At 41.3% G+C, this 250,464-nt stretch overlaps 8 protein-coding genes across 11 annotated transcripts; 2 read left to right on the forward strand and 6 right to left on the reverse strand.

Moving 5' to 3' along the window:
• Positions 1 to 42,869: 42,869 nt before the first annotated feature.
• igsf11 (immunoglobulin superfamily member 11) lies at positions 42,870 to 128,476 on the reverse strand. The gene is made up of 8 exons (XM_028419422.1): positions 127,890 to 128,476; positions 104,276 to 104,305; positions 58,229 to 58,392; positions 49,617 to 49,824; positions 48,437 to 48,592; positions 46,921 to 47,043; positions 45,662 to 45,809; positions 42,870 to 44,926 (listed from the first exon to the last, which is right to left on the reverse strand). Exons 1-8 carry the CDS (start codon positions 127,948 to 127,950, stop codon positions 44,377 to 44,379), a joined length of 1,440 nt encoding a protein of 479 aa, XP_028275223.1. The 5' UTR covers positions 127,951 to 128,476; the 3' UTR covers positions 42,870 to 44,376.
• Positions 128,477 to 131,598: 3,122 nt separating this feature from the next.
• LOC114445050 (protein PXR1-like) lies at positions 131,599 to 133,158 on the reverse strand. Its single transcript, XM_028419992.1, has 4 exons — positions 133,071 to 133,158; positions 132,869 to 132,951; positions 132,536 to 132,736; positions 131,599 to 131,875 (listed from the first exon to the last, which is right to left on the reverse strand). The coding sequence occupies exons 1-4, from the start codon at positions 133,084 to 133,086 to the stop codon at positions 131,870 to 131,872; spliced, it is 306 nt and encodes a 101-aa protein (XP_028275793.1). The 5' UTR covers positions 133,087 to 133,158; the 3' UTR covers positions 131,599 to 131,869.
• Positions 133,159 to 134,646: 1,488 nt separating this feature from the next.
• On the reverse strand, positions 134,647 to 143,689 carry LOC114445479 (cylicin-2-like). Its single transcript, XM_028420564.1, has 22 exons — positions 143,672 to 143,689; positions 142,503 to 142,578; positions 141,871 to 142,022; positions 141,600 to 141,701; positions 141,146 to 141,217; positions 139,601 to 139,694; positions 139,411 to 139,457; positions 139,263 to 139,325; positions 139,002 to 139,121; positions 138,787 to 138,912; positions 137,428 to 137,520; positions 136,988 to 137,024; positions 136,836 to 136,897; positions 136,699 to 136,741; positions 136,479 to 136,600; positions 136,224 to 136,295; positions 135,938 to 136,051; positions 135,782 to 135,862; positions 135,135 to 135,345; positions 134,935 to 135,036; positions 134,773 to 134,859; positions 134,647 to 134,691 (listed from the first exon to the last, which is right to left on the reverse strand). The coding sequence occupies exons 2-19, from the start codon at positions 142,522 to 142,524 to the stop codon at positions 135,253 to 135,255; spliced, it is 1,515 nt and encodes a 504-aa protein (XP_028276365.1). The 5' UTR covers positions 142,525 to 142,578; positions 143,672 to 143,689; the 3' UTR covers positions 134,647 to 134,691; positions 134,773 to 134,859; positions 134,935 to 135,036; positions 135,135 to 135,252.
• tp53i13 (tumor protein p53 inducible protein 13) lies at positions 143,541 to 148,088 on the forward strand. Its single transcript, XM_028420563.1, has 9 exons — positions 143,541 to 143,979; positions 144,086 to 144,163; positions 144,458 to 144,493; positions 144,989 to 145,047; positions 145,179 to 145,257; positions 145,753 to 145,881; positions 145,953 to 146,147; positions 146,225 to 147,245; positions 147,356 to 148,088. Exons 1-9 carry the CDS (start codon positions 143,878 to 143,880, stop codon positions 147,460 to 147,462), a joined length of 1,806 nt encoding a protein of 601 aa, XP_028276364.1. The 5' UTR covers positions 143,541 to 143,877; the 3' UTR covers positions 147,463 to 148,088.
• On the reverse strand, positions 148,050 to 167,733 carry git1 (G protein-coupled receptor kinase interacting ArfGAP 1). 3 transcript variants are annotated; one of them, XM_028420560.1, is made up of 21 exons: positions 167,334 to 167,733; positions 164,198 to 164,331; positions 163,613 to 163,725; positions 162,935 to 163,040; positions 162,296 to 162,382; positions 162,053 to 162,183; positions 161,812 to 161,906; positions 160,768 to 160,810; positions 160,026 to 160,052; positions 159,417 to 159,465; positions 159,110 to 159,182; positions 158,126 to 158,223; positions 157,138 to 157,249; positions 156,798 to 156,922; positions 155,761 to 155,913; positions 154,414 to 154,764; positions 153,187 to 153,255; positions 152,821 to 152,897; positions 152,424 to 152,606; positions 152,024 to 152,087; positions 148,050 to 151,917 (listed from the first exon to the last, which is right to left on the reverse strand). In XM_028420560.1, the coding sequence occupies exons 1-21, from the start codon at positions 167,383 to 167,385 to the stop codon at positions 151,702 to 151,704; spliced, it is 2,358 nt and encodes a 785-aa protein (XP_028276361.1). In that variant the 5' UTR covers positions 167,386 to 167,733; the 3' UTR covers positions 148,050 to 151,701. The 3 variants fall into 3 exon arrangements, with proteins under 3 accessions (XP_028276361.1, XP_028276362.1, XP_028276363.1); XM_028420561.1 differs by lacking the exon at positions 160,026 to 160,052; XM_028420562.1 differs by lacking the exon at positions 154,414 to 154,764.
• Positions 167,734 to 168,377: 644 nt separating this feature from the next.
• ankrd13b (ankyrin repeat domain 13B) lies at positions 168,378 to 199,806 on the forward strand. The gene is made up of 15 exons (XM_028419436.1): positions 168,378 to 168,837; positions 182,090 to 182,225; positions 183,235 to 183,359; positions 184,226 to 184,271; positions 184,675 to 184,818; positions 186,832 to 187,072; positions 189,599 to 189,665; positions 190,246 to 190,327; positions 192,262 to 192,326; positions 193,117 to 193,253; positions 194,255 to 194,412; positions 194,640 to 194,828; positions 195,351 to 195,514; positions 197,678 to 197,754; positions 198,362 to 199,806. The coding sequence occupies exons 1-15, from the start codon at positions 168,730 to 168,732 to the stop codon at positions 198,561 to 198,563; spliced, it is 1,941 nt and encodes a 646-aa protein (XP_028275237.1). The 5' UTR covers positions 168,378 to 168,729; the 3' UTR covers positions 198,564 to 199,806.
• A 2,120-nt stretch (positions 199,807 to 201,926) lies between these two features.
• ssh2a (slingshot protein phosphatase 2a) lies at positions 201,927 to 226,839 on the reverse strand. 2 transcript variants are annotated; one of them, XM_028419160.1, is made up of 15 exons: positions 226,668 to 226,839; positions 224,295 to 224,338; positions 211,568 to 211,680; positions 210,978 to 211,042; positions 210,418 to 210,539; positions 210,250 to 210,315; positions 210,062 to 210,127; positions 209,303 to 209,497; positions 206,965 to 207,058; positions 206,570 to 206,698; positions 206,323 to 206,369; positions 205,946 to 206,092; positions 205,641 to 205,841; positions 204,629 to 205,556; positions 201,927 to 204,106 (listed from the first exon to the last, which is right to left on the reverse strand). In XM_028419160.1, exons 1-15 carry the CDS (start codon positions 226,728 to 226,730, stop codon positions 202,460 to 202,462), a joined length of 3,927 nt encoding a protein of 1,308 aa, XP_028274961.1. In that variant the 5' UTR covers positions 226,731 to 226,839; the 3' UTR covers positions 201,927 to 202,459. The 2 variants fall into 2 exon arrangements, with proteins under 2 accessions (XP_028274961.1, XP_028274960.1); XM_028419159.1 differs by lacking the exons at positions 224,295 to 224,338; positions 226,668 to 226,839 and adding an exon at positions 216,904 to 217,471.
• A 5,748-nt stretch (positions 226,840 to 232,587) lies between these two features.
• Positions 232,588 to 243,550, reverse strand: slc6a4a (solute carrier family 6 member 4a). The gene is made up of 14 exons (XM_028420189.1): positions 243,373 to 243,550; positions 241,085 to 241,933; positions 239,769 to 239,903; positions 238,873 to 239,095; positions 237,736 to 237,874; positions 237,272 to 237,406; positions 237,085 to 237,188; positions 236,846 to 236,973; positions 236,640 to 236,752; positions 236,019 to 236,150; positions 235,579 to 235,678; positions 235,367 to 235,467; positions 235,034 to 235,201; positions 232,588 to 234,161 (listed from the first exon to the last, which is right to left on the reverse strand). Exons 2-14 carry the CDS (start codon positions 241,551 to 241,553, stop codon positions 234,087 to 234,089), a joined length of 2,022 nt encoding a protein of 673 aa, XP_028275990.1. The 5' UTR covers positions 241,554 to 241,933; positions 243,373 to 243,550; the 3' UTR covers positions 232,588 to 234,086.
• Between the last annotated feature and the right edge of the window lie 6,914 nt (positions 243,551 to 250,464).

Here is a 250,464-nt window from a genome sequence, read left to right on the forward strand (position 1 = left end):
AAGAAAAATACATTCTCAAGTATATATTTTTGCATAATTTTGTCATTGCATGGTCCACTGAGTTATGCTCCTGTCAATTCTAACTCGCTCAATACATTTTATTTCCAATGTCAATAAGGAGTAGCACTATCAATGATTAGTATTGATCACCTAAAATGACTTCCTGCTGCTCCTGGTATCACTGTAAGTAACAGAAAGAGTTACAGGATGACAGAGGTACTAGGGGAAGAGAAATGACTAGACCTATTAGAAAAGCATGAAACCATTATCACAGCTAAAAGATTGTGTTTCTTTTTCCCGGAACCTGAACTGCATCTCCCTGTGGGAGACACCGAGACCTGTCACCCACACAGCTAGAAAGCAGACATGTATTGTCTGGCTAAGACAGCAGACTTACACACCTCTTGCACATTTCCACTCATCCAGCTGCCTTCACCTCAGCCAGAGTCTCATTTCATCTCCATCTTCTTCATGTTCTCTCTCCCTCTCTCTCTCTCTGAGAGGAGGGACACTCATCCTAGCAGACCTCCTAATCTCGTTTTCTCTCCTCTGCTCTCACGCTCTTAAAAGGTTTCTGCTTCTTTCCAGGACAGACACACATTAGTGTGACTGCTCTCAGTTTATGTATTACCGATCCAAATGTCACGAAGTTAATAGATTTCAGTGGTGAAATCCTTCAGATATCCACAGAGATTAAACTTTTTGTCCACCTCATAGGTGAAGATGGTGCTGGAAGAAAGAAAGAAAAAAAAACTTCAAACATCAAACTTCACTTACAACTTTCAGCGTTTTTCTTCATGTATTGTTTGATCAGTGTGTGGAAGCACCAGATTGCTAGCTTTCCCCATGTTGTTTTTTGAAATGAGTAGGCTTTTACTGCCTCATTTTTCACAAAACATTTCCTCTGCAATTCTCATTTTAGGCAGGAGGATTATGCTTCTGGTTGTTTATACAATGGTGTCGAGGGACTAACGCTCTGTGTAGCTTAACTGTGCGCACACATACATAACACATAGGATATTTTTATTATTCACAAACCTGGCTGCTTTTTTTTGTTTCCAAATGAATTGCCTTGAAGTAATTATGTACATGTGGTTACACAGGAGATCATGGCGGTTTCAATTACATTCAGATATAATGAGCTTTGGATTGCCAGCGGTTTTTATAGATCTGAACATCGAGCCTTCATCAGGGATGAGAGGTTTTGATTATGTAGTTAAGAATCCATTGGCTGTGTCCGAAATATCGCTGCCAGCTAAATCAATAATTATGATGTACATACTCCTAATGTGAAGACCATTGGGTGTACACTACTTTTCATTATGTATTGTGGGTTACATTAAGTGCATTATATCAGGTTTAATGATTCTTACTACACACTTGGACAGCACTACAAAATGGTGAAAACACGATTATCAAGACCTAGGACCCAAACTCAAGCAAGCTTCACCAAGCAAAGATTTTATATTGACTGTTGTTTAATCATTTAACTTAGAATGGACTGAATAATTATATTAAATATGTTGGGCTAAATCATACAAATATTCATCTGACACCATTAAAAAGTGTGGAGTGGTTGAGTGTGAGGCTGAATCATCACTGCTTTTCTCCCACACTCACCCAAACATTCACTGAAGGCTGATTATCGCTCATTCCCTCAGTTTCCCTTGATGTTTGTTCCAAAATAGATGTGCAGCATGACATTATTTAGAGTGGAACCACTGAGTCAGACTAAAGGAGCTTGATGATCAAAATAACAAAAAAAAGAGAGCAGCACATTTCTGAGCAGAAGGATATCAGTCCAATAGGACATCATGGATAGCAATGACCACAGCTAGACCACATCATCAGTGCATCTGTCCTCTGTCTCCCTCTGTCGTCTAGGCAGCCACTCTCACCTGAGTCTGATCCACACACCTTTCCAAACCTCTACTACTGTCTACTCCAGTCCTGTATGTCACCTATGGGACAGTTTTTGGCACTTCCCTCTCCCTTCTTGATGGCTGCTCCATGTGCTTTGCCATGGCTGGAGGCTGTGAATGTTTCAAATGGTAAAAGCCAGTTTACTAACCTTTGGCAACCAGCAGTGTGTGTAGGTGTGTGACCTTGGCAGAGGAGTGTGATTCGTCTCCTGGCCTCCTGCCTGCTGAGGCTCCCTTAACCTTTTTTGTGGGTCACATCCACTCGGGGGGAGCCACCCTGACATTGCCAGCATGACATGTAGCATTAAAACAACTGAGCCTGATGACATACAACCTGTGAAGGATGAAAACCCTACAACAAATTGCTTTCTAAATCTAACTTCAGAAACATCTGCAGAATGTAACTGCAGCAAGAGGCAACTGCAGTTTGTGAATCAAATATTCATTATCCTTCCTCTCTCTGCTCAAACAGTAACTTGTGTTTTGTTCTATCATTAATACAAACCCTGATCTGCCACAGTCCTGCTTTTAAGCACTCTATGATTGAGCTAGAATGTAGTTGATGGTGTTTTTAGGTTTACATGCAGGACCAGAGTGCCTGCAGCTTCCTGGGAATAAAAAATGGATGAGCTCAGACATCAATCTTTACATTAAGGGGCATCTTAATGTACAGGTACAAACAGAGATATTCATAAAAAAAATAGTGTCTGTCCTCCACCCAACAACTGAACAACAACTAAATGACCTTCATCCCAACAAATCTATGTTTATGTTTTTTTGTGTTGTATGTCTGCTGTTTATTATCATATTCTGTCTTTATGTAATGGTGCAAATAGTTCTGATGTTATGCAGGAAAAATAGGTTTAATCATATCGTATCTGGAGGAAAGATGAATGCTAAAAGCAGCTGGAATAGTGTTTTCAGACAGTCCTTTTCAGACAGAAAATTCAGCAAACAAGCTGCTGAACTATTCAATTGTTGGGAGTTATTGTTTGTAAAACAAAAGGTTGTGATTACAGTTTCTAAAATGATTGTTTTTGTAAGCTAGAAGAAAAAAAAGTGAATGTCAGACGATGGCTACCACACAGCTGTGCTCGTTGTTGTGTGTGCTCCAGCCTCCATATTTTCTCTCAACAACATACCAGCACAAACATTAAGTTCCTTTCCATGATTCTATTTTATTTACATGCAATACAAATCAAATGTTTTTAACATATTCATTAAAAATAAATAACCTCTTTTTTTCCCAAAGTATAGTGATCAGTCCACAGTGATGCTGGACTTTTTTTCATATTTTAATCCTGGATTTTATTTTATTGTTTGTTCTTCATGCCATATAAAAACACTCGGTTAAGGTCAAGGAGGGAGTGTTACAGTTTGTAAAAAAAGCAAACACCATTGCCCTTTTTCAAAAAACCCACGACACGAGTCACCACTCAAACCTCTACACTCTCATTAAACCGGCCTTGACTTAGTTCAAATATGCAATAGGTCAGACTTAAACACACAAACAAACTCTGACTGGTGTGTGTGTGTGAGCTCGACTCTTCATAATACCAACATTTATTATTTTCTTGTCTTTTTAATTGAATAACTTTTAAAATTGTTTTTTTTTTTTAATCTCATGCAAACATACTCACTGTCGATAGTGGGAGGGAGTATTAATGAGCCCACCACTGCTTTATTATTAACACTTTGGCATCAGTCAAATACACAAAACAAGAAAGACGGGCAACTGTCCCCACAAAAGAGCTGACGGACTTTACTCCTGAGCACATTATGTGGCCAATGGGGGATTTGCACTTGACATCTCAGTGGGAAAAGGCAGCATATTAATCATATTAATGTGAATATTACCTTTTATTTTTGAAAGCTTTCATTCAAACAGACTGCAAACTTTTTGCCATTACAGCATGGCTCAGAGATAATGCCATAAATAGGTTTGTTTTTGTTTTGTTTTGGGAATAAAACAATCTGATATGGGTGGAATAATAATTTCTGTGGTGTTTACTGGGCAGGTAACAGTTATGAATGTGGAGCTTGACAGCAAAACACTGTTTGTTTTTAACAAAGCTACTTTATGCGACAAAATTCATATAATGTCCTCATACATTGTCTCACTTTGATCCTATGGTTCAAAACATTAGTCTTGAATTAGATTATATTGGTTGTGGTTACAGTATGTTATCCCATAAGGCATGAAAACAGCCTAAAGTAGCATCCTGTGGCCACATTCTAACTTGTCTGACCACTGGCTGAGTGGACAACCCAAGTTATGCCTAATGGTTGATGTCATTGACTTGGAAAGGTCAAAGGTCAGGTTATAGATGGGAACAACTATGAATTAAACAGCGTGATCAGAGGAAAGATGCCATTTGGCCTGATAGGATAACATTAGTGAAAGTATAGATCAGGATTTCCAGACATGAGCCCAATAACATAAAAGAAAATTAGTGTAAATGTTCTGAATGAACTTCAATGAACTTCATGTGTGATATGTGTTTATAATAATATTATGTATCACATAAAGAAATTAAAAAGGCTTCCTGTTCAGCTCCCAAGTTACTGATTTTCTATGGCTCTTGCATTTATGATGCAGTAAAAAATACAACATATTTGTTTACTTCCTCCACATCACTCTTTGTTTGTCCATCTTCACTAGATTTTACCTGAATACCTAAAACCCACTTGCCCAATTCTAGAGCACTTTCAGTGACATTATTCTCTAATCCACAATACAAACACAGACAGCATGAATGCGTTCTGTTAGTGTTTTTCTGTCTGTCTCTCCCTCTCTCGAGGCCTTTTGTCTGCCGGCTCTCTTAACCTGCCTGCGCATCACATCCTCTCCTGAAGCCTGACGATCTGGCCTGACCAACAACACAGCTGACGTGACCCTTATCATCACAACAGCAGACCAGCGCATGATGTGTTGCGCTTTGCACAATGCCAGTTTAGTGTCTCTTTCGGGGTAAAGTACCACAGCACAATCAAACATGTCGGTGCATAAACAGTGAGCAGCACTCAACTAACCTTGCTGACAGGAGAGAGAGAGGACAAAGCAGTAAACGAGCAGACAGCTTCTTATGTGCTGAAGCACCAGTAAAGATGCTGAAAGCTCCCTTTGGTGCTTTTTATTTCACTTCTTCTCTGTTGTTAGATATGTGATGCTGTCAACACTGCCTGGGCTCTGAATGGAAGGGTTTTACAGCTCTGATCAGAGGGTCTATATCTATGTACAAAACAGAAGTGTTACACTTTAGACACAGAGGTTTTTTGTGAAAACCTCTGTGAAATTCAGCTGGCTCCTCTATTTAAATAGCACAAATACAATAAATTAACAAGATAACATTTTATTGAAGCAAGTAAATGCATAAGTATCCAGAAAAAATTAATTATCAACAGTTTATTGTTTTGCCGAATAATCACACTATACCCTTGAGCATCGCTAACTCTTCCTGCCTGCAAGACACTGGATGTCTATTATGTCCTCTTCCAATGAGAAATGAATCATCAGGAAAACAAGGCTTAATTCTAAATAACACAAACTCTATTCTGTTTTACCTCATTTTAACTAGGCTTAATGAAGTGACATTGTCTTCATTTACAGCAGACAATAGGTGTAGTTTCTGGCATTGAGTTTTAAATGCATTCAAAACATTTTTATGCAGAAAATATTCTAGTTTTTGCCCCAATAATACTGAAAGAAACAAGGCCCAAAGTAGAAATTAGTATTGACCTAGTCAAATAAGAACATTTGCAATATTCATATGAGAAGCATGCATAACCTCCAGTTTTATCATGATATCACAGAGACTGTATATAAAGATCAACAACATGGCAGCTGCCCAAAAGTAAGGTTAAAACAGTCACATTGTCCCCTGGTGGCTGGCTCTGCAGGATAGGTTATAAACCTCAGATCCTCCATGTTATGCTTTTTTATATGTTATTATATTTAAGTAGTCATTGGTTAACAAAGAAGGAGGTAACATTGTGGTCAGCTGCCAATGTAGCAGCCAAGCTATGCAAACACTTGGTGGGGCAGGTGTCATGTAAGTGGGTGGGTGTGTGGGAAGAATAGTACCAAGGCTTCATCTCTCCATCTCTGCTGCACAAACTCTGGCACCTTTTTTTTCCGAAATGTCAGCATCCCTAAGAGAGATCATTCAGCAACACCTTTGTTCAATGGGCAGAGGCGGAGCCACATCATCCATCTTTATTTACAGTCAACAGGATATCCCTAAAGTGAGATCTCTATACTACTTATTATTTCACAGCACCACTAAATATCCTGATGGAACGCAGCCATTAGGTTAAACCTTAAATAATGCATGACATCGTTTGCATACCGTAACATTTTAATTTTATATACAGCAGGATAACTACAGTCATTTTATTCATGTGATTCATAGGGAGGAGGATTAGAGGATATTAAATTTAAATACCCTGATGATGACTTGTGCCGATAAACATCGCTGATGACTGCAATCAGCTTTGTGCACTGTACCATGCAAACACACCCCTGGTGAAGAAAATCCTACTTTACTTTCCCCACAGCCTCGTCTGTACATTCCCACATCACACACATGTTTTCATAAGTGAAGTTCTTTGCAATAATATCCAGTAAAGGTTGATGGATCTGAGAAGTGTGTCAAAAGTAAACACAACAGGTACAAATACTGTAATTAAGATTTGAGACAAACTGTTTATTTCTTGTGTTTTCAGATTAATGTTTCCTTTTTGATGTCATATTGATTTTTATGCCCAGGGCATTGCCATTGTGGCGTAGTCATTAATCATTTATATTTTTATTGTGTTGAACACTTTCTTAGGCATGACACTGGTAACGACAAAAAACATATGTGCAATGGATTTCCTTCAATTTGCTGCAAGCACATTGTTAAAGTAAAAGCTACAGTTAGAGAAACCTGAACTGAAAGGGGTTTGCTCACCTTATACAAAAAAGCAAACCTCATATCTAGTGTGGACGGTCACTCTGCTTTCAGCTTCATTATTCAGCTCCTATTTTACAGAACAGGCCCCACGAGAGGCAGCCATGAAGTAGTGATTGTGGGAGTAGAGCCAGCAAAGGCCGAGCCAGATGATCGATTCACACCTCCCTGCAGAGAGCATCGGCGATGCCAAATGCAAAAGTGTTGTTTAACATAATTAAAACATCTCCATCACTCAATCACAGTATACACCCAATTTGCAGGAGCTAGGGAAGGAGTAAAGACTGCACTAAAAAATGTGACAAGTCTCCACTTACACCTATAGGGGCAGGTTTCTTCAGCAAAAGAAAAAAAAACAGCTGAAATTAAAGATTTATCTTGTTGCCAACTTTATTTTTCAGCCTCACTGCTCTGATTAACCTTCTTTCCAGCGGTAGCTGTCCCTCATTGACTCGAAGATAAAATACCAGCTTTTCTCATGATCAATGCACTTATTCACACACAATCTTGGTCAAATACAGAACCTTGATCAAACTGATTGGAGCAAACAGTATTTGTAAACATTATAATAGAAGCAACATGGCAAATATGAGGCTTTATCCAACCAAGGATGATTTGTCTACGGCAGGTTTTCTCAAACTTCTTTGCTCTGGGGCCCAGTTGGTACCGGTCCGCAGCCCACAGTTTGAGAAACACTAATCTATAGAGTCAACAGCCATATTTAAGGACTTCTGGCCTTATTTAAGGTATTTTCCGATAAGATACCTCATTTGTAATTAGATGCAAAGGATATACTGTACATTTAGTCACAGAAGCCAAAAATGCAAACTGACTTGATTGTAAGGTAATGCTCCCTGAGGTTTGGGGGGAGCATTACCTGATTCTGATTCTGATTCTGATTGTAAGGTAATGCTCCCTGAGGTTTGTATATTTATGCTCTCAAGCCTTGCAGGCTGCTGGCTTCTGGAGGATACTGTGTATTTATGGACAACAAGTTATACAAGCAGGCTAACTATGAGGTATAATTACTTCATTATGATAGTCACTGATAAAAGTATCAAATGTTTATATCAAGAAAGGTAAAACCATCAAACCAGAACATCCAATTCAATTCACAACTATGTTACGCTGCTTAAAAAGTGAGTCTCTACATTACCCACCACAAAGACAGAAGACAGAACTGAAGCCCACTACATCGAGAATGTAAAGTACGGTTTGTATTTTCTGGCTTACAGTGGTGAAAATGTGTTACTGTGTTCAGAATATAAAAAAGAACGTTTTTTTTTTCCTGTACGTTATGTCACAGTCTTTGATTTATTAGTGGTTCACAATAGTGTTATTTCTGTGGGACCAATTACTTCTCTCACTTGGATAGATGTAACATGTCAGCACTCTGGAGTCACATACAGACACACACACAGGTTCCTTGTAAACACTGTAACACACAACTGCATCAAGAGAAGAGAAGAGAAGAGAAGAGAAGAGAAGAGAAGAGAAGAGAAGAGAAGAGAAGAGAAGAGAAGAGAAGAGAAGAGAAGAGAAGAGAAGAGAAGAGAAGAGAAGAGAAGAGAAGAGAAGAGAAGAGAAGAGAAGATCTAACGTGCACATTACAAAGAAACACACTTCACCCTTTGTATTTTGATTAAAAATGGAGTTGCTTTCTTTCTGACCCTTTTTGCTCAGTGCCTGCAGCACATCTGCTGCAAAGTATGAGTGATTTGTTGTCTTGCATGTCAAAACAAAACCAACCAAAAGCCCGTCAACACATGCATACATGTGGCTAGTACATGTGAAAGAAAAAAAAATCAATAATTAAGCTTTATTACGCTCTCAAATGTCAGGGGGGTCAGTTTTAGTCTCGAAGCTCTAGTTTCCCTCCTTGTTGGTCTCTGTCCTGGATAAAGAACTATTTCTAGTGTCTCAATCCCAGTGGTTTCATCACAGCTAAGCCCCGGCTGATTATCTGTGACTTTGAGGAGTGTTTGACTGTTTTGCTCTTTTTTAATACTCTCTGTGTGGAGTTTGGTTCCTTTATGAGCTACCATCACAGGGTAGCTGCAAATTTGTCAGCTGTGCATCGATCATTCACCACATCCCAAAGGTGCTTTAATGGTTTAAGATCTGGTGACTGTGGAGGCCAGTGAAGCACAGGGAACTCATTGTCATGTTGAAGAAACCAATTTCAGACATGGTGCATTTTCCTGCCGGAAGTAGCTAACAGGAAATGGGTACACTGTCATAATAAAGGGGTGGACATGGTCAGCAACAATATACAGGTAGGCCGATAATGCTGAATTGGTACTAAGAGGTCCCAAGTGTTTTAAGAAAATATCCCCCAAACTAGTACACTGCAGCTTGAACTGTGGATACAAGGCAGGATGGATCCATGCCAAATTGACAACAACTGACCATACCAACTGAATATGGCAGCTAAAATGAAGACCAGGCTATCTCTTCTATTGTCCAATGTTGGTAAGCCTGTGCCAATGGTAGCCTCCTGCTCTTAGCTGACAGAAGTGGCACCCTTGATTGTAACGAGTGGTTACCAATCTGCCCATTCTCCTCTGACCACTGGTTTCGACAAGGCAATTTCATCCACACAACTGACGCTCACTGGATATTTTCCTCTTTTTTTGGACCACTCACTGTAAACCCAACAAATGGATGTAGATCAACAAGACTATACCGGGGATGTACTGAACCATGATGTATTTAAAGTACCTTAAAGTCTCTTTCTTCCATATCCTGAGGCTTGGTTTAAACATCAGTAAGTCGATGTCTAAATGCATTGGCTTGCTGCCATGTCATTGGCTCATTAGCTATTTTTGTTAGCAAGCAATTAAACAGGTGTCTGATGAGTGTATACTGACCCAGCAACGCATCACTTTGGGTCTACATAAGTCAATATTTTTCCTCACTGTAAAAGTTACAAATGCCATTGTCACAGCTGAACTTAAGTCCAAAGGTATTTGTTTACCTCGGCAGGATAACAACAGCCGAGGATGAAAAAGGTGATGGTGTCAGGATTCTAACAATATTTTTCAATAAACAAGCAACACCTTTACATATAAAGTGAAAAGTCCAGCACACAACAGAGACAAACTCGCTGAAGATAACAAGAATCAAGACAGCTATGGCCAATTATTTTTTTTTCCCCCCCCCTGGTCGGACAGTGAGGCTGCACTGCTCATCGCATGTTCTGAATAACAATAAAACAGCAACGAGCGAGGACAAGGAAGCAGGCAGCCTTACACACCAGGAGACAGCTGCTCCACAGACAACACTCTGATGATGCATGACCTTTTAATTTGCTTACCCCTGGAGGATCGTTAAAGTTTTATTTTATCCGTTTGACCACACTAATAAGGCCAACGATGGAGCCAGAATATGAAGGAAGAGCATCTTTAAGAATTTAAATATGTGCACACTGTTTCATTGATTATAGGTAAAATTGCATTGACTTTCAAGGATTCTATCAATAAAAGGCATCAATTAACATTTCACACATTTATTCACATTAAGGACATGTCCTCACTGTCAAACGTTTAGGGCGGCCTTCACTTATGAGACAACAGTGATGACAGTACAAGAAAAACACAGACACATTTCAAATAAGCTTCGTTTTCAAAAGGAATATGTGTATGAGCTGCATAAACCATGGCGATGTATTGACAGTTTAATGAAGCTAAATGCTTCTACTGTGGAGATTCAGACTGAAATTCTAGTGGTCAGACATATACATTGAAGCTCTACAAGACAGGAGGTACAGGGAGCAAAGTACTAAATTAAAAACTGTCACCCACAATTAATTAAGTGGATCACTAATAATAATAATTATTAACTTCATATATAGAACAGGTCTATATCTAAATAGCCTTACTTATCTAATCTACATGACAGCATGTCATTTCTGTTTTTACGCCCTCTATGGTCGTGGGTTAAGACTTCTTCTCTCAATCCCATACATACAGAATGTCAGTTTTCTTAGAGCCTGCAAATGTATTAACCTTGAGGAAGAATAAAAGCTAATAATGAAATGCACACAGAGGCAGTATTCTGCCAGCACCTATAGGAACTACAACAAAGCTCCTCCAGTCCAAAAATGTCTGATGTTTTGTTTTCTATACAATAGATCTATTAGGAGAAAAACTTTGTAGCATATATGGGGTGCGTGTATGTGTTTTCTAATACCACACTGTGACAGAGCCTTAGTGGAGTATGTGTGTCTGTGTGTATTCCATCAATGCAGTCCTTTGATAAAGCTGTTTCAATGCCACCAAGTACAACATCCCTGGGCTACCCAACATGAAAGGCTCCCGATTCTCTGGAGCAAAAAAAACACTGACACAAACACACAAACGCACACACACACACACACAGAAAGATCTGGGCCTCAAATAACTTGTAACACTGGATTAAATTCAAACTGCCACTTCTTCTGAAATATAACATTTGACATATTACTTCTGTGAGTTAATATATGCATCTGCCAATGAGATCCGTGGGCAGACGCGCATTTTGTATTCTGTGAATGTAAAATGAAGTTGGACCCCTGAAGCTTCAAGATATGAGGTTATTAAACCTGACCAGCAGTTATGTAACCTCCTGTTTTTTTGTTGTTTAAGGTCCCACCTTTATAAATGCCACAGTTCAATTTTTATATTTTCATTCTTATTAGGTTTCTTTATTTCCTCTCTTTTTGTTAGCAGCAATCACCATCTGAAAAGAGGAACTTTCATATGTCGTCTGGAGGATTCAACCGCAAAGTCTCTGCAGACTCTACTCAACCGCACAATGGTTTCAACGGTGACTCCAGGTCTTTAGAAATGCTGCTATAGAACAACAGTGTAATTATTATGCACAGCCAAAAACAAATAAGCTAAACTACTCAAATTGACCTGGACCTAAATGCAAAAATATTACATCATTGTCAAAGAAAACTGCGGACACCGACTATTTGTGATATATGTGTTGTATGTAAAGTCAAATTAAAGCAGGAGACAGTATTTCCATCCATAACTGGAGCATGTCTGTCTAAGAGATGAACAAGTTAAGAAGGCAGCAGAAAGATGATAGAAACTGTGTCAGAGCTGATCTGTGACTGTCTGACACACAAAGAATCTGTGCTCTGCATCTGTTAGACTGTGTACAGGAGGTGAAGCATGAAGTGGAAACAGCTCCAAAAAGCAAACAGTCCATCAGCACACTGTCACGGTGTCTGAAACTACTGAGCAACAAAGTTTTTACTAATGAGATGCTGAAGTTATTGTAAACTGTAATCATCTTTGACATGACTGGAAACACAGATCAGACTAGTGATACGTAACCATGACCAAAGATTCTCCCTAACCAGCTAATCTAATCTAATCTGTAGCTGTAGTGAAGTTTTGACCAGTGACAATGACATGACTGCAGTTTTGTCCTGGTTTGAAGGACAGAAAATGGAGGTTAGACTGTGTGTGGTAGCTTTGCGTGGGGAGTTTAGCAGAGAGCAGACAGGCAGAGGACACAAGAGAGCCGCGTACACCCTCTGGCTCTGAGAGAAGACGAGCTGGGAGGGAGGACAGCTGTCCAGCTTTAGATCCACTGTAAGAAAACATGGAACGATATGAGAGGACAGGAACAAGGACCGGTCACCGTGGAGACACATATCATCCCTCTGGCTGACCAAGAGAACAAACTCCAACTTCACAGTGGCACAAAGTTCACATCATTTGAGGATGTGGTCTTAATTTAAACTGAGGGCTGCGGGGCAGTGGCCTGCATTCGATATATTTGCATAGAACAGATTTTTTTTTCTTTTTGTTCTTCTTTTTCCAGCTCGTACATCTCTTGAATAGAGTCCAAAAGCTTTACAAGTCCAACAACTAAAGTTAGACTCATCAAACAAATCAATACTGGCGTGGCATGCTGTCGTTTCCATGACACTGAAACCACATTACACACAGCACAAGGCCACAGCTACCAATACAGCAAAAATTGGAAAATTAAACTTTGCCAAAGAACATGATAAACTCATGAATATTGGCTGCACATTCTTCAGTCAGACCAAACAAAAATAACAGTGTTTGGATCAGATGAGTCCAGCATGTGGACCTGGCTAGGACTACCACAGGGACTTCATAATAATGCAGCTGGTGAAACATGGAAGTGGGATGTTGGTTGTAAATAAGTGCAGGGGGTGAGATGACAATAATACTGCAGAGGGCACAGTAAATGCAACTCTGTACGGTCTGTGGTTTGAGAGGAGTGTTCCATCATTTCAGTGACCATAAACACACCACAAGAAAGAGAAATACAGCTGTGCAAATAAATGGAGGATACAGCATTCAGATTCAGTTTAGCTGGAGCTAATTGTCTTAATTCTGTCTTCAGCTCTTCATATAAATGTCTGCATCCCAGTTTCATACATTTGAAAACAATATCCTGCAATTTATGATGCATTTATCTGCCAGATATTACAGCACAGAGGGTGCAGATAGTGAAAAGCTGCTTTGTTACATAAGAGAGACAAGAAGGGAAAACAGATAACAGACTCTTCCTCTGGTTGTCAGATGGTCGCAGGACTCCTGCGGAGGCCCCTTAGATCTCTCTACAGAGAAACAGACATCGTGATGACACACACATACACAAGAAGAGCTTGTTCTACACAAGATCCGTGTCGCTGTGACTGTTTCAAAACAGTCATGCTGAAGTTTGAAGTAAACTGCAGGATGCTGCTCAGTATGAGTGTGTGTGTGTGTGTGTCTGTGTGTGTACATTCATTCTTTGTGCTCAAACTGTTAGCTTCTGTTTCATTTGACTGGCAGTTGTCCATGTGTGTGCTGATGTTTGAATATAAGATGATCAAACATTCATTGTAGAACTAGCTCATGTTTGCACTCACCATGATATTTCATGTTTATCCATTTGTGCACTACACACAAGACAGGGATGAATGCTGAATATTTAACACACTATGGAAACATCATAAAACGCTGTGTTGGAAAGATTGATGTAAATATTTCAGTCTTATCGGAGGCAATTAATGGTTTTTATAGCAGGAAAAAAGAGGAGTTCTTTTTTTTCACAATATCAACAATGATGAAGGATTATCTTTGGATGAGAATAACAATAGCTGAGGGGGATATTTGTTGCTGTGTCATCCTTCACATTTATGGTAACATAAAGTTGTACCGATGGAAACGTTTCTGATTCTGATCCTGCCTGTCTAGCCTCAATGAAAGTCAAACATTTGTGAAGTCAATGTGCAACAACATCCCACACCGAAGCTGTTTCCGTTTTTCCACTTCCTCTAAACAGAGGCAATACACACCAGTCATTTTCAACCTCTCACATTTTGGCAAACACACAACATGACGTGATCATTTGTGTGCCACGGTGCAGAACAGAGAAACGCCAAGATTTCACTGGGAATAATCTCCACTGAAAACAAATGACTTCCTTCATTAAAGGAGAATAATGCAGGATGTGTCGCTTCTCTGCGCCTCTCTCAGGGACTGTCTCTTTGAGATTTTCTCTGTGGTTTTATTGTCATAAATCTAATTCCTATACTTGTCAGTGCATATTGCCGTCTTATCTGAAACGTCTTCATTTATCTTGCATGATGTGGTGCTGTTCATCTCAGATGGATCCTCCCAGAAGAAAGTAATCATGCAGATGCTGCCCTGCTGACAGCAGCCAGAGGTAAAAGCTAAAAATGATTGTACAGAAACATTTAAGACTCTCAGCAACACATAACCAGAGTCCACCATCTTCGGAGAGGCCTGGTCTATTCTGATTGTTCAGCTCCAAAGGACCGGGAGAAAAACTTGTTCACAGTTGATCTAAACCTCCTACCTTCATTGTCACCTTATGAATTTAATAGACAAATTGGACATAGATCAAATATTGTATTATCAATTTTGAGTTGAGGCCCAAAGCCAGCAGCATCAACAGCTTAGTGTTTTCCTGCCTCTAGTGTTTTTACCTGGCCTCTCTCCATTGCCTTGTATCCATACCTCCATTCATATATAAGCCCTTCTGTCTGAGTTAGTCTGTCTACAAAAGGACAATCATGAACCCTGTAAATAGCGCAAAAATGACCCACTTGTAAATGACCTATATCGAACAAAACAAACCTGTTTACAGCAGCTGCCATTATCCCTGAGTGCTTTTGAATGAAAGCTGGATTATATAAGGTAACTGCTTAAATACATGTGTACATTGACCTGGTTAAATGGTTTTAGTGTCTGCAGAAATGCTAAAAGCGCCGCAATATGACACATAATGTTTCACTGTCTCAGGTAACCTTGATAAGATACATATTTTAGGCTTTTTTTTTTTTTAGATAATGTATGTATCACTGGTTTGCAGAAGCTTTAAATGGCAATGTTTTGTCTGGGGACTAACTTTAATGTCTAAATAAAAAATAAGCTGCAAGATAGTACCTGTAACACACACACACATACAAAAGCACTACAACATCATTTTAACTATATTATAATGCATATACATGATAGTCCTTTGTGTCCGTCTCTTTTTTTTTTTTGCACTCACAGCTGGCCTCCCGTTATCATCAGTGGCTCAGAGCCCAGCTCATATCTGAGGGAGCTGCTGATTATGAAGCACCATCCAACCTGAAGAGATGGAGCCGAGCGTAGCAGCATTTCACACTGCAGTGACCACACAAGAGGCGGACGGCCAGGCCCTCTCTGCTCACTGCTGTTCCTCCTCCACAGTAACAAGCATACCGACTTCACTCAATGACGTACTTAGAATTGAAACGTAACATACATGACACCATTCCTGAAACTTTAACATTATAAAACACAGCACACACTTTGTCTTAGCATCATACATATTTAAGCACTTCCCTCTTAAAAGCAGAGTATATTGGTCGAACCATACTTTGTCTCTGGGGGGAAAATTCAGTGAACGGATGTCATGGCTGACTGCGTCTGAGTATTATCCAGTCACATTACTAATTTAAATTATTCAAATTATTCAGTATCTTTCCATGATAACACTATCTGCCAAAGTGCTCTCTTTATTATGGGAATTATGCATACTGAATTTGTCCATAAAAAAAGTGCAGGGTTTGCAGAAAAGGAACAACTGGCAGACGGAGACCTTCAGGAAATCTGCTTGAGCATAAAACTAAGAGAGAGAGAAAAAAAATGAATTCAAGTCCAATAAACCAAAACCCTGAGCAAACACTTTCTCCCAACCGTTTCTCCTCAGCAGTTTGCATCAGGTTCTGCCACTGTGTCAACTTGAACCTCTCAACCCCCAGTGAAAAACTTACACTACAGGAGTGCAAAACTAGCAGTTGGTTAGCTGATATCAATCTTCCAGCAGTCTGGTCCAAAGCTTCTAAATTACAATTAAATAAAATTCAGTTAACTCAAAACAGAGCTGCAAGACTTGCTCTGCATTGCTCACTCTGGTACAGTGTTGAAAAAATGCATAATAATTTGTCATGGATGAGAGTTGGCGATAGACTAGCTTGTAGCCTGATTCTGTTTTTAAAAAACATTTATACATCAGCTAAGCCTTCCTGTCTCTATTCTCAGCTGGCGCTTGCCAGTGAAGGTCACAACTACAGCACCAGACATGCTTTGAGAGGTGCTTCCACCCTACGCAAACCCAAACTATATTTCAGTTGCTTTTGCTGGGATTATTGTCTTTTGAACCCTTGACTATGTATGTGTATGCTCATGATGTGAATATTCAGATTACCATAGGAACTTTTAAATGTATACATTGTAGTTTTTAATGTTCTAATCGTGGACCCCAGGAAGAATAGAATAGTGTTATGCTACTCCCACCTGAGACTGAATTTGTCATGTAATTGCTACAAATGCGTCAATTTAGACTTGCTATTTTCTTTATATTATAGAAATACAAATATATTAGGTAGAGGGAAACTGACAATTATCTGATTAATACCTATACTTGTTAAAGTCCGGTATGGATTACTAAATCCAACAGCATAGCAGACAATTGAAACAAGATTAGCAAAGTGCTTAATCTTCCTCCTCCAAGCTCCCTGTTGTACACATTGACAATTCTTTCTATCTATTAGAATGCCTGTAGCTCTAATCAGACTTTGCTGTGCTTGACTCATTTCCAATGGTAATCAATGGCTACACTTAATCAAATGGTTGCAAGTAATAGATGTACATTGGTTTCTTGGTGGGCCAAGGTGCCTAATACACCTCCGATGTAATCTTTGCCAGGATAAGAGAAAGGAAGAAAGAAAGCAAGACTGCACTTAAATGCAATAAAATAAGAGAGAGAGAAAAAATGACCAACTTAAATGGTTTTTGCAGGCATTTTTAGGGACATGTGTAAAGCACCTTAAATAGAACGCCTGGTCTATATTCAGATTCCAAGTGTTCAAAACGTCTGAGACAGCAGCAACATCAAGGGCTCATCAGCTTTCTGTCATTGAAATAAAAATTTGAGCCTTTTGAGTGGTCAGGTTGTAACATAGCATTCAAAGCACAGTTCTGGTCTATATTTATAGGTTCCCTTCTATGTGCAACTGTAAGGGGGTGATTATGATATTGTGACTTAAATTAATAAGCTTTAATTATCAGTATTATCAGTGCTGAAACTATTTTTGCTTTAAGACTGGTTGCTTTTCATCCTTTTTCTTGCCTGACTGAAATGACCATTGTGTCTATTGTCAATGTATTTTCATCTCTCTGAATGGTTCTTAAATAAACACAAGTCTCTGTATGGTTATACATCAAATGAATTGAGACTGACCTAATAGAGCTGAAGCACGCTGCAGTGTTACAACTATTCAGCACCATAGACAGCTCCTTTCTAAGCCAAAGAAAGTATCCCAACAGAGGCGATAAAAATAAAGTACAGTATGTGTTATAATATTTCACACACTTTATTTTTGGCTGCTACAACAGATCACAGGATGCATCTGCTCAGTCCTCCATTCATCTGTAACAGTGGAACAACATCAATCACATCTATAGGTTATCACCACAGAGACACTGAGACAGACTAAACACGGATTTGGATCTTTGCCTCTATCAACAGTGGTGCTTCATGTGGTCAAAATCTTTTCATTTGACGCTGCCTGTATAGCCACAATGTTAGTTTTGGAACAACCACACACACACACAAACACAGAATATCTCATTTCCACTTGACTAAACTGTGGGAGCTCTAATGTGTGATGTGCTTCTTTGGTAAATTACCATATAAATAACTTGCTTATCAAGGTTCATTTTAGAAAAAGCCTGAGCTAAGAATAGGAGAGAAACACAACTGCGTCACAGGCAGAGTGAGAGAGTATACCTGGGTCACATTACAGGGTGGCACTCAAATCTATTTCACTTCTCATCTCATTAGGTAGTCTCAGTTTCTTTATCTGCCTTTTGTGGTTCTATCCTAGTCACAGCATGACCAGGTGTGTGCCGCGTCCAACAACTGTTAATACAGTAGAGCAGACAATGTTGAAACTGCAAACAGAGAAAGAGGACAGGACAGAGCGAGTGACAAACAGGAATAACAGATGACATAAGTGCCCTTGCTCTTTCAACATAAATCTCCTGTAACCCACAGATCAGCTGTAAACTAATTCAACATCTACTTTATTCTATTAGCTGTCATCTTAGGTTGAGGTTACCATATCCAGTCATCCATCCACTTCTGTGTCTCTGTGTGTGTGGTAACTGTTGCTGATACAAATGAAGAAGCAAAATTGATTGTTTCAGAAAAAAAGAGCAATGATTTTCTACACCCCAACCATGTTGCCATGTTTATTTAGTCGCATCAATATTAGGTTCACCTAATTGTCAGAAAACATGAACCAAACACATATGTGAATGTTAGAAGGACCACTGCTTCTTTGGTAAGATCACCCTCCACTCTAGCTACCATTTATAACAGCTGATAATTCTGCAGAGCAGGTTCTCTGCACAATGAGCTAAATATCAAACTTTTGTTTTTAACAGTGCAGCATGTGCATGTGTGTCACCGAGGTACTCTGTGATGTTGTGTTGCTTTCTCCTAGCCCTCTGCCTGCTGTTTTGCTGTTAACCTCTCTGTGAATCACATACGGCCCTGTATCCTCTCCTGACACGCACGGCAAACTCAAAACACGACCAGTACGACCCTTATCATCACACCGGCAGACCCTGCACAGGATGTGGGGTCAGAGCAGTCATTATTGGTTAGCATTTGTATGAGTATGCATGTAGGTTCATGCCACACACTGACCATAGCAAGTCAAATGTACTGTGGCATTTAAAGCCTCATTTCTATATTTCTATTTTTTAGCATGTACTTTTTAGATTTTTCTTTTACAATCTGAGGACACACACACACCAAAACCTTTTCACTGAAGATGCAAACCTACTGTTATCTCTGGCTTCTAATTTAACAGGCAGTGTAGCCTCATCCCATAAGAACAGACCAAAAGCTTCAGGCCGTTCTCATAAGTAGAAGGTTGTCCTGCTGCCGTCTCCCTCGACTGCTCGGTGTGATGTGAGCAGACTCTCCAATCAGACTCATTCTTCTCTCTTTACTGGTTTACAGCCACAGAACAGTTAAGAGTAGTTCATTGGCTCTTATGAGACTCAGCCCCTGCAGCAGAAGTCACAGCACATCTCTCAGATCTGATGTCCACAGAAACTGGAGAAATGTAAATAATGTGCCTCCGTGCAGAGATCAACCTTCTGTTTGGGTGACAATTTACTACAGTGCTTTAAAAATAGCACTGATGCTGACAGGAAGGCATAGATTCTTCATACGGTTGATGATAATAAGTGACAAAAGTGTAAGGAAGAATGTAACACTTAATAGAGATGCACCGATAAATTATGTTTTAAACGTAAGTCAACAAAAGAAAGCATTACTAATATGATTTCCAATGAATAAAGTGTGTCATATTTTCCGTACATTTCTTTCCTTCTTCTGTCATTTAGCTGGCTAATTTTACAAAATGGTCTATGTATTAATGTGCAGTTTTGTGCGCACATCGGGACCTGGGTGCAGCTTTCTAGAACTCCATGGAGTGGATCATGGTGACGAGCAGCTCGGAGCTCCCAGCCAGCTCTGACACATCATTCCAGCACTTGAAGAGGTTTATGGGAAACAAGATTTCATATTCCCCTTAATCTTCTTTGCTCTCTGAATATTTCTGGAGTGTCTTGCATGGAGTTTTGATCTATGGAATATGTTATGTAAATAGACATTGATTTGGTTGGCTCACATTTTTTGGCTGGCTCTGCAGATAAATGGGGTTAGAGCAGTAGAAGGGGTGGATAGAAAGAAAAGAAAGAGGACCTGATCACTAGCAATACGATCAGTGTGAATATTGATATGCCTGTGAATTACTGGTCAATTGAATGGCTCTCTATGGAGTCTGTCTATAATCATATTAGTGCTCAGTCTACAGGACGGGTCTCATGTGGAAATCATGGCACACTCCAAAGGGCTAAATTATTCAATGCCTCTCTTTAATAATGCAAAGACAATGGATTTGTCCTGAGCTATTTCCAACTGCACCTTTACTTACATTACAAACAGCAAAATCAAAATGTTTTACTTACTGTCAAATTCACTAAAAACATCTGGAAACTCTAGGATACAGTTGAGACTATTAGCTGACAGTTGATCAAAGTTAAATAACACATATAAAAATCTTCATGAATAAAGCACCTACAAATTGAAAGAAAACACAGTTCACACACGAGAAAAACTAAAAGAAATCAGTCTTTCCATCGCAGACAATTACTGGCAGTCATCACATTAGAGTAGTCCAACAATAACTCACTAAAAGCCACATGTTCACTGAGCCATAGAGGCTGAACTAAGACCACATTGATTTACAGTCACATAATCACCATCATGTTAGTGAGAATAGCAAGACTGCACTATTAGCAAATTGGTAGCAAAGCTGCTGTTTTGATTAAGATTAGATGAGGCCAAATTTAATCATCAAAAATTAAAAGCAGAGAAAAAGAGGTAAGAGCAAATCGATCACATTAATATCTTTAAATTGCTTAAAAAATATGCTACAGCTACTGAAACTATTGAGCAGGTTAAAGCTTCCCGTGTTAGAAACGCACTTGTTGCCACTTTTTCTGGTTAAGAATGGGTAAGACAGAAACGAGCATCATCTCGTACTTTCTGAAGAGCCCATTAGATATACACCTCCTCCACACTACACAGGATGAATTCATAAACTGTTGCACCTGCAATGGCACACAGAGCAAAGAGAATTTTTATCAGCTGCACATCATCTTCATAATCTTAAAGGGTACACTGACAATAAGTGTTGATTCTATGGAGGAGCTAATAGCCTTTATTGGTTTTATGTCAACAGACATCACACACAGGCCTGATTTTTCTTAAATATAATCCAACTCTTAAACACTTGGTGGAAAGCTATTTCAAAATATGTTAACTTATTTCAATTCCAAAAAACATGAAAAGATGTTTTCTGTTATGCAATACTTCTCCAAAAGTTACTCAGGAGAAACCAGTCAGTAAAAATCTCAGAATAACATTTTTATAATGGAGCTCTGATCTTACAGGACTCAAACCCCGTTTTAGCTCTTGACACATTTAATTCCTTCCTTTCTGCACAATCCCTCCTCATCCTTAGTCACTCCATATTCTCCGTCATACTTCTGCTCTCAGTCCCTATATAATTGGGTATGCCCACTCTGTCGCCCAAAGAGGACAGTTTAACTGTCAGCAAACCTTGTGTGATGTTCAGCATATCAGTGCCTTTGTACAATGTGGTCTGATTTCACAAGTTTAATTTAGGAATATGGAAAAATAAAGGAAAAAAAGGAGCAATGGCATATGTTTGTCTTATTCTCTGAAGCTCTGATCAGCCATGTAAGCTCATGTTGGATTTTATTTTTACAGGATTGTTTAATGCATGAGTAGGCCTACACACCTTTTTAACTTACATGAAAAACAGTTTTTATGGTGTCTATTTACCTTAATAGACAGTATTTCACGTGTCTATTGCATGTGAAATACTGCAATCTAAAAATCTGGATGAAATTACTGGATCAAAGGATGAGATATCTCAAAACAGATAATACATTCAAAGAAATACTCTGATGTTATGATACAACAGATATCTAGACAACCTGCTACAGAACATCCCCTTATGGTCAATTGAAACAAGTAGTCTCATTATAGCAAGGCTCTGGTGAATACATGGGCCTGTGCTACAAAAATATTGAGTACAACAATCATCATGAAGATGATAGTGGAGCCAGAGAAAACCGAACAACAACTACAGCTAAGTGTTCAGTCATCAAGCCTCCCATCTGTTTGACCTGTTGATCTGTTTGAGGAGAAATCAGTGACATCAGTGAAGGCTAAATCCTTACCCAATGTCACTACAGTGCATGTAGAAAGCAATAAGGCCTGATGATAAAAACATTAAATTATCTTATCTATCTACCAACAAAATTCCTTAATGATTGAAGTGACAACAATTATAGATAATAGGAGCAGGTGCAGCTGAGTATGAGAAAATGAGTATGACAGTGAGGGAGAGGCTTTCTATACCTCAGGTCTCAACAGCATGCGATCGCCCCAGGAAAAGCGACCACTGTGTCGGTAATAGAAATGTGAAGCATCTGGCTGAAGAATGAAGAGCAGGAGGTAGAATGTGGCAGATCCTATTTACTCACCTCGGCGTGCATGTGCACGTGTGTGTGTAGCTTTGAAAAACTGCAGAATACTAATCTGTAATCTACATGTTCAGAAGAATCCTGGTGGTAACCAGAGCTTTTAAATACCCTGAACTCACTTTGTATGCATCCAAAGCAGCAACAAAACTGTGTCAGAAAGTAAACAAACATCCAATTAAATCAACCCTGATCATTAGCACCAAACATCAGACAACTATCATCACTGCCGGTAACCCAATTGTCTTCAATCGTTGCTGAAATCCAGTTTTTCTTCTACTCTTCACAGTATCACTGTTGCAGCTGCCTGCATCCTCAAGGAGGGAATAAAAGCTCATTCTTTGAAAACCCCATTCTAAAATGTGTGTGTTATTGCTCTCATTTCAAACGTTCTCCCAAGGCATTTGGAAGAATTTATAATGTTTTCCTAGCTTGTGTTTTCGAGGTAACAATATAACTAGAAGTATAAGCTGTAATAAATTGATATTTCTACTATTTACCCATCAGGTTTAAATCCTCAGTGTCCCAATCTGCCCAAAGGTGCCATCACTGTCACAGCTGTCAACACACAAAAGAAAACATGCAATCCCAACCATAAAGTCGCAGTTTAAATAGCGTTCTCTCTCCTTTCCATTTGGTCTTACAATCAGTGTTTCCATGTGATTTCCAGGACAGAGCTCCCACTGGAATGATGGCTTGTGCATGACTGCAAGAACAAATAGAAGACTGCGGCTTGATTGTTTCTTTTCATGTCTGGCGGTGTAAAGGCTTTCACTCTTCAGATGATGACTGACATACAAAACAAAAAGTGTAGCATAGTGAGTGCTGGGTGCCAATGTGCTTCATCAACATTGTGTTTTTCTCCCTGTCCTATTTTCTCTCCTACTGTGCTGCTTTTTGTTGTTGCAGTGCTGCCCTCTGGCTCCTTTCTACAGACTAGTATTTCTTGGGCTCTATATACACTGCTTTGTTATCATGATACAGAGTGTAAAGAAAAGAAATGTTATTTTAAAAAAGTACTTTAGAGTTCTGAATCCACCAACATAAGTTGTTGTTGAGCTATTACCACCACATAAAAAATGCTGAACAACTGATGGCTGCTCAGCTCCAATCACACAGCTTCTGGTATAGCAGCTGTGTAGCCACATGAATGGTCAATAGTATTTGGACAGAAAAACAGAGGATGATATACAGTGATTGTTTCTTCACTTGGGACAGCATCAAATTATGAGACAAACACAAACTGCCTCTGAGGGCTGGTTCCAAAGATGATTCCGTCACCATAGACCTCCAAGTTATAACTAGAGATGGCGAGATGCCAGTTTTTCATGTCTGATAACGATAACGATACCGATATCGATTCCAATCCCATACCTTTTTCTAGTCTTTTAAACAAGTGTTAAATAATATATTTGTATGGATTCCTAAACACTACCGTGGCCCTCCAACATGATATTGGACTCAAGGATTATTTTTTTGAATGTTTCAGGGGACCAGTTGCCTAGATTTAAACTCCTGAGTATGAACTGGATGAAAGAGACATCCACTTCCATTGTCCGATATCGCACCCTGAAATTGTGCACAGTATCGGTCCAATACCGATCCTGAATATCAGATCAGTACATCTCTAGGTATAATAGCTAACTTTGAGCAGGTTTGGCATCTACATGAGCAAATTTCTATAGAACTCACTAATTTGTATTATATTAAGACACATAAGGGGGTGCTGGCTCAGGATTCCAGCCTAAGTGACTCCCCGTATTCACAGTTCAGGCGAACTGTAATGCTGTCACCATGGCAATGGCTGGACCTTCCCACAGGAACTCAAAGCAGCTTTTCAGAAACCTATGGGTGACACCACAGACGCTTCCTCCATAGTTATATACAATGTATTGCCACAACACAAAAGGCCTGACATATCGAATTTTTAATTCAATAAAGTTCTATCTATACTATTTTTAAGTAACAGGTTTTTTTTTAACTGTTTTAGGTACGAGCAACTTAACACTGTAGGACAAATGTGGTGTAAGGTAGTGTTTTATAAAAAATAACAGTTAACTGTAAATGTAAAACTTTTGACTATGTATTTATCTTCCAGCTCACAACAAAGCACAGATTCATCTGGCTGCCCGTAGGATCTTCAGAAATGAATTTGTTTGATAAGATAAACAGAAGCAGATGGAGCAGATTTGAGAATCTGATCACTTCATTAAAAATCCAGTCCTCTACAACCATCAAATCTATATGCTGTATCCCAAGTTAGTATCAGTAGTATCTCTTGTATGGTCCTACCACTGTACCCACTCACTTCTTTCTGACCAGCACAACCAATTTCCAGACCCCCGTTTGGCTTGATTGCTGCATCATACAGAGCTGTGGTCCTATTTGCTGATTTTTCCAACTGCAAAAACGCATTTGTCAAAAAGGAAGCTGGAAGAAACCTGCAGTAAGGAAGTGCATTTGCCCTTCATTAGGTCCAGCTGAAAGTTCTACTCTAACAAAAGCTGTGTATTTTCAGAGGTCAAACCACCTTGTTAGGATTTGGAATCAAGCATAAGATGATACTTTACATGACACGGAAACCTGAATGCCATTTGTCCTGTAGTCTTTATCCTTGTCTTTACAGTTATGTGTCGTGCTGTGGAAATCAGCCTCTAATTAAAATTACATACTGTCATTTGTCCTAATTAATGAAATGAAACCATCAGGAGAGGGACTCTGGTACCCTGATGAGGAGGCAAATTTGGAGATCAAAGCATTAAGACAACTCTTTGAAGAAAAGAGGTACAGTAACAAAAAAATCCTAAAAAAAAAAGAACAAGAAAGCAGTTTACTGAAAAAGAAAGCGCATAGACCAAGGGCAGGGTATCAGAAATAGCAAACAATAAAGACATTTTAAATCCCCGTCTGAAATGTCACAAAAAATGACAGGCGGCCCTATATGATCCAGATATAACTTACATCTCTAAAACGTCCAAGAAAAGAAACTAAGCTAACTTTACATTAACAAAAGGATATCCAGCTCTCTGAAGTTGACTCCCTGACAGCTAAAAGACAGACTCACTGAAGTGCAACCTGTACAGCACTTCACCGGTTTAAAGCTGCAGCCAAGAGGAGTAGGAGGAGCTGTGTGAAAACTATAACCCATCATTATATGTCACTTAGCTCCTCTGTGAAACACAGCAGAAGACATTTGCACTTATATGGTGTATAAAAGTAAAAGGTCAAAAGGCTTCCATACAAGTAAATTGTTCCTATAGAGCTGAGCAGATACCTGAATTGTAGCCTGAAGGGCTAAAAGTCTTAAGCTGGATCCATACTCCGCGAGAACAGAGAACTCCCTCCCCCCTGCAGACGTTACGCCCACAAAATGACGTCATTTTTTGTCTCAGACCGCCCGTTGTTCCGCACTCTTGTGCACAGGGTCCGGGCAGAACTTTTTCTTTCAAGGCTGTGCGGCAACCATGCTGTGATTGGTCGGAATTGATTGTGGGCGTGATGAATGTGGAGAAGCGCAAGGGCTTCAGATGCAGAACACACAGACAGAAGGAGGAAGTACAACGACGATGGACAGTTTAGATGAGCAGCTGGCAAACAGCTCCTGGAAGGAGAAACACGGCGCACAGAGGAGAGCGTCTGTCCAAAAGGTGGCGATATAAAAACTAACACCGGGAGACGGGATGTATTATTGCAGACAGTCATCCACACGTTCACAGAATTAAAGTCACACAGACCAGAGGTCTGCTACAGTCAGCTACACTGATCTTCTATCTATTGTCATGCTGTACACCCTCTTCCCTGAACATTATCAGCTCGTTAGGCCAGGTAACCACGACTGTGCTCACAATTTACAATACAACTGCACTGTCACCCTAGTGTGACGTGCGCTGCGTAGGAGGACACACGTCTTGCGGAGTATGGTACCTCCGTGCCAAAAAGAACTTTTTTTTTATCTCTTACCACCCGTGGAGCGAGTTCTCTGTTCTCTGTCTCACGGAGTATGGAACAGCCTTTAAACAAAGGGTGGAACGTGGTACAATAATGGGATAACAGCACAAATAATCTGACATCTATCTATAGACAACAGTAGCCACAGACTGCTGAAACACAGCTAGAAAGAGGATGCAGAAGCAGCTGCTGAATCCCACATTTAGTGAAGCTCTGAGTGACAGAACACATCCATCATTAGCTGGGAAGGCTCCACCAGCAATGAGGCACATCACCAGCCACCACAGCCCAGTGACTCTGCTTATGAGGTGACAGCAGCCACCTGTTGTCAACTTAAATGAAGGCGGTTGGTACATTCATTGATAGTTAGCAGTAATTTCTACCACGCGATCCATTATCAAGTTACCAGGTTCCCATAAGTCTCTGAGAGGAAATGTCAGGGAGGAAGCTCTACAACATGAAGAGAAGACGGGAAAGGAGGGAAGAGTTAATAAGTGATTTTGAGGGGCAGTGAGACCAGTGGTAGCATTTGATTAGCTTCTCATCTAATGGCTAAATAGGCAACACACACTTTACATTCTGTGCATGGTGGTGAAACACAGGGTGATATAACAACATGTTGGAGACATGCACGCACCTAATTTCAGCTACCTTCTACTTGTCACAGATCCTCCTGCACTGCTGCTCGTCTCTCTCTCTCTCTCTCTCTCTCTCTCTCTCTCTCTTTCCCCAATCTGGCACATCACACCATCCAGGCAGCTTGCCAGCATCAGAACAGTGTTAAAGTGGATCCAATACGCTTGGTCAGGGTGTGTGCTTTTCTAGGTAGTGTGTTCCTCTGGGAGACAAAAGAAGCTAATTGATTCAACTCTAGGTTCCCTGAGAAGAGCCAAATCAGCTCTATTAGTACAGTCAGGGTTGGAATGAGAGGCAATGTAAATGATCAAGGAAAACGTCCAGTCTAGACTTAACTTGTAGTTTTACAAAGGTGGGTGGCCTTCTCATGTCTGTTAACCATAGTATTGAATCCATTCTTAAGCATCAGGGCAAGGAATTAGAGCTGTGGTGCTAATACTGCAAGATCTGACACAGCGAGCACCATGTAGTCCTAGTTACTACTTTTTTAATGCAATCAATAAAGAGAGTAAAACCATTAGAGCATTAGTCTGCAGACAACACATCAAACTACAAAGAAAAGCCCTTTAACCAGCCTAACTGACGATGCAAGCATGTGACACCTTTAGAGAAAATAGCCTCCAAGCAGCTTATTGGCCAAAGAGTCGTCACACCAAATGCAAATGTGGAGCAGTCACCTTAAGCTTAGCCTTAAAACCCACAGTTTCTTCTCTAGTTTGGACTTCTTCACTAGTCTCTCCGTGCAGATATGCAGCACTCCTGCAACCCTGGCACAAGTTTGCAACATGTAAAAGTGAACCTTCGCACTGAAGCTTTGAATGACACGCAGATACCCCAAATGCGCAACAGCCAGGAAATCCAAAACGCCAGCAGGCATTCGGCAAAAAAAAAACCGCTCCAAACAATCTGCAAACACTCTAAACTGCGACATTCCCTGATACTACGCAGCGACTCTAACCTCCTGGAATAATCTATTTAAAAAACATGAATGAAAGTGTCGCCTTGCCTTGAAATCCGAAGAGAAAAGCGGCGCAGGGGATCCAAACGCTGTATATCCAGAAGTAATGCATGGTGTCCTTTAATCAGGTCCAACGCTCCTCTTGAAGAAACTTGGAGAGTCCCGGCGAGGCTCGGTGTCCACAGATAATACGCTGACCTCGGAGGTAATGAGCTATCCTCGGGGTTATGATGTCTCAGAGTGGAAGAGCTCAGAGGCAGGAGAGCAGCAGCAGCAGCAGGAGAAGCCGAACCGCACGGGTGCAGAGAAACAAACAGTGGACTCCGGTTCGCTCTGTGACGCGCACATTGCTTGGCCTGCCCTGCCATCTAGTGATGGTGGAGGACCGGAGAACACTCACCAGCTGACGATCATTATCAGCTGAGCACGCTATAGAAGTGCTGGAAATATCTTTATTCTGGTCAGTTTCACCCTATTCAACATGTCTGATCATTATTATTTCATTTAAACCAGTTTCATAATTAGTGACATAACATGACATATCGATGGCATGCTTTACACCATGAATCATTGACAGTGGTTATGTATTATTCAAACGTGTTTCTCAGTCAGTCGTTGCCATTATTTATTCTGAATATCTTGATAATAATAATGCTGCAATATCAAATATTAATAAATGACTTCCAAATGATTTGTAATGTGTGCATAATTAGAGTAGGATCCTACTCAGAGAGACAGCTCTGCTCCCTATTTCTGAACTCTTGGCATCGTGCTTATGGTCAGCAGCAGCCTAGTTCATCTGCCATTGTCAGCAGCATCCGGGGTGAAAAGATTTCATCACCCTCAGGTGGAGAGATTGCATGGTTCATTTGACCCCCTCCAGGACAATGGTTGGAGGATCAGACAGGATGGGAATGGATGAGCAGGACTCATGTTCGGATCTGTTCCACTCTATTTTTCTTTTATAGATGTGTGAATTACTAAATGAAAAATCTTCACAGCGTGAACACTCCTAAAGATCTAATAAAATATTCTAATTAGTATTTGCTGAAAGCAAGTCAAGTTTTGCCAAGTAGAAAGTTTGAAAGTACAGTAATTATGGGAATTAAAGATGGGCAAAATTAAAACATCAACATACTTTGTACATCTGCTTCTATAAACACGCGCTGCTACTACAAAACCTTTGCATATGTAATCATCATCCGGCATCAATTAAGTCCTTGAAGCAGCCTCTCAGCGTAACCTAACAATTTAACAAGGGGGACACACTGTTTGTTCAAATAATCTTTATTTATTTATTTTTCATTTCCTAAGCAGGAATACAGACAAGCAACGTGGAGCATAACTGCTTAAATGAATATGTATCTACGTGGCGTGGTTTCAACATTTACAGGCTTTTGGGGAGCCAATACACCTGCTTTATCTAAAGCCTTCAGAATATCTGCAAATCTTTACTTAAACAGTGTAATTTCAGGAGATTTTCTGTGATCTTCACTTGCCAAGTTATTATCTATGCCGCTGCAAGGCCCTCTAGCTAAACACTGACTTTCTACCAGCTACAAGGGAGCTTTTGTGTCATTAACTATAAGCTCTGACATTTCCAACACCGCACTATTCTTCCAAGCCTCCTAATATTTCAGCAAAATCTTTAATATGAATTTTTCTGGGGGTCTTTGGATCAGAATCTTCCTTGTGGGTAAAATGATGAACAAATATACAGTGGGTAGAAGTGATTGTGCAGTGAAATGAAAAAGTAAACATTGATGTCTGTGTGGGATCTGATGCCAGAGACATCTGCCACTGTGTCTCGGAGCTGATCATGAATCACTGTCGAGATGTACCCCCTTCTTCAACACAGACTCATCTGACCTCATAGACTCTGGCTGTCTTCACTTTGCCTGGTACAGTGAGGATTAGCTGTTAGGAAGTAATCTGATTAGATTTCATGAAAAATAAGGGTTCAAAAATAATTTAAACAGTAATCTGGTTGAAAATCTTGGTCCACCTTTTGCAGCAGTAACTTGAAGTAATAGTTGCCTGTGTGACTTGATGATCAGGCTCCCATGCACGTCTTTTTCCTGACAAACCTTCCAAACAAACTGTACTTGTTCAGTGATGTGCTGTTAAGGACATTAACATTTAACATTCTCAGTTTGGCCTGTAGGCTCTGAGATGTAGTATTTTTATGTGTTTTTTTCCCACTGAGCATTGCACGGTCTGACTTTGGAGTCAATTTATGGGACATCCACTCCTGGGAAGACTGACAATTATTTTGAATGCTTTCCAGAGTGATGTGTAACAACAATTGCCTCTCTACACCAATATGACACCATTGACTATGCCTTTCCCTCTTGGCATTGTGTTGACACACACCTGATAGCTCCAGAGCAGCACACTGCCAAAACATCTGCTTTTATAAGAGGTGGAATCACCTGCTGATGATCAATTCATTAAGGACTGATGATCAGCAGCACCTCCTGCAGCTCAACAAATTAACAGCGCAACTGTAATTACTATACTTGTCCACATGTAGTTTGTTTTTTTCTTTTTGGAATCATTTTTGCTGAATAAATAATGGCATGGTGACAGAAATCTTATTGTCTGAAATTGCATTTGCCTTATACTGAAGGCCAACACAGACAACTCAGATGACTTTTTTTTTTACACAAAAACACAGAAGTAGAAAAACAACCGCAATAACTCTTAAATTTTTCACTGCATTCAGAAAAACAATACAATACTGGAGATTTGTGTGTGTGCCTGTGTGCGTGTATGGCTCACTCTTTTCCTCAGGACAGTTAGAGACCCTTAAGGACAACACATTCTAGTTTAGCAATGGCAAAACACAGTGACAAACACTTAATAATTCATATAGCGAGAGAGAAAGCCACAACGCTTCTCTAAGAACACAGTGTACAGTAGCACTGAACCCTTTACCATCCATCAGATTTTAGATGTGGGAGAAAGAGTAGAGCGAGTCATGAATTATTCAGAACAGATAAAGGCTTTGTCACTCTGCCTAGAGAGAGTAACCAGCAGTACAGTCAGTCTGAGAGTCCAAGTGGCTGTTTTGTATTGAAGCCGCCATTTAGGACAGTTCATTGAAGTACTTCATGCGTACATGTCTGGAAGGGACATGTGTTTAACAAAAAAAAAAAAATGGAGACACTGAGGACACTAAAAAGTGAAAATGAGACAAAGCAAAAACATCTAGATGGAATTAAATCAATAAGTCAAACTGCATGTTTTCATGCATTATTCATGTTGGTATATTTTTCTTTCTGTCTGTGTAATCTTTACAAATGCAAAGCCACAGCAGTGCTGGTAAATGTGTTCCTTTTTCACTGTTGTCAGTAAATAAGAATGTACTGCGGCAATTGTAACTGAGAGATCTCCCAAATAAGTAAAAACCCAATTTTCTGGTGTAAAATGATTTCATCAACTGATTAATAATTAAACCAAACTTGTTACCACGCAATCTACATGTTTAATTTACCAGTCCATTCAATTTCACACTTGCATAAAAATCGGAGCACGCCGAGACATTCAGTTAGCGTAGGTGAAATTACCTTATTTCATTCTGTCAATAGGGTAACAAGCCTAATGCTTCATTGGATTTTTGTGGTGACCCAAATCACAGAAATCATTTTTTTTAATGGTCCACTATGCTCAGCTCTGTCGAGATTTGTTTTGCCGTTTCACTCGGGGTCATGAAACAGAGACAAAAAGTCATTTCCTTAGAGAACATTAAAATTCAGAGAGTCTATACTCTGCTGAACTGCAGTAATGGAGGAATGTGGCTGCTCATTCAGCACCAGAGTCACCTCAGACAGTGAATAGAGAGCAGCTATTGCATGCATGGAGGTGGGTGTACTTTCTCTAGGGGCAGCAGGGGCACTAGGGGCAAAGGCAGTGAAGCAGCCACAGCCAGCTTCCAAATGTAGGAATCAGAAAACTTTCTACTGACACCTGTGGCCATCAGGTCAATTGGAGTCTGCCTTCCCGTTGGTCACACTCATACTTACTGTATGTGCTGAAGTCACTGTCTACATTGATATATGGGCCTCACATGGGTTTGCTCATATGAGCTCAAGATAAAACTTTATTAATCCCGTAGGAAATTCTGCAATGATTTCCAGTCCTTTGGACATCCTATATTTTAAGTTGTCTAACAATCCATTTACACATTGACATTTGATGTATATGGATAAATCTTTTGCGACACACTATATAGATACAGATTACCTTAGAAGATTACATAAGCGATTCTGTATGAGTATGAGTATGTTAAAGAAGCTTTTTGTTATAAGCAATGATATGACGGCATTCTGCCTGGTAACAGTCCAACAGTATACAGGTGGAGCAACTGACCTGCATCCTATCACATTCATGCCAATTTCTGCTGGTTAATAACCATAACCATTCTTGCATATTATTGCTGTCTGGCTTTCAAGCACCTCTTCCTTTTTTTTTTCTTTTCCCAAGGACATCAGACATTGTATTGTCCAGTCCAGTGAGCAGGTGATCCGCTTGTCAACGATACATTTTGGAAAATAACAGAGACCCACAAGAAAAGAAAAGAAAAGAAAAGAAAAGAAAAGAAAAGAAAAGAAAAGAAAAGAAAAGAAAAGGTAGAGCTGCGACAGACCTTATTCTCACACAGGTTACCACTTCATCCACAAACCTTCCCTCAGGGATGTGTAGCCACCGCATTAATGTCACGGTGCTGCCTGCACCGTCTGCCAACTACTTCTGCCACCGACTCTCGGCTTTCATTGTCTCTGTGTTTAATAACCAAGACCGCTGTAGTTCCAGAGAGCTCCTCGCCTCCTCTCATTACCTGATTGACTGTGTCACCTGCCACCTGCCTGCACAGCTGTCCTGCATTTGTTTAATAATGCTCTCTCCACATGCAGAGGCTTTTTGTGACACATTGATTGTCTGTTATGCCAGAGTTGTGTCCATGTTGTTTAGCCTGTTCTCTGCCTACTCGAGTTAATGCAAATGCAGCCCTCAGAACTGTTTCCAACACATGTATATGAAAAGAGCTTCACTGTGCCAGACATGAATGTGTTGTTGCCTATATATGTATGTAGTTTTGCTGCATAGGTGGATTTTCTATTCTTTTCTTTTTCTAACAAATTGGCATTGTGCATAAAATCAACAGATTATACATCAACTCTCAAATCCGTGTGTATCACTGCTTTACAATCATGTCATGACACAATGTCATTACATGTCATTACACAAACATTGGCCCAACCAGCTATCAGTCATGTTTTCCTTACATGTAGCCTACATTAGACTTCCTCATCCTTCCTTCATTGTCTAGGCCATTGTTTCCAGGTAAACCTCATGTCTGAGAAAGATCTACAGGGGATGTCTACATTTTGAACAAATGCTCACTTTTGAGGAATTTAGTAATGACAGGTTATAGGTCACAGAGTTGTAACCTTTATTACACATTTGGCTGTGTCAATGTTGCCTTTAAATCAATTTCATAGTGATATCAAAACCCTCTGCAAAAATACTTCTATACTTCCTATGGCTATAGAGAGACATTTATTTTAAAGGCAACTTTGTTTGGTAAATTTGACCTTTCAGACTATAGTGGGAGTCACATGCTTGTTACATACACAGTATGTAACAAGCACTCTCATCATGAGAGGGGATTTGAGAGGATTTACCAGAGTATGTACATTTATTTGTAATATCACTAAGATGAAAACTCATTCATACATGTTCTCATACATGTAAATCTCCCACACAAGAGCCATTCTGTTGTGTTACATTGTTTCAAGAAATATACTTAGTTTTAGTAGTATCACAAATGTAAAGGATGAAGTGAGAAATGCACTGAAGTGGCATGAGGAAAAAGAAACAAACTCTCTCTCCTGGAGTGTTTCTGCATTAAGATGGAGAAGAAAGAGAAGGTTCGAACTTTATGAAAGTGAAAAAAAAATGTCAAAGATTGGAGCTGGAGCTGCCAGGAGATGAATGAAAGAATCAGAGCTGCCAGATGAGAACAACTGGAGGGGAAATCAGAGCAGATTGGGACAGCCGGTGGAGCTTTAGCAACTGAGCTGAAAGAAAAAATGTCAGAGCAGGTGAGTAGGCTGAAAGTCCTGTCTGATGACTGATGACTCACCACATAAAAGTGCATTTGAAGAGTTTGGTCTTGGAATGACAATGACAATGAATGGAAAAGGCTGCAAGAAAGCGAAAACGAAATGCTTTAAGGTAGAGCTCTATACTGAGACAGAGTGAGGAAAATAATATGAAGAAGGAGGCCTGGAAAAAAAAACTAATAAAGAAAACAATGTCTGCTATGTATTTTGCTTTTGAATAACTGTTCACTTCTGGATCTCTTTTGTCAACAATCAAAAGGTCAAATGGTTCAAAAATGACAAAATAGATTAGTAATATATGATATTTCAGTTAACTTTTCTAAGCATTACTTCCAATTACATCCATTTCAACAATTATGTCAGCTGTCTTGTCCCTTTTATTGTGCAGAGGAAGATTTTTAAAGATGTGATGTCTTCATTTCTTTGGACAAATATAATACAGCTGCCAACGAGGTGTCAAAGAAAAAGGAACTGGAAAAAAAGCAGAAACAGATTAAAGGTGGAAACTGAGGGAAAAGCTGAACAGTCCTTCCCAGCAGCTACAAAACTGATTATGTGACAGGTGGCAAGGCCTTGACACAAGGCTTAAATCTGATTCCATCATGTCACTGCAATATCCTCTCTTTCCCGCACTGCAATCATACTTTTCCCTTTCTTCTCAGTGTAACTGGGGGCGGGGGGGGGGTTTACATGCAGTAGGAGAGAAGACTGAGGCGCCCACTCTTTGATAAAAGGGGACAAGATGGTGGCAGCGATTGTCCCCCATTTCACTTTAGCTGTCTCCATAAATGCAGCTGATCAAAAGAGTGAAAGGATTTTTCTCTTGTGCACCTCATGGAGAGGATAAAAGTGTCTGGAAAAAACGGTGACAATATTTGAGGTTTGTGTTAGGACATAGGCTGTTTTCACACTTTCAGCCCTCTAAACGAACTCAGATCGTTGACTCAGCATGTATTGTGCATATGTGAACACTCCAACCGTACCCTTTCTTTAAAAGGGGTCTGGTGACAATATTCGTTTTTACAGTAAAAACGAATATTTCCTTCCCTCTGTTTTCCAAAATACCATAGGACATCATAGTTTTTAAAAAAGTTTCTGTTTACATTAACCCGCATAAATACACTACACCAGGCCTGTGGGTGGCAGTGTAGCAAGAAGGAGAAAGCCATGTAAGCCAATCAGAAGCCTCATTGACATCTGGCTCTTTGTGTCAGAAATTGTTCCATACTTACATAGTAAGAGGAGCTGTATATGCAAATGCAAACAAATAAAAAGTGCTACCAACTCCATTTATGTGTAAATGAAAGGCACAAACAAAGGGAAAGTCTTCATTTTTATAGATACCTGTGTATGTGTAAACGGGGTTCTGCTGGTGCATGTGTTTTATAGGGCCCGAGCACAGAGTGGTGCGAAGGCCCTATTGTAATTGTAATTTTTTGTTTTTTTTGGACCTGCTGGGGACTGCTGCAGCTGCAGGGCAGGGACTTAGAGCTGAGTGAAATCACCTGTGCCAGTAACTTTACCTGTCACTGTTCCTCTGATTACCTGTCTGCATTTAAGGACTCTTCCTGCCATCACTCATCACCAGTTCTTCAGTTACCTTCTGTGGTAGTATAGAACCAGCCAATCTAAAACTTTGGTCATCTTTTCATCTAGACTCACCATTCTTCCCTCCAAAGCCGCCTTGCCGCTTGAGAGTGCCTTGTGTTTGTAACTTTTTCAACCAAACCTATAATAAACCCTTGTGTATTGTGAGCCTGCATGTGGATCTTCCCTTTGAAACGGCACTCTGCCTGAGCAGAGTCATAACAGTTTGAAGTATTTTTCTTGATCTTGGAGATGCTCCATCAACCCTTGATGTTGGCAGGCCATAGAGGCAGAACAATAAAGATCAGACTACCAGGGATGTTTTAAAGTCAGCCCACATTTAAACTAATAATGCAAAAAAAAGTGAATTTCTTTATACTGTTTAAAATGAGACAGTCACCTGACCAGTGTCCGAATGGCACACACACATAACCTTGTATAGATATCTTTGTGAAGACATTTTGAGAAATTGTGCATTCTTTAGCCCCATGCCCTAAACCTTAACCATTACAACCAAGCCCCTCCCCTAGCCTTAACCCTATATGTAATTCTAAGCTTTACCCTAAAATGTCTTAATCCTCAAACAGCTACTTTGTCAGGGGTTGTGAGATGGCGGACACAAATGCAGACTTAGCCGGAGGTGAAAACAAACTCAGTTCCTTTAATATAAGCCAGGGTTCGGTACACGGGTGATCAGTCAACGTGGCAAAGGTATCCAAAAGGCAAAGGCAAAAAAACAGTAGTCAAATCCAAAAAACAAGTCACGCACAAGAGAATCCAAAACTTACTCGAAAACACGTAGGGAAAAAACACAAGAATCCAAAACTTACTCGAGAACACGTAGGGAAAAATCACAAGAGCAGAAAGGCTACTTGGACGGCTGTGTCGCATGGAAGACTCACAAGACGAACTGGCCACAAGGGGCAGGAAACACACAGGCTTTATACACAGGAGGGCGGGAAGACAATTGGACACAGGTGAAGCACATTAGGGCGGAGCAGGTAATCACAGGAGGGGGAAGGGAGCACACATGAGGAAGGGGAAGTAAACAGAACTGAAACACAGGGGAAGATCGAGTTTCAAAATAAAACAGGAAGTGACTAGTAAAACTAGAACTAATACAAACAGAAAATGAACTAGAAAATAAAAGACCTGGCTGAAACCATGACATACTTGAATGTGTCTGGTCCAACATGTCCCCACTTTACAAAATGTCCTCACTGCAATGATTCAAATTGATTCTCACAAAGATAGCTATACAAGTACGTACAAACAAACACACACAAACACACACACACACTTCCTACTTACCCACTGTGAATTTTTGATATTGCGCCTTAAGCTATATTAGATACAAGCAAAACATAGCACACCTTGAGAATTAGTGTGCTGCTGTGTGTGAGACAGCATACAGATTTAATGCCACACATTGGATGTACATTTTTTACAGATAGTATAGTATTCTGAAGAAGGGAAGGAAAGTGAGGTGTGGGCTTGTGGTTATATCTGCTATATAAAGTAAACAATGGTAGAGGCAGCATGCTATAGTTAAAGATGCAATTAAACCATCATTCACAGAAGCTGGAGCTAACTATATGTATATAAAATTCAATCAATCCATCAATCAACTAATTCATAATACCAGCTCTACGTAATATTGTACTACAGCTAGGTTTAGACTGACAATTTGTAGTGTATGATGCGGACCAGTGTGGTGTTCAGAATAATCAGAGATGTGACAATAACTTCTGAGAACATAGCTGCATGAAGAACGGTGAAAATATCAAAAGTGTTTTGTTTTTGTGGCAAACACATAAGTCAAAAGTCAAATGTATCATTAAACATTCGCTTGGAAGAGTTAGTCATTTCAAAACAACAAACAATAATACCTGTCAAGAGTCAATATGAATGATGAAACAATAGTACTAAAACTTCTATTCAAGAACATGGAGCAGTGTACTAATGCTGGTATCTGCAATGAGATCCATTTAAATATTAATGATTTCACCGTCAGCCAAGGTTAATTGCAAGAGATGTTACCCTTTGTACTTAATAACCAAATGAACACTAAGAGAAGCCACCACAGTGTGTTACTATAATGTTTATCTTCCTGTGCATGCACATTAAATCGCTGTTTCAAAGGTGCAATATAATCAAACATAACCGAGCATTTGCAGTGCATTGCAGTGCATTTAAACTATCACAGTATGACATGACAGAGCCATGGCTTAGTATAAAGCAGCTTAAAGGTAAAAAAAGGTTAATTTACAATGAGAAAGTAAATACAAGGATACAAAAAGTACAAGAGATCAAATTACCACAACAACCTGCTGCTCGGACACAGGTGAGTTGATTATGGAGCCTGGAAGCATTTAATTATTAAAAGGCACTAACCTTGACTTTAAAATAGACATTTACACACATAATATTGTGTCCATACAGATTTCATTTACAGCACACTTTTCTCTGTGAGTAAAACTTCCAAGTTCTCACAACATCAGGGTTACCTTTTTCCATCTATATTCACTAAACAATCTGAGTTCATATCACTCTTGATCAAAGTATAAATTGTTTTTTTGAAGGCATTCTGCCCCTGTAACCTTTGAACCTGTCCATCACTGTGCTGAATCTCTTTTCATCACTTCATTGTCTCTTCCTTCTCTCTCTTTGCTGTTCTTCATTGATTCTCTCCCAGATGGACTGCTTTGACCTCAGACTCAGAAGGTTAATAGCATCGATAGAACTTCGGTAACACATTGAGAACAGAGAACAACACTGTGGACATACCACACGCCGCTTTTTATTTTCCTATGTGCATTGTTTACTTTTTGTCATCTATATCATTGTATATCATGTGCTTATAATTGTATTCATTGTGTGATATATTGTGAAGATTGCCTTCAAGTCCAGCTTTGATTATGTATTTTTTTCTTTTTTTTACCATATCTGTTGACAGAAACTGTAAAAGCGGCCCAGAGGTAACAACAGGATCAGCATCTTGTAGAGAGCTTTGCATCACATCCTGTGCTTTCATATATAGAGTCAACACATTTAGAATAAATGAGGCTGGGATTTGCTATGATGCAGCTTCAGCAGAGGCACTTTCAGTCCTTTAGATCAAAGGCACATTTTCTGTGGTGAAATGATGACCAATAAGAATGGAGGGACAGAGGATGGAGGCTGGTGGATGAAGGACTATCCTCCACAAACACCCATGAATTAAAAGAATGACCTGACACAAACAGAAAGAAAGGAAAATAGAGCCAGATTGCAAGTTTCAACAGGGGCTATTATGGGATGGCTGCTCTATAGACAACACTAAAGAGAAGACAACATTTTGGATGGAGCAATGTAATGGATGTCCAAAGTGATTTCACAGAAACAGCACTGAGCATTCAGCTTGGAAGAGGTTTGATTGGCTGTGTTGAGCTACATGGTCGTCCACCTGTCAGCCCTTCTGGGAAATGAGTTTCTGCTATTTTCTACATTTTCAATTTTTTTCCCTCTCTGTTGGTGTTTTTACTTTAGCTGTGAACCATAGATTAATGAACAAATGGATGAAGATAAACATAAACACTGATTTGGCATAATATCTGTATTATGCCTAATAAAAAATGCATAACCCTTCATCAATGGTAATGAGTGATGGTGAGTTTGTTTGTGTTTGAATGAACAGGTTCAGTATCATTAATGTCCTGCATTGGGCATATGAATGATGCTTATATTTGGGCAACATGGAGGCTCTACCTACTCGGGACCAATGTGCCGCATTATATAGAGACAACGAATGACCTCCTCATATTGGATCACACTTATATGTTTTCATGGTCTGTATGCTCAAATTTAAATCGTCACATTACCCACAGGACCTCGAAGGTGCCTTCTGTATCTATTAAGGCAGCTATTCATTATATAAACAGTGACAGAAGCCCAGATAAAAAAGTTATAAAATATATAATCTTACACTCTTTTATACTACTACTGTCAAAACTACTTGCTGCTGCCTCACTGTTAATCATTGGTAGTCTTACAGCGGTCTTGCACGTAATAAAGTTAAAAGCTTTCTGCTGAGGTCAGCTTTGGCAGGAGAAGTCTTGCGTATCGACAGAAATTAAACAGGCAATAAAACAAACTATAGTCAGAAGTAATTTGTATGGTTATAAATGCTGACTGGTAGGACAGCGCTTTCAAACGCTCGAACACCACTCCATTTTTTTAACGCACAGTCAGAGTGCAGTCAGCTAGGTTGACTTCAACAGAGCAATAATGAAATGACTTTTTAAATTCCACATAACAGCAGGCACACAGTTCCTTCTGGCTGGCCTCTGCAGGTAAGTGGAACATTTCATGGATTCAAAGTGGTTTAGTTATATAATGTTTATATAGTTGAGCTTGATTTGGTTAATAAATGCTCCATGTAATTAAATCTGATATTATTTACTTGTGTAAATGTGTTGTCTCTTAGTTCACGCCAATATATGCATTAGTAAGTGTGTGCCAGGAGTGATATCAAATAGAGATGAAACACGTGCAAAGAAGACGAAGAAGAAAGGGAATATTGGAAAGGGGATCCCTTTGATTTATCATAATTCAAATCTCAGAAAGAAGATAATTAACCCAATGTTCTAGTTAGCAGTGTGAACACATCCACTTAGTGTGCATTCTTGAACACACGTACGCTCACATGTGCAAAGACTCGGCCACAGCTGCCAGTGTGTTTTCGCAGAAGATGAATCCATCGCCCCCCTTTTCTTGCAGCCGCCTTCCCAGAGGTCACTGCTGCCGATACTTTAAACTAAAATGGGTTTGGTGGAAGAATAAAGGAATGCAGATGAAAATCCAGATTGGAAATGAAACCTTGAAGATTAATGGAATTCAAATGCACTGATTAAGACTGCATTAAAGACAAGTGTTCTGGCAGCTGCAAGTTATTTCCCTTTTATTCAACTGAATTTAAATAAGTCCATTAACTCTCGATCCATCACTGATGGATACCTTTGCCTTTTATAATGAATGGTTCACAATTTACTGTCTTGAACTCCGGTGATGGGGATGTGAGATCGAACTGAGGTCTAGGAGGGCTGCATGGGTGTATGAACACTGCCCCCCGGTGGGCATATTGGGTACTCCAGTCCAGATATTTTAACAGTAGGCGCATACAGCATCGGACACACAATGAGAGGTTGCATTTGCACACAAACACAATGGGCTGTGATGAGCTAAAAAAACACTTCACATAGCAGGCGTATAAAACATGAGCACTAATCTCATAGTGTTTTTGCATCTGGTTTCAATATGTGTCTCAACTTGGAAGACATTTCACCTCCACAGTATTACGCAATTTGTCTTGGGAATAGAAAGCCCATGAGCATGAAGAAAGTAGCACATTGTTCATATCGTTATTCTGTTCGCATCTCTTTGTCATAAGAGCCTGCAGCAGCACCAAAGGCTACATGAATATGTTTCATAGAAAGCTCGCCCAGCACAGCCTAAAACGTGTCAATACTGCAGACAAAAAGCTAATGCAGAATCTGTCTGTAGATTTTCCCATCTTTCTTCTCTTTTCTTAAACAGCACTAAAAACACGCTATTGGGCATACCAAGTATGCACATCGTAGACACAAAGACACAAACAAATGAGCAGGATACCAGCTAGAATGTATTAACAATATTTATTCACTACAAGTTCCAGTGTTATTTTTTTCCTATTTCATTTCAACCCCGATAGTAAGAACAAGATGTATGTCTTTTGTTTTATTTTCTTTCTTTACATATTTACACATTTGCATTGTACTATTGGCAATATATCACATTTGTATATATACACAACCCATACACCACCTTGTGTACCACACATGCCAGCCTATGGCCAGGGTAGAAGATGAGATGTTTATTTAATCTGGGTTTAAAAAATAGCTCAGTAGATTTCTACTGATTGTGCTCTCTTTCCTCTGTTTCTCCTGCAGAGTAAGAGTAAAATAATCTCAGTTTAGCTTTCCAACTTCTCTCTGAGGAAAGATTAAAGCCAGAGGCCTGAGAAGAAGAGTTCCTTCTTTTTCTTTTTTTTTCCTTTCTTTTTTTTGATGGCATCAGCCAGTGTTCAGGGCAAAGAGACACTGGGAGAGACGGTGAGTGAAATTTAGACAGACAGAAGACTTTTTACTCTGAAAACACTGCCAGACAAAAAAAGGAGTGGAGGTGACAGCTGATCTTCAATTGAAGTATTAGAGTTCTTAGAAATGAACAGATGTGTCTGTGGTCAGACCTGGTCCAAACATCTTGTGATTCATCTGGGGGGAAAAAACAATATATTGACCAAATCATAGAGATCTAAAACTGTGATTTTTACCATGACTTCAAGGCAAAGTTTTTTTTTTTTTAAAAAGTGTAGGACTGCTGTTTGATCCAGGTCTATGCAAACTGCAGGTCAACAATCTGTGATAGGAAACCACTGGCCTTACTCAGGTCACATGCAACCATAATTGTGAGGGCATTTAGAAAACCAAAATACATCCCCATTGCTTACATGACAAAAATATGAGGACTGATTGATAAGTCTGAAGCTTAAGTAGATGTTGACAATATAATAGGAGCCTTCTTTGGAGAGGTCTTAAGATTCCCATGACAGAAATGACAGAGTCAGATCAGGTGAGAATGCCACTAATTTGCATTTGCAATTTGCACTTTTACATTAAGCCACAAACTTATCAATCATAGTTTGGTACATTTATTTGGTAGAAATGTGAGTTCTGTTCATTATTGTCACTATCTTAATATTACGTTAATAGCACTCTAGACTAAATGCTAATCATTAGCATTTATACTACATATTGTGTGTTTATTATTAACTTTAATGACATCCTTAAATTGCAAATGGTATAAAGAAATTGTATGAACCTCAAACACCATTGAATCATTGAGTTTGTTAATGTCAGAACAGTTTCTGTAAAGTTTTGTCTCAGTAAGACTTTCAATGTTAAACAGCACATTTATTTATAACCTATTTTCTTAAAAAAAAAAAAGAAAACAAAACACACTCTCTTAACTGTATGTCACACATATTGCTCCTGTGTCAAATATTGCATCAAAGCTTTAAAACAAAAAACCATTAGAAATTATTATTGTGCTTTCAGGCACAAAAAGAATGGCTAGATTTGGGAAAACTTGTATTATTTGGTTAAAATATAAATAAATGTCAGAAACACAGTGATAATTTTGACCATATACAGCATAGGTGTCAATTATTTATAGCAAAACATGCCAAAAAAAAAATGTTAAACCACATGGGATTTACCCAAAATTTTGTGATGTAATGACTACAGCCTGTCTAGCAGTTTTAAAATTAAGACATGTACCGTAAGTTGTAAAATATGTATCAGACAGCTTTTTTTTTCCTTCTTAAAATCACAATCCAGCCAGCTCTTACAATATGTAAAGTAGAAAATAGTACGGTAGGTGTTAGCCTACTGTTGGGGGGTGGGGGGACTTTCAGCATATTTGTATATTTCTCTCTTTTCTGTCTTTATAAAGCATTTATGAAATCTTATCTACGTCTTCTCAGAGCACCGCTGATGTGACATGAACCAGAACAGGATGAAAATAGCATGGATGATGTCTGTTTGCAGGTTCAAGTTTAAATCAGGGCATTTGACTCTTAAAATACAGCATGTGTACCATTTTCAAACATCACCAGTATGTGTAGAAAATGTTTGATTTATATTCTATGGGTAAAGCATATTATTAATAAGACTGTTACTGTTTATAAGACAGCAGAATCTTTTATATATATATAAAATTGCTCTGAAAAGTGCAAAAACATAATTAAAATATTTGCATTCAGTGAAGTATATTATGCAGGGTCCTAAACCCAAAAACGTCTCTCCTCCCATTCTAAGCATCTAAGGCCATTTCAACCACCAACATCACCATTTACTTTCATCCCAACATGGAACATTCACTTTTTTTTTAAAAATGCGTAATTTTCCTCGTCTCTACCGATACTGTCAAAAATTACAAATGTGACAAGAAATTATTGGAAACTGACTTAATTTGTTATCCTTAAAGGAACAGACACATGCACTTATGTGGGAATCCACGCTCCCTCTGCTTCTGTCTGACCACCATGCAGTATGGATGCACTGAGATGATGATGATGCCTTGGAAAAAAGAAAAAAAAGGGACAATCATCACAATGATCCAGCCCTGAAGTAGATCTGGGAATCCAGGTTCTGCAGGATGTTGTATTCCAGATTTGTGACATCACCCCAGTGGTTGAAAAATAGTTCTCAACAGCACCCCAACAAGGGGGATGATCAGATTCCTTCTAGTGCTTGCCTACAAAAAAGGAGGATCTGTCCTCTGTCAAGGAATTGGCATTAAATGAACTCTGCACTGTAATATCCCAGTTTGTTTTTAGATAAAAAGGTCGAGACATACAGAAAGACACAACTGTAAAGGGCAGCGGGCTGCTTCAGCCCATAATCGGTTTGTTTTTCATCAGTGGATTTCAAACATCACAACCAAAAACTAATTTAGTCTTGTTTTCAAAGCTAACAGTTCATCAGATGAGATGAGATTTCAGACCAACGAGCCAGCTCTGCTCTGGGCAGGCACCATGACTGGCACTGCCCCCATCCGCTCCAGTGTAGCCTGGCTCACGGCATACGAGTGCGTGTGCTGCCCATGCGTGGACGTCACCACCGGTTTGAGGCTCACAGAGCCGTTGCTGCGCACCATGGCGGGAGGGGACGGGGCAGAGTTTGTGGTGACCACTAGAGTCTTGGGTGGTGGGAGCGTGTGGCTGCCATTGGCAAACGATGTGGTTGTTGCCGTCGTGGGCTGCGGGTGGCGGGATAACGGGGTGGAGCCCGGGGCCGTGACTGCTGTACTGTGACCGTGCGTTGCATTCTGGGCTTGTCCGTGTCCACCATGAGTAGCAGCAGAGAAGGTCTGACGTGTGTCTCCATTGTAGCGTGTGTAGGAGTTGGTGTCATAGTTGGGTTTGGGGTTGTGCCAGTAGCGACTGTTGTATGTGTTGGTAGACGTCAGCGTGTCGTTCTCTGAGGACGAGGCATCTGCATGGAAAGCCTTCACTGATGATGACCTCTTAGGAGGAAGGTCGTCTTCTCTGTTGAGGAGACATTTCAAAGAGAGGTCAGCTGGACGGAAGTCTACACACTATTACTATGACTATTGTTATTTATTATTGCCCTGACAGTTCTCCGTAAAGCTTAATAGAAATAATGAAGTGAAGGTGTCAGTAACATAAGAAGTGACCATTTTAAGACAGCCAATACTACTGATCTTCTAATGATCACTGGAACCTTTTTTTAACTAATAAAGTACTCACATCATTCTGGACTTCTGATTTATTTGAAATTGATTGCAATGGAAACCATTGCAGTCCAAAATAAGGCAGATGTTGTTGCAGCGAGCCAAAGCTTCAGCTATGTGAAAATGATTTATCCTCCACATGATTCCTGGGCTCATTCATGGGAGAAATTGCAGCCCATGTAAACAACTGTTTGCAAAGACAAATTAGCCCGTGATGATGAAAAACAAAAGAATCCTGGCAGGAGATTAAATTAAACCAATTGATCCAAACTTTAAATCCAATTTACTGGCTCGCTATCTGAGCTGCATCTTCATGATGGCACTGCTGACACACTTAATAATCAACAAACACCGACGCTACTGCTGCATTGTTTTTTGAGTTTCAAAACACAGCAGATAGGCCACAGTGTGAATGAATAAGTTATTATTTAGGTACATATATGGACATAAGGAGGTTTACTTTCCCACTAATCCTATTATGTTGTTCGTTACTTAATGCAACAATCTCTGGCTGTAATTAAAGCCAAACCTGATCTCATTGGGGATCTCTTCCTCATCATATTTGTTCTTGTTCTTCCAGTAGAAGAGTGTGACCACCACTAACAGAGAACAGATGATGACAGCCAGGATTCCTGTGGCGATGGTCCCTGCTATCAGACCCACACTCTGAGGCTGGGCTGCAGGATGGAGACAGGAGGAGAGAGGGAGAAGATAAATTAAACAAATAATTCAAGTATATTGTTTTCAAGAATAATTTACATTCTTCACAAATATAGTACAGAAGTATGCTTGAATGGTAAAGAGTGGCTCCTAGTGGTGAGACAGCCAGTTGAATAATCCCTTCTTTCCTAAACATGCAGGAGCAGCTGTGGTGGCTGTCAGTTCAGCTTAAAAACATGAAGGAACATCTCTAAAGAGAGTGTTTGGTTTGTCTGTTCTAAACCTGTTACGGAACCTGTCATAGCAGCTCTACGTCAGAGCGCACTTGTAGAATAGTCTTCAAAGAAAAGCAGTGAATGAAACTCAACAGATAAAATAATTACAGCACCTGCTGCTAGATAAGAGGCCCCACTTTGATTTTTCAAATTCACTACAGAATATATAAAAAAAAGAAAAAAAATGGCATTCTGTGCCAGTGCTAATTTCCCTGTTGATGTTGGATGTTATTACATTTGAAGAAATATATTTCAGATCAGATTTGCTTCAGTATACAGATATGAAGGATCTGACCTTAGTTAGTAACTTTGTTAAAGTTACTAAACACCCTGCAGTGTTTCTAATCCAAGACTGGAGCAAGTGTTTTTTATTTCTTCTTCTGGTGAAACAGAACAGTAAAGTTAAAGTTAAAAAAGCAACAGAATATTTAAGTTGTTGTCCGCAGTTCTTCTTTTAAATATTGAGAGCCAGCACTGAGTCTGACAGACAGGCAGAGTATATTTGATGTTCAGTGTTGGTCTGTGACATGTCAGGAAAAAAAAAATCCCTGTCAAGCTATCCAAACTGTCTGACCCTGTGTGACCTCAAAGAACTGTCTGCCTGTCAGTATGCTGGCATCTGCTGTAGAGACTGCTGCTATGTGCAAGATGTCGTTTGCTCGTATTGTTTGTTTGCTTCTTTTTCTGCTTATGTCAGTTTTTTTTACAAACGTCACTCACAGAGGACTTTAACTTTTGTCCTGTCTGTCAGACAAGGAGACAGATTTTTCCATTTATATCTGTACACCTGTAAACAAATATAGCCATGTTGCATGATACCTGATCTGGCTGCAGTGTGTTTGTGTTTACTTACGTGCCACCACCTGCAGGTTGAGTAGACATGTGCTCTTGCCAATAGCGTTGCTGGAGGTACACTGGTAGAGTCCTGAGGTGCTGGTGCTGATGTTTCTCAGTGTGACTGTCCCCTGCATCTGGTCTGGAAAACACACAAACACACAAACACAGACACACACAGACAGACAAAGCCACACCAAAATTGAAATGAGTAACACATATGTATGTACCCACTGTTGACGCACACAAAGGTATGACCCTATTAAACATAATAATGTTTTATATCAGAGTTCATTTAAAAAAAAATCAGACATCACATTTTTAACACAAATAAATACATTCTTAGGATATACTAATATTTACTGTATGACACTGTTTTCACACCAACAGGGGGTGCTATATACCAGCTTATAAGAGGAGTGCAAGTGTTCTGTGCAGTGAAACAGGAACGCTGCAGACTCTTTTTCACTCATGATGGATGGGTTGAGTTGAGAGATTAGTGTTTTATGGCTGTACACTACTGGGTTCATTTAAATAGCCTCATATTTTGTAGGAAGTCAGATGTAACGCTGTTGTATAACTGTTGTCTTGGCGATGACATGACAGATGTCACAGCTGTCAGTGTCAAACTAAACACTCAGAGAGTTGGCTGTGACACTGACAGTCCCATTTTAATACAAAACGGCTTCCACCTCTTTGCTTTATGAATACACGCACACAAAGTCTTATTCCCAATCCTGACTTTTCCTCTGTTTACTAATGTCACCGCAGTTTCAGTGAGATGCAGTTTGACCTCTTTGAAGCTCTTGATGTTATCATTTCAAAGAGCTGATTGCCAAACATGCAAATTAGAATTTCTCAATTGACATATTCAACAAAACGTGATCCACCTTTGTAGATGAATTTGCAATTATGATTAAAAGAAAATTAACATACATTTCTCACCGAGTGTTCAGCTATTGCTTTTCTTTAATGTGATCATTGTATGGTTGGGCTTCTACTAACCAGTAATGTACAGATAAAGAAAGTGGTGACTGGTGATGAGAATTAATTCAATGTGCAGAGGGCACAGCCGGAGAAAAAAAAGAAAGGAGAGTTCACAACACCAGTGTTCTCTGATGCGGAAAACCAACTACACCTGTCCATCCTGGATGGATACAGAGTCACAGTCTGGCCTCTGCTGAAGTAAAACACACTGTGAGCATACTGATTACACCATTCCATTTCTCTCTCACAATGGCAATGGCTGGCAGAGTTGGTGTTCAGCAAGAGGGAAGGAAGGAACCACTACAAAAGAGCTGTCACACACAAACTCATTCACAAATTCACAGGTCTGTGAACTTCATCCATCCATCGTCACCCCTCAGCAGGGTTAGCGGAGGGAAACCTTCGGGCGGGTGGGCTAGAGTTCGGGCCTGGCACATGACAGGTGGCAGTGATGGATACATTTTTGGTCTGAGCTACACCACGTGTGTAAGATTTACCAGCAAAGGTGGGGCAAAAGGGAACTCCGATGGCCAGCTTGTTTGTAATACCTTGCATGGCGTTGTGCGGCAGCTTGGGCAGCGCGTCTAGCTTCTCCCAGGAGTAGGACGGCGTTGGAATACCTTCCTCTGAGCTGCAGATCAGCATGATGTCACTGCCTACATCCAGCGTGCCCTGGATTCGACATGCTGGCACTGAGGGGGGTACTGGCAGATGGAGAGAGTGGGTGGTGTCGTGTTAACCACTTTACAAAGCAAATCAAATGTTTTTTTTTTTATAATTGCAGTGAAAACTAAATATTCAACAGAGCCGAAGAATGTCACTAATCAAACACTGCTTACTGGAAAGTGTTAGCAAATTTCCAGCTCATCATGATGATGACAGTGTTTAAAATGTGGATGATTATCTTTGTTTGAGCTCTCTGGCAGATGTCAGTCATTCTTGATTTAAAGCAACTAGGTTGGCCCTTAATGAGAACCACACCTGGCAGGTGTCTCCAGCTGATGCTTAAGTGAACACCTGTGATTGGATTGCATCATTTGTAAAGCATTCCTGAGCACAATTATGTCACTACTGCACATGCTGTAGACTGAAACAGAAAAATCTGAAGCTATCAATCAATATTATCAATCAATATTTTTGATTTTAGTACTTTAGATGATTTTAGTACTTTAGATGGGATTTAGTACTTTAGTACTTTAGATGAGACGTTTAGAGCAAGGGGATGGAGCTCGTAAATAAACCAGAGGGATCCTTGTGTAAAACGTGATTTAACCCTAGGTGATGAACTGTGACTATGTCTGACAGCTCACCTATTTTAACTGAAGAATGTCATTAGCAGGTGGACCCCTTCTCAACACTGTCATCGTGACAGGGGTAATTTATAGTAATAAATAGTTAATGACGTGTGGTGCTTTAATGCACACATCGCTCGTTTTAAGAGACGCGCAGTGATCCTGCTGCTGCTGTGTGATGGCCGCAGGTCTGTCATTGATCTCACCTGTTACAATTTCCCCATTGTGGGACTAATAAAGGTTTCTTAATCTTAATCTACAGAGCTCTTATACATTTATAACAATAGCAATGTGCAGGCGAATATATGTGAAACTGTAGAATGAAGTAAGTGAATCAGTTGTCACTGTCACGAAGTAACACACTAATGCCAGGTGTGATCAGAGCCTATTAATAAAAAAGAAAAGAAACACCCTATAGTGATGTGCATTTAGTTACCCAACACTGTGAGCCCAATGACGCCGATGTTGCGCCCCCCTCTGTCTGGAAGGTTGTTGACCAGGCACTGGTAGGTCCCAGTGTCGGACAGCTGGGTGTTGTTAATGAAGATGGAGGCACTTGTGCTTGGCATGGTGGCCACGAAGCCCACACGACCGTTGAGGTGGTTGGCGAGGCTAAACACCTGGCCGCCCTGGTAAATGATCACCTGAGATTAAAAGGTCACAGGAAAGAGAGACACAAAAGGTAGAACATGTAAAAAAGTTGAAGGTAAAAAATAAACGGAAAGATGCAAATCAAGGAGAGAAATCGGTGACACAGAGGTCAAGGAAAAATGTGGAGGGGGAAAAGCTTTGAGCTTCTTGAAAATTTCCTCTAAGAACCTGTTATATGTGTCTCTCACTAGAGGGAGACCTATTTCTATGAAGAGGATGAAAATAGCTATAATTTTCTTTCCCTATTTCCTGGAAGAAACAGACAGACCAACTAAAAAAACCTTTTATTTGTAAGTGGTTCCTTCTAGCATAGTGGTTGGCTTCAACACACTAAAAGTATACTTTCATGGTACTGTATGGCTTTTCAGATAAAAGCATCTTCTAAATGGTATGCATAATTGAACACATTTTAACTTGGAAACATATAAACTGCAAATCTGATAAATCCAAAAGTAGAAATGCAGTCAGCATTCACATCCAGCAGAGCTGTGAGCACAAAAACTGCAAAAACTCCAGCTCTTTATCGCCACATCAATGACCGCTGTGAATAATCACAGTGCCAACACACTTGAGCAGATAAATTCACGCCTTCAGGTTGAGGTAATCTTGTTCCAGGTCCAAATTAAAAAGCAATGAGGGATCAGGTTGTTTAAAAGCTTCCCTCAGGCTTCAAACTTAGGGCTGAACAGCTCGTCTGAGGCCGAGCCACATGCAAAGCAGCTCTCACCCCTCAGCTGGGCCCACACAAAAGATGAAGGACACACGCAAACACATGGTACATGCACACAAGTCTGGCACTCACACACACGCACGCACACACACACACACACACACACACACACACACACACACACACACACACACACACACACACACACACACACACACACACACACACACACACACACACACACACACACACACACACACACACACACACACACACACACACACACACACACAAAAGCATGGAGAGGAATCAGAGGGGCTATTCACTTTACTGAAAAGAGTCCTCATTGAGCTGTTCAAAGACCCAGCCAGGGAAACAGCTAGCACCAGTGTGTTTTTGTGTGCATGTATGTGCATGTGTATGCATGAGGATGATGAAATGGCAGTGTGTGTGTATGTGACCGTGTCCTCCACCACTGCTTAACGATTGTAAATTGCGTGGCTGCAATTTCCTGAGTGCAGTACGCTCGCTTTGTCCTCTTATGTGCAGATGAATAGGCAGCTCCTCAGCTGTGATGGGAGCCTGCAACTGCATCTCTTCAATGTGTGCGTTTCATTTACTCACCAGGACTGTATCAGTTTTGAGCTTGTGTGTATGTGTGTGTGCGCGTGCGCATGCAGGCGTGTGTGATTGCTCTGTTTCCCAGTCTAATAACTGTGTATTCTCACATGTCTGTCCACTTTCTTGTCCTTTCATATCTTTATACAGGTTTTTTAGTCACTGCCTAACTCTAACAGGCAGCACTTGAATGACCTGTGCACCTGATGACCTAACAATATAATCTGCATGCTCAGTGAAAGTCCAATCAATCAGCCTCACACACATCATTCTGTGTGTGTGTATGTGCATGAATGGGCTGAGGATTAAAGCTAGCACTAACCTGTGCTCAGTGTTGGGGAACTAGTTGGATGTACCAATACTACGTGATTAAAGTACAAGATAAATGTACATTCCTATACTAAAAATGGGAGGGCAGGGCAGAAAAGTCTAGTCAGGGACACATTTTGAGTGCCACACCTTGTCTCCAAAGTTCCACACATGTACTGAAATTTTGGGTGATGTTTTTGATTCAAATTTGATTTCAAAAGCCTCTTTTAAACTGGACAAAAACTTCACAACATCTGGCTTTTGTCTTCAGCATGAAACCTCATTGCCATTCATTTCCAAGCCAAATGACGTAAGTAATCACATTTTATTTTATTCATGGCTGAGTGGCGGTGTTGGACACGTGACACATGAATGGATTTGGTACAATGCATTGTTATGACTGGCCCTGATTTCAGATGCATCTGTGATGTTGAATCTGAAACACAAGGGGGGGGGCATACACACAAAAAACCCCAAAAGAAACAAAAGGAGTCCCATTCTTGCGACCAGGTACTTCGAGGCATGTAGTAATGACATTAGACAAAAAGACAGCAACAGAGGTTTCTTTCTGGGTTCATTAAAGGGGCTCTAAACAGTGCATAGTCTAAAACAAACTGTACACAAATCTGGAAAAATAAATCTACAGGTAGGACAAAAGAACTTTATAAGTTTGACAGACAAACACTGCTTGACAGGTTAACACTGCCATGTTTGTTTACATTTTTATTGCCTAGTTTAAAACAATTCTTGGAAATGCAATAAACTGTAAGACAGAACAACATTGATGAAGTAATTAAAATCATTCAAATCAAATTAAATTATTTTATTAATATGTGTCTCTGCTAGTATTTTTCCTAATAGCCAGTAGATATTTGCTGACAACACGAGCAGAAAAATATGCATATACAAATTGTTGTTCCAGCTTCAAATGTGCCACATTACCCTGATTTCTAGACTGTGCCTCTATCTGCTGTGTTGATCCATCAATGTCTGCGTCTATGCATAAATCACCTCATCCCCTCGCGTGCCCTGGTTGGCTTTGTGGCTCTGCACAGACAGAAAAGAGGTCATGGCTGGAACTCAGATGGCGTACAGCCCTAAGAACTCTAGCTGGACTAGCTGGACGTCCCACTGCTAGCCCAGCGGTAAACCTCTGCTACATCCTTTCGGTAAAATCCTACACATAGATACAGCACAAGCATCTGCACACTTTGGACCATAACCCCGGTCATCCACCCCCCCACTCCCCGCACAGTAAACGAGAGTCACAACAGGATGGTTACAGTAAACCTTTAGAAATTCTCTGTCACTGTACCAGTTCCATGATCATATCCTACTTCTGAGTGACCCTGTGAGGACCCCGCTGGCCTCAGACATGAGGGATACTGCCACCGCCTCAATAAACCCTGAATAAATCCCTAAACCCACACAGCCTCCCTTCAATTTACTGACTGTAAGCTGCCACTGTTATCTCTTTCGATCCTCTGAGACATATTCTGAACAATATGTGGCCAGATTCATTTTGCTAATATATCTTTTCATGCAGCTGGATTTACCTGATTTATCCCATGAACTACAAAGCTACTACACAATATATACACATATTTTTCACGTATGTGTCGTGTCGTGCATTCAAACACACTACAATTAGTACTTGTTTTTTTTTCTTACAGTTTTTCATGTGAACAGTACAGACAACACACAAAAAATGATTTTTGTATGAACAAATAAGGGGAAAAAAATGGGAATTTAAGAAGGGGAAGTTTCTTGGGATAGTTAAGGGTGCATTAAAAGCCCTGAGTGGGATCATTCATAGGTCTATACAGAGTCTTAAATGACCCTTGGACAGCATTTAATGGTTGATCATGACACAAAACATGCACATATTTGAAGTGAAGTAACAATGCATGCTCTCACTAACACAAAAACAAAACCCTGAAGATGAGCATATGCTTCTATGCGCTGCAGTATATAAACTATATTCACTAGAATATAAACACAACTGTTGTATCTTGCTTAACAACCTGTCATGTTTGTTCTCTGTAATGTATGATGTTTGTGCATGTTTGTTCCTCTCTCTCTCTCTTTCATCCTCTCTGTCCTGTCTACCTCTTCTTCTCCTCCGCTACTCGGCTGACTGTCAGCAGGAAGGTTCTCCCTTATGAGCTGGGTCCTGCTCAAGTTTTCTTCCAGTTAAAAGGGAGTTTTTCCTGCCACTGTTGCTCTTAAGGGGGTTTAGGCCCTGGGTCTATGTAAAGCACCTAGAGACAATTGGATTGAATTGAACTGAATTGCAGTGTAAGTGATCCACATGGCCCAAGACGTTAATACAGTCATGGATACCAGATCAGATCTTTAAAAGTGTGCAATGTCACCAGGTGTGTAGGTAACCTTGGATTAAAGTGATCAGAGTTATTTGAGCAGTCCAAGTTATCCTGTCCTTTTCCTGCTTAGCTGTCTTTAAGAAGAAACCCTGCTCATGACAACGTTCTTTTGCTGACTGTGCATACTGATGTCCCCGGAGAAAGGCAAGCAAATAATAAAACGATCCCTCCATGCTGATCGATAAAAAAGTATCAGATTATTGTGTGTGCGCTGAAGCTGAGAGATTGGATGCATAACATCGTCTCATTCTTTCCACAGGGAGGAGTTCCAGCCACAGAGAGCCTACATGCCAGTTTTGACTGATGAAACGGCTCCTTGTTCATTTCTTTGACGTGTCCAGCAAAAAATTAGTTGAAGGGCGGTTGGAGAGAGAAGAGGGTCATATTTCGAGGGCATGTGAATGCAGCATGTATTTGAGCCGCGCTCTGGCAGACTGTTGGGTTCAGCTAAGGATCAATCTGATCATCTAAAATACTATGACAGATGTTCTCAATTACAGATTAACATCATTTCTGCATCACAGATTCTCTATGACCTCAATTTTACCAGGGGTGCACTGAAACTGAACAATTTTTAACCATTTGAAAAAATAAACAAAATGTTCCCTTTCCAGGAACTGATGAAAAATAAAAATAATATCCACTTTAAGAATATTTACCAAACCACATTTTAAAGACTGATAATAGGACTCACATTAAAAGTCTGTAGGTGTTTACGAACTTTAGATATATAATCAATTTTTTATTGATCACAGGAGTTGGTTTATCAGGTGGTAGGATTGCAGAGCGAACCTGGAGCTTTTATTAGAGCATAAGTAACATCAATATCCCACAAACAGTTTAAAGAGGATAAACAACAGCTCGGAAACATAAAACCATTGTCTGTGCGTGCATGTGTGTGTATGCGTGGGTGTGTTTATCTGGATTATCTCACACCTAGCGGCCGACAGGGAAAGAGGTCAGGACATTTGATCACTACAACAGCATGATGGACAGATTATATACACCGAAAACAACACATGAACACACACGCACGCACACACACACGCAAACCCACCCAAACACACAGGTACAGCTACATGCCAACATGCTGTAATCTGGAGCTCAGCATGTCAGGTAATCAGAGTAAACAAACACACAAGCTTAAACTCAGACAGAGTCAAGGCAGTTTAACAGTGGCATGTCTATTAATAAGCTTAATAAATGGTTGTTTGAGAAAACATTTTTTCTTTCTTTTCCATTTCTCATTCTTGTATATCTTTTATTTTAATCTGTACATTTGAGACATGGTTGATAAGTTTGTGGCCTAAAGTAAAGGAGATGCATGCATATGCAAAGTGCAGGTTTTACATCACTAATTTTTGTGGTATTTTTGTTTTATGTCATTTAGAGAATCCAGATATCTAAATGACATCTAAGATAAATCAAGAAGTATAGAAGTAGGACTATGTTAAAATGTATTTATATAATGATTGCTTAGTAAAACTGTATTTTTCACTATAAACTGTCACTAACTAACTGTCAGCAGTTCCAAGACCTACCACTAGAGGCTGAATGTAAATGCAGGTAATTATAAACAGTAGAAATAATGTGTTGTTTACCTACAGCCTCTTTCAAAATATTGTTTTGCATATATGACAACTGTTATTTCTCCATGTAACTTACCTACATAAACTATATTAAAGCTTAAAGTTATGCACAATTAAGGCAAAACCACTTTGAGTGACATGTGGGTGCCGTCTCGGTTGGCGGGACACTGGGCATCAAAACCACTCTTCAGATGCCCTATGGGTGATGTCACAGATGGTTTGTCCATCTTTATATGATTCTTTATCTTTATATAATAGATTTGATGTTCTTAACTGAAACACAAATCGCGTCTGTGTCTTCCTTTTGCTCTAATTAGTTAAGAAATTAAGCATCTAAGCAGACACCAGATGCACCAGGCTGTCACACTCTCCCTCTCTTAGGCATAATATACGAGGTTCATACTTGACTCATTAAGTTCTATAGTCTATAATGTGGAGTCAGCCGTGTAATCTTAAGGCAGTTAGGCAGTGAGTGAAGCCTCAAACAACATGGCAATAAAAGCATCAAGGAAACATAGGACAGGATTAAAGTCAGGCAGAAAACAAACCGCAACGTTTGTGCTGTCACAGAAGTCGACAATCTCGAGCACTCGCCTCCTAAGAGGGCATCATCTCCTGCAGACCTGATCTGAACACAGCATTCAAATTTGAGCAGACAAGAAGATCCGAGTGGCCAGAGAGAGCTCACTAAAGTGCTAATGCAGGCATCGCAAGTGTTCAGTAATTCTTAATGGCTTTCAGCATCAACTGTAATCATTTATGACACTCTCTCTCTCCCTTTAAAATGACCTTGTACTTTTTCTGTCGCCCAACACACAGCACTTCATTTCATCTCACACTTTTTAGACAGAACGCCAATTTCACGCACGCGAAGTGATGGCTGAACTGTGAGGTGTTTGTTCCTTTTTTTTCCTTGTGAGAGCACAGATTGTGTGCACCATTGCATATGTAAAATTAAAAGGCTTGTGTATGTGTGTATCATGGATGTTCCCAGGTTTAGGAAATAGAGTGTGAAAGTACAGTATTAGAGTACAGAAAATGTGACACAACCTTTTTACATTTTCCATCACATGCCTTACATCTAACAGTAGCCTGTGATAATGTGTTTATATGAGTTTGTGTATGTGAGTGAAGAAAGACAGCAGTATAAACACTTATCCACAGGTGAGTGCAGAATGACTCTGTCATATGCATGTCAGGGTTTACACATTTAATGCAGTTATATGTGTGAAGTCAGTAAATAGCATTTATAGAAGCCCTGCATGCATGCATGTGGATCTGCACTGCATTTGGACCAGTAGTCTATCCAATGCCAGTTTTGTGTTTGTGTGTGTGTATGCCGGTGTGTGTGTGTGTGTGTGTGGTGAGAACAGCTGCGTTATAGAGCCTGTCGTGGGCGTGAGTTAATTAGTGCAGAAGATGATTGTATTATTTGGACGGCCGACCAGCGCTGGGGTTCAAAGTGAAGGGAGGCAGGTGAGCTTGTACGGCCTGCAGCTGCATGTTAAACAACTCAAATGGAATCACAGAAGTCCCGCAAGGGGGGGAGGAAGAGTGAGAGTTAGAGTGAGAGAGAGAGAGAGAGAGAGAGAGAAACAGTGAGAGGGGAGAGCGAGAGAAAGGGAGTGAAGGTGAGAAAAAAAAAGAAAACAGAAGTAGGAGGACATCAAGAGAGAGGCTGGTGAAATAAAATTAACAACAATAGAAGGGAACTTGAGCCTTAATCGTGTTTTGTTTGCAAATTAACTTGCTGCCAGTGTTTCCAAACAAACTCACAGTGGTAAAAAGAGCTTCAATATGCTCAGAGCTGTGCAGTTAATGTATTGTGTTAAAGGTAGAAAACTGCTGTCCTGCAAAACACAATGTTTGGAAAGTGACAACATTATAAAGACTACAGAACACCCCTAATCTCCTACTACATCTACATTACTCTATGGTCATCTATATGATTTACATATCTAATAATATAAAGGTGCGTTCAGATGCACCGAAAAGAGAAATTGCTACTGTTGCAGCATGTGTGGTTAGCAGAAATGGTCACAACTGTAACAGGCTACATGTATGTATATCAGAATAACACTGTGTCATCACTGTGAGCCAGAGGTTCATATGATGCTCTGCTATATGCAAATATTTACAACTTGAGCAAATATGTAAGCATCTATATCTGACTGATGGTTGTGCCTATTCACATTAGACTGCGTCAGTCAAGATATTGTCACAGATGGACACATGGTCAGGGTCACATAATAAGGACGAAGGTAGCACTTTGAATGTAAATGGTAGTCCAACAGAGTTTAATAGGAAAAGCAAGAAAAGATGCATGTTGTAGATAGGGCAGGAGTTGTTACTATGGTAACTGATGCCAAATCCTGATCATTTTTTTTAATTTGAATATAAAAAATAGCATTCTACTCTAGTTCCCCTCCTGCGTTCTGGAGAGCCCCTCTCAGCTGGGAAAGGGCACCTGTGGGGTCATATTAGAAGCAAAGAGTGCCTAACCAAGTGTCCATATGTGACCAGAGTATGAGTGAGAATCTGTTACATAAACTTTATTTACATTTGTGCGACCACTGAACTTCTCTTTGCGGTGTATGCGCGCACACCTTCAAACAAAGTAAGACTTGTGTACCTGCTTTGACTGTAAGGTTGGTGTAGGACGCCATCCACAGGGTGCACATACAGAGAATAAGTTAGGTGCACTTCAGAAGCATTTGTGTGCCAATACATCATCAAGTCATCTGAACATCCATCACAACAACATTCTCAGCATGAGAAGCTGATCACATTTCAGACCCTAATCTTGACTGAATGTATTTATCCATACCTGCTCTGGTTGGTTAGCATTGGACAGCGGTATCACCATCCAAATGATGTTGAGGTTGTTGAGGGCAGCGCTGGTGGTAAAGGAACAGGGCAGGATGGCTGCCTGGCCGCGGGCCACCTGGATGCTGCTCTGGGACACAGTTACATCCAGCGCCCGCACACACACTGCAGGAAGAAAGAGGCAGGAGGTCAGACTCATACAGATTTAAAAAAAAAAAATCCTACATGTAATTCCTCAGACACTACCAACAAGATGTACTTTGAGCGATCTCCCCTATAAATCTCTACACACCGTAAGAAAAGCATAATCTTCAAAGTCTTCCTGCAGGCTGTTTGATCAGCTGGGTATCCAGTATTGGAAAACATACCTTTAGAGAGTGAGGGCACATGACACTACAAAATATAAGCAATATAGGGCAAAACCTCTGCCATGCGCATGGACATGTACAATGTTTTAAAAAGTCACGTCAAATCTTGCAGTGCATCTTTGCTTCGATGCCTTTTTCATCTTCACAGCAAAACAAACAGGATTTCTGAAGAAGCAAACTCCTCCTTTGAAATGCTCTCTGCAACTAAACAAACATCTAGACCACACTGTGAAGGATCACATGAAATATGTAACAGATAAATGGGGGTGAACATGATAGGATGTCTCTTGAGTTTTTCATTTTATTCATTTCTTAAAACAACTTGAAAACAGTCGGTATCAATTTGTTCTGAAAGAACACGACAAGTGGGGATACTAATAGTTATTTTAGATACTAGTTCCTGTGGGAACTAGTAACTAGTAACTAAACATGACGATAACCACGGCGGCTCACTTTTTTTGTGTGACAAAGGCCTAACCTCTCAAAGAAGCTGCTTTCCTCATCTGGGCTCAGCTGTCAGCCATAACAGACCCACAGAGACAAATGTGTACACACTGCATCCTATTTCTAGACTGGCTAAAGACATTAGAGCTCAAATCGAGTTAGAACTCCCCCGCAAGCATGTATCCATGTCCAAAAAACCCCAATGGGAAGTAATCTTATCTGAACATGGTGAGGAGGATGATGCACTGATATGATTACAGATAATTGATCATGTCCTGTGAATCGTCCTTGTTAGTGATAATGTAAGATGATGAAGTTGTCATGAGTCAAAAGTACAAACTGACAGTCAGACGTCAAGCGTGAGCAATGACCACCATCACACAACCAAGCATAACCTACTCGGTTATTTATTCCTTTTTTCTTTATTGTGTAATATAATGCGTTTTCCATCGACTAAGCTTTGCAGCCAAATATGGGTTTTGAATATCTTTGTTATATTCTAGCTGACAGACTGCCTGTTGCTCTCTGTCTGTGTGTCCCAAACCTGCCGGACTTCCTACGCTTTCCTTCTGCTGGCAGACATCACAGGCCCCGCAGGCTCGCTGCCGGGCCAAGGGATATACAGACAGCATTCAAACAGCTCGGCACTGTTATGCTTTATACGAGATACACTTCATATAAATTATGCAAGCAATTTTTCTTAGAGGCATTATATTCCAGTGGAATGTCTATATCTTTAACAACAGAGTGATTCTTCAGTGTAACTCAATTGCTTAAATAATAAAGCTGTGTGTTACGCAGCACAATCTCCTCAGCGTGGATGTCACAATGCAGCTAATGAGCTCCCATTACCTCCCATGACATCCACAATCTGAGGCGAATACAAATACAAATACAATAACTCTTAGGTCACTAATCTGATCTCCTTTTGTCCTGTGTGTACACAGTGTTCACTTCCTGCACAGAATCAATCTGTGTTCTTATAGGAGGATTAACAGCAACGGCGAAGACGTTCATACATGGTGTTTTGATCTTAACAGTATGTGCGACATAGCGATAGTGAGATACATGTGCATGATTTAGGAAAGGAAGGAAGCAAGGAAAGAGAAAGGAAAGGAAGGAAGGAAGAAGAAGAAAGAAAGAAAGAACGGTCCTAGAGGAATGAAGATGGAAGGAGCATCTTATCATCTCTAAGCCTCCTCCAAGGCTGCAGTCTCTCAAGCCCACAACAGCTGGAGGGCTCATTTCAAAACACTGGATTAGGGAACCTCTGCGCACAGAGCCTGTAAGCTCCCACGACCAAAGAACAACACACACTCAAAAATACAAACAAGCACACACACACACACCAACAATCATTCACACACATATACAGGAGATAAATTCCCACACCCTCTCTCAACTCACAGACACACATGACACACCACGCACTATACCATGCACACGCAGTGTATGCTGTATGTCATCACGGTCATGTATGGTGGCCCTTTGGGGACACATTTAGGAGACAGAACTGCTGCATTGCTTGGCATTGCCTCATTATTGCACACACTTCTGCCAAAGCTTAATGCCAGCTCTTCAGCTCCACTCATGAAGCATGTCTGATAGACGGACGCTCTCTTAGAACACATCCTGTGAAGGGTTTGATATGGACGGGGATGAATGGGCAAGCTGCTCACTGTCAAATATGGCCACCCACATAAAAGAGTGCACACAGAGCAGTAAGTGACGTGGCAACATTACTGTGGCTTTGCAGGATGAATTACATTCCCTAAGCAGCAGCAGACAACAATGAAGTACAAACTGATTTGAGGAAACACTCTTAAAAAGACAGGACTTAGACACAGAAGTGCTGACTGTATTTTTCTCTCTTGTTTCTTTGCCCAGGGCAGCAGAGTCCTGCAGCTTCCTTCATGTCTCCAGGCTAGCATGCAAAGGTGTGATGTAAATGAGTAGTCCATCTCACTGGGTTTACCTACAGGCTTTTCCATTTTTCTGTTGACAAACATCTTGTTCCCTCCTCCACTCACTTTTTTTGCCATGAGCTGCCCTGAGGCCTAACACCCAGACCAGCCTGACTGACAGGAAACTGCAAAAACTCATCACACCATCCACTGCCTGCAGTTACAGAGGTACTCACAGTATGGATGTGACACAGGAGCTTTGTACCGTTGCCATTATTGGATCCTGTGGGATTATGCTATCTCTTGTCTTTAAATAAAATATATACATTTTCATTGTCCTCCACCTAGATTAATAAAATCAAAAAATAGGTAAAAATCCTATTAGCATGATCCCAAGTGACCAAGTCATTAGCCTGTGATTGGCAACACCTTACTCACTAGATACTGACAAAAAAATCAGAGGATGATTTATGATTCTGTGGCCAGTGGGATGTTTTGCTCGGGCTTTTGGATTATTGCAAAATAAATAATAACACACTGTGAGAAAGACAAGACATATTATTATTTTCAATAAATACAATTGGCAGATGTAATGTAACACTGTATAAACTAGTGACACCATGGTCTCAGTGTCACCACAACTTAGTATAGTGTGCTTGACCCATTTGGAAAAAGGAGGTTTAATGGCTGTTACAAATTCTTCAAAGGTGCTCATCTTGTTTTGAGTAGAAAGGACAGAGCAGTAGCAAGAGAATAAGGGAGTGGAGATTGGAGGAAAATAGTGTGACAAGTGGGCAGGAAGTTTAAGAGATAGTGGACAAGAAGGGAGATAAGAATCACACAAGAGAAGGATGCATCATGAAAAAAGGGAGGTACAGAGAGAAAGAATAAAGAAGGGAAAGGTGGGAGGAGTGAAATGGGGGAGGACAGGGGAAAGAGAAAGAGAGGCCTAATTGATAAAGTCACCCGAGGCAGCGCTAGCAGTGAGGAGAGAACCGACTGCAGGGCTCTGTTAAAACAGCTTTTCTTCTCATCCGGGATCCAAGTGTCAAAACTGCTGTTGATTAATGCATGAAAAACCATACACCTCAGAGAGCGGGCTGTGTGTGTGTGTGTGTGTCAAGCTAAGGTGGAGCCATGATGGGATGGAGAGCAAATGCAGGGTGAATATAACACTTCCTCTCGCTTGCTCACACACACACACACACACAGAGAGAGAGAGACAATCCTTGCCTGGCAAGTCATTTGCATCCTGTGTTTTTATTCATGTGGCTCTTTTATTCATAGGCTTTACTTTTATTTCAGTTTCAAACGGATGCCCCTGATGCTGTGATGTGATGAGCCTCTGGCACAGCTTCACTAGGCGGGTGGGCGGGGACACACACAGAGCGACAGACGCACACACACACACATACACCTGTTTAAGTGAGATGATTGATGATGCTGCAGAGGCGCCACTAAAGAAAGACAACAGGACACACTTTAATACATATGGAAGTGACATTTTTCTGACACCAAACCCAGCTACTCCCTCAAAGACCGCTGCAATTCTTCAGCATCAGCACATCTCTGCGGTTTTTCAGAGTGAAACCTCATTTTATGCTTTCACATTAAACAGAGGACAAAGCTTAAATAAGCATGAGGAATAGACAGTTTGATGCCTTATAGCCACCTTTTGTCCGCTGCACTTTCTCCGAGCGTGAGACCACTTAAGAAGTCAGGGAAGAAGAGTAAAAAGCGAACAGTGAGAGATCGAGCATAAAATCGTATATATCTCCTGCTTCAGGCGTGACAGTTGGCAGCTCTGATCACATTTCATGTTAAATCTGCATCCTTTTAGAATTTTTCCTTGACTCAAATGCAAGTTACGACTGCTTTAACCTCCAAACTAGAAGTAAATTCACTGCAAGGATGGGAAATACAAGCAAAACAAAAGCATAGAATTAAACACAGCCATGAACACATCTACACATGGATTCATGTGCACCAGCACCTGTGCCCATGCACAACCGGAGTGCTGTGTCCTCGTCCTTTTGCAGCAGGCCCAGGGGCTTTACTATGAGCTGTGTTTTCATGTAGTAGTGGAGCCCTTGCTTTGTTGCCACTGCCTGTGAGGCGAACCAACAAGCGAGCAAAGATGTTTGTGTGAAACTCAGGTGGTGTATTTGTGTACCCAGCTGTTCGATGGACGGCAACTCATCAAACACTGTGCTCAAAGCAATGCAGAGGTAAAAAAAAAAAAACACACCAACTCACAATGGTTCTGAAAGTAATTAGTTACTGTACACTGCTTCAACAACACTTTATCAACTGAGTCACTTAAGAATCAGCGTCACTCTGTTGGGTGTAGTGTGAAGTTTCAACATCCTGGCCTCACGTATCTAAATGTTATATTAGTTGCTGCTTAGTTGGTCCCCAACAACAACAGTCCCCCAAAAACATGGGTTTATTTCTTAGCCTCAGCTGCTTTGTGTGAAAGGGAGAATGGCTGTGTTTTGTTAAACCTCTGAACCAGCAAGGTAGTTACAGCCTAAACGTTTGAAGGCATGACCCAGTACAACGAACACGCTGCAATGGCGGCATGGTGTGGAGTGCTCCATGGCAGACTTACGTACACAGGCCTTGTTTTAGGTTTCTAAACAAGCAAATGTGATTTAAGGAAGGGGCCATTTACATGTAGATTTTGTATTTGCCAGAGGTGGACCCAGAGGTTTCCCTCTACACCCACTCTTTATGCTAAGATAATTTGTGCCAAACAGCAAAGCTATTACTCATTTTCTTTAGCTAAGGCAGGAAAATGACATTGCACCTCACCAGAGTAAACAAACTGAACCATAGGACGGGCTTGTTTATACCCACAGTCCATAGGGATCGCATTACAAAAGGTCCTCATTCATATTTTACAAAGAAGCAAATATTGGCCCTGTCTGCTGTGTACACAACACACAGACCTTGGCTTACACCAGCCTGGCATTAACTAAAAGCTGAAATGACATGCCATGGATGCACTGTGAATATTTTTATTGTAATTGTACAAGCAGATCTGCAAATGACAACAAATATACTAAACATGCAACATAGGAAAAGATGATTCATTCTCTGCATGCAGGAAGCTTTTTGGTGGGTTAAAAAGGGAACTCAGATGATGATGTCAGCTTAACCTCTTGTAGAGTTTTTGCTCACATGACTCTGCTCTTTTAATCCCTCATTTCCTTTCCTTTCCTTTTCTATTCCTCTTCTCTTTCCTTTCCTCAATTTTCCCCCTCAGCTTGTCCAACAAATGCTCACCCAATGAAAGAGCCTTAAAAATCTCTTGCTCATCCTCCCCCCTCATCCCCCCTGCCCCGCCCATCCCAGCTGACCTATTAGCCACAACAGCCAACTCTCAAACAGGGCCCGCTGACTAGCCTACATGGCTTAATACTCTTTTCTAAACTGCAGTGTGCAGTCCGACAAGCGCGACTTACTGTGTTCCTAATGCTCAGCTACAACTATAAACACATGCTCTGGGCTACAGCATGCAGAAGTGGTCCCAGTATTTAATGTCACACACAGTTCTTGAATGGATAGTCTATTGGAACAGGCTGGATCATAACAGCCATTGCATTGCATTGCAGTGGAGGGATTGTAAGAGAGAAGCCAAGTAGCAGAGAGTATAGGTTACTTCTAGTAAATGGATGCTAACTATATACAGCATGCTTGTCCTCTCATGCTACTCACGAGCCCTGGAAATTGGCTTGACAGTTTTCAGCTGACAACTGTTGCTAATGTCATTAACCTAACCAATAACATAACATAAAAGAAAATATTAATGTATTAATAAAATACATAAACTCATTTGCAAAGTCACAAAACAGGAGAATTTTTTTTTTATTTAAGTGATTATTCAGTTACTGCGAACAAGCTGACAGGTGATCAACCAAACCAATGTGCTCGGCTGTGTACGCACAGAGCGAGCAGAAGGTTAAAGTAGGCCACTGCCCTCGTGCACAGATAAGCCCGGGCAGTGGAAGACTACTGCTAAAGCAGCAAACAGATGGCTCTGCACATGCAGCCCCTGACACAGCTACACACACAAGTACAATGTCAAAAAAAAAAAACATCAACTTCTGTGGAGTACACTAATCACAAATAAAATCTATAAAATACTTTGCACACTTAAAAATAAATAAAACGCTCTGTCTCACATAGTGCATGTTGCTCTCTGTGTTCAAATGACAACTAAAGACCTGGATTCTCCCAAAGAAAGTGACTTTCCCTCCCTCTCTCCCTGTCACCACCTCGCTGACTTCATACCATCTTTGTGTGTAGTAACTCCACTCCCTGGCAGACTTGCGTGTTTGGCAAACCTGTCACTGTGTCTGCACGTAAAGCAAACATCCTGGCAAGCATACTGATCTGCCAGTAAGATGACATGATTGGCAAGAGGCTCTGTTTTGCTATCTGGCAGCTGCCATCCTCAAGTTCCTTTCAACTGGTTGACAACGGCCTGGTTCTGCCAAAGACATCCAAATGGGACAGAAATAGTGATTTGTGCAATGTAGGTGTAGGTAGAAGTAGGACAATTGAAATTTAAAAATTGCAGCTCTAAAAAAAACATACTTTTTGTTGTCTTGAATAAGAGAAACTGTTTTATGTGGTCATTTTAGTTATTACAAAACTAATATTAGAACTGAAAACAGTTGTGGGTAAGTGGTTTCTGAAGGCAGACTCCTTCCATTGTCTGCGCGGCACAGGTTGACCCAACAGCCTAAGCTTCTCAGTCAGCCAGCCAGAGCCAACACATAATATGAGAGAACTATTCCTGGAACTAGCACTTAGCCTACGGTAACCTTGTCTGATGCCCCTTAGTTAGTAATTGGCTTGTGCACAGGGATTGCTCCTTCTCTAAATTGTCTTCTACTCTCCTTTGTTCTTTTCTTGCTTTCCTTTCCCACTATTTCTGCCAGGTTTGATCCCCCCCCCCCCCTGCCAACACTAGCCGAGCCACCTGGGAGCAGCAGTATACTGCTGCAGGTGATGCGGCTACTACAGCTCTCCAGCAATAAGGGCTTGTAATAATTTATCATCTCTTTGAGTCCCCATGTGGCTCACCTTCAACATGAACCCTGGTTCAACTCAGCGCCACTCATGTGTGTTAGAGGGGGAAAGCAATTGAAAGTGTGGTTGGCCAAAATCCCTGGTTTGACTTTGTTTTCTGGTTTAATATAAGGAACAATTGTTATTGTTTTAAAAGTCACCATTGTTTTTCAGACTTTTCTTTAACAAAGAGAGATTTACAAGAGCTCCCTCCAACACCCCTGCTGCACTCATTCTGCTGCTTCAGGTGTGACTGAACTGATTGCATGGTGGGACTGTTGTCCGCAGTCATTACCTGCGTTTCAAACTGAGTGCGTGCTGTAACAGAGTCGTCTGTCAAGGCATGACACACACGGTGTAAAATGGTTAGGTCTTGTCTGGGCAAATACAGGAGTGAGGTGATTGACAAGTCAACAGAGATGATAGGGTGACACAAACAACACAAGTCGAGGACAGTGGAGAAATCACACACAAGGATGTCCGGAAAAGGGCAGCATTTTAAAATACATCCATGTACTCATAATTCAAAAGGGAAGAGAACAAGTACAATTTGGGAAAATGTTACAATTACAAAATGTTTTCAATTTTGCTCATGTGAGTCCAAAAGTTGTGAAAAAACTAGCAAAATTCAGACAAGTTGTGCATTTATGTGATGGCTTATAACCTGACAAAAACACAACATTGGCAATTTGAATATTTTACAGTGCTTCATCATTATTTACACAGGGACATGGCAAAATGATATAATTAAGTAAAGTAAGTATTAACCTTTAATGTATAAACACTACTCAGGGAATCCCCGAGCTGAGAGATAAACAAATGAACAAGCTAACACCACAACGCTCCAGTATTCACATGTTTCATTCGTAAAACAAGCCGTGTCAAATATGCTATATATGAACACACAACATCAACTCAGGTCACCTGCAGCTGTCACACAGACACTTGCCCTGGACTTTTATGGCCCCCGGAGACACAAAGGTTTGTGATCTCCCTGAGGACAGCTGCTCTCAGCTGACTGCTGTGACGTAAGAGCAGCCAAGTGATGCATGTTGTAATTTAGAGAAGAAATAATATATTGATTTATTGATTTCCTTCAAAAAGGCATTTTAATCTCATTTTAACAAACATCCTACACCTTACAATCCTTTTAACTGTTGATTAATGAGTCATGGTGATACAGAGGAGGTCATCCTTAGGTATCAGATCTAACCATATATATCTCTCAAGTTAGACATCACTTTGATACAGATACACCCCAAACCTGCTTGATATAACACATGCTTTGTTCATCAGGAGAGCCGGAAGAACACAAAGATTAACAACGTGAGAACAGACTAATGGAAGAACAGATGAGAAGAAGACTTCTCCATCTATGACTCAGAGAGTGGTTTAGTCCAGCTCAGCCCAGAATGAGACAGAAGTAGTCCAGGTTGACCCCTTCCTCCTAGGGTCTAATATTGAGCATGTGCCTGGCTCCTCCACAGAGCCACGTTATATATATTTATATCTTTTATGCATATTTAGGGGACTTTCTTTTTGACTCTTTTTGCAATCCTAACATCATCTTGAGCCTTGCCTCTGAATCAAAGTATTTTTTTTGGACCTTTAGTTAGAGAGTTTTTCACATCAACCCACAACTGAGGATCCAGCAGGTTGACCAGCTGACTACAACCTGAGTGCACCAACCGGTGTTACGACGGAAAGACGTCTGCTCCACTGCACGTCACTGCACGGCACCAAGCCCAGTGACATCTGCTGCTTAGCGACACACAAGCCTTTGGGACAGATTCTACACGGAGCCATTGTGAGAGGACGGCCGCACCAGCACCGAGGTTCTGATTCTAGTGAGCTCCAGACCCTCTTAAAAGTAGGCTACAACCTCGTCACACCTGCACCTTGATAAGGGCTGATGTCGAGATTCTAATTATTACATTCATACATAAAAGAAACTCCAACACCATTTATTTAATTCATTGTATTATTGATTCAATTGATTCTTTAAATAATATTTTATTACCTTGAAATATTAATTAAGCCTGGGTGGTCCCCCTTCTATACAAAGCATAATCATACTACATAACTGTTGCCCACTTGTGAGGCTACCCAAACCTTTGTACGCTACACATAATGGCAATACATAAGCATTTCAGACTTGTTATGTCAGACTTGATGTTTTAATTCTGATGTTTCTTGTCTAAACCAGCTTGAATGTACTTTAAAACGAAGGTACATTTGAAATTGTAATTTTGGAAACAAAGAAAAAGGCTAATTTTTTTCCCCTTTGAAGTGTGCCCGTGCCCGAGTATTGACCAGCACGGTGATGCTTTCTTACTTATTCTGCTGTCGGATATTTGATGTAGGTCAAATGCTGGCTCAGCAAACACTGGGAACTCAGCCGGCATTTTTGGTTCTGCACACCGGTCAAATTTACATCCCATTTCATTCAGAGGAAACTTTTACTGTACTGTAGTACACACACACACACTGCACACGCATTATGCACAAAGTCGCACAAACCCTCATCTTTCTTCTACGATTCAGCAAAAAAAAAAGGCTCTAAAAAAAATCAACACAAACACGCTGAGTGTGCACTTTTCAGGCAAAGAGGGCTGTTTCTCAGACAGCAAAGGAAGCTAGGAAGTCAAAAGCACCCAACTCTGATCACTGAAAGAATTTTTCTTACACTGGTCAAAAGGAAAAATCGCTGAGCCACTGTCCAACTAAACAGCCTGAGTATAACAGCATGTGTCTGACATTCAGAAACACGTCTGACCAGCACTGACAGTGCTGGAAAAAAATACTAACATTTCAACAATTGGTACATGCACAGCCTTCACTACAAACAAATATTATAGGATGTGCCTGAATATGTGGGAGGCACTCAGTGACTTCACTTTAAAGTCCCATTCAGAACTCAGAGGTGGCTCCGCTTAGCTTTTGTTGCTCCTGCAGCCGGCATAGCTGCACTTTGGGAGTTAGATAATTCTGTTTTCAGTCTGTGACCTCTTCCTCGGTAACAGGCACTACATAAGCCTAAGTGTGTGTATGTGTGTAAGTATGCATGTGCTTGACAGAGCAGAGCCCCAATGCCGAGCACATCTGCTCCGGACGCCCCTGGCACTGCCATATGGCTGGCAAACACGCCTCCACTCCTCCTCAACAAAGAGAGAGTTTGCAATGAAAAGAGAAAATGAGTGAAAAAAGAGTGTGCGAGAGACAGTGCAAAGGAAAGGAAGGCAGAAGAGAGTAACAGCTGATGAGGAGCTGCACGTGCTGCCCATTAGGCTGAGCGGACAGATCCACCCCACCTCCAAATGTTTTAAACACTCTGACACAACCACATTCTTCCATTCACAGCAGGTCTGAGAAATTCCTTAACAGTCCTTAACAAGTTACTCACCTAAAAATCTAAAATATTAGTGATGGGTTGGGTGAATAAAAAATAAAATGGCAAAAAAATAAACAGTCACCAAAAGCTGTGCTTGAACCACAAAGTCCCGATCTTCTGAGAAGACATGAAATGTTACATCCTGTATCACAGCATCGCGTTTAGGTACAGCAAGCTCCTCATTTGCCTTTTAACATTTCAAAGGACTGAGCGTGTACTGAAGTTTAGGTCTAGCTCACATCTGACAGTCTGAATGTTTCTGAGCAGGATGTAAACTATCAGAGGCACCAGGCGCTACTTTACACCCGTTTCTCCTGCCATCCTCTTTATCCTCATCTTTTCTCTCTCTCTCTCTCTCTCTCTCTATTCTTTTCTTCTTCAACAAACCCCCTCCTTCCTCCTCCTCCTCCTCCTCCTGCGCTGCCTAAGGGCCTTTCATGAAGGCTGCATTAATATGAGGAAATCGATACCTTCACTGCTTGGCTGTCGAGGGGCAGGTCAGAGACTTGGTGGTGAGAATGGAGATGATGTGGTGCGGTGGAGGAGTGTGTTTGTGCGTGGGAGGGATGGGGGGGGGGTATGTTGCTCGATAAACGCAAGCCCATTGATCTCTTCTGCACATCTGCCCGTTGAGGCTCCTTCTGACTGACAGGCCGTGAGCCTCAAAGGCAGAGTTTGAGTCTCTTATAGAAACTCTATAAGAGTTATTGTCACATTAGTAGTAATGAGAGAGTAAATTATAAGAACAATTAACAGAATGTTGTTATAAGTTTCAAGATCATAGGTTTGTGTCTTTACTACAGGTTTGATGAGTCAAAGATTAAAAAGCCATACCTCTATCTAAACTCTGCCTCTAAGAAGCATAAGTGGGACAATGCAGTGTGAATATTCAATTTTTATGTGGCTTCTTACTGAAGACATCTTAAATTATTTCCTTAAAATTAAATTGACTGGACTTTTAATCAGCAGATTATCCAATCCCTTCCTTCTTCTGTGGTCAGACCATGTCCTGAGTGACAGCCCCCTGTTATGTTACAATCTCTTCTTCACAAGTGCCACAATTGACCATTCAGAATTCAATTATTCAACACAGTAGTGTAATAAATGTGTAAAACAACTGTAGCCCAATTGCCAAGGCCGGTGCAAGACATGGGAAACAAGACAGCTGCAACGTTCAATGGAAACATGTAAAAACCCTTATACACTGCTCGACTGTGCAAGTGTAAACAAATCAATGCCCAGGATGCTCACATTCCACATGTGCTAGACGTGCGGAGAGTGAGCAAGTGGGTGGGGTGCTGACTGCAGTTCAGCAGCCAGAAGCGTCATTATTATTAACAAGGATTTTCTGCTTCTTGAAGTATATAAGAATGAATTTCTTTTGGCTGCACAGCTGAATCCAAGAATAGAACTGCAGAGTATTTTTTTTTTAATAACATCATATACCTGCCCATATTGTTGAAATATAATACAGATACAGAGGGACATTTGGGAAGTCATTGGAGGCTTGGAGTAATATAGGTCTATACAAGATATGAGAGCTATTGTACATTATCCTCCCATGATCCATCTCTCCAGCTCTGCTCTTTCTCCAGCTGTGTCACTTTCAGCCTCTCCTGCTATATCCCCGCCTGAGAAGGAAAATCCATACAAGCCGGACAGCAAAACCGTGGTATTATTAATGGAGCTTAACATCCATCTAAAGAGCTTTAAAATGTTGAAGGCTTGATGTGTTAGCCTTAACTTTTCATTCAAAGCAGGGAGACAAGGTGTTGACACAGATGCAGGAAACTGACAGTCTGTTCAATACTTCTAAATATATCGTTGGAAAGTGACATAGCTGGTGGGCGTGGCAATTCAATTCAATTCACCTGGTTGCTGGTTGTTAATAAGACACGTGCTGTCTTCTTTCTTTAAAGAATCTATTCTTAAATAAAGTATCTATTATTACATACACACACACACATACACACACATGAAGAACACACCCCTCAATAATCAGTTGAGCTATTCAGCGCTTGGGGCTACACACAGAATGAACGCATTCATCACATAATTACTGTGGAGGCAGTCACACACTTCATCAGTCTATTCCTGTCTCAAAGAGGCCTGCGGAGAACAGTGAACGCAGAAGATTTCCAAAAGATATTAGGAGATTCTTATACCTCCATATGAGGGGAGTCAAAAGAGAGCAGCAAGGATTTACAAAGTAAAGAGTGACAGCTTGACTGATTCACACTTCTACTCCCCAGCCATACAGTAGAAAGAAGGGGATGCATAGAAAGCGGGTGTCCGAATGATGGAAAAGGCTGATAAATCTTAAAAAAAAAACCTGGGAATATTCTCCAAAATACAACTGGCTTTTACACACAGGGGTGGGGAGATAAGTGGCGATCCAGAGAGGAATCAGTTTGAAATCACAGGAGCTGAGAAAGACATAAAGGCAGAGGTGTCTGTAAAGGATATGATGATATAAAGGGTGCGATAGAAAAGGTGAAGCCTTAATACAGGGTGATGTATGATGCCTTGGGCGAGCGGGCTGGAAGGCTCACGTTGGGAGGATACTGGAAATCAATGGCGGTGTAAAAACTGTGGAATGGTGTCGTGTTAGACCTCTGAACGTGAAGGAAGGCAGAGCTGCCTAATAAAATGGTGATTAGTGGGAAGGGGGTTAAGGGCAGATGTTGGCGAACATAAATTGTGGCTCCATATGACTTTAAATGCTTCTAACATAGACTGTGAAGCATATACATGTATAAATTTAACATGCCTCGCAGTCTCTTCTTCTCTCTTAACCCCCCACCAATGGAGATTTGTGGTTATTATTAAATAGAATCAATTTCTATTTAAACTATGAATACAGTACGTTTTGTGAATAACATATGCCTTTTAGATGGTTTCAGCTTTCAACTGTACTCCTCACTGGAGTTTTAATTAGTCAAGATGGTGGAGAATTATTTCATCTCCTAAAAGAATATTAACCCTTGTTTTATCTCTAACAGAGGGAGGGAAATGGGAGAATGTAGAAATTCCTGTGAATCGGGGAGTTTTCTCCACAAAGACAGAATGAAATAGAGGAGCTAAATGGAAGACTGATGACGCACTGAATGGGTGAGAAGCCACAGAAAGAGCTGAATTAGGCAGGAAGTGTGGACTGAGATGGCACATGATGACACGAGGAGAGGAGAAGAGAGGAGAGGAGGTGAGACTGGAGACATTTAAAGGTTATTTCATTTCACCCACATGATTCCACACTTTAACTGCAACAATAATAAGAGCAAAGGAAAACCAGTACAATAAAAAGCTATAATTGGGGCCATTCATAACCTTTTTTTTTCTGTATGACAAAAATGTGTTGTTTGCAAGGTAGCAACCATGCTCCATTAACCAGATCTTATCCTGTTTTTGGGCTCCTCCAAATAACTCCAGTGTATTAGATAAATGTAGATTGTTCATTCAGTGAAAATGTGTTGCATATGAACATAATCCAGCCAGCAGTTACTTTGCTATCAATAAACATGCATAGAGTATGCATAATTGGTGAGGGCGCCATTGTGTACATATTTACTCTGCATTGGTTTTAGACAGCACACTTCCTCATCTTTTGTTTATACACAGATGTCTGATAGGAAGCTTTATATTGCAGTAGACCTGGCAAATTTTATTTTGCCTCTTTGATTCTTTAATGTCATTCTAGGCCTTGTTATCATCTCTTCTAATTCATGTTAATTTCAGATAATCTTTTGAATCTAAATTGTCAGTACAGAGGTATAAAACACTGTGCGATCTCATCACCGTGTCTTTAAAGCTATAACACAAGTGGCATTAATGGAGTCCAAATTACAATCTAAGAATTAAGACATTTGCAATATTGATCAGATTATTGACCACATCCACAGACAATGTAATTTCATTATGTTCTACAGTTGTTGATGTCTACAGAGAAAGTAATTGCTCTATATTGTGACAGCATTTCACTGTGTTTCTCTCCCTCTCTGTGGACTGTCACAGATACCAATAGGGTATTTTTTGTTTTTTTTGTTTTTTTTTTTTTGTAATGGGAACCAATAAAAGCTTTCCCATCACAGCATCATTTACATTCAAATTAATTCCATCAAAAGCAAAGCTGAATGTTCAATGAGAGCGGGGCTAGCTGTCATCACCGTCTCCTCTGGAGAGAAAGTGAGAGAAAGGGAGGGCGGTAAACAGTGAAAGTAAGGTGATGCTAGATTGAGAACAGCATCTCATTTTAGTGTTCCAGTGAGATAATTGAAACAAAGAAGCTCACAAATTAATGATAACTGATTCTTTTGGAGGGGTTTGCTTCTCAAAATGAAATGAATGCTAGTAATCTGCACACGGCTGAAAGAATCGTAACATTTATCCATCATTCATTGATAACTGTTGTTATCCCTGAACCAGAACAATCATCACTATTGAGCCATTAAAATCAATATTACAGCTTTAACACACTCCAACACCAACACATAGATGAACACAGCCCTCAGGACAGGGCAGAGACCGGCCCAACAGCTTGCCTGCAGTGGCATAATTGCATAGCATGTCAAAAACACTAATAAATAAATCAGTGATTACTTCCCTTTGTGAAGTGCTGCAGCCCCATTATTGAATATTCATGTAGGTAAATGCATCTATGCAGCCTGTTCTCCTGGGTTTTACAGTTTGCTTACTTTTTTCTTCTCACTGCTGAGAGCAACATGAAAGAAATGCTTTGGAAAGACATGAGTGCTCTTTATGCGTTTATGCATCAGGCATGTTCATAACATAGAAGCTCTTAGTGTGTTATCAGACCTCTTCTGTGGTTATTATTTTGACCTGCAGTGATCAATTTTATACAGAAATTCAAAGCTGATTGGTATTGACAAGGGGTTATTGATTCCTGATCCCCTGTGGCCGATATCCGTGTAGCATGACACACACACAGTGTCATTTCCCACTCCATTGTTTCAGTAACATCTCATTGGCACAGGAGCGAAATAATACCACCTTTCTGACCCGCTCGTCTCCATTATCTCCTCCTGCCTGCTCTCCTCCACTTCTCTCTCCTTGTCTCCTCTAATATCACGATTGCATGAGAATGTTAGCTCCGTCACTTATTCACTCTCTTTCTGTTTTTTCACATTCTCTGATGTCAGCGATTGCGCAGGAGAATCCGTCTGTGTTTTTTTTAATGTATGAAGTTCTATGCACATCTTGCACGCATGCAACACACACAAACACAAACATGCACATACACCATTGATGGCAACTTAGCCTGCGTGATTACTGTGACTCTAAGCTGCTTAGGGGTTCTGTCCCATCTGGCTCTGGTGTTTGCAGCATCATTCAACCCCCCCCCCCATCCCACCCACATCCCGCCCCGCCACACCCCGCACACACATAGCCCCTTACCCCCCCCCAATCCTGCTGCTTCATCCCTCCGTCATCCACTCTCCCTGTGCACCGCACACACAAACACACACACACAAGTAGGGAGGAGAACAGAGGCGGAGCAAAAGGGATGATAATCCTGCGTAATCTGGGTTTACCAACTATTAGGGCTCTGCAGTGTTTTCTTACGTAATCTAATCATCCGTAGAAACGTGCAGTCATCCACCGGAGTGAGGTTGTGTGTATTTGTGTGTTCACAGTGGAAGCCGGAAGGGATGCCTCCTTATGCCACCTGGACCATGTGGGAGGAAACGCACACACACACACACACACACACACGCAAAGGCTAAAGTCCCACAGGCTAATACGCACAAATATAGATTAAGATAAGATAAGATAAGATAAGATAAAACTTTATTAATCCCGAAGGAAATTCTTGTGCCAGAGGTATTAAGTTACATTAAATGCAGTTAAGTACAGAGTATAAGTGTCACTATAATCCAAAAAGAGTACAGTACACGGTATGAGCACAATATATGATACATGGATACAATATGGAGATGTAAGGTGCTAAGTAAACATAATATAGGAATGACAGTGATGCCTGACATGATTATCTAGCGCTTCTCCCTACAGAAAGGGGAGGAGTTATACAGTCTGATGGCCACTGGCAGGAAGGACCTCCTGTGGCGTTCTGTGCTGCTCCTCGGTAGTCTCAGTCTACCGCTGAATGTGCTCCTGTAGGACAGCAGTGTGTCGTGCAGGGGGTGAGACGTGTTGTTACGAATACTGAGGAGTTTCCTCAGTATCCTCCTCTCCGTCACCTCCACCACAGACTCCAGCTCCACTCCCAGCACCGAGCCAGCCTTCCTAATGAGCTTGTTGAGTCTGTTGGTGTCGGCCGCCTTCATCCTGCTGCCCCAGCACACTACAGCGTAGAAGATGACGCTGGAGACCACCGAGTGGTAAAACATCTGCAGCATGGTCTGGCAGACGTTAAAGGACCTGAGTCTCCTCAGTAGATACAGGCGACTCTGTCCCTTCCTGTATATTGCCTCTGCGTTTGTGGACCAGTCCAGTTTGTGGTCAATGTGGACACCCAGGTATTTGTAGCTGTCCACAATGTCCACGTTGGTACCCTTGATGCTGACCGGGTTAGGGAGTGTCTGGTGCTTCCTGAAGTCCACCACCAGCTCTCTTGTCTTTGTGACATTCAGCTGCAGGTGGTTCTGTCCGCACCACTCCACAAAGCTGTCCACCACACTCATATACTCCGCCTCCCGACCTCTGCTGGTACAGCCCACAATGGCAGAGTCATCCGAGAACTTCTGCAGGTGGCAGGACTGTGAGCAGTGTCTGAAGTCCGATGTATAGAGTGTGAACAGGAATGGAGACAGTACCGTGCCCTGGGGTGCCCCCGTGCTGCTCACTATCGTGTCCGAGACGGTGTTCCTCAGCCTCACAAATTGTGGTCGACCTGTAAGATAGTTAGTGATCCAGGTGACCAGTGGGGTCTCTACCTGCATGTCCAGGAGCTTCCTATTCAAAAGGGCAGGCTGCACGGTGTTAAACGCACTGGAAAAATCAAAGAACATGATTCTAACAGTGTTACCTGCCTCCTCCAAGTAGGTGTGTGCTCTGTGCAGCAGGTAGATGATGGCGTCCTCCACTCCAATACGGGGCTGGTAAGCAAACTGCAGGGGGTCCAGCGATGGTTCCACAACAGCACGCAGGTGTTTCAGGACCAGCCTCTCCAGAGACTTCATCACATGTGAAGTCAGAGCAACTGGTCTGTAGTCACTGTGTGTGCTTGGATGTTTGGTCTTGGGCACAGGAACAAGGCATGTTGTCTTCCACAGGGCAGGGACAGTCATCAGGCTCAGACTCAGGGAGAAGATGTGCTGGAAGACCCCACACAGCTGTGTGGCGCAGTCCCTGAGTACTCTGGGGCTGAGTCCGTCCGGTCCTGCAGCTTTTCCCGGTCGTAGGCGACTGAACTCCCTCCTCACATCTTCTGTGGTGATGGTAACTGTGGACACAGAAGAGCAGAGAGAGAGATCTGAAGGGGGAGGGTGGGGGGTTGTTAATGGGAGGTGGGGTAAGGGGGGCAGGGTGATGTTATTGATGGGAAGGTGAAACTGGTTAGTGTGGTTAGGGGGAGGGGGAGGAGGAGGAGGTACATTGTTGTTATCGACAGGTGTTAATGGTGCATCACAGGGAGGGGGAGGGTGGTCAGGGAGTGGACTATCAAACCTGTTGAAAAACAGGTTCAGCTGGTTGGCCTCCTGCAGATCTCCATCCATCAGCTGGTCGGAGATCCTATTGTGGCCGGTGATGGTTCGCATGCCACTCCATACCTCCCTCAAGTTGTTCCGGGCAAGTTGGCTCTCCAGCTTCCTCCTGTAGCTCTCCTTGCCCTCTCCAATCTTCTCCCTCACCTCTGCCTGGGCCCTCCTCATCTCCTCTCTGTCTCCACTCAAGAAGGCTGTCTTCTTTCTGTTGAGTGATGCCTTGATGTCCTTTGTCACCCATGGTTTATTGTTTGGAAAGCAGCGTATTGACCTGGTGGGGATTAGAGAATCTGTGCAAAAATTAACATATTCTGTGATACAGTCTGTGAGTGTGTCTACATCCTCACCGTGGGTGTCACAGAACACATCCCAGTCAGTCACCTCAAAACATCCCTGCAGGGTCTCCAGGGCTTCCGGTGTCCACCTCCGTACAGTTTTGGTGGTCACCGGCTGCCGCTGTACTGCTGGTATATACTGGGGTTTGAGGTGGACTAGGCTATGGTCTGATCTGCCCAAGGGAGGGAGAGCTATGGAGCTGTATGCCTCTTTAACATTAGCATACAGTAAATCTAGAGTTTTATTTTCTCTTGTTTTACAGTCCACAAACTGCTTGAAAGTGGGCAGAGTTGATTTCAGATTAACATGGTTAAAATCGCCAGAAATCGCTATGAAGGCATTAGGGTGCTGGGTCTGAAGCCTCGCGGTCACAGAGCTGATGACGTCAGTAGCCCGCGACGCCTCAGCCGAGGGAGCAATGTAAACAACGAGTACAATGGCGTGAGAGAACTCTCTGGGCAAATAATACGGACGTAGACTCACCGCTAGCAGTTCAATGTCCGGGCTGCACACACGCTCCTTTACCGTAACGTGTCCCGGGCTGCACCACCGGTTGTTCACGTAGAGCGCCAGTCCCCCTCCTTTCTTCCTGCCGCTCTCGGTGCAGTTCCTGTCCGCCCGTACCAACTGAAAGCCGGCTAAACTCACGGTAGAGTCCGGTATGTTTGCGTGCAGCCACGTCTCTGTAAAGCACATTACAGACGCCTCACGAAACACACACTCGCTCTTTGTGAGAGATGTTAACTCTTCCATCTTATTACCCAGTGATCTAACATTACCCATGACGATAGAAGGAAGATACGGCTTGTATCTTCTTTTCCTCAGCTGTCTTCTTTTGCCCCCTCTGCTTCCACGTTGTTTCCTTCTTAGTTCTTTGGGGATTTCGTGTCGCTGGCCATACATCCCGCTGTGCTGGAGACTCATCAGCTGATCCCTGGTGTAAACAATGGAGCCCTGGCGTGTTTCCGTCACGGCCGAGACGCGGCATGATAAAAGTGCTCCAAAAGCGATGAAGACCACGAAGAAAGTCCGAAAAAGACGCATTATTGCAGTGCCTGACCGCTTATACTTCGATTTAGTACGAAGTAGAGTGTGTAGAGTAGGAATAAATTACGAAAAACAACTTAATACAACCGCGGTGTGCGGAGCTTCTCTGGCTGGCTGCTACCGCGAGGCCGCGCCGGAAGCTAAATGAGCGCCGGAAGCTAAATGGTGTAATGACACACATATGCAGGTTAATCCACACACATATTGTGTAGACCCCCCCACTCACAACTTCTACCACAACACACACACAGAGCACATGCGGTCACACAGGAAAGTCTGCAATTTGAAGTTTAGTGCCACATCAGACTCCAGCTGCTCTAATAAACCTCCTACCTCGTGGTGATGAAGGAAGCATACCCACAAATAAACTCAGCAAACAAGCAAATGTATTAGAGGCATGATCAAAACAATACCCGCTGATACTGTCATGGTAACACAATCACGGGTGTTGTAAATGTTATGCAGAGGTAGCCTGTTTTTTAGTGCTCTGTTGAACTTTGTGTGACCTTTTTAATAATACATATTTGAGATTAATACATAACCTTACACAAGAGCTGGGTATTAATGAGATGTAAATTAATATAGCAAAGAGCGCTCCACTTGCACAGAAGTTATTAGAGTTAAGGTATCACGCAACTGTGTCCTTAAGTCGAATACTTTCAGAATAAAAATAATAATTCTTGAGACATACATTAGCTAGGCGAAGCTCTGTGAGATACAATAAATATTGTGTGTGTAACCTCATTCATTGCAGTGTAAGTCAATGTTATTTTTACACTGTGCTCTGCGTTTCACGATGACGTGACACAGATTGTGAGGACAATATATAGTTTCATGGTGTAGTTTTATAACATATGGATAAAACGGGATTAAGTCTATCCATATACACTCAATCTGGCACATGCACATGGCCTCTCGAAAGACCTAGGGATGATACAGAGGCTGATGGACAAATCCTCAGAATATTTTTTTTTATATGTTGAAGAAAGAAAGAAAGTCACTGAGTCTCTCTTACTCTTACAGAAAGGAGTGAGAGTGAGAAAGGGGAGATATGGACACACGTTGAACATTTCTGTGCATTTGCAGCAACATTCTGTTTCTCTTCGGATGCAGCCGCTGGAAAACTAGTACATGGCTGTCCATCTTGAGTTCAAGCTTTTTTACTCCATAGGATTTCCCAAACCTATTACAGATTCTATTTCAGCCAGAGTTGTTGCTCATTGCACTTTTTTTCCCCATTTTCGTCACTTTCTGTCTGCCTCAGTGGTTGTCTGTTCCACCTATTTCCACTACATCTCTCTCTCGCACACGCTCACACACACCATGGAATTCTTTCACAGACAAGCAGGAATCAACCGACTGTGGCTCCACTCAGTAATACCTTTATTTGTACATATTTTCAGTAGCGGGCAAATCTATTTGTTTGTTTTGTAATGACTTTCTAAGTCAGACATGCATCATCTAGTGAAATAAATATTTTTGAATTATTTATTTGGTTATATTTTTTTAATTTATTTAGTCAGTACTCCGAAATAATAATAATAAAACTTTTTATTTTTATTTTTGCTGTCTTCCGTCTCTGCTCCCAGCACTGATAACAGTCATTTTGCTGAATGAGTTACACACTTTCTAATACTAAATTTAAGTAAGTAAAATTTGAGGGTTCTCCAATAGTATGCCTGCATGTATGTGAAGACTTGAGAAAAGGGGGCAGGGAAATTGTGGGGGCAAAAAAAATGAGTGAATTAGTGACAGAGAGAGAGAGAGAGAGTGAGTGATGAGGCACCCATCAGGCTCAGAGAGGATCACATTATGAATGACTCATGCGTTCATCTTTAACGATATTTGAAGAACTTTCGATTTCTCAAATGGATCACTTCACATGTGCACACCACACACACACACACACACCTCCCCCAGAATAGAGTGTCTTGGGTTGATATTTTTTATGAGGGAAGAGAGACAGCATGTATCTTTCTCATCACATCCATATTTTAATATATGTTTAATTCACATCTCCTTCCTTTTTTTTTCTTGACATGGGGCATTGGCACCCCTAAAAGCTAATTTAATAGCTAGCCTTGGAATGAACACTGAGAAGAAAATGTCATGTGGGGCCCTTGATGGAAATATTTGCATAAAGTCATCTGAATTTGATCATATTAGATTATTCGAGACTTAGGATGAATGACGGAGGGAGGTTTGCTGGGTGAGTTTTAATGGCATTGATAATATAGCATCATTAAACAAAGAATGGGATTCATTGTTGAGGAAGACAGAGGCTGGCAAAGACACAGTCAGTGTTGGCTATTGTATTCATTTAAAGTGCAACAACGGGAATAAAACCAGGACGGTATGTGTTTTTATGGGCCAACATTATCACTATTCAAAACTCTTAACAGAGAAAAAATAAAGAAATCTTAGCTCTGCGTGAGTCTATCCTATGGAGACCCTCAGTACAATATGAAGGATAGTGGAGTTATAGAAAGAGCTATAAATGGTACCAAAGTGCGCATCTGCCTCGCTGTTCTCCCATTTCTTTGCACATTAGTCCCATGTGGGGACTTCATGTAATGAAGTCATGATTACTTAGCTGTCTCTGTGCAAAGCGATTAACAAATAATGAGAAAACCAATCAGTCTTGGTAGAATGTGGCATCCTTCACCTGTAAAATACAGACACGTGAGGAGCGACAGTGACATAGAGGAAATCTACTAGCGCAGAGCGTGCCGTTGCCCCTGTTGCTGCCACAGCGATCAATTTAATGGGGCTCCATATGGCAGTGCAGAATCAATGAAAGATCATTGCAGATTCCTCTCAGCACTTAATGTTGGTGGGGAGCAGGAGAGTCTAAATTTATACTGTAATTCCACTGAGACGTCTCAGAAGAAATGGTGACTATATATGTACAATAACTTTACCGCCCCCCCCTCTCTCCTCCCCTTGAAGCCCTTTAGCAAAGGGTCAGGGAGAAAAAAAAAGAGAGGGACTACTCTCTGAGAGCTTTGACCCATATCTGTACCACAGAACTGTCATGAGCTGGAAAATTAATGGGTGACCTTGGTTGAAACTCGTACCCACATCTTGGGGATAGTCCTAGAAAGACGGTGTTAGCTTTAGGCCCGGCCAAGAAGATGAAGGGAGCATCCGATAGTGAATGTGTTGAGATTAAATGACAATCTATCCTGCCAGGCTTTAAGCCGCATGCTGGTGCTTGGACAGCAGTGGTTCAGACCAAATGCAAAGAAGTGAAGGCATTGTTTTTGGTTAGGGGACAGGGAGAATCCATCACTTATTGTGGTAGACAGGGTGGACAAATTCTTTTTCAATATGGAATTTATTTTTCCATGAATGACTTCTCAGATGTGTAACAATTCATCTGGCACACCATATCAGGTCTCTGCTGACAAATACAATGAAGAATTTTTAAAAAGGAAGAAATGCCACTTTAATAGTGTCCATTGTAAAATATAATCATTAAACTGAGCTGTATTAGAAATAGTTAAGTTGTACCCTCTTGTGATTATGTACATTTGGTCGATTTGAACACATGGTTACGCTTCCTGATAGAGGGTACATTGGTGAATATTGTCTAAATGTATTTCCTCTTTTGTAATTAATGAGTAAAAAAATCAATATAGATTCAACATACAGTAATGATAACGTGACAGAGATGAGAAGCAGAGAAGCTAAATGTTGTCTCCTCTGGAGCTCGTCCTCTAGGAACTCCTCAGTCGTTACGGTGTGCGCTCCAACATTTTGCTTAGATCGACAAGAAGAGAAGTTTTGTTGGTTATCCTGTATCGTTTAATAGAGACGGGGTTCCCTCAGGGGTAGACGGGCAAGTTTAGAATATCAATTAGCATCAACCAATTCTCAGAAAATTCTGCTCTGGGTGATACAGGTTTTTTTCTCTTTTTTTTCTTCATACAAAGAACAAGCTGAAGTGAAGATAAAAGGCAGCAGTGGGGGTTGGGAAGCACGAGGAGATACAGTACTAGGTCTGTGTTGCCTAACTTAGATCCAAGTCTTTTATTGTTATAAATTTGGATCTTTACATTTTGCACAAGGGTAGATGTCTTGATTTATGCATTGCCTTAAAAAAGAACGAGCTCATTCCAGAGCCTATCTGTGTGTCTGAGGGAAGCAGTTGGCTGTTGTGTAACAAAAAAAGTACAAGAAAAGCATGAATTTTGGAGCCAAATCAGACCACTATCAAGTGAGAAACAGTCTTACTCATAGTGATTGATGTCTCTCGCTTCTAACCTGTTCAACACAACCAGTGTTTCATGTCTTCTCTGATGTTTGCGTTGCAGCAGCATCTGTGGGAACTGATCTGAAGGAGATCGCAAAGTTAGAGCGAATCAAAGGCAGCTAAGGTAACACAATTAACAGTGAAAACAGAGAGGCCTTACAAAGTGTTCCTGTGAGACAGAGAGAGAGAGACATTTGTCCCGGGGATGGACGAGGGGGGATGATCGGCACATGATTCAGCCTCACTTTACAAGGTTAGGCCTTGTAAGTTCACAGACAGGCACACAAACAAACACACAAGATACACAGATGGAGAGGGGAGCTTGTGCGCACAAACACACAAAGACACACACACACACACTTCTGGGTCGGCAGACACAGCTGGGTGATATTTCATGTCTAGACAACAACTCTGCAGCCAAAGAAAATGTACAGCTTCCAGATGAGTGGAAATGCTGTTTTTCTGACACACATGCCACAGTTAAAAAAAAACAGATATGTCAGAGAACATTTTCACTTTGATATAAAAAAAGACATTTCTAATTTAGGCTGCTTGTAAATGTCTCAGTCTTTGTTTTGAGGTATTATGACAATAGATGTTCTAGGAAATAAAAGAGCAGGAAATATCATTTGGGACAAAAATACACGTCCATTCATCTATTTGCTATCCGACGTCTCTGTTGGGACATTAAGATGGCAAACCAGAGACACCAGATCCGGGAGAGTGAGAGACATATAGGGGAGGGAGATTGTTAACAAATTTGCCATCTAAAAATACAAACTGACAGTCAGTTCCACTTTGCAGTTATCTTCCCATCACACACTCAGTTTCACACGTGAATCCCAAGGAGGCTGCAGTTCAGCCATAAGCCTATCCAAAGATTGTTTTCAACCCAGTGGAGGTTTAAATCATACGCAGCTTCAAACACGTCCTCACCATAGCTCCCAGGAAGGATCATAAACACCTAGCTATGATAACACCGGGTCAGATTCAAGGCCAAGTATGGAGACACCAGAGGTCTGCCCAGAGACAGAAACTTAGATACTGTAGTGGTGATAGTCTCAAAGCTATTATACACTAAAGATAGACATGGGAAAACACCTTCTAAGTGCTGGGTGTATTTATGCTTTCATCCATTTATTCCTCTTCTTGTTCTAAACTCTCAATATTTGTGCGACTGGCCAATTGACAAGCAGGTGTTAAGTAAGTGTTCAAACACAAATTGTCAAAATTTCAGCACATTCATTAGGGTAAGCATCAGGTAACCTAGAGAAGCAGGAGAGGATTTAGAAGATTGTTTCATTCTCTGAATATAGAGTTGGCGTAATTTCCATCCAATCCTTGAGATTTCACACTCACTCCTGTGAAAAATCACACTTAAAGGGGCTCCAGTAAGCAGGGGCTTAATTGGCTGTGACGTGACGTGCATAATATCAGCTGTACTCTCTATTTAAAACACGCAACGCACGGCGCACTCACACAAACAGGTAACCGCACTGTACACACACACACACACATGTGGGAAGACCTCATCTGAGCTACGCATCCATATGCAGCGAGAAAGCAGTTGAGCAAATCATGCAAATAAGTTAACTCACACCTGTCACAGCCCGGGAGGGAGAGAGGAATGGAGAGAGTAAGAGAGAGAGAGAGAGAGAGAGAGAGAGAGATGGATCTGTGTGTGTGTGAACTCGGTTGGAACCAAGCAGTAATGAGCAGGTCAACTTCCATCATAAATCACACTGAACATGTAGCAAAACATGTTTGGCCTCGCAATAAGAATAAATTATTAAGACTATTATCTCCTCAACTTTGTGAGCAAAGCTGAACCTTTATGTAGAAATGCTTAACCTGTGAGACTGCGCATTAAAGGGGCCTGTAACCCTGACTGCTCAGTAAAACGTCTGAAGCTTGATTACCTCTGATTCATTGCATTTCCCTTTGACTGAATCCATTCAGGCGTACTCACGCTTCGCCATAAGCTGGTAATGATTGCAAAGGAAATAGATTCTAAATTACAGCATGGTTGGGAATGACTAAAAGACTTACATATTCCCTCTAATCCGGCTGGTAATTACATACTTGCGATGTTCTGTGGATTTAGGACTAGTATGAAAGCTATTTATGTATTCACGGTTCACTCTAAGCTGATTAACGAGTGTGGTGATCGCTGGTGAAGACTAATTATTTTGGCCCGTTAGTTTCCTTCAGCTCGTTAGGCAGGTTCACGAGGAATGTGTCCTCTGGTGTTGGGTGTTTTGCATAATAAAGGACATTTATAAAATGCATTTACTTCATTAATGGAATAAATAGGAGGTCCTAAAATTTGTATTTGATTATATATAGAGTGTGTATGCTTTCACTTGGGAAGCTTGCAAAAACAAGCCTTAATGATGCAATTAAAACATGCAGAATGTCTTATAGTAATAGTATGCCACAGGAAATGTTATTCAAGGGAGAGATAAGCTGAGAATGATGATAAGAGATGCGTTGTTTGGCCCTGTGGTGCATTCAATCTGGAGATGTATCAGGTAATGGACAAGGCTTAGGTTATTAGAAGTTAATTACTGCTGGACCACCAGAGCAGCTAGATATAACATATAACCACAGTGATCATAATACAAAAATAAGGAGCAGATTTCACCTTGACACATAAACGGCTGACGCAAGTGCAATTTCCTGGTAGGGGATATCTGTGTATCACTCCATCTCAACAACAAACACACAACATTCACCGTCCCTCCACACCTCTGTTATGCCGCGGAATGAGACTCCTCGACACATGAATCCAATGGTATGCGAAGACGTCTGGGAGACGGTTCGGAATTAGCACAGCGTCTTTGAAAGACAGACAGACGAGGCCTGAGATTTCAACATGACAAAGATGAAACTGTACACCGCTTCTTGGAATAGCCGCTTCACTTAGTGGCACCGGCAATTTGATCTCCTCCTCACTTTCACTGGGGAGGGTCAAAGAAACCTCTCTCACCTTCTTTTTTTTTCTTTCTCTTAAATGCCTCTCTTACACACACACACATATAGTGTACACAGATTAGTTGGTTTATAGGGTTGTGCCTGGTGCGTAAAACTCTCAAAATAACCGCTGACACAATTTACCTCAACCATTCAAATGCCGCAGCTGCTGTGGTGTAAAAATAGTACCATCATTTTAAGATGTCTTGCAAGAAATCATTAAGTCGGATGTGAGGTGCTGATAGGTGATAAGACTGCGTGCCATAAGGGTAAAATGTATTGTGAATTACATCGTGCTGACTGGAAAAGACATGCAAAGCAGGGATAAAATCCTGATTAAGCTGTGGAACCTTTTAGATAAATGTCAAGTAGAACTTATTTATGACCTGCCTGTGTCCATCTTTCATTTTCCTCACTTAGTATGTGAAATTTCACACAGCAACACATCTTATTTCTGTCTGACATGCTCTCCACTCAAACCTTTTACATTCCTGACATGTAACTGTAGCCTCCTGACAGCAAAGATTCAATTAATCTAAACAAAGCAAGTACTGTTGAGGTTCCAGACGCATTCGCATGTGACCATCAAAAGTGGTACTGAACTGTGTAAAACTATGTCTAAGCAATAACTCAAGCGTAACAATAACTATAGTACTATGTTTTACCAAATATAGCTAATATAATTAGAATACACACAAAAAAATGAAGATTCTGATTTCATATTTTTTGAGAAATTGTGTTTGTGGTTAAAGTGAAACTCAAAAATCTTGGACTATATACAATAATATATACAATAAATCTTAATTTACTGGGTGACAGTAGCCTTCAGGGACATTTATTACTCATTTATTATGCGTGTGTTTTTATTGAAGCAGTAGGAAAAAAGATATCCTGAAATGTATTTTTAAAAAATCCTGGTGCTTATACCTTTCCCATGATGCAACTCCAATGCAACTCAATCTAATCTTTTCCAGTCCGTCTCTGTCAGGTGAATCCTACACTTTTAAGACTCCCAAGTTTATGACACAGCTTTCAGTTAATAATAATAATAATAATAATAATAATGACAATAATAATAACGATAACAATAATAATATCCTGTTCCACTAGCTCACAACCTTACCAGGCTGGGTTTCGTTTTAAACACTCCAGCTGCAAAAAAAGAGGAACACGAAGTAAAGGAGGATGACCAAAAAATAGATGAGTGTTCTGCCACTGTGATGTGCAGGCAGCAGGTGGTAAAGGTGAGCCATGAGGTGGCTGCAAAGAGGTGGTCAGGAGTGATGTGAGCAGATCAATGGGGCGAATGACCCACTATGGGTTCCACATCACACTGCGCATGGCAGAAGGCAGAGCAGGAGGCTGCCTGCAGACACACACTCACACTCACACACATATTCATAGAGTACATACAGAGAGCACAGCAGAGCCACTGGACAGCTGGGTTGGGTCACAACCTGTAAAGCCACACTGGACACAGAACATCAAGCAGGCCAGCAAAAAGCACTGTAGATCAGGGGACAAGAGTTACACAGCAGAACATTTGTACCTGTCATTATAACATTAAACCATTTCTCAGTAGTGGAAAATAGATAAATCCTTTATTTGTTTCCTTTTAAAAATAAGACACTGTAAAAAAAAGATCTATCACTGCATAACATTCAGTCTGTTATTCAACAGGCAGATGTCAGTATCCACAGACAGATTCAGGCCCATTTGCTCCCAGATTTATTGTCAGTATAATTATGCAAAAACATTCTGACGACAACCTCTTCCAAATTTAAAATTCTATTACGGACATGCCTGATTAGTTAACCAATTACTCAAGACAAGCAGCTCAGAGTGAACTCCACCAAAAACATGAGCTACTGTAACTACTGCAAGCAGTTAATTTAAAACCATGGTCTCCAGGCTACAGTATATTAAAAAAAATAAATCTAAACAACAACAGCAACATCCGTGAACAGTCAGAAATAATTCTCTCAACCTATTTTGCTTCATTGTTAATCTAACATGTGAGGTTTACTCTTTGAAGTCGGTCCTTTAGAATCATTTGCACCACACACTTCAATGCAGTCTGTTTCACCCCAGAACACACCAGAATAGTTTAAAGCAGAGTTCACACATCAACTTTGCTGTGTTGGGGGACTGGCTACGAATAGACTCTGCTGGCTGTGGGACTAAAATCTAAGCATGTACAAAGTGATGACAACTTGCAGCTTAGGTGCAAACTTTTAATTCTTCCACTGAGTATTACACAGCCTGCACTCAGGATATATGGATTCAATATAAACCCCGGAATATTCAGCATATGCCCCGAGATGCAGAACTGAGGAGGAAATCATTAAGCTTTATCATCAGACCACTTACTGTATTTTTATATTAAAAATCAGGGTTATAGGTTTAAGCTAAAATTCACAGTTTCTGTGGGATAAAGTGTGTAAAGTTGCCACACCAGCATCCGTGAAGCTGTCTTCCTTATAATCAAAGCTATATTTTAGTCAGTCTCACAGCTGAACAATAGATGAGGGCAGTCTAACTGGAGGGACAGTTAAGTGTTGCTATTATAGTGTAAACTACGGTGGCTACCCAGAGCCATTTAGCCAACAAGAGGACAAGCACTGCAAACCAAGCAGAAGAACTGCCTGGAGCGAGAGAGGCGACTGTGTTTATGTGTGTCTGTGTGTTGGGTAGCCCACTGACACCGCAGCATAGCTCTCTTTCTGCATGGAGTTCTGTGAATGAGCAAACATGCTAAGAAAAAGCCTGTAATGTGGTAATGTGGCAGACAATAGTCACACACAGCACTAATATACCAGTAACGTATATTATTAACAAGTGGGCCAGTTACAGTAGGGGGCAAATGAGGACTTGTTCTTAATTTCACTACCCTTGTCAAGGGATGAGAAGCTTGTACATGCATACAAATACAACAGAGTGCTATTCATCTATCTGTGTGTGGCCAACCTCAGCTTTTTTCTGCAGTTTTCTACAGACCTGAGATCCAAAAGAAAACAAGACCTAAAACTTGCCTAAAACTAACAACTACCACTACAACTAGTGAAAAGGTAATGGTTTTGAACTCACAACACCTGTGCAATGTTCCAGGGACATTAAAAGGCAATGGACCTGGCTGGGACATGGTAATAATGAACAAAAGACTGATGAATAATGCAATCAGGATGCTAAAATAAATCTAATTTTCAATAACCTCAGAAATGACTTCAATAACCTCAAGTCACAATGCATTAACAACAAGCATTCTCCACCAAGGTGCACCATCTTTTAAGGTCCCTGTCAAGTATCTAGTCTCTAAACTGACACATTGATGATGATGGTGTATTCTGATATTTTGTGTGTTTTCATAAGCCGCAGCGCTTTAGGCTCTCTCAGCAACCATTTGTTTCAGTGGCACCAAACATTCTGTTTGAGCTTAAAATCTGTAATTTGTGTAAACTTGTTTTTCCGACAGACTCCACATGGACTTTTTCCTCCCTATATCACCATTAATCTGGCATGGCACAGGCCATCTGTAGCTGACATCAGGAAATCACTGCTCACATGCCGTCTGTGTGTCTGTGTTAGTCTGTGTCACAGAAGTGCTGCAAGGGGGGAGGCAGGAGCAGCGGCTCTCTTTTTCTTCTTCCTCTATTGGTGGAAAGAAAAAAAAACCCATAGCAATCAGCACAGAGTAATTTGCATTGGAACCAGAGAAGCATTGTGGTCCTCAGAGGAGGTTCAGTACTTTAATTCCCCCCTCAGGGATCCAATCATGGCGCCAGCTTCAGCCATGAATATGTCCAAAATTAAAAATAAAACTGGCCAGCTTATGTTACAGGAGTTTCAGAGTTAAATTAAAAAAAAGATACTATTTCACTGAGTCAACAACACAAAGTGTTTTGTTTATAGCAATACACATCTATTTAATATAATGAGAAGCAGAGGTTACTGCCAGTGTCTGTGATGCAAAGCTTTTATAGTGTGTTTGCCAATATGAAACTGCTGCTGTTGAATATACTAACATTTCTTTAGGGGCCCATGTAATCAACACCTGCAACAACCTATGAATTCTTGCTCAGTTTTATGATGTGTACGGCCAGTAAAAGGAAATTACACTGACAATGTTCTCCTCTGGCATAACTACAAAGTGTATAAAAACATCTTATGACATTTGAGACCCCTCGACCCTGCAGCATCCACATGCCATTACCACTAGTATATGAAACAAGAAATGGCAGAGGAGGAACAACCTGTATTACCCCCCCTCCCCCCCTGCTGTGCCTCTCATAACAACTGCGCAAGGGCAGCGTCGTTACCATTGAGGGGCTGATAAATGGCTAACTTCACCTTCCTCTGCTTCTCTTTCATAAACTAGGAAATAAAACTACGGAGGTATTGAACCTTTCCTACTGAGCCTGCTGGGTCAATCTCATACCATTACATTCAGGCTGCCTGCTTCATTTTAGTTGAGAAGTGATAAATGTGAGATTGTAAATGGCTTCATCTGTGTTGGAGCGAGACAATGCGATCCAGGCAGTAACGCTGAGTCTGACTGTGCCAAGCACGGTGGCAGCAGAGTTTTCAGCACTGCAAATACACAAGGATCATTAAACCTCAGCTGGTGATTATTTAAATGAAGTTCGATTTTCTGTCTATAGCATGTTGCATGAAATAAGATCCAGTGCAGTCCAGGTTAAGTGAGCCAACTCCTTGTTAAACTGCTATCATAACCTTCTGCTCCCAACCTGATGAGCTCATTACATTTCAGAGGTGATTAAAGGAGGTTGTATAAATCATTGGTATTCTTACAGGCAAATAAAAAGGTGATCCTTGCAATGTCTCCCAGATCTAAATAAGATCTCTTTTATCAAACTATTTATGAACCAACAGTCTAATAGCTAGAAGACTACAGTAAAGGAGAGACCTGCTTTATAGTTGTGCGCGGACACACACATATAGTACACACTTCACGCTCCAGTGGCTCACAGTTAAACCCATAGACCTCCTGTGTAACTGATGTGCTCATCACAGTGGACAAGTGCTGATACAGTTATACACAGACACACCACCTATGCCTGTCCTTCTCTCTCTCTCTCTCTCTCCCACTCTCCTATTAAATCTACATTCTTAAATATTACAGTATGTTAAATTGCTAACTTAAAGCAAACAAAAGGTACTTTTTGTGCATTTCTAAACCAGATTTGTGGGATGATACCAAAACAGAAATGTGTTTCTGACATTTTCCAAAGAGTAAAAAACAGTGTGTAGAATCAAATGTGGAGTTTAATTTAAACAGACCTCTGTGGTAAAACGGTTAATGATAGACCATGAATTAAGTTGGACTATTTGGCTTTTGTTGTGTTTTGTTTTTTTGCCTTTCATTCATTCTCTGACAGGACCATATTGAATAGTAGTCAGAGCAAACTGAGCAAATGCTATCCCTTAATGAATGTATCAATATTACCACATATATTACAGTATTAGCAGTACTTCATAGCAGTATTATTTTTGGACTGTTACTCAGCATACATAATATTTTAATCAGTATTTGCTGAGATCACCCTTTGCAACAGTTCTGCTAGGTGGCTTTATGCACGGTTTTATTTAGGTACTTGGCAGGTTGGTTAAGATCAGGGCTCTGTGGGGGATGTACCATCTGTTGCAGGACTCCTTGTTCATCTTGTCACTGAAGATAGCGCCGAATACTCCGAATATATGTCAGCCTGACTTGTCATGCTGCAAACCGAATTTTGGATCAGACGTTTGCTAAATAATAGGCAAGAATTTATACCTCACATCTAAAACTTTTGCTTGGCAACTGCACATTTCTGAGGAGTATGGCCTGTCCCTGAATTTCCGGGCAGGATCGGCTCTCTCCGAGGTGCTGTGAGGCACCGTGGGTTTCACTCAAGTCAGGACTGTGTCTCTACACGCCAATTGCTAAAAGAGTTTACATCAAAGATTTCCCTCCTACAGTGACAGCAGAGCAGATACACTCACTCTCTCTCTCTCTCCATGTTCTCAAACTATTGCCCTTTCCTCCCTCCTCTCTTTCCCTCTCTCTATTTCCCACCTCCAGTGGTGGTGTTGTAGCAGGGCTGGAGTGTCACCTTGCTCTGCGCCCAGCGGCCTGTGGCTAGATGATGATTTATAGCAGAGGAAAGCAGGGACTTGGGAGATGAAGTTGGTGGATGGCTAGGTTTAAAATCACTTGTGGCAGTGTATGAAAATGTAGCATGATAAATGCACATAGTCTTTGCATGCCAATCAAACTGATCCTGCTCCAACATAAAGTCGGTTTTAGATCCATCCGGAGGCTCTGTGCAGCTTTGCCTTTTAATGATCTATTTTATTTTCTTATTCTCTTATACACTCCTGTGTGTATTAGACAATACGAGACAGAGAAACATTGAAGATACCCTCAAGAACTTTGCACAGTAACACTGCAACAGGCAGTATCTGTGTACGATTTATAATGAGAACAAAGATGAAAAATAAATAAATAAATAAAAATCCAGCCCTGACTCAGATTTGTAATAAACCAGTGTGAGGTAATACACTGACCACAGCTGACAACCTACTGTGTGGAAATAAAAATCAATTCAGTCATGTTGATGGCAAATGATGATGTGCTCCCAAAACACATTCTTTAATCTTCTCCTTTGCAGAAATCATGACTATTATAAAATAGAGGCAGCCCACCAGAACAGTGACTTCTTCTACCTGTCACAGCCAGCAAACGATAACATAATTACTAATTTAAATGCATGTCCTTACAGATATCATAAAGAACCACGGGGCAGGTTCTTGTTTAGTATGCTAATATGATTCACACCATGTTTACTTTATATGAATAAAATCATACATGTCGGAGGCAATGGGAGGCCCTGTGATGTGTGGCTCTCAGTAAGGAGCCACTCCCTGCGGCTACTGGAATAAGCAGAGAGATGCAATGCATACAAAACAGTGTGTGTCTCGACAGTGAGAATATATATATATAATGTGTATATTTACAACACAGATGAAGCCAAAGAATAAGATATTAGTGTATTTTTAACTGTATATTGTATGAGTGAGCAACTTGTATCGGCCAAAAACCACCCAGCAACCAGTTGTCCATACTGTATGCATACTGCATGAGTCACACAGACAGACTGTGCTTTGCTCTCCATCTGAGTGCATTCATATGTCAGTGATATCACAGCCACACATTGTTACTCTGCTCTGACATTTCCCACTGAACACATTGTGCATCATGCAAAACTGTCAATCAAGGTTCCAATGGAAATTTTAGTTTTGCATTTGTTGCAGAACATTTACCGGTACCCAAGACAAACATAACAACAAAAAGAACACTTGATCACATAACAAGTGCTCTCTCTGTAGCTGAAGCTTGATATATCTTATAATCATATACTGTAAATGAATATGACCCCTTCAATATTCTGCTGACACAAATGCTCAACCAGAGTATCGAATGTGTATAAATCCTATGCTGAAAATAGAGCACTCCAAATTTCTCTCTGAATCACATTTCTTTAGTTTCAGGTGATTATTATTTTTTTTCAGTTAAAAAAAATGAACCGCTGTGCATTAAAGGAACAGGTCACAAAAAATTAAATATTCATATTTCCTGCAGCACTACATTTTTTCCCCTTTTTTGTGTGTGACTGGATGTAAACATTAACAAAGTCCTCCACAGTCAAGCTGCAACATTTGCCATGGGTAGATGTCCACTGCCTCCCATATGTTTGCAGTTTGTACTTCCCACATGACATTGCTCAATAAAGCTTCAGTGGATTTCTTGGGTAATCGGGTCATAATTTCTGGGAGACATTGCTATGAAGTTTTTCAATTCTTTCAGCACCACAAGCCAAGTTGTGGGACTCTTATATTGCAAAGGATGGTGTGCCACAGGAAAACATAAATATTTGATTTAAAGGGGGAAATGTGCATTAAAGAAAGTGCTATAGAATGCACTGAGCTGGCTCCTGAGCTAACCTCTGCTAACTTCACAACATGAGCACATGCCACAGGCTGAGTTCAACTTTTATGAACTCTATGGACTTAGTTCTGGTTGGACTGAATGGTTTATAACATTTTTTTTAATTTCTATTTTACAATTGGTTCACAAATATGGTGGGAAATTGGGGTAAAGGCAATTTGTAGTTCAGACAGGGGCCTGTGGGGTGAGGGGTGGGGGTGGGCGGGACAGCTTGGGTTTGATTCATATTTTATCATAGTGTGTTGGTTGAACCATCCTCCATCTGGATATTTCAAAGCTCTACAACTGGCCCAGTTCTCCGCATGTGGCGACAATACCGTCACCACGCAGTAATGAATCAAATTAAGTGGAATGTCAGCAAGGCTAACAGAGCTCTCCTTCTCCTCTCAGCATGAAAAGGAATAGTTTCATAGGTCCAATTTGTCTCTCTCTGCCCTCACTGGCACATATTTTTGCGTTTCATGTTAAAAAAAAAAAGAAAAGAAAGAAAAAAATATGCTACCGGCAAATTGTGAGGACAGAAGAGGGAAAAAAATCAAATTGGAAATGAAGACACTTTATTCATTTTCAGAGTCAGAGGTACACAGGCTGGAGACTAGTGTAGAACGAGGCCTTACATATGCAATAACATAAATTATACCCCAAGGGATGGCCTGCACCCATCTCTTTCTTTCTGTTCTGTGAAGATTAAAGTAAGGGTGAGGTAAAGGGAGAGTGATACTTTACAGTGACAGAGGGAAGAAGAACAACGCAGCAATATGCTGATGATATGGTGATGAGCAAGACACAAGATGAAAGTGTAAAAAGACAGAATGTATGAAAGAAAGAGCAATATTTTAAATGAATAGATGGCAACTGTGTAAGTAGTAGCTCTTATAGCTCTTTAATATTCACATAAAACAAAGGACTTACATTTACAGCAGCCCGCTAAGGCCTCTGAGTGCAGGATGTAAACAAACCCATGTGTTTGTTTGTCTGTGTTCAACCTCCAGCCAACTTCAAGTGTAGTACTTACCCTAACACTATTATGCTATTAAACTATCAGGGTGTATTGTGTCAGATTGTGTCGATAATTACTGTGTTGATAAAGCCAGTAAAGACTTTTTATACTTATTTGAGTACAAATTTTTAAGTTCTGTATCTCTGACAAACACATATAAAACTCCATGTGGACTAGTCAGAGTGCTTGACATATATCCAATGAGTAAATGAATGTGAAAACCACCTTCTCATGACTGATTTACTGTTTCCCTGTCACAACCGATTAGGACTGTTATAAATCACTGCATGCAGAGCATCCGTCAGTAGATATGAGCATATTACTGCAATAGATCTATGAACAAAGAGACCTTGGTCTTCTAATACAAATGTTTAGTGGATCAGCAGGGTCTAAATCTGGGACAACAAAAAAAAATCACAGAGATTTAGCTGAGTGAGGTGGCAGAGAAAGCCTGAAATAGTGAGAATGACAAAACAAAAGCAAGACAGTGAGATTATCCATGGCCTCACTGTAGTTCTAATCCATACTTTACAATATTGCCCAGAGCAGGGAGATTGTGAATCTGCTGTATGGCAGTCTATAGGAACACTTAGATAAATAGAAGAAGTGAAACAGAGGATATTACATTTGGGGGCCATTGTAATCTGTCTCCTCCTGGAAAGATGTAGCTATTATAAGTCTATAGTGTAACAAACTCTCATAGGTAAAATGTGACTTCAATTGTCTGTCAAAACATTGCATGCTAAAAATAATTTCTAATCTGTGATTTTTTTCCCCGCTGGCTGAGATAAAGTGGAGACAAAGAACTGGTGTTTGCCACTTAAACAACAAACAACCCTCTCACACTGAGAGGCCACCTGCATATGAACTTCACTGGGAATCAGTCAGCACCTTCATCCTCATGCTTATAGCACATTCTCACCCCGAGGACTGGTGCCATTTTACGAAAAAAACATGCGGCTCGAGCCATTGAATTTTCTAGAGCTGTGTGATGAGGGAGAAAGTCTATTTGCATTGCCAGTCGCAAACCAAAAGGTGTATCCAATGTCTTGAGGGCGCGAGGAGAAGATGAATAAGGGAAGCGGCGTAAGACTGGCTCTATATATAGCAGGTAATCTGTCATCTCATTTTTTGTCATCTCCCTTCCCCTCGTTTTTTGCTTTGAGGAGTGAGGGATTGATGTTCAGAAGATCAGAGGAAGTGAGGAGGGAATCTTGGAGGCTTGGAGAGCGGAGAATAAGGAGGGCCAGTGTGTGTGTGTGTGTGTGTGTGTGCGTGCTTTGGGAGGATAGAAGAAAGAAGCCTGCGCCAGGCGACTGATGACTGCTGTTTTTGGAGACCCAGTTGCGGCTGGCCCAAGTCCAAGCTTGAATAGTTCAACTCTTGCAACTACATGAAAAAAGTGGAAGGAGAAACTATACATCTAACAGTTTAGTTTCAAAACATTTCCGCTGAATCCCCACCTACACTGCAAAAATTTCATTTCCCCTCATTCTGCAACACCACCGCTGCCTGGAGTCAGATATTCCTAAAGTGGGTATTGTTTGAACGTCCTGTCAGCTCTGACAGGTTGGATTCTCTGGCAGAGACATCAGTTAGAGACAAATATGCTTTTATCACACTCACACACTGGTGAAAATACTCCTGGGAAAAAAAAAAACCTGAGGGGCCCTCATGAAGCTCCTTTTGATAAGGTTCTCCTTGTGGTCACTTGAAAGCAGAGATGAAGGAGTGGATAAAGGTGCAAAAAAAGAGAGAGAGGGCAATGACATGAGAAGGGATAAATAAGATGGCAAGGAATGAAACAGGTTGAAGCACAGTTACGATGAAAGACACAGAGGGAGGGATTACACTGCAGAAAGAAAGAGGGTTGCAGAAAAAAGAGAGCAGGACACATAAGGATAAAGGTGCAAATACATGTTGTACACACACACACCCCACTCACACACCTGGGGAACTGAATCTGAAACATCAGCGAGGGGCTCGGGAGGCCGAATCTCATCCCTCTTGTGCGCCTCCGAACTAAAGCGGCACATTTTTGCTGAGGGAGAGTCCTCACACTTTTGGGGAAACTCTCTGATGACTAGCTAGCTATGGTAAAGCCTGCAGGCCCACACACACACACGGGGGGAGAGTGGGATCATTAGACTAACTCAGCCATTCATAGTCAGGAGACAGTTAGCTAGCTAGCTCCATCTAGAAACACTTCCTCTGAATAATTCACAGAGGTGTAAATAAAATATATCCAGTGGCCCTCACAAAAAAAATTAGATACAAGATAGCTGCCATGCTGAGTAATGAGTTCTTCTGTAGGAGATGAGTTCTGATATGACAGGCAAGCAGATGCACACATAAAAAAAGACCTTACCTCAAAATTCAGTTATTCACATTGATATTCACGGAGAGGGCTGTGCTGTTTCATTTAAAACAGAATATTTCATCCATATATCTGCCTTTGATAATGACACTAAAGCATGCCATCTCCCCAGATCTGCACCAAAGTCATAACACATGTGATTGCAATGATGTCCAAAAGTGTTATTATAAAAAACAACAACAACAAAAAACTAGGAAACAATGTTATCCATGGGTGGGAGCTCAGCAAAGGCATTACTATCCTTTAATTTTCCCAAGATAACAGATGATAGCTCGACGTTTATTGCTTTTCTCCTGCAGGGGATAGTGCAATATTTTCTGCATAATGCATGAGAGAGGCCCAAATCGTCCCCAAAACAAATAGCCTCATAATCAATGGGGCGGCGAGCCATTAGTGCGTGTTAGATATAACTCCTCCTCACATATATGACAGGGTTCTGTTGCATTGGACAGATGGAGGGCGACAGGGACAAGAAATCAAAGCACTAACAGCGAGTCAGAGGGAGATGAATAGGCCACAGGTCCCTTTCCACGTGTCCCATCGGTGCTACAGTGTTAGCACACTGTGGTAATGCAGTCATCACCCTGTGTGCCAAAACTACAATGGAGACAGAGCAGAAATCGATACTGCGCTCCAACCGCTTCCTCGCAGAGGCTCCTGTGATTATGACAACCACTCCAGGTGGTTGGAGTGTGGATCATGTTTTCTCTGCTTGGCTCAAGAGTTGCTGCTTTTGGCACACAAAAAGCTTTTCATTTCACAAAAGGTCAATCAATAAAAAACAGCTCATTTCCCTCTGGTCACCTTTGTGTTTCTCCATTTATGCAATAATTGGTTGTAAATGGGGCCCCTTTGGATGTGAACCTCCAATTTAAAATGCTGCGTGCAAAAAAATCCTCTGCTAGGAAAAAAATAAAAAGAGATGTCAGGAAACACTCTAAATCCCAGTGTCCATACAATTCATACATTCACATCTTTGCACTGCTTTGCTGTCCAAATGCCAAAGTTGAGAAACTTAAAAGACATCTCCTGGTTGAGCCCTCAGAGACTGACATCTAAGGACAGCTGCACTTCCTTCTTGCCTCTTTTACACTCCTTGCCATCCTCTCTCTGTCAATCATATACTTTTAACTCAGCCCCACCTCTCCAAACTCACCAGATTTCTTCTCCATCTGTTATCTGTCCTTATAAAACACTCTTACTCTTTCCATTTTTTCTTCATTTACTTACAATGAATATTTGCTTCAATGAAGCAAACTGTCCAGTGTATAGTGGCAGTAGTCAGGCAGTCAGAGGCAGGGCGAACTCTCTTTGTGTGTGATATGTATCAGGAGTTACTCTCAGCTCCTATTACTCTGACACAACACTTTCTAAATTAGCTGCCTGACACTAACCAGTCCCTGAGCCTCGGGGCTCGACCTCATGCCTGTCCACAATGTCTCCCTCACTTTACACACACACCTCAGGAAAAGATATCTAATGTGGAAATGCAACTAAAATAATCCAAATCTGATCATAGTGCTTTTTTTTTTTTTTTTTTACCGCTGACTATACAGTGCAGAGATTCTTAGAGGAAACTTGTCAAAACTGCAACTGGAACAACATGGGCTACAAGATCTGAGGTTCAGACAGCATAACATTCACTGACCTTGTAAAGGACACACACACACCACTGTTGTTACTTTATCATGGCCTATATAACAATTGAACCTAACTCAAAGTTTATGTCCTGCAGGTGTCTGATACTTAAAGGTGTAATGATTAATGTCGGTGTTGTTGCCGTTAATGAGGAGTGCCCTTTTTCTTCCGTTCCTGTGGCTGACATCTGCCCAGCTTACACATGTAGAGAGAAAGTAGTGCTATCTCTGGCTGGAGGGCAGAGCTGAGACAGCTAACATAGATTATCTGGAGTAACACTGTACTGAGCGCTGCATCCAACTACTGTTACTCAGTATTAAGATACAGAGCAGGTTTAAACATATACTCATGTTTAGTTTAATAAGTGTGAATTGTTGTCTGTCTCTATGTTAGCTGGGCTGGTGACCTGTCCAGGTTGTACACTGTTAAAATGAATAGATGGATGAAATGAGTGAGGCGTCTGGAATCATGATTGATAGTTGATTTCTTTGCTTTTTTTGCAGATGATGTTGTTCTTTCTGCACAATAAAGAGGAGGGTCTCAAAGGTCTAAAAGGAGGATCCGCATCTCTTCTTTTAATCCCCAGGTGAAGAATCCATACCAGGTGGAAGCATTAATGAATGATACAAAAAGCACTGTGTGAGCTTGGCAGTAGGTGGCTGCAGCTTCCGCAGATATGTGGAAAGCTGAGCCTTGCAGGCAATCAGTCACCCTCATCTACGGGCATGAAATCTGGGTAATAAACAAGTGTAAATACAGAACGTGAAAATGAGTTTTCTCTGCAGGGTGGCTAAGCTTTTTCTCTGAAATCAGATATAAAGCTCAGAAATCAGGGAGAGGCACAAAGTAGAGCTGCTGCTTCTCCTCATTAAGAGTAACCAGTTGATGTGGTTCAAGCACCTGATAAAGATGTCTCCTGGGCACCTTTCTTTAGAGATTTACCATGGACAGCCAGCTAAGTGGAGGCCTGAGGCTGAAACAGGCCTCTCTAGAGGTATTACATCTCCAAGATGAGGATTCCCCAGGAGGAGGTGGCAGACTTGGGAAGGTCAGGGTGCCTCTAAGCAGACTGGAGAATGGATGGATGGATGTATGGATGGACTGGACAGAGACAACGCTGTTTCAGCCTCTGTACAGAGTGGAGCTTAGTTAACTACTGCAGCCTCACACTGATGGATGAATATAAGAGCGGTATTGATCTTATCTAGCTCACAGTTTCCCAAAATGTCAAACTCTTTTTTTAAGCACTCGAACACTCTGACATATATTTTCATATTTCAGGATACAGAGGACACAGATGATATCCAGAATGTCAGGTGTGGAAAAAATATTACTGGGAGCTTCTGTTTGGTGCCAACTATGGGACGGAGCAAGGGCAGGTTAATTTAAAGTGGACATCTGATCACACAGAGGCCCCACAATAAATACACAGTTAATACAAAGTGGTGTTTGTTTCAACTTTAATAGGATTACAAAACACATTCTTCAGACTTGCCAAATGAGAGAAGGGTTATTTGTGACTCCTAGGTATGATTTCAAGTCACACTGCGATAGCAGATTTAGCACAGTCGACAGCTGCTTGGGAAGGTGCTAGCGTGTCCTGTGTCATTCCACTCATTCTGCTCAGCCCTGACCTGCACCTGGCACATAAACACAGGCTTTACAAATTTTGCGTGGGGTGCCTGTGGAAAGATGAGGTTAGAGGGTCAGACGAGGGTCCACAAGAGACAGTGAAAGTGAGAAAAAGATGATTGACAGAAAGTTAAACAGGGAGTGGTGGCATTTTATCCCTCCACTGGAGCCGTCAGTGCACCTTGAGACACTGCGAGGTTACTCGCTGCAGCACTAAATCCTCAGAAGACATCATGTCAGATAAATGCATTCTTTCATATCGCATACTGGGTCAGCTTGTACTTGTGAGAGTCTTTGTCCTGTCAACAGGACAGGATGAAGCGGGATGATATGTCATGATGACCTACAGTCGTTGTTTTACGCACAAATAATTAAAGCTATATATGTACTTCACCTGTCCCGGCTGTCTGATAACATTGACATTGGACATCATAATGGGAGGTCAATAAGAGATGTATTTATTTAATATCAAAATACTATTATTTGGAACAGTCACAAATTGCAGTACTGCCAGTCACAACTGGAGCTGACTAAAGGCATTATTTAGCCTGCTTATCCATGTCAATGCTATCATTTTACACCAAAAAGTCACTAAAGGCACATTTTTTCCTCCCATCTGCCAAGATAAATCTAATATTTACCCTTTAGTTCTCTGTTTAGATATAAGTTTTAGTATATTTAGCTATTAATGGTTTTACAAAGTCATTAACTGCAGTGTCTGCTGTTTGGCAGGGGTTAATTGTTAGAGAGCTGTGAGAGCAACCCAAAAGGTGAAGTAATGGGCCAGATAGTTATGCAATGAGTAGGAACTTTTTTTATAAAGCAGTATGAAAGCAAGGGAATGATAGATGCAGCTGATAATCCTTGGTGGGTTACATGTGAGGCCTTTCAAACTGGCAAATTCCATTAATACTGTTGTCTTACTTTTCCAACAGTACAAAGACACAGGTGTCCATCACCTTTGGTATGATGTCAACAACTCTGTTAACATACCCTTATTGTAAACCAGATGATATAATATGAACCCTTATTACAGGGGTGGTAATAGACTCTTCAGCACTAAGATCCTCTTTATTATCTGTCAACTGTGGACTACATCTCTAAGCTGATTAGCCAGAGCTGTCTTTTCAGCATTTCAATTAGGAGCGTTTTGAATAGTCAAGCAGATTGCATGCCTTATATTCATTACTGACATTCTTAGGGCGCTACGCAATGTTCAAATACAGTAATCCAAGAAACACGGTGCCACAGCAAAGGATGAAAGAGCAGCAGAAAGAATGACATCATGGCAGATTTTAATATTGGTCTCACAGGAAAATGGCAAAAGTAGCTATTAACAGCAATCTGAAGCAATTTAGAGGAGCAGAGAGACAGTTTGAGCATAAATGGCCCAGCTGGCAATCATACCACTGTCGTGCACTCTCATATGCAAACACACAAACGCACACACATTCTTTGGTGTTCTTTCCAGAAGCATCCATCTTTAGCATACGGTATGTACGAACTCAGCTGTAAAAATGTCATAACAAGAGGCCGGCTGGTTAGCAGATACTTAGAACAGGCCTGTGAACACCTTTCAAACTTTTCTGACCGCTTTATTTCAGAAAAGCTCGCACAAAAATGGGACCTGATGAAAGAATGAGAGAGGACGAAGCGGAAGAGGAGGAAATTGAGGGAGAGGAGAGGGAGGAGGAGGTTTTGACTCCTGGTGCTAATGGATTTAGGTCAGATGACGAGGATGATTTTGTACTGTGGGCGTGTGGCGTGTGGGCGTGTGTGTGTGTGTGTAAGAGCTTGCATGTACATGTGGAGTGCATGGTTTTGTGAAGTCATTAGCAGTCAAGCCAAAATATGATGATCTCGGGGTTTTATCGGTATCTGTTTAAGGTATCCGGCTTTATCAAATACCCACTTGACACAGGAGTCACCATCATGTTTTATCATTCAGTCCCTGTCTGACTCATTTTCACACACACACATTCACTCACTAATCCATTCAGTCATTGTTAATCCAGCTGTGTGCTGGTACAGAGAAGTGCTGTACATGACCGACAACCAAGTCACCAGTGCTGATGTCATAACCTTTTGGTGCAGTTTTGTTGTCCCTGCAGGGGAAACACACATATGAATCTACCATGTGTGCCGCAATTCACATTATACAACACTTAAAATCTGTTCTGTAGAGATCAGAAATTACACAAATGCACTGGTCTTTGCAAGTGAAATGTTGCTGTCATGTTCTCGGTTGTATTAGTTTGACGAACAGCTAGGACTCACTTAAAGCATCAGTGCGGGAAGAAGAGCGCAGGGAAGAGAAAGGACACACATTGAGGGTCTGAAGCAGCCGCATGCCCACAGAACAACAGCAGCAGAGCAGCGGAGAGTCAAGTGACTTTTCCCTGGACACCTTAGTGGTGCTTGTACTTGTGCTTTTTTATACTACACATTTCATTTACAGACCTTATATCTAAACCTCAAACTACTACTAGAATATATCAGACAATGCATTAAGTATTCTTAAACTGTAAGTCACTTGCAGCCGGTTCCCAAATGACGGCATTGCTGGCATGACTTACAATGCATGTGTTGCATAGAAACAGCTAACACAACTACAGCTTGCTAATATAAGATGATAAATGACCTTTTACAGATGTTAAATGAAATGTAAAATTACATTTCACAAAAATAACACAACTGAACTGAAATGGTAACAAAAAAAAGTTGTAATTTGCTTTAGGTGAGAAGTGTGCAGTGTATGTGTGAAAAATGCTTCAACTAGCTCTCCACATCCCTAGTAATAAGGGCTTTAAATGGCTTTCCAGCTGGGAAACCAGGCTGCAGTCCGTGTTCATGGAATTCCAGATTAGGATTTGACTGACTGTGAAGAGCGGTTGTCCTGTTCGTTTGAGTGTGTGGACATACATAGAAGGAAGAACCTCAACTAAAGAGTGTGTAGAGATATTGCAAGACAGAGAGAAATAATATATATATATATATATTTATATATAACAGTAAGCACCAGAAAGAGATTACAGAAAAGAAGATAGAAAGAAGTGGGGGTGAGTGAGAAAATTAAAACCCACGAGAAAGAAGAAGCAGTCAGATTGGGATTGAGGGGAGTAGAAGCATGGTGCAATTGGAAGAAAAGAGAGGCATCACAATTTAAAGAAGAAAAAAAATCAGCTCAGGGAGATCACAAAAATATATAGAAAAAAAACACAATGGGAAATAGACTAGAAAGACAGATAGAGGAAGGGATGCTGAGCGTTAAAATGTAGTGGAGGAGACAGCAGATGGTGGGGATTATTCTGGACTAAAATACTCTGGGATCTACAGAGTGAAGGCTGCAGACATAAATCGTTACAGACTCCATCTGCCAGAAATAGACCAAAAAAAAAAGAGCTGTAGGACCACCAACACTGTGATGATCAAAAACTGCCCGGATGGCAAAACACCCAAAACGGCTGAAAACTCCCATCATAATCAACATCTCGGGACAGATAAAAAGGCGGGTTCTACCACGCCCGTGTGTGTTTATTAAAATGACTTGGGAGGGAGGAATATCCTCTGAGTCATATGCACACACAGATTGGAACCTCTTAAAACGAAATCCAAAAAGCACTATTTGTGTGGAGATCTCTTATAACAGTACTAGATTCCTTTTTTGCAGCAGGTGTCTGCACATGCAGCTCATGTGTTTGTGTGCAACTGATACCATGCTTACTGTGATTAGGACAACAGCCTGCGGACTATGTGTAGTGCAAGTCGATGACAAACTTGTCCACAAAGCTCTCCAATAATGCCTTTACATCCATCCACACACATCCTTAACACACAGCTGGAGATAGAGAGTAATGGCAGCTAATAACACTGCAACCCCCCCACAAGCAGGGAGAGAAGTTTTTTTTTTTATTTACCTTTTCCTGTGTGTAGATCAAACCTCGAACCTGTAAAAAAAAAAAAACAAGAACAAAACACAATTACTCTTATGTTCTGAGTACATCATACAGTGCAATACCACCCCGATTAAGCAATTTGAACAAAAATCAACATTAGAGTCTCCCTGCAGGCGGACAGAAGCCACACCATGCTTAGTTCCTGTCTGCAGCTTTTTCTCTATACTCCTCTGTAATTGCCTATTGAGCCGTGTCACTCAAGACTTGTACTTTATGTTCCTGCAACAGCAACTAAGTCAGTACATTCTAGTCTCAGCATTAGTGTTAGGATGGCAAACATATTGACTTGTGTGCATAAAAGACAGAGACAGAGAGAGTGTGTGTGTGCATGTATGTTATTGACTAATTATGTACCCTGACAGGGGACAGTTAATTAAATCCTTCCCTGGCAGCAGGCATAGAGTAATTATTGTGCATGGAAGCATACAGTATGTACCACACACACACACACACACAAAGGTGTCATCCACATGTGCAATATGCACGGCACGTGCACACTTCTGTACGCTGACCTCCACCAGCACTTCAACCAAAATTTTTCGCATCCACTAGTCCACTAATATTTCCATCACAAACAGCAAGTGCAACCAATTTCCAGGCAGAAGATAGCAGTGTTGCTCTCAAATTTGCGTCCACCAGCGTGACAGCAGCATACACTGCTACTTGAATTTGACAGGAGGAGATGAACAAAGTCAAGTTACACAGACAGCCCAAAATATCATATCCAAGCTTCAGTTTTTATTTTAAAGTGACAAACAGTGTCTGTAAAAGCAGCATCCCAAACAACTTTCCCTCCATTCCCTCATTCCGACTGGTTTCCAGTCAGAAGCCGATGAGCTGGAAAATTAATTGGATAAAAATGAGATCATAATTAAAAAAAGGGGGGAAAAAAAGAAGCTGGATCAGTCCTGTCATCTGGTTGGTTTGTACACATGCAAACAGCAGCTGCTACATCTGCTGTATGATAAGATGATCTGCAGCAGTGAGGACGGGCCAGCGCTGGATTGATCAGTGACATTTTGCTAAGCCGCAGTAAGTGTTTGACATTCTTTACCTTCACTGAAAGTGCTTTGAATGCTATAATCAGTGATTATAGCTTTTCAGTCATGGAACTTACTTTACTAAGGAAAGGAAAAATATGTATTTTCTCAAGTCTTCTGGTCTGTATATGGTCTGTTTCCCTCACTTACTTTCTTGCAGCACACTGCTTGATTGTCCAACTCTGTGGCTCCATTCAGAGTGAAAAAAGGAGACACAGGGTTAAAAATCTGTCCCCTTTGACCATGACAGACAGACCACCCAGGCTACAGAAGCTGTGGAAACAACAGGAGCTTCCCATTAGCACACTAAGATGTTCCCTGTTTTGACACTGCATTGCTGTTTTACTGTAAAAAGGATCTAATCTACACATGTAGTTGAACCTGATTACACTCGCTTCACATGTGACAAAGTCAAATGAGAGAAAACAAGCACACAGTTAATAATCTACTGTATTTTCCGCATGAGCTATCAGGGCAGCCAGAGGTGCGACACTGACGATCTGCCTGGCAGATCTTGTTCAGCTGCTGACGTCCACAGGACCATCAGTCTTCAGTCTTCACACTACCTGCCACACACAGCTTAAGTGTTCTGCAAAAGGCACAATCATTTCATCGGCCGTTAAGCAGCGGCACCTCACCACTCTCATTCGCAAGGTGCAAAGGCTCGCAGGAAAGACGAGAGGGGGTGTAGAAATTAACAGAGGAAAAAAAAAGTGTTGCTCATGCTGTTATATTCTATATTTCCATGTAAAGAAAATGTCCTTGGCTCTGAATAGAAATGACGCAAATTTTTGTATAACAGCCTATAAGAGCTGTGTGGGACTGAAGCTGAACACTGTAACGAAGGTTCGATACACTCTAAGAATATCAAAGCGATCGATGGCCACTGATGCAAGAAGTGGCTGTTTAATGAGTGATATTTTACAGACTGACTGGCGTGTGAGAACAAAAGAACTAAATAAAAAAATAAATAATATTGTAAGCAACAGGCCATGCATTCCCCCTGTCTGGATGCCATTAAGCTCTTTCCTTCCATCTCTGTAAATGCTGTGATTAGTCACTGCGTGAGTCTATCCCGAGCAGGTTGAATTTAATCTCAACCTCTGAGGCACTTTACAGAGGATTTCAAACCATTACCCAAGCTCAACAATTGGCAGTGGCTGCCAAGCACCTTCAAGGCAATGTCAGTTTCCATGGTGACCAATTCAACCACCCAAACCCCCAACCCCCAAACGACAGCTGTAGCCCCCCCATATATCACAACAATTTTTGCAGTTTTCTATTGTGTGTTTTGTTGTCTGGTTTCAGGTTCAAACATCTGCCCGTTTAACCATGGTAATAAACACTCGCCTATGTTCTTCATCAGTTTAGCAGTTTCTCTCACACACTTACACACAAGAGGCATTCAAGAAAATAAAGGACATCTATCGAAAAAAAGCTGAAACTAAAAAAAAAAAACAAATAAGGAGGAAATAAAACAATGAGTGTAGATAGAATAATATCCTTCTAGAAAATAACAACAGGTTTAACAACAATAATCCCAAATTTATTTACATATTTCCCATGATGTGTAGCATCATCTCGGTGATCACTTGGTTGACTGGAGTGGAAGTGGAAGGAGCTTGACAGCTTTGACACTCATTACTAAGCTAAAAGCAATAAGGAAGAAAATCACATATGGCCACTGGATGATTTCAACAACAACATGTGAAGATGTCCTGCTTCCATGCTTTGTCTCTTAATTGGCAAGTGGATTGTTAGCGAGCAGCTCTAATACAAAAGAACCCCCTGAGTAAAAGGGGGAGTCACACTGTTGACTTGCTGCAGCCTGCCAACATGTCCGACGCAGCTCCATTACTAAACTGTTACCATCTAGCGGTGGTGATAAAGGAGGTCAACGGGTCAACGGTGGACTCTGCTGTTGGGATTTACCTTTTCTAATATGGATGGCTGTGGTTACTGTTACTAAATGAATACTTTCAAAGACAGAGATGTCAGACTGCCTCTACCAAGAAGTCAGTCACCTCCGTTTGACTTGGCTGGGTGTACAGAACATCAGGATATCTGGTCTGAATGCTAGCATTGTGGCTAACAGGAAGGTTCTTTTATTTCATTGAAGCTAGCAAATGAACCTCTCAGCACTTAAAGGACAACAAAGTGGATGACCATTCTCTGGTTGTTGACTCTAAAAAATGTATAACTACATCCAGCAGCAGTACAAACATGACCTCATTGTGTCGCTCTTGGTAGTCATTGTCAAAGCTGTCCCTGTTAGTTCACTAATGTCAGCAACTTTTAGATTTTTATACCAACCAAGTCAGTCACATCAACATCTCCATTAGGACAAGATGGCGCTATACATGTTGGAAAATGTGTAAATAAAATGGAGATTATTTCGCTTCACTGATAGTGTTACGTACGTGTCCTGACTTTTTAATGGATAATCCATCTTTTATGTATGCCATTACCTCTTTACGTCAAAATCTCGTCAAAAGGTCTAAAGGAGAGGAAACCCTTTAACCGAGGCTGACCTGACTCTTTAAAGCTGCTACAATCAATCTTTCAACAATAGACCAATGCAGTTTCTGGATGGCCAAACTCACATTCAATTATCACAGTTCCTTTCAGATTTGGCTCTCACCACCAAAAAGCTCTAACAGCTAACTGTACGCTCATCAAGCACTATTTTACAAATTGCTCTTTTGGAGCCAGTTGATAGGGGCCAAACACAGCAACAGTAAAATGAGCACTTACCTTGGTCGGGTGATCAAACCCTATATGAATTATTCTCCTCTGTGAAAGCTACAATCTTACCAAATCACTCCTGAAAATGTAATTCAGTCTTGTTAAGCATTCAGAACGTAGGAATGGCACTGATTGTTTAACCATACTGTTCATGTTGATGAGTGCAGCCAGTAGAAACAAAGGGAAAATAGATAAAAAGCTGATATCGTGTGTCTACATTAGAAGAGTCTGTGTCTAATGTCATGTGTACTTTGAACAATAAGGTAGTTTTGGTTTGTTTTGTGTTACTCAGCCGATAACTCTATATTAAGGATTAAAGATTTCAATCTAAATGCTTAATCCTTACACCTAAATGATATTGTTTTCAACTGGAAACAAAAGCAAATCCCAAATTAAAACGATGACTCCCAGTCCTTTCTTCTTCCCTCTGTACTATAATAAGGGGAGCACGGTCTGCTCTTTTTTTCTACTCGGAGCAAACAGCAATAAAACAAATCACACCGGGACAGCTTTAATTTGCCTACATTCCTGAGGACACCGTCGTTGAACAGTGAAAATAAGGCAGAGAGAAGATGTTGCCGCTCGGCATATGTGCACAGCTAAGTTCTTGTAAAGTGCCAACGTGGATCACAGTGTTATGCCCAGCACTGGTGTAAAGAGACAAATGAGCTTTTTGTAATCTAAAGTATCAAATCATTATATACAGCTAGATTTATCTGCCTCACAAATGTCTAGCTGACATGAACTGTGCTTAAAGTAATGTAGCTTCAGACACGTGTGCCTTCTAAAGGTGAAGCTGTGCTGCTCATCTTCTTCTCCTGCTGCAGTGTGTTTAGCCAGGAGGTGATCACCAGACAGACAGGCGCAAATGTTGGAGACAGCATGTCCCAGAGGCACATTGTAAAACCATACAAACTGCACCTTTAAAAAATAAAAATACACACACACACACACCTCTGGCATACGTTCACACATGATTTCATGACCCACGGTTCACACCTGATTCTCTCCCCTCCTGGGTGTTAATCAAGTTGTTTGTTTCAGAAAGACTTCATTAGTTTGTTTCTTTGATTGTAGGTGCGAATGCCTCTGAGTGAGTGTGTGAGCCTGCTCATGTGTATGCTTATTTAGCATAAAAAACACACACACACGTGCACACCTACCGTCCTTGAGAATGCCTCAAACAAATTTGAACACAAGTAACAAAAAAAAAAGAAACCCACAAGACTTCATCGCAATGATCATTTTTCATTCTCAGCTCTCTGTGTTATTGGGAATACAGGTCATTACGATGCAGGCTGCAGAGGAGAGTGTGTTAAAAGATGTTTTCCTTTATGGAGAATGATTTGTTTGTTTTACATTCCAGCTCTCCAGCCTCCCGGGCCCTAGCCTACATTACAACACAAAGACAATTAATCATTGATGATCAGACCTTTTAATATTGCTCATATAAAATGTATCTGCACGTGAGTAAAACAAATGAAGACTGTTCTGAAACACTTTCTTTTCTTTTTTTTTTGGCGAGACGTATTATTAAATGAAGATTACTGAAACATTTAGTTAACACTCACATGAAAAGTAAACCTACTAAAGTTAGTCGGTCTAAATTTCCACAGCTGCTTGAATATTCTTCTGACGCGGGGCATCAAAGAGGCATTTTAAAATTATGAGAGAGGTTGTGTTCAAATATCTCATTTAAAAAAATAATGAGCCACCTCACAATTCAAAGCCCTTACAAATCTCACATCTAAGGCCAACGCAAAATAATCGTTTAATCCACACTTTCATTACTGTAGAAAGAAACGTCTCCAGAGGTCAATTAACCCCGCGTGTGAACTGAGAACCCCTCGGCGGAGAAAGTCCAATAAGCCAAGATAACAAAAAAGACGCACGGAAAAGCTCACATCCACATGCAAAAACGCAAAGCTAATCGCACACCAACAGACCGACATAATCAAGGCACGGCACGGCTATTGTCTGTTTGTGCGCTCGCACACATACTGTACATATTACCAAGCAGGCTGCTGTCCTTTAATCACAAGTCGTGTTTTAATTGGAGTAAGTGTGAAGGAAATAAAAGCCGTCTGAGTGGCTGAGTCTGGCACACACAGAGCAATGAGACTGTTGGAGCCAACTTGGTGGATTCACATATGCTTTTATCATGAGGTCATTTTACAGTCTGGAAGTAGAGGTAGAAAGGCTATTTTTATTCTTTCTCGATCAGGCGTCCACGTCAGAAACGGTTTACATTATTTACCGTTGTCAAAATGTGAAACAGGCGCAATCTATTTCAATTTGACTAAAATAAATGATGACATAAGAGACTTGATTAAACACTGAAAGAATCTGGAAGCATTTTGTCTGCCTCTGATTGCTTCAACAGCCTCTTAAAGTCCTTAAATTGGGATAAAAATAACTATTAGGGAGCAGTGACAATATCCATTATTCATTTTCACTATTCATCTACAGTTCTGTGCTTCTCCCCTCATATCATCCTCAGGTCTCCCTTTTCAAAGCGACTCTAGATCTCAGCTGAGTTTCTCTCCTCATGATAAAATATGTTTTTTCTAAGTAGATCAAACCATGTGACTTCAGGCTAAGTCTGTATTTCATTTGTGCTGAAATTCCTGCAGGGATGTTTTACCTATAACAGCTAATTTCACCTCCACCTGAGTTCAAACCACAGACGCAAACCCGCGGCCTTCATAATACATGAGGCCTTAACCACAGCGGAGCCATTTTCTGGATAACTGCATCTGACTAGAATATGCTCATTCACACGGTCTTCGTAGGTGTTATTCAACCACCTTGTTCATATGTGCGTGCGAGCTCCGTGTAAGTCAGAGCATCTGGCTTACACGGATGCTTTAGAGCAGAACACATGAAGAAACATGCATTTAAAAACCTGATTCCACGTACACACACCTGCACCGGCACCCTCCTGAATCTTACAGTTTCAAAACGACTCCATTTGCATGAAGATGCGGAGTCGTGCTGTTAGGACCTTGGGCTATTCGAACCTTTTAAATTGGTCCCAGTGAGATGTGAGAGCTCAGACCACAGGGCTGACCTCTAACTCTTCGCCTGTGTATCAAAGAATTAGTCTCTGTCAGCCCGATCAATAGCCCTACAGCAGCTAGAGACCCGGCCCTGATGTTGGGAGACCGTTACGTTATTAGGGCCTGATGATGATGATAGCAAAGGTCATGTGCATTGGTGGTTCTCCTGTTTGATTTTAGGAAAAGTACCCTTGCATTAAAAAATCATCTGGGGAACTGATTAAGGAAAGCAGAAACAGCTTTACTGGTTAAATAATGAGCCTGGCCAACACTTCGTGGCCTCTTTTTGGAGACAATTAAGCTATTTTTAAGCCATCTCAATTTAAAATGTCTTTGTTTTCTATTTTAAGCCTCAAAAAGACAACAGAATTTGTAAAAGTGCATATAGTTTTTCATATATTTACAGATTTATAGTGAAGATATGACAGAGGAGGGATGCTTGGCTCTTTACTGTTTCTGCAGTCACCTTCATATTAGACTCCACACGACTGACATGATGGACGTCATGTTTGGCCGGTCTGTCTACCAGAAACCATGAGCTCCATCACCTGCCAATCAGCAGATAGATAAGATAGAACAAAAACTCAGGTGTTGTTTTTTTGTGTTTGTTTTAGTCAAGGCTGGCTCCAAAAGTGGGTCAAACTCCACAGACATCCTTTGTTTTTTAGGGGAAATAACCATAGATACAACCTGGTATTGATAATAGTTAAAGTTCCTCTTTCAAATAAATCATTATCATTAATTAGATCTAATGCTGTGCAAAAGTCAGGATTATATAATATCTATCTGAATCCAGGTCATAAGAAACGCTCTGTTAGCTGTTAAATGTTTCTGAATGGAGACTTCCCATCTCATTCCCACAGACTGATCCTCTCTGGCTTGCAGAGATGCCAGTACAGATGGACTGAATAGAGATGAGGCCAGCAGCAGTGTCTGTGGATCTAAACTCCTGGTGAATTGTGCCAGCGAAGAACTGCACCGTGTTGGGGCCTGGCCGACGTGGCTCGCTCCTCTTCGCCCTTGGCAGCCGAGAACAGGGGCCCCCTTTGTTTGGCACAGGCATGTTGACAGGAAACATAATGCATTCACATGATAATGAGAAAGTGAATACACGTTCCTCGTACTGTCCTCCTTTCTGTCCCTAACGTAGCCAACACTGCATGTCTTCACACAGACGGGGAGGGAGGGGCACACAAATCTACTGTACACTGACACACAAAGTCTCACAAACATGCACACTCCATCACAAACCCCTCAGTGTCTGGTGCAGAACGGCCTGATTGCCGGCCTCATCACCAAGGAGACCAGCATTAAGCGGGCGCCTGGCAGAGACAGACTGGCATTTAGCATTTAGGACCCCACAAAGCTTTCAGACAGAGTATACAGGCCTTTTTCAATAAAGAGAGAGAGAGAGAGAGAGAGTTTAGTCACATGGATCCATCCAGAGAAATAGAGAAAAGAGAGAGAGTGACATACTGCGACTGTGACAGTCACAGGAGTAATTTAGAGAAGTGTAAAAGTGATGGAGTGAAAAGAGAAGTTAGCAACAGATAGAAGAGGGATGAACACAAGTGGGAGAACAAGAGAGCAGCACAAAAGGCACGAAAATGAATACATCATTGCAACTGAGAGGCAGGAGGAGAGAATAATACATTTTTTTTTCTTTTACTGACAAGTGCTTTACAGCTCTGACTAAATAACCATAGAGAGTGAGCATAAAACACCATCTGAGCGTTAAGAGGCGCATGTGTGATTTCAGCTGACGTCACGAATGAGGGAAGCTATTAATACTCATGCCCACCTGAGTCTCCACCAGGCAAGGGAGAGAAATGCAGTGCAAATTAACTGTAAAAATAAAGACCTTTTTATTTTCATTCACATCACCCCAGGCTCAGAATGAAGAAATGAAAAGACAGGAAATCAAATGTTGGGGGTATGAGAAGCCCTCTGCCCCCCGAGAGGAGAGAAGAGGAGAGGAGAGGAGAGGAGAGGAGAGGAGAGGAGAGGAGAGGAGAGGAGAGGAGAGGAGAGGAGAGGAGAGGAGAGGAGAGGAGAGGAGAGGAGAGGAGAGGAGAGGGGCTACAAATTAAGCACATAAGTGAAGGTGTATGAGGTCACATCATCACCCCTTTCCACTGAATTAAACCTTCAGACCCACTTCATTAACATTTTTTCCATTTATGTAGAGTTATACTTTCACTTCAACCTGCAATTATCTCTATTTCATGTTGTACCAACAGTATATTAAACACAACAACAGCAGCTGTCTCAGTTCAGAGGCCTTTGAAGGTTGAGGTCTTCAAAGCTGTGGCCCTTTTATGATTGATTTCTTTGTTTCGGTAGCTGCGATTTAGAGTGACACTTATTTATTTTTACATATCAAGCCCATGTGAAACTCCGGATAACAAAAAAAACTCCACCATTTTGTATGCTACAGACCACCATGATTAGAAACAGGGAGGCAGATTAAGAGCAGACCACTCATTATGCACCATCCATCATTCCCTCACTCTCAGGTTCAGCCTCTTCCTCTCAGAGACTGACTGCTAAACCAGGTGTGAAATCTGCCTGTGCTGCTGATTTGCTCCCTCAGTGTCACTCCCATCTCTCCAGCTACAGTTATTCTCTTACAGTTTTTAAGAGTTCAGCCCACAGCCCACCACCAAACCCTCCCTCATCCTCCTCCTCCTCCTCCTCCTTTCACCCAGTCCCTGCGATGCTTTGATAGCCAACTATGAACCACTGTATCATATACGCCTCATCTCATCAGCACGGCCAACTCACAGTATTAATTTTTCATCTTAATTTAAACAAGGATTAATTAAAAATGGAGTCATTTTTTTTCTCTCTCTCTCTCTCCCCACTGTGCACGGCAGTGGTGTAATCTGTTACTGCTCTGGCTCTGCAGTGCAACCTGCATTCATGAGCTTTTATCTGAGAGTGTTTTATTATAACAATGGTGAATAGCGTCTTGTGTGGCTGTGCAGGCACACTGATGACTGTCTCAATGGGCCCTGCTATTCTATGCTATCCTCATTTTAACAAAGAGTAATTTTTTCCCATTGTGCTCTAATATGCAGCACACTTCTCCATGTCTCTTGTTACCGGTGCTACTGTAATAAAGACAAGCTACATCTCTCCACCTTCCTTTCATGATCCCAAAGCATTACACAGCTCTGTTCCACTTATTTACAATGCACAAAAGAGGAAGAGCCACACATTGAACTCTGGCTATTGGAGACTCATATTCCAACAGGGGAAATCACTGTCTAAATCGTTCTGAAACAGGACAATGCCTCATGTTATTAAAGCCCCCCTCCAGCTGAGGACAATGGAGTCATTGATCATCTTGTGTCATCGTTAAAATCCTGCGTTTCATCTCACAGCTTTAATAAAGGGAAAATGTCAACCATTTACAGGCCAGAGAAGATGGATCACTTGATATTCTGCTATTGATTATGAGATATGTTTATGAAGAGTTGGACTGAGACTCACAGGTCCCTCTGAGGACACTCCGTCCTGCTCTCTCTGACTTAGCTCGCCTCCATGCGGTTTCTCTCCCTGTTAATATGTTTTGAAGCGATTCTTCATTGTCTCCGCACTCCCTCTGCCATCTTCACTGACTAATGTCAGTGAACTGTAATTGCACATCATTGTTGCTTTGCCATAATTACAGTTGTGATAGTTCGCAGGGAGAAAACGACTTAATAGTCTCTGGGTAATTACCCCAATTGACTAGATGGTAGCTAATTGGATTGTTTGACATTGCATGGAAGTGTGCATCTTCGCATGTGTGTGAGTAAGGGCACTTTAAATTTGTGTGTATGTATATGGTAGCACTTGACAATAAACAAATAACCACAGGACACTCCATTTGTAGGAACAGCAGGATACAAGCACACAACCCTCCTTTGCACTTTAATTAGACATATTTACTCCTGATTTTCTAATTATTTTTACTTTGGTCATGCCTTGATCAACGCCAAACTACTGCATAAGTAAATAAAATAAAGAGAAAAAGGGGATGATCCTGACACAGAACAGGAGTAGATTACTTCTGGGGGAAAGTCTGAAGTTTAGGTGATAATGTTGTTTTTGTTCTGTCCAAATGATTAAATATGCTCCTTCGGGACTCAACATAGACCTATTCTGTCATTTATGTATGAGGATGATGCAGACGTAGACATTGTTAACATGGTAAGAAAAGTTAGAAAAGGCTGATTTTTAATGGAATATATACAAAGGTATACGGAGGCACTTTTCCAGCAACCATCACTCCTATGTTCTAATGGTACATTGTGTTAGCTAATCGTGTTAAAAAGGCTAATTGATGATTTAAAAAACCCTGGGAAATTATGTTAGCACAGCTGAACTGTTATGCTGATCAGAGAAGCTATAGAACTGGCCTGGTGACCCCAAACTTTTGAACGGTAGTGTAGGTGTGCCACAGAGCTCATTCCTAGGTCCTTAGTTATTTTCCATTAAAGCTCCATATTGGTACAATTTATAGACTGTTTTTTTTAAGACAAGCATATGTAAGTTAGGCTATATACCAGCCCAGACAGGCTTACAAGACAACAATATAAACAAACAGAAAATAAAATTAGCGTTGCAACTTAAACTAAAAAAAAAATAAAAACAAATGAGCCATCCAATTGTTTTTGCAAGGTTTAAAGACAGAACTCGACAACTGAGCAAAATGTCAATTAATGATGATCATTAAAATGATTATGAGTTATCACAATCAAACCACCAAGCCACATTTGTAAACAGGCATTTTAATTACTATGGATAACCATTAACACTACAAACAAAAAAGTAAATAATAAAAACTAAATCAAATGTACCAGTTAGAGTAATTGCGCTATTAATTAAACTATTCTATAGACTTATCATTGTGCATTATTGATCCAGGAATCCAGCCCATACTGTACTTAATGAAAATTATAAAATGCCTACAAACAGAGCACAGCTGAGTTCTTAGCTGTGGAGCCCTCGAATCTCCAAATCCCTGAAGCATCCTTTAATATTGGAGCGATACATCATACTGCTGTGAGTGATTAAAAATATCCAGCTTGGGAGCATATTTCAATATTTCATTACATTAGGTGATAAATGAAAAGAAATTGTTGAAAATGTTTTTATACTCTCAGATATTCACCAGCATTTGCTGCTTTATCAACCTACATACACTTTGACTCTGAGGACACTCATCATCAGTTTGTAATACAAATTGCTGCTTCAGATGGTTTGATCACACTGCACATTCTGACCTCTCTTCACTGGCTCTCTCTCTCTCTCTCCGCACCAGATCTGATTTCAAATAGCTTCCGCTAGCATATAAATAGTAAACAAGCTCACACAATCATATTTATCTGATCTCACCATCCCTTATGTACCCTGTCAGGATTTCCAATCACAGGCTGCTGGCTGGCAGACTGACACTGACAATCAAGAGGAAATTAGCAGGCAGCAGAGCATTTCCTACCAGGCACCATATCTTTAGAGCCACCAGCTCCCCCCTTGGAATATAAACCTGTGGAAATCTTCAGATCTAATCCACTTCTCATCATCCTCATCATGGGGAAAAACACACTATCTACGGTACTTTTAATTTAAAGAGTACTAACACACTGTTTGTTGCTTTATCATGCTCCCTTCCTTTGAGTAATGAAATGTCTGCTTCAAATGTGTAACTTGTTTTTAATAAAACAAAACGTTAGTAAACACCTTTAAAATGATTTAAAAAAAATCATATTTCAACACAGCATTTTCAGCATGTGCTCAAATGTGTGACACTGAACTGATCAAATAAAGCCAAAGCTATCTATAATCTATAAGCCAGGGTCACAGACCAAATGACAGACATAATCTGCAGCAAAGCCCATCTTAGCAGATGATTTGGGCCTCTGCTCAATAGTTTACACATTGTTCCATAGACACAAATCACCTCTTAGCAGGCAAGCTGGGCAGAGCTCAGGAGAGGCGGCCGAGCCTCCTCGGTCATGTAAAAGCAGCGAGGATCAGCTTTGCTCTTTGTTTATTCATTGTCTGCAACTCCAAGTGCAGTATTTAGAAAAACACTAATTCTTAGAGAAACATTACCATCACATGCACATGTTCTAATGAGACACTGTGTTCGCCTTGAGGTGACAAAAGCCTCTTTGAGGTACAAAAAAACCCACAACTCTGTGTTGCAGTGACCCACAGCGATTCTACAACTGCTGTATTAGCAGCATCAGACACCAACTGATGTAGCCAGTTATTGTCGCTGAGTACTCATTAGCACCTCTGTCACCATTTAAAAAGCATGTAATCATACAACCATTTTCCTTACATCCGAGTGTGTCATAACAAAATTAGCGTTTTTGTATTTCTTCAAGGCTGTTGAGCTTCTGTGTTTCTCCCCTCGAGCCTCCTCACAGTGGATGTCATGTGGGACTGCGTGCATGTGGACTAACATTCCATTATTCTGTTACGCTTATTTAAAGCTCTTCCAGCAGCTGAGATCTACTTAAAAGGCTTTTTTGTAGAACTGGACAAATAGGGCACAACACCCACATACACACTGTGTCAGTGGCGTATGACAATACTACTATCAGGCATTATCAGTTAAGTCTGTGCAATACCCTCGTGATATTAATGCCTGAGGGAGGGTGAGGTGAAGGATCTCTGTGTGTATGTGTGTGTGTCTGCGTGGCTAGGTATGATTTTGCGTTTTTGTATTAGTAAGTGTAATTTTGGACTCACATATTCTGGCACTACAACTATCTGGGGCCGACTGGATTTGCATATTGAGTACATTTCAAATGCAAAAGCAGTGAGCAGCACCCTGGACAGTGCCCCCCCACCCCCCATCGCTGGTCTCCAGGCTGTCAGGGAGGGCAACCAGATAAGACAGTGGAGTCATGGATTAAAGCTGGATCCATACTCCGCGAGACAAAGACATTTTTCCCCCCTGCAGACGTTACGCCCACAAAATGACGTCATTTTTTGTCTCTGACCGCCCGCTGATCCGCACTCCTGTGCACAGGGTCCGGGCCGAACTTTGTCTTTCAAGGCTGTGCGGCAACCATGCTGTGATTGGTCGGAATTTATTGTGGGCGTGATGAAAGTGGAGAAGCGCAAGAGCCTCTCCAGGTATATAGGTAGGTGTATAAACAGCGCTGATTCAACAGATTTAGATAAGACCATACTGGTTTTGCATGATGAGCAATAAAAGAAAGAAAGAAAGGCAAGTCAGGGTGATTTGTCACCAATAACTCCAGACAGCCATTCACACATACCAGATGGTGACTGTTACCATTCTATATACTCCTACATACCCGGGCATAATAGGCTCGTTAACAATGTCTGCATATCTTTGCTATTGTTACTTTTAATGTCGCATCTTCACAGCTCATCACCGGACAGTTTGAAGTATCGCAGGCACATTGGAACACAGTAGATGTGCAAATGTGGTCATAAAGGCACAAACACTGAATCTTTGCTATTGTTACTTTTAATGTCGCATTTTCACAACTCATCGCCGGACATCTCACGCTGTTGCAGGCCCCCTCTCTGTATGATGCCCTCTTGCCATGGCACACGTCCTTGTGGTGTGTTAAAAAACTCAGTAAAGTCTTTCCTTATAGTTTAGTGGGCGGGCCGTATGAGGAGTTCTGCACACACGCGTCTCGCGGAGTATGGTACCTCAGTGCGGAAAAGACCTTTTTTTTGTATCTCTTACCACCTGTGGAGCGCGTTCTCCGCTCTTTGTCTCGCGGAGTATGGATCCAGCTTAAGGGTTGAAGGGGCACAGCAGCATATGGCGCCCCCTGATATCCATGCCCCTTATATTGTTGTTGGACTAACACTGCCTACGTGGTCGCCACAAGAAACAAGTCTCACAACAGTGGGCACCTCTTTTTTTTCTTTTTTTAATTCAACCTTTAAAGTTTAGCATAAAAGCTACAAGTTTCTGTGGCCATCAGGTCATCAGGCTGAAAGCAGAGTGAAAGTTAGAGAAAATCAGAGGTCACAAGATGCTAAATGTCCTATGTGTCAGCTCAAGTTTAATATACACCAATTTTTGCTTCCAATTAATCAGGCGTCTCTACTATCAGCCTTAACAGTACATTGTAGAGGTTGTCATGGTTACTGGATATTATATATGTAGCTTTAAGGGAAAATGTTATTTTTTTATCCATGGACCTGACCCAGTCACATACTGTACTTTTACTTCACTAAGGAACGGTTGGACCTTTAAAATAAACTCTTCTATCATCCAGAAGCTAACAGCAAAACCTGATATAAATGCACGTTGTTTTCTATCAGTTCTTCTCATGACCTCTGTGTGTTTTCTTGAGTGAAACTGTAAGAATAGTCATTGTCAGGTCATGAAGACTTGATCTTTTGTTGAAGTACCACAGGAATGATTGTTGATTGTTGACAGATTGTTGTTACAACTGCTGAATTCAACACTAGCAGTAGGTTCTCTTAGCCTTAAATGTATACTTTTTACTGACATGTTCCTCCTCTATACGTATGTCATGTGAAAAAAGCTCTGTTCTGTTGAGTTTCAGAACAGATATGTGTGCTGTCACACAAAATAAAGCACACAATTTCATTTCAAATGGACGCTGCAAATTATATTTTGAGAATATGATTAGATTTTGAGCTATTGATTTTTAAATCTGATTTTCCACCATTGTAGGGAAGCAAAATGAGCACACAGTATTAATAGATCAAAAAATTAAAACGAGTCCCACGACAAAATAAGTACAGGTTTCTTTTCCTTTGAAAATCACAAAATCTGTTCAAGAGTCCAAGACCCCCTACTTGGATGCTCACACTAGGACACTGTATGAGAAATTCAAACAACAGAATATTTTACAAAGACTTATTTAAACACTACTGTTCTACAGTGGGGAAATAAGCCAACAATTAAATACAAAGGTTACATAACCCAAAAAGACTTTGAAGAATTGTGGGTATTTCTATATGTTTCAGGCCTGAGTTGTGTGTGTGTGTGTGTATGACAGGATGCACATATATGAACACTTCTTTTAGTGTGGCCATACACAGGTACACAAAGACATGTCCGTGTGACGCTGTATCTGAATGTGTGCAAGTGTTAAACTATCTAAGTCTGTGTTAAAGTCCCACCTGGTGCCCCCTCCTGTTATTTTAGATACAAAAGAGACAATGTTAGGGTGAAGTCTGCTGTAACAATGCACAGATGGGATCCCTCTCTCTCTCGCTTTCTCTGTGTGTGTGTGTGTGTATGTGTGTGTGTGTGTGTCTAATGCGCCATTCTTCCTGGCTGTTCAAATGTATCAGATCTGACATGCTCGTTCGTTGTCTGGAAGGACAGAACAACCGGGGACCACTTTCCAGTCTCATCCTCATCCCTGGAAAGTCTTTTGTGCAACGACAGAGTGTGTGGGAGGACAGAGCAGTAGAAACCGTGAGAGAGAGGCACAGACACAAAATCAAGGGTGAAAAAGAAAGACAGCGAAACTGGGAAACATGGTAACGTGAAGTTTAAAAAAAAAAAGCAGACAAGGGAGAGAAACGCAGAGGGATCTAGGTCAGGATAAAGCGAGGGAGAGAAGTTGGACATGTATTTTGGAAGAATGACACCTGAGAGACAGCGCATAGGAATAACACTGGTGTGAGAGTGAGGCTCCAGGGTACCATACAAAGGAGGGACTAATAATGAAGCTACGTGAAGCCGCTGAACAACCTTTCCTACAGGGAGCCGTTCAGGCAGTTAACACACATTTACTGAGAGCCAAAGTGTGTCACACCCGGAGCACACCTTCCACTCCTGCAGGGATGTCTCATTGTGGTGTCCTCACTAAACAGACAAAGTGGGAGCTTGTACATGTGTTTTTTTGCCGACCTAGCACAAAGACTTTGCAGGGCTGGATGTAGTGCAGTCTAGATATTTGGATCTTGTGACACTACATCCTGTTGTTTGTCTGTGTTGTGTAGCTTTTACATTCCAAACAGAGTTGACTGACTTTGGACACACTTCAAACACTAATAAAAGCCTGATTTAATCAACTCATTCTTCCCACTAAACCTGCATTTATGGCCTCTTCTGAGATCCTTAACACAATAATGGCACCAAGAGACCACATGAGCTCAGACTATGTCTCCATTACAGCTCATCCTCACAAACAAAAATAGCAGTAGTGGTCGATTGTTAAAACCAATGACATGAACCCGTGTTTATGTAACTATGTGACCTCTTGTGGTCCTCTGTTTGTGTACGCCCAAACAACCATATAAACTCATCTGGGAAGTCAGTGGCAATTGACCTATTCTGTTATATCTGGATCAATTACACCCTGTGTAGAATGGTAGCAGGTAATCAGTGTGTAAAATGACATCTGCTTTTGTTTTATCTCGATAAAGACTATGAATATGTTTTAGCTCTGCTGTGATCCGCAGTGTCAGCCTGCTTGCAGATCTCAGCTTTTTGATTGAAACTTTTAAACTGTCTTACCACACTGCCGCTTTCGAAAAAGTGCTAAAAGGTAGTCAGGATGCATGTTGAGGGTATTAAACTAGAAAGAAAGCACAAATAAAACAGCACTTTTTTCTTTACCCCAACAGCAAGTTTATGAATTACCTATGGCAGTGAAAAGCCCTGGGCATATTTAATGCAGGAGAATCTGTCCCTTTTTTCCCCTCTTTGCAGTATTCTGCATTTTTACTCCATTAGCAGCATCTGAGTGCGGACAACCTTTAGCGTATTTATCTCATCTTCTCACAATGACCATGCCATGGTTTAAATCATCTTTAAAGAAATGATTTCACTAAAATAGCATGCATAAAACATGAGGAAGGAAATCTCTTCAAACGCAGTTCGTTTTGAAACCACATCACATCTGAGACCTGCTTTTAAAAACTCAGAGGAGAGAAGTGATTTCTGCCTGTGCTCTCAGCCCAGCACCTAACTTTAAAGGTAGCCATTACAGAAGTGCACAGACAATCTATCAAGAGCGACAATTTACAAAATTACAATTATTCATACATAAGAAATTACCCACAATGTATTTCTAGGAACTGCACAATTATCAAGAGGACTGAATAAATCACTGTGCATTCCCAGGATCAGCATCATCTCTCAGCCTGACAGCAGCTGGTACAGCCCATAGCTTCATCAAGTGCTGTAAGGTCATTTAGTCACTGTGGAGATCAATTAACAATCAATTTCAAATTAGTGATGCAAGGCCACTGTACTCCGGGGAATATAGTTGAAAATACCTATATACAGTCCTCGCTTCAGGACACACTCGTGTCAGGAAGCTTTGACCTAAAAGCACCCACAGCTGAATCTCCATCCTTCCTCTCAGCTCACACTGTACATGCAGCTCTAGCTACCACAACACAATAGACCGGGAATAGACTGCCTGCTTTCCCCAAAGGAGCAGTGTGGTTTTGCTTTGTTTTGTTTTTTTTGTACCGTGCTGTGAAGTTGAGAAATGTAACACCTTAGCTGTATCATCGTCATCATGTTTCCCGAGCCTGTCCACATCCTACTTAACCAACGTGTTCAGTGGGAGGAAACACACAAAATAATCATCTGTGCTCACAGATCAGATTATTAGAATACCATTATTATTCTTATTAATACTCAAACAGCACAAAATTCACCCACACTTAAGATATACAGTTGTCTTTTTGCACTGTGTTCCTGTACAAAAGAATAAACTACGGGGAGCCTTGTGAAAAAAGTCATTGTTAAGAAGACGAAGATGCTTGGTGTTACTCAAAGTTAAGGATGGATCCTTTCTAGTCTGCATTTCTACAATGCAATGACATCAAATCCAGCTGGAAGAAAGCTCACATATCAAAGAAAACATTGGGGGGGGGGGGGGGTCAAGGTGCAACAGTTGATGATCTATCCTACTAATAAACCTAGAAGACAATCTGACTGTGAAACCTGGAGATTTGCAATTGGTGGATCTAATGAGGTCATTACAGTCTGGGGGAAAACCTTGATCCTTTGGGATCGACTGTAATTTATTTGCCAAGGGAATAAGAGGGTCTGAACACAAACATGGTGCCTGTTAGCACACACTTGTGGGACTAATGTGTGCACATGAGCATTTCCTTCGCCATTGATCTGAGCTCATAAAGGCTTACAATGATAAACACAGCAACTATTCTTGGTAATACCAGAGATCAGGTTAACGACCCTCCGGCAGTCAGTGCCTGAAAGATCTAATATATCACACACACAAGGAAGGGAATGGTGTGGGAGGATTTTTTTGTATTTGAATTATCCGTTAATCAACATGGATTGTTGGAGACATGAAAGTTTGCCTGGAAGACAGAGGAAAGAGCTCTGTTTCTGTCAGGTGTTTGAGGATGAATAAAGTGAGGAAAAACTTTTAAAGAGCAAAGTGTAGGCTTTGGTTGGACTGCCGTTTCAAAAGAGGTTTATATTGTTACATTCTGGGATGCTGGTGTGATACTCGGCAAAATCCTGTGATAGGGCCTGCAGAGAAACACAATACATTTTCTGTTATGTCTGTGGAAAGCCCCAATTTGCAACTGCTGTTTGGGCCGCTGGTTCACACACACATGACTTCACTCAGATTCACTGAATTGAAGAGAGCCTCTTTGTTCATTTAGAGCTTCTCACAACAATCACCACATCAACTGTTAACAACAATGGGGTTTTTTTCAGAATTTTAATTTCTCATATGACTTAACACCATGTAAACACCTTTTTTTTACCAAAGAGCGGTCACCTCAGTGATGTATCTGCGTGTACCAGACATACCCTGAGTTACTGATGTGATGAGCAAAGGCCCTGTCAAACCTCAAGAGCCAGCAAAGCAAAACTGCTCATTTCAAGAGGAGGATCTTCGGGGCACCACGACACGAGGAAGACATCTGCTTTAAATATGTATAAGCCCTGGGCTCATCCCGCACACGTACACAGCAGAAAGGGAAATCATGCTAAAAGATACACTCATCTGAATGCTACAACCTGTCACAGTATGTTACAGACTGAGATACGGCTACTCTCCAAGCAGCTGAGCCTGATCATGTTTTGTAGGAGTCGGATTTTGTGGCTCAAGCACAAAAACAACACAAACAGTCTCTCTTTGATTCACTGATGAAAAGGCTTTAATGTCACATCATCTGAGTAGAATGAACTTGCACCAGAAAGTGAACGTGTTTTTAAATGACATTTCAAATCTAAAGCAACTTTGACAAGTGCACTGCCTCCTGATGTGCATCTGTTTTGATAAGTGACACCCAATTTCCCAAACATCCCATTTCCAAATGCAACATAACTGATCACACTGCTGCATCAACAGCATCCTTCTCCCTACACGGTCATGATTCACTCATGTTTCGCTCTGATTAAAGGTACAACCAACCCCAAATCCTCAAAGCCCCAAACCTCCAAACCCCCAAACCTCTGTGAACCGGCCACATCAGATGTTTGCCCCAGATGCTTGGCCAACTGCCGTGCAGCAGAGCAGCCTGTGTGGACACTTTGGGGCCTAGTTTTAATGTGTGCTTAAGAGACCAAGGGACCGGGCAAATGCTGCGCTCTCTCTCCTCCAAATATCTGCCCATCATTTATTCATTTACACTCCCAGGATGGCCGCTGCTGCCATCATCCGAGGACCACGTCGTCTGAAGTTCTCTGCGCCACTGTCGCTCAAACACACACGCGCACGCGCATGCACTTTGCGAGCGGTCCCAGAGGTCTTTTAATTTTTTGAGAAGCTATTTTTAGTGAGAAAAATAATCGAGGTGGAAAGTTCCATCTGTCCAACACTCTTGTTCCAGCTGCTCCTTTTTAGCAGCAGGCGGAAAGAGGAGGGGGAGAAAAAAACACTATACTTATCAGATAAATCTGACACAGACAGGATTTTTTTTAATCATATGTATTCTGGATTAGCAGGAAGCCAGTTGCAGTCTGTGACCAAAAAAAAAAAAGATAAACTCTGATATATGTAAATAGGACCAGGTCTTAAGCATATTTTCTTATTATTTGATATCATCTCACATAAATTCATTTTTTGAATGTTATTATCATTTATGTTAAATTAGACATGCGGATAATTGTCACTTTTTGAGAACTTTTTTTAATCATTGTTTTATTTGAGACATTTTCAAATTCAACTGGAAAACAGAACAATGTAAACAACACAAGCCGGGGTTGGTATGTAATTCCATGGCAGGACTTTCAGCAGAGCCTCAAAGGTTAACAAGCTCACAGAGGAACCAGAGAAAAGAATGGGTCTAAGTTCAGCTTTGATGCAGACACGAACGCCCTGAATGTCAATGAGCTTGAAAAATCACTCCATGTTGTCTTTTATTTGTGTGTGTGTGTGTGTGTGTGTGTGTGTGTGTGTGTGTAAAATGTTCGAATTCTTGAATCCATATATTCTCACTGGACTCCTCATTCCAAACATGTAGACAGTGGGATTGAAACCCGGAGGCTAATCTGAACATTTCTGTGTATGCAAATGTTCTATAAGAATTGGCTATGGAAACAACCAAAACAAACAAAAGCAGTTGAAAAGTTCAGAGCCACCACCTCCGCTTGAATTTAATTTGCTGAATTGATTGATCCTCAGGAATCGGTCCATGCCACACACACACACATACACACACACACACCCTTGAGGGTTGTTCTAGGGGTGGATCATTAAAATCGGGCCATCGTGAACAGAGCGGCTCTGTGTTGGTATCTCCAGGGGTGTTTGCTGTGACAACAGCTGAACCAATCAGTTTATTAGCATAGGGCCTCCACTGTTTATTCACCAACTTTGAAAAAAAAAAGAAAAAAACTTCCTTTAAAAGCAGATTTGAACAACCCAGCTTCTCTAATGGGAAGATGCCCGTTTTCTAACTAAGAAGAGAGGATTCAATATTTATGTGTAACTGGGGAGCGGTGATGGCTGAAGAGGACACGACATGTCCTCTGATGAGTGCTGAAAGTACGAAGGGCCCAGCCATGAACTCTGCCGTGACTGACGCGTGTCCAAACTACTTATGAATACTACTTCCTTTTGCCAGGCACAGATTTTTCCAAAACTTTCCACTTTTCACTTTCAAAAAAAAAACATGGTACCTACGCTACATCCACAGCTACAGACACACACTGACCACAAGTACACTGCCTGTAATTAACATGTGAGATGAAAAATGACTCCTCGTGCAAAAACCCAGAACAGCTCAGTGTCCGCTGAACTGATCAGATCAATCCAGTTACAATGTCTGATGAGCAAAAAGTGGAGGTCAGTACACACAGCCAAAACAAGCAACCACAATCAATACTGACTTCACTGCATCACAATTTATTTATAGTAACACTGGCAGCTCCCCACCAAGACGCATGAGGGGAGAAAGAAAAACTGCAGCTCCTTTCTGAACAAGTTGGCTTGTTAAGAAAGCTCCTGAAGTCACAGATACATGGTCTGAAAGTCATGTGAGCGCGCTCAGTTCTTTGAGGTAGAAAAAAATGAACAACCAAAATCTTTCCTTTTTTTTGTTTAATCTCCAACCATTTTTAAGGCCCAAGATCCAGAGTGGTAGAAAATCAAATTGTGTAGTATACGTGTGTGTGTGTAACATTGAGTGAAGCTGACAAGACACCACACATATCCACTCAGTGCAGGGGTATACGGCTAAATAAGCAAGCAGCGCAGTGAAACACCTGAGCAATCACGAGTAAATTCAATCTCACACAATTGTTCTGTCCAAATTGACATGTCAGGCCCATGTGTGCATTTGTGTGCATGGTTGCATGGTTCAGTGGAAAAGCTCTTTGTGTCCTGACATGAGGCTCTACAGGGACTTGGTCGACATTCAAGCATTTCTCAGCTCAGCTCTGACATTTTGCTGGTCAGGATTTGTATATGAGTGCAAGAAAAAGTTGAAGATTGTGTGACATTTTTTACTCCAAACTTTAATGTATTTAGCAGCCTAGAAATTAGAATAGAGGAAGCTTGTCAATTTAATTTCTTTTTTTTTACTTCAGGAGTAACTGAACTAAGGAGTAAAATAAGGTCAACTCTTTCCACGGTGTAATTCCCATAAGGAGAATTATGAGAACGTACACTGATGGTTTTCCTGTAGGGCAGCCTGCTCTCCTGGGCTGCCTGGTCATCATACTTCTCGTTAATCGGACGGATTACCAGCGCAGCCCTCCACCGTCTGCTCCGTTTCTATTTCAAACACAGCAGACACTCCCACTACTGTACCACGTTTTATGAGTATTAAAAAAACAGTAATTGTAGACGTCATGTTGTGTAAGACACGCACACATATCAACATATCACACACGGCAGAGCGCACGATGGACAAGATGCAAGATGTGCACAAAGACGACATGGCGACTAGTAACGGGGGGAAAAGTAAATCGGAGCCTTAGTTTTGATGGAAAATGCCGGGGATTTGTCAGCCTGATCCAAACATACAGTATTAAGAAAGGGTGGGATCAAATGGCTGTGGCACGCGCTCTTGGAGAGGTTGAGCCCGTGGCACAATTTAATTCCAGATACATCTGTTTCTGCATTACTGATGCTGCTGATGTATTGTAATACTGATTTTATCCACGTGATGGGAAATCTGTAAGCCGTCAGTAATATTTTTCCAATGTCCCATTATTATTATTATTATCATCATCATCATCATCATCATAGGGCACGGCGCGCATTGCGCGTGTAGAGTACACAAGTTTCCAAACGTCACCCAACTTACCCTCCATGCAGAAAATGACCATCCAGGCTATCCATAGGTCTGAGTTCTGAAACTTCACCATGGTTCGTAACTGTTCAGTGACCGGCTGTCAGTTTATGCCCACTGCCTCCTTCTCTGAAGAAATCTCAGCTCCGCTCACTATTACCTTAAAGAAAAGTAACTGCTCCTTGTGATGGCATGGGATATGTAGGAAATCGGGGGTTTTACGCAGCGTACACGCTCCACGTTTTCCAGAAATTATGCGAAATGTCCAAATGTGTGTCCAACGTGAGGAAAATGTACAAAGAGAGCATTTCTATCCTCCTGTCTCTCCAACGAGCGTTCTACTTCTTCTCCTTTCCTCCCGTTCTTTGGTAGGTATTGGTCACTCCGAGACAATTTTTATTTTCCAAGAAATCTCCATTCAATTTACGCACGCTTGTGAAAAACAAAAATCAATGTCCACCTGCTCGTTTTCCCCCAAATCTGCCCACTGTCGCTGAAAGTGACTTAAAAGCAGATCAGGCACTTTCCCCGTCCGCTTGGTGAGTCTCTCCAACGCGTCTTGTTGCGCGCCATGGTTTCTCGGCTGTTCTGCTGCAGCTGAGCGGAGCTCAGAGCAAGTCAGACAGCACGGAAAACAATGGCACTTCCGATTAGTGGTTTCCAAAATAAAAGATTCAATGTAAGATGCGCTGAGTCGCTAGAACTTCATGCCAAAAAGTTCGGAAAAAGAGGTTATGGAGAATATTATAAGTTGTTTTACGCAACACATTTTAACGATATGGAAAAGGTCACGGTGTTAAACCATCAGTCAGGGCGGAGACCCCTTCTGTCCTCTAAGATACGCAGACATGTGCCGCATACAGTACTTTTTAACACAGTTTGATATAATAAGAAACAAAAGGCCAACTAACAGCTTACTTTGAATTTAAATCATGATTTGTTTGTGTAGTCTAGTATGCCTTTCCAGCTACCAAACGTGTCTGTTACGCTGAAGCGAAGGCACAGGGATATCCAGTATAGTCAACCACATGAATTCAGCTGGATTTTATTTTGTAAGGAACAATCCTCTTGCCCTGCTTCAACTGTGTGTGTGTGTGTGTGTGTGTGTGTGTGAGAGAGAGAGAGTGTGTGTGTGTGCTCAGCAGCTGATGATTGAGTTGAGCTGGAGCCCGGCTGTTGCTGGGAGACCGCTGACGCCAGACGAAGGAGAGAGAGAGCGAGAGAGAGATAATCGTGCCCCCCTGCGGTGCCTCGACAGAACGACCGATAGAATAACAGAACAGACGAGCACAGACTAGAATAGAAGATATTTATAGTAACCATATTTCTATGTTTTAATTAATAGTAGCCCACAAATAATGATAATAAATAGGCTCTTTGATGTTGTAGCTGTATTAGGCCCTACAGTCTGAGTCACTGTCATAATTTGTAATGTAAATATCAGTGCTGTGTCACTGCAGCACAGAAATAGCCTGCAGTCTCACCTGAGTGAGGCTCAGGTGAGACTGCAGAGATGCAAATCACATCAGTGGTGCACACACACACACACACAAGCTGCAGAGTTTTGCATGAAAAGAAAGACATCTTAAAGCATTCAGTGTTTCTGCATAATGGACCGTGGCTGGAACCGTTTTTTTTTCTCTATATATTTATACAGATGATATAAACTCAGAGAGGCTGAAGGCTAAAAGAACTGCTCTGTGATTAAAAATAAGCTACCAAGGAGACTGCATCAAACCTCTAATCACTCTGATCCACTGATCACACTCACCTCACCACTAAATGACTGCTTCTATCACTTCTACCTCACAGGACTTCCACATGGATTCACAGCATCCAAACATCAAAAGACATCGTGGTATGACTTAAGCAGTTCTGAATTTTCTTCCCTAATTTGTTTTTTTCTGACTTTATAAAAAAAAAGAAAATCAAAGGGAAAGTCATGATGGGGGCAATGCAGCCAAGCCTTCACACATTTAGCTGCCACAGCAGACAAATAAAGTGTAAGTTAGAGCTTCCTAAGAATGCCCCGCGGGTTTCACGTCACTCATTTTGCTCATTTTGCACTTCCTTTCTCTTTTCTGCCCTAACTTTAAACTTCCCCTCAGCTTTTTTTTTTTTTAAAGGTACATGTCAACCTCAGTGATATTCATGTAAGTTGCATCAGAGGCACAACGACATGCAGTACACTGGGTCACATCTTAAATGTTTGAAGAGGTACACAAGGTTTGGCATTATATACCTGAAGCAGTTTTTTCCAGTATCACTGGAAGGCAGAGTGGCTTAATGCAAAACCTTCTGAATTAAAAACTGAACGAAAGTTTTGTTTTAGTTTCAGATTTCCTCATCTGATATACTCTCCTGAATCATACAATTGATGTAAAACACATGATAAATACCTGCTATCATGAGGATGTAGGCTACCAATTCATCAAAAAAATGTTGTAAAGTGTCCACTGATTTTTCTCCTCAATATCTCCTTACAGTTTAAAATAAAATAAAGGTTTCAACATGATGGATGGGTTAAATTGGGCTTCTTCTTCTGCAGCCCCGAAAAGATGCATGCTTGATTTATTATTGATTCCTTTCTGAAACTGCTCCATTTTTTTTCCTGAGCCTCCATAAAAGATTCAAAAGACCTGAAGGAGATCCTCGATGCTAAGCGTTGTAATTCCCCTCTCCTGACAGTCAGTTCACCACAAGTTGAATATTGATGTCAGGTAAACGGGTGATCCTCTGTTGTAGTGCTGGGTCATGTAATATTTCAGTTCTTCTTGGCTGAGAGCATTCACCTCTGCCCTTGGATAGCCTATTATTTTACTGTTGGATTAAACCAAGTGCAATCCCTTTTTTAAAATCCTTTTTTTAAATTCTGTAATTGTATTTAAAAAAAACACAACTATCCAATAATTGTAGCTCCATCTTGCAAAACTACATTAAAACTATATTGGCTCCATCAGAGGGGCCCACTTGCAAACAGCTGTTCAAACCAGCACTGACTTGGTGTTAAAAACAATGATTTTTGATCATCACTAATCCTTAGTCATAACAATCTAAAAGCACACATATAATAATAAACATATTGGCAAAGTTGATCACTTACGTGTTTTAGACGTTATCCTCCAATCATCTCCGATCATCGTGATAAATAAAGAAAATCCGGAACTTGCTCGAATTGTCACATTTTGTAGTTTTCATCTATATCAAAGTAATCCAGGGGCACCGGTGTAAACTTCAGCGTGTGCAATACAAAGATGGACGGGCATTCTGCCAAAAAGTGCACCGATAAAAGGCAGTTCGTACTTTGCACCTAGCATTTAGTTCAGAAGCATTAGAGCCCCCTTCTGTGCAGTTATAGTCGACCTAAGTAGTTTCTTAGATGCTTCAACAGCTGCAGTGCTGGATCACACCTGTAGTTCAAAAAACAGCGTGCTAGGAAGCTACTTCCGGTTTATGACCGCTCAGCATCCGAATCATGGGAACTGTAGTTTAGCGTCGAATCCGTTTTTTTAATACACTGATAGATACAACATAAGGTCTCAGCAAAAAAGTTATTGATGGCTCTCAATGATTTATTACATTTATTACATTTTTTTTCTGTCCCTTTCACCAATATTGCCTGACAATTATTTTGCAATTAATGACAAACAATATTAACAACCTGTGTTTTTTTTTTTATGTAGGCCTATTATTGTAATGAATCTTAAAAAATAAAACTTCCATCTTCAGTTTCAAACTTTATTTGACCTAAACAGTAGAAAACACTGCCATCTTGTGGTGAAAACATCCCCAACTAAACAGAAACACTGATTGGATGCATTTGTTTGTTGTCAGGACATCTACCTGTAGGAATTATCAGATTTGTTTACCCAGGACCAGTATGTTTCACTGTAAGGACAATTCAGTACACACACACACACATATATAAACACACTGTCCCTTATGTTATTAGACACAATTATAAAGAGACTAACAGTCCGGTCCTACAGGAAGCATCAGTCCTGAAATGACAAGAAGGACAAAGCTGTTACTGCAGAAAGGTCACATGATTTATTAAAAGATCATCTTAAGTGCCGTGGCTGCCATCTTTAATGAATGAATGCTTCTGGCAGCCGCGGGAGCACCAAAATGACAAGCATTGGAGCAGGAATGCTACAGAGTCAAGTCAGGCCATGACAGGTCTGAGTGTCATGTGTTCATTTTGACAAAGGTGATAAGAGAATATCTCTTTTATGACTCCCCTGTCTGACCTGTTCCCCTCCCATCCTGGGGCGGGGATTGCTTCAGTCATTTGCATGTAAATGTGCATCTATTCACACACATGTTCAGCAGGTTGTTCTTGTTTTCTAAGCTTAAAAGGTGGAACAGATAGAATGGAATGTAACAAAATTTGCAAAAGTCAAAAATGAACCTGCAGATCTGGAAGATAACCAACACATGCGCGCACACACAAACAGAGGAGGGCGTGGCGTTTTCAGATCTGATTACAACTGGCACTGCAGGTAAATCCTGTTGTGGATGTTCCATGAACAGCAAAGAGCTACAGGTGTCAACCTTTGCACCAAGGTGTGACAAGTACGTCACCTGCTGAGCTGCATTTTATTTGTGTTTTGCTAAATCCTTAACAAATTTAGAAACTGAGGATGCATCTGAGGGCCTACCTCATCACTGCCGGAAGACGAGGAACCTCCACCCTTCTTTCCCTTCTTCTCCTTCTTCTCCTTCTTATCCTTCTTATCCTTCTTCTTTTTGTCACCATCTTTACCCTCCTTGGACTTATCCTTGGACTTTTCTTTGTCTTTGTCTTTGCTGTCAGACTTGTCTTTACTGTGAGACTTGTCCTTGTCCTTGTCCTTGTCCCCCTATGAAATTGCAAAAAAAAGAGGTTACTCACTGATTGAATCTAGAACAGGTATACCAAGCACATAGCTAAACGATACAGCTTATTAACAGAAGACGTTGATGTTGGAATTTTACACACGTGATGCTCCTACCTTCTTATCCTTGTTTTTGTTCCAGGGGAAGTTGAGCTCATCCTTCTGTGCTTCCTCCTTCTTCACCTCTTCGTCACCTACAGCTGCAAAACAGACAAATGCTATAAGTTGCAGATGTCTTTAGTCTGAACAGTCATGTCTTTATGTAGAGACTGTAACATTCATTGGTTTTCTATGCATTAAAATGTAAATTGGACCTTACCTGCTGACAAATCCATCCTGACTGCTTTTCGTGTGCTTCTCCAAATGTGTTGCAGCTGACTTCAACAGCCTTGTTGTAGTTCTCAGGAAATGCCACACCTGAATTACATGATCTCACCAAACACCGCCTCCAAACCCTGCCCCCTGTCACCTGATAGGATAAGTGAGAGTCAGTGGGAGAGGCCCCGTAAAGTGAAATATTACCATGGATCTTAAACCATGCATTGTTTTGCATTATAATAATTGTATCCATTAATAATAATTCTGTAGTGTGTTCCTCCCACATTCTAAAGACGTGCTTGTTAATTGGTGACTCTAAATTGCCAGTAGGTGTGAGTGTGAATGGTTGTCTGTCTGTATGTTGCCCTGTGATGGACTGGTGACCTGTCCAGGGTGTACCCCGCGTCTCACCCATAGATAGCTGGGATAGGTACCAGCCCCCCCCCCCCCCCCCCCCCCCCCCCCCCATGTCCCTGCACTGCAGGATGAAGCAGGTTCAGATAATGGATGGATGAATGGAAATCTCCTGAGTGGCAGAGCTGCAGCATTAATACTAAAAGTTAAATTTAGAAATGATATATGAAATAATAATGATGGATTTATTAAGTAGGTACTTAAGTAGTCGTATTGGTTTTACAAACATCCATCCATCTATTATCTGAAGCCGCTTTGTCCCTTTTTGCTGTGAGGCGACAGTGCTAACCGCTGCACCTTTTACAAACATTTATTTACTTAATAAAAGTTACATAGACTCCTTCTGTTAATGCATAATGTATGTATGTTTATTATCAGTATTATTATTATTATTATTATAAGGAGAATAAAGTGGCAACAACAACAGAATTGAAACCATACTGTTTTATTCCTCAAATCAAACATTATGAATAATTTCATGTGACTGTAATGTGACATATGAGTCTAGCTTAATTAAAAAAATCATTTTTGATGGTCTCCCTCCACATGCACACATCACCCTCTGTACCCAGTAACCTCTCTACCAAAAAAAAATCTTATTCTAACATCTTATTCTACCCTGCATAGTGAGTGATCATTTTTATTAAGGCTTCTGGTTTCTTTGTTTCTTTCACGTGACTTCAGCTCAAAGCCTCCTTGGACTCCCCATCAGAGACTCCATTGGGCTGACAGGTCTGCGGATGTGGGTCCTGTCTCCTATGATGGTCAAGGAGGTGGAGGCAGAGGGTTTGGAGACAGCAGAAGGACTCTGAGGGTTCAGGTTTATGACAGGTTTGGAGGGGAGTGAGGCGTAGGACACGACAGGAGCGCCGCCTGGCTTGGAGCTGCTGCCACTTGGAGCAGACAGCCCACTGCCACCTGGGCCTGGAGTTCCCGTGTTTGGCTCCCCGCTGTGTTCGCCATCAGGGCTTTCCTGGAAAGAAACCAACACCAGCAGCCCACATGAAAGATACTATACATGGAAAGTATTTTTACAGAATGCATATCAAAACCAGACTCAGTCTTCTTCTTTCTCAGCAGGGTTCGGTCACATTTAACAGATGTGGAGCCTAATCCAGTACAACATCATTTACCTTTTCCTCTTTCTTCTTGTCTTTATTTTCCTTGTCACTGCCACTGGAACTGTCAGATGATCTGGACCTCAAGTCCTGCTCAAATATAAAGCACAAAACCCTGTCATCTATGTTTTTTATTTAAAATAAAACAGAGTCACCTCCATTGAAAGCTACCTTCTTTTTGTCCTTCTTCTTTTTCTTCTTTTTGTCTTTCTTCTTCTTCTTCTTCTTATCATCTTCACTACTAGAAGATCCTGAGTCCTGTATATTTGGTAATTATTAGTTACTCACCTGGACATTAAGAAACATGGAAAAAACATATCCACATTATTTTACCTTTTTCTTGTCTTTCTTTTTCTTTTTCTTCTTATCCTTTTTCTTCTTTTTCTTCTTGCCATCATCACTAGAAGAATCACTGGAGGAGGAAGATGAAGAATCCTGGACAAAGAAACATTAAGGACACATCAGATATGTAAATATTAGAAATGAAGATCCCTAATATCAAAAACACAGGATGCAATGTGACACATTCTCACCTTCTTCTTTTTCTTGTCATTCTTCTTCTTCTTCTTTTTCTTATCATTCTTTTTCTTCTTTTTCTAGGGTAAAAAGACACAGTGAACTGTTCAGCAATTGTACAAAGGATCATTTTTATTAAAAAAAAATATGCATGTTGCTCACCTTGCCATCATCACTATCAGAGGAAGAAGAGGATGAAGATGAGCTATCATCAGAAGAGCTAGACTTCTATAAAGGACAGAAAGTATCCATTACTGATTATAATAACAATACATGTTCATTGATCATGTACTGTACTATATTCACCTTCTTATTTTTCTTCTTCCTCTTCTTTTTCTTCTTATCATCTTCACTATCAGATGATGAGGAAGAGGAGGATGAGCTGGAATCCTTTAAAGGAAGATTAACAAGATTCATTTGTGATGTCTGCAACATATGATAGATCCAATCACAAATCTAATAAGAAAACAGACACGAACCTTATCCTTCTTCTTCTTTTTTGTCTTCTTTTTCTTCTTCTTCTTCTTTTTATCATCTTCGCTGTCAGAAGAGGAAGATGAGCTGGAATCCTGAAAAAGAAAATCACCAAAAATGATTTAGTCTCAGTGGTGTCAGAGCCACAAAACAAACAAAAACATGAATACAGAATTGTCAGAACACAAACCTTCTTCTCCTTCTTCTTCTTTTTCTTCTTCTTCTTCTTCTTTTTCTTCTTCTTCTCATCTTCACTGTCTGAGCTGGAGTCCTGAAAAAAGAATCACAGAAATGATTAATTGATTTCAAATGCAACACAATAAAAACAGGTTTTGGCAAGACAGACCTTATCCTTCTTCTTCTTCATCTTCTTCTTTTTTTTTTTCTTCTTCTTTTTCTCATCTTCACTGTCTGAAGAGGAGCTATCAGATGAAGAGGAGGATGAGGAGCTGGAGGAGTGCTGTGGATCAGATCAAAAGTTTTGTTTGGATTAGAACACAACTCCTGCATCATTATACTAAACCAAAGAACATACACAACACACACACACACTAAACAAAACACATTTCATTTTGTTTGGATGATGCAATTTCATCATCATCATCAGAGACAATATTCACTGCTTGGTGTACCGTTTTCTTCTTTTTCTTCTTCTTCTTGTCTTTTTTGTCATCATCGTCGCTGTCTGAAGACGAGCCAGAATCCTGTTGCAAAACACAGTGCTCATGTTATAAACATTGCATCAGTACAGCTCAGAAATGATGCATTACTGTATCGTTATGATTATTCTTTGCCAATGTTTTGTTCGAGGTAAGAAAGTTACAACAGAGCCAGGTCACTGTATGTTTGGAGTGACTGTTGTTTCATAAGACATGCTCCTCCATTACCTTCTTCTTCTCTTTCTTCTTCAGCTTCTTCTTCTTCTTGTTGTCCTTCTCTTCACCTCCTTCTCCCTCATCATCACTCAGGCTGCCTTCCTCGATGCCCTCAGGAAATGCCTCTGCTCGCCCTGCTGGACAGGATCAGTATTACCACCAAAACAATGACACATTTTCCAAAGCTTTAGTTGCTGCTTGGTCTGCTTAAGCGTCAGAGATGATCACATACCAGCCAATGACGAAGAGACTATGGTTTCTTCTTTGGACTTAACCTGTCATGAAAAAAGGAACCAATGATATTCTTGTGTTTCTTCTGTGTGTGAGTGAGTGTGTGTGTAAATGCAAGTGTGTGTCTGTGTATTTCACCTTGTTAGCATCGTTAGCTTTCTTTTTGCCTCCATCAGCACTTGGTTCTGCGTTCTCTCCATCTGCAGAATCCAGTAGCACTTCATCAACAACACACACACCTTTGGTTGCCGTGACAACTATTGCCCATCTGTTATTCTGTTGAGTCTCACCTGCCGCAGCAGCAGCGCTGGGCTCACCCTCCTCATCCTATGAAAGAACAAACACAACCAATCACTGAAAAGCATTAGGTGAGGCGTCAATACAAACAGTAAAACTATAGTAAAAGTGGTAAATATGAATGTTGTAAAACTACTGCATTTGCAGAACCGGTCTAATGGTACAATAACTTGTAGAACCTGCAGTTGAACACTCAAAGTCTACAGCCCTACAGAACAGATAGTAGTTATTGCTAACAGGTCCTGACAGATGTGTGGTGCGTGCACTGTTCTAATGTCCCAGTTCCAGCAATCTGTAAATTCACACTTGTTTGCACAGGAAGTAAACATGTTGAGGATTAAAATGGGTATGTAAAAAAATAATTATTCATAATTCATATTTTCTCACACCCATGCCCTAAAAAAGGAAACATATAGTTTTATAAGAACTGTACCTTTTTCTTATCCTTCTTTTTCTTCTTCTTCTTCTTGTCCTTCTTTTTCTTCTTATCACTGTCACTGTCAGAGGATGAGGATGATGATGAGTCCTGCAACAATGAAAACATATTTATTTCAATTTGCCATGTCATGCAATATGTTCTACATACGAATAACTAAAACAGTGTCATAACAAATTGTATGTCTGCATAATAATGCATATGTGGCTGCACACTTCCCCATTATCTACATACATCCATCCATCCATTATCTGAAGCCAACTTGTCCTGCTATCTACATTCATAACAAATAATACCAACTGTGGCAGAAAGGGAGAGAGGAGAAGGTGCAGCTAAGCAGGAGAAGAAGGATGGGGGAGGGGTTAAATCAGGGCACACCTGGGAGCTGAGTTGGAGAGGTGACAAACAAAAGGCTGGAGCAGAGGAGCAGAGGAGTGAGAGTGGGGCTGGCAGAAAATTTGGAAATGGAAAAACTGTCTTGAATGGAAAACAAAATGAGGGAGAATGGTGAAAGCTGGGTGTAAATAGGAGTACTCCATGGTTGCATGGGATTGTTCTCCTATGGGGGGTCATTATCCATTGCTGTCATGGACCTGCTGGGTGTGGCCTCCCTCACCTCCATTTCACCAGTCACTGTCGGTTGATACACTCTCCTGGCTTCCACCATTTTGTTATTTTTCCTCTGAAGGCCTTTGACCCTCCAGTAACCACCTCACATTCATTCACACTCATCCCCAGAACTGAACATCCATACACACATCCACCCATTCACCTCCCCATAAACTAAGGACTATCTGTTGAAAGGACTTTTGGACTTCTCCTCCCTCCCTCCACACTACACCCTTGATAAATACGTAAACACATCACCAGGACTGTCTTGAGTTTTTAGTTTGAGATTTAATTAACGGATTTACTGGAATTTGTGTGTTTGCTTTGTTTGTTTTTTATCTGAGCCTTGGATAAGGGTTCCTGAGGAGGGTTTATTCTCCCAAAGACAGAGAAGAAGTTTAGTTTTTAGATTGCTAAATTCTATTCAACAGCCTGAACAGGCTTTATTATTAGCTTTGGACAATATCCACACCTCAGGCAGTGACATAGTTAGAAGTGACATTCAATCCTCTGACGTAAAACCAGCCAGTGGCTTCATTTTTGCAATTCCAGAGGTGGGTGTGTGTTTTTTTTTTATTATTATTTTATTTTGGATGATTATTATTTACATGTGCCTTATTAGAGAGAGTGATTCTTAGCTAGATAGCTACACATTTGTTTTCTATGTCTTTATGTCTTCCTTGTCTATCCCTGTGCTACACAACAGTTACAAGCTGCATGTAAGGAGCATCTTTGTCTTTGCTTTACCTTTTTCTTGTCTTTCTTTTTCTTCTTCTTCTTCTTCTTGTCCTTTTTCTTCTTCTTCTTTTTCTTTTCATCTTCACTTTCAGACGAAGATGACGATGAAGAAGAAAAGCTATCTGAAGAGGAGTCCTGTGAAAAAGGAATAATTAAATCAAATAGTATGATCATGTATGACCAGTGGTGTTCAAAATAAATAAATCACAAGAGTGACGCCCCACCTTCTTCTTTTTCTTCTTCTTCCCTTTCTTCTTCTTCTTCTTTTTCTCTTTCTTCTTCTTCTTCTTCTTTTCATCTTCACTGTCAGAGGATGAACTGTCAGATGAGGAAGAAGAAGAATCCTGAAACAGAAGAATTTGATATTCAATAACATAAAGATAAAAAGTGAAATTCATATATTCATGCTTTGTCATTTTCATGTATTATTTAATGATTTTTGCTGGTGCAGTTGTTGCATAATCTGCTTTATTAAAGTTAAACACCTTCTTTTTCTTCTTCTTCTTCTCTTTCTTCGTGTCATCCTCATCATCTGATGAGCTGGAATCCTGAGGCAAAAAAAGGGTGAACAAATTATAACAACAGATTTTACAGTGACAGGATGTTTCAAAGGTCGTCTGAGTTCACCCTCACCTGGCTCAGGCCTTCTGCAAAGTGGTGTTGTATTTGGCCATCGGGACCTTCATTCAATATATTGAAATGTTAATGTTAAAAGTAAGTTTTTAATCAATAAAACAAAATAAATATTGCATGTATTCTTATTTCAGGAGTTCTCACAGTAACAAATTAAACAGTGTCACATTAAAATATTGCTTTAACTTGCCAGCCTGAGATATGATAACACTGTCCCAGACGTACTCTTTCTTCTCATCCTTTTCCTTCTTCTTCTTCTTCTTCTTCTTCTTCTTCTTGTCATCCTGCAAGATAACACTGAATATAAATGTGTTCATAGTTGCAGTGAATTGTGTGTGTACACATGCAGGGAACGTGTTTGCAAAGTGAATGTTGTGTTTACTTATGTCAAGCTCCGTCTGACTGTGTGGTTCTTAATTATTCTGCCTTTATGACAAACAGATAACAAATATCATAGAGATGCAGCCAAAACCAACATGCAAGGAATGACATGTTGGCACAGGGAATGCTGCATATGGTAAACGCAGCACTGTATATGCATGGACAGAGGTAACTATAAGCATGACCACAAATGCATTCAAATATTCTGAAGAGATGTTCTAGGATGTTCTTACACTTTATAAATAACATATGACTTTATGAGTAGCTGTGTGAGATAGAGGGTAATTCAACTGACTGGGTGTGTTCCCCTCCTGTTAGATACTGTGTGCTATCAGATACACACGATTATGAGCCACCGCCTGTTCCTCTGGCTTTCTTTGTCTTAAAAGCTTTCACAACCTGAGTCACTCACTTTTCACTGAGTCACCTGATTTTCTGCCCAAACAACACCCAAAAAAACAAAAAAGAGCACTGTGTGTTTTACTGCATTCCTTGAAGGGAAATATTACAGAAGTGGACAAGACTGGAAATTTTTGTTTTTTTTGGTTACTTCAAGAGCTGCAACTGTTAACAAAGGATTCCTGAGGAGGGTTTATTCTCCATTTTGCCCAAAGACAGAGAAGAAGTTCAGTTTTTAGATTTCTAAATTCTATTTAACAGCCTGAACAGGTTTTATTGTTAGCTTTGGACAAATATCCACACCTCAGGCAGTGGCACAGTTAGAAGTGACTTTCAGTCCTCTGACGTAAAACTGTGCTGTTAGCCAGTGGCTTTATTTTTGCAATTCCAGAGAAAAGATCTCAAAAGGATTAACATGAACAACACTGCAGTCTTTTTAACTCATTTCACACACATTCTAAATCGAGAGCGGGACACACATTGTTTAGTAAAGCATCAATATGGCTTCAATCAGTAGAGACTGTGTAGTCGTGACTAAGGAAGGTGTGTGATGACAGCAGCATGTGAATATTATGTTAGAGCAAGGCAGGAGAGACATGGGATTGCTATAACCGCTATTGACAAAAAAAGACAGTTTAACTTAATAATTCTGCACATTCAAATCAACGTAATCCACATTATTAGGTTCCAGTTTAGTTGCTGAGGATGCTGCAGTGGGTAAGTCATCCTTCTGCTAATCATGCTAAGATCTGATTGCTGTGTGTCTGGCAAAGGATTTAAAAATCTCCACACTATTTGAAATAAATATGATTTGGGTTAGGGTTGGAATATGTATTTTTGCATGAGGCTGAGTCGACCTCTGGCTGTTTCACCGAGGATCAAATGATCTAAAACATGTCAATAGTTTCACATATGGTTAACAAATCCTTGATCAGCACACTGATCTGCAACCTACCTCACTCTCACTGTCTGAGGAGCTACTAGAGGAAGAAGAGGAGGAAGAGGAGGATGATGATGAGCTGGAGTCCTGTGGAGAAACAGGCAGGAGAGTTATTGCTCAACTGTGTGGATACATTGACCAAGTTTATTTATGCTCCTTTGTTGGTAAAAGTGTTAAATGAGACTAAAAATTGATGAGTCACTACACACGCTGTGTAGCGGGGCTTTGTCATAGGCACTTGAGGGGGGGTGTAGCTTGCAGCAGAAGGGAGGGGAAGAGAAGACTGCACTTCCTTCTTCTGTCTCAGGACAAAATTCATGATTTCTCACACACTCGGCTTCTGCGCCAGCGACACCCTAAAGTTGCCACAGAATCGACTGACTTCTGATTTTATTTAATCAGACAAGGGAAGAGTATAGATTGTCCCAGCTGTCCCACTTTCCATCACTGAGCTTTGAGAGACCCTTACTTTCTTCTTCTTCTTCTTCTTTTTCAGCTTCTTTTTCTTCAACTCCTTCTTGCCAATACCCTCGTCTTCACTGTCTGAAGAGCTATCAAATGAATACATCTCCTAGGAAGAAGTGTTAGAAAGCAGATAAGATATAAGATAAGAGATAAGAAAGCAGATAATACTAATTACTTAATTAATTACAGAAACAGCTAGATTTGTATCATTCTATCATAAATTAAAACTACTGAATAATAGAAAGGGAATAGATGCACTGTGTCCTCCTGCTCACCAGTTCATCTCCTGTTCCTGTGTGTCCAGGCTGATGCTTGTCTCCCTCTGTTTTGGCTTGTTCTGCAGGCTCTACCTCAGCGAGGGGGTGCAACCCACCAGGAGGGAACACTGTTGGCAGCAGGACCCCTGCAGTGCCCGCTCCACCTGGAGCTAAAACGGATAAGGAATTAGAGGTGTCGAGGATCAGCTGATTAGGCAGCCCATTTCACTGATGCCGAATGAATAAAAACAAGTGAGAACATGGTGTGACTGTACTTCCTTATTATCCCACTTGCTTAACAGTCAGGTTAAAACACAGAGGAATACAAACTAAATAGTAAATCAATTGAACAGTGCCTCCAGATTGATTACTTTTTCATGCCCGTAGTTATAAATCCACTCAGTAACCTAACTATTGTGATGCTGCAGAACAGCATCACACCCCTAACAGCAGAGGGAAAAAACAAACCCTTTGTTTTCTAAAAATAGGTTTCAGAAGTAACAGTACAGCCTTTGTAACACAGTAAAAAAAGATTAGTTTTCCCTGAATAATTTGGCTACTCAATTGAAGACACAAAGTTAAATCACACATACGCTTGAAATTTTTTTTAAAAATGAATAGAGAATAAATCACTGCTATAAACAGCAAACCTCTGGGGGGCGTGGACTCCATTTAGGTCCAGACTTCTCCTCTGTCCAGGAGCCAGGTCTCCTCTGAAAGCCACACCTGTGCAGTTTTATAAAAAGGTGTGGGAAGATATCAAGTAGTAGAGAATCAGAGACACTTCCTTTAAAAAGTTTCAAACTAAAGCTCACATTAGAAAAAAATACTCACCATTAATATAAACATGTCCTTATGTGTGCGATGTCTAGTGTTTTCATTCATACATTATGTGTGCTTTCTGATACAGTGATTGTTTGTATGCATTTCTTCGACATAATATTTGATCAGTTGGTTTTATTTTGAAAGCAGCAAAGGTTCAGTACATTGTACTGACTGTACTGGTGATGTGGGCCCTGCCTTCATGCAGGTAAGCTGGCAGGTGTCAGCAGGTAATGCCTGTTTTACGGCCTGTGGTTTTAAGAAGCCTGCCTGCAGTGTTTGTTTATAAGAAAATAAATGTATTGTGCAGAGAAGGAAAGTTTTGTAAAGAAACATTTTTTGTTTTATTTTATGATCTTTTATTTACGTATGTAATTATATTTTACAGGTTTTCCACTTTTTTTTTTTTCTTACAAATTCTGTATGAAATAAATAAAAGCATCTACAATAGATAAACATAAGCACTGATCTGAAACCTTTATTAACACTGTGTCGCCTCCTAGTGGGCACTTACAGTCAATATATATTTATATATCAAATATACATATAAATATACGCGTATGTTTTATGTTCCTTTACAGCTTCCGTAGAGTAAATTCACCCAGAAGCACCAGAGACTCAGATACACCGGAAGTGGAATTTATCATACATACACAACATTTCTGAAACAAACTCGTGCACACAAATTAAATTAAATAATATAACAAAAATAATACTGAATTATACATTACTACACAATGTTATTTGAATATTTTTCTTTGACTCAGAGTCAAGAAACGTAGAGAGAAGCATAAGATCACTCATGTAGAAAGTTCGACGACAATCGGTATTATTTTGAAATTTCAAAGGAAGACTGTAAACATGTTATGTAACTTAACAGTTGTACGCTGGCGAATGAGTTATGGAAGTAGAAAACTTTTATTTTTTACGTTATGTCTGCGTTAAATGCCGATAAGGTAACTGTATAATGTAGAAGCATTAGCTAACGTTAGCTTACCGTGGTGAGGACAGCTGATATCTGCCGCGGCGTGGTTACCTTTTTACTCCACATTTTCACCGCACATCTGTTATGGAACTTTGCCTAAGGAATATGGTGTTTTTGCTGTAAAAAATGTCATTTCTCTGTTAGTCCCTCTGCGGACAGAAGACTAAAGGAAAGCTATGACAGCTCGTTCACGCTTAAATGACTGACTGGGCTTCACCATGCCGAACCAAACGACGTCCCCGCCGCTGACAGTAACTCTACTCGCCGCGCTGTGGGTCAGTTTGAGTCGGTGCGGTGGATCAGGATGCGACAATGGAAAAGTACTGTCTTTATATACCTGTTGATGTGTATGGCGCTGAGTTTTTTTGTTATATTTACTGTTATTAATGAGTCGTTATAATAAAGTTCCTTGTGTTTGTGCGATAGCTCTCTTTGGACATGGACCTGCCTGTGGATGCTCTTTACTGGGACTGTGCAATGTCTACCTGGCCAGAGTCTTTTCAGGTAACCATGGCTACAACAGACCTCACCTTCATCATCTGTGTTTTACATGATCTCCAGAGAGTCAGTGGCTCAGATGGGTGGGGTGTGTTACAGTACACTGGGTGTCAGGAAGTTCAAACAATGGGAAAGCAATTGTTGCGATAAACCCTGAACATCTGGGACTGCCTGTCATATAAATCAGCTCCAAAAACTATTCTTGACAAACATAATCACCTCACAACCGCACATTGATCGTGTTTTGTATTGATTTGTCAGCAGTTTAACTTGTGTTCACTCTGTGTTTACTATCTACAGAAACGTCAGAGTATTGACACTGTGTATGATCCTGAGGTGAGTAAACTATTTTGTCAGCTGCTATCTTTATAGCAGTTCCTCCCAACCTTTGCCCTCTAAACACAAATGTCATCTTAAATTACAAGTAACAGACCTGGACAGATCTGCAACAGCACAGATACAGTAGTAGTAAAAATAGGACTAAATAAAATAAATTACAGTATAAAGTAAAACCACCAATAAAGGATACAACAGAGTTAAAATAAGATACCATATCACCATGTTAACAGATATTGCACAGATGATAGGAGTGGTTTGTTAACTATACATAGTGCATCAAGAAAATAAATAAATATTGTATTGTACAATGTGGTGTAGGAATATTGTTGCTGTTGGGTACAGTTTTCAAGAAAAAAAAAGTCCAATTGACTTGCTTCAACCTTCTGAATGTAAATGACCTGGATGACTGAGAATCTTCATCAACATATTATTCAACAAGTCTAATTATATGGCTATTAAAACCTAATATGACCCAATTTCTTCTTACTGCAGCCAGCCAGGCAGATATGCATGGATACATCTATCTCCTACAATCAGAACATTCCCAACAGGTAAGTGGAGTCAGAGAATTCATCCACTGTCCTCTTGGATTCAGTGCATTGTTATACTGTAGCAAAGACATGTAATTTAGTGCAACAGAAGGGCCCTTAAAGACACTAAACTGTGTTTTTATGTGTTGTAGTGGCGCATACAGACCAGTAAGTGCAGAGAGTGGAGAGTACTTGTACTGTCCTCCTCAGCGGTGGCTGAATAATTTGCACGTAAGTTTACAAAATGCCGCTCCTGTTCCTGTCTCCTCTTTCACATTCTTTTCTGTATTCAGTGCAGCAAACTGATAGACCTTTACATAACAATGAAAACTTTTAGTCTTTACTACACATATTATACGAGGCTGGACAGACATTTTAGAAACTTCAACTTGACTGTATGGTGGAAAGAACTCTGAGGTGGTAAAAACTGAAGTGACACAAATAGTGTATTGTTTTCATTCAGCTTAAAATAAGAGTAAACAGGGAAGTCTGTCAGCACTTGCTGTGTTCTCTACTTGTTTGGACTCTTAGTAGCAGAGCTTGCTCTAAACCAAGATTTGCTTGAATTTAACAAGGATTTAACAAACCGCATTAGGCTGTTAGTGGGCCATTGATTATGTAACATACTGGTCGTGTGCTACGATTGAATGCAATGTTTATATTACACCATAACATCATAACATCATGTCTTAGTGGTAAGGATTAATGATCTTTGATGATTTCCAGCATGGAGCTACTGTTTTGCTCTACCATCCCTGTGCACCGCACCACGAGCACCACCTCCTGTCCAGCTTGGTCCGCTCATGTCTGTCAGATTACATCATTACCCCACATCCACAGCTCAATAAACACATGGTGAGAACCAGCTTCTATTAGTTTTTGACCTCCTCAAGCAAGATTGTGATTGAATTTTTCTCTGTGTTTAGCCACTAGCTTTTGTGTCCTGGGGTCGCACTTTGGAGCTGTCCAACACAGCAACTTCAGACATCTGTGATTGGCTGAGAGAGACCACACAGACCAAAAGAAATACATCTGACAGTGTGAGTGCTAGAAGGAGATACAACCTGCTGTTGACCCGACCTGCAGGGCTGCACACACAGGAACAATCAACAACACTGAAGGTTTGTTTCATTTGTCAATTTGATGCTTATTAGAAGCAACACCAACATTTAAGTGTATGTGTACTGTATACATCTAGGATTCTCTGAGGCAATGCTGTGAGCAGACCATCTCTACTCTGCTAAGTGCTACAGAGACTGAACTGGAGCCAAGCATGAAGATGGAACATCTGAAACAAATTACAGGCAGAGAAAAAAGCAGGCAGATAAGAGCTGCAATTAGAGGAAACCAGGTGAATATTCAGGGAGCTGATACAACATCAAAAAATAAAAGTATTTTAACCAAATCAAATAACAGAACCGTCTCCCAAAGGACAGGCAGTTTCAGCACTCTTGGACCATCAGCTGCTTCTCCTCTAATTCTAAGGGGAGCTTCTCAGTCCATGGTCCCAAATCAGGGCCTAACACCCAGGCCCACACACAGAACTGATTCATTAGGATTTGTAACTTTTCCATCTAAGAAAGGCACGCTAATGCAGCCTAACCTCAAAAACCCAAATAGCTTTGCTGAGATAGATGTGGTAAAGAGTGTACAGAATCCTGAAGCCCTGACTCCCAAAGATACAGACTCAATCAAACAGAAAGACAAAGACTCAAATAAAGACAGTGTGAAAGTGAATGAGTTGAAAGAGAAGCATGTTGATAAGAACCATAAAGCAGAAGGCAAGATAAAGCACAACGAAGTAGTACAGGTAAAAGAAAGAGAGGTGGAGCATAAGCAATTACACAGTGGAGCACACAACAAAAGCAAAAAAAGTAGTTCTGATTCAGTTTCCGAATCCCACTCAGAGTCTCACCCACAGCAAAACCCACAGACAGCTGGCAGCAGCCAGGCTAACAGCCGAGACTGTGACAGCTGCAAAGCAGGTGAACACTGCGACTGCACCAAAGCCTCAGGACCAGAGGCCCGATTTGTTGTTGTGAATAACGGGTTGCTGAGGACACCCAGGACAGATGAGGCGGCGTGGGCAGCAGCAGCACTGGGCTTCCTGCTGGTTCTCCTGACACTGTCAGTGCTTCACACGCGCCTGTACCGCTACTGGAGGACATCACCTAGTCTTTATTGGCACGATCCACGGCAAGACTATGACAGTGTTGCAGGTGGGTGGGTCACACTGACCGTTCTTCTTTAGCCAACAAGCCATTCTTCCTTTTTATCTATATTCACTAACAACATATTTAACTATTTGTTTGCCTGCATGTCTTTTCAGATGTGATCCGCAGGAGGTTGAAAATTGCCAATAGAAGGCGGAAAAGGGGTAGAAGACAGGAGTGTGCTCTCCTGCCAAGCTCCTCCAGCTCTGATGAATATCCATAGGAAAAATAAAGGAAGGATCCCCAAGACTATTAAGAATGAGGTCTACATGTGAGTGGATCCAACAGAGAACAAGAAGGATGGTGTGTACCGGTATATATCGGGTCCATCTTGTACCTACAGCATGCTGTTTACCTGACAGAACTGAACTATTTTTTTATGAGCAGGCAACCCTCAAACATCAAAGAATGCTTCCAAAACTGTATTCTGTTTTCATAAGTAGTCTTACAGTAATATTTTGCTTTTAAAGGTTTTGTCTTGAAGAATGAGTTACTATTGAAGGGAACACTGTGTGCAGTTCTTTTAATGACAGATTACACCTCCATGTATGCGATCAGTCAAGGGGATAAAAACTGATAGAAGTGCAGATTTTGGGGAATCGTGCTACCAAACAATGTAAGTAACCCAGCATGGATTCCTTTTGATGGAAGAAAGGTAATGATGTTTGGGAAGTAGATGAAGTAAAAAAAGTAGGATAATCTAGTTAAGAGTTTAGGTACCATTGTCTCAACTGAAACTGATTCTTAAACAGCTAAAGACACTGTTTCTGAAAGTCCATACACAAAGAACATAAATGCAGACCAACCATGGACAATTAAATTGTTTTATTATTTTATTACAAATGTACAGCTTATGAGTTTCCATTACGATTGACCTTTTTAAGTCATTGTTTTCTCTACTTTATACAGTTTTCAACGTCTTCTGTCAAAAGATATCTCTCCCACCCATCTCCCAAAGTGTAGAGCTGTGAAGAAACACAGGGACAGCAACAGTACAGGCCACAGTGCACTGCCATAGCTGAGACTCAGAAGTGTATGTGTGTATAATTTTGGTTGTAATGTTTGTACTTGTGCATGGCTTGGTCCAACCGATAAGTTCTGGGTACGTGTCTGATGTTTGTATGTGCTAAATTCAAGACAATAATGAAGGGGTGTTAAAGTCTGTCAAGTGTGGCATGAACTGACGGAAGATTTAACATTCACACTAGAGGCACCATACGTAGTGTCCACTAACTCAGGGAAGGACTAGGCCATGTGCGTTTTTAGACCCTCGTCCTGCCGTTTTGAGATGACTGTAGTGCTAAGCCCAAGTGCGCTTCAGACCTTTCCCCATTTTCCTATCCCAAATCAAATCCTGCATCCTGCACCTAATGTACTTGAACTAAGACCTTTGGGAGAGTGCAGTACATACTGTGGATCCTACTTCACCCAGCTGGTGTTTTTGAAAATAGTGCAACTAAGACCATATTGTTAAGTAATCACATAGACTAGTCTCATTCTCACACGTCACATCCTGTGGACTGGATTCTAGTAGGACCATTAATATGTACAATATTACTACGAAAGAAGCTAATACCACAGCATAACCATATGGACAAGACATCTACAAGTACATCAGGTGTCAAGATTTAAGAGCTGAATGAAGATTTGGTAAACAGAGCTCATAGCCTGAAGCACATTTAGGCCAACAAATAGACATAAATATCTAACAAACATAACCCTAACATATAGCTTAATATAAAATATAGCATGAAAATATATGTTCATATATATAGCTCTACTCTAAAACTTGGGCAATCATGATTGAAGGGACAAGCTTCTCTACTGGCCCCTGTGTTTGTGTATGTGGAAGTATTTTTGTAGTATCAGCAGTCAGTATGAGATGACTGTAACTCGACCAGTCAAACAGGAGATGATGATTATGTGCAAAGGCAATATCAAACAATGATACATTTCAAGAGTCTTCTAGACATGATTCAATGCACAATCCGAATCCCCCACGCTCACCCCAACAGGGATATATGTGCAATGATGTGAACACAGACAAGAGTTTCAAAGTAATGATTGAGAGAGAGAAAAAAAGAAAATCTACCCATAAATTAAAGTGGACTGAGAAGTGCTGAAGGTGGTTTGGCATTAGCTCAAATTGTTGAGAGTTAATTATGGTCTAATTGCTTCTTGTTAAAAGGCAGCAATACAAGACAAAATCTGAGATGCAACTGCTGTTCCATCTCATCCTTCACTGGTTTATGTGAATAAATAAATGTGCAGGTGCCTTCTGAGTGTGACTACAAAAGAGACTGATGCAAGATCAACAATTAAAGCCACAAACACTCTGAGGGAACCAGCGGCAGAATCACTATAGAAGCATTTGAGGTGAATCTAAACAAAGAGTGTCCTCCTGGAAACTAGGAAGGACTTATTAGATGTCATCTGAAGTTTTTATTCCAGATGTGACCATATTTGTTCAGCACAGTACAACGAGCTTTAAACGTTCAGTAGGCTAAGTGCGCTAAAGAAAAAAAAATACATATCTTTGTTCCCAACACTGTCTCTTGTTGGCAGAGGTCAGAGACAGAGAGCAAGAAGTGACAACTTCTGTGGCCAAGATCAGCAGGCCATGACAGAATTGGCATATTGGCTTGATTGTGCTTGCCAAACAGTCCCGGTAGTGAATATAATAGATGGCAAACTAAATCGAGCACACTAAAGGTGGCTAAATCCATTTTAAAATAGTGTATTTTCTCCCATTAAAAATGCAGTAAGAGTGTTTCGGCATGTGTACATTCCAGGTTGCCAACATCAGGTGCTTTCCACAGGTCTACTTAAAGCTTCACTGCAACATCCATTAATGGGACTCAACATTTGCCAACATGCATGTAAATAATAACTAATGTGTAGTATAAGCACACGCACCCAGGTAGATAACATTTATACTGTTTTTGAGCAAGATTGGGGTTAATCCTGACTCACAAACAAGACCATAAATGTTTTTAATTATTCTGTTTGGCACCAAGAAAATGACAATGAGTCAGATTCTGAGATGATTCCACTGGCTCTGTTTACATGAGGAAAACTGCAAAGTAAATCAGAAAGACAACTGAGGATTCTTAAAGAGTATTTTGATCCAGGTCCTGTCATAATGCACCAAAGGGTTTAACCCCTCTTCTCCCACTCGCCTTTGGCAACTGTTCAACCCCTTGGCCACAAGACATGTCACAACATGAAAACTGTCACCCAACAAGCGGATGCTTGGGAAATGTTGAGGACCATTTCACAATTTTTTTTCCTGTGCATGTTTTAAATCCCAGTAAGAGGTTGACACATATTCCCAACCTGTCTCCCTATTCCACTAAATAAGAATCATATTTGAGACAATGTAATAAACATACATAAATCAAAATGACAGTCAGTAAAATTATCAATACAAAAAACAATAGGCATGATAACCAATAACATTAAATCACAATTATTCCAGTGTAAGTGTTTTTGTAAGTCAGTAAAAAATAATGTCCTTAGAGGTGCAAACCAAACTGATCTGCAGGTTGATAAAGAAACAAATGACAGGAGAAGAAAGAAATGAAAACATGCCAGATCATGCTGTGTACCACTAATGATAGGGGAGAAGTTAGTGACTTGGAGCCTTCCCCCCTGCAAAAGTTAATCCAGGGTCTGTAGTGTCTGAGAGCCCGGGTAGGGTGTGGAGTAGGGTGCAACTAGATGGGTTCTGGAGGGAGGGGGTTCGGGGTTTGCTTCGGTGCACCGCAAGCTCATCCTGCCTGGGATGACGTAAGGGACAAAAGGAACTCATTTCAGGATGGAGGGACAAGAGGGTGGGACGTCAGAGTGGAAAGGAGAAGTGGACGGACGGAGACTGGCATGGAGACTGTTGTGGTTGGTCTTTTCTGCTTTCCTCTCCCACAGCATGTGTTACCTCCCTCCCCAGTTGGGATAAACAGGGAGAGGGAGTAACGACGAGTGGCAAGTGAGAATAAATAAAGCAGTAACATTTCAGGATCCTGTTCACTGTACATTGCCACCATTGTTTTGCGTATCACAGTTTCAGCGGTTAACTATACACTTCTGATTGCAGGGTTGTAGTTCCCATGTTGGATCCTTTCACTCATTCTTCCCTTCCCTACTTTCTCTTCCACCCTGGTGGAATTACTCCTTTTTCGGTTCATTGTAGTGTTTATATTAAACAATCAACTGTCTTTGCTTACATCTGATTCCTTTCCATGCATCTTTCAAACTCTTCATTCTTCATTTTCTTGTTTTTCTTTTCCTTCTCATGTCTATCACACTCCCAGTCACCCCGTCCCTCATCGTCCCGTCTATGGTGTGATCAGATGTTCCCTCTTTCCCTCTGTCCTGGAAACCCCTCCTATCCTTCTTAAACCACCCATGCATTGATCGTGTCTCTCTCTCTCCACTTCCCTCTCCATCTACACGATTTGGCGGGTCACTGTTTCTTCTCACGTGTAGTGATGGTGACCAGTTGCTTGGCAGCCTTGGCGATGTCGTAGGCGCACTGGATTACCTGCTGAGTGAGGAGCTGGTAGTCCACTGCAGGGGCCCCGGGCTCTGAGGGTGCAGCCTTACGGCACTCCACCTGCAACCTTGAGGCACTAGATGCCAAGAGGCGAAGAGAGCAGTGGACCGCATCCAATGCTGGCCGCTAGGGAGAAATTTAAAGAAACAGAACTCACCTCATGTTGAGGAGGGAACTAAAGGTAACAATACTAAGACAGAAAAAAAGAAAAAAAAATGTTAAAAGGGCTTACTTTGGGAAAGAGTGAAGCCATCTCTGTGACAGCAGCATGGATCTTCTCAGAACATGGAACAAAACTGAAGAAAGAAGTTGCACAATTAAAAGTGTCTACTGCTATGTGTAACCATGAGTGCATATTTTATTTGGCATCCCAAGAGGGGCTTGTCAGCTAGGTGGTATATATGCACGGTGTAGGCAGTAAGGAGGTACACACAAAGACAGTTTTGGTGATAAGGGAGGTGAGGCAGGAAGTGGGAATGTTTTGGTGCCTGGTGCTTAATGTTCCTGTGACTTCTCAATGTGTTAATCCAATCAGGAGGACGAGCATGAATATAAATAGTGATTTTTCTTCCACAGCAGAAAATATATTTCAGTGTCACCTTATGCGTCTCTCTCTGGCATCTTTCACCCACCTGTCATGTTTGAACTCCTGAGCAGCCCTGAGCAGCTCCTGGATATTCTTGGTCACCTGCTCAGTCTTGAGTATGACATCCTCTGTGCACGGTAGGGTTGGGTCCGGCTCGCCTGCATCCACAACCCCACCACCACCCTCCTCAGTCTCACCTCGACCTTCTTCCTCACTGCTGCGACCCATACTGGAAAGGGAAACACATGAATACACTTTAATTTACACCTTGAATCAAAGATAGCCGGTGGCGATCACTGATGACACTTGACACTCCACTGCAGTCAACCAACAGTCACTCTGCTCTTTGTGTGATAAGAAAATAAAAAAATGTGAAATATTTCTTTAAAAAAATCTCTATAAACACATGCTTTTCTTCATAACCACTTGTAGGGAAAACTGACCTTAGTGACACGTCATATGTATGTGTGTTGTCATAGTCGCTGTCAGTGCCACTGCCATGTTTCTCTGCTTTAGGGACCTGGGGAGGGAAGCACAGCAACATCCCAGGCACAATTATCACATATGCCAAGTTCATGTACTGCTCACAGTTTCTTCCACTTAGATGTGATGCGAGTCCACTATATAAATACAAAAGGAAATACTTTGGTTTTCGAACATTTGGCATTAGTACGTTTAAACAGGAAGTGAGATTAAAAGATGATTGAGGATTAGGGTCAATAGTACAAGTTCCAGCAGTGTTTGTTGGAGCCTGAATGAGCTGACTACAAGAAAAAAGGCAATGAAATACCAAAACAGTGACAGCTTACCATGTATCTGCCCATCTCAGTTGATCCAGACAGATGCTGGCCACCATACGGTGCTGGACCCTTCCTTACCTGGGGAGTCAGAACAACACAAGGATGGAAGAGGGAAACAGAGATGGAAGAAGAGAGAAGCACATGGAAAAAGAAATGAAAGATTATCAGAAAGAGATGAATTATGAAAAGAGCAGGGAAAAAAGGAGTGCAGGGACAGAGAGAAGAAATGCTTTTATAAACAGCAGAAAAACAGGATGAGCGAGCCAATGAGAGCAGTGCCAGATCAACTCAGCAGCTCACCCATCATCCCATCAACACCACATGCCTGTTTGGTTTTGTAACAAAGACATTTTAATACTGTAATCTAAACTGTTGATTAACTTCTATGCATCACACAACAGCTAAATAACACTACCCACATTCACAAATGTTAAGCTCTCTAAATACTATAATGCATAATAAGCTAAACTGATACATTGAGGGAGCGTACAAAACTACAAGATGAAATGAAAACTATGCAATGACAGACAGAATGCTTACATCCAGAGGATGCACGGCTGAACTGCAGTGAGCGAGGGACAGACAGGTGAAGAGGCAGACAGAAAAACAACAGACAAACAGGTAAAACTTTGTGTAATGAGATGGTGAACTAGAGGCAGACTTGTCGTCTATGGAGGTCTCCATGAAACAGAGGAGGGCTGACTGCGGAATTAAAGTGTGTCTTAATATGGTAGCTAAACTGCTTAGTTGATTGTCTGCAATAATAGAAGCCTAAAACATTCAATTTGTGTTTTCCATATTTGTCTTGTAAAACAAAACTGAATTTCCCTTTCTGTATATGTGTGTGTGTGTGTGTGTCAGTTCACATGCAAAAAATGTCAAAGGGTTCAGAGCAGGCTAGAGAGCATCATTACCAGAACAGAATAGATAAAAAAAATCCTTCATCTTTCTCCTTGAGGTCACACTTATGCACTAAATCCTTTGAGGCATTCTAAGGTCAAATAAATTTTGGTTGCACGACAAAACAACTGGGGGGTGGGGTGGGGTGGGGGGTGGTGTCGTGCACAACTGGACCTTTCAAAGAGAAGGACTGGGAACTTAGATGCAGGGAAAGAAAAGGTCAAATAGAAGGATCAGGATTGGGCTAGTACCCATTAATGAGGTCAAACACAGCCACCAGGGCCACCAGAAGGAAGGTGGGAAGTGGCAAGGGCCCGGGGAGGGAGTCTAACTTACGCTGGGTGTGTTGAGGGGCTGCAGGCGGGCTGCCAGGGAGTCCAGGGCTGGGGGACCATGGGCTGTGGGACCAGGGGCTGCCCCTGGTTCATACATTGAGAAGGCCTGCCGTTCTCTCCGGTGGGGATGGGAGTGGGGGGTGACCGAGGAGGGCACAGAGAGCCCCGGGGTGTCCATTCCTGGGCCAAACCCACCCAGTGCCCCTCCACCTATTCCTCCTCGCATCCCACCCCCTGGCCAGTGTCCTCCTCCTCCCCCTCCACCACCAGGCCCCCCTACCCCATGGCCAGCTGCCCCCCCAGCCTGCTGGCCCCCCCGTAATGCACTGTTCTCTGTCTGCATCCGGGTGATCTACAGGAGAGGAGGAAGGGAGCAGGTAGGGATGAGAGGATGGAGGGAATAATGAAGGGAAGCAAACAGGGAATTGAAAGGGAAGGGGGGGGGGGGGTCAACTGAATAGTCAAAAACAAGCTCACATAATTACAGGTTCAGTACAAGGCTCATACAGGGCTTCATATATCAACTCAAATAAGTACTGAGGGTATGATGGTAAATACATTTCAATAAGCAGGGATTAGCCAGGGTGGAGGGCAACATACCTGTATAGATACACGGGTTGCATTCAAGGTTCAGCAAGGGGAAATTAAGGGATCTGTGCTGAGAGACTACCACCTAATATGGCACAGCAGTGTATGTACCTGAGTGTTTGCTTGTGCAAGTCTGCTGAATCTTCACTAAATCCTCACTCAAGCGACAACAAGAACACATGAATGAAACATGGATCACATAAAGCTGGTGCTGGCAGCCGTTAATGAATACAATGTGCTACATGACAATGACAGGGCAACCAAAATTAGGGACAATAAATGAACAACAGATAATCACTGTCACAACTAAACTAAAAATGACAAATAAAATGAGAATGGGAACTGTAGCACACAGGCTTTGCATGAAAATGGCAGCTGCTTTAGTTTATAGATAACACTAAAAAGGCAGTCAGAAAATACATCTTCCGGAGACAGCAGCGTGGAAAATGACACCCTGTCAGGAAAAATCATCCTAAAAAGATATTAATATATTCAACTGTCTCTCCATCATCCCGTCCTCCATCTGTCTGAATCAATTGTCTTCTCTTTTACCAAGCTGTCTTTGCCACTTTAGCTTTAACACTTCCCAGCCATGTAGTCATCATCCCCCCATCTGGTTTTATATATCCTACATCTTTGCTCTATTTTTTTGTTTTCCAAAACTGCCTGTTGCTTTCCACTATTTTTAAATGTAAAAAAAAGTCTTCACTTGCTGCTTTCTCTCCCATACTTCCAAACCTGGACTAGTCACAGTCCCTACCTCCTTCTGGAGCCGCCGGAGCTCCTCACTTAGGTTGTTGTTGACCTTCATCAGCTGCTGTACTTTAGCTTCCGAGGAGGCCAGAGCTTTCTTCACCTCTAGGTACTCCTGCAGCGTGATAGGACCGTCTGACAAGTCTGACGAGTCCATGCTCTGGATTGATAGGATACAGGCAAGTTAAAGGTGAACAAATTGGCAGGAAAGACAGTAAGGAAATGTGTTTATTTACTGTAAATTCACTCGTAGATACTAGTTTAAATTTACACAATTCTATGGTAAATATAGTATGGAATTTATAAACTCGCATACAGATGTTATGAAGGACAACTGTGTAAAAACAGAGCTTATGGTCATGTTAGAGGAAGAGGGCTGGCTTGCAGTCAGGATCACACACATATAGACAGTAGAGCCTCAGTTCATGCTCTCAGCACATCATCTCCCTCCCCCACTTCCTGTAGCCCTGAAGCCTGCTCCAACTCAGCACACCACCACTCCCGAAAAACCAATAAAACTTCTTTCATTATTCTTGCCGATTATCATTCATCCTCTACTTAATCAAATTGTGTGTATTTCTGTCTCCTACTTTAATACTTTGTGCTCATATGGAGATGGGAGTGAAGCCTCTAACTGGGTTTCTGCACTGTGAGTTAAACAAGCCCACAGGAACAAAAGGTTACTACTACTAATTTAGCTGTTGTTCACTTTGTCATTTCTACTACTCCTACACCATTTTCCTCTCTTTCTCCACTCCTCTTTTCCTCTCATGACACGCTCACTATGAACAATGCCTCTCTGACATAGACCCAGAATAGCTGATGATGTCATTTAAAAGCTATGTGGCAGGCTTGAATGTGGCCACTTTTGGCAAAGCATGCTGGGAGAAGCAGACATGGTTCAGGACACCATGGAAAAACTTTTCTAGCTAACACAACTAAAGAAAGATCACAACTGAGTAGATTTGAAGGAAAATAAAGGTTTATGTTTTTTTACTAAAACCATGTGGACTGACAATAGATCTGTTCATTCTAGACCCGTACCTTTGCACGGTTGCTGCGTTGTGTGTTGTTGTTGTTCTGAGTGGTCAGCTCGCTGTCTGTGTCTTCATCAGAGGCTACGCTGTCATAGTCATGCTGGTCATCATCAATGCCCAGGTCCAGTGGGTCTGGAAAATAATACATATGCTTATTTATTCCAGGTTTCTTTACATAAAACAGCCATTCTTTCTATGTTCACAATGCAGTTGAATGTGAGCCTGCTTCCCCTTCCATCTCTTTCTAAGGGAGATAATTTCTTTGCGAATAAAGATATAAACCATGTCTGAAATCTCAGCCCAATGGTAGACAACCTAGTCCTAGTCTATCTCTCCCTCAGTCTTACCTGTAGGACTGCTGAGACCTTTTCCCTGCTGTCTCCTTTTGGCGTCACTCAGGATGTCGATGATGAGCGTGGCAAACTCACGAGCGTTGAAACGGGCCAGCTTCTGGCGGCCCTGAGAAATGAAGGAATCTGGAGTTAGGTTTTATTATTATTAAAACATGTGAACACACTGGATATTTTTGTCTAAAATTCAGAAACAGTTCTATCCTCAGCAGTGTGGAATACAAATACAATACAGCCAGTGGTTCAGTGCCTGTGTGACTACTGTGGTCAACTACCATGTGCTGTGGAAAAACACAGTCATATTCACACACACACACTCTCTTTCTCTCTCTCTCTCTGAAATACACACCATCACAACTGTGCTCACACATGTGCAAATATGCACAAGAAACACAAACATGCAATTAGGCTAGCATGCTGGTATCTGTATAAAAATACAAGGTTTCTACACAGTTTAAGCAGAATTATTAAACAAAGTCATGTGCTACCATAAAAACATCATCTCTAATAGTGTATTTTTCTGTCATAAATAGTAAATGCTGACCACAGTGACCTGCCCAGTGAAGGCAAAGCAAACGTGGCAATGTGGGTTCTTTTTCCTCCGTGTGTATGCTCATGTTAAAAGTCAGTGTTTACACCAGCAAGCCATGTGGATGAAGAGAAACTATGTGAGAGGACACGTGGGATCTCTCCCTCTCTCTCACAGACAGAGACAGGAAAAAAAGTGGGGACAAGGGGTGGGAGCACAGAAAGATCACTCTCTTTCACAGATAAAGAACATCCCAAGCCAATTTCCCACTTATTCTCAGCTTTCTTTTTAAACACACACACACCACCCATCTGTCGAGGCTTTACTTCTAACCCTAACCCTACTCTTTATTTCTTTTTCTTTTTTATACAAAGAGCTTTAAATGCTCTTTGTATGGGTCCAGAAGATTGATCAATGCAATAAATGCATGTATAAATGTGTCTATAGTGTGTTTACCTGGTTACGCGTGGCAGAGTATTCAGGATTGACTGGTAGGAAAGGGACCGCACTACGTTCTGTTACCAGAGTGCTGTGGTTCTGGGTCGTAAGCCACACTGGAGACAAAAACACAGTATGTGTGTGTTTTAGCAACAAGGTCATCAAGGTTGGAGCATGCCCAAACACACAGCCCTCCATCCACCCACACACACAAAGAGACATAAACAAAGTGAAGCCGTACAGTAGATCCAAAAACCGAATTTCAGCTCTTATTATGCAGTTTTGCGCTAATAGTCCTCCTACTCTGTGTGGTCAGGTTGTGTGTATCCTTGCCACTTACCTGTGATGTTTCTGTCAAAAGCACAATTTGACTGTCAGTGAAGGAGAAAGAGTGAAGAAGAGGAAAAAAAGAGAAAGAGCCGAGGAGGAGAGAGACTGAAGAATTTGAGAGGCACTTCCTTGCTCTGACTCTCCTCCCTCACTCACTCACTCCCTCACTCACAATATTTGCCCTTTCTTTTTTCTGGTTCTTCTCACTGCTTCCCTAAAGTTTGATTCTCCATTGAGTTAGCAAACATTTTCCTGTTTTGTGTCAATAATGTAAGTTTTTCTGATACTTATATTTGTAAATCTGCACAGGCTTCAATCTAGCTGCTAATCTAGTTGATACTGTGTGTGGGATCAATCACATAAAAAGTACTGCACTTATTCCTTACCTGTGTACAATTTTCAAACATTTTAATATTTACAGTCACGCTGACATATTTCTTGTGACTACTATATTTCTGGATCTTTAGTTATAGACTTTGAAAAACACATAAAAACACAAAAATAAAGCCATGTGCATGTAAGTTGTGAACAAGCCCACATGCTGTTAGCTGATTTACTAGTTGAGAGTGATTTACAATTTTTTTTTACAGTTTTAATTTGCAGTTTTGATTTGAACTCAATTAATCCTTCCACCCTACAGAGTAAAGCGAGGGGAAAGGATATGCGGCCCACCTGCATCATTTTCTCTGCGATCCACCTCATCATAGACATCCATTGCTAATTCCTCAAACAGCCGGTTGTTGAGCTGTGAAACATAATAAACCCATTAACAGGTGTTTTTGTTTGTCAACATACAATTAGAACAGTGAAAACTGGTTTGACATGATTCAAAGAGGAAATAACAGAGTCAATTACTGGCATTATGTGGTATTTTACAGATTACTACTTACTATCTCAATCTATTGTCAACAATCTGGCACTTGTCTAAAAAATGAATACAACTAAAAAATGGGTGCACAATACTCCAACATTAACTTACCGCTTGGAGCTTCTTCTTGGCGGCCTTGGCCAGTTCTGAGAGGTCCAGACTAAAGAAACACAACACAGAAGGTGACAGTTAGACAGGCCTCACACAAAACAGTTGAAAAAAAGACAGAGGGGGAGAAAGGAGAAAGGGAGATATGGAGATAGAGACAAGAGCCAGAGTTGAGGATGTGGAAAAGGTGTTTTTGCAAAAGAGGGAAATGATGGGTACATTCTGGTAGGAGGAGTTGTCAGATTGAGACAGCTTGTTCTAAATGGGGGTAACTAAAATACCAGCAAGTAGTTCTGGCAGAACTAAAAGCTAATTTTCTTACAATACACTGTGGTAGTATGATATTAGATGGTAGATAATAAATAAAGACTCACTACAGGACAAACCTGTACAAAAAATTTAAATATACAGAAAGAACTTGTGGTGATATTTTCTGGTACTCCTGAACACATTGATTCGTAGCACCCCTCGACTACTCTCCTCTTAGTCACTAAACATCCACAATTTAGAGGTCTGGAGTAGGGTAAACTACAAAAGATGGGGTACACATTGTGGGGACTGAGATGGAGGAAGAGAGAATCTGGAAAAAAGAAACAAGGAAAGTAAAGATACCTCTGTGTCGGGCACTTAGGACGAGCTCTGGCTCCACCAAGCGAAATCGAGAGAACAGAAAACGAGTGAGAATAAAAGGAAGAAAGAGACAGAAAGAAGGGGAAGAGAAGCCACATCAAAACAGTTTTAGTTGTTATTATCAAGAGAAATCATTCACCAGAATAGAGCAGATGCAAGAGTTAGATGGTAGCTCAGAAAAAAAGACCCATTTCAGTAACAAACACAGCTCCAGGTACATTTGGTATAGTTGCATAACATTTGTAAGTCTATATATCTTTTAAGCCCCAAGCATTCAATAAATTTGAGAAAGAAGCTATGCCAAGTAATGCAGGAACTTGATTTATCATGGCCTGACTGTGCACTTCTGTATCTCTGCAATCAAACCTTTAGTTCAGCATCAACAAACCATGAACACTTTATGGATTTAGCTCATCTAAAATCTTAGAATTTACAACAAACACTCAGCTTAATAAAGATGCCAAATAGCTCCTTTAGCTGATTTGTGGGTGGGGTTACATATGCTATGGTGCCACCCTGTGGCTAGCTTAATAAACTACATTAGAATCAAGGAATCCATGCCACATCCAGACACACATTGAAATGAAGCAGTTACAGAAGAGTGGCAAGTTAGCTGCAGGTACACTATATAGATTTATTTTCATGCAATCAATGAAATCAAATTATGCAAGCAAAAACAGTGTGTTAACAATCAGTAATACAAAAATGTTACTATTGTTCATACCTGTCTGCCATTTGAGGAATGATATAATGGCCGTTCTTGTGATCTAAGAGAGGAGGGAGAGGAGGGGAGAGGTTTACTAACTACAATAAACTGAGTTACAGGGGTTATTTACTATAGTTAAAATTGCTGTGTGAAGTAGGCTTGTGCAAAATCGTGTGCAATTAATCGCCAGAAAAACTGTCACCGATTAATATTTGCCACTTATCTACTACGGCGATTAGTGCCTCGTCATGATAACGCATTTTTGTGTGCGACATACTCTCTCCATCACCCGCAAGAGCGCACATGTGAGCCCACAATAACAATAATGGCAGAAGGCAGTGGTATTAAGTTAAACGATGCGGAGCAGCACGTTCCTAACAGAGGTTCAGCATCTGTCACCATAAGCCGGAGCACGAAAAAAGCCGAAACAAGCCGAAGAAAGCCGAGGAAAGTGCAGCGAGGCCACAACGCCGGCTACAGCTGTAGTATATAGTTCCGCTACATGCATTGGGTGTAAAGCGTGGAGAGTTGGTTGTTGCCACACCAGACATACATTTAAATGTGGAATTGTCCGGTTTGTTTGTAATGATTTTTCTGCTGCTGTTCTACAGTATGAGTGAAAACATGCACTAGTGTGGGACATATTCCAGTCACAGGTTAATTTGTACAGGCACATTTTTTAACTTGAAATAATCACTAATGTGACTTTTCTGTTTAATTTTAATGTTGATATGCTGCACTCCTCTGTGACCTTAAGATAAGAACATTTGACGGACAAAGTTACTTTAAATGTTTGCTTCATTAATAATCAAACATGGCTGGTAGGTGACTCATCACTACTTTTAACCTGTTAGAATGAAGTAGTTAACTTGACTGATGATTTCTCAGTATCATTTTAGAACAATGTGGCAATTTAGTCAAAAACATGCAAGTGCAATTGTCATCAATTAATTGTCAAATTAATCGTTATCGGCTAAATGCCACAATTAATCGTGATTAATTTTTTTGCCAATATCGCCCAACCCTAGTGTTAAGTGCACACAAACTGGTACATTGGCTTACCTGGTCGCCGACCACACAGATAGAAAGCTAGCCTATCTGTGAGCTCATACTGACACTCCACCAGACGTTCTGCTAAATCTACATGGCCTGCTTGCCTGAAACACACACAATACAAACACAAAATATTTTATTTTTACGTTATGTTGTAGGGTTTTAAAGCTTGTTGTTCTATCTCATATAACTGGATTTGAGCAAAGCTTAATTTAAAAACCATCTGTGTGATTAATAAAATGTTTTGTACCTAGCATAGTCCATAGGTGTGCGTCCATTGATGTCTGGTGCTCCTGGGTCGGCACCATACACGACCAGTAGCTCAGCCTGCAAGATCTGGCCGGCCTTTGCTGCCACATGCAGAGGGGTAGTGCCTTTTTCCTGAAGATTAATACACACACAGTCAGAATAACAGGCCTTGCATAAAGAGAATAACTGAACAGCACAGCTAATTGCAAGATGGAGTGAGTCAGCAAGTGGTTTATTTCCTGACCGGGTGGAAGAAGTTGGCCTGAGCGCCGAGGGACAGGAGGCGAAGACATGTCTCTAAACTCCCCGTCCTAACACTTGAATGAAGTTGCTAACAAAGGGAGAAAAAAAATGACAGGTAGAGAGGACAGTGAGAACCCAGGACAGCTGGGGGTGGATGGAGTAAACATTATGGGACAGACAGAACTGCCTTATTAACCCAGTGGAGTGCCACAGCATTAGGCATCAGTACACATCCTGCTGTGCCACTCAGTTCACTTCCTGCCGAGGGGTTTATGAGCACAAGTGCAAATGTGTAAGTGCACATGAAGATGTTTATGTGCAAGGTCTCCTCCTGACATTTATAAATGTTTCACTGTATGGTTAAGCCCATATAGGCTAATTGCCTTGAACTCAATATATCTTACCCTTCAGCTGTTTGAAGCTATATTTATGCACAAATAACAAATATCACTACTCGCAATCAGATCATCAGAAATCCCCCTATTCCAGGGTTCTTTCGATTAGCCTCCTGACACACACACACACACATTAAAAACAGTTCAACAACATTCCTATAATGTATGGTCCTATTCTACACTCACAAGTGCCTAAATATGAAAGACATATATAACTCATTACCTGGGAAATCATGAGAATTTACCTTACTGAGATCCTTGGTAGTGACACCATCATCATCACGACAGGGCAGCTTGTGCACAAATGCCAGCATCTGATATTTGGCTCTGATAAACTCTGACTTGGTGGGGCTGCACAGAAGGGGATAGTAAGATGATTAGCAAAGATCAAGATCTCTAAAGAAAAAAAAAATGTAAAAAGTCTAAAAGTCCATGTATGCTACAATAATGTACGCACTCAAAGCCACTAAACCAAATATAATATATTTTCCCTGTTCTTCACCATTGATTTATGAAAACAGAAAAGGCCACCTACTATCTTACCTAATAAATAATAGATGATAGAAAAAATAGATTAAGGTGTAAATGTAATCACATTTTACTGCATAACCGCAGATATGCTGAATAATATAGACCAATTGTAGATGTAACTAGTTTCCTGCTTGTTTTACAAGTTCTAAATTTGATCAATATTGCAGTGGGTTTTAGGAGGCGAAATATGCTCCAGATTTGAGCAACCTAAAATAAAAGATAATATTTTTCTGAAGGTCTTAAACTATAAATATAATAGCCTCTGAAATCCATACACAACATAAACATCAGCCCTACAGCATTTAGGTTCTAGATGGAATTAAAAACACTGATTATGTTCAAATAAGATAATCATTTCTATGTTGTGTGTATTTTGTAGGAAGTTTACTTACTGGACCTTGTCCTGGGGGTTCGGTTTCCTACGACCGCTCTGCACCTGAGCTGGGTCCAGGAGACTGTGTTCCCATATGGAGTTGGCCCCGTTACTGGCCAAGGTCTGAACCATCTGAAGTGCGCACACACAGAATGACTCAGTAATGTTTCACCATCACATGTACTTTTGTCAGTAAAGCTTCAGTGCATTTCTAATGCAAATCTGTATGTGTGTTGTGATCCACTGTTCTGAAGAAGTAAGGCCAAACACACCCACATTTTTCAAGCCTTTTTAATTACAGGGTCAAGTCGAGATGACACTGAGCTGCTAAACCTGTGTTTTGGACAGACTGAGAGAAACAATGCTAGACATATCCACAGATGTGTGCAAGAAGGGAGAGAAGGCCAACACTCACAAACCAAACTTTTACATAAAAAATGAGCACAAACTCTAGAAGTGGATTTGCATCTTCTGTGCTGAGTCAGATTGTTGTATGTACTAGGCATTTCTTCTGTGGCACTATTCTGGGCCCTGGGTACTGTATTTGCTGCAATTTAATCAACCACCCTCCCTTCTGTCCTCACTCCACATTTCTCAGCCTTACCTGCAGCAGTGTGGGGGGCCATCCGCTGTGCCTCAGGTGCTTAACTATAGAGATATGGCGGCCTAAGCTGCGATGGACTGAACAGCATTCATCACAGATCAGGACACCTCGGTTGATACTTGTCCAGCCCGGATCTAACAATCAAACAGAAAAAAAATGTACAATTATTGAAATGTTTGTTAAGATTGTCCAGTTGTCTAAGAAATCTTAAGTGCTTTATCAATGCAGACAATTTAAGTCCAGGCAGTAGGAGTTAGGCATCTTCAATGCTAATCTGTTCAGATTAGGTCAAGTTGGTCTTTTTTTATTTTAGTAAAGCCCATTCCCAAAATGTGCATGCTTCTACACACACACGATTGTTAAGTCACAAGAAATATGACAAAGGTACCCTCCCTTGCTTCATCAAATGTCAGTAGTTTTTGACAGGTTTCAGTTGTTGTTGTCTGGTTGGTGTAATACAGAATCGGTTGAAAACCACTCTCTTTCCATCTACAAAACACACACTAAACTCATTTTTAAATAGGAATTCTCACACTAAAGTCATAGAGTCTGGTTAATGTTTATACGATTAGGACCCTGATGTGATGAGCAGCTCTCAACCAACACAGTCCACAATACATAAACAAGTATCTGCACACTTACATGCACACGATTCATGCAAAAAAACACACACACACATCTATTATCTGCATTAGTCACTCTGAGGATAGGATAAAACTGTCTGAGCTTAGGGGTATTAATGGAGCTAAAATAGTCCATCATCAGATGAAATGACATGCTTTAAGTCTTTCTGCCCACAGAGAAAGTAGCAGCAAATGCAAAATGACTTTGACAAGAGGGGCCTGTAGGCTTTAAACGCTGTGCTGCAGCAATTTAATTCCTTAATCTGTGTAATAAATATAAAAAAATCTCCCACAGCCTGGGATATCTGCTTGATCAATATGAGACTTCACCATTAAGCTATTAAACCTGGATAGACTATCAGCAGTGCTGTATTGGGCAAACCTGCAGCATGACATAATTTTGCCTTAAATTGGCCGAATTCGTCAATACAGTATTGACAGTCTCTTTTATATGTGTCACTTAAGCCTGTATAAGACAAGTGCAATAATGAGTATTAATGGTAAACAACATCTTAAGTCTGTAACACTCTTCCTGGAATGACAGACTGCACACATTTACATGAGCTTTTCCCATTTAGTTTCTGATTTGTAATGACCTGTAGAAGTACAGGTCAGCAACTGCAAATATCAACAATCTAACAGGTTGCGAAACTGTGCTTGCACTTGAGTCTCTGTTTCTTATACAATTGCATCTGTGCTCAATAAACAGTTTACTATCATGACAACATGATTCATTGTTGCTATAAACTAAGCAGATTGCCATGGTGTGACATTAAAGCCTCCTGAGGCTTGACTACGAGTTGAGGTTTCAGTCGTCCTTTGTAGCCATCGAGTTATACGCTAGCATGACACAAAGCTGGGTAGTAAGGGAGGTGGCTTGTCACCAGTGGCTAGGTCAGCATTTTGCAGAACACACTGCGTGTGTGCGCATGCCGTTGTAAGGAGGGGTTTCTTGCAGAGAGCTGATGGTCGTGGAAGGATATTAACATCTAGTAACAGGTACCCTGACACAAACAAGTTAACCGCCATTGTGAAAATAACTCATTTTGTCTGAGAAATTCCATGCAAATACACCAATGCACTACAAGGAACACAAAACTGTATCCTTTTTCCACATTAGATTAAGGTGCTGGTTTGATTATAAAGTAATCAAAACAAGTGAAGACAAAGATGACCCGATGCATGTTAAGTGTATAAACAGCAGGGAAAAGGCTTCAGATAAAACATGAGTATTAAGAGTATGTGTAGCTACAATGAGCAATAAAGCCTTTAAGCTTATGACAGTTTGCACACACAAACAGGGGAGCAGCTGTGAGGAGCGCAGCTGCTGTAATGCATACACATGAATGAACGCAAGGACGCACAGCACAAAAGATCACCAATGATTTGGGGCTTTAAACTAAACATAAGTGCATGCAGGGCTGCATGCAAGGCAGGGCCAAGGGAGGTGAAATAAAGGTTGTTTAAGCATCACCTCTACATCACTTCCCCTCAGGCATAGATGGGACAAATGAGGTAAAACTAGCCTAGAAAATAAGGATTGTAGTGGCATACCTGTGCCCTTCACAGTATGGATAACATATCACTCCTGTCGAAGAGATGTGGTTTAAATCCATGACTTATTTACAGCTTTAGGTTGGACCAGGCTGGCTATTCCTTCAGGCTAATTTTCTACAAAGAATCTGAAGTCTGGAGTTGGATAAACGGTCTTTTGAAGGGTGGCTTCCACAATTAATGTTATGTCAATTTTTTAACATTACTGACCATGCAAATGCCGTAGGTCTACAAACGTTCAGATTTAGCTTTTTTTAGCAATTATCTAGAATTACACGGATAGCCATTTAAACTACTGGCTGTTGGCTGGCGCGTTAGCAGAATCAGCTTGGCACTAACTTGCCGTTTAGCAAAAGTTAGCAAGACTAGCTAACGTCGTAGCTAAGCTAGCTATGTCAGGCTCTCAAACTCCAAAAGCCGCAAGCGGATGCTAGCAACCACTCAATGGGTACAAAATATAACAGTGATGTGGTCTGACATGCATTCGTGAAAAGCTGGAATGTTAATAATAGCCAGTTAAATAGAGAGTCTAAATCACTGTCTGGCTAGCAACGCTAGGCTAATGTGTTAGGAAGTCTGTCCCGGTCACGAAAATCAAAACAAACCTCTCTCCCAGTCTGAAGGCAGCATAAATCTGACACTCATATCTTCCACTGCAGCAAATACACGGGCCCTCCTCACATAAGGTTTCAGTCAAATAAATTCACATATCAAGCTCCTCAATGCGTTACATCAACGCTGGGCAGCTGTTAGCTTTAGATATTCCCCGTTGAGATAACACGCCTATTTTCACTGTTTATTTTGGGCCTAAACGACGCTTGGAAGCCCTGGCCGTTTTCCTGCTCTGCGGACCCACTGACAGTGACAGCAACTTCGGCCCTGTTGTCCCACCATGTCGCCCCGCCGACGTATTGTTTCAACACAATGGTCTATTTTGATGTATTTTTCACCCTCCCTACCTGGCGCACTGCAGTCGGCGCACACTTCTGTCCTTTGTAGCTTTCTTGACATCTCGAAATAGGCTGAAATCGAGAGGTGGATGTCGGCGATGATGTGAATATTCGCCCGTCTTCCCCCCGAGCTCCCGACCGACGTCTGCCGTCAACCGATGCGGCCCCTGAATCCCCGGAAGCCGGGCGGTGTGATCGGCTCTCCCCGGCCAGCTGACAGTTGAATTTCCCGTTTGTCCCTGCTGCTCTCTTTCCTCCGCGTTCACTATTCAACTCCAAGTCAGGCGCCAAGAGTTATAAGGACATAGTTAATGTGTTTGTTTGGATATCCTCATGTCGGAACATTGCTACCGTAAATCCCTGCATTGCCTACAAGTCACCGAGAGACGGCAGCTCTCTACCTGTCAGTTTCCGCACACACACCCAACAACCCTGCGACCCACCTATGGAGGGGCTGGGAGGGCTGATGCCCGCATTATTAAAGATCAGCTGGACCAGTTGGACACAACAGATGTGATATTTAAGATCGGCTATAAGTCAACTTTTTCATACAATTGTTATGTTATGAATAAAAGTGATCGATTTAAAAGCCTAATTCTGCCATCAATATCAGTAGATCATTAACATAAAAACACTGAAATTCGCATTTTTAACGTGTAAATTGACTTTTTTTGTAACTATAATAGATAGAATCCATTGTGGCTACAAGGACTGGGTCCTATACCATAATATAATGCTGTTGTTTGATTATGCCATACTTTTGTCCACAAATTAATATTTACAATTACATACAATTTAAAACGCCTATAGGACTAGCTAGACTTTGATTGAACTTGCTTCAACCACTTTATTTCTGATCATTTCTACCCTCAGTTATTTTTTTTTACCTCTAGGCTATGCGTAATCAATTTCTATAGAAACACGCGTGATTTTCTTGAGGCATGTGTTTTATCAACATCCCCGACAGCGGATTGGCTGAGTGTGCGCACATTTCATTGCAGCTTGTCAACGCATCTTTCTCAGTCACCACCGGATGGGAGGAGAGGAGGAGGATAGATGTGTTAGAGTAGGCAGGGGAGAAAGAAAGAGAGAGAGAGAGAGAGGCAAGAGGTGGAGGAATGGGTGGATAAGAAATAAAGGTGTAGCCTAACCTACTGAAACAATCCAACGAGGGCTTTCTCTCTCTAAATGATTCCACAGCGCTTTTCCGTGGTACAGGGATCCGTCCACTGCGTCCACTGACGCGTAAGGTTGCCACTATAATACGCCTTTTGGGCATCACCGCCGATGAAGGATGATAGGCTTGGTTATTATATAGCGTAAATTCATGACAAAGTATTCTTAGAATCCACAGTGAGGGAAGAAGAAGAAGAAGAAGAAGGGGGGAGCAAACTATGATCCGAGGATGATTTCTGCTAAGAAAACTCCGGAGAAGAGTCGTTATCCTATCCACTATTTGGTGTGGCACAACAAACACCGACAGCTGGAGAAGGAGCTGGCAACGAACGAGCAGGTAAGACAGAGAGGAGCGATCAAATATATCTTTCCTCACCCAAAGACTCAGGCCTGATTCTTTATTACAGGCGAATAAATGGGTGTGTGTGGGGTCCACGGCTGTAAAGATGCTGGCATCCACGGAGCATCTTTCATTCAAAAACCTGCTCAGTGATAGCGCAGTTAATTGTTGTCTGGTGGGTGGAAGGAGACACTTGTAGACTTGAATACATGATATTTTGTTAGTGTCATTCATATTAAAATCAAAACTATCCATGCTCACAGTGATGTTAATATGCATGAGAAGTTGCATCAGGAGTTTATTCCTGGAAAAATTCAAAGTGCAGCCTGATGGTGTTGCAGTGTGTGTGTGTGTGAGAGAGAGAGGGAGAGTCAGTGGTGCTTTATGCCTGCCTGTGTAAGCAGCATTTTGTATTTTTTTGGGCTTCATCTACTTAAAACTGTATAGGCTCTCCACCTTCCCACCATGCACCTAAACCATTTGTGAGTGGGTGAGACAATGCAGATACTGTAGCATAAGCATGTGGGCGAACAGTGGCCAACCACCACAGTAAATAGACTCATTAAGGTATTGTATTACCTCAGGCTGGTATCATGTATGTCATAACCATATAAGCATGGCCAATCATTTCACACACTGGAAAAAATACTATACATCAGCAGATAATATGATAAGAGTGACAACGCTGTGTGAGACGTTGTTGTGATACCTTTCTTTAGTACAGGCATCAGGCAGCAGTCCCAAGACATCATATGTGTCCACACACACACATACACATGCTCACACATATTCACTTGCAAATGCACACACCCTTATACCTTCTTGTGGTTATACAATCATAATTTTTTCTTAACACCTAAATGGACTGCAAGTTAAGGTGAAGGCAGCGATCAGTTGGTCTACCACAGTCCGCACTTACAGTTAAAGGAATGACACTCACCATTTTAACCTTAAATCTGGAGCATACATGGCACACCTCTCAGTTAAGAGGCTCAGACGGACTCAGAACTCTGGTATTCAAGGCTCCGGTAACATCTTGTGTTTTGTAGAGTGATATATAAATCTACTGTTGAGGTGAAGGTGAAAACTTTTTAAACTCATGTATGGTTTTTATACCCTGATGACTCAACAGCTAATTAAAATGAACAGACGATTGTTAATTAAACATTCAGTGCAGGGGCGTGCGCCTTTGCCACTAATAGTCTTGACAACAATTGGATAGATTGCCGTAAAATTTAAAAGAACAGCTGTTTATGATCCTCAGCAGATAAACACGGAGACTTCAGTGATCAATAGAAGCAGATCATTTGATCAACTTCCTCTGCAGAAGTGTGTTCCACCGATAGACAGATGCATGTTTTCTGTTGGCAACAGGTCCAATGGCTGCAAGCCGCCTGACAAGGGATGTTTTGTATTCGTGTGACTGGATGTTGAGATTCAAGATGCAGCCTTTTTTTGTGGTTAGTAGTTAAACAACCATACCATGTAATTATTAATGAAGTGTATGCTGTAAATATGAGAAAAGTTGCATTTATTTACATGGCCCTTAATTGCTGATTTGTTATTTCCTCGCTTCCTGACTTCCTTCCTGCCACTTTGGTCTTCAATCTGCTCTAATAATTTTGTATTAATTATTGACATACATAGGTAACATTTGCCATCAATTTCTCCTAACAGAAACTTGTTTGGTTTACACACAGACTCAATAAATGAGTCATCACAGCCCCATAGTCATCCATTTTTCAGGAACTCTTGTTTCTATAAATATTGTATGATGCAAATTTTATTGCAGTTCTGCTGTGCATTTGAACCCTGGACCTTTTTTTATCAGAATTTTGATGTTTTTTTACAAACTAAGCTAGAAAGACTTCCTGGTGCTTATTTCTTCTATGCAGCATGGAAACAAGCATAAATCTGTAATCCTTTCCACTACTAAAGTACAGATAAACTTTAGTAAATCCGCTGATCTGTCATTTTCCTCCTGTGTGTGCTCAATAAGTCATTTTTATTGTAGTTTTTAAATTAGATTTACAGGGCAGCCTCTACCAACAACAGCAGTAACGTAAGGGAAACCTGTTAATCCTGACTCTTTCCTGGATTTTACATTTTTTTTGTATACAGCTGTAGATTTAGAGATTGTTAATAATGTCAATAAAGGTGAAGAAAGAGGCAACATGACCTTTTCCATTTCTCACAACAATCATTCTTCCTACTTCTTTTCATGCCTGCTTCAGGGGTATTCTCCTCAACTGTAAACCTCAGCTTCTCTACTTTCAGCAGCTCTGTTTGATGGCAGATCAGAGCAAGTTGTGAGGAGATAGGTTGTATAAGCCACAGCAGAAAATGAAACTCTCACCCCTGTATTGTTTCTGTTTATTGTTCCAGTCTCATTGTTGAGTAACTTCTGTGGTCGTGTGCTTATCCGTCATGGTTTTATGTGAGTCGTATTATCCTGCCTTTGTCTTTGCATAGTCAAACATGCTCTTATCTGCTACTGTAACAATGTCATTCCACATACATGACATACTTGTTGGTCCTGGGTACCTACTGGGTGTAATACATTAGGAAAAGTGTGTGAGAAAGGTCATGGAAGTTGAATACTTCAGGAGTAATAAACACTTAACTGTGATGTAAATGTAAAAATCTATCTGGAGCTTCTAAAATAGTTAATCAGGGCACCAGTGTTAACTTGCCCAGTTTATCCGAGCCCTACTTGGCCCGTCTCCTGTGTTTAACCAGGACACATGTACTGATCCAGACTTCCATGTTTAGATTTGGAATATTGCTAATAACGGTCACCAGCCTACATTTCTCACTGACCTACTGTGGTGATTTTCATCTATAGGTTATCCAAATTAGGGAAAACATAGTGGAGCAATGCAAATGGTGAGCAGAAGAAAGAAATCTGTGATGCATCATGTGAAACAAAAATCATTTACATAGTCACAACTATGCAGTTTGTCATAGTAACTGTGGTAAGTCCCTTTAAGTAGTGATCTAGAATAGTAATGCACGAAGAATCTATAGTCCATGTTGAAGGTCTTGTGATTGTATTATATCCAGTTTTGTATTTGATCAGATGGGTAACAGAAGGATGCTACCATCACTTGACATAAATCACTCGACAAACTGAAGTGACCTTGTTATTCACTCCTAGAGAGGACTTGAGGCACATTCTTTTTGCCTCAACAGAGAAAGAGACAGAGAGATATCTGCATATGCCCCAATGCAAATACAATAGTGGTACAATAAAATGTATTGTGTACTTTCTGTGGTATCACATGACAGATGTTAGGATGTCATATTATGGAAAAGCTTTTACAGACTAATAACAAAGGCAATGTGCAGATATAGTATGTTAATGTTAGCTATGGAAGAACAGTATAATATTGCCTCTGTGTTAAAATTAAAAAGACAAAAAAAATGAAGTAATCTGCAGCCGTCTCCATTTCAGAGCTTTTTAAAGGCTGCCCAGCCTTTGGTGAAATGAGACTCATTTTATTTCACCATGTGCATGCATCAAATATCCGGCACTGTTCGTGACCACACTCTTATTTCCTTACAACATTGAATGCTGAGGTCAATGCTTTTTTAATAGCCTGTTTTGCAAGACTTGTAGTGTAGGAGGGTGTCATTCTTCTATGTTTCTAACATACAAACCATGTTTATGTGTGTGTGTGTGTGTGTGTGTGCGTGTGTGTGTGTCAGTTTGCAAGAACGTGGTAAGACGAGTGATTGAAAAAATGCCAGAGGCACAACACTGACCACAGGGAACAGTGCAAATAGAAAGAAAAACAAGCAGTATGGGGACATGAGAGATCCTTAGCTGTTTTTTGTTTTTGTTTTTTTTGCAAGCATTACTGTTAAGGACATAACTGACAGCTGGGTAGGTAAAGAGAGGTGAAATATAGGAAAAGCACAGAGGCAACTCTGACAGACTGAACAGAGAAGCGGAGGCACAAACAAGGTAATGACGGGAGTAAAGACAGAGCGCAGAGAAGTGAAGAGGAGGTGGGGAGGAAATAATGACAGACTTTGACCGTGAACAGAATCTGTCTGGGTTGCACACAGACTTAAAAGCAGAGTGTAATTGAAAAAGAACAGGGCCCTGTGAGGAGGGATGGTCTATCTCAGGACAAAGGCAGGAAGTGACAAAAAAAGATTTCTCTGTTGCTGGTTCCTGTCCTTTCTGTGGCTCTTCTCGGCATCTCGGTTTGATTATGATGCATTCAGCAAGGTGCAAATGTTAAATCAGCATTATAAAATCGTATGGCTTGAGGGAAGGGAGCCATAAATTAAAACTCATGGGTTTGTGGCATTCATTTTGGTATTTTTTTTCAAATTCTTTAAGCCAACGCTGTGCTATCTGCTGGCACCTACCTATGAACAACTCTTCTCTTCTCTGTCTCCAATGTAAGTGTGCATAAAATGACACATATTTGGATGACACTGTTGCAGAAAGACCACAAAATGATGCTATGAGTGCTGGGTTTGGTCACATTAAGTTAAGTGGTGGAAAGAGTTTAACAGAGTGAGATGGACAGTAATAAAACGTGTGTTGCCTACAAAGAGAAAAAACCTCCTTCCTGCTCTGTCTCACATGGTTTTGTGGATCATCTCATAAGAAGTCATCATTGCCCAGCGAGGGCTCAGCATAGATGCACTTGTAATGATCTCCACTGGAACCAGCTCTGGGTAGCTTCTAAGCTTCTAAGGCATCAAGGATGAACCATTGAGAAAATGTTGACACTGTGGGAGGCGTCCTGTGACAATCCTGTGGTCTTCTTTTTCAAAAGGTTTCCTGGTGAATTTAATTTAATTACTAAACATTCACACCGGAAAGCCTCACCTGCCTGTGTCCTCCACTGTGCAGCAATCTGCTGGATGCTTGCTGATGTATGTGAGCTACACTAGCAGCTAAGATAAGCATCTGCTCTTTCAAATCTGAGGCCATGCCTGGAAATACTGCAGGTATCTAAAGTTAGAAGGTTCGTCAGTGACCCAGGAAGAAGGATTCAAGTGTTTTATGAGAGCAGATGGTTGCATCAGCTGCAGTAATATTTGCACTATACTGGACCTCAGTGGGAAAAAGGTGTTAAGCCTCAAGGTGAGGCTGCAGTGAGATCATATCGCAAGTCCACACCTGGGGTCTCTGATTCCCAAAATGACACCTTGGGATCTCTGTGCAAGTTGCCTGCTAAAAGTGCAGCTGGTCTGTCATGCAAGCCCATATGTCCATATGTCATTGCACCATTGAACACAATTCTAGCTATTTTGGAAACATCGAGGTTGCTGTTTCCATAAGACAGCTTTTTATTTACCTCCTTTCCAAAAGAAATATTAGGAGTACAACAATGCATCCATGGTGTTTGGGCTCTCCTGTCAAAGGGATTACTGTAAAAAAGTTGAATTATTCTTTCTCATGATGTCATGGTTAATAAGGAATTATTCATTTTATGGAGAGTTCATAAAAATGATTGAAAAGTAGTTTTTGAGGCTCCATGCTGTCGCTATCTTGGTGCTACCTAAGTCTCCCTAACCCCAGTTAATCCAACTGTGGGTAAAGCAGTTTAAGTTCATGTAATGATCTGCAGTTTGTGGCACTTTCCATGTTGGCTTATGCTACTTGGTTCAATAGATGCCTTTTGTCCAAGGATGGACGCCATGAAATACAAACATCTTTGGACTGTGACCGCAATTTTAAGCCACCGATTTCTAAATGTAATGTGAAAAATTAAACTAAATCAATACTCCATCAACCAAAGACTTTTATTGACCTTTTACATGCCTGATTGCAGTAAGATGCAGAATGTCCTGGAAAAAGTGACCCTTTGATTGCATTATCAACCTAGGCTAACTGCAAGACCTTCTTGCCAGATCACTGGGTTTAGCAGAGATTGCTACATAATTCACATCTTCTCTCTCTCTCTCTCTCTCTCTCTCTCTCTCTCTCACACACACACACACACACACACACACACACACACAAGAAAGACAGCTGTGCTGCTTCCCTCCAATGGCCCACCTTATGTGATTATGCTCTTTTATAGCACATGCACGTCTGCCTCATGTTGTCAAGCAAACAAAAGATTTTGTTCTGTGAGTATATGCCTGCATCTTATGCAATAAGTGCTCTTTGGTCTGCATGCATGCAGTTCCTGGTATTTCGGTGAGGTCTGTCAGCTCTGTGCAACAAACAGGTGTCAGCACCTTCAGATACACACAGAATCTTTCTCTTCTGTTGCTGTTCTGACAGGTCCGTCAGAATCCTACCTCCGTGCTTTCTTGTTTTTTTTGTGTGTGTATACGTGTGTCTGCAGATCTGTCTGTTGAGACTGGGGCTGACAATAAACAAGCAAAGTGCAGCGAACAGAGAAACATATTAAACATTCTGGAATGTAGGTCAGCATTTTCACTTGATGATTTGCTCTTATTTCTAGTGTTTGAATTCACAGGTCTTTTAAATGCACCCGCACAAGCGGAAATGAGTCGTGACCGTGTTAAGATAACCGTAAGACTTTTCTAGAGGTTTTGTTCGGGTGTTATGATCACCGTTTGTTCTGCTCGCTCTGTCATCTGTGACGCAGGTTTTGTACTGTCCTTTCATTTCTGGAACCGTGTCACAATGGAAATGGATCAGGGTTTCATGGCAGCCCAGCGTTTGTCAAAGTCTCCTCTGGATGGAGAATCACAGAGGCGAGAAGGGAGGTCTTGGGGGGGAGGAAAAGTTATTTATACTATCCTCCCCTCCCATTTTCAACCTCTTCTCCTGTGCACCCTATCCACAAACATTTGGGGAAAGTTGCTGTATGTGTATAAGCACAATTTTGTGTTTGTGTGTCTGTTTGTATGAAAGATTGATGTTGGCCTAAGTACCTGCCAAGCCGCATCAGGCCAGGCACACATGGGGTGAGGAGGAGAGCAAAAGGGAAGGGGGAGTGAGAGAAGGAGCAGATGCCACGGATAGAGATGCCTATCAATAATGCAGCCTCCACTGAGCTCACTACAGAGAGAGAGCCGGAACAAATGAAACAGAGGGAGGGAAGGAAGAAAAAGGAAGAAGTTTGGAAGAAAACATTGAACCTGTTCACACTTTCTTTACTTGGAGGAGAGCTGTAACTACAGATATAAACATTCACCTCTTGCTGAGAAGGTTAGCCATATTAGGTTTATTTATTAAAGGGACAGTGCAACTTAATAAAAAACACAATGTACAGTAAAGTTAAAGTTCAAATATTCCAAATGGCTAATTTTCATCTGTAGTCCCCTCAAAAGGACAAAGACAAATAATAACATTGTAAAAAACATTGTACAGAAATGCAATATAGACTACAAACATATACTTTAACAGCAATAAAAGAAATAGTACAGTTTTAACAGTAAAAAGTTGTGCAAATTGAAAAAAAACCATTACAGATAGTCCCTTCTTAATGTAAACATGTGTAGGTTTCAACTATCCTTATCCTATATCATCTTAGTGAAAGATGTATACATGTCTAATTTTACTCTCTAGAACCTCTAACAGACCAGGCCGACTGACGGAAAGCACTTTTGTAAAGTTGAATAACACAGCCACCTCTGGAAGATCTCCTGGTGGCTCAACCAGTGTTACTCCTTCTGTTCATACAGACAGGCGGTGGAGTTGCCAGATTGTGACAGACTTTATAAAGCAAGCAGATATTAACATTTTTCAACAGGTCCTCCTAACTTAGGAACTGGTACTTTCTTAAGATTGAGCAACAATGTTATAACTTGGGTCTGGCATGCATAACTTTTACAGAGGGTAATACATCAATATGAAGTGAAGAAGCGGTGGTGTTTTATATAATGGAGAGGAGCCATTACATTTATAGGAACGTATGTGTATTAACTTCTGAGATGCAACACAAATGTACACCTTATATAACTGCTGACAGTTGGGGGAATTGGTGAGGGGGCCTGGCTGAATTATGTTCTTCTGTAAAAGATAAAATGACAAAATTAAGCGTGGATGATGCAAAGGATTAAAATGTGTGGGTATAAAACAGAGCAAGGACGCAGAGAAAAAGCACAAAATAAGTGGTGCTGGTGAAGGCCTTAAAGCAGTTTAGAGAAACAGAGGAAGAAGGATGGAAATAAGATAAATGGAGGCAAGAAAGAGAAAAAAACATGAACATAGTTCTTCCATTAAGTCAAAATGTATGCAAACTCATACAGAGCTGCCAGAGTGAGAAAAATGAAATCCCCATTAATGCAAAGTTTTTTTTTCATAACAAGGAGCTATGTACTCATAATGAGATCATTTTCTTCTTATAGTGAAACATTTTGACATTAGTGACAGTTCCTCCATTTACATAAGGAAACAGGATCTCAGGAACTAAAGAAATAATGAAACATTATACCTCTTTCTCTAGGCTGAACACCAGAACCAAATGTCACACTGGTGACAGTCTCATCTGTATTCCCTCAAAAAGCTAAAGGTTACACTACATCGAAATGGAAGTAAAACTTCACCCTGACATTCCTGCTGCAGCAAAACAGCTTGCGTTTTGTTTATTAGCTTTTATTGCATTATATTTCAAGGCCCTTTGAAATAAGCAAAGTGATGTTAGTATCTTATCATTATCAGGAAATGTGCAGTGCTTTACTCCCTATAGAGACACTATGTATTCTTTATCAGTCTGTGGTCCAGATGATAATTGTTTAAATAATTTACATACTTTACTTAACAGTTTTGAATTTAAGACTAGAAATTGTGTAGTTATTAAAAATGTGAATCTGGCCAGATTCACATCCCCCTGTACAGGTGACACACCCTTCATGAGTTTACATGACCACAAAATGCCCCTTATTATTTCATTGTTGAGTGAACAGTGAAAGCCAAGGGATGAGTGGGGATGACATAATGTGCCTACTGTAACTAACTACACCAGTCAAAGCAGGCTGCGCAGTGTGTGTGTGTGAGAGAGAGAGAGAGAGAGAGAGAGAGAGAGAGGAGGGAGAGAGAGTATGGCCCATTAGTTGTAAACAGCTATTTCCTCCTGAGAATTCCTATTTTGTAAGGGGAAGTATTCTTCATGATTTGGTTCAGTGTGTGTGTGTGTGTGTGTGTGTGTGTCAGCTGAACATTGTTCACATGTGACTGAGTAAGTATGCCAGTGTGTCTGCAGGTCAGCATGTAGGTCTGAGTGGACCTGTAAAGTGTTGCTCCTGGGTCCCCTGTGTGTCTGTGCCACAGTTGTTGTGTCAAGCTCATTAAAACACCACATCACCACTGCTTTCTATGAACACAATTTGAACTTTTATAATAAGCCTTTTTGTAGTAATCTGTTTAAAAAGTTAATTCTGACCACCCTCTGCTCACTGTTTTTTTTTTTGTCCCAGTTTTATGTACGTCTGCTGAAACCAAACACTGTGACACAGCTGGAAGGTGTCATCACAACACATCTCTCAAAGCCTGATTTGTGTTGTTCTAAAAATTAGACCAGAGTTAGGTGTTGTGTTAGAAATCACTGTAAAGCAGAGCTGAAGACTGAATCATCATTTTAAAGTGGTGATGCCTGTCTCTTTGGAACATCTGGTTGCATTTAAAATGTCAAGCCTGAAGGAACCTGTGAGAATAAATGGCAGGTTTATGATGCACTCATGTAACTAGTTTTTACTTTGAGTAAGGCACAAGCCAAGGTTTAACAAGAGGTTGATTTGCACTTAATGACACTACAGGGTTTCATTTGTAATACCTACTTAGGCTGACTTGAATAATGGCCAAGTATACCTACTATTTCCTTCAGGAGCTACAACGGGTGTAGTGAAGTGGTTTTAACCTGGACAGCTGTCATCTTTTCTTGATGTTCTTTCTTTCTGTGTCTGTCTCGTCCACTTCAACACATGTTTCCGTTCATCATGTCAGCATCCTCACTCTTTCTACCCTCTACCTCTAAAAAAAGAAGGACAGTAAGATAAGATTAAAAGACAGCACAATTGCCATAGAAACATCGAACAGATTCGATTTGATCTTCTTTCCAAAATAGGAGGAAAAAGGAGTCAACACTGGCATTGTGTAGCTGTCACTTTGTCAGCCGCATGTTGTTTAAATGATGGACAACTTACTTTAGCCGTTCCTTCTGTGACAGCTTCTTACATTTATGCAGCATAAGCACAAGCTGTCTGCAGTGTCTTTTGACACATGGTCGGTGCACATGCACACACACATGCACAGCACTGAAAGTGTGTGTATTTGCATGTTACACCTGGAAACACAAACAAAGCTGACTGCTGGCTTTCTCTCTTTGCGTTGCTATGATGCTCCACCCGTTGCTCGCTCCCTTTTATTCCCCGCCTACGCAGCTCCTGAGGGACTCCCTCTTGTTGTTGTCTCCTTCTAACCCTCTTCTTCTTTCTGTTCACTTTCCTCTTTTTATCTCTGTTTACCATAGCCATCACTTGAAAGAGCTATCACTGCTCTTCTCCTGTTCTCTCTCCCTCAGTCTTTGAGTGTTGTTGCTGACAGGCATTTTTCATCTACCCACGTTATTTGTGCCTGCCTCTATCTCGCTGACTCCTTCTCTCCTGGGTTGCTTTTGGAAGAGTAGATAGCCGGTTTGTAGATCATGCAGAGATAGTACACCCATTACTACAGTAAAACCATGGTATCATGTTCTTATTTATTGAGTTATTCTTCCAGAAACCCAATCCAGCGTACGTTAAAACATTTTAAGTGCATGTGTGGATTTGTGTCTCTATTTGCATTTGTGTGCTCCTGTGTATCCTAGGCAGTTTTTTTCATTTCCCTTGCAAATAGGGGAAACAGAAGGCTGCAGTAAATGATTGATAATGTAACTGCCTCTGCTCACAATGCATTTTCTGAAAACATACCTGTGTGGACACTCATCTTTATGCAGTAAAAATTCAGGGCAGCTTTTTTGGTGTTTTCTCAGTAGCTCATGAATTTATCTTTAAAATACTTACTACAAGTCTAGTGCTGTGAATCAATAAGGCCTTCTATCCTCTATTCACATGTTTTTTTATTATATGTATAACTACACCTTAACAAACCACAGAGATGTATAAAGTACCAGAGACCCAGAGTACGAAGTTTTAATGTGTTATCTAATTAATAAAGAAAGCAGAGCAAGAAAGCAAAGTATTGATTAGTGGTTCTGTCGTTGCAGCAAACTGAACGCTATGTTGTGAGGCAGCTTGATCATCCAATGACAAGCCAGCTCCACCAAATCTGCTTGAAATCAGCTGCAGAGCCATACTGCTCTGACAGCGATACTGGATTTGTATTGTAATGGAGGTACTGTTCCAATGTGTCACTGGCTGGGGCTTTGTCACTTACACACCAGTGTGTCGGCCAGAACACAACTTAAGGCCACAATATGAAGAAGAGGATACAGGGGTGGATTCTCAGTCTCTTTGCTTATGTAGATGGAGGGAGTGGATCAACAGAGCAGTCAAGTTTAACTTGAACAAATTCCTTGAAGTAATAATGATCATAGCTACAGTCAAATGGCCACCAGGCACTGTGGATTCAAAATAAGTATTTCTCCCTTTTGCACAAAGCTTGAATATTTATAAAAGAACAACAAACATATCAGTAACTGTAACTGTTCCACATCTATACTGGAAATACTACCTCACATTCACCATAATATGGCTACAGCGCATACAGCAGAACAGTCCTATCAATCATGAATGATAAATACAAATATGAAAAATAAAAAAATAAGACTTCAGTAAAGTATAGGATCGGTCTTGGGAAGTAGTCCTACTTCGTTACTTTACATCTCTGCATAACACAACACACACACACACAATGTGGTTCCTAGAGAGATTTTTTTCCCTCGGCACTGTGAAGTCTATATTAAAGTGCTGATTCGGAGACACTCCACGTTTACCTTTGAGAGTAATCCTTAATTAGAATTCGGGCCCACAGCAAGCTGACAGCACTGACCTTGGATCAGCTTATAGGCTCTGGATAATAGTGGCCGCCAGCAGCTCTGTTTAATTGGACAGCAGATCTAAGATCAGCGTGGTAAAACTTGCTGATTCGGAAGGAGAGCGCTTCAGAGAGAGACAACATGGAAATGCCAGTGCTCTCACTGGACAGATAGTGAGAGAGAGGAATGAACAGTAACAGATGAAATCCAATGATCAGGGTGCACAATCACCATATCTGTTATCAGCTGTAGTCATAAGCAGATTCTATAAACCTTAGAGCATTGTTAGTCTGTCTTTGATTGCATCTCCTCCAGTCAGCTTGTCATGAGGCTGGCATATACATGTAAATCACAATGACACCTGCATTATTAAGGAAATATCATCTCTCACATGCCAGTACTGCCCCTATGCTGGCCAATGCTGTTGAATTGACCGTTGCAATTTGTGGATGTATGACATGAACATCTGAGGTGCATGGTGGATGCTCCATATAAACATATATAAAATGCACTAAGCCAAAGTTAGCTTTTATCTATTTTTCTAACACTTGTCAAGAAAGTATGTGTAAGTAAATGTTTCTTACAAAAATGTCGAACAATGTCTAGAACTTTATTTGGTTTAAATATGCACTAGATACCAGTTGGTATTCTGAACATCTAAAATTAGCTGTCTGCCAATTTGCTTTGAATGTCTGAGAGAGCTTTAAAAGCCCCCTGCCATGATTCTTTTTAATTCAGAGTACTGGTATGATTGATATGAAAGATTAACACTAATGTAATATGGCTGACAAATGAGGACTTGTTGACGTGCTTCTAAATACAGAGCACAGCTGAGTGCAGAGGCAAAGCCTCAGGCATTAATTATGCTTTTTTGTACAGCAATGCTCTCAGACTAGGAGAAAAAAATCATGTATTTCTGGTAACAAAGAGGCTGTAGGTTATATAGATTGCAGGAATGCACATCAGGCTGAGGTGAGTGCTTCCCACATTTCTTGCCAGGTTTCAGTGTGCTGCATTCTCTGAAACTTTGAAGACTTCCCTGTTTAGCTGAAACTAAGAAGTGAGAATCTAGTGGCCTGCCATGTTGGAGAGGTGACAGATCTATTAGCACCTGTCACAGTGTCCTGTTCTATCTTTCTTTTGTTATATTTTTCTGTTTCTCCCACTCTGTCTGAGCCTGAACAATAACAAGCAATTAACCCCAATTTCCTCCGGTCCCACTCCATCACTCTTTCCCTCCCTGCACACTGATTGTTCATGTTCTTGTCTCTCTCTCGTTCTTGTCTCTCTCTCTCTCTTCTGTCTTTTCATCCTCTTTCTCTCTTCAGACTGATTTAGAGTCTTTGGACCCTCGGGGTCGGACTCCTCTCCACCTGGCTGTCACATTGGGCCACCTGGACTGTGCCAGGGTCCTGCTGCAGAATGGAGCTGATGTAAGCAAGGAGAACCGTAACGGATGGACTGGTGAGTCTATGTGAAGGAAAGGGAGTGAGAACGTGGAGACTGAAAATGAATCACTGTCAGCAGAAGCAGTGCAGCAGGGTAATTAGTAGTTAGTAGTAGTAAACAATGAGGAGACCACAATTTCTGTGCACAGTCACTGGTGTTCGTTTTTTTTCCCCACACCATCTACCAGAATAAATGTTGACACCTTAATTTTTTATGTTTCTGTATTTTATATTAAGTCTTCATCATTTTATACTTAACCCTTACCTCAAAAATCCTCATCATTCACCACTCTCACTATGTACTGACTCCTCCTAAGCAATTCCCAACGGCCTCCTTTTACATGAGGATGGATTTTGCACAGCTGTGTCCTTTTTATAGTGACTGTTTGATTTGTTTAGAAAACACAAACCACTCTCAGTGCTTTCACATTACACCAGTGGCTCCTCTGCTGGCACTGTGCAAATAGTGAGGAGATCGGCCAGCGGGACAGTAATGGAGTGTGCAATCAATTCAATTTTTCTAAACATTGAATTATATTTGCTCATATATCAACATTTATACCCTTTAAGTCCAGTTTAATCATTTCGCTTTTGCTGCCATCTCTCTCTTTTGCCCAACTGCATGTGACTTAGGGCCTCTTTGTTGTCTTGATGGTGATGGATTAAGTGCATTAGTGTGAAATATTTATCACCGTCACGAATGTTCAAACCTATGGTTGCAGAGTTTTCTTTTGTCTCTCATTGCCTTGCAACAAGAGAGCATTTATCAATTTTAATGACTGTTTAGTGTTAGTTAAACTCACAAGAACATAGCTCTATAATTGTTCAACAGCTTGTAGGATTAACAGCAGAGTGGAGGTCTAATGAATGATGAGTGAGCTGCAGTAACTTGCGCCGGCTTTTTCTTTGGCATACTTCAGTTTCGGCAGTTCTAGCTGCCCCCTTAAATTGCTCTTGTACATAAATTTTAGATGAGGCCTGAGTGATCGGCTCTGTTTTACTCTCTCTCTCTCTCTCTCTCTCAGTTCTCCAGGAGGCAGTGAGCACCAGAGATCCGGAGCTAGTGCGTCTTGTTCTTCGTTACCGTGACTACCAGAGGACTGCCAAGAGACTGGCGGGTATCCCCGTCCTGCTGGAGCGACTGCGCCAAGTGAGATTTCACACAAAGAGGATGCACACATACACACTCTCATGTACACATGGAACAAGCCTCTGATGACCACACACACAGACGCACATCAAGAGAGGGCGAACGCAGAAATGCTTTAATTTGAAATGTAAATGATTTTGCAATATTTACAGCTTTGTTTTTAGGATAATCTATTCTTTTTGAAGGTATTAATAGCTTTGTTTACAATTCAACAAGGGAACGCACATTCAAAACATATGTTTACATGTTGCAAAGTCTCTGTCTCTGGATAATTTGAATCATCACTGTCTCATAAAGTCGTACAGCGTGCCACAAAGATACACAGATATAATCCTGCAGCAGCTGATCGTGTTGTAGCTGCTGCACAGAACAGTAACACTGATTCAGGGAACTGACTTCACACAGTCTGTCTCCCTGTGTATCTGCTCCAGCTGGCTCCCTGCATACACACACAAGCGCACACACACACACACACACTTTAGAATATACTTACATGGTAGACACAACACCCTCGCACTCAAACGCACATCACACTGTTCTTCATCTGCTGCTGCTGCTCTCACCCACATCATTCTCCTCTTCACCCCTCCATCCATCAGTTCTATTTTTAACACCCACCATTACACACACACACACACACACACACTTCTTTGTGCCAGTCACCTCATCTTTGGCACAGACAATGAAGCAGCATCACTTCATTTGTTCACTCCCTGTCCTCCACATTGCCATTCTCCTCCCTCTGTCTATCTATCTTGAAGTCCGTCACTTTCTATCTCCCCAGCTCCCCGTCTAGATTGTCCTCTTTATCAATGTCCTTTGCTTTCTAATTTGTAATCCTCTCTCTTCTGCCATTCTCTGTCCAGGCCCAAGATTTCTACGTGGAGATGAAATGGGAGTTTACCAGCTGGGGTGAGTCCAGTCCTCGTAGTCAGCGGAGAGGCCTGTACCATCCAGTCAGAACTAATCATGTTATTGTTTTCCTCTGGGGATGAAGATTTCTTCCTGTTGTTCAGAATAATGATGCTCACAAACTTCCTGCCAGAGCAGATTGTTTCTCTGGTTTCTGAGTTAAATGTCCAAAGTGCTTTACAAAACCACAAGTGGGTGTGTTTTGAATATGTCTCCATTGTGACCTCATGACTAAGTGTATGTTTTTAGCGTGCAGACCAATATATAGCCACTGGAATGTTTCTGTTCAAACACATTTATCAGAGCAGGGAGCCCAAGAGTACTCGAAAAACACCTGTTGCTTTAACCCTACACATCATGGAATAGAGTGTGTGTTTTATTTTTTGTTTTGTTTGTCCTTTAGTGCCCCTGGTGTCTCGTATCTGCCCCAGTGACACCTACAGAGTTTGGAAGAGCGGTCAGTGTCTTCGTGTTGACACCACCCTGATGGGATTTGAACAGATGACCTGGCAGAGAGGGAACAGGAGCTTCATTTTCAGGGGACAAGGTGAGAGGTCAAACTCTCCCTGTGTGTAACCCTGGGTTGATAGCTCCAGGTTTAATATTATATATTTCCAATGATAACGTTAAAAAGTTGGATAAATAGTACAGCAATACATGAATGAAAATATTTTACTGTGATTTCATCCTGGGGGTCTAACATTCATATTTCTTTAAAACAATATGTAGCACATGAGGTACGACAACCTAACTGTATGTGTCTTCTTTCTCTTGCGGTAATTGGTCTGCCCAGGTGGACATCAGTTTCCTAGTCATACGATTGGCTAACTGGGTGGGACTAGGGGTTGCTTTTGGGGGTCAAGGCGAGAGAGGAGAGACGAGAGAGAAGCGAGGAAAGGGCTAGTATAACACCTGGGGTTGTTTCTTTTGTTTTACCGGCTTTTTATTTTTATTTCTTTTGTGGGCCCACCTTAACAAAGGACGTTTCTGAATATGGTTAATGTGAATGTGTTTAAACTGAGTATTTGAGAGTAAAGATAGTACTACACTGTGTATCTACTCTACTACTGAGATGTTTTTCTTTATTGTTCTTTGGCATTGAGGATTATATCTGCGGTGCACATGATTTTGCAGATTTTGGTATAGATAGAATCTGTCTGGTGTACCAATTATCCACCTGGGGGTATTTTTTTACTTCATAAGGGGGCAGTACCCAGAATTTGGTTTGCATTAAAGGAGAGGAATCTTCAACGCACAGTCATTATAAATACTTTATGTGTTTGGTTACCCTTATTTTTATTTGTTCTGTTAATAAGTGCTTTGTAATTATTATTTGTTTTATTCCTACTCTGTCATTGTGTGATGGGTTAACTGGCCTGGTGAATGCAGAGCTCATTCTGGTACATTGTCTGAACTAATTGCTGTTTTAATTTTATGATATATAATTTTAAGTTTACCCATAGTTAGCAGATAGTAACATATTAAGGAACCAGAGGCACTGTATTACAGTATGTTGGTACATAGAAAGCGCTACATGTGATACAGTGAGAGGTAGGGCTGAAAACATGAACTGACAAAAGGCAAGCTTATTGAAAGAAAATACAACACACACACACACACACTCAAACAGTCAAACAAGCACTGTGGAATTCCAGGGACTAAGACCCTGTTTACACATAGCCAGTTTACACAGCCAATATTCGTTTGAAAAACGAATATTTCCTTCCCTCCATTTTCCAAAATAACATCATGCACACATCATCGTTTAAAAAAAATTTCGTTGGTCACTTGGATAGGTTTTAATGTTAAAAATATTTAGGTAAACTAGCTCCCACCAAGCCTCAAAACAGTTCTTCAGAAACAAACGGGTGACGTCACGGAAACTCTTTTCATAGTTTTTACTGTCAATGGTCTCACCACAGAGCAAGCTCCTTTGGACAGAGCCTGGCTCTGTTTTTCCTATTTTTGTGTTAATTGAAGCTGATCCACTGCTGGCTACAACGTCATACAGACAAAGACAAAAAAAAACTATTACCCATCTTATTCTCAGCAGCTTGTACGGTAATACAATATGTTTGTCACTCTGTATCTCCCTTGTTTCCTTTGTATCTTTTCTGGGACAGCAGATGGCTGAAGACAAGAACTGATCCCATGTCAATTCAGATACTGTATAAACAAAGATGAATTTTTAGGACTATGTTCTTGTAGTTCACAGCCACATGAGTTTTATTTGAAGTGAGATGGAGGAAAACATCAGAGGCTGCAGGTGTGACCACACTTTTCCAGGATCCTCCTCTCACTTTCTCTCACACTGCCTCAGCTCTTTCTGCTTGCTCCTCGCTCTTCTTTTAGTTTTATGATTTTGCTTCCTGTTCTTCTTCTTCTGACCTTTTTATCGGATTTCTTTGAGTCTCTGCATAATGTTCTCCCTCAATATTTTTTGTACTGTACTCTCTGAATGTTTAATGTGTACCTCCTGTACATCTGCAGTCTCTTGGTATCAGTTCTCTTATTCACCTTTTACATGTATGTAAAATTCAACATTTTCTCATCCTCTCAGACTCCAGTGCAGAAGTGATGGAGGTCGACCATGACAGGCAGCTGGTGTTCTGCGAGACCCTGTGCGTCTCATCTCTGACGACGCTGTCACCCGGGCGGGGGAATGCCGGCGCCTGCAGCAGCAATGCTGCTGGGTTGGGTCTTTTGGGGGCGATGCAGCCCAGTGACGAGCAGGTAGCAGCCAGGCTGTCTGCTCCAGTGGTGACCACTCAACTGGACACCCGCAACATCGCTTTCGAAAGGTGGGAAAATGAACAGAATGTACACCTGTAGCAAATATACATTCACAGAATAAGCATCTTTTTCCCTAACACACAATCTGCTTCTTTTTTTTTTCTGGAGTGGAGAAAATCAGTCTTTTGTGGTTCCAGCTGAGTTTCTGTCAGTGTTTCTCTGTTGCTGTCCACTGCCTACACTGCAACCCACAGCTGAGTGGGACAAGTTCAGGCACGTTCTGTAGTGGCTGTCAAACTGCATCTCACAAACTGCAGAAAAACAACAACAGCAGCAGCAGCAGCAGCAGCAGTGGGAGGAAGGGGAGGAGGAGGCAGCGGGAGACAACAAAATGTGTACAACTACTACTGCAGAAGGCGATGAACTGAATATGGCCTATGTAGATGAACTGTAGTGAAAAATTGGTAGCCATGATTTAATGAACTGCGGTTTCTAGGCAAGTGAATGGCAGAGCAGAAAAAGGTCAGTTCAGGAGGGAGGCTGCTGGAAGAAGGAAACGTAGGAATATTCTCTCGATTGTTCAGCAAAATTGCTCATGTATTGAGTTCAGCTGTAAGATCAAACTGATATTTAGGTCCTGTTAATAATAATAATAATAAGCTAAACATAATGAAGGAGATAAATGAGCCTATGAGTGTAGTTTACTAAAATATAAATATTCTGTTTATAATCTGTAATCTCTGTTTTAATCTAAAATTTATTAAAGTTGCAGTTTAAAGAAGAATCAGTCACTGTTATATCATTGGGTAGCCTTAAGTGATTGCATTAATTCTTGATCCTGGTTTGTCCTTAAAGAAGAGAAGCAAGACTAGGCTTGATGTAGAGGAATAGTGTGTGAATCAATCTCTTCTCTTCAAAAGATTAAATGCACATCATGGAGGCAGAGAGGCAGACACAGAAGCAGAGCAATCACTCTGCTGCTTTAATTAAGCACCTGTACAGATCTACTTATAAATCTGAGGTGATTAACAGGAAAGGAAAGTTCTCATAGATGCATCCACTTCCAGTCTTGGGACTTCTCTGAATTTTATGATTAAGATCGTTGGCGTTACTTACTGTAAACACCTCATCTGAAATGTTAGCCTGAGTACACTCTGCTGCTCGTACAAGACGTACAGAAGATTTAAAGCTGTTGGTTTAATCCTTAACGTCACTGTTCCAAAGTAGTTAAAAAGTTTCATTTTAAAAATCTGTTGAATATATTAAAAGTTGAATGCTTTTCAGGGCTGATGAAAATACATGGAGGAGGCAAGGTCGGACATGAGGTATAGCTACAAGTGACTCAGAGGAAGAGATGAAAGAAAGATGAAGAGGGAGGGAGAAGTGGACCACGCAGGGACACAGAGGACAAAACACTCATCGTATTCTGGTCAGGTGGAGAGATAAGACTGATGTGACAGAGAAGGATGTCAGAACAGGAAAACGTTTGGACAGAGAGGGATGGAAAGAAACATGGTAAAGAGATGGATGAATAAAGGGCGAAAGAACAAGGACGGTAGAAGAGATTTAGAAGAAAGGGAATGAGGGAGAGAAAAAGGGACGGGACAGAGAGGGATGAGGAGAGGAGGTGTAGTGAGAAGATGAATGGAACACGAGTCTAAAGAGGAGGAAAAGGCAGAGAGTTGATGGTTCTGGAGGTGAGAAAGGGTGAGAAAACAGAAAAATGGCCTGCCAGGAGTCATAGTGATAGATAGGTGAATCATGGATGCAGAGACAGGAAGTGAATGTTAACGGATTAAAAAAAACTGATGGAGAGAAGAACAACTCAGAGAAGTGAGCAGAGGGAGGTGGGGATTGAGGGGGTAATCAAGTCCCTGTCAGAGTTGTACCTCAGTGTCACCTCTTTGCGGTTTCCTCGGTCAGCACTCCTGTCTACATGCCAATAATGTATTTATGATGCCTCACAGCAAACCACTTTGTCAGGCACCTCAGAAAGGACATCTACCTCTGAAGTTAATACGTCTTTATGCAACCGTGCATTAAAAGAACAGCACTGCAGTTTTGAGGGTTGGACATTTTTACAGAAGACTTTTAATAGTGAGACATAACTTATTAGTCAGCAAGACTAAGATTATACAGAAATGCTAGCCACTCTGTAAGGTGGACATGCACAGATTTACCTGGTAATCCAATAACACAGGTACATCACATACACTGTGGTTCAGAACAAAGTAAACATCCTTGAAAACTGACTTTCTCTGGTTTGGCCCACATTGATGTGAATAGATCACCAAGATGGGACATGCCTCACTAACTTCTGGGCAGGTTTCCTAATTGCACACTAAACTGCTGATCTTCACTCATGACAAACAAGGTCAAAGGAAGCCATGTTTTCAGGCTGTATATCGCACAGAACAAACAGGTGTGGTGGTTTGTTGTCTGTGGGAACATGGTTGACTGTATTCTCCAGGGTGCTGTGTGTTTATGATTTTAGATTAGGTACACATCTGCAGATTGCTGGGGACTTCCAAATGACTCATTGTCCACAGAGAGTGCGGGGAAGTGATCTTGGGTGTGTTCGATCTATGTTGCAGGAATAAGACGGGCATCCTGGGCTGGAGGAGCGAGAAGACGGAGACGGTGAATGGATATGAAGCCAAGGTATCAGAGAAAGCAACGCTGCCAGGACTCCGTTTGACATTCTGTCACTGTTTCTTTAAATTCAAAAATCAACAGGGATTCCTCACCTTGAGATGACGGTGATTCATGAGCACATTAAAGAACAGGTGGCTTCTTAAATTAAGTTAAAAAAGTCATCTCATCTGTTCCACAGACATAAGCATTACCTTGACCCCATTTGTTTTCTTGACCCCCCTGGAGGGATCGATGGGAGACAAGTGTCTGACACCCAGGGCCATCTGTTACTAGTGGTTTTAAAAGCTCCTCAGACAGGCTCTACAGTAAAATACTGCAGCCTGAAAAGCAACTATTTTCTCCATCATTGATTTTGAGTTACTCCTGTTGCACTCTGCGCCAGGAAGCTTTTTAGCTCTTCATTTCACTGGTCTGTTTTCCGACTGTAAGCACGGGATCAGCAGCCTGATCAATTTTTAATCTGCGTTTTATTTTTATGGTCGCCAGTGAGGAAGGTTCAGGGTTTGACTCTCAGGTTTAAGATATTAGGGAAAAAAAAGAATATCTTTGAACTTACACAGAACAGAAATGAAATCTCCACTTTCAGGTGTATGCAGCTTCCAATGTTGAGCTGATCACCAGGACCAGAACTGACCACCTCTCAGACCAGAACAAGAACAAGACAAAAGGTAAGCACTCTCTGCCACATTACACACATCATCACCTCTCCCACCATCATGTGCAGCTGCAGCAGCTGAATTCCTCCATTAGCACCTCTGTGCCGCTGTAACCTCCAGCCTTAGCACTGCCACATGTCTGATAAAAGAGCCACCAATGGAGTAATCCTCTTCACCTGGGCTCGATGAGATCACCCTGAGGCTGCGGCTAACAGCCTCCAACGTTCACTTGGTGGCTGCGTCTCGTTTTCTGCTTCAGATCATAAATCAAACAGGATTAGCAGGCTTCCCTCCCTGGACTGTCCCTGTCAGCTAGGATCAACCATCACATGCTCTTCTGAGAGCTCCGCACTCCCAGGTCACAATCCCCATCTGCGCTCTGCTAATATGCAGGAGGAAAGTGTTCTTGGATGTGTTGCACCGACTCCTGAATGAGTGACTCACTCCATTTGCTCCTCCCCTTTGCTGCTTTTCATCATTTTGTATAAAAGTGCTACACATACAGTGGATACATATGTGTAAATATACTAAGATTGAGACACACACACTGTAGCTACAGTAGCTGTAGACCAAAGGTCAAACTTGTTATAAAAACCACACTACATCCCGCTGACATTAACAGTGATGATGATCCTTTGCTCTGCTTTCAGTACTCATTCAGTGTCTGGTTAGTAAAGTGAGCCACAGCATCATCTGAAGACACAAACCGCACACTAACAAGCTGCTCATGTCACTGCTCATATCTAAAAGAACAGCTGCTGCTTAGATTACCATGCTCTGTGGATCTCTTTAAATATCTCAAATACCTCATTTTCTTACACTGAGATGACGCCAAACTTTCTCTCTTATGTCTTCACATAAACGTTTGCCACCTTGTCTGTGTTGAATGATGTGCGTGAGGACAATATTATCTGCTGACTCAGACTGACAGATGGAGGATGTCAGGGAGCATTAGAGTGTAATACTGAGAAGATTTGGTGGGAGTATGTGCGTTCATTTAATTTTCTAAATAGCCGTTAAATAAGAAAATAAGCAGATGAGGAGCAGAATGCATGAGGTGATTTGACTGGCTTCAGAGTTAATTCAGTGTTGTGCAATAATAAACATGAGGTTGATCAGCCCTGTGTGATGTGTCTCATCAGCTAATATAGTTTAGGAGAGTTTGTCACCCAGCTAGCCAAAATAATGACCTATATGAGCTGGTGGAAGTTGTCTGTGGAAGTGCAATGGGAGTGTGTTTGCACTAGTTGCATATATAAGGTTTTCATTTAAAGTTATTTGGCTAATCAACACTGCAGATTAGACAGAGGTGCTTAGAGTATGGTTGTGATTTAAAGTATCGATTATATTTACATTATATATTTTTTCTTAATCTTTATTATTGCTCATTTCATGTTATATGTTCTTTCATTGTAATATCAATTCTTTTTTTACATTCTCTTTCTGTATAGTCAGAATGATTTGCTCTCTCTGATCAATGCCTGTTTCACGTGACAATGATGGAGATATTCCTCCATTAAGGATGTCCCATCTTTCTTTTTGTACTACAATATTAAAGTCAGAGCTTTGAAGTTGAGATCTTAAAGGCGCTGTGGTAGAAGGCTTGATGTTTATAGAAAGAGAAAATGTGAAGCATGATTGGTAGCCATGATTTAATGAACTGCGGTTTCTAGGATACGCTCGGCAAGTGAATGGCAGAGCAGAAAAAGGTCAGTTCAAGAGGGAGGCTGCTGGAAGAAGGAAACGTAGGAATATTCTCTGGATTGTTCAGCAAAATTGCTCATGTATTAAGTTCAGCTGTAAGATCAAACTGATATTTAGGTCCTGTTAATAATAATAATAATAATAAGCTAAACATAATGAAGGAGATAAATGAGCCTATGAGTGTAGTTTACTAAAATATAAATATTCTGTTTATAATCTGTAATCTGTTTTAATCTGAGCAGGTGGGAAGACTCCACTGCAGAACTTTCTCGGGATTGCTGAGCAGCACATGGGGCCAAACAACGGGGTGAGTGGACAGTACTCAGTGTACTCGTATGTCACCATTCTGACGGGATCTTGCGGATCAGCACCATCAGCACCATGACAATCACTGTACTGTCCAATAAATTACCATCTCCAGTATTGGCAGTCTCCCTCAGCTCCACTTCAGATGGACAGGCAGTGTATGAACAGCATCAACAGCAGAGCTGCATAAAACAATCACTCAGAGGCAGCAACCTGCTCTCGGATATTGATTATGTTTTTTAATTTGTTTCTGCTGGAGAGCGTCTATGACTCATCACCGTCCTCTTTCTGCATTCTCTCTTTTCACTTGTTGTCGCCTCTGCTCTTTACCAAGCTGCACATCACACTCAAAAAGCTTTGTGTATGTGTGTATTTTTGCAGATATTTTGTGCAGCTGTAAAGCTCTTGTGGAGTTTTGTTTCGAACCTAAACTTAAAAAAAAAGCACTGAGCTCGCTGTTTTTGGTCACCTGTACCAGTAGCCTCAACTTTGTTACAGTGTGCCGCTTATATGCCACTTGAGCTGCAAAGCATCTATTGTTTTGACGTAAGCTGCAATAAATACTGCTTTCTCATTTGTTAGTTATAGTTTGAGTGCCAAGTTTTGATTGAGTGGTTGAAAATAAAAGAAAAACCTTGAAATCTCAGTAGGAAAAGAAAAAGTTTCAAAAAACACAATTCTGCACTTTGTAAAGGAATCTTTAGTATTGATTAATAATTTTTCTTGCAGACACACACGCTCACCTTTCACAATATTTAAAATTCATTATATTCATTATTTACCTTCTCCAGGCTCTGGTAACCCAGATGTCGTCCCCTGTGGTGACGAACCCTGCGGCACTGACGGCCGAGGAATACTTCAACCCAAGCTTGTCGCCGACTCAGAGGGACATCGGCCACCAGTGCCAGCTCACCACTAAGACTCAAAGGTGACACAGGCTGACGGGAAAGCAGGACCAGGCAGCCGTGCATACAGTGAAGCGTCCTCTAAACACACTGCAGAGTTGTCAGAGCTGACAACATAACAGACAGGGGATAGTCAGACAAAAAAATCAGCCGTTCAGAGTAGCTGACCGTTAAGACCCTGAGGTGAAGGGACACAAACACGTCAGCTTTTACAGAGCTGGTGGAGAGTCGAGCAATTAGACTGTCTCTGCATAACACACCTATGTTTGGATGACTCATGCTACATTACGGCATGCAGCATCATGAAGGAACTTAAAAGGTGCCTAAAGTCTTAAAACTAAATAAGATCATTTAAAACATTTTTTGTAACATAGCTGATTAATTGGTTTTCAATGACCATTAATCATGATGATGCCACAAACTGTTTTTTCCTCCTCTGCCTGCTGCCTGATCATTTGTCCAGATCTCCTATAACTGACTATTGGCCTGCGTGTCAGATTCATTGTTCTTTAGCACTTAATGAAAAGTGACAAGACATCATGAGGATGAAGTCTCATCCTCATGTCTGTGGTTGTAGAGCTGTCTCTCAATCCTGTGTTTATTATTGGACAAATTAGACCAGAGGAATTGATTGGCCTCGCTTTGAACATGACTCAGCAGCTTGTGGATGGTCACTGCCGGCTGATGTGTGATCAATGTGTTTCTGTCTCCTTTAGCCGAAGACCTGAATGATAATGTTTGTGGTCTATAGTAGAAAGGGTCCTTATTGCTTAAGCTAGCACATTTATGTTTCAACATAGTACACTTTACAGACAGTACACACTTTGTCCAGAGATCTTAAAGCATATGGATCCTTTCTTCAATAGTCCTTGACCTGTTGAACAAAAAGGTCACTGGTTAATCGTTTGTTAGGGCAGCGATTTTGTGCTTTGTGGTCAATGCTGTCTGTTGAATGATTCTTTGATTATACTTCAGTTAAAATGCATGTTGTTGCTGATCCTTTCCTGTGTCCTCTTGTTTCTAGGTTTAAAGCCAAGCTGTGGTTGTGCGAGTCCCACCCTCTGTCCCTTGCTGAACAAGTGGTGCCTATCATTGATCTAATGGCGATCTCGAACGCCCTGTTCGCTAAGCTGCGCGACTTCATCACTCTGCGCTTGCCGCCTGGCTTCCCTGTCAAGATCGGTGAGCACTGGGAGAGTGAGATGGATGGATGAATAAGGGGAGGGAGGTTAAAATGTTGGCTGGTTAAAATAAAGGGAATGAAGAGGAGAATGACAAGTTAATAGAAAGACACAAAGGTGAATAGAAGACAGCTGGAAAGAAGGACTTGGAGGGACAGAGAACATTCATATCAATCATACAAATAATTGAAAAGGACTACAGCTGACAGATAACCACTGTTTCTGCAGAAATCCCCCTCTATCACATCCTGAATGCCAGAATCACCTTTAGCAACCTGAACGGCTGTGAGGAGGGATCCGGCGCTCGTACTGACAACGAAGTAGGGGTGGAGGGGGATGGACAGAGGGACATCCCACGGACAGACACCCCCTCACCGGGCAGCGACTCCTCCAGCGTCTCCAGCTCTAGTTCCACCAGTAAGAACACACAATGCTTCATCTTCACCCATCTTTCCTTCCAAAAGCTGCTCTCTAACATTTACTGCAGAGCCACAGCTGTTCCTCACTTCACGAACAGTACTGCGGGGAGAGTTATGAGCCGTATTTATCACCGGCTTCGAATGCAAGGTTATGTTCTTTGTAAGATTATAGCTTGCTTTCATCGTCTTATCTCTCTATCAGAATCCCAATAGCCACGTTTAAATCTGCAGCTCTGTGCTGAGGGGAGATAAAATTTACTGTGTCACTCCTCAGAAGGAACCTCTCAAACAGAACTGCACAATGAATGAGTACCGGTCCTGTGAAAGTACACACACACACACAGTTGAGTAGTGGAATTATTTTTGCCAACCATACTGTGACCTACAACTTCTTCTTTTCACTCAGAAAAAGCACTCTTCTGTTTCTCCTTCTCCGCTCTTCTCCTTTAGTCTCCTTCACTGTCAGATAACACTCCTTCCCATCTCTTGCCCTTTGCCTTCCTCCTCCTGTGTGCTGCAGTGTCCTGTCGAGCCGGAGAGATTCCCCCGTGTGTGTTCGAGCCCCCGCCTGGATACACCATGCTAGGAGGCAAACAGAGAGACAGCATGAGGGAGGAGGAGGAAGACCTGCTGCAGTTCGCCATACAGCAGAGTCTGCTGGAGGCCGGCTCTGAATACGATCAGGTGACTGAACATCCGATTCAGACAGCTTAAAACAGAGACTGTGAGAGACTAAAACAAGGTCCTCATTTCTACATTTAGAAAGTTAACTTATAAAAACACTGTACAAGCAACTCTTACCTGCTGTGCTCAACATGTTACCATCTCAATATGGATGCTGGTTTCATCACACTGTATTACAATGAGAAAAGTTAAGCCAATTGATTTATTAAAAAGAAAAAAAAAATTAAATCTCTAAAAATTGTATTAATCTCCTTGAAATCCAGTATTGATCAGTCTTTATTTTGAATGCTTATTAGATAGACTTCCTGTCCTTATACAAGCATTTAGACATCATCAGCATCCATGAAGACATGAAGCTTACAAGCCTCAGTTACAAAAGTGTGGGGGGGAGGGGGGGTCACCAGTTTCAAAATAAAAAACAATCAATACTGAAGTAAAATCAATAAGCAGAATAAATTGCCTCTGAAGTGTGGAGTCCAGACCCATTATATTCAGCACAGCTCCAGGATAGGCTCTGCTTTGAAATCCCAGAGATCCTGATCCTGATAGTCCTTGGCCTTCCTCCAGAGAGCCAGAGAGAGAAAGGTATAAATAGGCTCAGTGAGACAGGTCAGAGAACATCCTCAGAGTTTTCTTAGCTTTGATAGGAGGAGAGGAGACATTCAGGGTTGCAGCCGAGGATTTGTGCTATAGTTTGTACAATCATCATCATCATCATCATCATCATCAGCATCAGCAGCAGCCTGCTGCACCAGGCGGTCACACGGCTGCTGCTTCAGACAGAGCCAGAAAAGGTGATGACAGACACGTTAAATTACAGCTCCCATACTGAAGCAGGAGAGGTGTTCACACTGCTGACAGGGCATGTTTCACAGCCTGAAGCACAGTATATATCAAACCTACACTACAGCCTGTCAACCTCTGTGAATCTGAATGACAAGTTTAACCAATCAGATCACTCGTTGTCGTCATCAAACACCTAAAGCCTGCTCAGAGCCATCACTCTCCTCTCTCACAGGAACATAGCATGCATAGCGAGGTGGGATTTTTGCGTGATCTCTCAAATCTCATGAGGATCTAGCTTGCCTCGCAAGGTGATGCAACATGGAAAGCATGAGTAATAAATATTTAAACTAAGAAGGAGAAGGAACATGACCTGGTTCATCTACTCGTGACAGATATAGGATAAAAAAACAGGAATCAGTGGAGTGTAAATAAAAAAAAAGACAAAACAGGAAACAAAGTACCCAAATCACTACAGACAGCAGAAACACAGAGACAGACCGACAAAGCCCTCAAAATAAATAATTAATAATAATAATTAATAATAATTGAAACCTTTATTAGTCCCACAATGGGGAAATTGCTCAAGGCAGCCCAGCAAAGAGCACCATACACCAGTGAGTACACTGGAGGCTATGCAGGTAAAGTGTCTTGCCCAAGGACAGTGACTAGGGAGGAGTTGGGATCGAACCACCAACCTTCCAGTTACGGGACAACCCTGCTATACCGCTGCGCCACTGCTGCCCACATACACCAGGTGAGGGTTAACGAAACACAGGTGGAAGCAATGAGGGCCAATCACAGCGGAGGGAAAGTGACAGGAAGTAACACAAAGTGAGACACAAGGAAAGTAGATTACCAAAATAAAACAGGAAACAGAATCAAAATAAAAGGAAATTTCCACTGGAAAATCTAAGCAAACAAAAGAGGACACAATTTAATTTTTAATCCAAGACACTGAAAAACGAATAAAGCCATGTGAGCAAGCAGAGCAAAAGGCTCTGTGGCCTGCTGCTGGGCATGGGAAATATGTGTTTTTAAAAATGATGGGTAGTAATAATTTAGTGGCAGAATGAATGTTCTTATAAATAATAATAGAATAACACCAGTGATTAACATTGTGTGTACTAAAGAACCAACCCCAGATCAATCAAGTTTACTTTCAGTATATAATTCATAATTAGGCCAGCTGGCCACCTGTGTGTGTGTGTGTGTGTGTGTGTGTGTGTGTGTACTTTAGCATACATTAACAGGAAAAAGCCTACAAAGGAGGGAGGGTGCTCTTGTTTTATTCACCTTGTGTGTCTACTTCCTGCTCTCTCTCTCTCTCTCTCTCATTTTTTTCTGACTTCCTGTGTGTGTCCTCCTCTTTGTGTCTAGGTGACCATCTGGGAGGCACTCACCAATAGCAAGCCAGGAACGCACCCCCTGTCTTGTGACCCCAGTCGTCTGGACAGGTCAGAATGAAATTTCTTTCATATCGTCCACCTGTTATCAGCAACTGCAGAAGTTAGAACTGATAAGAAACAAGACTTTCATCTTCAAAAGAGCTCAAATCCATGAATGTCAGGATGAGGGTGATATATCCTGTCATTCCTTTAGCTGCTTTGTCTCAAACTTCCTCTCTGCTTTGTTATGAAGTGTTATTCTCCAGCGCCTTGCTCTCTTCCATTGTCTTTTTTTTCCCGTTCTGCAGTTCTTTCCTTCCATCCCTGACTCACGTCCTGTATTCCTGTCCCCTACTCTGTTCTCGTATCCATCCTGCTATTCTCCTCATCTTTGCTCTGCACCATCATGTGTATGTGTGTGTGTGTGTGTAGTGAAAGGGATGAGACAGTTTCCTGTTCTCTTGGTCAGCAGTTGACTTTAGCCTGTTATCTTTAGACAGTGTGTCCCTCATTAAACTGTGGAAGGGACTGGCTGCAGTAAAGTTTCAGTTTGCTTAAACCTAATTAAATCACACATTATTAAATGTAAACGATGTAATTATCAGTGTGATGGCATGACCCATGATTGGGGAATAAAAGCCTAATAACACCCAGTTCTCCCTTCTTTTGCCTATAGGACACCACAGCACAAGCCCCGCCCCCCCTCCAGCCTCTGCTCCACACCCTCCAAGAAGCAATCGACCACCTGCAGCTATGACGAGCAGCTGCGCATCGCCATGGAGCTCTCAGCCAGGGAGCAGGAGGAGGCGGAGCTCCGGCGGCGGCAGGAGGAGGAGGAGCTGCAGCGCATCATCCAGCTGTCACTCATGGAGAAATGATAGTCGAGCCTCCGGCCCAGCATTGAAGGCAGGTCCTGCGGGGAAGGGTCTGGACAGAGGACAGGTGGGAGGAAGGGCTGAACGGGGGCTACTTTAAAGCACACTCAATAGGTGGCTGGAAACAAATGCCAATCTGATGGCCTCCTCCTCTCTTCTCCCATCGTCTCAGCCTAGACCTTTCCCATGAAGCCATACGGTGACAGCCAGAGAGCGTCCGTCCTCTCTCTGCTGCAACATGCTTCTTTCTTGACCAGTGCCAGTTTACAACCAACAATACATCCAATACACACAGTACACCTGGAGGAAGGAGTGACTGTTTATACGTGTGTGTGTGTTTCAAAACCAGCTCTCCGCACAGGGGTCACCTTCTGTCCCATAGTGTGTTTGGCCAACTCCCTGCTCCAGCACTAACACACACACACACACACGCTCACTGAGTCCAATTGCCACTGAGGTGTGTGCTTTCCAGTCTTAACTGCGATCAGAGCCACTGGTGCAGACGAAGTTGATTAAACTTGAGCTGAATGTCGACAAACCATCAGACTTCCTCAGTTTTTACTGAAAGATTTAAAATAATACAATGAACTGGTACTTTTTGTTGTTTTTCATTTGCACAAAATCCAGACGTACTGTACTTAGCTTGTGGGTGGATCACTTTGTATGACTGTTAATGGACGACGAGTTCGAGCACAAAAAGTAAACTCAGGCCAGTTCTAGTTTTAGCCTGAAGTTAGACTTGTAAGAGCACAGATATAGGATGAAGATAACTTAAATTAATGTATGTGAATGTGCAGGCCTGTGTGTTATTAAAGCCAATACAGGACAATACTACTTAGGTGAAAGAGACTCTGTATATTTGCATCTTCTCACCTTACACATGAGGGGATGGTTCCTGTGTTTCTGTGTTAGTCGCGGTACATTGTGCGCATTGTGTCAGCATGGTCTGCACCCTGGTGAGGGGTTTCATTTGCCTGATGAGGGAAGACCTGCAGTATCAGAGCTGAGGGGAACATGTAGAACCACCATTAAAGTCTAATCAGCAGCAAGTTTAGGTTTTGTATTGCACCCTAAGCGTAAAAACCTCCTCGCCCCATTCAAAAAAACAACTGAATGTTGTCTCATAATTGTAACGTAACTTAAGATTGCAGGGCTGAAGCCAAGTCAAACACTTCTCATTTCTCTTTTATCATTTCTTTGGAGGAAATGTTCACACTGAGATATCAGCACAAACTGAGGAGTCACACCTCTCTCTTTCTCTCTCTCTCTGTCTTCTGCAATTCATAGCTAAGCTTGCCTGGTTGATAACTTGTTTTTTTACTTTTTAAAAAAATACGAGTGATGCGGTCAGATGTTTTCATGCTGTATGCTGGGAAAGTGGATTAAAATAAAGAAGCGTCCTTTGGAGCACGAATGTGTGTTTTTTTTTTTTAATCCTTTTTAAATTATAAAGTTATTTTTTCCCCACTAGAAGTTAAGTTAGGTTTACCGGCTGTCTCTACTGAAGGACGGTGGCAAAAGCAAATCCATTCCTGGGAATATAGGGAGTGCTGTGGCGTCAGTCAGCACCACAGAGGGCTGATCTGTTTTTAGCAGCTGCCACCTCCATCATCTTCCCTGTGACACGGATTCCCAGAGCCTCAGCCACATCCAAAGGTTTGTCTTTTTTTTGCCTTCAGTTATTTTAGGCTTGACAGGAAAGGAAAAAAGACAGCTTAGAGACTGTAAACCCTCCCAAGAAATACCTCTCGGGGCGAAGACGAAAGTAAAGAAATGAAATCATTATATTTGAATGAGCAGCAGTCACAACTTTTCCCCACCACCTCAACATTATGAATAAGATCAGGACTGTGGGGGCACTGAACTGCAGGCGTGTGTGTAGGGAATTTGTAAAGAGGCACTGACATAAAAACAAGGTGTGTGTGTGTGTGTGTGTGTGAGAGAGAGAATCTGTATGCAAAGAGGAAGGATGCCAATCTCAAAGAAACACTTGCTTCAGTTCTCTTCTGCTCCACTGATTCTACCGCTCACTGTTTCAACTCATGGCACTTTATTCTAGGACACTCACACTCATTTTTAACACATCTGCTCTGTCTGCTGAGGTGGATTTAATTGGTGGAATCATCAAGAGACTAATTCTTCTTAATTCACTTAAACCTGCAAACAGTCTTTGGTCATTTTTTTTTACATTCCAGTATTCCATATGGAGCTTGTGAGTTTTGATGTCTTAGTCATCACCTGCATTTAGAAAAAAAATGAGTTTTTTTAAACGTCTTGTCTGATTTGTGTGTGTCTCTCAGCAGGGGTCCCCGTGGCCTACATCTCAGTGTTTAATTACCCAGATGAAACAGTAGGTAAAATGTCAGCCTGAAATAAGCTGCAGCGAGCAGTGACGACAGATCACTTCCCTCAGGAGATGGGACTGATGTGTTCAAAGAGAAGGTTACATGTGGTTAAAAACAACATGCACAATGTACAGCGATCAGTCGCACCGTTAAAATTACTGATAGCAGAGGTGAATGACACTCATCATCTAAGGTGGTATGGATGTCATTTTGACAAGAATCACAACACCTAAAAACATATGCTGCACATCCCCCTATGGCAACACAACAGAACACACAGCAGAAACATGTGACCTGGCTGCTAAGGTAACAAGAACTCCAATTCAACATGTCCATTACACAGAGGCCTGAATTGGTGCTTTTCTATCAGTGGGCAGTATGTTATGGTTTTTCCATTTGGATTGAACAGAGTTAGACTATTACTATTTACACTATGATTGCAGACATACACACACACACACACACACACACACACAGTCAGACCTGTGTAAGGGTGCCAACTGGCCTGCTGACCTTTACATAATTCACAATAAAAATACTAACTTGATAATAATAACTTGATTTCTGTGAGTTCTAGAGGGCTGCTACAGATGGCAAAGATAAAACATGACAACAATTATAACACAATTCAACAAATTTGACACCTGTTACGTCACACACTGAACATTAATCTGATGATAATATACTTTTAAATGGGTATTCATTTTATCTGATATATTTTTTTGGTTGTTTAATAACTTGCCTTTGGGTCCTGTCATTTTACAGAAGTTGCCTCCATGCTAAGCAGGGCGAGTGTCCCTCTCATGCCTCCAGACATGTTTAAATCTGCAGGTCAGTCTGGCCAGGAGGTGGCAGTAAATTCAATCATGTGCTTCCAGCATCTCCTCCTCTCCTTAAACTAAATCAGAGGAAGCGCTCAGACTAAACAGAAAAAAAAGTATACAAGGGTCTTCAAAACAAACTCTTCATATTTATTTACTGCTAAAGCACTGAATTAAAAAACAAAAAAACATCAACAATATATCAGCTCTGTCATTGTTTAATTAAAAATCTGAAAAAAGGGACGTGTGTGTCCACTTTGAAAACAAAACAAAACAACAAAAAAACAGTGCAAAACAATCCTCCAGGTAAGAAACAGATTCTAAATAAAAGGTAAATCATCTAAACAGTAAAGTGCATGTTTTGAGAAAAAGCCCCTCTGCTTGTAGTTTTATAAACTCTGAACAGGCAGTGAGGGTCACACACTGAAAACAAATGCTTTAAAAAAGAGGGGTGGGGGGGCATAATGGAGTGCATGTGCACTGCTTCAGTCTTAGTTTGCACATTCATATTACATTACTGTACAGACAAACCTGAACTCCAGTTAAACATCCAGTGGTTTACATGCAAACATATTCTCATCTTTCACACACTATGCATACATCAGAGGTTACACAGGGGCTACAGTTGACCTGCTACACATTCACATACACACATACACACACACACCATGCAGCCTCTTTCACACATGTGCACAGCTCCAGTCGTGTCCGTTCCAGTCCATTGCACTGAGGTTTACATGGTATTGTATAGCACAGTGACGGCACGCTGCTTTTTCTCAGCAGACGCTTTGCGAGAACGTCTTGACGAGTGTCCCCTCCCCTGCTGGCGAGACACAGACACCACGCTGCCGTCTGGGTCCTCCCTCTCAGCTGTGTCATCTTTTGGGCAGCCATGTGTAGATGGAGGAAGGCAGAGAGACGGTGGTGAGGATGTATTCACACAGGACAAACTTTTCTTTTCAGCACAGATGTTTTGAGTCAGCACTTTTTGCTTCTTCCAGGTGTCTTCCAGGTGAGACGGGGACAAAGAGAATGAGTCCTGGGAGTGGGAAGATGTTGTCCTGGTTTGTGTCCTCAGGTCTAAGTCACTGAGGTCGTTTGCCGACAGCTCCAGACAGTCCAGTTTAGCCAAGGAGGCTGATCTCTTCATGAGAGAGGGCGGGGTGAGGCCTGCCTGGCGGATACGAGCCTCCAGCTCCATGGCTCTATGCCACCCTGTTTGCTCCATGAAACTGCTCCCCTCTTGTCGCTCTCTGAGCTGCTGCCCTACTTCCATGCCTGGAGGGGTTTGTTCAGCCCCTTTATAATGTCCTGAATCTGTGTCCATAGCGTCTCTCAGCCCCTGAGGCTGCCCTAATTCTTGTACTGGACTGTCTGTCTCCAGGCCGGCGCCCTCATGAAGGAAAGCCTGAAGCTCTCTTAGTGTTTGCTGAATCCTCTCCAACTCCTGGCTGCCGCGAGCCAGTCTACTCTGTGCTTCACAGCAGGGGCCACGGCCCTCTTGCCTGCCCTGGGAGCTGGAGTCCAGCGTTTCTGTGTCAGACTCCTGCACAGTCACTCCATCCAGAACCATGTGCTTTGAAGAGGCCTGGAGCTGACCCTGCAGGTTTTGGCTGTGAAGCTGGCCCTGTGTTTGGGCTGAGGTATCTAGAGATGATTCTACTATTGGACTAGTAGAGGCCAGTGATGATGTCACCTCATGGCTATCTATGGGTGTGTGCACAGTGACAGGTATAGCACCAGAGTCTTGGCTGATAATTAAGTCAGGGGAGCATAAAGGGTCTGGGAGGATGTCTGTGCCTGAGGAGTGGAGTCTTTGAAGCTCTGTTTGTGACCCTGTGTGCTTTTCTCTGTCTTTGGATTTATCGTTAGCACAAACAGCAGTGTTCTCTCCCTGAGTGATCCTTTGTTCTGTGAAGTGCTGGGGGGAGTGGAGTGGAGGATGTTCAGTGCTTGGGGAGCACAGAGACAGTCTGACAGGGGGTTGCTCGGTGCTGGGGGAATGCAGCGGTGACCGCTGAGACGCCACCATTTCCAGTTCCTGCTTCAGCTTCTGCTCCAGCTGCTTTGTTGCCCGCCGCACCGAGCCCGCCGGCCAATCAGACGCCAACATGGAGGGAGACTGAGGGAGTAAGGGTGGAGTTAGAGAGCCCTGCGTGACTTCAGACGACTCTGCCTCCTCCTGGTGTTCTAGCCGGGTGAGCTGAGAGCTATAAGAAGATGGAAGGAGTGACGAACAAGAGGAGGAGGATGGGGTAGTGAGAGAAGAAGGTGGGTGGCGTATGGCTTCAATCTCAGTGACTATATTGCGGACTGATATCGCGTTGTCATGGTGTGTGTGATGGGTTCTGTCAGGGCTTATTTTGTCCAAGTTTTCATACTGCAGAGACGAAGACAGAAAGCAAAAGAAACACAGTCTTATTTTCTATCTTGTGATGTTTGCAGCCTTCATAACAAGTAACAATAACTACCATGAGTACCATCACTACACCAAATAATGTTAAAATAAGTACTCAAATATTAAAACATTGTCATGGCAATCTTGTCTTCCAACAGGTTGTCACTAGGATTAATGCAGTTTTAACAACTTAGTGCCTTTGCTAGTTTGTAGGCCTTCTACTAGATAAATGGTGATCAACAACAACTAAATGTAAAAATAGCAGCAGTAAACAGGAAGGCATTTTATTATTACAGTTGCACAGCTGTGGCCTGTGAATTCAATAATCAGCTCAGAATATAAATACAACCTCCTGGGACAGGTCTAAAATAGGGTAAGACCCAGACAGATATTTCAAGTAGTTATTTACTTGATTAATTGTTAATTAAAGACAGCATTTCATTTTATCACAGGTTAACTTATTTGTAAGAAAATAAATGACTACGAAGCTAAATGGCCCTTTACCTGACTTGTCACATTCTCCTGTTCTTCCTCTCCTTCACTAGCCTCTGTTTCTTCCAAAGACGTCCTCTGTTGCACCCGCTCTGACATTGTCCGAGCTCGGCCATCTTGAGCCAGACCCAGAAACTTTTCCCTGGCACTGAAGAAGTCAATGCTGTCCGTGCTGTGGCTGGATGAGCCGTCGGCCTCACCGCGGCTGTCCAAGTCGCTGCCTATCTGTAATTCACTGGGGTTGTTGTTGTCATCACTGGTGAGAGGAAGAAGTAAGGGCTGAGGAGAGGCAGTAACAGGACTGAGTGGGCTGAGTTTATCATTCGTTAAGTCTGATAATGATGGGTTTATGATGTCTGAGTCACTGGATTCCAGGGTGAGAGGTGAAATATCCTCCGAGCTGCTCCTCTCAGGTAAACTGAGGGACAGCTCTGCCAGTTTGGGTTTGGGTGCTGAAATAGGGAGATGTGTGGGAGGATCTCGGTGAGCACGCTGGAGTTCAGGTGTAGGTGGTAGGATGTGGAGTGAGGGAGGAGGGTGTGGCAGAGCGACAGGCACAGTGACGGCCACGCTTGCTGAATTGTCCAGTTTTTCCTCTGGTACTACAGTAGCCGCTTGGGGCCTGGGGAGGGGAGGCAGAAGGGGGGCTTCACAATCTGATGTGACCTCCTCCTGAACTGGTGAGTCACAGACCCCATTGGAGAGTGTGTGTGAATCAGAGGTGTGTGTGCCGTTAGTTTTGGAAGAGTCTTCAGGCTCTGCCCCGAGTGCTTGCAGTATGGCCACGCCCAAGAAGTGATGTAAGGAGGGGGAGGAGGTGTTGTTGTTATGAGAGTCTGAGCGGGCCAAAGAGGGAGATGACGGTTTGGACATTGTATCTGGGTGATCTGATAGGTCACTGTCAGAGTGGGAGCGCCATAGCTTATTATGCCTTTGTTTGCTGTGGAAGAAAAGAAAATGAGAGTCAGCTAGCTCAACGATGTTTCCTAAAGAATCTGCATAGATGTTGGTGAGGGCAGCACACCTTGCCAGGAGAATTCCCTGATACTCCTCCAGCTGTTTCATGAAGGAAGGGTTTGGTTTGGTGACAGCCCGTCTCTCTTTTACATAGTCAAAGGCAGTGTCCAGTGTCCAGCCGTACTCCTTCATAGCATAGGCGATCACTGTGGAGGCAGAGCGGCTCACACCCATCTTACAGTGAACAAGACACTTAGCACCAGCTTTCCTAAAAGACAGACAGGATTGTTGTATTACAAGATCTATACGGACAAATCAAGGAGACCTCAAGCTTAAGAGAGCGACAGAGTATGTGTTTGAGTCTCAGCCTACTTGGCTTTGGTGATGAACTTGTAGGTCTCGTTCCAGTACTCCAGCAGGTTGGTGGCCTCTTCGTCATACACTCTGATGTTGTGATATTCAAACACCCCTGGGAAAAAGTTGTCTATTTCTCTGGTGACATTCAGGATGTATCGCACCCTACAGGATGACAGCAAGAAGATGGTTAGCTTGGTGGATTGAGCAGGATGGAGCATTTAAACTGTAGAAAAGGATTCAAAAATATGGTTCACCGTGTTCTCATAAATGCAACAATAAGGTACCTGCTCATTCATAAAATGACTTCAATACAAAATTATGTAATAAGTTTATTAAAATTCGGAGTAAGTGTGGTACATTAATTAGGAGAACCAAAGTGACTGATCTCCTACCCGCTGTTCTGCAGCTCCTCAAGGTTGGATGCGTTCCACTCAGAGCCCTACAGACAAGGAGCAACCAAATATAATTTAAACACAGAACAAGCAAGAATTCAGTTTAAAGCAGGAAGAAAACTTTGTAATATGAAGAGTACAGTTTAAAAGGGCAGACAAAATAAAAGACATGGTCAACAAAGTCAGGTCAATAGTATAGTCTATATTTAACTCTGATTATAGGACAACAAGGCTTCATGGTTCTTACCAGATAGACGTGGTCAAAGATTTCAGTGGGGCTGTCCATCTGTCCCAATATGACAATCATCTCGTTGTCTATAAACTCCTTGAACTCTCTCAGGTTACACACCATCTGCCTCTCCAGCTCAGTTCGGATCTGGAAAGAGATGTCACCAATTCAGGCAAGGCCACTCACATAAATTATGTAATGAATAATACTGCTACAATGGTGAAAATGTACTCTTTTTATAGTGTTTGCAGAAAATGACAACTTTAATAGGACGTAGTTGAACTGAAAAGAAGAGAGAAACTGGAGAAGAGTCCATTAAATCCTGTTTATGGACCCCCTACTGCACATAATTTGTATTTTAAGTGCTAACACCTGCATTTACTTCCCCATGTGTGCATTTAATATCCTCTCACCTCCTTGCAGGTGACATTCTCCAGGTCCTTCTGCATCATGATCTCTCGGAGACGCATCTTGATCAGCCGTTCTGTACGCTCCCTCTCTGTGGGCCTGTACATTCAGACACAAACACCTCTATTTAAAACACCTGTAACAGATTTTCTCTCTAAAAAGTGGACACAAAGAGCCACCTTTACAGTCACAGTAACAACCCTTGCCTTCTGTTCATTGATTCATTTTCACACTAGTCTCAATGAGATTACTTGTTCCACAAGAGAATTGCCACTTTGTCTGATTCTCAGAAACTGGAGTGCGGCCCATCAGCGATCCACAACAAAGTCCCCTTGTAGAATATGCCTGTTGTTTTGCCTGGATCTGTTTCTAACCACTCTGCTGGGGGATGCATTTAGCCTTCAGACGTCACACTGATGATCCCAACAAGTGGCCTAATTACCTCTCTGGAGAGGAGTGCAGTTTGTCTGTCTTGTATTGTCCAATACAAACAGCAGAAGTGCAATGACCGTAAGTGTGTAACCACAGACATAACAGCATCACCTGTGTTGGAAACCTAGAACCAGTCTGCTTGTTTATCTGAAGCACCTTACTGACCCTCAAGAGAATGAGTCTGTGGGGTTGGGCAAATGAAAACCTTTTCACCCTTACCGACACTTAAAGGTTAGTTATCGTATTCTGTAACACTTTAATGTCATAACAAGTCTTGACTTGCCAGCAGAGTGCCTGAGGGAGGGACAGCTAGTTAAGGGAATAGAGGTACATGTTGTAAATGACGACACAAGGAATGATGTGTAAATAAAGAATGGAAATTTTTATGCCACTTCCATGAAATGCTGTTAGATAAGTAGCCTGGGGGTATTCACTGTAATCTATAAATCAAACACAAAAACATGTCAATGTGAAAACACTTCCTGTTAGGAAAATAAGCTGCCATGTCAACAAACACTGGCAGGTCACGTAACTTTGGCAGCCACGTGCAGGAAAACAAACAGGACTTTGTGTGTTTGAACGTCATAAAGTCTATGTGTAATCATGATGACAGGAGTATTCAAGAAAGCAAATACACAAACAGAGTAAATCTGTTTCTAGGCAGTTTAAAGCTGCCTCTTTTTCCTGTCTTCTTCTTCTTCTATCCAGGGGCATCAGGTGCATGCCCCACACTGTATAACCTCCTTCTCTCTGCTGGCCACCTGCTTCTGTCAATCCCCATTTTGGTCAGCCTACCTATGTGTGTGTCTGGATTCCATTTTTCTAAAAGTAAATCATGTCGGCTAAAGCTTCAGCTATTTTGGACACTGCTGGACCACTGCAGTGTGTGTGTAGGAGAGAGAAGTGAGTGAGTCCAAGAGAGAGAGAGACACTCCAAATTGGTAGTGAGGCACGTGACTAAGCAGCAGAGAGGGGAATTTCCCTGGTATTAGTAAAGACATAAATTCAGCAGCCGTTTCATTCCATGTATTCTGAGCTCCCTTGTGGCGCTGTTGACAGCTCAGTGCCGCAGATAACAAAGTTGTGTATGTGTGAATGATCATGAGCCTATGCAAATATTTCAGCCAGGCCTGTGTGCATGATTTGGATTTTGTTTGTGTGTGTGTGTGTGTGTTTGTGTTTTTTTGTTACCCTGGAAAGGTCACAGACATCATGTGTCCCCAGGTCAGGAGTCCAGGGGACTGCAAGCAAATTGCTTGCAATATTTTGCTTTAGAGATAAAGCAATACTGCCGACACGTAAGGAGAAGTGAGGCAATGTTGCTGTTTAGATGTGACTGAGGTGTATCTTACTTTTGCTCCTGAGTGCACACAGTTCACATGAAGCAACTTTGGCTTTCTTTGAATCTGTAACGCAAGAGTGCACAGCTGTGTGGGATGCAATCTGAATGTCTGGGTACACATATGTTTGTCCACAGGAGTGCATGTATGTTTTTTTTGTGCTTTTCACATGCTGCTAAAGCTATCCCACACAATGTCAGGTGCTGACTTAATAGGTTCACCAGGGAGTACAAAACAGTACCACATAGGAAAATACTTAAATGTACCTAAAGTAAATGATGTGCCTGGTGGATTGACCTAAAAGCTTTTGCTTCTTTTAATTAGTTTTTGCATCCATTAGATGTAAATTAAAACAAACTTAGTAACAACATATCCCTTAATATGAAAACCTCTCAGATAAGTTTATTCACTCCAAAGGGATTTTACACCACCACTACAAAATGCAAACTTGTGAAAATTACTCTCCATCTGGAGCACACCGCAAACCACATGATATTCCAGATATGCCATCATCTGTATAAGGTGTGCGTGCGAGTAATGGGTGTGTGTGTGTGTTCTTTCCACTACTCACAGGTCTGTGAAGAGGATGGGCGAATTGGCACGGTGGGATTCGACGTCTTGCATGGCGTTCCATTCGTTGACACACAGCTGATTGGAGGAGATTCTGCTCTGGTAGTAGCTGACCCAGGTCAGGAACAAACTGCCTGGGTAGTGGTTATGGCAGCGGGCCACTTCACAAGCTTTGTGGAGTGACTGTAGGGCTGACCTGAGGCAGACAGACAAAGAGAATAAGAGTCACACTTGAGCAATTGAGAAAAGAGTAAAACTTGCTCTTATGCTAGTCTGAGTCTTTCATAGCCCCTTTCAGACATGCACTCCTTTCTGTTAGTCTAGTTTCATCTTCAAATTTGCACCCTTGTTACATTTCCATAAAACTAACAGCAGCAATCTAAAAGGGTCAGTCTTTGCACAAGAGAGACCTGCATGCCGTCTCATTAAGACATGCAAAATGCTACAACCAAGAGCGAAGTCCAAAGAATACAAGAGAGGTCAGAAGAACTGAACTGAAATAACTGTAGATGAATGAATGTATCAGAGGATGTTAAAATGAAAGAGGTGATCAGAGGAGAAGCAACGCAACAAAGGGACGACAAAATGAGGAAACAAAGAGGGGACATGTGGGACAAAGAGAGATTAGCTTTAGACTGGAAAGCAGAAAGATAATGAGGAGAAAACAAGGAAGAGACGAGAAGCGATAAGAAACACAGACACAGATAAAATGCTGGAGGTCAAAGTCGGGACGGGGGGACGGGGGGTACAGGCAGCTCACCACATGGCCTGGACAGACACTGGCTTGAAGACATGAACCCTGTTCACCGTCGATACACTGAAGCCACTGTGGAAACACCAGCGACAACACAACTTAAAACATGTAAAAAAAGTTGTGAGAACAGTCAAGACAGCTGCTCTAGGGAGCAGTAAGCTGAAGTAAAATGAAAGGTGTGGCGTCTTTCTTACCCATCTCCATCCAAGTGGATCTGAGTGTCACTCCACAGAGGTAGAACCAGACCTACAGTACAGCAACTGGCAGAGAGATCAACACATTAACACAACAAAACCAGGAAACACACGGCCTCTGCTGAGTTGCTCACACAGTATGTGAGGATTTTAATGAGAGCTACTCACCTATCAGAGGACACAAAGTCCATGCCGAGTACGATGCTCTCCTCCGTGTCCTGCCTGCCATTAGTCGAGACCACCACCATGTAGCGAGTTACCTGAGGATAAGCACTCTCCAAACGCACAGCCTGAAAAAAAACAAACAGGTGATTTTTTTTTTTTGGAACAACTGCCCACCTCGCTATGTTTGTATTGGCATTGGTTTAAAGAATTTTTAACACAAGCTGGCAGTACAAACACTGAATGTGAAGTGTGAGATATGTGAGCATTTATTAGGTGGTAAGAGTTTAATGAAACACTTTTGAGTTCTTTTTAAATCCCTGTTTATCAAAGATGTGGCAATGATCTTAGAGGAAAAACAAGAATAGTTATAACTCTGAATTCTTTGGGTATCACATGTTTTAGGGTATTGTTGTGGATGCAGTTAGAATACTCTGTGTGTTTAAAGTCCTAGTTTCAGTGCTTTATATTTGCAAACAAAGAACTGAAACCAGGCACCATGATCATAATGCCGCTGAATATTTGACCTTCGTGTTCGTTTGTGTGTGTGTGCATGTGTTACTGACCAGTCGGATGGTGTCCTCGGGGCGCAGCACAGTGAACATGGTCTGAAGATGTTTCTGGAGGTCACCTAACCAAAAACAATTAGAACAGTTTCATTTTTCGTTTCTTTTGGACAATAATCAGTTACAGTCTCAGCAGTGAGAGGTCAACATAACACCTGAGATTGGGTTGCACTGAGATTCCCCCTGCAGCAAGTTTCCAACAACTTTGGCCTACATCTAACCTCAATGCTGAATAGAGCCGAGTGAAAGGAGTCAGTGTGCTGATGCTTTTTATAGCAGTTGTCCTATTTCACATCACAAATGTTTTGTATCTGTAAGTTTTTGTCTTCTGAAAATGTTTTAAAGATTATCAGCTTTGAGTTTTTTTCCCCAATATTGAGCAAACATGCTTTCCTGCATTGTGAAACTGTTTCACTGAAGTTAACTGCAGCTATAACCCATATTGCTGTGGAGGAATGTTCATTTGAAAACTCACTGTGCTTTATTAATCTCGCCTGCGAGTTCATTTCTAATGCTGCTGGCGGTGTAAGGAAGTGCTGGGAGAAGGAGCAGCTGTTGTTTGTGTGGGTACAGTGTGTACAAGTCTTTACCTGTGTGCTTGTTCCTGCGCTGGCTGATGTGAGGTGCAGAGTTTGGAGTAGGGCTGTTACCCCTGGGGAGGAAGACGGCTGCACCTTTTACCGTGAGGAAGTTCTCACTGATGCTGGAAGGAAAAATGAAAAAATGATTTGAATCTTGACTGACAAGGACTTCTGCCAAGTTATCTGCTTTTAGAGGATCTTATTTGTGTATTTATTTAATTTTAGAGCATTTGTAATCACTTCCCCACACATGCTGAACCGTTCCCGTAATAAGCACAAGATGGGGACAAGGAACCTTGTCATGAGATTATGTCAGTGTCACAATGCCCCATTCAGCCGGCCTCTGGGGTGCAGGCTCCCCAAATCAGAGCCGACAGGCCGATGCTTGCAAAACAAGATCCAAGCCCCAATGTGAACTTAGAACACAATGTTCTCTGCTCCTCCACACAGCTGGATTACACACACAGACTTACTCACACTAACAGCTGCCAGTAGGGAGGGATGGAAGGGGGGAGTGGGCTGGGAGTGGATCAGGGGTTCGAGAGAGAAGACAGAGCGAGTCTCCTACACAATGTTTGAACAGAGATAAGAGCGAGCCAGCATACAACGGCAGGCGGTATTGAACAGGGTTCTGTTTCTCTCTCTGGACACACATAATCTTATTAACTGTGACTGAGGTCACAGCACTGAGGAGAAGAACACATAATAAACTGAGGTCAGTGTTTCAACTGGATGCTGAACAGTGTGGCGTGTTTCCATGCTTAAGTACCCTGAGTGTTTGTTTAGATTCTCACAGTTGCACACTCACCAAAGCCACGCAAGACACCAATAAAACAGGTTAGAAGACCTACTTCTGCAGCTGCTCATGACATGTCAAATGACAACCATGAGACCAGTAAATCATGACCTTAACAATGCTGAGCAAGAGGTCTGCCACATGGTCGATCAGTGCACAGGGCACAAAAAACACTGTTTGAAGGATTCATAGAGTATGAAGTAACTTTTGCAGACAATTCCAAAAACACACAAACACACAAAACACACAAAAGATGGAAGAATTGGAGCCTATCTAGGAACTGAACCTCTTTATAACCATGAGGGTCTTAACCTAGAGATGTAGAGAAACCTCCTCTAGCTACTTTGAAATATTTAAACAGAGAACACACAGTGAAGATTACTAGCACAAATCAATGGGAGGTGATGACATCAGTTACTTGTATCATTTGTATTTGTGCAAATATTTTACCAATAGGATTATTATTATGGTCAACCACTGTATTAAATAATCGATCTCACCCTCGACAGCAAACTAGGAGTCTACACCCAATGAACTTGTACAGTTCATTGGGTTCTACAGTTCTACTGTTTCACATGCAAAAAAGAAAAATGGTGCCGTCTGTCATTCAGGCTTCCTATCATCCACTTTTTGTCTGTAACTCCATCTCTCTATCCTCCAAACATCCAGCTGACCTTCCTGAGTTTTGCTGAGACTAGATATGTAGCCACAGACACCAGAGACATGGGAAGAAAAAAACAAAACAAAACCGCTGCTGCCGAGTTCATTTCCCATAACCCTCCCACCCTTGACCCAGCTGTTTCCTCTCTCTCCCCTCTGTCACTTCCTCTTTGCTGCATCTCTCCAGGCTTTGCCTTACTTTTAATTTCCATCATTCTCCTCAATTACTGCTGTATCATGTCCCACTGCTCTCACATACCCTCATGCACTGTACTTGGCAATGACCATGTATAGCTATGCTACTGTACAATGTCATGTGTAATGTAACACTGCTTGTCACCCAGGAAATCTAGCATGGAAGACTGTGCACGTGCATGCATGCAAACATGCACTTTCACGCCTGCACGCAGACACACTGAGAAACAGTAATGCAAGCCTGACAGTTGGAGAGGTGGGGGGCTGTGAACGACTCTCTAATACAGTTTCTAAAAATACAGTAGTCCTTTAAAAGTCTCAGCTATTGATAGACTGAATTCAAAAGAGCAAATAGCTAACTTACTGTACAGAGAAGGCACACTGCAGAGGTATAACTCTAATAGCCTGTATCTGCACTGAAGATTGCCATTAGTTTCTATAAGTAGAGACATCCATTATCAGTATGGTCATAGCATACAAGCTGTACACCATATCAGAGTTGAAGTAATTAGTCAACTCGTCATTTTGAACAGAAAGATTTTCTACTTTATTCAGATGCTTGTAGATAAAATATGAATCAATCAACAAAAATACATAACACATAAACTAAAGCCAATGTATACATCTCTGCATTAGGATGGAAAAGGCAAACGGTGAAACAGAAAGAGGGCGACAAGTTCATTTAATTTGACTCTCCAACGTGTGTGAATGAGGGAGTGTGCTGTGAATGAGGGAAGATAAAGAAAGATGACCCAGTCAGAGTGTGTGGCAGAGCAGGGTGGGTCATCTTTTGGCATTAGGCCATCCCAGGCTTTAGGCTGAAGAGAAGCAGTAGGTACTTGTTCGGGCAACAGACAGACACAATCATCACTATGTAAGGACCACTCCACATAGTGGGCAGATAACTGGGTGACCCCCTCCACCAGCCTCTGCCCATATTAGTCACTCTCAGGAGGAGAGTGGGATAAATATAGGGCCTGGTTCTATGGAGGGCAGGCCCTGCTAAGGCCTTATGAGTTTGCACCCAAGACTGTTACAGCCCATAGGAATGACAGGGAGTTAGCTGGTGTGTGTGTGTGTGTATACACATGTCCACAGGTGCACTGCCGAGAGGCCAAGCTACGGAAAATGTGTCACATGCAGAAGACAGTGAGAGACAGATGAGCAGAGAAGGAAGTCTGTGGAGTGTCATGGTGGCACAGAGGAGCCACAAACCTCAATGTCCTCATCTTAGTCTGCCTGAGGAGCTGTGTCGCATGCCATCTCACTCAACCCACACTAAACAGTATAATCAAGGCAAAAAGAAGCTAACAGATTAATTACAGTCCCAAAGCAGGTTACTGCAACAAGCTACAAATACAAGACAAGCACATAAAGTCAGAATTAAAAATAACAAAGAGACAAACCAGGTCAAATGTAGACTCTTGTTAACTAGCACAGATGCACGGTCAGGCTATGTCGTCTTGCTGTCTAGCTTCTGTACAGTTCCTTTGGTGATCCAGTATGCAGGAAAGGGTGCAGGCATCAGCCACCTTAGTGAACTAAACATACCTGAACCAGGCATGCAGTGCTATTCTGAGGTGGATTCAGATTACCTTTTAACTTAAGAGTTAAGAAAACCTCTAGCTCGGTGGAACAGTACAGAGGAATTTAAACAAAGTAACTTCTCAGGTTGGTTAAACAAGGCTAGAATAATAGGTTCCAGTCATAGTAATTATTTATACTTATAGTACTACTTCACAGTATGTGAAACTTGGGACACATCCATTAGATGTCTTGCAACAAACAGGACTAGCTGGTATACGCGAGACAGTTATGCTGATTTAATGGGATTTACTGAAACTAATTATACAAACCTAAAACTATGTAGGTTATCCGATTTTAGATATATCACACACACAAGCATTGACCTACATTTAGTTGACCACGTCCATGTTCGGCTGCTGAAGTCCCTCGCACAAACACTTAAACATACACTTCACTGTGTCACGTTTCAGTCTTATCTGCTTTCTTAGGAAAACACCTATGCAACATAAACAGCAGAAGCGAGGGGTTTACTGGCAGCTCTAAAACTAGAGGGATAACAATGGTGTTCCCAGATAACGTTTGGACACAGGTAGCACTTAACGACAGCGAAGGCACTGAGGCTTGTAATTACTCACACAAACCCTGGTTAAACATTAACTTCCCCATGACATTAATAGACCTTACACATAGACACAAGAGGTGCTAAAAATCAAAGGATGTTATGGTGACGACCTGAGTGACACGAAGGTGTGGTGATAACAACAATCAACTGGCATCATGCAGCAATTCTAACAAAACCAGGAAGTCTGTGGATTCCCACATCGGCTCTAATTTACTAAACGCTCCACTGCCAGTAAACAGTGTGTGTATCTTGTGCTGTAACATCTTCCCATAAACTGTCCTTGTGCAAGTGCACATTAAAAAAAAAGTATTTCCTTAAAGATTGGGTTGGCCCAAATAATGGCTAAATATTCAGTTTCCTCAATAACCTAACCACACAATTCTGTGCAAAAAAGCTGAAAAACAATGCAATCAAATCACACACTGGCTTGATTTTATAGAAAACCACAAAAGAAGGCCAATTCTCACATGAATGATGCATGAGAATACTCACAACGCTGATGCTGAACACATTGATTTTTTATTAAATATGGTTAATGCTGACGTCATCAGCGTTTAATCCAGTGGCAGTAACTTCTACATTGATTTTTTTTCCACCCTTAAGCTTGTCTGAGCCAGCTTCCACATCAGAGCTTGGAAACACTAGAACAGATGAGCTTTGATCTGTCCTGGAGGGTAGACCTGTCTTCATCACTGGAACAACTCAACTAAAGCCTTCTCATCTCATCTCACCAGCAAAGGCACATCCTCGCTCACTTCCATCTTGATGTCTGCCAAAACAGTGAGATTACAAGGTAGATTCTTCGATTCAATTTCTGCCTAAGTTTTAATTGGCTCAGAATATTACAACATCTGCTGGCCTGGCAAACACAAGACCTACATGAGTTGGTTTTATGTAATGAGGTAAAGAAAGATACAGTCTGATCAGGGGTCAAATGTGCAGGTGTTTGTAGTGCAGCCCATTACAATAAGATCATCATATTAAAGGTGACACTTACCTTAAGTTATACATGACTGGTTCACTGTAATATTTTCTCAATCACAACAAACCCCTCACAAGTTATCTCAGCCCTTTTGGACAAACACACAAGGACACATCCAAGATAATCTCTAGATATGGCAAACAGGTGATGGTTGCCTCTTTCAGTAAAGTCCTAATATTGTGACATCCCTCATTAAGTCTGAACCTGGGAAACAGGTAGGGTGAGTCACAACACATGCAGAGCAATATGTCTTAGTAAGGTCAAAAGAGAGCACAGAAGATGAGTAAGAACCTGTAGCGTCACCAGGAAATATGTTGCAAAACTTTTACAAACGGATCCGCTTAATCACAATGAGTCAATGTGTCATAAAATGCTGCCATCATCATCATCAACACAATCACTGCATGTTTCAGTGCTATCTAACTCTCTGAATTTTAATACAGATATTCAGGTTTCACAAAGGAGCTTGTGACTTCACTGCCTGCCCCTGTCACGTCTTTTGTATATAAACACAACCATATATACAGCCACTGCATCTGCCGTTCGCCTCTGTTTGAACTTACAGCTGGTTGATCTGATTTTTTGACACCGCCGCGTCTTCGCTGAAGTAGGGCACCATCTTTGCCCCGCAGCAGGAGCAGAAGCTGACCGCCGACGAGCTGTCGGAGCCGGACACCGTGCCCAGGGTCATGACGCCGCAAGAGATGAAGAGCACAGGAGAGGCAGGGAGGGGTGTCAGGTGTTCTTGGTCCCAGAGAGAACTTTTACTTCTCCCCCACAGTCATGTGCTCCGGCATGGCAAGACGGCAAAACAAGTCCACGTCTTCCGTGGAGGCTTTAAGGTCGTGGTAAGTGACGAAATATTCCGCGAAATAGGAAGGCAAAAAAAGAACGTTTCCAAATGCAATAAATTAAGCAGGACGAGTAAAACTAGCACGCTATGTTGCTGCTCCTAAAACCAGCACCGTCTGCCTGTCCATGATTTCCCATTAAAGCCAAAGAGTCCCGTTTTAAATAGGTTTTCGTACCGTTTTCTAAACATTATTCATCCTCCGTTAGCGTACACAGTATCCTTCCTCACGTACAGTACTGAGACATATGACTTCGGTCAAACTCACACCGGAGAAGTCATGACAGGGAGGAGCTGGAGCCACGTGTTTTTGGGAAAAGTGGAAAGAACGACCGCCCACACTAACAGCACGTCTGCATGGACTCACTGCACTACAGTTTGTGTACAAAGCAGTGGCAACAGAGGTATTTACACCAGCTGGCTGGAAGATACTGAAGTTTAGTTTCTCCTTTGTTTTTATCAGGACTGTAGAGTTTGGCTAAAAGCTGCATACTTCTAGGTACTACATGGTACACGGAGTGATAAGAGATTATATAATAATGTTGGTCAATTTATTAATAATAATCCTAATGATGAATAATGCTTGTATTGATTGAGTGTCCCGTTTCAACAAGGTCAACATGTCCATTATCAAGCTATTGTGATGAATTAAACCCACATGTTCTTCACTGTCGAGACCTCACTTGTCTCCTTCTACACCCTTTTCTCCAAACACACAAACCTTGTGGTTGGGTTACATAAGCAGCGAGAACAAATGACAAACGGGATCAAGTTAATCAGACGGCGCTACCATGGCAGCCTGTAGTATCTGAGTAAAGTGGAGATACACCGGAGCCTCCCTTGTCAAGAAAAGTCTGGGGGAGAGACAACCCTTCACATTTAGCTACTCTGAGGATAACATGTAGGCCCTGAGATACTCCATGCTGTGAGATATGCGCAATGTTTTGGCTCATTTTATAGCCTGTTAAACTTTTATATTCTACAGGCGGGCCAACTCGCTGAGTCCTATGTAAGCTGACAACAATTTGAAAAACACTGTAAAACTACAGCCCCCTCTTTATATTCACACCAAATGTCCTACATTCTAAATTAAAACATCTGCAGCAGATGACCTCTACTTCTACACAGTGGAGCTGCTTTGTTATGTTCGTGGAAGGTTTTTTTTATGTTTTTGTTGCCTTCCAGATCACAGCAATTACTGATAGAAAGTTGACTAAGAATTAGGGCACTATTAAGAATGTGGTTGCTGTGACAGTTTTGCCTCAAACTTTCTAATCTGTTCTTTATTTGCTGCAGCGCTCACTGTATGTTCTATCTAGGACATACAATCTTTAAATGGTTTTGTTGTCTTTTCTGAAAAGATTATGACATTGTGGTATTTCTATTGGGTGTGTATTCTCTGACAGATTTCCTGTTCTCACAGTGCAAGATGATGGTTCCTCTGATCAGTGAAGAAAGCAACATTATGCACACATTTGTATCTTAAAATAACAACTTCCTAACAAGTTTGATGGCACACTGATTAACAACAGGAAGAACAGCACTATTTTCTTCCCACTCTGTGCCCCGAAAGCCTGGTCCCGTTTTCCCCAGATAAGTGCTTTACAGCACTTCATCCCACATTACCAACTTCGGGTCTTCAGCTTGAATTAAGCACTTCTCTAATCTATCAACACTCAAAGTAAAATAAGTTCTAAGCAATGTTAAATCTTGCTGCTTGCACTTTTTATGTTATGCATGGGGCATTTTGATTTATTCAAGATATAGAGACTACAACAAAAATCCATATTTCCAAAGTGACACCAGCTATGCTACAATGTGAGAAGGAAAACAATATGTTGCAGCTGACAGTGAAGGTTTTAAAACCCTATGATCCACATGTGTTGTGCCGAGAGCTAAGCTAATTACATCACATGTGAAACAAACACACAGACACCTGGAGCTCCTGTCTTCACACTTCACTTTGCTTCGTCTCACCTTCCTATCCACAACTCTTGCATCACAAGGGTGGTTGTCCAGTGACACTGACACTGAGGGCAACTGGGAGTACCAGATAAACACACACACAAACACACAGCTGCTGTAGCGCTTCTGTCATGTGGTTCTGTTTAGTGTCATCAAATCTACCAGCACTCTGTGGTGACTGTCTGTGGGCTGGTAACATGAGAGCATATGGTGTTTAGCTGAGCCATGAACAAGTTTCCCAATCGTCTTCCGCAACATGTCTTCCTTTGTGAATGGAAGGGAATGAACAATAACATGCGGGGCAAAGGGGCTGTGTGTGTGTGTCTGTAAAAGTATGCGAGAGCCTCTTCCTTGAGTGACCCCTGCCTTCCTGTTGCATACAGTTAGCGCATGAAACCAGTTGTTTACCACCCTGAGCTGGAGATGGACTACTATTAGCAAACTGTTGCTATGCCCCACAGGCACACAGGAGTGTGTACTTTATTCTAAGCATCACTCACGTTCTACATCTTTTAGAGTGATTTATAGCTCGGCTACAGCACAATGTTATGGACCCTCTTCCATCTTAAAGTGCCAAACATTTCTATAGGTGGCAGTGGCCAGAAAGATTGAAAACAAAGTAAACAACTACAACGCCTGAAGTTCAAATGTTTGCTGACTACTCAGCCCACTCGGCTGTGATAGGAGCACTTAACATTGGAGAAACACTGAGCCCTACTAACAGCCAGATAAGAAAGACAAAGAAAAGCTCTGTTATAAGGTAACTCAAACATATACTGCAATTAGGAAGCATTAGAAGGAAATATATGTTAATATGTGTGTTAATACGTTTAAGGCCCATATCTGTGAGGCCCAATGTATATTCCCAAATAATGAAGTGACACATTTATAAACTACTATGTTTAGTGGATGTGTAATTTCATTTATTAGCCACATTATAGACACTTTTCCACAGGTTACTTGTTATATAACAGAATGAAATCAAAGCACATCCAGAACAGGAGGAACCTCTGTAGTGCTTCAGTGGTCAAAACTGTTTACCTTCCAGGCGGAACACCTGACCAGACAAAGACTGGTTGGTTCCTATTTATAGAAGTCTGCACTACATAACCCAGTGAGACCTTATTTCTCTTATTCCTCTTTAAATATGTTTTTGTATGCCTCCTGCAATGGTGGTATGACTGACTAACCTTTTTGACAACCAAATGTACATTCTGAGGTTAAAAAAATTTGTGTGTGTGAAACAATATTTTGTGCTACACAAAACAATGTTTGAAGCAAACAGGAAACTGATGCTGGTGTAGTCACTAATCTATGACAGGGAGTGCTCCATGTTTAAACAGCAGGTGTACTGTAGGAAGGCAGCTTGCAGGTGTGGTATCTAGTTTAGTGTTGGTGTAAATGACAGAGAAACTGCTTATAAACTTGAAAAAGAGGCATGTCTCCACATGAGAAGCTGCTGTTCAAAGAGCTCGGCCTTGGCTTGGTGTTCGCTATCGCACCTTGCCATTCTTGTTCTCGGTAGCTGACTCATTAAATTTTTGGTCTGATAACCCAGCTCTGCTTATGTGTCAGTGCACCTGCACAGAGAGCTGCAGTGTGATATCACGAATGCATAACAGTACAGGAAGAGACTTGTAATGCAAGCGATTTTAGCTGGTTAATTAAGAGTTCAAAATAAGTTCTACAGGACCTTACCCAGTAGGCGTCACTTACACAGACAAAATGGTAGCCAGGTCCCTAATGATGCACAAGGGTTAAAACAAGATGGAGAAACCTTATTATAGCTTGTTTGTTTACTTTAATATCAATACTGCAAACAAACAACACTATAATAGAAACCCAAGCTTTAATCAAACAATACAATGACCTGTATTGCACTCTGTGAAAGGAAGTGCTGCACAGCATGGACACAATGGACAGACAAGGTCAAGGGGGAGGGCTACTAAACAAAAGCCCTCTTTCTTTATACAAGCTTTTCTCATCCTCAGCCTGCTGTTGACAGCAGTAGATTCACTGACACAGCCTTAACTAAGGTAACACTAGTGTTTCAACATGTGGCACTTCATGAAGTGCAAACCAGACAGAGAACTGAAAGCAATGACTGTTGCTGACATTTCAAGAGAGACTCATGCATTTTGTGTTGGAATTAACCTTTTGTACATCACCTCTCTGGGTAACAGGTCCAAGATTAAGTAGTCATAAAGTACACAAACCAGAGCAACCAGATCAATCTCAGGAACGTACGTAAGTAGAATCGCACTGCAAAACATCAGACATGATTTTCTTACTTCCATAGTGCCACATCAATCCCTACTCCAGTGAGCATTCCTGCGCACATCAAATCAGTAAATATGATTAAATGTGAGAACAACCAGGAATTAAAAACAAATTTGATCATTCTACCAGTGTGTTTCAATCTGGTCCACATGTGACATCTGTGCACTGACACCTGATATTCCTGCAGATGGTCATAAGACAGGCAGGGTGCACATCTTTTCTGCAGCAGCAGTATTAGAACAAAATGTTTCAGCTGCTTTTAGCATTTACCCAACCATTAAAAGATTTACTCAGAACAGAAGAAAACCTTCAATCGCTGGTTTCATAACTCTGAATAGTAAAAAGGAGAGGTTTTGCTAACACTGTCCTTGAAAGTCAGTGTCAGTCCTGAGGCAGCAGTGTGTGGCAGAGATTCATTATTGCACTGCAGCAATGTTTTACTTCATTGGCGTGGTAGAGGCGGGTGGTGGAGAGAGACAGCTGTTTCTGTGTGTCTGGGTGAAAGGGACGTTGACACATGGAGAGAACAGAAAGAGAAACAACGAGAAAAGTGACACAGAAAGGAAGAAACTGAGACAAAGTCAAATTACAGTATTTCTACACCGCAAAAGCTATAGGCCCCTATACAATACTACTGGCCCACATTACTACTTAAATCCATATGTAGGGTGGGGATGGCACAGTTAATTGGACCTCTGCTCTTATGTAATACACATCAGGGGTCACTCAGCAAGGCCCTTGGCTGCACCCTGCATGCATGCAGAGCGGGTCTGAAATGGTGAGGCAAATGGTAAAACATAACAATGTTAGCCATGCAGGGAATAAGGCCAGTATGTGTATGTGCTTCCATGGCTATGACTTCACCAGTTGCTGCTGCTTTAAGGTATTACCTAACAGATAATTGGGACCATATGTCCATCCATTCACTGTAGGGGTGTGGTAAAGGCTGAAACGATGTCATTGTGCTTCGATTTTCAAATATATCTGACACAGATGCCTTTAATTTTTTTGCCTAATTCATATTGCATTCTGTAACACTTTAGCACTCTTGACACAAATCAATGCAATCAATATTTCTATCCACACTAATGAGGTCACATTTTTAGAAGGATTTGTCTTAGACTTCAACAAACAAAGATGAGAAGATGTAAGAAATTTCACTGAAATCTGCATTAACGATACAAATGTGTCTTTCTTGGTGAATTTGTGTGTGTATAAATAGAAAATTCCCAGACTTGATAGTAAATGCACATTACCCAACCATGTGAATGAGCTCAGGCCCGAAGACTTTGACCCTTCTAATGGCCGCAGACCCACGGGAGCCTGAGCAATTTTTTTTCAGATGAGTTTAATTTTACCTTATCTGAGGTCTTACAGGGCTCATGCACTATGAGGGGGTTCAAGAAATGCATGAATGAAATCTGAGAGTGATAGTGGGCGACCGCCAAAGCCCAAATGTGGAGAAAGAGAAAATGACGCAGCAGATAGAGAAGCACAACCTCATGACATTAAGGCAACGTTTCAGTCAGACCAGTTCTTCCGTACTGCGCACTGCCAGATAGGAGCTATCTTTCTTAGGCTGAGTTCAAAACAGCTGAAATACATCAGTCAGGTTTTACTGCACTGCATCTTTACCTGCTGTAAAAAACAATTAACAACAACTAAAAACACGAGTTATTACTGATAAGAGCACAACACAAAAATGACAACGCCTGAGATTGATAGCACTCCAAAGTTTAGACTGGTCTGCAAAAGTCCCTTACAAAGTCCATTTATGACGGAAAGTCCATACAGGCTTTTGATCTTCCGCTCCCTTTTTAATGATTATCTGCTGAGTTTTTCACGGACTCACAGGGATAAAACTCAGTTTTTGCTTCAACAAAGCCACATTTCTGATTATAACATGCATAACAACAGCTGGTTATAGGTCATTACACAACATTTAGCATATGTTTTCATCTTATTCTCCCGGAAGTATGTGAATTTCGTTTCAACACTGAGGAGAGCCTTGGCTCGAGACACAGCATACTGTAACAACAGAGGCACCTGAGTCATCAAAACAAAAGCACAATAAAAGTGGTGACGTGGGTTCCTTTTATAAAGATAGTGATATGCACGTCAAAAGCAAAACATAAACTCCACAACAGCTTTTATGGGAGTATCATGCAAATCAACCACAGCCTCTGACATCAGAGCGCCGAATAAATATTGACAAAAAGTCCTTACAAAGACAGTAACAGGGAAATACTGAAAACTTGTTACTAACTTCTCCATTTTGCTATAGCACAATCCTTAAAAGAAAATACTTGAATATGCAATAGCATAAAAACAAGAAATGGCATGGATTATGACACTACTATTGGAATTTTACTTTAGAGGGGTGATTGATACATTTAACATTTAAAAGAGAAATTGTTTATTTCACACGGTTTTTCAGTTAGTGTCAAAACGTTGAACTGCACATGCTGCATAACTTCACATTTTACCTGATGCCAAGAATTTACCAATCATCCCTCTTATGACTGGATTACTGTATGGCAGCCAATATACTTTGATTGGGTTATACCATAAGTATAAATTCAGTGATGTTTTTTGATGTTGTTTGTTGATTGATCTGACACACATGCTTTATGTGGATACATATTGAATAGATTAATTGTGTTGTTTTGCACTGTAAGAAAAAAAACACAACTGCATTACTCTCATGTCAGGAACTGTAATAAGAAAACAGTAATACTGTTGTACAGTCTCCCCCTAGTGGTTTGAGTCACACCTTACAGATTCTAAAGATGCTGTGGGTTGACAGCGTTATTGCAGGAAACTGGAGACAAAGACAGATAAAACTGTTCGGCGTCTCACCTCCTGGGCTGGGAGCGGCGGTCATCCTCACCACTGCCTGACTCCTGGAGAAGCAGAAAGAATAAAAACCATCATCAGCAAAGAAAAGGGGATATTTATTTAACACTTTTATCAGCTCACATTTCAGAAAGAGCAAACTGTATGATATTGCCCAAAGAGACCTGGGAGGTTATTTGCATCACATGCTGAGTGAGACTTAATTAATCTTGCATTAAAAGAGTGCTAAACTGACCGGCAGCAAGGGCACCTACATAAAGCTTTTCATCTGTAACTTCAGTGGCAAGGCAGGGCCAATGTGGTATTTTAAGTGAGGCTGAAACAAACTGAGTGTCCATGCCGCTCCACCCCCACCCTTCATCTCTCTTTTTCCAAAATGCAATCACCCCCCCAACTGCAACCAGCACAGTTCACACACACAATTTTTAATCCCAGCCTGATTCAGTAATCCCTCCCAAACTAGGGGGGAACTTTCTCTTTGGCATCAATCTGTCAATCCTGACTAGTACACAGGCCAAAGCATGCACACACAGGACACTGAACATTAATTTAGATGCTAATGCTGATGGTGATGTGTGATAATAAAAATGTGTGAGAAAGATAAGGCTTGTAGGTCAGGTGAGGAGGAGGAGCAGAAGCTCGAGGAAGGAGGATAGCATTTTCATCTGTGTCCGCTATCACAGATTTTATTAGGCCTGGAAAGCATCTGGCTGAATGATGCTCTCTGCATCAGCAACCTAACAGGCTGCCTCCAAGGCAAAATATGGAGGCACAGGAGAAATAGCAGCCTGTGCATCAATGGTTCCTGCACACACGCAAACACACACACAGCAAAATGCTGTCCTCAGCAGATTTCAATGCCATATAAAATAGCAATATACCATTACACCGTTGTGAAGCACTCATATGCTGATATGTACTTCTAATATGTTTGAAACAATATAACAGCAATAAGCCTGGCTGTAGATGGGTACAAGCTTATCTCCATGGTTACCATGACACCGCGTGGATGTGTAGGGAGTGGTCGTATAGCCAATGAGAACAGGGGATTCGGTGTGCTGCTAGGCAGATTATTGTACATCACCAATGCCATAGGGAAGATACACCCATATATGAGAAGCAAGATGATGTTAGCTGTATTAGCATAAGGCCAATAATCTGAATCCTGCAAAACCAATTTGCCCATGCACTAATAAAAAAGATTACACAGCATCATAATGGAAAAGGCGTATTGCATATATGCTAAGGTGTAAGTGGCATTCAGCCACTGTTCCATGTTTCTTATAGGAGCTTATTAGGAGTTCCTCTTTCCTTACACTGATTTGTTTTGTTATCTTCTTCTGAGGCCTTGGCCCTGTCCCCCCTCGCAGCAGCACATATCTCACAAGAACACTCACATGGTTGCTTCCCATCAGAAATGAGTCTCATGACAAGCAGCTGGTAACCTCATCCTGTGATGCTTTCACTGTAATAAAGCTACACACCGTTACTTAGGGGTCGCCTAGTTATAAACTCATCTTTAAACATCATTTAACACAACACAGTCACTCTGAATGTATCTGTAAAGCCCCATGTAGCTCTGCACCATGTAGTGTTAATCAAAGGTCAGAATCATCCGCTTCTGCTATGATGCAGTGTGAGGTAACATAGCCAGCATCACTCCTTACAGTTATCACAGTTTAACACAGTTTATCCAGCTAGTCATGGCTGAAGGCAGAGGTCTTATCTGTGGCAGCCACACCATCACCAGTCCTGCTTCGATCTGTGTCAGGAGCCTGGGAAGGCTCAGACTGTCAGTGGGTATAAGAGGACAGCCACGCTGCTTCCAATAGGGTCTGACAAGCCTGTCACACTAACCCGCTTTCCGGGCAGATCCTCTCCCTTTACTGTCACTCCACTGACCGGTGCTCACTTTGCAGTTGTTGTTGTCCAGCGTCAAATTGGACACAAGCACAACAAACAGCATATTCCATGTTAAATATCCACAGAATTCACACCAGCTCTGACTTTTATTGCAACCTGCTAAAAAGTTGTGGTTCTGCTGTTTTAAAACCACTGTCTTTCTGGAGAGAGGAAGTGAGTTAGCAAACACGAGCTAATACGCAAACTGCTAACATTAGCTAAATTAGTTGACAAAAACTTTTCGCACCTAACATGAGTCAGGACTGAGACTGAATAAGTTGAAAGGCAAACCTCCACCTCTACAATGGGACAGTGTGAGGTTACTTTCAGGTTACACTGTGATGCTAGTGGCTAGTTATGTTAGCCACCCATGTACATGGACCGGGAGCGGTGAAAAGTGGGCTAACGATAGTCTCCACTGTGACACACCGACGAAACTGAGCCAGAATGTCAAACCAGTTCAGGGATACTTACCGACACGCAGGGACTGGAGGTGGTGCTCGGTGTCGGAGACCGCTGCACAGTGACCAGCGCCATCCCGGCTGCTGCTGCTCAGACCTCGGTCACCTCGGAGAATAGGACACCGGGAGAGCGGGCATTATTTTGGGCAGAAACTACAGTACGCCCGAGCTCCCGATTGCCGGTTGCTCGGTTGCCCCGCTATTGTAAAGTTGATAAGAATAAACCAACATATCTGGCTTTTAGGCTTTCAAAATAAATGCTGGATACAGGATGGCGTGTATTAGCTAAAACACACACATTTGTGAACAGTTAGTTTGAATTAAAACGTTTATTACGTATTCATAAGACACTTGAAAATGAAAACTTGTATTTATTAGTTCAGGAACGACTTGGGTTAGTAATGCAAATAGTTTTCTTTGAAATGGAAAAATCTATGCTTTTATTTTGACAGGTAAATCCCCGTACTTCCTGTATAACTCCCACTGACTTACCAAACGATTCTGTTTCGCAGGTTTCAAGCGCATGCGCAATGGCAGCCAGCTGTCAAATGGGTTACTGGCTTCTTGATGAATACTTGTACTCCCATTCATCCTAAGGTCACTGCCAGTTGATGAATGAAACTGGAAATAACACTTGGTCTATTTGATGTAGATACTACACTGAAGCATGTTTGTGTTTCTGTGTGTGTGCAGTATGATTTTGGGACAGGTGGCACACAGCATTATGAATAAATAAAGGTGTGTGCTTGTGCACAGAATCGGCTAGCAGATGAAGACCTAACCTCACATCTCTGTGCCTCCATGTTTTTCATTTTGTCTACATCCCCCTCCTCTGGGAGATGATAAGATGTGGAGGTTGGGGGCAGGGGTGTGAAGCAGGGGGAGGTGTTTGTGTGAAGGATGACAGTGAAAAGGGAGTCAGAAGAGGATCATAAGGAGATAGACATGCACTAACACGGTGCCATAATCCAAGAAGCAGAGCAGCTTTACCATAAATATTAAAGAGGCCAAATATTTATTAGATTTGTCCTTACTGAGAAATGTTTATGTGGCAGGAAGGAGAAGGCCTGGGTGGATGGGTGTGGAGCTGAGGTCTCATTTTGATTCACTTCATTCATTGCATTATCTGGGTCATTGCCTCCTCCTTCATTTCCTTGCATCCCTTGCCCCCCGCCCCACATCTTTCTCTCCTCCCTTTCATCGATCCTCTAATAAACCTTGGTGTAAAAAAAACACAAGAGGCAGACACAAGACAACAGGATTTGACCAGGAAGTGCTCAGGTAGCTTAGAGAGAGAAGGCAGAAAGGCAGTAACTATATTGCACTTTGAACTTCCCTATCCCTGGGAAGGGCAGATTGTTCTGCAGCCAATAATATAAACATGAAAGTGAAAAAAGCATACAGTAATAACATGGTCAAATAATAAAAATAACTGTGAAGATGAAACAGAGACAGATTAGAAAACCAATGAAGCATGTAAAAGAAATGATTGCAAATAAAGGAATGACAGGATGACTGATGACCTTCCCACATTCACCCCCACTGCCATGCACAGCCCTGTAATTATTGTGTCACCCACCAGGCCTTTCACATGGTGCAGCAGCTGCATGCATTTCAATATACCTTCATTTGTTTTTGATGGAATGGCATTATCTAATGCAAGAAATAAAAACTGCATTTATCACAATAAGGGGGATGACAAAAGAGCAGCAAGAGGCTCAGGGACAGGTAGCCACAGCAGGAAAGGGACGCAGGTGAAGTGAGTGTGTAGGAGAAAACAAGATTAGGATTAGGGCAAAGGATGACTCTACTTCAGGGCCTTAGTGTCAAGATAAGAGACAATGGGACTAAAGACAATCCTCCTTGTAATTAAAGCTCAGCTCTCCACATAAGATTGGATCAGTGTGTGTGTGTGTGTGTGTGTGAGAGAGAGAGAGAGAGAGAGATTGGGTTTGTGGTTATATATCACTTATGAAAGAATAAAAACAACAGACCCTTTATATTTTGACCTCATTTTGCTGTTTGTACACCTCGGGGGAGTCATTATTGTGAATGCAGAACACTCATTTTCCCATTCTATTAACAGACTACACAGTTTTAATTGATGATGTCTGTTACATATATTTTTTCCCCTTGTATATTGAATCCACCACACCCTGAGCTTCCACCCTCCCTCTCTGTGGAGCTCCATTCTCCCCCCCTGTGGTCAGCTCTTGGTAGAACAAGCTGATTCTGATGTCATGATACTCTTTAAAACCAACAGGGGGAGGTATGACCCCATTAAACAGAGGATTTTACACTAGAGTTGATTAAGAAACACTCAAACAGCACCTCACAACATCACACCTAACTGTGCACTGTATCGGTACTGCAGTATTATGTGGCCTTTTTGTCTTTTTCCTGTTTTGAAAACCTCCTGTTTGCATCATCAGTGTTTTGCTATAAACACTAAATTTATCTGCTGCTTGGCCAATATGTTCAATACCATTTCACTACGACTGTTATTGTCAGATTAAAAAAAGTTTTTTTTATGGCATCTCCATAAGTATAAGGTCTTTAATGATCATATCACATCAGTGCACAGTGATGGTTTTGGTAGCATTTAAACCCATTACTGTGTGCCAAACATGAAAATGTGATTAGTCATCAATTCTCTATTTGCCATGTAAATGTATCTATAAAGACTTATCTTCAAATAAAAATTACATTAATTGGGTATTACGTTATTTTTAGTTAGAAGTTTTTTTTTCAGCAAATACACAAATATAGATCTATTAAATGCTCTGTTGTTGATGGGGCCTCTTTTTCTAGGAACTACTTAAAGGAGAATTTCTATGTTTCCCTTAATTATATGAGGTCTTGACCTTTCTAAAGTGCCCTGAGGTTATTTTAGTTTTGATTTGATATAAACAAAATTCAGTTGCATCCACATGTCTTAATTGTTTCTGGATGCCTACAATAACACCAGGCAGTAATCACATCTTCCTCCAGTTCATAAGCCTTTCACATGCAGCTTCATCTCATCGATCATCCTCTGCATCTGGCCTGCTCTATTTTTGACCTCTGCTGAAAGCACCAGCTGATTCTTCTCATCTATGCAAATAAAACATGTTCTAGTGTTGGCTGGTGTACACTAGAGGTGCAGATACAGATACAGACTTACAGTACATCTATTCTCTTATATGAATGTGAAGTTGCCTAACATATTAGGCTTATTCTAACCTGAAAACAGGCCGATCAATATGACTATATTAAGTCCACAGTGTTGGCCCACTGCAGCAATGACTATCAGCACTTGGACCACTAAGCTCTTTCTACAAACCAGCTGAATCAGACAGATATTGGACATGTTTAAAGCCACATCCCCAGACCGGTGCCACCTAGTTGTGCCTGACCATCATGTGACTAGTCATACATGCACAAGAACTGTACCCCTGTACTCACTGTATTTAACGTTCATCACTCTCTCACCATCTTCCTCATCCCCTCACCTATAATGAGAAGACAACAGATCAAGGGCTTCTTAGTGTATCTTGGCAACAATTATATGAACTAAGAAGACAAGAGAAGGGAGTAATGGAGAAAAGGGAGAGAGAGTGTGTGTCAGAGAGAGAAGAGGACTAACTCTGGAGAGATAAGATGGTATTCTCCCTTCGTGCAAAATGAGTTCATTAGGGGAGTGAGAGACAGTCATTGCGGGGAATCAAGGTTTCTGTGTGATAAAGGGTGTGAGCGACAGACTGGAGGGGAAAAAAAGAGTTTCATTTCCTGTTCTTCAGAGGCAGCAGCGGTATCAGGGGATCAGCAGGGAGGCTCGGAAAAGGAGGGAAAAAATGAGACACGGGACAGACTGAGAAAGTCAGAGAGGTAAATGCCAGGATTTTTCTGTCAGGGAGAAAAGAGCGACCCTCATGATTGCTGTCAAAACGTATTTCTATTAAGAACTGAGGGGAGGCAGACAGAAAGAGAGTTGAAAGATATGTCAAACTCAGTTGCTCTCTGAAAAGTGGAAAGTCAAAGTGAACTGTCGAAGAGGAATTTTAGGGTTATTACCATGCAAATATGATCCTATAAGCAAAGTGACAGCCACTACAGACATGACTGAGCAAAAGAGCAGGATGCACACAGAAACACAGGGCCCAGGCTGTCCAAATTAATATCAGAAAGAAGAACATACAAAGATATGAGGGCTGGGGGAAAAAAGAGATGAAATGAGCTGGAGGTCCCATGATAGACACCTGATAGTGAAAGAGGCTGGCAGCAAGACAGGCAAGATGCTGAGATGACAGGTACAGCAGAGGTGGAGGAATACGCTGGCTGCGCTGTTTAATATAGATCTGCAGTGATAAGGCCAGGCAGAGAGCACAGGATGTGTCCATCAGTCAGGAGGAAGGGAGTTCAGAGGAAATTGCCACAATAAAGCACACCCACTTTCACACATATAGAAGAAGTCGGCAGGCACAGCCTCAGAAAGAAGTGCAATTACAGCAAAAAAGTTCATTTTGAGTTTCACCCTGTACGAAAAGTAGAACAAGTACATGCTGAAATAGTCTGAAAAAGTTTTCTCTTCTTTACATACTACAATACCAAACCTTGGTGGTCATCTGATGGCCTCAGTGGTGGGGCTGCTGTGGGGCTGCACTACTTTTGGGCATGGAGCTAAACACTGAAGCTCACCTGCTGCCTGCATGCTGTTTGATCTGTAGTGCTGTCCATGGTGCTGATAAACATCATTTTCACCACAGGTTCACACATGTAGCTCAAGCTTGGGAGTGTATAAATTATAGTGATCAGACATGTAGCAGTTACATTAGGGAGCATTATAATATTATAAGGGACACCAAATAATGTCATATAAATCTGCTGGTCCAAAATAAATGACTGATTGTGAGGACCTAGATATAATAATGAAATGCCTGGCTGCCTTGTTTTCTGTATGTGCACACATGCTGGAGCTGCTGATTGCAGATTTCATTTACAGGATTAATCAGTGATGACAAGTAACCATCATATTGTGTGCAGGCACGCACACACACACCCACACATAAAGGCTCCCTGGGAAAAAAACATGACAGGTCCAGACAGCTTAGGAGCCATCAGAGCGGCTCAGTACAACAAGTTGATCAGCTCACGGTACCGAGTCACCCCGCCTTAAGTATACATGTCAAGTCATGGTACAGACTTCGGACACTGAGATGGTGTGCTCCAGTCTCCTGTTAGGTGTTGTCACTTAGAATGGCTCATTATTTACAGTGTTTAGCGGTCAAAGGCATTGATTTAAAAAGGCTTTAAGTCTTGTTGAGCTCTGCATTGTGTTTAGTTCTTTGAACCGACTGTTGTTATGGTGGCCCAATGCTTTGGTCTACCGCTTGGGTAATGTTTTCTTCCTGTTACATCTCTGTTCCTGCTGCTGCGCCCCACAGCTGTTACACAATGTTCCTTTCACTCAAGATGACTTTGTAACCACAAAGGCTGGTGCTGCTAACACTGTAGATTGTTGGATTCTTTCATTTCACACCTAAGTCCCAACAGGAGACACTCAAAGCTTGAGTATAACACAAATAGTTATGTTGGTACCAACAGTCATACCAGAGTCCCACACGTCTTGGTTTACGTCCTGATATTCAGAGTAGACCGTGGCATCAGATTTGACTCCTAGTTTTAAATTTGAGTTCTTTATGCTATTATTGGCAAAATGATGCCAAAATGCATTTTGTCAATGAATAACTGTAGACCTCAACTTGACATGATGCGGTCACTGAAACATATTGAAATATTATATTCAAAATATTATATTATTTATATTTTGTCTCATGTCTGTTGTTGTTTTTTGTAAGTATTTTGTTGTATAATTGTGAATATGTGCACTTTTAAAGTAAAGAATAAATTAAATAAGTTTCAAACTAAGACAATAAAACAGTCAATCAGATTACTATATTTACTTCCATATATCTTTATTATTATCCGTTATTTCCCATATATTTATATATCTTTATTTTATACAGGTGTATTTCTCAATACAGTCTTTTATTGACATACATAGATTTTACATAAGCTGGAGAGGTACGAGAGAGAGAGGGGGAGGGAGAGAGAGAGGCAGGAGGGACTTTTAGTTTCTTCATGAGATATTTTGGCATTTAACAAGACAACAGGAGATCACATCACAGACACACATACACACGCCTGCACACGCACACACACACACAGTTTAAGTACAGTGTACACACACACCACAGCATGCACACATAAAGGGAATTAACACCTCTAAAATGTACTAGCCGAGGTTCACACACACACACATTCATACATCCATGAAAGGACAGGTTTTCACAGGATAGATCACACCAATACCAGACTGACTAGTCAATACACATGTAGATGTACAGTACTCGCCATATTTTAACTCCCTTTCCTACATATGCACACACTCACACACACACATGCACACACACAGGCACACACATATTTTTTGGTAGAAAGTAAAGAACAGTGATTTTTCAGACTGGGATAATGTTATTAGCTCTGGTCCATATTTGGCTTCTATTACTGACAGATAATGACAACAGATGGTGATCAAACATCAGCACTATGTGAACTGTAAAGAGGAAAGACAAAAAAAAGACAGCACTGATACATTATAAAATAAATACATATCTTATATATTGCAGTTATAGAATGAATACACGTTAGTTCTGTCTGTGGTTCACTTCCCACTGGATATTATAACAGTCTTTCGTTCACATACGCACACAGTCACATACGTACACATTCGTGCTACTACCAGACAGTGCTTCACAGTGTAGGGACCTCATTGTCGTTCGTCCGAGATGCCACCAAATAAACACAGGCTGACAGTCAACACAACAGCAATACTGAAACATTTTTTTTTTTAGAAATATGAACATAACACATATCAGATATTTGGCTTCAGTTACAGAATGTAAAAGATACCTGAATTTTGCTACATATTAGAATGCATAACTTAACAGCATTATGTGAAAGTACAACCACAAACAGTGTGAGTGGACTGTAATGTAATTATCTGGCCTTTTCTAACAGAGTTCAATGTGCATTATCTGTGGTTATATCGTCTACATGAACAGACAGTAGCATATTTTTTGTGTGTATAAAACATTTGTTACAACCTGAAGGAAAACTGGCTTTTTGAGTGAGACGACATGAAGATGAAGATGATGAAGAAACTGAACCAGCACAAGAAGTTAAACAATGCTACTGCAGCCTGGTTCCACCCTACTCCATCCCAATATCTAGATGTGTGTGGGAGAGAGAAAGAGAGAACATGTGTGAGATGTATGAAAAGAGGCAAAGACGGTGAAAGGTAGCCCCCTTGTCCTGTAGTTTTGCAGTATGTCCAGCAGAGGGCGCTCCAGGTAGTTATGTGTGGCGCCTTCTTCTTTTGGTCAGAGTTTGGTCAGACTGCATTGGTGACAATGAACTCTCTGTGGTTGTCACTGCTTGGCTCTGGAGTGATGCTCTTTAGCAGACGCTGTGAGGAAGGTGAAAAAAAGAATGATACAGAAAATACACAACTAGTTTGATGATAAGGATCAAATGCATTCAAAACACTGGGTTTAGTCAACATTGTAGATCAAATATTAGGTAATATCGACGCATAAACATTGAAAAAAAACTCAAATGCACACATCGTCATATTTATATATATATATATATATATAACAAAACTAAAAATCCATTTCCAGGCAGGTGAGTCCTTGTTATATTTATTCAGTGGCCCCTCATCTGTCCAACACTTACACAGTTGCTGTCTCCTCTCACACTCATACTGTTTGCTGACATGTGTCAGTGTCATTGTGTGCCCTGGCAGCAGCGTCAACACTGGACAACAGCCAGAGAAGGTCTGTCTACCAGCCTCTTTGATGTACTCCTCCCTTCTGTCAACTCCTACACAGCACTGAACACAATAATAATAATAATAATAATAATAGGCATGATGATATTGTGCAGTGTGTGTGTGGTGTTGTTACTTTTCCTGCGTCTCATGTGATGCTAATTGGCTCTTTTGACTTTGTGCAGGACAGTTTGATGCTAAATCACTGCTGGTGGTTGAGGTAGGATATTCTTTTGTCCTAAGCTGTGAGTTTGTAATAATGAGTGATGGCTATCCTGGTTGTTGTCCTGGCTTTTCTCTACTAATCTCTAAGCTGTGCTTCCTTCCTTGCTGCTTTGATCTCCAGTCATGTGCTCACAGGAGAGGTAGGACCCTGACAGTGCACAGAAAGGAATAGACCAGAGGCAATCCCTGTTTTTGGAGACATGTCAGTAACAAAGGTCAGGGGAGGATACTAGAAGACAGTCTTATGTGAGGAGAGCAAGTGAAAAGAAAATAATTTTTGATACCTGTTTAAATGTGCCCTGAGCATTAAGCAAGTGGTACACCATGTAAGTAGGCACACATATGAATGAGGACACCCCGATGCAGTAGCCCAGGACAGTGGTCCATGGTGGGTATTGGTAGTTGAACAACTTGACCTCTGGAGGAAATGCCAGGAAACTGATGATGATGAACTGAATATGAGGAAGAGAGAACATTTGAAAGTCAGATATACCAAGAAAGAGTACAACACACTGCCCTGAAAGCTAGCTAAAGCTAATTTGTGTATCTTCAAAGAGTGGCTTTCCATTTGCTCCCTCCAGCTATTAGTGACCTTTGTGTAAAGACATGACTCTCACCAGCAGAAAGCAGGGGCAGATGGCAACCCAGCAGATTCTCCAGAACCAACCCGGGTAGAAACCAAGCATGACCTGGACATCATTACAGAAACGGTTGGTACCTAGAGCACACACACACACAGACACACAACGTCATATAGACAGACATACAGACACAGAGCTGTGGAAGTACCACATTTGTCACCACTATCACCACAATAACACAGACTCACCGTAGAACCAGGAAACAGCAATGACTTCCAGCAACACAACGGTGATGACTGCAGGACCTGTAGCATACTCCTCAAACAGCTTCACTACATATGCTCCTCCCTGACACACAACATGAGACCAAACTGTTTACAAAGAACTCTTATGCAACAGGTTTCATTTACTAAGTCTGAAGCAAGTGTTTAATGGAGCAAAGAAATGTGTTGGTCACTACCTCACTGCTATGAAGCGTGGAGATAAACAGATTATAAAGGCTGCTCTAATCTGATTTTGGCTGAGTGTTTACTGCAAAATTAAAGATGCAATTTCGTCATAGTCTTTCTTTAGAGAAAGTATGCAGATGTAATAACACAATCCTCAGTCTTATTGGAGCATCATGGCAGAGTCTTATTGCCTTTTTGTATACTATGCTATTGTACAACAACAAGGCTATTTAACTTACATATGTGAGTGTAGAGAGAGCCCCGAGATAGCAGACACACACAAGGCCGAACACAAACCACTCTCGTCTCTTAGCCAGGATGTGAGGGAACTCGTCTAGCATGGCCGTGATTACCCCCTCCAGCCCTGCAAACTGCAAAGGATGACAAGAGTGAGGAGGAAAATGGTGCAAACTAAAAAGAAAGCACTAATCCAGCAGTAGCCGGACTCTTTAAGTCACTGAGCAACACGCAACAAATTCCAAAGCACCAAAACAAAATGTTGCACAAGTCCAACACACAATGAAGGACACTGATATGTTCTGAAGTAATATCCTCAGTTATAAAATCGGGGCGCATAGCAACCCCTCAATGCTGATTCTCCAATGATTATCAGTACGTGATAAGAGTCTTACGGGTCTCTCCAGCTGGCTGCCTCAGAGCAGATAAACAAAGGCTTATGGATGAGACCACCACACAACAGTGATATGAAACTCCTATCACATTGTTTTCCTTCACTCTTATTCAAAATTGAAGTGAAATGATAGACCTTAATGGAGAAATGAGGCAAACATGAAAACTGTTTCTAGGTGTGACAGAGCCTGGGAAGATACAGAGAACACAGACTACAGCAGTGAACTTACTGTGCTATCCAGACCCAACATTATGATCATAAGGAAGAAGATGATGGCAAAGAATGTGGCAGCAGGCATGTTTGCTATGGCCTCTGCATAAATGATGAACAACAGACTGGGACCTGAAGGGAAAATATAGAGAAGCACGTTCAGACAGATATGCAGCATTGATATTCTCCACCCTTCTCAGGTAACAGGAGTGTGTGGTGTCAGACCTGCATCCTTGGCCACAGCATCCACATTCTGCTGCCTCATCTCAGCCATGTAGCCCAGCACGGTAAAGATGACGAAGCCAGACAGAAAGCTAGTCAGACAGTTCACAGAGCTGGTGACCAACGCATCTCTAAAAGGAGGAAAGGAAAGATATTTGCAGGAAAAAGTTAGTCATACTTCAGACTTCATGATAAATTATAGTTTTGCTTTGCAGGTGTCATTGATCTGTTTGTGTTCTTACTTGTAGCAGTTGTTATGAAACGGATTGTAGCTGGCAAAGGCAAGGAGCACACCAAAACCCGGACCCAGAGAGAAGAAGATCTGAGCTGCTGCGTCAATCCATACCTTTGAAGGTGTGAAAGATAAATGATGGCAAATAATGGTGTAATATAAAAGAAATGAATGCCTTGTTGCATCTGCTGACTTACTGTAGTGCTTAGAAGTTTCTTCCAATCAGGTTGGAGATAGAAGACAACCCCCCTCCAGGCCCCTGGCAAAGTGGCCCCACGGATGAGCAAAACCAAGAGGACCAGATAGGGAAATGTAGCAGTCACCCACACTACCTGATATAGAAACAAACATGTTGATATCACTTCTTTAATTTGTTGTAAGAGGAACAGACCACATCCAACCAGCTGAAGGAATCTATAGTTCAATATTTTGTTTGTAGTGATGCATTTTCTCTTTTTATTGCTCTTCTTTTTACAAATTTTCAAAAAATATGTGGTGCTCAAATCCTGTCTAATTTCTTAGTTTCCAACTAATCTTTCTAATCACCTTTCTAAGCTTGATGATAAAAGATAATTAGGGTTAAAATATGTCTCCATCCATCAATCCATTCATCCACTCTAACTGACACCACCATCAGCCTTGTAGGCGCCCCCTCGGTTACCTTTCCAGACGTCTTGACTCCTTTCCAGATGCTGAAGTAGACAATGGTGAAGATGAAGAGCAGACAGAGGGCCAGTTGCCAGCTGACAGAGCCCAGCTGGTGCAGACCTGAGGAGTGGTGGACCTGCAACACCTGGCGACTGCAGAGAGAAGTCAAGAAAGTGGGTGTTTTTGGGTTGCGGGGTGAGGTTGAAAGGAGACAAGGAGTAAAGAGGTGAGGGAAATGAACAGAGGTAGGGGAAGGTGAAAAGAAGTATTGTTTGGGAGAAGAGGAGAGCAAAAGAGATAAATATGGAGAATAATCAAGTGACAGAGAAGAAAACATACAACAGAGAGAAAAAGATTGAGAAAAGCGAGAGAAAAGAAACAATAGAGCACAGAAAGGAAGGATATGAGATGTGAGAAAGGATTCTGTACTAGACATGCACTGGCAAACATGCACAATGTTTACAGATTAAGTGTGAAAGTGAGTGAAAGTTCGCCTAAGTTAGGAAAGAAATAAGATGAAGACTACATAAGAGGGTCCTGACAGACTTTATGGCGAGTTTTGGTCAATAAGTGAAAAAGGGCATAAAAAAGCATTACTGGGAAAATAGGGAGTCTGAAATGAACAGTAAGGTTAACATGTGGTCACAGGTTAAGCACACAGAGGCACACAGATGATAAAACAGGGGCCAGATTTATGTCGAAAACAGGAAATTCTGGCGCCAGACTGAGAGGTGGAATTTGTTACATTTAAACCTGTATTAGGAAAAGTCAACTATGGATAAACCCTGAGACCGTCTCAGTGGGAAGCTGATAAGACTGAGCCAGTAGCCAGTAGACTTTAGAGATATAAGCAGTCAAGAATAATAAAGAGCTCTGACTGCACTGAATTGCACTGAAACAGAACTTGATGTGATGTATTTTTCCACCTACAACATTTTACAAAGATTCCAAGAATTCATCAAATCTTTCTCTCTCCCTCTTTATCCTCCTTCCACTCATTGTGAAATTCTTCCTCCTGCAGTGTCTCCACAAAGTGATGTGAGAGGATTTGTGGTAAAAACAGAGCTGGTAAATCCGGTGTCCCTGTAATCACTCTCCCTCCTGTTTATCGCTTCCCCTACGCCTCTACATCGGACTTACATGCACTTACGTATAGAACTCCTCGGCAGGCGACGTGGAAGAGTTGGACCAGGACACGTTCTGGTCAGAGGACATGTAACGGTTACAGTTGGCCGTGTTCCAGTTGTTGTTGCAGGTGGTCCAGGGCAGGGTGGGCCGAAACGATGACAACAGGTAGTACAAAGCCCAGGCCATTATGGTGTTGTAGTAGAAGGCAATGTAGAGGGCTATAATGCAGATGGCAAAGCCAATACCTGGATTGGTTGGAAACATTATTGTTAGCTCAAAAAGATAAAATAAAAATGTGTATGATATGTGACACCAGTCAGTCACAGCCTGAATCTCACAGACACATCAGCGGTGGTGTTTCAGGCTAATTCAACTTCCATTTGGGTAAGTGGGTGACATTTCCAAACAACAACAATTTACACACTATCAAATATCTGAGCAGCTGGCATTTGGCATGGAAATGTGACAATTTCCATAACAGAGAGTCGGTACATCTCACTAGATGTACCAAGAAACTGGGGATGCTCTTCAAGGTGGGGTGTACAGAGTGGGGGCAAGCAGGTTAAATGAGCTGTCTCTCAGACTCAAGCAGGTTTTCCTCTTTAAGCCTTTGATCACTTCCTTTTATAAAATATTCTTTTCTCATTCCAAAATTGTATTTTCATTATTTAATTTATTAATAATCTACTGTATTTCCTGTGTATGTGTCTTGTACACCTTTTAATAAGCTCAGAAAACAACCTGATAATCACACCTATTAAAATTAAAAAATATTTCATCATGCTAAATAAAAGATAAAAAGTACTAATGTTGTGTTGTAATGTTTTTATCTCTATTATAGAAACATTACAACTCTATCTATATCTTTATTAAGTACACAATAGTGTTTCAGGTTTTTTGTTGTTTGCCCTTTGTTACCTTTAAAGATGGGGCAGATGTGTTTCCAGATGGAGATGCAGCCGCTGCGGTGGAACTGGCCCAGAGCCAGCTCCATGTAGAACAGAGGCACGCCACCAAACACCGCCATCAGCAGGTAGGGCAACAAAAAAGCACCTGAACAGTGGGGGAAATGAGAGGGATGTTAACAGAGCAGAAGTGAGGGACATGAAAAAAAAAACATTAAAAAGTTCTCTTTCACATGCACCATCTGCAGTCCTCTCAACAACAACACACTATTTATGGAGGACTTTATTGGAGCTCTTTGTAAAAAAAATCATTTATTATTAAATAGCTCAGTCCATTCATAACTCTGCATCCATTCAAAAACAACAAAGTTGGATTTCCAGGTTTTATATCATTCTGCCTTCAATGTGCTCTGTGGAAAAACACGGTAAGAGAGTCAAGATGTTTAAATTCCATGATAAATTAGAATGACTTTGAAGTTGGCTGCCATGTTGCTAAGAACGTCTAAAAGTAATAAATGGGGAAAGAGAGGCGCAGCAGGATGGCAGCCAGATCGCCGGGCTCTCCGGCTTAACGTGTGGAGTTTGATAACACATCTCTCCCCTTCTATCTGATTATAAACTTATTTTATGTGTATGCATGCAGCATTTGTGTATGTGGAAAAGGACGACGTGCACATGTGCGCCTGTGCCTCTTTGTGACATGAAAGCAAAGATAAGGGTTGATTGAGCAGCTGCCTGGGAGACAGGTTATTAAGCAAGGAGAAAAAAGACTGAAGGCGTTCTCATAAAAAACCACAATTAATACTGTTGCCTCTATCAAGTGTCTCCCGGTCTCCATCTCTACCTCGCTCTGTGAGACACACACACAGAACACAGGAAATTGCAAAGATTTTATTATTGCAAATTCAATAAAAAGGGAGGCCCTGTTTGCCGTTAGGTGAGGATTGTGTAGTAACAGAGCACAGCGGACCGCATGGACTCTGTGAAGATCCTTTTGTGCCTGCAATTGTGCAAAAAAAGAAAAAAAACCAAGCTGAACCAACATGCTGTCAATAAAGAACTTGTGGGTCTGCCCCTCTTTTATTTAAGCCATGAAACTATGATCCACCACAAACGCTCTCAATCTGCCGTCTTGTGTTTTAATGGGAACGTTTCTTCAGCTGCAACAGACATTTATAATGGCAGAAATACTGCTCAGGCCATCTAAGACCCTTTTCTTCTTTCTATCCTTGAAATCCTGTTTGTTTTAGCGTGTGATGTCACACACCCTCCTCCTTACCTCCCTCTATCCCTATCGCGCTTTACTCCAAACATCTCTTGCTTCCTCACCTCCTCCATTCTGATAGCAGATGTATGGGAAGCGCCACACGTTTCCCAGGTCCACAGCATAGCCGATCACAGACAGCAGGAAGTCCATCTTCTTGCTCCAGGTTTCTCTGGGCCTATCCAAGCTGGTTTGTTGGACCACCAGAGTCCGTAGGCCTCCCAGCGGAACTGTGGACCCAGTTCCACCTCCAGGCCCGGAGGTTGCAGCCACAGTGCTAGCTGCGGTCCCTGGTCCCTCTCTGGGGCTCTGAGGGGTGGATGTGGTGAAGCCATTGGACACCTGCTGGCCAGAGCCGGAGGTCAGGCTCTTGGGTCCTCGATCTGCGAGACCATCAGCCAGCATCAGTTTCCCATTTTCCTGCTGCGTCCCCTCCTCTTCTTCCCCCTGCTCCTCTCTTTCTTTGTCCCTCTTTCCCTCATTCTCCCCTTTGTCCATTTTAAGCATACTCGTCATCATATCTTTTGTCTCCATTGGGTCGTGTTGATGTTGGCGTTGGTAAGGCGGTTAGGGGTGGAGAGAGGATCTCAGAGATGATGAAGGGAATGTGGTGTTGCTGTCTGATATGGTGCCCATTAGGGGAAACAGAAGAGTAAGGAGAGTGGGAAACTAACCAAGATTGTCCTCCTTGGGACAGGTAAAGAAGACGGGGTAGAGGAGTGCAGAGCTATAAGATTAGGGGCCAGAGTGAGGGGAGGTGTACACTGAAACGTCTGTTTAGCAAGATGTTGCTGGGACAGAGAGAGGAGGGTATACGATGTGTTTTAACAGGACGTGGCGAGCAGAAAAGTTAGAGGAATCTTGGATCTTCTCCACAAATAGCTCGTCTTCAGAGACACTCAGTGATGAGGAAACTGCAACAGAAAGAGAAAATAAGTCACACCTACACTTTCAAAAAAATGTTGATGAACATAACAATGAAGTCTTGCACAGAATAAATGAATAAATTCGAAATTAAAAAAAAAAAATCCTGTGCTTGGACTTGTTGCTTTACTTACTGAAGCTTTTCCCTCATGTTGCTCATTTTACGCTATCAGCTGTATAATGGGAAGAAACTAGATATCTATCTAGATACCAGCAGCATTTTAAAGGTAGGTAAGACAAGAAAATATGTGTATGAAAATAAAGGTGCAAGTGTGGACATATTCTACCAAAGACAGTATTGACTGTACCCACACACACTGTTAGTCTGATACTGTTTAATCAACAGGTTGTTCTTTTTTGTGTTTGTTTTGCACAGGAGAAAAGTGTCAGTGTAGATTCTTTTATTTCTTATTTTAGCTTTGAAATTAAACTAAGGAATAAACTCAAAGTACAAACTGTTGCACAGATGCGTCATGAAGAACTTAACAAACGACACTGACACAATTCAATTTTCAACAGTATTCAACGTACAGTCCAAACTGTGATCACATGAGCAACGGGTCACACAAGAGATCCGCTTAAAAGTTGATTAGATTGTTTATAGTGTGACCTCAATTAGTAATGAATGTAGGAAGACTCAATTTACATGGAATTCCATTATCTTAATGAAGAGCGAGTGTCTAGCAGTTCACTCCACGCGTACATCTGAGGACCACACATCCGAGACCCCTTATCTAGACCCGAGTACGGCAGGTATTAGCTGATGACAGCACTCCGAACGCCTTCATCACAATCATTTCCATATAAACGAGCCTGCCACAAGTACTCCACATGGAACCACAGTGGTTTCATAACACCAAGGAAACCTGGCCCTTTTTTTCAAATTAAAAAAACAAAAAATTCAAATTCTGATTTCTCAGGTGTCACATTTCCTTACAATAGAGTGTAATTATTATACATATTTTTAAATGAACTGCTGTATTTGCAGCACATTTGAAAAAAAAATTATATGAAGAAGCCTCAAAGGTTCCTCCAGAACATAAACTCTGTAAATATATTTCTTATCATCTTCTTATGATTTTCTAATCATAATCATAATCATAATCTAATAATCTTTAACTTAAAATCAGAATATTAGTCATGGTAGGCTATAAAAAATTATCTCTGTTATCTCTTACTGTTCCGCTGAGTTATCTTTAATAAAGAAAGACACAGTAAGATGATAACATCAAGATTTCAGCAAGGATAGACTCAACGAAAACGAGTTGCAAGAAAACAAGATGTTATAAAAAACATCAAATGGAGCCATATCTTTGTGAACTCTTTGTGAACTCCAGATAAATCATTAGTCGCTGACACACTGAGGTAAATACACTAAAACAAATGGTAAAAAAGGACATCAGCAGCATGCATGCATACAATACATTACCTTTGGTGATGGCAAAGGAGGACAAGAAGAATCTGTGCTGTTTAAAATCTGCACAAACAGCAGCAGTGACAACTTCTACTCAAAACTTAAAGAATCCTGCCGTATGGCAAAAACTTGCCAGAGAAACAGCGTGCACCAGCACATCAGGACACTGTGTTTTGCCCATTGAGCTCTCAAACCTCTCTCATTTCTCTCTCTCTCTCTCCCTCTCTCTCTTTCCCTCCCTTGTTGTCCCTCTCTCTCTCACTGACTTGCAACAACACACACACACACAGTTACACACATGCTGTTTTCAGAGAGACGCACAAACGTGCAGACGTATGCACAGATGGATGCATGGATGCATTAGCACCGACAGGAGATAAAGAAGATGCATCATGCAAGCACAGACATGCACTTTGTGGTATCAAGTTTGCTTTAATAACACAAACAGCAATAATGAGCTGAAGTACACCTTTGGCACACTATGGTCATGGCAGAACTCTCAATAAAGCCCAGCAGACAGGGGAAGTCCTACCCTCCAGTAGTTGTTTTTACAGTGTGGGGCTCAGTGACAGGGTGCTACTGTCTCGTGGGGGCATGCATGCAGTCTAATATGGTCATACTGGAGTCTTTACATTCCCTTTTTTCCAGCTTTCTTCATTGTTTTTTATCTCACGATCCTTATTGTGCACACCTTCTGCTGTTGTGTTGACCCCCAGTGCCCCAGTTTCGGTGTCCTGTACTTCTAACCAATTGTTAAGCCACACAGAGCCTGCAGTGTCTCCTCACATCCAGGACTAGTATATTATTCCATCAATTTACAAGGCGCCTGTGAGCAAAGAGAAAATCCTGTACTGCTAAATAACTGAACCTCTGCATGTCACCATAGAAACACGTATGCCAAATATTCAAGGCTTACTGTAAAGCTGTGGGACGACTCACTGTGTGTACCTATTACTGCAATATGAGCATTTTGTCTGCTAATAAAAGTACAGAAATATAGTAAAATGTAACTGTAAATGTTCATGATCATGTTATTTCTAATATATGACATATATATATATAGTAACTAATTTTTGACTGGTATTTTTCCCAGCTTCATGAAGTTACAATTTAGGGTTAGCTCAATATGAGCTTGTTAACAAAAGAGAATAAGAAAAAAATCTTCTGATACATAATTATAAGTTGGTTGTTTTTCTTTGAATATTTAATTAAAACCATGTGATGAGTTTAAGAGGACCCATTTCACCAGTGGAATGGCTAACAACTCATCTGGCATCTGGAACCACAACAAGGGGCCCCAAATATTTTTGTCAAGAGTCATGAGAAAGAAAGAAAAAGAAGCATTGCATTAATTTTTACAATGTATTGTATTTTATTTGCTTTTATGTAAAATCTTTATTTCAATTGTAATAGACTGAAAGCTACAGTTTATCCATTCAGACTGTAATGGAGCAGAAAATTTAAAATATATCCAAAACAATCTTAGGTAAAGATTAATTATTAATTATTGGGAGGACAACCACAAACATTTCTTCTCACGCATGCCGCATAATCACACAGTTGATTTAGAGCTTATTGTGATTTATGAATATTTTACAGTTTAACAGGACTGTACATCAGCTCATGGTCCCTCTAAAATCCCACAGGGTGTCTGCTCACTGTATCTTTTACACTAAAACAACTCCTAAAGCTGTGGGCTCTGTGCCAGCATTCTACTATTACACACACACACACACACACAGACCAACACCCTATTGTCAAGGCTATAGATGTCAGGAATGGTTGTGTAGAAAAAAAATATGTGATTATCTAACTTTGTTTTGGCAACTCTCAGGGGGTTTCCTGAATAATATGTTGTACAGTTTCAGCACTATTGGCAAACTTTCTTTCACTGTTTGTTACCAGTCTCTGAGCGACGTAACTAACAGTCACTAACAGGACTGAAATAAGCATTCAATGTAATTATACACCCCCCCCCTCTATTAATCTGACTCTGACAGTTTAAAATCTGAGACTATATTAGATCTAACAGAGATCTTTGGTGGAGATATGGAGGCAAATTGCCTTATACTATATTTTGTACTGTACTGCAATTTCCTGTCACTTGCTGACTGACATTCACCCCAATATGAATCTGTGATAAGCTAATATCTTCCTATGGGCCAACCTGGTCTATGTTGTCTGCTGTCAGTTAAATATGGAGCGTGCCAAGGTACATTATATTCATCATATTCATAGTATCATCAGCATGTTAACAAAAAGGTTTCTAAAAACAAAAATCAACACACACACACACACACACACAAGAATGCATGCAACAGTCACTGACACAAACATGTTGGACAAAATAATTTATGAGCTCTAATTATTGAAATCAGTGTTTCTCATGCTCATTTGACATCAGGCCAACTTAGGCCTAAGCTAATTGAAAAATAAACAATGCAGTGAGACGTGGGGGGAGAGAAGATTTTAGTGCATTAGCCTAAAAGCCTCCACATCTGCACAAATATCTAGTGTGGAACTTATAGTAGTACTTTAAGAGGAAACTACTCCTAGGAGGAAAGAAAAACACTTCTGGCTTTTACACGCTCTAGATTGAAGGGCAGAGCTTGATAAGGAGACAGATTTACTTCCATTGGAGAAGTTTGGGAATGTGGGAAATGTTAACGTGGCTGCTATTAGATTATGGCATTTGGCTTCTATTCTGACTGTGAGGAATCCGTCTGTTTGTCTGGTCACGCACCACAAGGCGACTCCGAAATACACAAACAGTGGTCGCTCTCCGACAGTCACCGTCAACACAGCTATGTGGTCGCAGACAGGCTCAAACAGGTGTGGTCATGCGAGCAAAGCACTTTCTACAACTTGGGATGTAACGGTTGCTGTTGTTGTGTTTCGTATCTGCTGCCATCCTGCAGACAGTAACCTCGCAGTAACCTCACAACCCCCCTGCATGCATTACATCATCATCACGATCAGGCTGTACCTCTAATCGAGCTTACACACAAACCAAATCCTCCAATAAAGATACAAGCAGTAATCTAGAAGCTGAGGAATGATGTATCACACAAGCAATTTAGATTCATTTCATCAAAGGAGTGATTGTTTTCTCAGGGACACATTTGTCAGTCAGAAAAATGATGTGACAGAACTGCATACATAACCCGCAACAATTTAGTAATCATTATCCTAATTTTATATTCTCTTTAAATGAAGACTCAAATAAATCTTGAATTTAAACTGACAACCCAATAATCTACATACTACAAGCCAATGTAAATACTTCAGCTTATGTAATAGGATTGCAGAAAATCTACAGACAGCTTATTTCTGATGAGTAAAACATATTTATTGAATTTAAAAAAAATGTGTTTGAGACTCCTGTCTATTGCAGGCTGTACACACAACCTGGTGTCAGCAACACTCATATCTGTGACCTCTTCTACAAGCTCCAAAGCTCCATTTGGGATGGAGCAGCTTCATCAACTTCACAACAGTGACGTGCAGCCACTGAAACTAAAAACAGCCCTGAGGGCGTCCAAGGACAGATTACAGGCGGCTGCTGCTGCTGCTGATCTGAGCGTGATGATGAGTTCACTGACGATACTGCTGGATATATATGGGTAGCAATCACAGTAAGGCTAACGGTCTGAAATTTAGAGGCTAATGACCACATTTCTTGACAGCAGGTGAGGCCGATTAAACTTCAAATGACCAGTTATGATGAAAAGTGCCCAAAACAAGGTAATTATGTGTCATGTGATGTTGATATACATTTCACATTCTGCTTGAGTAAAGAATAGCCTACAGTCATCATGTGACCCTTAGTGGTCAGGAGTGACACAGCATCTCTGAGACTACAGAGAGGGAAGATTCTCTCCAGGCAGACCTGACATGTAAAACATGAGCAGCTCTCTAATTATTTGATAAACTACTATTAGGTTACTGTACATATTCTTTATAACTAACAGGACAATAAAAAAAAACTCACTTTCTGTAAAGTAAGCATTTCTATTCCCTGAGTGGAAACTAGAGCTTCAGTGAAAAGAGTGGCACAGACCTGTGGGAGGCTGATGTTTGAGGGCTTGTGTGTTAATTATTTTGGGATTTCCCTGAAACGTAACAGCTTAATACCTACATTCTGTCCACTCAAATGAACAACGGGCGCTGACCTGTTACGCAGTGCCAGATAAAAAAACATTTGAAAGGTTAGAACTACACATTATCCTCATCAAAACATTCAAGCTGAATACAAAAACATAACATTTCTCCCTTTTTGTTGTTTCATTTGATGCAAACAATGAATCACACACATGTTCTTATTTGAGGATGGATGACTGAGGCCTCAAAAAGAAGTGAATCTAATTACACATTACACAAAATAAACTCTCATAATTCACTCTGTGTGTTGCTGAACATCTTACACACCCTGACAAAGTACATATGTCCACCAATATACATTTATGGCTGGGAACTAATTGGAGTTACATGTAACTGAAGAAGATGAAGGTAAAGGGCAGTGAGGTCTTACCTTGATATTTTTAGCATGACAGTCATCGTTGTCCGGTGGAGCGTCTGGTCATCTACATCCCAGGACGTCGCCTATCAACACTGACTAAACCCAATCACACAAATCACACATGCCTGGGCTTACAGCGGGCCGTATTCTGCTCTGCCTGGCTTAAGACACAAATACACATACTCAAGCATGCATGCACCCACTCACACACATGCTCTCACCCAAACACACACACACATACACACACACTGAGCTTTAGAAAAGGATCCTTGCCCCTAATCCAAGACTCCTTGATGCATATTTATAAGAGGGCCAAAGAGGAGTAAGAGTGGGACACGTATACATAAATTAAGTTAGAAAAATGTTGCAAATCAGTGAGAGGTAACATACATTATTACCCGAGTTTGAAAGAGATTCTGTAACCCCCAGTCTGTCAAACTAACTAACCCATTTACAGCAACCTGCAACCGATCATGCCAGAAGGCAACATGCCAGGTACAGTGCAGTCAGCCTTAGCCCATTTATTGAGTGTGTGAGGCTCGCAGACATACAGTATAAAAGATAAATGAAAGGAGCTGGGCAGAGACAGAAAACACAGTTAGAGTCATGCTGGCATTATAATCACTGTGCCCTTCTTCTTTCTGTCTCACCCACTAAACACACACAAAGAGTCCGGGTTCCTTCTTGTTAAAAGCCAGCCTGTGTGTGAGTGTTGAATGTCATTCCAATCAGCATCAGCTGAAGTACTAGGTTAATCCTCATTGCAACACACACACACAACACACACACAACACACACACAAACACACATATACTGGAAGAAGGAACAACAGAAGAAGAAAAAAAGAAAGGCAGTAATGAGACTGTCTGTGTGATGAGCACTCCTGTATGGTTCAGTGATGGGCTAATTCTTCCTGTCAGAAACAAATGGCTGGTACATGGAAGCTATCATAAGACTATTTTCTGACGTCATGGCTTTGGAGCCAGAGCGGACAGGTTCATAAGTTCACAATCTGGCTTTGTTCTGCGTACCACACCTGAAATACACTCAGCTAGTAGACGTCACTGGCTGGCTTTGGAACAGCAACAGTTAGAATTGCCAGATTATATTTTCAAAGACCTAAACTTTCCTTCCAATAATATAGGGCCTTAGGCCATAACGTCTGAGCAACTTTGCACAATATTGTGATCTATGCCATGACCAACAACATTCAGACCTACTAAGAGACTGCTAAAAAAGCTACCTGATAATACATTGTTGTGCTATGCAAAATGTCAATAAAGATTCTTGATTAGCAATAAAAATATAATTTATAAACATTATTTGTCATTACAAAGTGTTTAGAGTGTGGGAGGAGATTTGACGGAAATAAGCCATTTAGCTCGCCAGCTGTCTTCTGCATCTTGATTGGCTGTTTGATGAAAATAAATTGACCAATAATGTTGCTAAATTGCTGCCATCTCTCACACCCAGTTTACTTTTTTTATCATCATGTAAAGTAGAATAAAAATCTAAATTACTTCACAAAAAGTTTAGCATTTATAGTTATTGTGATTTATTTCCTCATCTCAAAATATTTCATTTCTGGCTTGAGAATTTGTTGGTCATCTGAATAAATGCTGAAAAAAAACGTTTCGCTGTAACCAGCTCATACCATTTGTAACATTTTCATATGTTTAAATTGGTTTGTTTATTCATCACTCTTACTGTGTATACGGACACTCAGATCGGTTCTTTGTTGATATTCCCTATTTACTCTTTAGCATATTGTGAAACTAAAAAATGCACAAAATGATTTAATCATCTCACAGTAATAAAAAAATAAATAAACAGATAAAAAAATACCATTCCTCTGACTTCTAGGAAAGAAGTTGCTTGGCATGTTACTAATCTACCTACAGCCAGCAGCCTCCGTAGAGCAAGAACATATTTCAAAAATACTTTGCTAACACTATAAATTACAGTAAAATCTGAATCCAGAGCTAGTCTCTCTGCAACCATCTGGAGAGAGATTGATGGAGTAGATGGAGGAAAACAAGAGTACAGGAGGAGTATATTTCAAAAGCTAAAAGTAAGCAGCAGATAAATTAAACGTCAGGCACAAGACGGGCAGGAGGTAATAAACAGGAGGGCAAGTTTGTGTTATGGCGTGCATGTCACCTGGGTAATTCTAGTGCTAATATGTCTGCAGCACATAGTAAATGTGACAGGGAAAAATGCAGATGTCAAAGAGACTAAACTGCAGCGAATTAAGACTTCAAACCATCATCCCACAGGCCTGTTAACCTTCACCCAGTGTGAAATCCTGGATTTTCTTCTGAATGCTGACTGGGCTCAAGCAACAACACTGCACAGAGTGAGTGGCACTAACTCATCTGACGGACCAACTGTGCTGGGAGGTCAGAGGTCCTCCTTACTTTGACAGCAGTGTTTTAAAGCAGGAAGAGCAGATATGTCACAGAGGACTGGTTGCAGAGAATTAGCAGGAAGCTCTTAGACTTTTCACCTGGAACAGCAGTGTAGCTGTTGAGTACAACATTTTCAGCTTTGAATATTACTGGATACAGGCAGAGGGTGTCATCATAAAA

The sequence above is a fragment of the Parambassis ranga genome, chromosome 13, assembly GCF_900634625.1.
Source record: "Parambassis ranga chromosome 13, fParRan2.1, whole genome shotgun sequence".
NCBI classification, from domain to species: Eukaryota; Metazoa; Chordata; class Actinopteri; family Ambassidae; genus Parambassis; species Parambassis ranga.

Coding starts and splice junctions, on each gene's coding strand:
- LOC114445479 (XM_028420564.1), bottom strand. CDS start 142,524: ATGGAGTCCACGCCCCCCAGAG. Junction 137,025..137,427: donor AAAAGAAGGATAAGAAAAAG/GTACAGTTCTTA, acceptor GTTCTTTCATAG/GATGAGGAGGGTGAGCCCAG. Junction 136,052..136,223: donor AGAAGAAAAAGAAGAAAACG/GTACACCAAGCA, acceptor TCTGATCCACAG/CACTCCTCCAGCTCCTCATC.
- ankrd13b (XM_028419436.1), top strand. CDS start 168,730: ATGATTTCTGCTAAGAAAACTCCGGAGAAGAGTCGTTATCCTATCCAC. Junction 184,272..184,674: donor ATGGGAGTTTACCAGCTGGG/GTGAGTCCAGTC, acceptor TTTGTCCTTTAG/TGCCCCTGGTGTCTCGTATC. Junction 184,819..186,831: donor CTTCATTTTCAGGGGACAAG/GTGAGAGGTCAA, acceptor TCATCCTCTCAG/ACTCCAGTGCAGAAGTGATG.
- tp53i13 (XM_028420563.1), top strand. CDS start 143,878: ATGCCGAACCAAACGACGTCCCCGCCGCTGACAGTAACTCTACTCGCC. Junction 144,494..144,988: donor ACACTGTGTATGATCCTGAG/GTGAGTAAACTA, acceptor TTCTTACTGCAG/CCAGCCAGGCAGATATGCAT. Junction 145,882..145,952: donor CACAGCTCAATAAACACATG/GTGAGAACCAGC, acceptor CTCTGTGTTTAG/CCACTAGCTTTTGTGTCCTG.
- git1 (XM_028420560.1), bottom strand. CDS start 167,385: ATGTCAAGAAAGCTACAAAGGACAGAAGTGTGCGCCGACTGCAGTGCG. Junction 164,332..167,333: donor CGCCGACTGCAGTGCGCCAG/GTAGGGAGGGTG, acceptor TTTGATTGTTAG/ATCCGGGCTGGACAAGTATC. Junction 154,765..155,760: donor TCCGGCGGCTCCAGAAGGAG/GTAGGGACTGTG, acceptor CCTCTCCTGTAG/ATCACCCGGATGCAGACAGA.
- igsf11 (XM_028419422.1), bottom strand. CDS start 127,950: ATGGTGAAGTTTCAGAACTCAGACCTATGGATAGCCTGGATGGTCATT. Junction 58,393..104,275: donor TGATCTACACACAGGAAAAG/GTAAATAAAAAA, acceptor TTCTTCCTGCAG/TGTGTGTGCGGGCGCTGGAT. Junction 49,825..58,228: donor ATGCTAACCAACCAGAGCAG/GTATGGATAAAT, acceptor TTTTAATCTCAG/GTGATCATTTACCAGGGCGG.
- slc6a4a (XM_028420189.1), bottom strand. CDS start 241,553: ATGGAGACAAAAGATATGATGACGAGTATGCTTAAAATGGACAAAGGG. Junction 236,753..236,845: donor TGCTGTGGCCAAGGATGCAG/GTCTGACACCAC, acceptor TTTTCCCTTCAG/GTCCCAGTCTGTTGTTCATC. Junction 236,151..236,639: donor TGTTGGGTCTGGATAGCACA/GTAAGTTCACTG, acceptor CATCCTTTGCAG/TTTGCAGGGCTGGAGGGGGT.
- ssh2a (XM_028419159.1), bottom strand. CDS start 217,031: ATGACCCTGGGCACGGTGTCCGGCTCCGACAGCTCGTCGGCGGTCAGC. Junction 210,540..210,977: donor CCGAGGACACCATCCGACTG/GTCAGTAACACA, acceptor GTTTTTTTTCAG/GCTGTGCGTTTGGAGAGTGC. Junction 210,128..210,249: donor ATCCACTTGGATGGAGATGG/GTAAGAAAGACG, acceptor GTGTTTCCACAG/TGGCTTCAGTGTATCGACGG.
- LOC114445050 (XM_028419992.1), bottom strand. Junction 132,737..132,868: donor ACAAAAACAAGGATAAGAAG/GTAGGAGCATCA, acceptor GCAATTTCATAG/GGGGACAAGGACAAGGACAA.